Source organism: Gossypium raimondii, chromosome 5, assembly GCF_025698545.1.
Source record: "Gossypium raimondii isolate GPD5lz chromosome 5, ASM2569854v1, whole genome shotgun sequence".
Taxonomy (NCBI): Eukaryota; Viridiplantae; Streptophyta; class Magnoliopsida; order Malvales; family Malvaceae; genus Gossypium; species Gossypium raimondii.
In genome coordinates, this window is record NC_068569.1 from 50,955,110 (window position 1) to 51,243,467 (window position 288,358).

General features: G+C 31.4%; 14 protein-coding genes, 5 long non-coding RNA genes and 1 pseudogene across 28 annotated transcripts; 7 read left to right on the top strand and 13 right to left on the bottom strand.

Moving 5' to 3' along the window:
* Positions 1-2,229: 2,229 nt before the first annotated feature.
* On the bottom strand, positions 2,230-4,008 carry LOC105766424 (pentatricopeptide repeat-containing protein At1g62930, chloroplastic). The gene has a single exon (XM_012585894.2). The coding sequence runs from the start codon at positions 4,006-4,008 to the stop codon at positions 2,230-2,232; it is 1,779 nt and encodes a 592-aa protein (XP_012441348.2).
* Positions 4,009-4,975: 967 nt separating this feature from the next.
* LOC128040969 (uncharacterized) lies at positions 4,976-5,417 on the top strand. Its single transcript, XR_008195734.1, has 2 exons — positions 4,976-5,065; positions 5,175-5,417. It is a non-coding gene; the product is annotated as an uncharacterized LOC128040969 (long non-coding RNA).
* A 24,830-nt stretch (positions 5,418-30,247) lies between these two features.
* Positions 30,248-40,003, bottom strand: LOC128040967 (pentatricopeptide repeat-containing protein At1g62930, chloroplastic-like; annotated as a pseudogene).
* A 1,809-nt stretch (positions 40,004-41,812) lies between these two features.
* Positions 41,813-130,802, bottom strand: LOC105767169 (putative pentatricopeptide repeat-containing protein At1g12700, mitochondrial). 3 transcript variants are annotated; one of them, XM_052630110.1, is made up of 2 exons: positions 130,283-130,802; positions 41,813-43,551 (listed from the first exon to the last, which is right to left on the bottom strand). In XM_052630110.1, exons 1-2 carry the CDS (start codon positions 130,716-130,718, stop codon positions 42,005-42,007), a joined length of 1,983 nt encoding a protein of 660 aa, XP_052486070.1. In that variant the 5' UTR covers positions 130,719-130,802; the 3' UTR covers positions 41,813-42,004. The 3 variants fall into 3 exon arrangements, with proteins under 3 accessions (XP_052486070.1, XP_052486071.1, XP_052486072.1); XM_052630111.1 differs by lacking the exon at positions 130,283-130,802 and adding an exon at positions 81,408-81,777; XM_052630112.1 differs by lacking the exons at positions 41,813-43,551; positions 130,283-130,802 and adding exons at positions 79,642-80,414; positions 80,619-81,777.
* Positions 46,615-48,877, bottom strand: LOC105767168 (pentatricopeptide repeat-containing protein At5g16640, mitochondrial). The gene is made up of 2 exons (XM_052630117.1): positions 47,625-48,877; positions 46,615-47,420 (listed from the first exon to the last, which is right to left on the bottom strand). The coding sequence occupies exons 1-2, from the start codon at positions 48,157-48,159 to the stop codon at positions 47,371-47,373; spliced, it is 585 nt and encodes a 194-aa protein (XP_052486077.1). The 5' UTR covers positions 48,160-48,877; the 3' UTR covers positions 46,615-47,370.
* On the top strand, positions 59,076-59,772 carry LOC105766445 (uncharacterized). Its single transcript, XR_001125242.2, has 2 exons — positions 59,076-59,400; positions 59,557-59,772. It is a non-coding gene; the product is annotated as an uncharacterized LOC105766445 (long non-coding RNA).
* On the top strand, positions 86,700-91,147 carry LOC128040968 (uncharacterized). Its single transcript, XR_008195733.1, has 2 exons — positions 86,700-88,102; positions 88,185-91,147. It is a non-coding gene; the product is annotated as an uncharacterized LOC128040968 (long non-coding RNA).
* On the bottom strand, positions 99,678-101,729 carry LOC105766441 (pentatricopeptide repeat-containing protein At5g16640, mitochondrial-like). The gene is made up of 2 exons (XM_052630113.1): positions 101,172-101,729; positions 99,678-100,858 (listed from the first exon to the last, which is right to left on the bottom strand). The coding sequence occupies exons 1-2, from the start codon at positions 101,662-101,664 to the stop codon at positions 100,083-100,085; spliced, it is 1,269 nt and encodes a 422-aa protein (XP_052486073.1). The 5' UTR covers positions 101,665-101,729; the 3' UTR covers positions 99,678-100,082.
* LOC105766442 (uncharacterized) lies at positions 115,871-116,571 on the top strand. The gene is made up of 2 exons (XR_001125237.2): positions 115,871-115,968; positions 116,266-116,571. It is a non-coding gene; the product is annotated as an uncharacterized LOC105766442 (long non-coding RNA).
* Positions 119,836-122,109, bottom strand: LOC105766420 (pentatricopeptide repeat-containing protein At1g63330-like). Its single transcript, XM_012585886.2, has one exon. The coding sequence runs from the start codon at positions 122,017-122,019 to the stop codon at positions 120,142-120,144; it is 1,878 nt and encodes a 625-aa protein (XP_012441340.1). The 5' UTR covers positions 122,020-122,109; the 3' UTR covers positions 119,836-120,141.
* LOC105766419 (pentatricopeptide repeat-containing protein At3g22470, mitochondrial) lies at positions 128,592-129,635 on the bottom strand. Its single transcript, XM_012585882.2, has one exon. It carries the CDS (start codon positions 129,483-129,485, stop codon positions 128,736-128,738), a length of 750 nt encoding a protein of 249 aa, XP_012441336.2. The 5' UTR covers positions 129,486-129,635; the 3' UTR covers positions 128,592-128,735.
* Positions 130,803-154,450: 23,648 nt separating the features above from the next.
* LOC128040966 (pentatricopeptide repeat-containing protein At1g63330-like) lies at positions 154,451-156,633 on the bottom strand. The gene has a single exon (XM_052630109.1). The coding sequence runs from the start codon at positions 156,549-156,551 to the stop codon at positions 154,569-154,571; it is 1,983 nt and encodes a 660-aa protein (XP_052486069.1). The 5' UTR covers positions 156,552-156,633; the 3' UTR covers positions 154,451-154,568.
* A 7,547-nt stretch (positions 156,634-164,180) lies between these two features.
* LOC105766426 (protein RICE SALT SENSITIVE 3-like) lies at positions 164,181-173,951 on the top strand. 3 transcript variants are annotated; one of them, XM_052630115.1, is made up of 7 exons: positions 164,181-164,516; positions 164,636-164,686; positions 171,797-171,928; positions 172,086-172,191; positions 172,392-172,433; positions 172,563-172,619; positions 173,058-173,951. In XM_052630115.1, the coding sequence occupies exons 1-7, from the start codon at positions 164,386-164,388 to the stop codon at positions 173,595-173,597; spliced, it is 1,059 nt and encodes a 352-aa protein (XP_052486075.1). In that variant the 5' UTR covers positions 164,181-164,385; the 3' UTR covers positions 173,598-173,951. The 3 variants fall into 3 exon arrangements, with proteins under 3 accessions (XP_052486075.1, XP_052486074.1, XP_052486076.1); XM_052630114.1 differs by lacking the exon at positions 164,636-164,686 and adding an exon at positions 171,637-171,687; XM_052630116.1 differs by lacking the exons at positions 164,181-164,516; positions 164,636-164,686; positions 172,392-172,433 and adding exons at positions 171,173-171,517; positions 171,637-171,687.
* LOC128040970 (uncharacterized) lies at positions 166,524-167,652 on the top strand. The gene is made up of 2 exons (XR_008195735.1): positions 166,524-166,662; positions 167,197-167,652. It is a non-coding gene; the product is annotated as an uncharacterized LOC128040970 (long non-coding RNA).
* Positions 173,952-180,143: 6,192 nt separating the features above from the next.
* LOC105766413 (uncharacterized) lies at positions 180,144-184,579 on the bottom strand. Its single transcript, XM_012585873.2, has 5 exons — positions 184,438-184,579; positions 183,095-184,186; positions 182,221-182,907; positions 180,838-181,711; positions 180,144-180,380 (listed from the first exon to the last, which is right to left on the bottom strand). The coding sequence occupies exons 2-4, from the start codon at positions 184,169-184,171 to the stop codon at positions 181,136-181,138; spliced, it is 2,340 nt and encodes a 779-aa protein (XP_012441327.1). The 5' UTR covers positions 184,172-184,186; positions 184,438-184,579; the 3' UTR covers positions 180,144-180,380; positions 180,838-181,135.
* A 958-nt stretch (positions 184,580-185,537) lies between these two features.
* LOC105766417 (pentatricopeptide repeat-containing protein At1g63330) lies at positions 185,538-187,822 on the bottom strand. Its single transcript, XM_012585878.2, has one exon. The coding sequence runs from the start codon at positions 187,679-187,681 to the stop codon at positions 185,702-185,704; it is 1,980 nt and encodes a 659-aa protein (XP_012441332.1). The 5' UTR covers positions 187,682-187,822; the 3' UTR covers positions 185,538-185,701.
* Positions 187,823-194,143: 6,321 nt separating this feature from the next.
* On the top strand, positions 194,144-196,278 carry LOC105766430 (probable protein phosphatase 2C 39). Its single transcript, XM_012585898.2, has 5 exons — positions 194,144-194,453; positions 194,927-195,190; positions 195,295-195,571; positions 195,646-195,800; positions 195,884-196,278. The coding sequence occupies exons 1-5, from the start codon at positions 194,421-194,423 to the stop codon at positions 196,016-196,018; spliced, it is 864 nt and encodes a 287-aa protein (XP_012441352.1). The 5' UTR covers positions 194,144-194,420; the 3' UTR covers positions 196,019-196,278.
* Positions 196,279-199,183: 2,905 nt separating this feature from the next.
* Positions 199,184-205,722, bottom strand: LOC128040972 (probable disease resistance protein At1g61300). Of its 6 annotated transcripts, none has more exons than XM_052630129.1 (4): positions 205,603-205,716; positions 205,459-205,540; positions 202,624-202,709; positions 199,184-202,328 (listed from the first exon to the last, which is right to left on the bottom strand). In XM_052630129.1, the coding sequence occupies exon 4, from the start codon at positions 202,316-202,318 to the stop codon at positions 201,161-201,163; it is 1,158 nt and encodes a 385-aa protein (XP_052486089.1). In that variant the 5' UTR covers positions 202,319-202,328; positions 202,624-202,709; positions 205,459-205,540; positions 205,603-205,716; the 3' UTR covers positions 199,184-201,160. The 6 variants fall into 6 exon arrangements, with proteins under 6 accessions (XP_052486089.1, XP_052486087.1, XP_052486090.1 ...); XM_052630127.1 differs by lacking the exon at positions 205,603-205,716 and adding an exon at positions 202,783-202,820 and having other exon boundaries at positions 205,459-205,474; XM_052630130.1 differs by lacking the exon at positions 205,459-205,540 and having other exon boundaries at positions 205,603-205,722.
* On the bottom strand, positions 199,619-200,683 carry LOC105767171 (probable disease resistance protein At4g27220). Its single transcript, XM_012586682.2, has one exon. The coding sequence runs from the start codon at positions 200,681-200,683 to the stop codon at positions 199,619-199,621; it is 1,065 nt and encodes a 354-aa protein (XP_012442136.2).
* Positions 205,723-262,943: 57,221 nt separating the features above from the next.
* LOC128041115 (disease resistance protein At4g27190-like) lies at positions 262,944-264,221 on the bottom strand. Its single transcript, XM_052630456.1, has one exon. It carries the CDS (start codon positions 264,219-264,221, stop codon positions 262,944-262,946), a length of 1,278 nt encoding a protein of 425 aa, XP_052486416.1.
* Between the last annotated feature and the right edge of the window lie 24,137 nt (positions 264,222-288,358).

The window sequence follows — 288,358 nt, forward strand, 5'->3', positions numbered from 1 at the left end:
AAGATTAAAGAAAAGAAGTAATGTGGTTTATTTTATTTTGATAGATAAAATTAGTAAAGGAAACTAAAATTTTCTAATAATCATTTTCACCAAATATTTAATAAAATTTATAATAATTATTTTTACCAAATGACTTCAAAAATATAAATAAAAATTTATCTAAAATGTTGTTTATCTAAAATTTTCTTTTAACATATTGTTTTATTAAAAAATAGCTACTCTGGTTTTAATTTAGTCACTCAACTTTCGAAAAATAACAATAGTCCTTTTAACTATTTTCCATTACAGACGTAACGGAAAAGTGACATGGCATTTAATGGAGGGTTAGCTGTCATTTAAACAACCCTATAGCCCTAGCAGGGCAACAGAAAAGTAGAAAAGAAAAAAAAAAGGAGAAAAGAAGAGAAGAAGAAATGGACATACCTTAGCTACGACCGTTTTGTTCTTCCAAGGTAAAGCCACTACTCAATTTGTTGTTATCTATTGAATCTTTGTTCCACCGTCAGATCACCACCATATTCCGACCACATCTTTTCTTCGACCAACCATGACTCTTAACCACTCGGATCATCGAACTAGCTTGAGTTCTCCAACCCGCAAAACCCAAAATGGGTGAGGGTTTCTTCTCTTTTGATTCTCTTCTTTTTTAGTTTTTTCGTCTTAATTCCCTCTTTTGATGCAAGCCAATTTGGGATTCTTGCTCTTTTTTTGCTGGTTTGATTTTAGATGCTTACTATTTGGTATTTTTGTCTTTGCTGATTTTTGTTGATTTGTCGTCGATTTTGATTGAAAGCTTCATAATATCGCCACAAGCAGGAGCTCCAACTAAACTGATGCCGATGAACGGGTTGTGACAGGATCTCCTTGATGTTAGCCCAATCAGCCGTTTTGATGCCAGACTCAACATTTTCGCTGTCGATTTTTAATTTTCACTACTATGGAAAAAAATCATGGTTCATGATAACTAAGAGCTTTTCTAGGTCCCGTCTGCCAAAATTTTTTCCCCATTTTTTTTTCCCATTTTGGGCCTAATTTTAGGTAAATTCCATGTCAATCTGCCAGATCAGCTAATTGGGTTAATTGAGTTTTCAATGTGGCAAGTTAAATGTCCACATCAGCTAGTTAACTTCCCACATCAGCAATCCCATTAATACAATAATAGAAAATGTTAATAAATGATTGATTTGTCAGTTTTTTATAACGTTAGTGACTATTTTGTTATTTTTCTAAAGTTAAGTGACTGAAATAAAATCTATGTGATTGTTTTGTCAGCTACCCCAAAATTAGTGACTATTTGTGTAATTTACCCAATATAGAATTTATTGCACCTTTATTTCATTTTTAATAATTTACAATATTAAAATGATAAAATATATAATTTTATATTATTATCTATTTATTTTTATAATTAAATTTAAATAAAATTATTTTAAAAACATTTTATTGAAATTCAGGTTAGGCCGGGTTGAAAACAAAAATAAATTCTTTGATATGCACAGGAATGGACCGCGGTTGTGGGGGTATACTAGAAATATGGGATGTTGCTCGCTGGTTGAAGCTGAACTGTGGCTCATTTTGGACGGTTTGAATCTTCTTTGGATCCAAGGCTTTAGACGTGTGGAAATTGTGAGCGACAGTGCTGCTGCTGTCCGCATCATATTGGATGAGTCTGCTGCTAAGCAGAGTATATCGCACAATTCGAGTTCTTTATAATCGGCAAAGGAAGGTCAAGATACATCACATTGTCCGGGAAGCCAATGCGTTTGGCCAAAGCAGGCTGCTGAATCCACCACCTGCTGCACTGAGGAGCATTCTTTGCAAGGACAGTACAGGGACTGTTGGGGATAGGCTGAAATCACTACCCTCCTTTATATAAACATTCAACCCTTTATTACTCAACACACGTAGATCAATGCCATTAAATCACCTTAATATTTATTTCAATTCCTTTTATTCTCAACTCATGTTTAGTTGTTCGTACAAATGCCCCTGCTTTAAAATTCACAAGCAATATTGGTTTTCCCCTAATTTCTTAACATCACCACCAAAAAGATCAAGAAGTTGCTAAGATCAAGATCAACAAGCTACACAAGTCAGAACAAAATCAACAATATTGAAAATAGACACTAAACCTCATTCTAGTTTCCACAATCTTTTATCCCTGTGCAATGGTTATGTACAACTGATTCACATTGCAAGTGATGATCTTTACACAATTTGTGAAACATTTCAGAGCAAGATTGATTTTTTAGAGTATATGATAAGCTCCATAAATAAGGTGGCAGTGAATATATCTGCAGAAAAGCCCTTACCAACCATTTCCGTAAGAAGTTGTGTTGCCTTTGAGGTATAGCTGTTGAGAAGGAACCCCCGAATCATTACATTATAACAGCAGCTATTAGGCAAACAGTCATTATCTCCCATGCTCCCAAATAACCTGTATGCTTCATCTGGCAATCCCTCTTTACACAGTCTACTAATCATTACACAATATGTGTAAACATTGGGTTTTAAACCATTGTTTGAGAGTTGATGAAATAATTCCTTGGCAACTTCGATATGCCCAGCGTTACAAAACCCATCAATTAGGATAGTATACGGGACAATATCAAGTTCCAACCCACTGTTTTGCATTGCTTGAAAAAGTTTCAATGCCTCTTTGATATGACCTGTTTTGCATAAACCATCCAGCAAAATCAAACAGGTCACTATATTTGGAACTTGTCCAGAAGCAAGCATCTTTCTAAAAAGTTCACATGCAGTTGAAACTTTCCCTAACTGAAACATACTCTGCATAAGAGTGCTGTATGTGACAGTATCCGGGATTGGTCCCTTTCGAGATATTTCATGAAAGAGTTCCATTGCTTCGTCTAACCTTTTACATTTGCAATATCCATTGATCATGGTGTTGTAAGTAACTATACAAGGTGCACAACCCTTTTCAATCATCAAGTTGAAAACTCTTCTAGCTTTATCCGTTTCTTTCTGCAAGCAATGACCATTAACTAATGCACCATAGGTAACAACATTAGGCTCAATGCCTCGCTTTATCATTGTGTCAACAGTCTCTACAGCTTTAGAAATAGTTCCTTCCTTGCAAAGAGCATCAACCAATGTATTATACGTGACAATATCAAGTGAAATATTGTTATCAACCATTTCACTCAAAAGCCTTGTTGCCTCCTCCTGCTGGCCCAAATTACACATACCATGAATTAAGCAATTGTAAGTAGAGATATCTGGTCTAATGCCTTTAACCTTCACTTCGGAGAAGAAATCGAGAGCCTCCTTCAACAACCCGTTCTTACAAAGACAGTCAAGGATGGTATTATATGCTACAATATCGGGTTCATAACCTCTGCTTTCCATCAGCCTTAGAAACCTAACAGCTCTACCAGTATTACCGGTTTTACACAACACCTTAAGCATTGTACTGTAAACAATCAAATTAGGTTGATACCCTTTTTCAGTCATTTCATCGAACATACAAACGGCCTCAGAAATCATACTTTGATTACAAAGCCCATTAATCAAAGTTGAAAAAGTTACAACATCAGGCTCAACACCTAAGTTCAGCATTTTCCCCAAAACAGAAAACCCAAAATCAATTCGACCTAATTGACAAAAGCAATTAGTCAAGATGTTCATAGAATAAACACCATGGGAAACTCCCAATAATTCTATCTGTCTATACTTAGAAACAACAATGGCATAATGTTTCATCTTAACAATGGCTCCTAATAATTTATTGAATTCCACAATTGAAGGCTTAGGGTACTTTTCAATCATCTTATTGAACAAACTCAAAGAATGATCAACATTATCGAAGCGGTGGTCTGTTTTTCCCTTTCCTCTAACAGGCATGGACATGGGTTTCTTAGTTAGGCATTCGATGTGAGTAGCAATGGAGTTAGAAGAAGAAGAAGAAGAAAAAGAGTGGAAATGAGAAAGATGGCTTCCAACATTAACAACCGAACGAAGAATAAAAGAAGAAGGAAGCTTACCCATATCTTGAAAGCAGAAATGGCAGCGGCAGTAGCAGAAGAAGTGGTGTTTAAATTTTGGGTTGAAAGCAGAAATGGCAGCGGCAGTAGCAGAAATGCAATCTTCAAAAATGGAAGATGCATGATTAAAAAGATAAATGAACATGACATGAAAGTGCCAAAAAATAATAATAAGAGAAATAATAAAATAATAAGAACACACTAAAAAATAAAAATGACAATAATAAATAAAAATGCACCAATAAAAAGCATGTATACAATCTAATTCTTAAGTATGTATAAAAATATAGAAGTAATAAATAATAATAATAATAATAATAATAATAATAATAATGGCACAAAAGAAGAAAAAAGAAATATATACTCAAAGAAAATTAAAATAAATTAAATGTTAAAAATGAAGGAATAATAAATAAATAATCGAATGAAAGAATTAAAATAAAAAGTAAATAAGTGAATAATATATAAATATATAAGTAAATGAGTAAATAAATTAATAAAATAAAAGGAATAATGAATAAGTAAATAAGTAAATAGATGAAAAAAAGAATTAAAATGAAAAAGGGACTTAATTGTAACTTAAATGAAATTAAAAAGATAAATCAGGATAAAATAAATAACAAATGGTCTGAAATGTGATGTACGAAAAGAAGCAGGGACCAGCTAGGAAATTATTTCCAGGCCCCCGAACGCACCGTTCCATGGGGGTCCAAAATGAAGTAAAACCAAAATTATGGGGTACAAATTAAAAAAGAAATAGGATTAAATTGAAGCAGGCCATAAAAGCGAAAGGACTAAAGTCGAAATAGACCCCCGCATAAAAAAGCGGATCCTAAGGCGGGTCGGGTTGATAATCGGGTCGCGACACAAAACGATGTCGTTTCGGGGTCTTGGCAATAAGCCCAAAACAAAGTCGTTTTAATGGGCTATAAAAGTTAAAAAAAAAGTTTCAAAAATCATTTTTTACATCTGTTTGAAAAAAAACTTAGAGGGCCATTTTTTTTTCTCTCAACAGCCCTCTCAGGCCGGCCATCGGGCCACGTGGCGGCCGCCAGTTACCGGTCCAAATTGCTTTTATAGCCATTTTATACAATTTTTATAGCCATTTTATACAATTTTTATATAGATTTTTTCTTTGTATCTGATTCTGTCTTTTCTTTGTAGGAGCAGTTGGTGGTAGAGGAGTTGGTGGCTGACGTGGGAGGAGTGGTGGTGCCAGAGTAGAGATTTAGGGTGCGGTGGCTAGGGTTAGATTAGCTATTAGGGTTTCTTTTGTTTTGCTAAAACTGGTTAAGTGTTTTGGGCCATTGGGCCTCTTTTTTCATTTGGGCTTTAATATTTTTATTTTAGTTTGTAATTTATTTTTCATTTATTTGTAGAATTGGGCCCGGGCGAAATTGGGCCATTACAATATATATCACAATTATAACATTACATAATATAAATATTATAAACAATTACAAAATAAATATATAAGGAGATAAGTAATTAAAATAAAATTGTCAGCCAATGTTTCCATGGTTATATTTCTAGAAAAATAAATGAAAAAAATACATAATTTTTCGCCATAAGGCATTCTTTGGATCTTCAACCGCTATCGTTCTACCTTCTCCTCGTCATGGACTCATTCTTAGAAAAAAATACAATTAAATCCTATGCTTGTTCCTAGTTCATAAGAACTCTATGAATTAAAAAATATCCTATGTGAAAATTATAGTTCAAAGTCTATTTTCTACTAACCATAACCTTGGCAAAAAATAATAATTGTATAACAAATATATAATATCACATCCAGTACTCCTATATATAAATCAAACCATGCTTAAGATTTAAAAATGTCACTTTTATATAATTAAATCATTCAAGAATAAGAGAAATTTATTTTTTGATTATCTCATTATACATATGGATAGAGCACAACTTGACTCTAATATCAATTATTAAAAAATCGAGTTTGAAAAATATAGCGGAAAATGAAATTAGGGGAAAACTAAAGTTTTAAAATTTTCCAAAACTAGAACATGGTTGTGATATCTAAAATATCAAACACTTAATCAAAATTGTATATTTTCGATTCGTTTAGGATGAACGCTTCGACGAGTAGTCTTCTCCATTATCCTTAAGCTCACATATGCCGAGTGTGGGCTCACTTCGAATAAAAAAAATTCCACAAAATTTACACATAGGACAAGATCATCTTATTATCAAAAACGTATGCAACAAACATATAATCATATGTTAAATACAATGTCAAATTACTATTTTCATATATTACTCATAAAAGATTATCTTATTTTATTTAAAGGATTTAACGATTACCATGAGACTAAATTTGTAAAGTATAAGGACTAATAATAATCAAATTGTACACATAGTACAAGATTAATAATAAAATTTTATCTCATCAAATTCAACTCATACCGTTTATGTTAAAACTAAAATTTTAAAAACTAAAAAATATATAATTAAAATTAAGCAAATTTAAATACATGAACTAAATTCAAACTAAATACAAAGACTATCAATAATGTGAATGACGAAGATAATGTTATTTATAAATAATATATATTTATATATTATAAAATAATGTTTTGTTTTTAATTATATTTAATGTGGGACTTATTTTTATAATTAAGTTTTAAATAATAATTAAGTTTTAAACATGATTAAATAAGTCTCGATTTTAATATATATACACAAAATATAAAAAATAACGAAAATACATAAAAATTTAATTATATTTAAAGTAAATCTCATTTTTAATTAATTTTAATAATAAATTATATTAATTAATAATTACAATAAAATAAATATTTATTTTAATTTAATTAACTCAATCAATCAAATTTATGAATTTATGAAATAAAGATAACATTACATTTCTTTATTTAAATTATCTTTTTATTTTTTTCATGTTGCAATAATACTTTTGATTTTATTTATGAACATACTAATTTGTATTTTAATTTTAAAATCATTTTAATATTATATATCCAAACTAATAAAAAATATTTATGTTTTGTATTTTTTATAAAATTTTAAGTAAACCACCTCAATTTAAAAAACATTTTTAAGATATTTTAAATAATTCACCAAATCAATTTTATTGTGTAAGTTCAAGTTTCAACATTTGACATTGCACTGCCACGTGGATTTCAATTATATAAATTTCTACTAAAAAAAACCTAAAATCCATATTTTTTTAACCCCTAACTCCTTAAATCACTACCCTAGTTGGTAGCCTCTTGCGGATAACTTGAAGCTTAATGTTAATAGGTAAGGTAAGTATTCGATTGAGTCGAGTCAAATCAAGTTAAAAAATTTTGAGTTAGTTAAGTTGACGAATTCTATTTTAGTAACCAAACTCAATTTGATTTTTTTTCGAATCGAATCGAGTTAAGTCGAGTTGAGTTAACAAATCCTATTATTTGTCCTCAATGTTGCGTTTACATGGACCGATTATTTAACAAGTAGATGAAGTACAAGATTAATTAACTACATAAACAATATAATGGTTTTGCCTTTTAACTTAATGAGTAAACATTTATCAAAACGACGTAGTTTTGCCTTTTTTTATTTGAATTTTCAAGTAATTCGAATTGTGTAATTCATATACGAGTTAAATCGAAAAACTTGATTTTTTATTCGATTTGACCAGAATAACTCGATTAACTCAAATAACTCGAACTATTTAATTCAAAATTTAGATTTTTTATCGAGTTTTTTGAATCGAATCAGATTTTGCTCACCCATATTAATAGGGCATGGAGGTTAGATATGCATGTTGCATTGTAATAAAAAATTTTAAAGAATTTTTTACTATTCGATAAAAAAGTAATTTTATTATTTATTTATAGAATTTTAAAGTATTAATTAAAAACTTTTTAAAAGTACAACTTCAGATTGTTCTATTATCTATTTAGAAAACGATCTTCAATTAGTTAATGGATACTTTATGGTCACAATCTTGGCAAATTCAGTTTAAGTGAATGCTCTAGCTGCGTAGTGTGGTAGAGGTTGGAACTTAAATGTTGCTATGGTTTTTATTCCATTCCATTAGTTGGGATACAAACTCAAACAAATCAGGTGATGAAAGAGTGTCGTATTAGTTGAATTGGATTTTGAAGTTTTGTATATTGTTTAGCCTATTATGTGTTTGAAAGTCATGCAATTTGCAATATATAAAATGTGCAATTTGATCAATTTCTATTTCATTGAATATTCATGTTTCAGTGAAGCTTGTCTTGGCAATCTAGCTTATTGCAGCATGTCATATATGATTAGTCATTTCTACTGACAATGGACATCCTGAATAAAATTAATTGGCAATGGTGATTTAATCCTACAAAATGAGCAAACGACATGCTATACTTATTGCAGCATGCCTTATATGATTAGTCATTCAGTCTCCCTTTCTCCCTTATTCCTCCCCAACTTATCTTCCTTTCCAACTTTAAGCCAACTTAAATGAATCGGCCCTCCTTAGCACCACCACCTTCTTTTCCTTGTTGAACACTTATATCAACAATTGGTACAGTGAGTATGGACTAAGTCATGACTTCCTCTCACACTAATTCTTCTCTCAACCGGACAAACTTATCCACCTTCACTAACTCAGCAAACTCAATAGCTCCAATGACCACCATTAACCCCATTGCCCTTGAGCTTCCTTCATGCCAAACTCTAACCCAGTTGTTTGCTTCTACCTATTGTACCTCTCTTCCAACCCTCAGTGTTGTTCGCTCGACCTCTTGCACCATTTTCTTAACCTTTTCTTTCCCCTGGTCTGTTGCATCACTTTCTTAGCATCTTCCACCACTCTTCTAGTTGTTTGCATCGCTGCCTCAACTGTCAACCTATAGGCCTAGCCTATTTGTGCCACCTCAACTTCAATAAACCCCTGGCGTCTCTTCCTCTAACACTAAGGAAGTCCTCTTGCAATAATATCGCATGCTCTCTCCTCATGTCTCTTCACTCCACCTTTCAAGGTGGCTACTACCATCATCCTAGTGGATGAAGCCTCTCACCAACAACCCTCTTACTCTCAACACCAAGTCATTAGGATGCAAGAGAAAATGTGTCACAAATAATAAAAATAAAAATAAAAATAAAAATTATACTTATTCGATTTTAAAAAATATATATTTATTTCTTTAAATGTGTACAATCGAATAAAAATAAAAGTTCTATGTATAAATTTGAACCAAATCAAACTTCATGTATCAAATTACATATTGACACAAAGTCCATATATAATTTTGATATTTATCTCTAACTACATATAATATGATTTGAACATAACCATAAACATTAAAGCTTTACTTTGACAATTTCTATCATAATCACATTTGATTTTTGAAAATATTTTTTATAAATATATTTTATACATAAAAAATTCACCTAAAAGTGTGTAATAATTTAGCATAATATATATTTATGTATATATACATTGATATCTTTAAGCAACTTTGTAGAGACTTGAAGTGACAACGTAAACATACACATTAGAAGGCCGCAAAATTATTATATTATATTATATTGTTTATTTTACTTTTTGGTCCTTCAACTATGTATGGATCAGATCAAAATTCCATAGCATATTCTATAAAATTTGAGGTTGAATATGTAACGCCCCAAAATCTCTTATATATTTTTTCGTATGTTTATGACACAAATATTTGTTAGCTTTGGTAGTGTTGTGTTCTGGAGTGTTTGGGAGGTCCCAAGTTCAAGCATTAACTTTGGTAATTTTTTTGTTTTTAAGTGAATAAACCCTTATCTCTAGCCAGTATGCTTAAAAATAAATATTGGAAAAATATGTTAGAATGGACCTACTAGTTTGGTGGTTAAGTGGTGTGTTGGAGTGCTAGGGGTTTTGAGTTTGAATCTTTGTACGTGCAAGGGGGAATTTTTTTATACGTATGCCGTGTAGGAGTTTGAAATGTGTAAAATTCTGAGTATTTGAAGAGTGTGGGGATATTATGGCCAACTTTTAGGAGGATGTTGAGAAAATTTCAATTGTTAAGGGATTTGGGGATTGAATGGAGTGTTTTTTGGAGATTTGGATGGAGGAGTTTGGATAGAACCAAAACTAGTGGTCTTTTCAGCTACCCTTTTTCATTCCCTAATTTTTTGATAGTTCTGTCGTTTCTGCTTTTGGTTTTTCTCTTTGTTTTCATTTTTTTTCTTTTTCTTTTTCTTCCCAAGCCGAATGATAATTGTTTCTTTTCCCAAATCTCGGTTGCTCCTAATCTTTTGACATTTTGAATTTATTCTTTTTGCTGTCGAATTGCTGCCAAAATTTCTATCGAAAGTTCTTTCCCCTCTCACCTATTTTCTTTTCCTATTTGCTTCTTTGTGTTCATTTGTTCCATGAGTAAGCATACATTTTCATGGTACGGTAAGTTATGTTTCTACTTCTTAATTAATTTTTGTTTGGTTAAGTGGTTTAAGGGGATTTTCTGTCGGTTGATTAGGAGTTAAACAAAGGGCTGGAGGTCTCTGATGAACGTTTTAAGTGGGCGAAACCTCCCTCTTTATTCAATCGAAGGTAATGTTGTTGTGAGTTTAATGCTTGGTCAACATGTGTGTATTCGATTGAGTGAATGTTTAAGTGTAGGTTTTAAAGACTTGGGGGAGTTTTCTTAGCAAATAAAAACCAGGTGTGTAAACACAACTCCGAAATTAGAATTCAACAAGAGCAAGAATGGGTGAAGGTCGATGCCATACGGGCGTATGGTCGTCCGTGTAGTGAGCCGTGTGATCGAACACTGGCGTGTGATCAACGAGGCTGACCATGTGCGATTTATGGGCCAAGCCGAATTGGGTCGTGTGGGCCACACAAGTGTGTGAGCCCCACACAGGCGTGTGAAAATATTAGGTCGGGCTTGTAACATCCCGATTTTTGGCCTAGTCGGAACAGTGGTTTCGGGACCACAAATCCGATGAGGAAAAATTTATTTTTCTTATATTTTTATGGTTTATGATTTCATGGAATGATTTGGTGAAAATTTTGTTTGAAAATTTCGACGTTTGGGCACTCAATTTAGTCAAAAGGACTAAATTATAAAAAGTGCAAAAGTTGAGTTCTACATGTTAGAGGTGTCCAATTGTTATGAAAATTTAAATTTGAGGTCCTTATATGGTAATTAGACCATTTCTTAAGTTGGTAGACAAAAATGGGCATGAGATAAGTGAAATAGGAAATTTTTAAGTTAGGGGCGATTTGGTAATCTAGTAATTAAAATGAATTAAAAGGGAAAAAGATGGCAAATTGTGTTCATCTTCTTCATTTGGACGAAATCAGCAAGGGGGGAAGCCATAGTTAGGGTTTTCAAGCTTCCAAGCTCCATAGTAAGTGATCCCAAGCCCCGTTTTTAATGTTCTTTACGTTTTTGAGATCTCGATAGCTTAATTTAGCTTATTCTAGCAATAATTTAACCTAGGGTTTATATTTGAAAAAATACCCATAGGTGAAAAGTGTTTATTTTGATGTTTTATGATAGAATATGAAGCTAGAAATTATGTTAAACAACTTTTGCTAGCCGATTTTAAACGAAAACGAGTAAGTTGACATAATCGGAAAAAATACCTAATGTTCATAAGTACATGTTAGAGTGAGAATTTGATGTTTCCATAGAAAGGAAAAATGTTCAGAATGTCATAAAACATGAGAATATGAGATGAAGTTTAAATTCCGAGCCTTGGGACAAAAATGTAATTATGTAAAAGTTTAGGGGCAAAATCGTAATTTTGCCAAAGTTAGAGTCAGGGGCTGTTTGATAAATGTGAGTATTAAATGAGTTAAATTTTCTATTTTAGATCAAGAAGAATGAAACTCGAGGTTAGACAAAGGAAAGAATAAAGTTGAAGACTAAGTTGGTGAATTGGGCTATATTTGGTATCGAGGTAAGTTTATAGTAAATAAATGCAATATTTCAATAATTATTATTAATGCTGCTATCTTCCAGCAACTATGAATTTATTTCATGAATTTATTTGATGATGATCCAAGCATGAAATAATAGAAAATTAAAATTAAAAAGTCTCGTTGATACATAAGGATGGTACTGGATACGAATGTCATGACATTTGGGTAAAGAGGTCCCATGTAAGACCATGTCTGGGACATGGCGTTGGCACCAAGATGAGAGGTCCCATGTAAGACCATGTCTGGAACATGGCATTGGCACCGAGATGAGATGTCCCCTGTAAGACCATGTCTGGGATATGGCTTTGGCATGTTATTATTAGAAGAGACCCGAGTATCCTTATTATTCCAATGTAGCTCAACGGGCTAGTAAACGAATCATGTTCATGAAAGTTCAGTTAAGAGCATAAATGGCAAGCTCAGGTAAGTTATAAAAGTTAAGAACTTATTATATTATCAAATGATACTCAATGTTTCAGCAAGAGAAGAATAAGTTACGATCATGAGTTAACTAAGTAAACAAGCAAGAGAACGAGAATGAGATTAAATATAGAGTAAACTAGAGATCTTGACATTTGAGTTTGATTATTTGGGTTAAATGTTGTTATTTATTTGCTAGTAAACTTACTAAGCTATATGCTTACTTCTTTTATTTTTCTTTCTCTTATAGTATTGTAAAGCTACTTTCGGGAACTTAAAGACGTCGAAGATCGTCTACACTATCAAGAACAACTACTCGGTATTTTATGATGAAAAACGTTTGAGTTATGGCATGTATAGGGATTTAGTTATTTTGCATGTTTGTAATTAAGATTTTGCTAAAGAATGTTGTGTAAGTATTTGATGATGAATGGTTATTAAAACGGTTAAGTATGAAGGTGTTGGTTGTTATAAAAGTTTAAGTGATAAATTATGCATGAAAATCATGAAAGGGTAAAATTTTGCAAAGAAAGAGAATTCAGGCAGCACAGTGACGTGACTTTGAAAAATCACGTAGGATGGTATAAAATGAATTAGAAGCTTTATGATATATAGAATGAAATCTTGTTGAGTCTATTTTCATGGAAAAATAACGGTTTAGCAAAAGGAATTTTATATTTTGAGATATGATAATTTTGGTGAGATAGGGTCAGAACTATTTTTGGAGTCCCCTATTCCGAGTTTAGAAAATCACTAAAAATTGTAAAAAAATATTTATGAGTTGTAATTTATATGTCTAGATTAATTATTGAGTCTATGTTCTTTAGAAACAAGTGATAACACTATATGAAAATCCTACGATGAGAAAACTTATTTTTAGTAGCAAGAGGTCAGGACAGTCGAGTGAAGAAACAGGGGAGACTTTAACTAATAAACTGTACTAATTGGCCAAACCAAAAATTCTAAAAATTTTATGGTAGGAAGATATATTTGAGTCTAGTTTCAAGGAAAATTTAGGAATTAAATTTCGATTCCCGTAGCTCGAGCTATAATCAATTTAGTAACTGTTGCGCGATTGAACAGATTTGCTGTAAATAGTGAAATAAATTTTCAAAACAAGTTTTTATGCTTTGAATTAGTAAGTCAAGCTAAGTAATGCCTCGTGCTCGACTCCGGCAACGGTCTCGGGTAAGGGGTGTTACAGGGCCATGTGATCTACATGGCCAAGGCCATTTTGGGCCGTGTGGGCCACAGGAGCGTGTGGGCCCACCTGGGCATGCAACATAAGCATATGGCCCATTTTTACTATTTGTTTGCTAAGGTTGCACGGGTCGCTCGAGTTGGCTGTGGACCTATTGTAGGGTTGGTAAGCTTACCTAGACCCCTAATTGATTGAATGACTGTTATATCCATGTACGATATATATATTGTAATACCCTAATTTTGTCCGGCCCAAATCAGAAATAAATAAACAAAAAAATATAAAAATAAAAATAAAAACAAAAATTATTAAAAGTCCATCAGTCCATAGTTACAAACCCAAGTTACAGAGGCCCAATCACCTAACCCAAAAGACCCAACTAAAACCCAAACCCACTAAGCCTAATGCCCATCAGCCAACCCTAGCCCGACGGCCTAACACCAAAGAGGTTGCAGAAACCCTAGTAGCAAATAGTTTCCAGCGCCGCAGCCTTTGGCTCTCTCCTCGCATGTGCTGGTCTCTCCACGTCACCACACCTCCGTACGGACACGCACCTGTAACAAACAAAAATGGACAACGCAGCAGCAAAGCAACAACAATAGGCCAACAAATGCAGAAAAGAAATAACAGAAAAAGAAATAACAGATCGATTTTTTTATTATTATTTGTTTTTGTAATTTTGGCTATAAAGGGCCAATGCAAACACTGTAAACGGATCTTTTTTTTCACAGAGATTGAATACAAGAAATATAAAAATATTCAAAAAAAAGGAATCAAAAGGTGAATATGAATTTTGCTTTGCTTTTCGGAGTTTTCTTTTTTCTTTCCCTTCTCTGATCCTATTTTTTTTACTCTTTGGTTCATCATTCGGGGACGATACAAAAAAATATAAGGATAGGAGAGTGTGCAGAGATTACCTGGTGGCCGGTTCTTCGTTCTTTCCGTCGCAATCGGAGTAGGACAAGGATACAGTGGCCTTTGAATGGCCTGTGTTGCAAACGGCGGCAGGAACTAGGGCTAAACCCTAGTAGAGAACAAAAACGTTTTTTAAAAAATAGGCAGTGACTGTTTTTTTTTTGTATTGACTTGTTGTTTTAATAATAGTATTAAACGGCGCCGTTTAAAGGCCCGTGGCCCGCGTGGTGACCCGACCCAAGGGAAGGATCCACGCGTTTTGGGTCTGATGGGATTTTTGCGCACTTAGTCCCTCACTTTTTATGATGCATTCAAATTAATCTTTATATTTTATTTAAATTTGGCCACGCCTTTTATATTTTATTCCTATTGGGTCCATACAGAGATGTGTCATTTTGAAGGAAAGGGAAATTTCCCATTTAATCCTCATATTATCCGCATGTCATGTGTCGGCCCCTTTTAGCTTATTTTATATTTCTTTTTTTTTTCTGATTAATTTTGTTCTAAATTCATTCTAATCCTTTTTTGAATTCAGCAATACTTGATTATTTAATTTATTTAATTATTTATTATTTTGGATCTATTTGTTTTTAAAATCTAATATTAGTTAATGATTAAGCTTAATATTTTATTATCATTTTATGTTTTGTATGTATTATTGTTTCAAGTTTTTCTCAAATGTTATATATTATTACTTTTTAAAATTATAATGTATTTTTATTATAAGTTTATTACGTATTATTATTTTAAATTTATTATGTATCACTACTTAAATTTATCATATTTTATATTCTTATGTAAATTTGACATGGTTTGTATATATTTCTTGATGTCTTTATTTTATAATATTGACTTTAAAATTCATTTACATATTACTTACTTTTATTGATATTTTATATTTCAAACCTTTGTTTATTTTATTTTAATTCTTTTATTCATACAATTTTCTATTCTCTTCTTTGTTATGCTTTTGTATTAGTTTGTGGGATGTTTCATTCGAGATTAACTTTCCAATGCGTTTAGATTTTAATTGTTAATATTGGTATGGTTAGATTATATGGGACTATTGCTTGTGTATGTATGTATTGTGTTGCTCATTTTTATTCAAAGGTTATATAAGTTCATTAGTGTGCACTTTGGCCTACGAATTATCGCTTCGCATTGTACATTCCATCGCGCTTTATTCGCTTAGAAAGTTATGTTTAATATCATTTAAAATATCAAAACCAATTTATTCAAAAACTTTCGAAATAACGCAAAGTTCGGTATTTGGAGTCTTCGAAAGAATTTTTCTCGTTGAATCTAAATAATCGAGGATATGCTTTAATCAAAACACATAAATAAAAAAGCTCATTCTCGAGAATTCGATATGTTGTGTCCTAATGCATTGGATATGACATGTTGTTTTCTCGAAACGAGGATTTTTCTAAAAATAAAGGCAATATGCGATATTTAAGAATTTTGGGTAATTGAACCCTAACTTACTGGGTTTTGATTTTTCATTTGACTCAAATAATCAGATATCCTTCTCAAATGCATGAGTTAAAAAAAATCAAAAGACAAACTTAATTTTGAAGATTAAAAAATGTCGCGCCCTAACTCACTAGCTGTGAATGTTTTATTATTTTAATTCATTTAGGTTAAAAAGATCATATTTTAAAATCTTTTCAAAATTTTGACACTATGACATTAAACAATCAATTCGGTGCCAATTTTGGGTGTCACGAGGGTGCTAACCCTTCCTCGTGCGTAACTGACTCCCGAACCAGTTTTCTCAAAATTCGTAGACCTAAAATTATTTTCAAGGTGATCCTATCACACCTCAATAAAAGATCGGTGGCAACTCCAATTTTTTATTTTTACGTCGACAACTAAAATTTTTGTTTTTTTCAAAAAGGTAGTTTCGACATATATTTATGACTGTATATTGAGCATGCTGTTAAAATTGTACTGAATGCATGTATGATACCATGATTTGACATGATATGATTGTATGATGCATTACATGAGGATGGGTTTATATTGATTAGAAGAAGTGTACTGAAAGGCTTCGAGCCTAACTTACTGGCAGCTCAACTGCATATTACTGTATAGGGTCACATTTGATGCTACTTGGAGTGTAGGGATGGGTGGGTTGATTATATCCCCACATAAAATGTAGGGTTGGACGGAGATGGAGTGTAGAGGCTGGCTGGGTAGAATTTTGTGATTGCATAACTAATAATGTACTGATTACTGATACTGGAATAGGCCAAGGCCCTAATGCATAACTGTACCTGTACTGAAATGGGCTAAAGCCCTAACTAAAACTGGATCTGATACTGAAAAAGGCCTTAGACCCAGATTGTGATTGCTTTCTATCTGCTTATATATATGGGACTACTCGCTGAGTTTTTGTAAACTCGCCCTTCTGATTTATCTGTACAGGTAATCCCCAGTCATAGAAGGATCGGTGCGGCGGAGGATTTAGCGGTGGCCACACGACTTACCTCATTCCATTTAAGTGTTTAATTTTTATTTTGATTTTATATGGGGGTTTTCACTGTAACATGACCTTTTTGGATTTATATTTTTAATTTGGGATTTTTATTGTTTTGATTTAATACTGCTAGTAGTAGGAACAATCGAGTTTTCAAAAAGAACCAAACGTTTCAAGAAAATTCACTCAAATACACAACTGTTTTAAAAAGCTTCCACAATAGGTGACATTTTGAAAATTAATTACGTTTTGAAAATGAACAACACGTCCTGGAATTAACATAAGATATTGTCAAAAGGTTATATAGGTAAGTGGTTTTTTGACGACAACTCACTTTTTCAAAAAACACTACCGTGTGACATCGCCAGATTCGACCATAACGTCTAGGGCGAGTTTAGGGTGTTACATTTAGTGGTATCAGAGCCAAGTTACAAAACTCAGCTATAGATTTAGGTTTTTAAGATTCGATTATCTAAGAACTAATTTTTAAATGATGTGAAATGTTTTTGCTAAATGTGTGGCACATCGAGTCTCCGACGCTGATCCTGTAAGTCCTATAAACTGTTATCTGTTTAAAAACCTAAAAATGCTATAGACAATATGAACCAAGATTACTTTAAATATAATGTACTGGAAACACTCAAGTTACTGTATATTGATACTGTAGTAAAACCGATAGACACTGATAGATACTACGTTGTACAAAAACAAACGTTACACTTATGATACTATTTTCATAAAATATCTGTTAATAAACACTGGAATTGTAAACTGATGCATAAAATTATAAATACAAATTAACGCGAATAGATAATGAGCACAAGAGGTACTCGCGGACGGGGTACAAGAGGCCGTGGTAGAGGTCGTAGAGGTGCTCAAGCTGGGTCCTCATCTTCTAGAAACTTGCCTAATTTAGATATAAGTGAGACACCAACTTCACCCGTGATCGAAACTGGGTCTCATGATCGTGCGGCTAGGGATGACGCACTGTCCCAAGCCATGTTAAGAATTCTGGAAAGGGTCGTTGAACCCAATACTGGAGCTAGAGGCCGCGGGTCGATTACGGAATGACTACGGTCTAACAGAGCTGAGCTTTTCAGGGGTATTGCTAGAGTTGCCCCTAATATGGCAGAATACTGGATTAAGGCCACAAAGAGGATTATGGACGACCTGGACTGTACCCCTGAGCAGAAGTTGAAGGGTGTTATATCGCTGCTGCTTGATGAGGCTTATCAGTGGTGGCTCACTATTAAGGTGGGTTCTCAGCTCGATCGACTAACCTGAGAGTTCTTTAAGACCTTTTTTCAGGGGAAATATGTGGGGACCAACTATGTGGATACTCGTAGGCGAGAGTTTTTGAATCTGACTCAGAGGGATAGATCCATGGCTTAGTATGAGGTTGAGTTTTTACGACTAGGTCGTTATGCGCATGGTATGGTGGTTCTGATAGCTCCACAAAGGGAGCAAGATTTTATTGCACTGGTTGATAAGGTGAAGACCACCGAGGAAGTAAAGTGCACTGAGCGCTAGAATTGTGATAGAGAGAGAGGTAAAAATAAAAGAGATTCAGAGCCTTTGAGTTCCATTCAAAGGCTTAAGAAAAAACCGATTTGATGGGCGATCGAGTTGAGGTTCTATTATCTTTGCTCTGAGACGGCATTGTGTACCTTTGGTCGTAGTAGACGCTATCGATGAGTGTTGGAAAAGAACTAAGGCATGTTTGAGGTGCAGTTCTCTAGAGCACCGTATTAGAGAGTGTCCATAGAGGTCCGATCAGATACAAGCTCCAAGCACTGGTACTGCACCACCACCGAGAGCAGCTTAGCAGCCATCAAGAAGTCGTAGTCAAGCCAGAAGTGGTAATGGGTTGGGCTATGGTTAGAGAGCACCGGGCAGAGTTACTGGTTATACTGAGGTGAGGTAGCCGACTCTAGTTTGTGCTACACGTTGTCGAGAGGATAGAGATGCTCTGAATGTTATCACGGGTACGTCCTTTATTTATAATGTACTTTATTCTGCACTGATAGATATAGAATCCACTCACTCCTATTTAGCCTATACTATGTCTGAGAACTTGGGTATCTTGGCTGAAGCACTACGAGTGAGGTGACTGTACTGAGTCCGCTAGGACAATTAGTAAGGGTAAATAAATTGTTTAGAGACGTTCTTTTATAGGTTCAATGGACTATTTTTTTGGCTGATCTAATGGAACTACCTTTTGGAGAGTTTGATCTAATACTGGGAATGGATTGGTTGGTTAAACACTGAGTGAGCTTAGATTGTGCTATAAAAAGAGTTGTACTGAGAACTGAGGAGGACAGCGAGTTGATCGTAATTAGAAAACTTCGAAACTACTTATCGAACGTGATTTCTGCATTAAGGGCTAAGAAGTTAGTTCGTAAGGGATGTGAGGCGTATCTGGCCTACTTCAGTGCTTCAGATTCTAGGGATTCTTCGGTTAAGGATATCAGGACAGTTAAAGACTTTCTGAATGTTTTTCTTGAAGAGTTACCTGGGTTGCCTCCGAATCGAGAAGTAGAATTTGGGATTGAGCTCTTTTTTGGTACAACTCTAATGTCTATCGCTCCCTATAGAATGGCACTGAAAGAACTTGTAGGGCTTAAGGCTCAGATCCAAGAGTTACTGTATCGTGGGCTCATCCGTCCTGGTGTGTCTTCGTGGAGAGCACCAATTCCATTTGTGAAAAAGAAGAATGGATCTATGCGCATGTGTATTGATTACCGGCAACTGAATAAGTTGACCATAAAGAATAAGTACCCTCTACCGAGGATAGATGATCTGCTTGATCAGTTCTGAGGTACTTTAGTTTTTTCCAAGATTGACCTTTGATCGGGATATCATCAATTGAAGGTTAAGGAGACTGATGTACACAAGACAACATTTAAGACTCGGTACGGTCATTACGAGTTTCTAGTGATGCCATTTGGACTGATGAATGCACCAATAAATTTTATGAATCTGATAAATCGAGTGTTTTAGCCCTATCTAGATCGATTCGTGGTGGTATTTATTGATGACGTACTGGTGTATTCGAGAATTGAGGATAAGCACGATGAACACATCAGAGTGGTTTTACAGATTCTACGAGAAAAACAATTGTACACCAAGTTTAGTAAATGTGAGTTCTAGTTACGAGAAGTAACATTTTTGGGGCATGTAGTTTCTGCTGAGGGGATTAAAGTCGATCCTCGAAAGATTGAGGCTATCTTAAATTGGAAGTAGCTTAAGACTGTATCTGAGATTAACAATTTTTTGAGACTGGTAGGGTATTGTCGGTATTTTATGGAGGGGTTTTCTCTGATTGCCACACCCTTGACTAAGTTGCTACGTAAGGGTGTACCGTTTAACTGGACTGATTCGCAGTAAGAGAGCTTTAAGAAGTTTAATAATGTACTAACTGAGGCCCCTGTTTTGATACAGTTAGAGGCTGAAAAAGAGTTTACTCTCTACAACGATGCATCACATGTCGGTTTGGGATATGTGTTGATGCAATAGGGTAAGGTAGTAGCCTATGCGTCTCATCAGTTTAAGACTCATGAGGTAAATTATTAGATGCATGACTTGGAATTGGTCGCAGTGGTATTCGCACTGAAAATTTAGAGGCATTACTTGTATGGTGAGAAGTGTATCATTTACACTGATCACAAGAGCCTCAAGTACCTCCTCACTTAGAAGGAGCTGAATCTTAGGTAGCGTAGATGGATTGGCTACTTAAGGACTACGACTGTACTATTGAATTCCACCCTGGTAAGGCTAATGTGGTGGCCGACGTACTGAGCTGTAAAGCTATAATTGACTTGAGGACGATGTTTGCCCGCCTCAGTTTATTTGATGATAGTAGTCTATTGTCCAAACTTTAAGTTAAGCTGACATGGATAGATCAGATTAAGGGTAAACAATAGAGGATGATTCGTTGGGCCTTCATTTTCGACAAGTTGAGAGTGAGAATACCGAGGATTTTGGACTGAATAGCGAATGGGTACTCTGTTTTCGTGGGAGAATTTGTGTACCGAGAGATACTAAATTGAGTCAGTCTATTCTAAAAAAGGCACATAGTTGCCCTTATACTATACATCCGGGCAGAAAAAAGACATACAGAGACCTTTGTGAGTTATATTGGTGGCTAGGTCTTAAGCGAGATATTATAGATTTTGTGGGTAAATGTTTGACATGCCAGTAGGTTAAGGCTGAGCATCAGTTACCTTCGAGGTTGTTGCAGCCAGTTAAGATTCTACTTTGGAAGTGGGAACAGATTACTATGGATTTCGTTAGTGGGTTACCCTCACACCCACTAACAAGGATTCGGTGTTAGTTATCATTGATTGATTGACCAAATTCGCCCACTTCATACAGGTTCATACTGACTACTCTCTGCAGAAGCTGGCTAAATTATATGTGTTTGTGATAGTGAGACTGCATGGAGTACCGATTTTAATAATATCTGAAAGAATCCTCGCTTTACGTCTTGGTCCTAAAAGAAGCTACATGAAGCTCCGAGTACAAGATTAGACTTCAGTACTACATCCATCCTCAGACTGACGGTTAGTCAGAGAAGGTGATTCAGATACTGGATGATATGTTGAGAAGTTGTGTGATTAACTTCCGAGGTAGTTGAGAGGATTACCTGCCACTATCAGAATTTGCTTATAATAACATCTATCAGTCTAGTATTCAGATGGCACCCTACGAGGCACTATATAGTCGTAGGTGTCACACACTTTCATGTTGGACTGAGTTGGGTGAGCGGTGTGTTCTGGGCCTTAAATAGTTTCTAATACCAAGGACAAAGTTAAGTTGATTCCAGACCAACTGAAAGCAGCATCAGACAGACAGAAGTCCTATGTGGATCTGAAGTGTCGAAAGATTGAATATTCGGTGGGGGACTTCATTTTTCTGAAGGTCTCGCCGTGTAAGAAGGTACTGAGATTTGGTCGCAAGGGTAAGTTGAGCCCTAGATTTATTAAACCTTATCGTGTGCTTAAGTGAGTGGGACCAGTTGCTTACCAGTTAGAGTTACCTCCGAAATTGGATTAGATTCATGACATGTTCCACGTCTCTATATTAAGGCGCTATTGCTCTGATCCCACGTATATTATTCCAGTAGAGGAGATTAAGGTTATATCAGATCTAACTTTCGAGGAGTAATGGGTTCAGATACTGAATCGTGATGTAAAAGTTCTAAGGAGGAAGTCTATTCCACTGGTTAAAGTTTTCTTACGTAATCATAGCACCGAGAAGGCCACGTGGAAGCCTGAGGATGTGATGCATCAGTAATATCCCCATCTGTTCTGATCAGGTAAAATTTCGAAGCCTAAATTTTCTTTTAGGGGGTAGAGTTGTAATACCCCAAAATCTCCTATATATTTTTCTATATGTTTGTGACACAAATATTTGTCAACTTTAGTGATATTGTAATCTGAGAGTGTTTGGAAGGTCCCAAGTTCAAGCATTAGCTTGGGCAATTTTTTTGTTTTTAATTGAATAAACCCTTATCTCTAGCCAGTAGGCTTAAAAATAAAAATTGGAAAAATATGTCAAAATGGGCCTTCTAGTCTGGTGGTTAAGTGGTGTGTCGGAGCGTTAGAGGTCTTGAGTTCGAATCTCTGTACGTGCAAGGGGGATTTTTTTTGTACATATGTCGTGAAGGAGATTGAAATGTGGTAAAATTCTGAGTATTTGAGGAGTATGGGAATTTGTAACTGATTTTTAGGAGGACGTTGAGAGAATTTTGGTGTTAAGGGATTTGGGGATTGAGGGGAGAGTTTTTTGGAGATTTGGATGCAGGAGTTTGGATAGAACCAAAACTAGTAGTGGCAATTTCGACTACCCTCTCTCATTCTCTAATTTTCTGATAGTTCTGTCATTTTTGCTTTTAGTTTTTCTCTCCGTTTTCATCTTTTATTCTTTTTCTTTTTCTTCCCAAGCCGAATGATAACTGTTTCTTTTCCTATATCTTGGTTGCTCCTAATCTTTTGATGTTTTGAATTTATTCTCTTTGCTGCTGAATTGCTGTCAAAATTTCTATCAAAAGTTCTTTCCCTTATCACCTATTTTCTTTTTCTATTAGCTTCTTGTGTTCATTCATTCCGTAAGTAAGCGTACGTTTTCATGGTACGGTAAGTTCGGTTTCTACTTCTTGATTAACTTTTGTTTGGTTAAGTGGTTTAAGAGGATTTTCTGTTGGTTGATTAGGAGTTGACCAAAGGGCTGGAGGTATCTGATTAACGTCGTAAGTGGGCGAAACCTCCCTCTTTATTCAATTGAAGGTAATGTTGTTGTGATTTTAACGCTTGTCAACATGTGTGTATTCGATTGAGTAAATGTTTAAGTGTAGGTTTCAAATACTTGAGGCGGTTCTTAGCAAATAGAAACAAGGTGTGTAAACACAACTCCATAATTGGAATTCAACAAGAGTTGGAATAGGTGAAGGTCGACGCCACATGGGCGTGTGGTCGCTCGTGTGGTGAGCTGTGTGACTGAACACGGGCGTGTGATCAACGAGGCTGACCATGTACGATTTATAGGCCAAGCTGAATTGGGCCATGTGGGCCACACAGGCATGTGGGCTACACACGGGCATGTGAAAATATTGGGTTAGGTCGTGTGATCTACATGGCCTAGGCCATTTTGGGCCATGTGGGCCACAAAAGCGTGTGGGCCCACCTAGGCATACAACATGGGCCTATGGGCCCATTTTCACTATTTATCTACTAATGTTGCACGAGTCACCCGAGTCGTCTGTGGACCTACTATAGGGTTGGTAAGCTTACCTAGACCCCTAATTGACTGAATGACTATTATATCCATGTACGATATATATATTTATGACTATATATTGAGCATGCTGTTAAAACTGTACTGAATGCATGTATGATACCATGATTTGACATGACATGATTGTTTGATGCATTGCATGGGGATGGGTTTATAATGATCGAATAAAGTGTACTAAAAGGCTTCAAGCCTAACTTACTGGCAGTTCAGCTGCATATTACTGTATAGTGTAGCATTCAGTTCTACTTAGAGTGTAGGGATGGGTGGGTTGATTATATCCCTACATGGAGTGTAGGGCTGGACGGAGATGGAGTGTAGGCTGTTAGGATTTTGTGATCACATAACTAATACTGTACTGATTACTGATACTATAATGGACCAAGTCCCTAATGCATGACTGCAACTGTATTGAAATAGGCTAAAGCCCTAACTGAAACTGGATCTGATACTGAAAAAGAGCTTAGGCCCAGATTGTGATTGCTTTCTATCTGCTTATATATATGGGATTACTCATTGAGTTTTCGAAACTCACCCTTCTAATTTATTTGTACAGGTAATCCCCAATCATAGGAGGATCGGTGCGATAGAGGACTCAGCGGTGGCCACACAACCTACCTCATTCCATTTAAGTGCTTAATTTTTATTTTTATTTTATATTGTGGTTTTTACTGTAACATGACCTCTTTGGATTTATATTTTTTATTTGGGTTTTATTGTTTTGATTTATAACTGCTAGTTGTAGGAACAATCAAGTTTTCAAAAAGAACCAAACGTTTCGATAAAATTCACTCAAATACACAACTGTTTTGAAAAGCTTCCCTAGTAGGTAATGTTTTGAAAATGAGTGACACGTCCTGTAATTAACATAAGATACTGTCAAAAGGTTATATAGGTAAGAGGTTTTTTGACGACAACTCACTTTTTCAAAAAACAGTACCGTGTGACATCATCAGATTCGGCCATAACGTCTAGGTCGGGTTTGGGGTGTTACAGAATAATATTTTAAAATTAGTAGAACTAAATGAGAATTAAATTGTTTTTATTTCTATTCCCAATACATTAGTTTAAAAAATTCATCCATTATTGTTTTTATTATATATTTTTTGAACATTGAAAGAGCTTTATAAGATTCCCAATTGTGTTATCTTAATGCATCCAACTCATGTGATGATATGATTTTGTTTAATTTGACAAAATGAAAAAAGAGTGAGATTGGTTTTATCAATAAAATGTTTATTTTAACTTTAATATGATTCGGGTTATGATTGGATTGACCAAGAAGATAATTTTATTTTTAAAATAAAACTTTATCCAATCTAATATTTATATATCAACTCGGTTATGAAACTACAGATCATATCTATTTTTAAAATTATAATTGATATTACTATGACGATACTTTTATCCTTTCATAATTTTGTATCATCTTCAAATAGAAATAACTAAAAATTGCAAATCTAAGAATTAAACACGCCTGAATAGTATTAAAATGTAAATTTATTATCACTTCGCCTATATTCATCATTGAATAAACAATAATTCGAGTTGATTAGGAATGGGTCAAAAATAAACATTTTTAGGTTCGGTGATTGGTTCGGATAGCGGCCCAAACCTAGCTCTTGGTTAAATTAACATTTTTTTATAATTAGACATCACATAGTTGATTGATACATTATGAAAATAAAGGGGTCTTAGTGATAATTTTTTTTATATTTGAATTCCAATCATCACTTTTTTTGTGGGTTTTGATTAATTAGTCCAAAACACATTCTCAGGATAATTAGCTTATTTGTGTCAAGTGAAAATAGCGATATATATATATATATAATAATTGGGCACCAAGTAGGGGCAAAGCTAGAAAATTTTTTGGGGCCAAAATGAAATTTTAATTTTAATAGTCTATATCTTATTATTTTTAAGGATTAATTTAAATTTTCATAATTTTAGAGGGGCCAAAGTGCAATTTTATAATTACTATTTTAAAATTTTAAAATTTTCTAAAGGGTCAAAACAACAAATTAATAAATATTGCTTGAAGCCTTGAACCATCAATACCTAATTTAAACCATGATTGTAATTTACACAAATTAATAAATATTGTATAAAAATAAAAAATAATTATTAATATTATTAAATATAATATTTTTGTTAGAAAAAATATTTTCTTTAACATATTGTTTTCTTAAATCTCTTTTAGTTTATCTTGTTTGATGAACTCAATTAGTTAAATTACTTTAAATAAAAACTTAATATTTATATAATTAAAAATCATAATTAATATGAATTTATTTTATAATATGGGATATAATTATATTTAGTACATATTGTATTACAAATATATATATATATATATACATACATGTTTAACGCATATAATATATCAATTGTTATATATACGTAAAATATGAATGTATAGTAATTATTATACAATTATGATATTATAATATATACTTTCTTTTATTAACAATATGCAACCTAAACCTTAAACGTTAACTAATTTATAGTAATTATAATATATACAATTAACATATATAGTTAAGATAGATTATTAATGATACGTATTCATATATACAACTATGTTATTATAATGTACATTCTTTATATTAATGATATATGTAAGCTTACACCTAAACGAGTAACTAATTTTATGATAGATTATAATATATACAACTATTTTCTTATCTCGTGCAATGCCCAAATTTAGTTGTATGTATCAATTAAATATATTACATGTATTTATGTAACGTTTTAAAATTTTATGATCGAGAAACTAACAAGATACTCACTTGGCTACATAATTTTAATCTAAACTAGATTTTATTGATTATTTTATAAAATAATCAATATTATTCTGAGTTATTTTGTCATTTTAAATTAGTAAAATCTAGAAAATTCATTTGATGGTATTCAAACCCAAAACACCATGATATTTGACATTTTAATTTTATGATTTCATCGGAAGTCTAATTTATTTCATATTATTTTTAAAAATATATTTGTTAAATAATTTCTTTCAACCACATCCTAAGTATTCCATAATCTAAGATCATATTTATTGACTATATTATGTTTGTATTGTATTTTTATACTTGTGTTCTAAATTATAATATTCAAATTAAAAGTAATAAATAGCAAAATCTAGCATAAACTAATAGTGGTGCGTTTGATTTGTCGAATCTTCGATTATGTTTCGCAATAAGATTACGAAAACATAAGATTACGGATGGAATGCAAAATACCTTATTTTGTTTCATTTGCTTGGAATGAAAGATTCCTGTATTCGATTGATGAAATTTAGGATTACCTAAAAGCAAATTTTACTGTATTTTCATTGTTAATATTTTTTTTTTACAAGGTCACTTCCTTTATCTTTTTTTAGTCTCAATTTTTTCAAAAAGTTATAATAAATTCACCATTTTATCATATGAATTCAAATGAACTGCCATTAGACCTAATTATGATAACTTATTTATGTGATTTACGAATTGAACCAGCAAAAATGTTGGGTTTTGAAATCAACATCTTTCACTTTCTCATGTTAAAAACATGATGCAAAGGAACAATTAATGACATTGACTTCAATTAGGGTTAAGTCGAATTTCTCACAAATTAGAAGAAAGAAAGACAAAAACTGGCATAGGATTGAAAATACCTTGCAGAGGTCATTAAGGTGGTGAAGCAAAAGGTTGGAATTAAAATAGTTAATTCAACTATATAGTAGGTATTTAGGTCGAAATATAATTTTACCATTGTAATGATTTTTGAAAATATGATACAATACTATACTATAATTTTATTTTATTTTTAAAAATGTCACATTGCTTTAGAGAACCACATTCAAAGAGTTAACACATGAGGTTAAAGAGTCTAAATTCATATAAATCTCATTAAAAAATCCAATGATGGATTTTAAAATTAAATTTTAGGGGTTTAATTATAATTTTTTAAAAAAATAGGAGTGTAACGATAATATTTTAAAAGAATTGAGGGTTTGATTACAATTTTAAAAATTTGTGGGATTTATGAATTTTTTTTAAAAAAGAGAGTTTAATTACAACTTTCAAAAAAAAATTTAAGGGAATATTGAATATTTCCAAAAGTTTTGGGCCTTTGGCACATTGGGCACCATTACTGTCCTCCCCTAAAAAAACCAAGATATTCTTTTTTGTGGGATTAAAGCTTTTGATAGATAAAATTAGTAAAGGAAACTAAAAATTTCTAATAATTATTTTTACTAAATGACTTAAAAAATATAAATAAAAATTTATCTAAAATGTTGTTATATCAAAAGCTTAGGACATCAAAGCTAACAACTTTCATCAGATCAGAACAATTATAAAATTTATCTCAATCACTCAACCTCAATTTATCTCCTTGGAATGTAATGTGCATTACCATTGACATTTTCTAAAACAAGCAAATATATTATTTTACCTCATTTTCGTTAAAAATAAAATAATGGTGTAATCTTTGGGAAAAATAGAAGGGTAAAGTATACCAACAGTCACTCAACTTTGATATAGCCACGCTGGTTTCAATTCAGTCACTTAACTTTTGAAAAATAACAAAATAGTCCTTTTAACTATTTTTCGTTACAGACGTAATAGAAAAGTGACATGGCATTTAATGGAGGGTTAGCTATCATTTAAACAGCCCCATAGCCCTAGCAGGGCAACAGAAAAGAAGAAACGAAAAAAAAAAAGGAGAAAAGAAGAAGAAGAAGAAATGGACATACCTTAGTTACGACCATTTTGTTCCTCCAAGGTAGAGTCACCACTCAGTTTGCTGTTATATGTTGAATCTTTGTCCCTTTTTTTCTTCTCTCTTTTTCTTTTCTTTTTTTTAACTCTAGTCACTGTCGTTCATGGCCTTCTCTGGCCAACCGTCATTACCAAATAGCTCTTCTTTTCCTCTTCTCAAATCTCACTTCAGATTTCCCAATAAGCCTTCAAAATCTCAATATTAAAAACTTAAAGCTTCGAACAAGGCTTCAACAGATCTTCGCCACAGCTTTTCTTCGACCAACCATGACTCTTAACCACTCGGATCATCCAACTGGCTTGAGTTCTCCAACCCGCAAAACCCAAAATGGGTGTGGGTTTCTTCTCTTTTGATTCTCTTCTCTCTTTTTTTAGTTTTTTTTTACTTCCCTCTTTTGATGCAAGCCAATTTGGGATTCTTGCCATTTTTTGTTGGTTTGATTTTGGATGCTTACTATTAGTTATTTTTGTTTTTGCTGATTTTTGTTGTTTTGTCGTCGATTTTGATTTGAAGCTTCATAACATCGCCACAAGCAGGAGCTCCAACTAAACCAATGCCGATGAACGGGTTGTGATGGGATCTCCTTGACGTTAGCCCAATCAGCCGTTTTGATGCTAGACTCAACATTTTCACCGTCGATTTTTAATTTTCAGTACTATGGAAAAAATTCATGCTTCACAATAGCTAAGAGCTTTTCTAGGTTCCGTCTACCAAAATTTATTCCCCAATTTTTTTTCCCATTCTGGGCCTAATTTTAGGTAAATTCCATGTGAATCTGCCACATCAGCTAATTGGATTAATTATGTTTCCAATGTGGCAAGTTAATTGTCCACATCAGCAATCCCGTTAAGACAATAATAGAAAATGTTAATAAATTACTGATTTATCAGTTTTTTATAACGTTAGCGACTGTTTTGTTATTTTTCTAAAGTTGAGTGACTGAAATAAAATCTATGTGATTGTTTTGTCAACTACCTCGAAGTTAGTGACTATTGGTGTAATTTACCCAAAATAGAATTTATTGCATCTTTATTTCATTTTTAATAATTTACAATATTAAAATGATAAAATATATAATTTTATATTATTAACTATTTATTTTTATAATTAAATTTAAATAAAATTATTTTAAAAAATATTTAATTGAAATTCAGGTTAGGCCGGGTTGAAAACAAAAATAAATTCATTGATACACACAGGAATGGATCGTGGTTGTGGGAGTATACTTGAAATATGGGATGTTGCTCGCTGCTTGAAGCTGAATTGTGGCTCATTTTGGACGGTTTGAATCTTCTTTGGATCCAAGGCTTTAGACGTGTGGAGATTGTGAGCGATAGTGCTGCTGCTGTCCACATCATATTGGATGAGTCTGCTGCTAAGCAGAGTACACCGCACAATTTGAGTTCTTTAGAATCGGCAAAGGAAGGTCAAGATACATCACATTGTCCAGGAAGCCAATGCGTTTGGCCTAAGCAGGTTGCTGAATCCACCACCTGCTGCACTGAGGAGCATTCTTTGCAAGGACAGTACAGGGACTGTTGGGGATAGGCTGAAATCACTACCCTCCTTTATATAAACATTCAACCCTTTATTACTCAACACACGTAGATCAATGCCATTAAATCACCTTAATATTTATTTCAATTCCTTTTATTCTCAACTCATGTTTAGTTGTTCATACAAATGCCCATGCTTTAAAAATTCACAAGCAATATTGGTTTTCCCCAAATTTCTTAACATCACCCCCAAAAAGATCAAGAAGGTGCTAAGATCAAGATCAACAAGCTACACAAGTCAGAACAAAATCAACAATATTGAAAATAGACACTAAACCTCATTATAGTTTCCGCAATCTTTTATCACTGTGCAATGGTTATGTACAACTGATTCACATTGCAAGTGATGATCTTTACACAATTTGTGAAACATTTCAGAGCAAGATTGATTTATTAGAGTATATGATAAGATCCATAAACAAGGTGTCAGTGATTATATCTGCAGAAAAGCCCTTACCAACCATTTCCATAAGAAGTTGCGTTGCCTTTGAAGTATAGCTGTTGCGAAGGAACCCCCGAATCATTACATTATAACAGCAGTTATCAGGCAAACAGTCATTATCTCCCATGCTCCCAAACAACCTGTATGCTTCATCTGGCAATCCCTCTTTACACAGTATATTAATCATTACACAATATGTGTAAACATTCGGTTTTAAACCATTGTTTGAGAGTGATGAAATAATTCCTTGGCAACTTCGATATGCCCAGCTTTACAAAACCCATCAATTAGGATAGTATACGGGACAATATCAAGTTCCAACCCACTGTTTCGCATTGCTTGAAAAAGTTTCAATGCCTCTTCGATATGACCTGTTTTGCATAAACCATCCAGCAAAATCAAACAGGTCACTATATCTGGAACTTGTCCAGAAGCAAGCATCTTTCTAAAAAGTTCACATGCAGTTGAAACTTTTTCCTAACTGAAACATACTCTGCATAAGAGTGTTGTATGTGACAGTATCTGGGATTGGTCCCTTCAGAGATATTTCATGAAAGAGTTCCATTGCTTCGTCTAACCTTTTACCTTTGCAATATCCATTGATCATGGTGCTGTAAGTAACTATATCAGGTGCACAACCCTTCTCAATCATCAAGTTGAAAACTCTTCTAGCTTTATCCATTTTATTCTGCAAGCAATGACCATTAACTAATGCTGTAATAAATGCATTAGCCCCATCCGCCCAATGGCGCACCTTTTACATTAGAACAACTCGCAAGGAATTTTACTTGTACTCAGGGTCAGCTCACTGGCATATGATTTGCATAAATAGTTTGTAACACCCTCTACTTGACCCAAATCACCAAGTCTGAATATTGGATGTTACAACACATAAACACTTAACAAAAATTTAAAACAATTGGCGTATAACCCTTTTTCAACATACTTCTTATTATTTTATTAAGTGTCTTCAGAACAAAAGAATTAGAGAAAATATCTAGAATACATCATACTTTTAAAAGCAATATAAGACATTTCAACTTAAAAGTTTGATAAAGACAAACTCTACATGGCGTAGAGTACTAAACACCATTGCCCTATAGTGCCCTCTATATGCATAAAATCGTAACTCAAACAGATAGCTTGGCACAATCCTAGCTTGGTCCCTCCCACTCAAATCAGAACCTACAACAAGACAAACACTTTATAGGCGGATACTTATACGCCAACTTCAGACTTGATCATCTTACACACAATACACTTTATAGGCGAATTACAAAATTCACTACTTACTACGAGCTTTATGTCCTTTACAGTAAGCAAATGCATTTCTCATAAAAATACCCATACAAAACTTACCTTCTGCAAATTTTCACTCCAATGGTCGTTAAATACTTAATCTAGAATGGTGTACTGACATATATATCTCTTGGCAGATACTCATGCTAGCAGATCTTTAAGATGAACTTCATATGAATTCTACCTTAGGCGGATTCTCATAGTAAAGTGATAACTATCAGATTATTTGCACAGATCAGGACTTAAATTAACCTAGGCAACCTTATTACATACCATGAGAACACTCTATCTTGACAAACAACTTATACTTTAGTTAACCTTTTCTATATAGCATGAAACACTCAAATTCACATTAAATATAATAAGACATATTACACTTTTAAGGGAAAAATCAAGATTCAAACTCTGAAAGTGATATTGTTAGAAGAGACAAATATAAATCTCGAACATGAACTTTAAAATAAACATGAAAAATATCAAAAAAAAAAGTTATCTTATTTTCTAAACCTAACGGTCCAAACATTGACTACGAAATGAGTGACCCTTTTATCTCAATATGCCCACCAGTCGATTCAAATAAAATTTAATAAAACAAGTTTTCTTTTTTTTTTTTTAAAGTAAACACCAAATTTTTGGGCAAAAGAAGTTTCTAGAGACTGAATTTACAAAGAGTTTTTTTATTATTATTGAAATTAGAGTGTTAACTGTCGGTAATAATGGTTGTTGACACCATTTTTTTGACAAAATGGGGTCGACTTGAGTTTTGAAAAATGAAAACGTGGGAGTCGTCACCGATCCCTTTTGATGAGGTGTGATCGGATCACCTCGAAAAATAGTTATTTTTAATAAACAATTTAATTTTATTAAAACCACAATTTTGGTCCACGAAATTCAGAAAAAACGGGTTCGGGAGTCAGTTACGTACAAGGAAGGATTAGCACCCTCGTAACGCCCAAAAAATTGGTACCAAATTGATTAATTAGTGTCTTAGTGTCGAAGATTGAAAATTTGAAAAAGATTCAAAATATGATGCTTTGTTGAAATGCTAAAAAAACTTTCGAAAAAAGGACATATTTCACGTTAATCGAGAAAAAAGAATTACATCCTGTAAGTTAGGACACAATGTCTTAAATTCTCGACACGGGAATAAATGCCAAAAAATTATTTATTTAAAAGATAATCGATTATCTCGGTTTTGAAAAGAAATCATGTCTCGTAAGTTAGAACACAATTTTTATTAATTCCTGAGATCATTTAAAAGCTTAGGTTTGGAAAGTCTTGTATTTGGATTTATTGAGAAAGTCGAAACCCTGTAAGTTAGGATATGACTTTTTCGAATCCCAAAATACAAAATGTTACTCATTTTAATAATCGTAATTTATGAATCAGATAAAGTTAATCTAACGTGATATGGTATAAACAACCACAATATTATTATGCGAATGTAAACGATAATGACTAAGATAATGTAAGCATAAATAATACGGTGACAACAAAAGATACATAAAAACAAATCAATTATATACGAAATAGTAAGTAAATAAAAGGAATTAAAAGCATTTCATGAAAATAATGATGAACACATAAATAAATATCAAATAAGACAATAATATCAATAATGAAAATAAATTATAAAACTAAAATAAAAATAAAAATAAAGATCTATGTATATATGTGTAACAAAGTTGGAAATAATAATAATAATAATATCAATATATAACAAGACAAGTATGTATATATATATATATATAAACATGCATGCATATATATATAAATTATAAATCATAAAATATGTAGGAATGTATATACATATAAAAATTCAAATACGTATAACTATGCAGACATGTATATAAATTATAAAGTAAAAAACAGAAGTAGGTATATATATGAGTAGAAGTATGTATGTAGGGATATATACATATGAATTATAAAATATAAAAACATAAGTATTTACATATATATATGTATGTATATAAATTAAATAAAATATAAAAGAAACATATGTATGTATATATGTATGAGTTATAAAATATACGTGCATGTATATACATGTATTGTAAAACATATGTGTGTATGTGTACTTATATGTATATATATAAGGCATAAAGTATAAATAATATATAGAAGTATATATATATATATATATATATATATATATATATATATGTATGTAAATTAAAAATTATGTACGCATGTATGCATATATATAACCAAATGAATGTATGTATATATAACATAAATTTGAAATTAAGATAACATAAATAAGTAAATAATAACAATAACGATAATAATAATGTAATGTAGTAGCAATAATAATATTAAAATAATTAATTAAATAATAAAATAACTAAAAACATGGACTAAATTGAAATAAAAACAAAAAAACAGTGCAGTTTCGAAATAAATAAAAGAGGAGGGACAGGTTTGAACGCGCGAATGAAATGGAGGGACCAAAATAGCAAATATCCCGCCCTCCAAACCGCATCACTTTGAGTGGGACTAAAATGAAACATAATTAAAACTATGCGGCTAAATTAAAATAAAAGAAAAGAAAGAAAATGGACCAAATCGCAACACATTGCATAAGCAGAAGGACCGCGCACGCAAATAGCCCAAAAGTCAGAAACGCGCAGATCCTCTGGAGCAGGCGGGTCAGATTTCGGGTTAGGCCAAAACGACGTCGTTTTGGTGCCTGAGAGGTATGCCCAAAACGGCGTCGTTTTGAGGGCCTATTTAAGTCATTTTTTTTTTCTAAAAATTCATTTCAATTCTTGTTTTTTTAAATAAAAAAAACCTTTTCTTTCACAGTTTTCTCTCTGGGCAAACCCAGAATCCGGCCAAACGCCGCTGCGTCGGTCGCCGGCGCCACCGTACACGACGGCGGGAAGATGAAAAGTTTCCTTTTTCTTTCGACGCACTCCCTTCGACCCCGCGTACCTTTCCAGCGACGGCGAACAGAGGTAAAAATCCTTCTTTCTTTTTCTTTTTGTTATTTCGAAACAAGAAAAAAATGGAAAAAAAAAAGATAATAAGAGCAAAAAATAAAAGCCTTTTAAAAACTATTTCTGTTTTTATTTCTCAAACGTTTCCCTTTTTTTTGAAAAATCCCCCCTTTACAAATCTGTTCTCTTTGGCTTTTTATAGCCAATATTACATGTTATTTCATATTATTTCTTTGTGTGTTCTTCTTCATTTGCATGTGGAGCAGGTGGTAGAGTTAGTGGTGGCAGAGGGTAGGTGCGGCACTGGTCAGAGGAGGCAGAGGTGGCTGCAGACATAGGCGGCGGCTAGGGTTAGGAGCTAGGGTTTTTTTCATGTTTTTGTTTTTGGGTATTGGGCTAGTTTTTTTTTTTTTCTCTGATTTTGGCTTGTATTTGGGTTGTTTGAGTTTAATGGGTTACTTCTAGGTGGTTTGGTTTTGGGTTTGGTTTATTGGGTGCGGGCTCGGGCAAATTTGGGCTTCTACAATGGCAAATATGGGCTTCTACAATCGTTATAGGTGCTCTCTAAAAAGTTATGTTGCGAGTCTCAAGATTTAATTTCAGATCTATGAATATGATGGGCTTACACTACCTCAAGGCTCAACTAAGTTGTCAATTGTCAAGCTGAAAATATTAGTCAACTTGCGACAAATATTTATATGGGATCCATGCATTTATGGATTAAGATGTCATCATAGCGTTCGAAGATCTATCTCTTAGCTTCGAAATGTAATTTGAATCACTCAATTTCAAGTTCAGGAACTTAAGTTATGACCGTTTTAGTGAAGATTGAGCGAGTAGAATTTTTGTACGAGATTATAGCAGGAATTATGAGTTTTGGGCTTTTTATTCGAGTTTAAATCATTTTGGGTGCGGGTTTTACGCTTAATTTTTATTATATATGTGTCGAATATTATATTTATCATCTCTTATTATTTTATTATTATTTTATTCTAAATTTAAGTTATTTAGGAGTTTTATGTCGATAAGAAAGTTTAGTTTAAAACTACTTCTTGTTTAGGTTAATTAGAGTTCTAATATACTTAATGCGCTTACATTGTACACAAAAATTCAATTTTTTATTCAACTTCTCTTTTGAAATAATAAATTCTTGTTGAGTTTTTATTTTCAAAGATTTTCTCTTTAGTTTTCTTTTTAAAAGTTTTAACAATATTTTCGATTGTTGGGATAACTTTAATTTTTTATCTAACTTGGAATCGTTTACGTTTTAGGTTTGTGTCAAAATTCAAGTTTATTTCAGTTGAAGAAGAAAAATAAAGATTGAAAGCTTTAATGTTTTGTTTATTTTATTATTTATTACCTATTTACAAAATTACCCTTATCTAACCTTAAAATTACATTAATGCCAAGCCATGCACAGCCACTATCACATTTAATGGTCTAATTACAATATAAGGGCTTCCACTTTAAAGTTCTATAACTATTTAATACCTTTAGCTATTAGAACTCAACTTTTGCACTTTACGCAATTTAGTCCTTTTTATCAAATTGAACATGTAAACGGTAAAATTTCTTAACAAAAATTTTATACGGTAATACTATCATGCCGTAGATCATAAAATAATATTAAAATAAATTTTTTAACTTAAGATTTGTGGTCCCAAAACCACTGTTTCGATTTCACTGAAAACAGACTGTTACATTTGATCTTTAATTTGAGAAATATGTTTAAGCACGATGGTATGTTTTGCGTATAGCATGTATGACATATGTGCATCTGTAATTTGTTTAGTGATTGCATGTGCATTGGGGTGGGATTATGATGTGATGGAGGAAGTGTTGGCAATTTAACTGCATATTGATATTAGTAAGCCATCGTTGCCAGGCAACTCGAAATGGCAGGTCATTGTTTTCGGGAAACTCGGGATGACTTAACTGGTGGTATAATCACATATCTGTTTTGGTGGTTTGATCACATTTATTTGATTCTAGCAAATTATCGCACCATATCTGGCAGCATGACTACACAATTCTGAAAAGTGGCATGCACTCACTTATAGGTGTATGGGGTTGGATGGGTATTCGTAACCCTAAATGGTCTATAGGGATGGACAGAGATGGCGTGTAGTAGATAAAGGTAGGATTTGTATCTGCATCTGCATTTGTATCTGTAACTGTATATTTATTGATATCTGTAACTGCATCTGTATCTAAAATGTTCATTTGTATCTATATCTTCTTCTTTTTTGCGTGAGTTGAGTTACATACTGAGCTCGTTAGCTCACCCAATTTTTCTAAGTTCTTAGGTAACAACAAACTTAGGACCGAACGGTGTGGGAGCTCAAATTGATTTTCTTGTTAATAATATAAATCGGTTTATGATTATTTATTTATGATCTTTTGGATTGTAAATTTGTTTTTGGACTTGCTTTATGGTTTCTGCTCATTCTGTTGAATTTTGGTACTTTCATTATAAGACAACGATAACGTATGAATTATCAAATTAGAAATCAGGTTAGGCCGGGTTGAAAACAAAAATAAATTCATTGATACACATAGGAATGGATCGTGGTTGTGGGAGTATACTAGAAATAGGGGATGTTGCTCGCTGCTTGAAGCTGAATTGCGGCTCATTTTGGACGGTTTGAATCTTCTTTGGATCCAAGGCTTTAGACGTGTGGAGATTGTGAGCGACAGTGCTGCTGCTGTCCGCATCATATTGGATGAGTCTGCTGCTAAGCAGAGTATATCGCACAATTCGAGTTCTTTAGAATCGGCAAAGGAAGGTCAAGATACATCACATTGTCCGGGATGCCAATGCGTTTGGCCTAAGCAGGCCGCTGAATCCACCACCTGCTGCACTGAGGAGCATTCTTTGCAAGGACAGTGCAGCGACTGTTGGGGATAGGCTGCAATCACTACCGTCCTTTATATAAACATTCAACCCTTTATTACTCAACACACGTAGATCAATGCCATTAAATCACCTTAATATTTATTTCAAGTCCTTTTATTCTCAATTCATGTTTAGTTATTCGTACAAATGACCCTGCTTTAAAATTCACAAGCAATATTGGTTTTCCCCTAATTTCTTTAACATCACCAGCAAAAAGATCAAGAAGTTGCTAAGATCAAGATCAACAAGCTACACAAGTCAGAACAAAATCAACAATATTGAAAATAGACACTAAACCTCATTCTAGTTTCCACAATCTTTTATCACTGTGCAATGGTTATGTACAACTGATTCACATTGCAAGTGATGATCTTTACACAATTTTTGAAACATTTCAGAGCAAGATTGATTTATTAGAGTATATGATAAGATCCATAAATAAGGTGGCAGTGAATATATCAGCAGAAAAGCCCTTACCAACCATTTCCGTAAGAAGTTGTGTTGCCTTTGAGGTATAGCTGTTGCGAAGGAACCCCCGAATCATTAAATTATAACAGCAGCTAATAGGCAACAGTCATTATCTCCCATGCTCCCAAACAGCCTGTATGCTTCATCTGGCAATCCCTCTTTACACAGTCCATTAATCATTATACGATATGTGACAACATTCAGTTTTAAACCATTGTCTGAGAGTTGATGAAATAATTCCTTGGCAAATCCGATATGCCCAGCTTTGCACAACCCATCAATTAGGATATTATATGGGACAATATCAAGTTCCAACCCACTGTTTCGCATTGCTTGAAAAAGTTTCAATGCCTCCTCGATATGACCTGTTTTGCCTAAACCATTCAGCAAAATCAAACAGGTCGCTATTTCTGGAACTTGTCCAGAAGCAAGCATCTTTCTAAAAAGTTCACATGCAGTTGAAACTCTCCCTAACTGAAACATACTTTGCAAGAGAGTGTTGTATGTGACAATATTCGGGATTGGTCCCTTTTGAGATAGTTCACGAAAGAGTTCCATTGCTTCGTCTAACCTCTTAGCTTTTCAATATCCATTGATCATGGTGTTGTAAGTAACTATATCAGGTGCACAACCCTTCTCAATCATCAAGTTGAAAACTCTTCTAGCTTTATCCATTTTGTTCTGCAAGCAATGACCATTAACTAATGTATTATAGGTAACAACATCAGGCTCGATTTCTCTCTTTATCATTGCGTCAACAATATCCTCAGCTTCAGAGACCAACCCTTCCTTGCAATGCGCATCAACCAATGTATTATATGTGACAACATTAGGCTCAATGCCTTGCTTTCCCATCATGTCAACGGTCTCTACAGCTTTAGAAATCGTTCCTTCCTTGCAAAGAGCATCAATCAATAAATTATATGTGACAATATCAAGTGAAATATTGTTATCAACCATTTCATTCAAAAGCCTTGTTGCCTCCTCCTGCTGGCCCAAAACACATACCATGAATTAAGCAAGTGTAAGTAAAGATATCTGGTCTAATGCCTTTAACCTTCACTTCGGAGAAGAGATTGAGAGCCTCCTGTAACAAACTGTTCTTACAAAGGCAGTCAATGTCAGTGCTATATGCTACATTATTGGGTTCATAACCTCTGCTTTCCATCAGCCTTAGAAACCTAACAGCTCTACCAGTATTACCGGTCTTACACAACCCCTTAAGCATTTTACTGTAAACAATCAAATTAGGTTGATACCCTTTTTCAGTCATTTCATCGAACATACAAACGGCCTCAGAAATGTTACTTTGACTACAAAGCCCATTAATCAAAGTTGAAAAGTTACAGCACTAGGTTCAACACCTAACTTCAGCAATTTCCCCAAAACAGAAAACCCAAAATCAATTCGACCTAATTGACAAAAGCAATTAATGAAGATGCTCATAGAATAACTATCGTGGGAAACTCCCAATAATTCGATCTGTCTATACTTAGAAACAACAATGGCATAATGTTTCATCTTAACAATGGCTCCTAATAATTTAGTGAATTCCACAATTGAAGGCTTTGGGTACTTTTCAATCATCTTATTGACCAAACTCAAAGCATGATCAACATTATCGAAGCGGTGGTCTCTTTTTCCCTTTCCTCTAACAGGCATGGACATGGGTTTCTTACTTAGGCATTCGATGTGGGTAGCAATGGTGTTAGAAGAAGAAGAAAAAGAGTGGAAAATAGAAAGATGGATTCCAGCATTAACAACCGAACGAAGAATAAAAGAAGAAGGGAGCTTACCCATATCTTGAAAGCAGAAATGGCAGCGGCAGTAGCAGAAGTGTAAATTTTGGGTTGCGAAGTGGTGTTTTGGGAGAGGGTTGGGAGCGTAATTTGGGTTTTTTTTTTTTAATGTTAATAATATTTAATAAAAAAATTAAACTTTATTTTGAAATGCAATCTTCAATTATTATTAATATTATAATATACTTTTGTTAAATTTAAATTTAAATTTTTAGACTAACATGAAAAAATATACTAAGATTTCAATACAATTAAAACTAACTTGAATTCCACACTTAGAGTTAAAAGATCTGAGCAGTATCATTAGGCAAATTTTCAAAGAGACTCAACACCATCCCTAAATTTCTTCCAATCCTAGCAATAGAGTTTGCAACTTTGTCATGTAGTTATAATTATTTTGTTCAACCTATAGTTGTAATTTTGAATTTAGTAGAACAAAATAATATAAATTTTACATGGTGTTCAATGATGGTATTGATTGGTTAGCAAAATCAGCTCTAAGGATAGAGCCATTTCGATCTTGGATGAGCATGTTGTTTGTCATCGGTGCAAAGTGGAATCTAAGGATGTTAGTCACATTTTGCTGAAATGTGCCCGAGTTAACAAATTCTGAGATATTTTATCATTTCTTTCGTTATGCTTTAATAAGTTTGGTGTCTAAACTTCTGTTTAATTGGTGGTTGATGTCTATTATGGTTGCCTTGTGGACCATCTAGAGTGCAAGAAATGATTCTATGTTTAGAGGAAAAGATTTTAATTTGGAGTACATTTTTTTTCTGGTTGAATTAAGATCTTTGCATTGGATAAAAGTTTTGCCAGAATGTATGAATTTTGTTGAGTCAATGTGGGGGGAGGGGGTGTCCGCGAGATTGTGAAAGGAGTATCTGTAGCCATCATACCAAGAGTGTGATGCGTTGAGAACCTTCAAATGAAGGCTAGTTAAAGTTTAACGATGATGGTTCAACATTAGGTAAATTTGGCCCGACGGGATGTGGAGTGGATTTTAGAAATTCAAAGGGTCATGTCATTACTATGTTTTAGGTCCCTAAGGCGTCCAAGATTCTAATTTCACTGAAATTATGGCGATTAAGTTAGCTCTTCATTTCTTCTTAGACTCCCAGTGGATTAAAGACTAAAAGCTTATGATTGACTCCGACTCTATAGTCGCGCTTACTTGGTGTATCAATGAGAAATCTAGGCCTTTGAAATATTGGCACATTTTTGCAATCATTGATGAGATTAAGCTGTCCATTCATGAGGTACTGTTTAGAAAAATTGGGACAGATGTTAATGGTATGGCAGATTCGTTGGCAAAATTAGGGTGCTTTCAATCTCAAATGTTTTTTTGTAGATTGGTGATGAGCATCGTTGAGTTTAATTGAGATGATAATTTCATTGTTATTTCATCGAAGAAGATTCACCAAATCATTTGCAACGATTATTAGACTATCAAACAACAGTATTTTGTGCCTATTTGATTAAGGTGTGCTGCCATTTTAAGGTGTGCTGCAGTTGCAATAATCATAACCAATAATTCTACAAAAATAATTAACTAAGTTTGATTAAAGATAAATACTTTATTTTACGATAGTTTTGGTAATTAAATAATGAAAAGAAAATTTTTTCTGTTATGAAAATATTTATCTTGTATCTGTTTCACTTGAAACAATTTTAAAAAAATGAGTTCAAGAAAACTTATCAAATACTGTAAAATGTTTTACATAAAACCATTAGGAAAATATTACATTTTTCCGAAAAGCATACTATTTTCCGGAAATCATTCTCCAGAAAATGTTTTCAATCAAACAAACAAACCCCAAATTTGATTGAATTCCACACTTGGAGTTAAAAGTTCTGAGCAGCCGAAAATTATACTGATGCTATTGTCATTGCTACAGATATTGGTTTTCCTCTAAGTTCTTACCATTACCACCAACAAGATTCTCGCTTACAACACAAAGTCAGAACAATCAACAATATTGAAAATAGACACTAAAACTCATTCTAGTTTCCAGAATCTTTTATCACTGTACAATGGTTATGTACAAACTGATTCACATTTGCATGTTATGATCTTTACACAATTTGTGACACATTTCAGAGCAAGATTGATTTATTAGAGTATATGATAAGATCCATAAATAAGGTGGCAGTGAATATATCTGCAGAAAAGCCCTTACCAACCATTTCCGTAAGAAGTTGTGTTGCCTTTGAGGTATAGCTGTTGCGAAGGAACCCCCGAATCATTACATTATAACAGCAGCTATTAGGCAAACAGTCATTATCTCCCATGCTCCCAAATAACCTGTATGCTTCATCTGGCAATCCCTCTTTACACAGCCTATTAATCATTACACAATATGTGACAACATTCGGTTTTAAACCATTGTTTGAGAGTTGATGAAATAATTCCTTGGCAACTTCGATATGCCCAGCTTTACAAAACCCATCAATTAGGATAGTATACGGGACAATATCAAGTTCCAACCCAGTGTTTTGCATTGCTTGAAAAAGTTTCAATGCCTCTTTGATATGACCTGTTTTGCATAAACCATCCAGCAAAATCAAACAGGTCGCTATATCTGGAACTTGTCCAGAAGCAAGCATCTTTCTAAACAGTTCACATGCAGCTGAAACTCTCCCTAACTGAAACATACTTTGCAAGAGAGTGCTATATGTGACAGTATCCGGGATTGGTCCCTTGAGAGATATTTCATGAAAGAGTTCCATTGCTTTGTCTAACCTTTTACCTTTGCAATATCCATTGATCATGGTGTTATAAGTAACTATATTAGGTGCAAAACCCTTCTCAATCATCAAGTTGAAAACTCTTCTAGCTTTATCCATTTCATTCTGCAAGCAATGGCCGTTGATTAATGCACTATAGGTAACAACATTAGGCTCAATGCCTCGCTTTATCATTGCGTCAGTGATATCCTCAGCTTCAAAAACCATCCCTTCCTTACAATGTGCATCAACCAATGTATTATACGAGACAACATCAGGCTCAATGCCTCGCTTTATCATTGCGTCAACAATATCCTCAGCTTCTGAGACCATCCCTTCCTTGCAATGCGCATCAACCAATGCAGTATACGTGACAACATTAGGCTCAATGCCTTGCTTTCTCATCATGTCAACGGTCTCTACAGCTTTAGAAATCGTTCCTTCCTTGCAAAGTGCATCAATTAATATATTATAAGTGCCAATATTAATTGAAATATTGTTATTAACCATTTCATTCAAAAGCATTGTTGCCTCCTCCTGCTGGCCCAAATTATACATACCATGAATTAAGCAGTTATAAGTAAAGATATGTGGTCTAATGCCTTTAACCTTCACTTCGGAGAAGAGATCGAGAGCCTCCTTCAACAATCCGTTCTTACAAAGACAGTCAAGGATGGTATTATATGCTACAATATTAGGTTCATAACCTCTGCTTTCCATCAGCCTTAGAAACCTAACAGCTCTACCAGTATTACCGGTCTTACACAACCCCTTAAGCATTGTACTGTAAACAATCAAATTAGGTTGATACCCTTTTTCAGTCATTTCATCGAACATACAAACGGCCTCAGAAATCTTACTTTGATTACAAAGCCCATTTATCAAAGTTGAAAAAGTTACAACATCAGGCTCAACACCTAACTTCAGCATTTTCCCCAAAGCAGAAAACCCAAAATCAATTCGACCTAATTGACAAAAGCAATTAGTCAAGATATTCATAGAATAAACATCATGGGAAACTCCCAATAATTCCATCTGGCTATACTTAGAAACAACAATGGCATAATGTTTCATCTTAACAATGGCTCCTAATAATTTATTGAATTCCACAATTGAAGGCTTTGGGTACTTTTCAATCATCTTATTGAACAAACTCAAAGCATGATCAACATTATCGAAGTGGTGGTCTCTGTTTCCCTTTCCTCTAACAGGCATGGACATGGGTTTCTTACTTAGGCATTCGATGTGGGTAGCAATGGTGTTAGAAGAAGAAGAAAAAGAGTGGAAGTTAGAAAGATGGCTTCCAGCATTAACAACAGAACGAAGAATAAAAGAAGAAGGAAGCTTACCCATATCTTGAAAGCAGAAATGGCAGCGGCAGTAGCAGAAGAAGTGTAAATTTAGGGTCGCGAAGTGGTGTTTCCCTTATTTTTTTAATGTTAATAATATTTAATAAAAATTAAACTTTATTATTAAATGCAATTTTCAATTATTATTAATACTTATAAATCTTCCTTTTAAATTTAATAAAATAACTATTTGCTTTTTAAAACTTAAATCTATAAAATACTTTATTTTTATAATTTATATTTTGTCGATGCATCTAAGAGCGAGTAAAACTTGATTTGATTAAAACAAATAAAAACAAAAATTAAATTTCGAATTAATCGAATCGAGTATAATCAAATCATTCAAGAATAAGAGAAATTAATTTTTGATTATCTCCTTAAACATATAGATAGAGCACAACTTGACTCTAATATCAATTATTAAAAAATCGAGTTTGAAACATGTAGCGGAAAATAAAATTAGCGGAATAACTTGAATTGTGTAATTCATATTCGAGTTAAATCGAAAAACTTGATTTTTTATTCGATTTGATCCAAATAACTCGATTAACTCAAATAACTCGAACTATTTCATTTAAAATTTAGAGTTTTTATCGAATTTTTTGAATCGAATCAGATTTTGCTCACCCCTATTAACAGGGCATGGAGGTTAGATATGCATGCTGCATCGTAATAAAAAATTTTAAAGAATTTTTTACTATTCGATAAAAAAAGTAATTTTATTATTGATTTATAGAATTTTATAGTATTAATTAAAACATTTTTAAAAGTGCAACTTCAGACCGTTCTATTATCTATTTAGAAAACGATCTTCAATTAGTTAATGGATACTTTATGGTCACAATCTTGGTAAATTCAGTTTAAGTAGATGCTCTACCTGCGTGGTGTGGTAGAGGTTGGAACTTAATGTTGCTATGGTTTTCATTCCATTCCATTAGTTGGGATACAAATCCAAACAAATTAGGTGATAAAAGAGTGTTATATTAGTTGAATTGGATTTTGAAGTTTTGTATATTGTTTAGCCTATTATGTGTTTGAAAGTCATGCAATTTGCAATATATGAAATGTGCAATTTGATCAATTTCTAGTTCATTGAATATTCATGTTTTAGTGAAGCTTGTCCTGGCAATCTAGCTTATTGCAGTATGTCGTATATGATTAGTTACTTCTACCGACAGTGGATATCCTAAATAAAATTAATTGGCAATGGTGATTTAACCTAGTTGTCTGCTTCTACCTATAGTACCTTTCTTCCAACCCTCAGTGTTGTTCCCTCGACCTCTTGCACCATTTTCTTAACCTTTTCTATCTCTCCCCCACTCTGTTGCATCACTCTCTTTGCATCTTCCACCATTCTTCTAGTTGCTTGCATCACTCCCTCAACTGTTAACCTATAGTCCTAGCCTATTTGTGCCGCCTCTTCGACCAACCCCTGGTGTCTCTTACTCTAACACTAAGGAACTCCTCTTGCAATACATATGGCATGCTCTCTCTCCTCCTGTCTCTTCACTCGACCTTCCAAGGTGGCTACTACCATCATCCCACTGGATCAAGCCTTTCACTAACAACCCTCTTACTCTCAACACCAAGTCATTAGGATGCTAGAGAAAATGTGACAGATAATTATACTTATTCGATTTTAAAAATATATATATTCATTTCTTTAAATGTGTACAATTGAATCAAAATAAAAGTTTTATGTATGCATTTGAACCAAATCAAACTTCATGTATCAAATTACACCTTGAAACAAAGTATTTTGATATTTATCCCTAACTACATATAATATGATTTGAACATAACCATAAACATTAAAGCTTTACTTTGACAATTTCGATCATAATCACATTTGATTTTTTTAAAATATTTTTATAAATATATTTTCTACAAAAAAAATTTCACCCAAAAGTGTGTAATAATTTAGTATAATATATATTTATGTATATATATATTTATATCTTTAAGCAACTTTGTAGGGACTTGAAGTGACCACGTAAACATACACCTTAGAAGGCCGCAAATATTATTATATTATTTTACTTTTTGGTCCTTCAACTATGTGTGGATCATATCGAAATTCCATGGCATATTCTATAAAATTCGAGGTTGAATAATATTTTAAAATTAGTAGAATTAAATGAGAATTAAATTGTTTTTATTTATATTCCCAATAAATTAGTTTAAAAAATTCATCCATTATTGTTTTTATTATATATTTTTTGAACATTGAAAGAGCTTTATAAGATTCCCAATTGTGTCATCTTAATGCATCCAACTCACGTGATGATATGATTTTGTTTAATTTGACAAAATAAACCAAATTGTGGCTCATTTCGGACGGTTTGAATCTTCTTTGGATCCAAGGCTTTAGACGTGTCGAGATTGCGAGCGACAGTGCTGCTGCTGTCCGCATCATATTGGATGAGTCTGCTGCTAAGCAGAGCATATCGCACAATTCGAGTTCTTTATAATCGGCAAAGGAAGGTCAAGATACATCACATTGTCCGGGAAGCCAATGCGTTTGGCCTAAGCAGGCTGCTGAATCCACCACCTGCTGCACTGAGGAGCATTCTTTGCAAGGACAGTACAGGGACTGTTGGGGATAGGCTGAAATCACTACCCTCCTTTATATAAACATTAAACCCTTCATTTACTCAACACACGAACATCAATGCCATTAAATCGCCTTAATATTTATTTCAATTCCTTTTATTCTCAACTCATGTTTAGTTGTTCGTACAAATGCCCCTGCTTTAAAATTCACAAGCAATATTGGTTTTCCCCTAATTTCTTAATATCACCACCAAGAAGATCAAGAAGTTGCTAAGATCAAGATCAACAAGCTACACAAGTCAGAACAAAATCAACAATATTGAAAATAGACACTAAACCTCATTCTAGTTTCCACAATCTTTTATCACTGTGCAATGGTTATGTACAGCTGATTCACATTGCAAGTGATGATCTTTACACAATTTGTGAAACATTTCAGAGCAAGATTGATTTATTAGAGTATATGATAAGATCCATAAGTAAGGTGGCAGTGAATATATCTGCAGAAAATCCCTTACCAACCATTTCCGTAAGAAGTTGTGTTACCTTTGAGGTATAGCTGTTGCGAAGGAACACCCAAATCATTACATTATAACAGCAGCTATTAGGCAAACAGTCATTATCTCCCATGCTCCCAAACAACCTGTATGCTTCATCTGGCAATCCCTCTTTACACAGTCCATTAATCATTATACAATATGTGTAAACATCCGGTTTTAAACCATTGTCTGAGAGTTGATGAAATAATTCCTTGGCAAATTCGATATGCCCAGCTTTGCACAACCCATCAATTAGGATATTATATGGGACAATATCAAGTTCCAACCCACTGTTTCACGTTGCTTGAAAAAGTTTCAATGCCTCCTCAATATGACCTGTTTTGCCTAAACCATTCAGCAAAATCAAACAGGTCCCTAAATCTGGAACTTGTCCAGAAGCAAGCATCTTTCTAAAAAGTTCACATGCAGTTGAAACTTTCCCTAACTGAAACATACTTTGCAAGAGAGTGTTGTATGCGAAAATATTCGGGATTGGTCCCTTTTGAGATATTTTATGAAAGAGTTCCATTGCTTCGTCTAACCTCTTACCTTTGCAATATCCATTGATCATGGTGCTGTAAGTAACTATATTAGGTGCACAACCCTTCTCAATCATCAAGTTGAAAACTCTTCTAGCTTTATCCATTTCATTCTGCAAGCAATGACCATTAACTAATGCACTATAGGTAACAACATTAGGCTCAATGCCTCTCTTTATCATTGCATCAACAATATCCTCAGCTTCAGAGACCATTCCTTCCTTGCAATGCGCATCAACCAATGCACTATAGGTAACAACATCAGGCTCAATGCCTCGCTTTATCATTACGTCAACAATATCCTCAGCTTCAGAGACCATCCCTTCCTTGCAATGCGCATCAACCAATGTACTATACGTGACAAAATCAGGCTCAATGCCTTGCTTTCTCAACATGTCAACGGTCTCTACAGCTTTAGAAATCGTTCCTTCCTTGCAAAGAGCATCAACCAATGTATTATATGTGACAATATTAAGTGAAATATTGTTATCAACCATTTCATTCAAAAGCCTTGTTGCCTCCTCCTGCTGGCCCAAATTACACATACCATGAATTAAGCAAGTGTAAGTAGAGATATCTGGTCTTATGCCTTCAACCTTCACTTCGGAGAAGAGATCGAGAGCCTCCTGTAACAAACCGTTCTTACAAAGGCATTGTACTGTAAACAATCAAATTAGGTTGATACCCTTTTTCAGTCATTTCATCGAACATACGAACGGCCTCAGAAATCTTACTTTGATTACAAAGCCCATTAATCAAAGTTGAAAAACATTACAACATCAGGTTCAACACCTAACTTCAGCATTTTCCCCAATACAGAAAACCCAAAATCAATTCGACTTAATTGACAAAAGCAATTAATCACGATGCTCATAGAATAAACATCATGGGAAACTCCCAATAATTCGATCTGTCTATACTTAGAAACAACAATGGCATAATATTTCATCTTAACAATGGCTCCTAATAATTTATTGAATTCCACAATTGAAGGTTTGGGTACTTTCCAATCATCTTATTGAACAAAATCAAAGCATGATCAACATTATCGAAGCGGTGGTCTCTTTTTCCCTTTCCTCTAACAGGCATGGACATGAGTTTCTTACTTAGGCATTCGATGTGGGTAGCAATGGTGTTAGTAGAAGAAGAAAAAGAGTGGAAATTAGAAAGATGGCGTCCAGCATTAACAACCCAACGAAGAATAAAAGAAGAAGGAAGCTTACCTATATCTTGAAAGTAAGCAAAAATGAAAGCAGAAATGGCAGCGGCAGTAGCAGTAGAAGTGTAAATTTTGGGTTGCGAAGTGGTGTTTTTTATTTTTTTTAATGTGAATAATATTTAATAAAAAATTAAACTTTATTTTTAAATGCAATCTTCAATTGTTATTAATAAAATTTATAAATCTTCCTTTTAAATTTAATAAATTTACTATTTATTTTAATAAAATTTATTAAATTTAAATTTAAATTTTAGACTAACTTGAAAAATAATAATTATATAAAATGTCACTTTTATATAATCAAATTATTCAAGAATAAGAGAAATTTATTAATATCAATTATTAAAAAATCGAGTTTGAAAAATGTAGCGGAAAATAAAATTAGGAAAAAATCAAAGCTTTAAATTTTTTTTCTAAAACTAAAACTTGGATGTGATATCTAAAAATAACAAACACTTAATTAAATTTGTATATTTTTTATTCGTTTAGGATGAACGCTTCGACAAGTAGTCTTCTCCACCATCTTTAAGCTCACATATGCCGAGTGTGGGCTCGTTTCGAATAAAAAATATTCCACAAAAATTACACATAGGACAAGATCATCTTATTATCAACAACGTATGCAACAAACATATTATCATATGTTAAATACAATGTCAGCTTACTATTTTCATATAATACTCATAAAAGATTATCTCATTTTATTTAAAGGATTTAACGATTATCATGAGACTAAATTTGTAAAGTATAAGGACTAATAATGATCAAATTGTACACATAGTACAAGATTAATAATAAAATTTTGTCTATCAAATTCAATTGTTACTATTTATATTAAAACTAAAATTTTAAAACTAAAAATATATAATTAAAATTAAGCAAATCTAAATACAAAGACTATCAATAATGTGAATGACGAAGATATTGTTATTTATAAATCATATATATTTATATATTATAAAATAATGTTTTGTTTTTAATTATATTTAATGTGAGACTTATTTTTATAATTAAGTTTTAAATATGATTAAATGAGTCTCGCTTTTAATATATATATGCACAAAATATAAAAGAAATAATGAAAATATATAAAAATTTTAATTATATTTAAAGTAAATCTCATTTTAATTAATTTTAATAATAAATTATATTAATTAATAATTACAATAAAATAAATATTTATTTTAATTTAATTAACTCAATCAACCAAATTTATGAATTTATGAAATAAAGATAACATTACATTTGTTTATTTAAATTATCATTTTTTAATTTTTCATGTTGCAGTAATACTTTTGAATTTTTTTATGAACATACTAATTTGTATTTTAATTTTTAAAATCATTTTAATATTATATATCCAAACTAATAAAAAACATTTTATGTTTTGTATTTTTATTATAAAATTGTAAGTAAACCACCTCAATTTAAAAAACACTTTAAAGATATTTTAATTAATTCACCAAATAAATTTTATTGTGTAAGTTCAAGTTTCGACATTTGGCACTGCACTGCCACGTGGATTTCAATTATATAAATTTCTATAAAAAAAAAAACCTAAAATCCATACTTTTTTTTAACGCCTAACTCAAATCACTACCCTGCTTGGTAGCCTCATGCGGATAACTTGAAGCTTAATATTCATAGGTATAAGATAAGTATTCGATCGAGTCGAGTCGAATCGAGTTAAAAAATTTTCAGTTAGTTAAGTTGACGAATTCTATTTTAGTAACTGAACTCAATTTGATTTTTTTCTAATTGAATCGAGTCAAGTCGAGTAGAGTTAACAAATCCTATTATTTGTACTTAATGTTGCGTTTACATGGACCGATTATTTAACAAGTAGATGAAGTACAAGATTAATTAACTACATAAACAATATAATGCTTTAGCCTTTTAACTTAATGAGTAAACATTTATGAAAACGACGTACTTTTGCCTTTTCTTATTCGAATTTTCGAATAACTCGAATTGTGTAATTTATATTCGAGTTAAACAGAAAAAATTGATTTTTTTTTCGATTTGACCAGAATAACTCAATTAGCTCAAATAACTCGAACTATTTAATTCAAAATTTAGATTTTTTAGAGTTATTCGAATCGAATCAGATTTTGCTCTCCCCTATCAACGGGGTATAGAGGTTAGATATGCATTCCGCATCATAATAAAAAATTTTAAAGAATTTTTTACTATTCAATAAAAAAGTAATTTTATTATTGATTTATAGAAGTTTAAAGTATTAATTAAAACATTTTTAAAAGTACAACTTCAAACCATTCTATTATTTGTTTAGAAAACGATCTTCAATTAGTTAATAGATACTTTATGGTCACAAGCTTGGCAAATTTAGTTTAAGTAGATCCTCTAGCTGCATGGTGTGGTAGAGGTTGGAACTTAAATGTTGCTATAGTTTTTATTCCATTCCATTAGTTGGGATACAAATCCGAACAAATTAGGTGATGAAAGAGTCATATTAGTTGAATTGGATTTTGAAGTTTTGTATATTGTTTAGCCTATTATGTGTTTGAAAGTCATGCAATTTGCAATATATAAAATGTGCAATTTGATAAATTTCTAGTTCATTGAATATTCATGTTTCAGTGAAGCTTGTCCTGGCAATCTAGCATATTACAGCAAGTCATATATGATTAGTCACTTCTATCGACAGTAGACATCCTGAATAAAATTAATTGGCAATGGTGATTTAATCCTACAAAAGGAGCAAACGAAATTCTATACTTATTGCAGCATGCCTTATATGATTAGTCATTCAATCTCCCTTTCTCCCCTATTCCTCCCTGACTTATCTTCCTTTCCCTTTAAGCCAACTTAAGTGAATCGACCCTCTTTAGCACCACCACCTTCTCTTCCTTGTTGAACACTTATATCAACAATTGGTACAGTGAGTATGGACTGAGTCATGACTTCCTCTCACACTAATGCTTCTTTCAACCCAACAAACTTATCCACCTTCACTAACTCAGCAAACTCAACAGCTCCAATGACCCCCATTAACCCCATTGCCCTTGAGCTTCTTTCAAGCCAAACTCTAATCCAGTTGTCTGTTTCTACCTATTGTACCTCTCTTCCAACCCTCAGTGTTGTTCTCTTGACCTCTTGCACCATTTTCTTAACCTTTTCTATCTCTCCCCCAGTCCGTTGCATCTCTCTCTTAGCATCCACCACTCTTCTAGTTGCTTGCATCACTCCCTCAACTGTCAACCCATAGTCCTAGCCTATTTGTGCCACCTCAACTTCAACCAACCTCTGGTGTCTCTTCCTCTAACACTAAGGAACTCCTCTTGCAATACACATGGCATGCTCTCTCTTACTGTCTCTTCACTCCACCTTCTAAGGTGGCTACTACCATCATCCCAATGAATCAAGCCTCTCACCAACAACCGTCTTACTCTCAACACCAAGTCATTAGGATGCAAGAGAAATGTGACACAAATAATTATACTTATTCGATTTTAAATATATATATATATATTCATTTATTTCAATAAAATGTGTACAATTGAATCAAAATAAAAGTTCTATGTATGTATTTGAACCAAATCAAACTTCATGTATCAAATTACATATTGAAACAAAGTCCATATATAATTTTTATATTTATCCCGGACCGCCCATGGACACCTCTATTATAAAATAATGTTTTGTTTTTTAATTATATTTAATGTGGGACTTATTTTTATAATTAAGTTTTAAATAATAATTAAGTTTTAAATATGATTAAATGAGTCTCACTTTTAATATATATATATACACAAAATATAAAAGAAATAACGAAAATACATAAAAATTTTAATTATATTTAAAGTAAATCTCATTTTTAATTAATTTTAATAATAAATTATATTAATTAATAATTACAATAAATAACTATTTGTTTTAATTTAAGTAACTCAATCAATCAAATTTATGAATTTATGAAATAAAGATAACATTACCTTTGTTTATTTAAATTATCATTTTTTTTTTTTCATGTTGCAGTAATGCTTTTGAATTTTTTATGAACATACTAATTTGTATTTTAATTTTTAAAATCATTTTAATATTATATATCCAAACTAAAATTTTTTTATGTTTTTGTATTTTTTTATAAAATTTTAAGAAAACCACCTCAAGTTAAAAACACTTTTAAGATATTTTAATTAATTCACCAAATAAATTTTATTGTGTAAGTTCAAGTTTCGACATTTGGCACTGCTCTGCCACGTGGATTTCAATTATATAAATTTCTATAAAGAAACCTAAAATCCATATTTTTTTAACGCCTAACTCAAATCACTACCCTGCTTGGTAGCCTCATGCAGATAACTTGAAGCTTAATATTCATAGGTATAAGGTAAGTATTCGATCGAGTCGAGTCGAATCGAGTTAAAAAATTTTCAATTAGTTAAGTTGACGAATTCTATTTTAGTAACCGAACTCAATTTGATTTTTTTTCGAATTGAATCGAGTCAAGTCGAGTTGAGTTAACAAATCTTATTATTTGTACTCAATGTTGCGTTTATATGGACCGATTATTTAATAAGTAGATGAAGTACAAGATTAATTAACTACATAAACAATATAATGGTTTTGCCTTTTAACTTAATGAGTAAACATTTATCAAAGCGACATAGTTTTGCCTTTTTTATTCGAATTTTCGAATAACTTGAATTGTGTAATTCATATTCGAGTTAAACCGAAAAACTTGATTTTTTATTCGATTTGACTAGAATAACTCGATTAACTCAAATAACTCGAACTATTTAATTCAAAATTTAGATTTTTTATCAAGTTATTCAAATCGAGTCAGATTTTTCTCACCCCTATAAACAGGACATGGAGGTTCGTACTGCATCGTAATAAAAAATTTTAAAGAATTTTTTACTATTCGATAAAAAAGTAATTTTATTATTGATTTATAGAATTTTAAAGTATTAATTAAAACATTTTTAAAAGTACAACTTCAGACCGTTCTATTATTTGTTTAGAAAACGATCTTCAATTAGTTAATGGATACTTTATGGTCACAATCTTGGCAAATTCAGTTTAAGTAGATGCTGTAGCTGCGTGGTGTGGTAGAGGTTGGAACTTAGATGTTGCTATGGTTTTTATTCCATTCCATTAGTTGGGATACAAATCCGAACAAATTAGGTGATGAAAGAATGTCATATTAGTTGAATTGGAATTTGAAGTTTTGTATATTGTTTAGCCTATTATGTGTTTGAAAGTCATGCAATTTGCAATATATAAAATGTGCAATTTGATCAATTTCTAGTTCATTGAATATTCATGTTTCAGTGAAGCTTGTGCTGGCAATCTAGCTTATTACAACACGTTGTATATGATTAGTCACTTCTATCGACAGTGGACATCTTGAATAAAATTAATTGGCAATGGTGATCTAATCCTATAAAAGGAGCAAACGAAATGCTATACTTATTGTAACATGCCTTATATGATTAGTCATTCAATCTCCCTTTCTCCCCTATTCCTCCCCAACTTATCTTCATTTCCCTTTAAGCCAACTTAAGTGAATTGGCCCTCCTTAGCACCACCACCTTCTCTTCCTTGTTGAACACTTATATCAACAATTGGTACAGTGAGTATGGACTAAGTCACGACTTCCTCTCACAGTAATGCTTCTTTCAACCCAACAAACTTATCCACCTTCACTAACTTAACAAACTCAACAGCTCCAATGACCCCCATTAACCCCATCGCCCTTGAGCTTCTTTCAAGCCAAACTCTAACCCAGTTGTCTGCTTCTACCTATTGTACCTCTCTTCCAACCCTTAGTGTTGTTCTCTTGACCTCTTGCACCATTTTCTTAACCTTTTCTATCTCTCCCCCAGTCTGTTGCATCACTCTCTTAGCATCTTCCACCACTCTTCTAGTTGCTTGCATCACTCCCTCAACTGTCAACCCATAGTCCTAGCCTATTTGTTCCACCTTAGCTTCAACCAGCCTCTAGTGTCTCTTCCTCTAACACTAAGGAACTCCTCTTGCAATACCTATGGCATGCTCTCTCCTACTGTCTCTTCACTCCACCTTCTAAGGTAGCTACTCCCATCATCCTAGTGGATCAAGCCTCTCACCAACAATCGTCTTACTCTCAACACCAAGTAATTAGGATGTAAGAGAAAATGTGACACAAATAATTATACTTATTCGATTTTAAATATATATATATATATATATATTCATTTCTTTAAATGTGTACAATTGAATCAAAATAAAAGTTCTATATATGCATTTGAACCAAATCAAACTTCATGTATCAAATTACACATTGAAACAAAGTCCATATATAATTTTATATTTATCTCTAACTGCATATAATATGATTTGAACATAACCATAAACATTAAAGCTTTACTTTGACAATTTCGATCATAATCACATTTGATTTTTTAAATATTATTTTATAAATATATTTTATACATAAAAAATTCACCCAAAAGAGTGTAATAATTTAGTATAATATATATTTATGTATATATACATTGATATCTTTAAGCAACTTTGTAGGGACTTGAAGTGACCACGTAAACATACACCTTAGAAGGCCGCAAAATTATTATATTATTTTACTTTGTTATTTTTTTACTTTTGGTCCTTCAACAATGTATGAATCGATCGAAATTCCATAGCATATTCTATAAAATTGAGGTTGAATAATATTTTAAATTTAGTAGAATTAAATGAGAATTAAATTGTTTTTATTTATATTCCCAATAAATTAGTTTAAAAATTTATTCATTATTGTTTTAATATATTTTAATATGTTATTTTAATATATTTTAATATATTTTGTACATTTTATTTTAATATGCACAATTTATTATTTTCTTCAATTGTAATATCATATATATTTCATATGTTATTATGACTAATTAGATTCAAATATTATGTTTCATTGTTTTCAAATCTTTTTTAAACATATATGTGTTATCTAAATTGTGGTTTTCACACGCATATGCATGTGTTAGCGTTTCTCGTATTAATTATTCATGTGTTTGTATTAGAGTTGTGAAGAGAACATGAAGAGCTTAGTCAAAAAACATTTTTTTATATACAACATGAAAATAATACGAATACAAAATATGTTAAAATATAAGTAAAACAAATTGTTAGCATATAAAAATTATTTAAAGATTAATAGACAACCGTTCAATTTTCGGTTCAATTGGTTTTAATCGACTTTATTGTTGGTTCAATTGATTTATAGATCAACTGGTCCATCCTTTATAAGATTGATTAATTTTCTATCCAATCGTTTGATCAAATTTTGAAAACTGATAAATACCTTTGAATGGGATGAATATTATTTATTGAAAATTGTTGATATAAGGTGCTCAGATTACATATTGTGAAATATATTTATGTTTAAAGAGTTGGTTATTAGATATAGTAAGACATATTACACTTTTAAAGGAAAAATCAAGATTCGAACTCTGAAAGTTATATTGTTAGAAGAGATAAATATAAATCTCGAACATGAACTTTAAAATAAACATGAAAAATACCAAAAAAAAAGTTATCTTATTTTCTAAACGTAACGGTCCAAACATTGACTATGAAATGAGTGACCCTTTTATCTCAATGTGCCCACCAGTCCATTCAAATAAAATTTAATAAAACAAGTTTTTTTTTAAGTAAACACCAAATTTTTGGGCAAAAGAAGTTACTAGAGACTGAATTTACAAAGTTTTTTTTTATCCAAATTAAAGTGTTAACTGTCGGTAATAATAGTTAATTCTTTCGTTATAGGTGTTCTCTAAAAAGTTATGTTGTGAGTCTCAAGATTTAATGTTAGATCTATGAATATGATGGGCTTACACTACCTCAAGGCTCAACTAAGCTAGCTATCAATTGTCAAGCTGAAAATATTAGTTAACTTGCGACAAATATTTGTTTGGGATCCATGCATTTAATGTAACACCCCAAACCCGACCTAGACGTTATGGCCGAATCTAGTGATGTTACATGATTGGGTGTTTGAAAACCCTGTCGTCACGTTAAAACCATTTCCATTGAATTTTTTTATCTTAATATTTTATTAGTTCCAAAATTGCGTTGCTCATTTAATCGATAGTTTCAAAACGTGATTCGTTTGCAAAAGTTTTTAAAATAGATTAAAAAATCGTGCATTTAGGAAAAAACATTTGTTTCATTTGAAAAAAAAAACTGAGGTTTCCTACTACGTACTAGCAGTTGTAATCCATAAGGTAAAGATAATTAAAACCCAAAACCAAAGTCCGAAAGTCCAATTACAACCCAAAAACTTAGCCAGTAAAAACAAAATAGAAATAAAACCAATTATTGTAAATATGGGTTAAAAACCATGACAGTCCAAAACTGTGGTCAATGCCGGGTCCTCCGCCACACCGATCCGTCTAGATCTGGGGATTACCTGTGCATATTTAAACAAAAGGGGCGAGTTTACGAAAAACTCAGTGTGTAATCCCTCATAAAATAAACAATAGCAAATTACAGTGCACAGTTTAATTAGTCTTGAGCCAAACCCTTTTTCAGTATCAGTAACAGTTTCGACCTTAGCCTTTCTCAGTACAATATCAAATATGCAGTAGAGCCATAGCCCATCACAGTATCAGTAGCAATCATGCAGTATTCAATAACAAAGTCTTACCCAACCAGCCTCTACACACCATCTCTGTCCAACCCTACACTTCATGTGGGGATCAAATCTGTAGCGACCTAAAAATTTTAGCACGGGCGCTAGTCGAAATGATTATTGAAAATTTGAAAATTGAATCTCGACTTTATTTGAAAAAGGAGTCGCCACCGATCCTTTTCCCTAGGTGCGATCGGACACCTAATAAATTCCTTTTTAAGAGAAAAGTTTATTTTTAATTTTTTTTAAAAAAGAGGTAATTTTAGGTCTACGTAAAAATCCAGAGAAAATTAGAGTCCGGAGTCTATTCTGCCATGAGGAAGGTATTAGCACCCTCGCGACGCCCAAAATTGGTATCTCGTTAAACGCATGTTGTCTTAATTTTCAAAATACAAGTTCAATTTAATATTTAATCGTGATTCGATTGAAACATGACAATAATTTTTTTTAAAAACACGGGAATTTTGAAGCATGAATTTTTTAAAAAAAACGAAAGTTTTTTTTTGAAACACGAGAATTTTTAAAAACACGAAAATTTTTTGAAACATGAAAATTTAAAAACACGAAAATTTTTAAAAAAACACGACAATTTTTTTTAAAACATAAAAAATTTTGAAACACGGAAATTTGTGAAACACGAGAATTGTTGAAAACACGAAAATTTTGAAAACACGAAAAATTTTTTGAAAACCCGAAATTTTGGATCACCGGAATCTTTGAAAACATAAAAATTTTTGAAATACTGGAATTTTTGAAAACACGAGGATTTTTGAAACGCGAATTTTTTAAAAATACGAAAATTTTTGAAAACACAGAAATTTTTAAAACACGGGAATTTTTGAAATACGAATTTTATTTAAAAAACGCGGAAATTTCTTGTGAAACACGAAAACTCTTAAAAATGCAAAAAGTCAAAAATTTTGAAATTCGAGTAATATTCGAAAATATTAAAATTTGCAACACAAATTTTTTTTATTTTTTTATTTTTTTAAAAATCGTATCGTATTTAACACGAATCGATGATGTTCACCCCAACATGGCGATGAAATCGATGAATTAGTGTCAAACCAATTCAACTTAATATTTAATCGGAATTCCATTAAAACATGAGGATTTTTTTTAAATACGAGGATTTTTGAACATTTTTTTATTTTAAAAGGACGTCCCGAATTTAACACGAGCTATCGATATCCACCCAACATAGCGATGAAATCAATAGCTTGATGCTAAATCGGTTCGTTGCCTTATGCATTAAAATAATTTTTATTTTAAACATGAAAATAAAATGACATAATAATATTTATAAAACTATTCTAAAAGATGTAAATTTAAATTAAATGAAATACCATTTAAATATATGAGTTAAATTAAAATGGCTTTTTAAAAAGCCCAAAAATTGTGGGCTTGAAGAATAGGCCCTCTTCTCTTTGCTTTTTTTTTTGTTGGGCTGCTACTTGCGGGCTGCTAGGAAATGAGCTGAATCTGTTGGACTATTGCTCTGGGCCTGCTGATGGACTGAAGCTGCACGGGTGGGCCACTGCTGGTGGGCTGCTGCTGGTCCACCAAAACTAGCCTGCTGTTTTTTATTTTTTTCTTTCTTTTTCTCTTTTTCTTCTATTTTTTTCTTTCTATTTTTTCTTCTTTTTTTTTTCCTTTTTCCTTTTTCTTCTTTTTTTGGGCCGAACCTTAGCCTTCTTGCGCCGGTAAAGCTTCCTCCGTTACACGGCGCGGTGGTCGGCGCGCCTCTCTTCTCCTCCTCTATCTTTTTCTTTCTTCTCTTCTTTCTTTTTGGTTGCTATTTTTTGGTTGCTGTTTTTGTTTCTTTTTTTTTTTGTGTTTTTGCTTGTTGCTCTTCTTGCTTGTGTAGGGGCGACGGTGGTGGTGCTGTCACGGTGACGGTGCGACGGCGGTGGTTGCGAGAGCGCGACGGTGGTGAGGGCCCTTTCGTTGCTCTTTTTTGTTGGATTTTTTTGCTGCTGTTGTCTTAGTTTTCTTTCTTTCTTTTTGCCAAAAAAATGAACCCCCCTCTCTTCCTCTCATCTTCTTCTTTTAAATCCTTCCATTTTGTCTTCTTTCCTTTGTTTTCAGGTGGTAGGGGAGCATCATTGGCCTAGGGAGGCTGCTGGAGTAGCTGGAGGTGGGTGGAGCACGCTTGGCTGCCGACTGGCAGATTTGACATGTCCAGGAGGACCAAATTGTAAAGGGTGTAAAGTTTTCAGGGTAAAAATGTAATTTTTAAAAAATGGGGCTAAAATGTAATTTTTAGAAATTTTAAGGGTCCGAATGTAATTTACATTTTTTGTATTTTTTTCTGATTTATTATTATTTTATTAATATTTTTAAAACATAAAAAAACAAAACAAAACAATGGGCCAAAGCCCAAACAAGTCCAAAATTAAATTATTCAAAACCCAAATCCAACCGTACATGCCCAACCATTGGGCCCAATCATTAGGCCCACATTAGGCAAACCCAAAAAAATCATAATTTTTTTTAATATATATAAGATAAAATAAATAAAATAAAATAAAAACACGAAGAACGTACCGGACAAAATTTAGTGATTACAAAATCAACCCATCCATCCCTACACTCCAGGTAGTACCGAAAGCGGCACAAAATAGTAATTTGTAGCTGAGCTGCAAGTATATTAGACTTAAGAGCCTTTCAGTACACTTCCTCCAAATATAATCAACCCAACCCCATGCAATGCAACATACAAGTCATGACATGCTATCTAAGGATATCAGAACATATAACCAGTACAGTATACAAGCATACTATCATCATACTCAACACATATATAAATCAAATAGTTAGTTCGTACAATTAGGGGTTTAAGTGATGCTTAACAACCCTACAGTAGGTTTACATTCGACTTGGGTGACCCGTGCAACCTTAGCAATCAATTCAGTGAAAATGGGCTCACACGCCTATGTGGTCTGCCCGTGTGGCCCACTTGGCCCAAATTGGCCTTGGCCGCGTAGTCCATTTTTTTAATGTAACCCATGCTAGCTAAATATTCATATATATTTTCACTATTTACTTATATGTTCCTTCAAAGTTGTCTACTTGAGTCACTGTTACTAAATAATTTATATCTTGAGCTACAAAATTCCAAATTAAGATCCACTTGTTGTCTTTGAAACTAGACTCAAATAAATTTCTACCATAAAATTTTTAGAATTTTGGTTTAGCCAATAAGTACAGTAAAATCTTCAAACTTACCCCTGTTTTGCTATCTGACAACTTTGATCTTTCTTTACAAAAAAATAATTATCTCTTAGTACAAAATTTGGATGATGTTTCAATTTTTTTCTACTGAAAATAGATTCTTTAGTAATTTAAAAATGTAAATTTTAACCCCTAATTATTTTATACTATTTTTTATGATTTTCCAAAGTCAGAACAGGGGAACCCAAATTCATTCTGACCTTGTCTCACAAAATTTATTATATCTCACGATTTACAATTCTATAACTTACACCGCTTTTTCTATGAGAAACTAGACTCAATAATATTTAATTCCATATTTTGTTCATCCTCTAATTTGATTTCCACAATTTATGGTGATTTTTCAAATTTAGCCTACTGCTGCTGTCCAAACAGCAAGCAACTTTGACTTTTCATCGAATCTCATTTTCTGCGTTTCATGTACACACCTAGTTTTGTTTAATGCTAAAATAGTCCCCCCAGCACTCCAAAGCCTATAATTGAACAAATAACACTAATTTATTCTCACATAACGTGATCCTAAATCGAACTCGTATCGAGGTTTTAACCCATAAGCGACTAAACCTTACCTTCAACCGATAAACAGTAATTCCCACACAAACTAAGACTGCGATTGGTGATTACGAGCCATTGAATCCTCCCCTAATTGGCATAAACAAAACACTTCAAAAGAAAGTTAACAAACAGAGACAATTCACTTATCCAAAAGTTTTTGCCCATTGGGCACCATTACTGTCCTCCCCTAAAAAAACCAAGATATTTTGTTTTTGTGGGATCAAAGCAAATATCAAATCCTAACCCTATGTAATAACTATGATTAAAGAAAGAGAAGAAAAGGGAAAAAAATTAGAAGATTAAAGAAAAGAAGTAATGTGGTTTATTTTATTTTGATAGATTAAATTAGTAAAGGAAACTAAAAATTTCTAATATTCATTTTCACCAAATATTTAATAAAATTTCTAATAATTATTTTTATTAAATGACTTAAAAAATATAAATAAAAAATTATCTAAAATGTTTTTATATCAAAAGCTTAGGACATCAAAGCTAACAACTTTCATTAGATCAGAACAATTATAAAATTTATCTCAATCACTCAACCTCAATTTATCTCCTTGGAATGTAATATGCATTACCATTGACATTTTCTAAAACAAGCAAATATATTATTTTACCTCATTTTCGTTAAGAAGAAAATAATGGCTCCTCAATTTGACATACCTTAGCTATGATCATTTTGTTCCTCCAAGGTAGAGCCACCACTCAATTTGTTGTTATCGGTTGAATCTTTGTCCCTTTCTTTCTTCTCTCTTGTTCCCTGATAACACTCTAGAATAACATATTTTTATATATTAATTATGTATTTATTCTGAGTATGATCCTGCTAATTTGAGCTATTTATGATCTTTTATCTCATAGGGACTAAATTTGAAGCAAAAGCAAAATTAAGGGCCAAAAGCGTGAATTTAGAGATAAAATGGGCCAATGTGCGACACAAGGAAAAGTTGGTGCCAAAAGTGCAAGCATGGAGGACACAAGGGTTGAAATGCAAAAAGAAGAGATTTTATTTTATTAAACTCTATTTTAATTATATTAGGATAATTAATATTGAGATAATTATTAAGGATTACTTTTAGGATTTTATTTTATCTTTATTTATCTTCAATTAAATGTATTTATCTTTTAGGAATTTAAGTAGAATTAGAATATCTCCCCTAGCACTATAAATAGGGGGTGAAGTGACTCAAAAGGGGAGAGCCCATCTTTTCTTTTTCTGTAAACACTGTCTCCCCAAAAGTCTAGGCTTTTGTTCTTTTCATATTTTCTTTCAATAAAATCTTTATTTTTATTTTATTTATTTTCTTTTCTACCACAACCATGAGCCACTAAATCCATCTAGTCAAGGTTGTCAAAATCCCAAAAAGGTTCTTGAGGCTTAGAATCAGTACTTAGCCTTCTCATTGAGTATTCATCGTTTCTCACTACTGGTGGCGCTTCATCCAAGTCCCTTAAGAAGTAAGTTTTCAACATATGCAAAGGCGGCCGCTTTGTATGTTTTGGGAAGGTTGCACAGTCGGTTCGTTAGCTTACTGCGTCAGAGGTTGGCGAGCCCAAGAGACAAAATGGCATGGGATTCGCCATTGAGAAGCGTTGATCTAGCATAAGACGATCCCACAGAAGCTATTGTTAGCTAGAGTCAGGTTCCACCAAATCGTAGTCTAAATCATTGGAGCTGGTGGTCGTAGGCGTCCTCTTCCACTATAACTAGCTTATTTGGTTTGGGAAGGATCATCTAAAAGCCGAGGATTTAACCCAAGGCGGAACGAGACAACTGGAGGCTGGAATCTCCCATAAGAATTTTCTTTCTCTCAACTCTATTTTTTATTTTTTTTTCTAATTTTCAATTCAATATTCTTAATTCTGTTTTTATTTTATTTTTCGTTTCTAGATCCAACAATTTAATTCTTCTATTGTTTTTATTTTTTTAGGAACGCAGGTTGTCTTGGGCAAGACTCTGCCTGGGATATCACGAAACAAGATATTTTGCAAGTCCAGTCCCTGAGGATTTGACCCTACTTCCCTTTTACTATTCTTTTCATTATTTATTAGGGATAGGATATTTTGGTGCTTTCAACGATCGCATCAAATTTTGGCGCCGTTCTTGGACCGGCAACGTACTAATCTTGTTTTTTGTTTCTTATGACCGATCTCGCCCGGTACTCTTGCGTTCGATTCGAAATTGAGAAGACTGCTAGAGCCAATCGCAAGGAGACAAAGTTACGAAAAAAGCAGTCAGCGGTGGTTGGAACTCAAAGTAACCCACCGCCACAAATAGAAGTCGACGACGAAGCTGAGTCTAGGGTTAACGAAAACCCTACTCAAACATTTGAAAGTGAAAAAGTAGAAGTCGACTCACCAGAAGAAGTGCTTAACGCTAGGGTTAACGAAAACCCAAATTTAGCACACGATCCAATGGCTCAAACGATTCGAAGAATCGGTCAAGCTCCAACAGTAACAACCGCCATTATGCATCGCGTATCCTACTATGAATACTGATTTTGAATTGAAGTCAGGTTTAATCCAGCTATTGCCAACTTTTCGTGGGTTACAAAATGAAAATCCCCACAAGCATCTGAAAGAATTTCATATGGTTTGTCTTAGCATGAAACCTCAGGGGGTAACTGAGGATCAGATTAAATTGCGTGCTTTCCCTTTCTCCCTAGCAGATTCCGCTAAGGAATGGTTATTTTATTTACCCCCTGGATCTATTACAACTTGGGTTGATCTATCTCGTTTGTTTCGAATGTGTTTTTCCAAGATCTCGGCGGTGAGCTAAGAAGAGAGATCGTTGGAATAAGACAAAAGAAGTCGAGTCCCTTTACGATTATTGGGAGCGATTTAAAAGTTGTGTGCAAGTCGTCCACAACATGGTATATGAGCAATCTCTCCTCCAATACTTTTACGAAGGTTTGAAGCCCATGGAGATGAATATGGTAGACGCCGCTAGTGGAGGAGCATTGGTCAACATGACTCCCCAACAAGCGAGAGACTTGATCTCCACGATGGTCGCAAATTCTCGCGAGCCAGAGCCAATCTCGAACCCCTAGAAGGGTTCATCAGCTAAGTAATTCAACCTTAGAGGATAAAGTTGATAGACTTACTAATATGATGAACTCTCTTATTGCAGAAAAAACAAAGACACTCGGTTATGTGGAATATGTGCTACACGAGATCATGCAACTGATGCATGTCCCAGTTTGTATGATGATACCACGACCCATCCGGTGTGTGGAAATTTCCTTGGGCCACCACAAAGGCAGTACGACCCCTACGCTAATACCTACAACCCAGGGTGGAGGGACCATCCTAACTTAAGCTATGGGACCAATCCACGAAATAACCAGCCATACCAAAATCGATTTCAAAGAATGACCACAAGGTTCAGGTAATTTTCTAGAAACCATGGTCAATAAGTTAGCAGCTAATGTTCTTGATTTCCAACAGCAAACTCTTAATTTCCAAAAAGAGACGAAAGATTTCCAACAGAAAACCGAGGCGTCCATAAGAGAGTTGACCACATCGATTGAGAAATTGACTTCTCAAGGAAGCTACCATCACAAATGTAACCAAACCCAAGACAAAATGCAAATGCAAGGTGGCGCTATGGCGGAAAGGTATCGAACCAATTCTGACAGAATCTTGCCCAAGAAATTACCGGAAAAACTCGAAAAGACGAACAGTCCGATCGAAGCCTCCATTGCCTAAAATTCAACCTCCATTTCCAGAACGATTCAACCAGTGTCGAAGAGGTAAAGAGGATAAAGAAATTCTTGAAACATTTAGGAATGTCGAGATCAATATTCCGCTGTTGGATGCCATCAAGCAAATACCGCGGTATGCTAAATTTCTTAAAAAGCTTTGCACCAACAAACGAAAATTAACAGGTAATGAAAGGGTGAATGTTGGTGAGAATATATCCATGATGTTACAAATGAAAAATGCCGCAAAATGTGAGGATAGGGCATGTTTGCAATACCATGCAAAATAGGCCATTTGGGAATTAAAAAAGGCTATGTGTGATCTAGGGGCTTCTATAAATGTAATGCCGTATTCTATTTATGAATCACTTAACGCGGGTTTTTTGACAAAAACAGGTGTTATCATTCAATTGGCGGACAAGTCTGTTGTGCATCCAGAAGGAGTACTCGAGGATGTTCTGGTAAAAGTTAACGATCTTATTTTCCCTGCAGATTTTTATGTGATCAAAATGGAGGAGGATAGCACTCCTGGATCTTCAGATCTCCTGCTAGGTCGACCGCCCTTAGTACAAATAGTACTAAAATTAATGTTCAAGTGGAACTCTCACGATGGAGTTTGATGGGAGATCGTAAGTTTAATGTCTACGACGCCATTAGCCATCCAAGTGAAATATTGAGCGTAAATCGTATCGACATAATTGATTCTTTGGTGGAAGAGAATTTCGAGTCAATTTATGGAGATAATTCTGAACTTGATGAAATTGAATTTGTTAATGAGTTATTATCTCCAAATACTAAACTATTACCTTCATTATACAAAGCGAGTTGGAGTTGAAACCACTTCTGAGCATCCGAAATATGCATTTTGGGAAGGGTAATACCTACCACCATAATCTCCAATAGACTCTCCACACATGAAGAGGAAAGTTTGGTTCATATACTAAAAAGTCATAAGGAGGCGATTATTGGACCATTGCGACTTAAAAGGATAAGCCCTTTGACGTGCACACACAGGATCTACTTGGAGGAAGACACGAAGCCGAGGCGAGAGGCGCAAAGACGGCTAAATCCGAATATGATGGAGGTAGTAAAAAATGAAATAATCAAGCTTTTAGATGCTGACGTAATTTACCCTATTTCTGACAGTAGGTGGGTAAGTCCGGTTCAGGTCGTGCCCAAGAAAACGGGTGTGACAGTAAAGAAAAATACTGAAGGTGACTTGGTACCTACCCGAGTACAAAATGGGTGGCGCGTCTGCATTGATTACAGGAAGTTGAATTCATACACTAGAAAAGATCATTTCCCTCTTCCTTTTATAGATCAAATGCTTGAAAGATTAGTCGGAAAAACTCATTTTTGTTGTCTTGATGGATACTCAGGTTTCTTTCAAATTCTAGTCGCACCGGAGGACCAAGAAAAGACCACTTTTACATGCCCATTCGGTACATTTGCATATAGAAGGATGCCATTCGGTCTTTGCAATGCGCCGGCCACCTTCCAAAGATGTATGATGAGTATATTTTCTGAATATGTGGAAAAAATTATCGAAGTTTTTATGGATAATTTTACTGTATATGGGAATTGTTTTGATGAATGCCTTAAAAATCTAACGATAATTTTAAGTAGGTGCATAGAATTTAATCTTGTCTTGAATTATGAAAAGTGTCATTTTATGGTAGACAAGGGTTTAATTCTAGGTCATGTTGTTTCATCTAAAGGAATTGAGGTCGATAAGGCCAAAATTGATATTATAAATTCTTTGCCTTATCCCTCCACTGTGAGGGAAATTCGTTCTTTTCTTGGCCATGCAGGGTTTTACAGGCGCTTCATAAAAAACTTCTCGAAGGTAGCTGAACCACTGTGTGAGTTGTTGCAGAAGGATAAGAAATTTGAGTTTGGCCCAAAATGTAAGGAGGCATTTGATACATTCAAGAAAAAGTTAGTCTCCGCTCCTATAGTACAACCACCAGATTGGAAATACCCATTTGAAATTATGTGCGACGCTAGCGAGCGCAGTGTAGGAGCCGTGTTGGGGCAAAGGATAGACAAAGAACCACATGTCATATGTTATGCCTCGAAAACCCTAGATGCTGCGCAGAGCAACTACACCACTACGGAAAAAGAACTCTTAGCCGTTGTATTTGCTTTAGATAAATTTCGACCTTATTTATTGGGAACTAAAGTGATTATTTTTTCTAATCATGCAGCTCTCAGGTATTTGATCGCGAAGAAAGAAGCAAAACCGAGGCTCATTAGGTGGATTTTGCTGCTCCAAGAATTTGACATTGAGATTCGAGACAAAAGAGGATGCGAGAATTTAGTGGCTGACCACTTAAGCAGAATAAAAGTACCTTTTGACGACATCCCTATTAAAGAAGAATTCTCGATGAGAGCCTATTCTCGATCGAGGTACGTCTCCCATGGTATGCGATTTAGTAAACTTTCTAGCCACGTGATTATTACCCACTAAGGTAGCACGCCCGTGAGGGACAAGCTTAGACGCAACGCCGATATTACATTTGGGATGACCCATACTTATGGAAACACTGTTCGCACGGATAATACGAAGATGTGTTCGAAACCGAGGTAACTTCTATCCTTAATTTTTGTCATGCTGAAGCTTGTGGAGGTCACTTTGGCCCTAAGCGGACCGCTCATAAGGTGTTAGAATGTGGGCTATATTGGCCCACAATTTTTCGAGATGCATATAACTTCTGTAAGTCTTGCAATAGGTGCCAACATACAGGTAACATCACTAAACGAAATCAAATGCCCCTTTCCCCAATTCATGTATGCGAAATCTTTGATGTATGGGGTATCAATTTCATGGGCCCATTTATTTCTTCATTTAGCAATGTATACATAATTCTTGCAGTAGACTATGTTTCTAAGTGGATAGAAGCAAAGCCTACTCATAATGATAATGCCAAAACTGCTATGGAGTTTTTAAAACAAACTATCTTTTCCAGGTTTGGCACACCTCGAGCCCTAATCAGTGATCGTGGCACCCACTTTTGTAATAAGGTCATGGAGGCACTATTGGAAAAATATGGAGTCCACCACCGTATAGCTACGGCTTACCATCCCCAAACGAACGGTCAAGCCGAGGTCTCAAACAGGGAAATCAAGACTATTTTGGAGAAAACAGTTCGTCCTAACCGAAAGGATTGGAGCCTTCGGCTAAATGATGCACTTTGGGCCTATAGGACTGCGTATAAGGGACTGATTGGTATGACCCCGTATTGACTTGTTTTTGGTAAAGCCTGCCACCTTCCAGTTGAATTGGAACATAAAGCCTATTGGGCCATTCGACAGTGTAACTTGGAGTTAGAACCTGCAGGAAAGGCAAGGAAATTAGACATCCAAGAGTTAGAAGAAATTCGTAATGATGCCTACGAAAATGCTCACATTTATAAAGACAAGACAAAGTTGTTTCACGATAAGAGAATAGCTCAGAAGCATTTTTCAGTAGGACAAAAAGTTTTACTTTATAACTCTGTGTTAAAGTTATTCCCAGGTAAGCTTCGATCACGATGGCAAGGACCTTTCGTTGTTACTAAAGTGTTCACACATGGAGCGGTTGAAATAGAGAGTGAAGAATCTGGAAAGCAGTTCGTAGTCAATGGCCAGCGGTTGAAGCCATTTTATGAGAATTTTCAAGCCCACACGGTTAAGGAAATCCATTTGGAACCACCATAGAACCAATAACGGCGTCGAGCTAACGGCGTTAAACAAACGCTTGTTAGGAGGCAACCCAAATTTTATTTTTATTTATTATTTTTCTTTACTTTATTTATTACTTTATTTTATTATTTATTACTTATTTGGATATTAATCAATTTTCTTCTTTGCTTAGAAAAAAAATGAAGCAAACCGTTAAGCAACACTTAAAGCGCATTGAGGCTCGACTTGAAACCTTTGGCCAAGAATCCACCAAGCTCATTGCCATCATTTGTGATCACATGGGAGTTTTTCTAAACTTTTCTACCTATTTATTTCTTTTCGTCCACATTGAGGACAATGTGCTTTCGATGGGGAGGTACTCTTCGTTATTATTTTCATGCCCAAGATTTTTACCAAGAATTGCCTCTTGTTTGTCCTACAAGCATGATTCTTGTTTTCGAGAAAATTACAATTTTTCATAATTGATGTCATCTCCACTGTTTTATTTTTATTAGAGTAAAAATAATTGTGACTCATAAAGTTAACTCTATCTTGCTTTTCGTAAAATTGATCAAGTTTAAATACAAAGTGGACACTTAATATGATTGTATGCTAAAATATGTTGATGACTATTAAGGTAATTATGAAACTTATTTTTGACACTTGATTATTATTATTATTTCTCTAAAGTCCTCATAAAAAGTTATTATTAATATCATTTAATGTTCCGTGGTTATGAGTGCGACTTAAAACGTGATCGATCGAAAGTAACCGGGTAGGGTGCTTGGGTTGTCATCCTATTTCGCGTCAAAAGGTTGTGTGACGTGTTAGATAAAACTCCGCTAACCGAATTAATTTTAAGAACATGTTAATGAGTAACCGGGGTGGGTGCTTGGTCATCATCTCTTCGCGTCAAAAGGTTTGATGTGTTCTTAAGAAAAATTATAATAAATTAGGAGTTTGTCAATGAGTAACCGGTGGGGTGCTTGGTCATCTCTCTTCAGCGTCAAAAGGTTCAAGATATTCCTAAAGCATAAAAAAGAGAAAAAAAACAAAAGAAAAAGAAAAATTTTGGGACTAAAGGAGGAAACAAATAGAGTGTCTTGGTAGGTTTGGTAATTTATCTAATTTTCATTAAATAATTCAAGTTGATTTTAATTTTTGTGTGTATTAATTAGAAAACTTTTTCTATTTTACTTAAAGCAAGCCTAGGGTTCTATTTATTTTTCATATGCATTTTTGACTGATTTTTATAAAACTTTGGAGTTGTATTTCTTTTATGGCAGAATCTAACTTTCACAGTAGATAGGAACCATACTTGAGGGCAAGCATGGGCTAAGTAGGGGGGATTTGATAACACTCTAGAATAACGTATTTTTATATATTAATTATGTATTTATTCTGAGTATGATCCTGCTAATTTGAGCTATTTATGATCTTTTATCTCATAGGGACTAAATTTGAAGCAAAAGCAAAATTAAGGGCCAAAAGCGTGAATTTAGAGATAAAATGGGCCAATGTGCGACACAAGGAAAAGTTGGTGCCAAAAGTGCAAGCATGGAGGACACAAGGGTTGAAATGCAAAAAGAAGAGATTTTATTTTATTAAACTCTATTTTAATTATATTAGGATAATTAATATTGAGATAATTATTAAGGATTATTTTTAGGATTTTATTTTATCTTTATTTATCTTCAATTAAATGTATTTATCTTTTAGGAATTTAAGTACAATTAGAATATCTCCCCTAGCACTATAAATAGGGGGTGAAGTGACTCAAAAGGGGAGAGCCCATCTTTTCTTTTTCTGTAAACACTGTCTCCCCAAAAGTCTAGGCTTTTGTTCTTTTCATATTTTCTTTCAATAAAATCTTTATTTTTATTTTATTTATTTTCTTTTCTACCACAACCATGAGCCACTAAATCCATCTAGCCGAAGGTTGTCAAAAATCCCTAAAAAGGTTCTTGAGGCTTAGAATCCGTACTTAGCCTTCTCGCTGAGTATTCATCGTTTCTCCGCACTACGGGGCTGACGCTTCCGTCCAAGTCCCTTAAGAAGTAAGTTTTTCAACATATGCAAAGGCGGCCGCTTTGTATGTTTTGGGAAGGTTGCACAGTCGGTTCGTTAGCTTACTGCGTCAGAGGTTGGCGAGCCCAAGAGACAAAATGGTGTGGGATTCGCCATTGAGAAGCGTTGATCTAGCATAAGACGATCCCACAGAAGCGATTGTTAGCTAGAGTCAGGTTCCACCAAATCGTAGTCTAAATCATTGGAGCTGGTGGTCGTAGGCGTCCTCTTCCACTATAACTGGCTTATTTGGTTTGGGAAGGATCATCTAAAAGCCGAGGATTTAACCCAAGGCGGAACGAGACAACTGGAGGCTGGAATCTCCCATAAGAATTTTCTTTCTCTCAACTCTATTTTTATTTTTTTTCTAATTTTCAATTCAATATTCTTAATTCTGTTTTTATTTTATTTTTCGTTTCTAGATCCAACAATTTAATTCTTCTATTGTTTTTATTTTTTTTAGGAACGCAGGTTGTCTTGGGCAAGACTCTGCCTGGGATATCACGAAACAAGATATTTTGCAAGTCCAGTCCCTGAGGATTTGACCCTACTTCCCTTTTACTATTCTTTTCATTATTTATTAGGGATAGGATATTTTTGGTGCTTTCAACGACCGCATCATTCCCCTTAACTCTAGTAACTGTCGTTCATGGCCTTCTCTGGCCAATTGTCATTACCAAATGGCTCCTCTTTTCCTCTTTTCAAATCTCACTTCAGATTTCCCAATAAGCCTTCAAAATCTCAATATTAAAAACTTAAAGCTTCGAACAAGGCTTCAACAAATCTTTGTTGTCCACCGTCTGATCACCACCATATTCCGGCCATAGCGTTTCTTCAACCAACCATGACTCTTAACCACTCGGATCATCGAACTAACTTGAGTTCTCCAACCCGCAAAACCCAAAATGGGTGTGGGTTTCTTCTATTTTGATTCTCTTCTTTTTTAGTTTTTTTTTTACTTCCCTCTATTGATGCAAGCCAATTTGGGATTCTTGCTCTTTTTTTGCTGGTTTAATTTTGGATGCTTGCTATTTGGTATTTTTGTTTTTCTTGATTTTTGTTGTTTTGTCGTTGATTTTGATTTGAAGCTTCATAATATCGCCACAAGCAGGAGCTCCAACTAAACTGATGCCGATGAACTGATTGTGACAGGATCTCCTTGATGTTAGCCCAATTAGCCGTTTTGATGCCAGACTCAACATTTTCGCCGTCGATTTTTAATTTTCACTACTATGGAAAAAAATCATGCTTCATGATAGCTAAGAGCTTTTCTAAGTTTTGTCTGCCAAAATTTTTTCCCCAATTTTTTTTCCTATTCTGGGCCTAATTTTAGGTAAATTTCATGTCAATCTGCCACATCAGCTAATTGGGTTAATTGGGTTTCCAATGTGGCAAGTTAATTATCCACATCAGCTATCACATTAAGACAATAATAGAAAATGTTAATAAATAACTGATTTGTCAGTTTTTCATGACATTAGTGACTGTTTTATTATTTTTCTAAAGTTGAGTGACTGAAATAAAATCTATGTGATTGTTTTGTCAGCACCCCAAAATTAGTGACTATTGGTGTAATTTACCCAAAATAGAATTTATTGCATCTTTATTGCATTTTTAATAATTTACAATATTAAAATGATAAAAGATATAATTTTATATTATTATCTATTTATTTTTATAATTAAATTTAAATAAAATTATTTTAAAAAATATTTAATTGAAATTCAAGTTAGGCCGGGTTGAAAACAAAAATAAAGTTGATACACACAGAAATGGATCGTGGTTGTAGGAGTATACTAGAAATATGGAATGTTGCTCGCTGCTTGAAGTTGAATTGTGGCTCATTTTGGACGGTTTGAATCTTCTTTGGATCCAAGGCTCTAGATGTGTGGAGATTAAGAGCGACAGTGCTGCTGCTGTCCGCATCATATTGGATGAGTCTGCTGCTAAGCAGAGTACATCGCACAATTTGAGTTCTTTAGAATCGGCAAAGGAAGGTCAAGATACATCACATTGTCCGGGAAGCCAATGCGTTTGGCCTAAGCAGGCTGCTGAATCCACCACCTGCTGTACTGAGGAGCATTCTTTGCAAGGACAGTAAAGGGACTGTTGGGGATAGGCTGAAATCACTACCCTCCTTTATATAAACATTCAATTCCTTTTATTCCAACATATGTAGATCAATGCCATTAAATCACCTTAATATTTATTTCAATTCCTTTTATTCTCAACTCATGTTTAGTTGTTCGTACAAATGCCGCGGCTTTAACATTCACAAGCAATATTGGTTTTCCCCTAATTTCTTAACATCACCACCAAAAAGATCAAGATCTGTACCAAATAAACGTTATTCAGGAATCATAGCCCATGAAATTAGATAACTAGCAAGTGCACAACACAATATATGCAGACAAAGATTAGTACCAAAGATGTATGAGAAGATTGGTGGTTGTACTGTACCCCGGGAAAATAATAAAATCAGAGATTGTATGCATAGAACAGAATGAAACAAAAAGACTGCCAAGATCTGCAAAGAAAATGCCTTGAAATTGGAGCTAAAAGCACAAAAGAGAATTTTCAGCTACTAAAAGGAAAGATGGTGGTGATGCCTTCAAAGTTATCACCCACTTCAGTTGACATTTAGCACTTAAAGGTAGTTCTAAAGAATTTTTTATCATGTTATCGATAATGTTGACTGTCGACAGCCTTAATAGGCTGATTTTTATTTATTGTATAGATTATTATTCTTAGTTGAAATACAAGTGAATCATTTACGAAAACCCTCAAAAGTATCTTTTTCGTCACTATCTCCACTATCTCCAAATAATTTTAAATAAAAAGAGCACTCTTTTAACCACGCTCTTGTCCCTTGCAACAACACCCCCAAGAAAAGAACAGGAAGAGTAAAATCAAAAGCAGAGCAAAACAATGGCAGTTCATGTTCAAGAAACTTTGATCCATATGGCAAATATAGATAGAAAAAAGAAAAGAAAACAGCAAGCAATAACAAATCAACCCATTATTATTTATTGCATGATCTTGATCAATGACACTTGGTAATTTATTTCTTAATGGTATATTTGCAATGATCTTTGTTATGGCCGCTTTCATCTTTACCAAAATCTAATATTAATATTATTATTTACTTATAAATCATCCTTTTAAATTTAAAAAGAAAATCTAAAGAATATATAAAGAAAATTTAAAATTTTCTAACATAAAAATTATGGGACCTAAATAAGTTAATTATTAATTCAAGTTTATCATACTAAAGTATTTTTTTTATTTTGCTTTGATAAAGTTTTCAAATATATATATTTTTTCTCATGCGCCTTCTTATTATCATACTTCTTACAATAATCGAATAACCTAAAGAAATTAATAGAACAATGCAACACATGTATTTTCTTATTACCACACTTCTTATTTTTAATCGATCAACTGTGGATCATCTTATATATATATCATAATTATAACATTACATAATATAAATATAAGTAATTAAAATAAATTTTTCAGCCAATGTTTCCATGGTTATATTTCTAGAAAAATAAATGAAAAAAATAAAATTATATAGTTTTTCGCTATAAGGCATTCGTTGGATCTTCAACCGCTATCGCTCTATCTTCTCCTCGTCATGGATTCCTTCTTGGAAAAAATTACATTTAAATCCTAACTTTGTTCCTGGTTCATAAGAATTCTATGAATTAAAAATATCCTATGTGGAAATTATAGTTCAAGGTCTATTTTCTAAGAACCATAACCTTGAAAAAATAATAATTATATAACAAATATATAATATCACATCCACTCCTATATATAACTCAAAACATGCATAAGATTTAAAAAATATCACTTTTTATATAATCAAATCATTCAAGAATAAGAGAAATTTATTTTTTAATTATATTTAATGTGGGACTTATTTTTATAATTAAGTTTTAAATAATAATTAAGTTTGAAATATGATTAAATGAGTCTGGCTTTTAATATATATATATTTTAACCCCTAACTCCTTAAATCACTACCTTGCTTGGTAGCCTCCTACGGATAACTTGAAGCTTAATATTCATAGGTAAGGTAAGTATTCGTTCGAGTCGAGTCGAATCGAGTTAAAAAATTTGAGTTAGTTAAGTTGACAAATTTTATTTTAGTAACCGAACTCAATTTGATTTTTTCGAATCGAACCGAATCGAGTCAAGTCGAGTTGAGTTAACAAATCCTATTATTTATACTCAAATGTTGCGTTTACATGGACCACTTATTGAACAAGTAGATGAAGTACAAGATTAATTAACTACATAAACAATATAATGGTTTTGCTTTTTAACTTAATGAGTAAACATTTATCAAAACGACGTAGTTTTGCCTTGTTCTAATTTTCGAATAACTCGAATTGTGTAATTCATATTCAAGTTAAACCGAAAAACTTGATTTTTTATTCGATTTGATCCAAATAACTAGATTAAATCAAATAAATCGAACTATTTAATTCAAAATTTATATTTTTTATCGAATTTTTCAAATCGAATCAAATTTTGCTCACCCCTATTAATAGGGCATAGAGGTTAGATATGCATGCTGCATCATAATAAAAAATTTTAAAGAATTTTTTACTATTCGATAAAAAAAGTAATTTTATTATTGATTTATAGAATTTTATAGTATTAATTAAAACATTTTTAAAAGTACAACTTCAGACCGTTCTATTATTTGTTTAGAAAATGATCTTCAATTAGTTAATGGATACTTTATGGTCACAATCTTGGAAAATTCAGTTTAAGTAGATGCTGGTAGAGGTTGGAACTTAAATGTTGCTATGGTTTTTATTCCATTCCATTAGTTGGGATACAAATCCGAACAAATTAGGTGATGAAAGAGTGTCATATTAGTTGAATTGGATTTTTTGAAGTTTTGTATATTGTTTAGCCTATTATGTGTTTGAAAGTCATGCAATTTGCAATATATAAAATGTGCAATTTGATCAATTTCTAGTTCATTGAATATTAATGTTTCAGTGAAGTTTGTCCTGGCAATCTAGCTTATTGTAGCATGTCGTATATGATTAGTCACTTCAACTGACAGTGGACATCCTGAATAAAATTAATTAGTAGTGGTGATTTAATTCTTCAAAAGGAGCAAACAACATGTTATACTTATTGCAGCATGCCTTATATGATTAGTCATTCAGTCTCCCTTTCTCCCCTATTCCTCCTCGATTTATCTTCCTTTCCAGCTTTAAGCCAACTTAAGTGAATTGACCCTCCTTAGCATCATCACCTTCTCTTCCTTGTTGAACACTTATATCAATAATTTGTACAGTGAGTATGGGCTGAGCCATGACTTCCTCTCACACTAATGCTTCTCTCAACACAACAAACATATCCACCTTCACTAACTCAGCAAACTCAACAGCTCCAATGACCCCCATTAACCCCATCGCCCTTGAGCTTCCTTCAAGCCAAACTCTAACCCAGTTGTTTGCTTCTACCTATTGTACCTTTCTTCCAACCCTCAGTGTTGTTCTCTCGACCTTATGCACTATTTTCTTAACCTTTTCCATCTCTCCCCTGGTCCGTTGCATCACTCTCTTAGCATATTCCACCACTTTTCTAGTTGCTTCCATCACTCCCTCAATTGTCAACCTATTTGTGCCACCTCAGCTTCAACCAACCCCTGGTGTCTCTTCCTCTAACACTAAGGAACTCCTCTTGCAATACCTATGGCATGCTCTCTCCTCTTGTCTCTTCACTCCATCTTCTAAGGTGGCAACTACCATCATCCCAGTGGATCAAGCCTCTTACCAACAACCCTCTTACTGTCAACACCAAGTCATTAGGATCCAAGAGAAAATGTGACACAAATAATTATACTTATTCGATTTTATATATATATATATATTTTTTCATTTCTTTAAATGTGTACAATGGAATCAAAATAAAAGTTCTATGTATGCATTTGAACCAAATCAAACTTCATGTATCAAATTACACATTGAAACAAAGTCCATATATAATTTTGATATTTATCCCTAACTACATATAATAATAATATGATTTGAACAGAACCATAAACATTAAAGCTTTACTTTGACAATTTCGATCATAATCACATTTGATTTTTTTAAATAGTTTTATAAATTTATTTTATACATAAAAAATTCACCCAAAAGTGTGTAATAATTTAGTATAATATATATTTATGTATATATACATTGATAGCTTTAAGCAACTTTGTAGGGACTTGAAGTGACCACGTAAACATACACCTTAGAAGGCCGCAAATATTATTATATTATTTTACTTTTTGGTCCTTCAACTATGTGTGGATCATATCGAAATTCCATGGCATATTCTATAAAATTCGAGGTTGAATAATATTTTAAAATTAGTAGAATTAAATGAGAATTAAATTGTTTTTATTTATATTCCCAATAAATTAGTTTAAAAATTCATCCATTATTGTTTTTATTATATATTTTTGAACATTGAAAGAGCTTTATAAGATTCCCAATTGTGTCATCTTAATGCATCCAACTCACGTGATGATATGATTTTGTTTAATTTGACAAAATCGAAAAGAGGAGGTTGGTTTTATCAATAAAATGTTTATTTTAACTTTAATCCGATTCGGTTTTGTTCAGATTGACCAATAAGATCATTTTATTTTTGAAATAAAACTTTATCCAATTCAATATTTATATACCAACTCAATTATGAAACTACAGATCATGTCTATTTTTTAAAATTATAATTGATATTACTATGGCGATACTTTTATCCTTTCATAATTTTATGTCATCTTCAAACAAAAATAATTATAAATTACAAATCTAAGAATTAAACACGCATCGAATAGTATTAAAATGTAAATTTATTATCACTTCGCCTATATTCATCATTGAATAAACAATAATTCCAGTTGATTAGGCATGGGTCAAAAATAAACATTTTTAGGTTCGGTGATTGGTTCGGATAGTGGCCCAAACCTAGCTTTTGGTTAAATTAACATTTTTTATACTCAATTAGACATCACATAGTTGATTGATACATTATGAAAATAAAGGGGTCTTAGTGATAATTTTTTATATTTGAATTCCAATCATCACTTTTTTGGTGGGTTTTGATTAATTAGTCCAAAACACATTCTCAGAATAACAAGCTTATTTGTGTGCAGTGAAAATAGTGATATATCTATAATAATAATTGGGCACCAACTAGGGGCGAAGCTAGAAAATCTTTTTGGAGGGACCGAAATGAAATTTTAATTTTTAATATTCTATATCTTATCATTTTTCAAGGATTAATTTAAATTTTCATAATTTTAGAGGGGCCAAAGTGTAATTTTACCTTTACTAATTTAAAATTTTAAAATTTTCTAAAGTGTCAAAACAAAAAATTTCCATTTTAGAGGGGCCGGGGCCCCTGCCAGCCCCTCTTGGATTCGCCTCTAGCACCAACACAGTTAAGGAACTTATAGAAATATTTTTTTTATAATTAAAATAAGTTATATTATTCGAAATTATTTTAGTCTTTTTATTTTAATAAAAATCAATAAAAATATACATATGGTGGGATTTGAATCCACATCAATTAAATTGGTAAAATCTTATATTTACTACTCAACCAAAGATTCATTTTAATATATTTTGTAAATTTTATTTTAATATGCACAATTTATTATTTTCTTCAATTGTAATATCGTATATATTTCATATATTATTATGACTAATGAGATTCAAATCTTATGTTTCATTGTTTTGTAACTTATTTTTAAACGTATACATGTTATCTAAATTCATGGTTTTCACACGCATATGCATGTGTTAGTGTTTCTTGTATTAGTTATTCATGTGTTTGTATTAGAGTTGTGAAGAGAACATGAAAAATTAGTCAAGAAAACATTTTTTATATATAACATGAAAATAATACTGAATACAAAAATATATTCAAATATAAGTAAAACAAATTGTTAGCATATACAAATTATTTAAAGAATAGATTAATAGGAAGTTTTGTCGTAATTGGTTGATTAAATTTATCTTAATTGATTATTTTTTGAACAATCTCATTATAAGTTATGATTATATCTCATTATCTTAATTGATTAATTTTATCTAGAATTACTCATAGCCCATCTTCAACCCATAAATAAAAAGATAATGCAGTTCAACACACTCGAACTCACATCCTCTTGTATTGACAATAATGAGCATGCTAATAGAACTAAGGGTAGGTTTGGATGAGCAGTGCATTTACCTGTGTTTAGTGTAAAAATAACGGTAGCGATGAGATTAGATGTTGTATCACGATTAAATATTAGATTGAACTCATATTTTTAAAGATTAAGACAACACACGTTTAACGAGATATCAATTTTGGGCATCGCGAGGGTGCTAATACCTTTCTCATGCATAACCGACTCCCAGACTCTAATTTTCTCTAGATTTCGACGCAAACTTAAAATCAAATTTTTTTTAAAGAAAATAAAAATAAAAATAAGTTTTCTTTTAAAAAGAGAATTTATTAGGTATTCGATCACATCTAAAAATAATAATCGGTGGCAAATTTTTTTTTTTAAATGAGACTCCGTTTTTAAATTTTCAATAATCGCCTCGACTAGCGCTCGTGCAAACTTTAGGTCACTACAAAAACCAATATGTTTTTTTTTTTGTGGGATCAAGGCAAATATCAAATCCTAACGCTATGTAATAACTATGAAGAAAGAAAGAGAAGAAAAGGAAAAAAATTAGAAGATTAAAGAAAAGAAGTGATGTGGTTTTTTTTTTTTAATAGATAAAATTAGTAAAGGAAACTAAAAATTTCTAATAATCATTTTCACCAAATATTTAATAAAATTTATAATAATTATTTTTACTAAATGACTTAAAAAATATAAATAAAAATTTATATAAACATTCAACCCTTTATTACTCAACACACGTAGATCAATGCCATTAAATCACCTTAATATTTATTTCAATTCCTTTTATTCTCAACACATGTTTAGTTGTTCCTACAAATGCCCCTGCTTTAAAATTCACAAGTAATATTAGTTTTCCCCTAATTTCTTAACATCACCACCAAAAAGATCAAGAAGTTGCTAAGATCAAGACCAACAAGCTACACAAGTCAGAACAAAATCAACAATATTGAAAATAGACACTAAACCTCATTCTAGTTTCCACAATCTTTTATCACTCTGCAATGGTTATGTACAACGATTCACATTGCAAGTGATGATCTTTAAACAATTTGTGGAACATTTCAGAGAAAGATTGATTTATTAGAGTATATGATAAGATCCATAAATAAGGTGGCAGTGAATATATCTGCAGAAAAGCCGTTACCAACCATTTCCGTAAGAAGTTGTGTTGCCTTTGAGGTATAGCTGTTGCGAAGGAACCCCCGAATCATTACATTATAAGTTATAACAGCAGCTATTAGGCAAAAAGTCATTATCTCCCATGCTCCCAAACAACCTGTATGCTTCATCTGGCAATCCCTCTTTACACAGTCCATTAATCATTGTACAATATGTGACAACATCGGGTTTTAAACCATTGTCTGAGAGTTGATGAAATAATTCCTTGGCAAATTCGATATGCCCAGCTTTGCACAACTCATCAATTAGGATATTATATGGGACAATATCAAGTTCCAACCCACTGTTTCGCATTGCTTGAAAAAGTTTCAATGCCTCCTCAATATGACCTGTTTTGCCTAAACCATTCAGCAAAATCAAACAAGTCACTAAATCTGGAACTTGTCCAGAAGCAAGCATCTTTCTAAAAAGTTCACATGCAGTTGAAACTTTCCCTAACTGAAACATACTTTGCAAGAGAGTGTTGTATGTATAAATATTCGGGATTGGTCCCTTTTGAGATATTTCATGAAAGAGTTCCATTGCTTCGTCTAACCTCTTACCTTTGCAATATCCATTGATCATGGTGCTGTAAGTAACTATATTAGGTGCACAACCCTTCTCAATCATCAAGTTGAAAACTCTTCTAGCTTTATCCATTTCATTCTGCAAGCAATGCGCATTAATTAATGCACTATAGGTAACAACATCAGGCTCAATGCCTCGCTTTATCATTTCATCAACTATATCCTCAGCTTCAGAGACCATCCCTTCCTTGCAATGCGCATCAACCAATGTATTATACGTGACAACATCAGGCTCAATGCCTTGCTTTCTCATTGTGTCAACGATCTCTACAGCTTTAGAAATCGTTCCTTCCTTGCAAAGAGCATCAACCAATGTATTATACGTGACAATATTAAGTGAAATATTGTTATCCAACATTTCATTCAAGAGCCTTGTTGCCTCCTCCTGCTGGCCTGAATTACACATACCATGAATTAAGCAAGTGTAAGTAATGATATTTGGTCTAATGCCCTTAACCTTCATTTCAGATAAGAGATTGAGAGCCTCCTGTAACAAACCGTTCTTACAAAGGCAGTCAATGACAGTGCTATATGCTACAATATTAGGTTCAAAACCTCTGCTTTCCATCAACCTTAGAAACCTAACAGCTCTATCAGTATTGCCGGTCTTACACAACCCCTTAAGTACTGTATTGTAAACAATCAAATTAGGTTGATACTCTTTTTCAGTCATTTCATCGAACATACAAACGGCCTCAGAAATCTTACTTGGATTACAAAGCCCATTTATCAAAGTTGAAAAAGTTACAGCAGTAGGCTCAACACCTAACTTCAGCATTTTCCCCAAAACAGAAAACCCAAAATCAATTCGACCTAATTGACAAAAGCAATTAATCAAGATGTTCATAGAATAAACATTATGGGAAACTCCCAATAATTCGATCTGTCTATACTTAGAAACAACAATGGCATAATGTTTCATCTTAACAATGGCTCCTAATAATTTATTGAATTCCACAATTGAAGGCTTTGGGTACTTTTCAATCAAATTATTGAACAAAATCAAAGCATGAGTTTCTTACTTAGGCCTTCGATGTGGGTAGCAATGGTGTTAGAAGAAGAAGAAGAAAAAGAGTGGAAATTAGAAAGAAGGCTTCCAGCATTAACAATGGAACGAAGAATAAAAGAAGAAGGAAGCTTACCCATATCTTGAAAGCAGAAATGGCAGCGGCAGTAGCAGAAGAAGTGTAAATTTTGGGTTGCGAAGGGGTGTTTAGGAGCGTAATTTGGGTTTTTTTTATTTTTTTTTAAAGTGAATAATATTTAATAAAATATTAATAAAATTATTAATATTATTATATACTTATAAATCTTCCTTTTAAATTTAATAAAATTACTATTTAATAAAATTTATTAAATTTAAATTTAATAAAATTACTATTTACTTTTAAATGGTATTAACTTCAAAAGATTTTAGACTAACTTTAATAAAATTTATTAAATTTAAATTTAAATTTTTAGACTAACTTGAAAAAATATACTAAGATTACAATAGTTCTATAAAATACCCTATTTTTACAATTTATATTTTGTTGATGTATCTAGAGGTGAGCAAAACTCGATTCGACTCGAAAAAATCGAAAAAAATTTTGAATTTCGAGTTAAACGAATCGAGTTATTCGAATCAACTCGAATTTTTTTTTCAAATTTTGAGTTCGAATGGAGTTGAGTTTTCGAATTCGAATAACTTGAATAATTCGAATAATTCGAATATCAAACTATAATATTTTTCATTTTTACCCCAAACTCCCAAACCTTTTTACTTTTCCCTCAAAACATTTACTCCTTCCCACTTTCCCTCCAAAACTTTTACTCCCCTCCCCTCCCAATCTACCCAAAATCCATTTCCCACCAAAAATTTACTCTTCCATTTACTTTTTCTCAAAATTTTACTCCCAAAAACTCTCAAAACCTTTTATTTTCTCCCAAAATTTTTACTCCTCCCACTTTTCCCTAAAACTTTTATTCCTTCCCATCCCACCTCCCATCTACCCAAACCCCCCCTCTAATTTTTTTTAATATTTTCCTCCAAAATTTTACTCCCTATTTACTTTCCTCAAACTTTTATTCTCCAAAACTTTTATTTTCCCCTAAACTTTTACTTCTCACCCTTTACTCTCAAATAAAAATCAAAATCATCCAAAAAATCACTAAACATAAATAGTAATAATTTTATTTATATCTACTATTTATATTATTAAATTAAATTTCACATTTTATATTATTTATATTATTGAATTGTTTAGTCATATTGAATATTTATATTAAAATTGAATTATTAATTATGCCATAAAATATTCGTGTTAAAATTTTATATTGGTATTAATTTCACATTTTATTTTAAAATAACTTTTATTAAAAATCATATTTTACATTTAATATATTTTTAATTCCAAAATACATAGGGACAAGAATCAAGATAATTGAAACAACTAAGCAAGCAAAGAAGCTAACCAATATATAAAAATTAATAAATAAATTATGAGGTGATGAAAGTTAATAAAAAATTTGATTAAGGTGGACAAACTTTATTACGATGGGTGACAGTGGTTACAAGGACCCAAAATTATTTTTTAAAATTTAACTCGAACAAATATATTCGATTCGATTCGATTCGAATTCCATCTCACTCGACTTGATTCGAGAAAACTTCAAATAAAGTTAGGATGATAAAATGAGATTCGAAAACTCGATTAACTCAAAAATTTTCGATTCGATTCGATCGAATGCTCACCCCTAGATGCATCTAAGAGCGAGCAAGACTTGATTTGATTAAAACAAATAAAAACAAAAAATTAAACTTCGAGTTAATCGACTCGAGTTATTCAATTTTTTCGAGTCAACTAGAATAAGTAATTCGAGTTTAAGTCAATTCAAATTTTGCAATTCAAATAAGTTAAATAATTCAAATAGCATACTGGTGTAAATAACCTTTTGGTCCCTATCAATTTTAAAAATAAGCAAATTAGTCTCTCTATCAAAAAATTACAAATAAAATAAAAATAAAAATAATTTTTAATATTTAAATATTTATAAGTTTTCAAATTTTATATTTTTAAAAATTATAAAATTTTAAAAAATCTAAAGAATATATAAAGAAAATTTAAATATTCATCCATCATTACATCCCTCCATACTTCCATACTTAGCATATAATTTATTTTAATCAAAATATCAAATATCAAGCATTCAAGAATATATCACTACTCAATAGTGATTTTCCCAGAAACTATTCATCAATACAACAAACTTATGCTTACATCTAGGCACACTTTTGTACACCAACTTAACATGCATCAACATTACAACAGAAATCTCACCCAAAACATTAGATATATAGAGTAACTGGTGGACAAATTAGAAATCTTCATACACATAACATTGTACCCATCAAACAAATCATTAATTCCATGAATTCAGCTCATAACCAACATGCACCTTATCTTGTAACACACATCTGCGGCTATGGCAACTTTTCCAACACAAGGAAACACTTCCTTATAAACATAATACACAGCCTAAACATCATAGTATAAAGACATGTAAGACAAACACTGAAGATTTGAGTTTAAGAGCTCATCAACAAAACACCTCAAGGATGTATCACCTATTAGCTTGACCTTCCCCTTGTTGTTAGGTCCCTCTCCGTCTCCGCCGACTAAAAAGTAACAATCATATAAAATCGATCGTGAGACATTTATGAGTAAGACAACGGATTCTAAAAACATGTAGAGTATACTCTCTACTTAACATGCTTATTTTTCTTACAATCCACAACCAACATTTAGTTGGATGTCCGTAGTTCATTACTTTCTTTCAAAATCAAAAGACACAGAAAAGAATAAAAACATTAGCAGTTCTCAAATTTTGCCTTTGGTTAAGCTACTTTGCTACATATATTTTTTTTTCCAACATGCAGCTTGACTCCCTCACTTCTCCTGCAAAGGCCGATTGTTGAAGGTCATAAATGGTTTCTCCATTTTTCTCTTTTGTGCTTCGGTTGAAGAAAGAAAGATGATGACCCATTTTTCTTTCTTTCCCCCCTTATATAGTCATTCTCTTATTGACCGTTCCAACCTTTCCATACAAGCACTAACCCAAATTAAAACAACATATTGGAAACAAGCCATTATTTCTCAACAGACCCCTCAGAAAAATTTGAAATCATTATTAATGCCCAATTTATCCCCAAAATTATTTTCAACTCGATACACACAAGACGCCGTAGGATCTAACTAAATCATATAAAATAATTTAGGGTTCGCCATTCCATATGGCAAAGTTTTTGCTCAAAAATTCGGGTGTGACAATATACCCACCTTAAAGAGAAATTTCGTCCCTGAAATTTCCTTACTAATTAAACAAATGAGGGATTTGATCCATCAAAGAACTTTCACTACCATTAGTAACTTATTCCACCCCGTGACATGTACATTTTGAAGATCGTGAAATAATATATTTGTCATAGTGGAAGATCTAGAATTAATCCACACTATCTTATTTGTAATCTAGACGAATGTGAGTGCTAGGCACCGTTCTCATATAGGCAATCTTGCATAATCATGTAGCACACAAGGATACAACGTACATATTGCCTTGAAACGCACTTTGCTGTAATACGTGCATTAGCCCCATCCGCCCAATGGCGTACCTCTTACATTAGAACAACTCGCAAGGAATTTTACTTGTACTCAGGTTCAGCTCACTGGCATATGATTTGCATAAATAGTTTGTAACACCCTTTACTCGACCAAATCACCAAGTCCGGATATTGGATGTGTGACAGCCCGATTTCGACTCTAATCGGACATAGTGATTTCGGGACCACAAATCCAAGTCGAAAAAATATTTTAATATTATTTTGTGTGTTTATAATGTGTGAATTTGATTGTGTGAAATTTTTGTGTTTAAATTTTATCGTTTTATTGACTGATTAAAGAAAATGGCTTAATCGCGTAAAATGAAAATTTGATAGTTAAATGTGTGAATGCCTAATTGAACTTGTCTTTATAATATGATGCACTTATGTTGAAATTATGCCATAGTTAATATTAGTTGATGGCTAAGGACAATATTAGCCTTATAATATATATGTTATATTTATTTATATAAGGTTGAATTAGTAAATTAAAATATATTATAATATATGATAGATTAAAACATAAAAAAACAAATAAGGTTATTATCATCTTCCTTAGCCGAATTCATGCAAAAGAAAAAGAAAAGAAGCCAAGCAATATTCAGCCATTTTGAAGTTTAATTGAGGTTAGTTCTTTGTTCAGTTTTTGATAATTTTTACGTTTTTGATATCATTGCTTCGAATACTATCCGATCCATGTTTGAATTTTTTATTTTGATGAATATTTTGAATTTTGCCATTGATGAACATTTGTGTTATGTGATGTTTGATGATGAATAATGAAAGATATAAATTAGATTAATATGTTTTGTATTGGAATTTTTGGTGAAATTGAGTAATTAGGGCTAAATTGTGAAATTAAATTTTTGAGGGACTAAAATGTGAAATAAATGAAATGTGTGGACTTGTATGAGCATTAGGTACCCTTGTACGGTGTGAACAAATTTTGTGTATTTTGTGTTTTATGCAATAGGGACTAAATTGTAAAAAGTGTAAATGTCAGGGGAAAAATGATAATTTGCCTATTTATGTGTTTCTGGATTAAATTGAATGGAATAATGTTTAAACTAGCTCATTTTGAATATGTTTAGATCAAGAATTAAAGAAATCGGAGATAGATCGGGGAAAAGCCAAAGTCGTCGAATAATTGTCTGATTTCAATTTTTCACTGTCCGAGGTAAGTCTATTAGCAATTAAAAGTTACTAAGTTAATATTTATGCATGTATACTAATGGTATTTGGTGTTAAGATATAATTAAAAGTATGTTTATTGAATAAATTTTAAAGTATGTATACTAATGGTATTTGGTGTTAAGATATAATTAAAAGTATGTTTATTGAATAAATTTTAAAGTATGGATGATATTTTTTTTTGTAATAAAGCTGGCATTCATTAAAACCAAACGAAAAGACAAGACTACAGCTAGAAAAATAGAAAAACAGCACACCAAAACCAAAAGCAAAAGACAGACCGTCAAAAGCAAAACAAACAGCTAAAAAACCAAAACCGAAGCAAGAACCCAAAAGAATACCAGCAAAACTTCCGATGAAATCAACAACTAAAAACTCCAGAGATCGAAAAAGAAGGAACTTTGAAAACAAACAAGGAGATTCTAAGAACCTTCTCCAAACTTCAAAGCCCACAACCAGATCAGCACCGATGAAACCAGTCCTGACGATCCAACTCCGCTACCTCAACAACCGATGAGGGTGCCTCTTAAACCCAGTAGCAAGGTAACTTCTGATTCCGGCCCACCATCGCCAGCTCATACGCCGCTTTATTTGCCTCCCTGGGGACAAAATTGTAAGTAACCTCTTCAAGAGCTCCAGCCAAAACCCGAATATGCTAAGAAATAGGACTGAGAATAGATCTATCAGTAATATTTGAATTTAATTTCTTGATAAAAGTTAGCGAATCACCCTCCAGGACAACCTTCCTAAAACCCATATCCAAAGCAAAATAGAGAGCCCTCTCACAAGCTCTTGCCTCAGCCACAAAAGCATCTACAACATCCACCAACGGGTACGTACTCGCTCCCATAATCAGGCCCTCAGAATCCCTAGCTAACACAGCTGAAATAGAGAAATTAGTATTTTTCGCAAAAGAGGCGTCAAAATTTAGCTTAATAATCCCAGGATTAGGAGGTCTCCACAGAACATTCCTTCTCATACCAGCAGTCAAATCTTTATTTTGAACAAAACTTAAGTCTTGACCATAGCTCTGAATAAAACCTACTATTTCATGGAGCTCAAAATGTAAGCCTTTATTAACTAGCTTATTTCTCTTATACCAGAGAGCCCACAAAGAGATAGCACTGAGTTTCTTAGAATTCATATCCATTGCTAGAAAAGCACTGACAAAATTTGTTTTTCCATCCGAGGTAAAAACACCAAAGTCCAGAGAGAGTTGCAAAAGAAACCAAAGCTGCCGCAAGACGCTACAGTACCATAAAATGTGGTGGGAGTCCTCCGGCTCTGACTTGCACAGAGGACACACCAAATCAGCCCACAATCTCCTTTGCACCAAGTTCGTAAAGTGGGGCACATAGTTCTTAAGAAGGCGCCAAAGATGAATCTTTATTTTAGCAGGGATCTGGAGATCCCAAATTGATGTAAAAATTTTCCTGTAATTCTCAGATATAACTATTTGCTGAATCATACTTGTAATCAAAGGCCTATACCCACTCTTCACTGAGTATTCCCTAGAAGCGTCATGCCACCAAACTAGCAAATCAGAAGACCCACGCCCAGTAATGGGGATATTGAGGATACACCGAGCCTGCTCAATATCAAAAAGTCGATAAATAACCTCCTTTTTCAGGTACTCGACTCTTCATTTATGAGTTGATCCACTGTGGTCTAGTGAATATCCATGGAATGAACTAACAGTCGACCATTTCCAGGGCCCGGTATCCATGGATCATTCTAAATATTCACCTTCGCACCACTACCTATCCGCCACAGTAGACCATCAGCAAACACATCCCTGGCACTACAAATGCTCCTCCAGGTAAAAGAAGGGTAAGACCCCACTTTAGCTGAAAAATATCAGATAATGGAAAGTAACGGGCTTTAAAAACTTTTGAAAGAAGACAATCGGGTTGAGTAAAAATTTGCCAAACTTGCTTAGCTAAAAGGGCTTTGTTAAACAAATAAAGATCACGGAAGCCCATCCCACCATAAGTCTTTGGTAAACAAAGTGCACTCCACGTACTCCAATGGATACCTTTAGATGTCTTGTTATTGGCCAACCAAAACTTATTCAATATTCCTTCAAGTTGATGACAGAAGGTTTTAGGTAACTCAAAATATTGCATAATGTAGACTGGAAGAGCTTGAAGAACTGCCTTAATAAAAACTTCTTTCGTACCTAAAACTCCATCCAGCAATACGCTTTCGAAATCGATCCGCAAATTTGAAAAAGCCCATATCTTCTTCCTCCCCACCATCATTGGAAGACCCAAATACTTATCAGATTCGATGCCTATCTAACACCCAAAATGTCAATAATCTTAGAACAGACTACCTCTCCCACATTCGCACCAAAATATATTAATGACTTTCCCAAATTAATTTTTTGCCCCGAGAGATATTGCGAACAGAGCAAGCACCCTCAACCGAAGCGTCACCAAAAATGATGCAATCATCAGCAAACAACAAGTGAGTTATCGTAAATTTCCTTCTACCAATCGGAGCTCCCTTTAGCTCATTTTTAACCTTAGCCTCCCTCAACAAACAAGAAAGCCCTTAAGCACAAAGGAGAAAAAGGTAGGGACTAAGAGGATCAACTTGTCGTAATCCTCTAGATGGGCTAAAACTCTCACTAACATCGCCATTAATGCCTATCGTATAAGTGACCGAACAGACACAACGCATGATAAGGACCAACTAATCCTGATGGAAACCCAATCTAGACAACATTCCAGCCAAGAAATCCCATTCCACCCGATCATAGGCTTTGCTAAGGTCAATCTTAAGAGCAAAATTCCCCTATTTACCCTTTTTCTTCATTTTTAGAGAGTGAATAACCTCATAGGCAATAAGGGTATTATCTGAGATTTGCCTTCTAGGGATAAAAGCACCTTGGGCTTCATCAACACAAGAGCCTAGAAAAGGACTCATACGAACAACGATAGCTGTAGCAATGATCTTATAGAGAACATTACATAAGCTAATAGGACGAAATTGAGAAAGATCCTTAGGCTTATCAACCTTAGGGATAAGAACAATATGAGTCTTGTTAATCTCGCCCATCTCCCTTCTACCATTCAAAACCTCCAGACAGAAATTAGCGACCTCGTCCCCAACAATATGCCAAAACTGCTGGAAAAATAGAGTCGGAAAACCATCAGATCCTGGGGCCTTCAATGGCGCCATAGACTTAACTGCTAGCCAAATGTCATCCTTTGTGAATGGTTGAAGAAGTTTTCCATTCATAGTCCTAGTAATTCATTTTTCAACAAGACCAAGTACTCGATCATCACCTCCCAAGGCAGAAGCTGTAAAAAAGTTCTCAAAATACTTCACGGCAATTATCAACATATCCTCTGCACCCGTAACCCTTGGCCAGAATCATCCTCCAACCCCAGAATTCGATTGCGATTGTGATGGGCCACAGCCACCTTATGAAAAAAGGATGAATTCCTATCGCCATACTGAAACCAGTTAAGACGAGCACGCTGAGCCCAAAAAACCTCCTCTTTATCTACTTCAAAATTCAACCCAAGTATGGATGATATTTATATAGTATGTTTGAATATACAATTATAATCTAGTATAAATTAATGGAATGAAATAAAAGTATAAAATGTATATAAGTATAGTTGATATTCGAGTAAGCATGTATATATCTATATATGTATAAATGTTTTATTGTATTGAATTTAGGCAAGAAAGTTATGTATATGCATATGTTAGATTCGAATATATTTATACAAAAGCATGAACAAGTTTTGAATCTAGACAAGGGTATATGTATATGTATATGTATATGTATATGTATATGTATATGTATATGTCTATGTCTATGTCTATGTATATGTATATGTATATGTATATGTATATGTATATAAAATTGAATATATATATAAATTCTTGAATTTAGTTAAGGTATGAATGTTGAATATATATATAAATTCATGGTTTAAATCAAAGGTGTTTATAACTTGTACATATATATGGTTCGAATATATATATATATATATATATATATATATACACACATGTGTAGATTTTGAATTTGATTTAAGATATGTAATTCATGAGTTTATACGTAGTATCGAATAGGTATGTATAAATGTGGGATTGAAATTTATATGTATATACTATATTCGATTGAGCATGTTTACATATATGTATAAGTGCTTATTTGAATTTAGGTATGATATTTGTGTAAGTTTATATGAGGTTCGATTAAGTAGGTATATGTGTATGTGTGCTTATAATGAATTTAAGTATGGAATTATACATATGATTTTGAGTAAGTTTCGATTATGTGCGTTTATTCATGTAAAAATTCTTGAATGAAAGTGAAGATATGAGATTATTAGTTTGGATGACTATTAAAGTGAGCGAATACAATACAGACTTTACGTCTAACAGGCTTGATGCCGGTGATATAATTCAGACTATACGTCTAGCAGGCTTCATGCCAGTGAAACTAATCGGACTATAAGTCTAGCAGGCTAAAAGCCGGTGTACTGAATCAAGTTTTAAAACCTAGCAGGCTAAATGCCGGTAAATTTTTTTATATTATTTGTTTAAATATATTGAATGCGTACGTGATATATATATATCATACATGTCCGAGGAACATGTATATACATTTGGTTAATGAATTTGATGAGCATATAAATATTCGTTATTATGTATTTGAAGAGTATATATATTTTTATATATTCGGTTTATTGCACTTGTTATATATATATATTTATTTGGTGACATGCATATTGGTAAGTGTAATTATTTCTGAATATATGTATTTGATGTATATGTATACTCATTCGGTTATGATAATTTGTTAAGTACATATAGATATATATATGCGTTCGGTTTTAAACTTTGATGTTTATGTATGCATGTGACTATATGCAATTAAAATGTAAATGTATTTGGTTGTGTATATATTTTTATTTATATATATATATTTATATATATTTATATATATGTATACAGTGATTCGCATTCTGAGTATTCATATATTGTCTATAAATAAGATGAGTACGAATAGCAGCTAATCAAATGATAATATATGCATGTGGTGTTTGCAAAATCAATAGGTGTACCAAGAACTTTTATAATTGTTTTTATATATATTTTGTTAAGCTATCGATTTACTAAGCTATAATAGCTTACCTTGTTTGTGTATGTTTCTTTGTTTTATAAATTTAAAGATCAAAATTTAAGCTCAGGGATCGTCAGCAAGATCATCACTCTATCTACTGTCTCGGTATTAAAATGTTCAAATTTTAACTTATGGCATGTATAGGCTAGATAATGTTTTTAAGGTTGTATTTTGTAATAGTGTAAGTGAACATATAATAGTTTACTTTATTATGGATTTGCTATTATGTAACTGTTAAAATTATTGAACCTTAGTGAATGTCTGTTCTGATATGTATTATGCTTTGTAATGCCTTTTAACCCTAATTTGGCGACGAATATGGGTTAAGGGTGTTACAGGATGTTACAGCACATAAACACTTAACAAAAATTTAAAACAATTAGCGTATAACCCTTTTTCAACATACTTCTTATTATTTTATTAAGTGTCTTCAGAAAAAAAGAAATAAAGAAAATATCTAAGAATACATCATACTTTTAAAAGTAATATAAGACATTACAACTTAATAGTTTGATAAAGTTAAACTCTACATGGCATAGAGTACTAAACACAATGGCCCTATAGTGCCCTCTATATGCATAAAATCGTAACTTAAATAGATAACTTGGCACAATCCTAGTTTGGTCCCTCCTACTCAAATCAGAACCTACAACAAGACAAACACTTGTAAGTTCAAATGAACTTAGTGAGTTTTGATTAGATTACCTTAAAGCATTTGTTGTTGATTTCCTTATTCTGAATATTTTGGATTTCCTTTCTATCTTCGGCGGATACCTTTCCAATGTCAGCGCATACTTATACGCCAACTTCAGACTTGATCATCTTACACACAATACACTTTATAGGCAGATTACAGAATTCACTACTTATTACGGGTTTTATATCCTTTATAGTAAGCAAATGCATTTCAGATAAAAATACCCATACAAAACTTACCTTCTGCAAATTTCACTCCAACGGCCGTTAAATATTTAATCCAGAATAGTGTTGTAATGACCCAAAATTCACGGGCATCAGAAAAAGTGCAATATTAGGCCTCCGTCTTAGTGAAATGGGTTCGTAATTAATTATTAAAAATATTTATGAGACTAGTGGTGTGTCTAATTAGGTTCTAATTAGGTGAATTTAGCCTAATTAAGAGTAATTAGGGAAAATGACTAAAGTGAATAAAGGGTAAAAGCTGAATTGTAGATTAAAAGAAAATAAAAAGGACCAAAATGGCAAATAAGCCATTTAGCATAAGTTGAGGGGGCAAAGAAAATCTAAGATTTTTGTTTGTTTAATTAATTTGGCACCAAATGTAATATTCCTATATTAGGTTCCTTGAGTCGAATATGGTATAGGGTATTACATTTAGTGGTATCAGAGCCTAGATTTTCTGATTACTAGGAAAAGAACGAGTCTAGAAGTACATGCCATATAGGATTATATCGATGTGATGAGATGCGATGTCAATACTAGAAGCATTGATAAGTTTGAAAATATGAATTATTACTAATAAGGAAATGATTTTTGAATTAGTTAGAAATGACTTAAGAGGGAAATAGATAAATACTGAAATTTGATAAAAACTTATTTTCTGTCATAGATATTGGAAGAAATGGCAATAAATTTGATATTGCCTGATGAGATAACAACTTCAGCATAGAGAGAGAAAGTTGATAAGATGATGAGAGAAGTGCGGGATTATAGAATGAAACCAGAAGAAGACTTAGTTCAGCACTTTATTACTGTAAATCGAAAGATGCAAGAAGTGTTATGGAAGGGTCACAAACTGATTAGAAAGAATAAAGTGCAATATTTGACCATTAGAGGAACATTAATAGAATGAGAGCACCAAATGATTTTAGACCAACTTTGGAAGACATTGGTGCCACAAACTTATTGGAATATAGTTATATACTTTATGAAGTTTATAATCTTTGAAGGAGAAAGGAAGATAGCGAGACAAAGTGTAGGTTCACGAAAGTTGACTAGGAAGCAAGATGTCTTTAACATGCCATGGATGGAAAAATTAGCTGTTAGGAAATTACCAAGAGAAATTATAGATTCGATACCCATTATAAAGATGGAAGAGGAAGAAGATCCTGAAGAATTTCCAAATTGGATCGTAGAAGATGAATTTGAAGAGAATTTAGAACTTAATATAGAGAATTTTTCGGGGGAAGATACAGAATTTGAGATGGAAGAAGACGCAAAAATGGATTTAAGTGGTTAGAAGTAAAAGTTAGGTACTAGTAAAAATGAAGAAAAATGAATATATATGTATATATATAGTTGTACGTGTATAAAATAAGAACTTAGAAAGTCAGAGCTTTTTAATGAAAAGTTTGGTACATTAATATAAGTTTAGTCTTTTGGAAATAGAAGAGATAATAGAAATATGACAAGTAGAATAGAATAGTAATATTTTCAATTATGAAGATCGAAAATGAATTTTTTTTAGAAAGAAGTATTGAAAGAAATAAAAGCCTTAGTTAAAAAAAAAGAGAAGAAGAAGAAGAAGAAATAGTAAAGTTGTAAATTGTGTAATAAAAGAGGTAAACTTTGGAAAGAACAGTTACCCCGATTAGACTATTGGCAGCGGCCGGGCCAATAGATTTCTAAGAGGTTTGGATTAAGAGTAATAACTCTGATCCATAACTGGAATAATCATTGTTTGCCTCGAAAAGAGAAAGGAAATGAAAATGAGAAAATAAAAGTATAACAAAGTAAAGTCTAAATAATATATATATATATGATTATAAGAATAACTCCAAAGATAATCTACTAAAGGTTTTTGATTCTTATGGAAAGAATATTATCATTTATAGTGATGATTCTTGAACGGTTTTAGTCGTGTTTTGATGTAAGACTAGAAGTGATTGCTTATGCATCTCGTCAGCTAAAAATGTATGAACGTAATTATCTAACACACGATTTAGAAACTAGCTGTTGTGGTTTTTGTTCTAAAGATTTTGATACTCTATTTGTATAATGAAAAGTGTTATATTTATACCAATCATAAAAGTCTCAAAAATCTTCTATCTCAAAAGGGATTTGAATTTAAGACGGCGTCGTTAGATAGAACTTTTGAAAAAAAATTTTGATTGCGTCATTGATTATTACTCTGATAAAGCTAATGTTATAGCTGATGTATTAAATAGGAAAGCAGCAAGTGAATTGCGAACAATGTTTCCTCAGCTTAGTATCAATGACAATGAAAGCTTATTGGTTGGATTAAAAATCAAATCGGTGATGTTGATTAGATTAAGTCAGTGCAGTTAGAAAATGACAAATTAGTGACAAAAAGAGAAATGGTTCAGAATGGTATGTTAGAAAATTTCAGCCTTGATAATTGTGGTTGCTTGAGATTTCACAATCGAATTTGCGTTCTAGATATTTCTAAATTGAAAAGGTTGATACTTTACAAAGCTCATAATAGTTCTTTTGTTTTGCATTCTAGAGGAACAAAAATATATTACGATTTACAAAATTTTTATTGGTGGTCAAGAGTGAAAAAAGATGTGGTCGAGTATGTGGATAAATGTTTGACTTATCAATGAGTTAAGGTAGAGCATTAGGTTCCTACTAGATAATTTAGTTTATTAACATTCTTGAATGGAAATGGGAATTGTGTCGCTATATTTGTAACAGGACTACGCATATCAACAAGTAAAAAGAATGCTATTTAGGTGAGTGTTGATAGACTTACGAAATCAACTCATTCTGTAGTAATCAGAACTGATTGGTCACTTCAAAAACTTGTTGAAGTCTAAATTTGGGAAATTATGAGGGTGTGTGGTATTCCTATATATTGAATGAAAGAAAAATGATAGAGCTAGAATTTATCCAAGAAATGGAGGAAATTGTTAAGAAGATTCGAGATAGACTAAAGGCAGCTTCAATAGATAGAAATCGTATACAGATTTAAAACGTTAGGATATTGAGTATTCTATTGGCGACAAAATAATTTTAAAGTATCGTTTTGGAAGAAAATATTAAGATTAGGTCGAAAAGAAAAATTGAGTCCTCGTTTTATTAAGCCGTAAGAAGTTATAGGAAGAGTTGGGCCAGTTGCCTATTGCTTAGTATTGCCTCTGAAATTACAGAAGATTCATGATGTTTTTCATGTTTTTATGCTACGGAGATATCGATTAGACCGTTCTCATATTATTTCGACGGAATAAACAGGTTTCGTTAGTCGAAGTGTTGTGGAGAAGTCATAGTGTAGAAGAAACAATTTGGGAATCGGAAGAAACTATGAGATTTCAGTACCCCCATTTCTTTTTAGGTAAATTTCGAGGACGAAATTTATTAAGGCGGGGAGAAATGTAATGACCCAAAATTCACGGGCATCGAAAAAGTGCAATATCGAGCCTCTGTCTTAGTGAAATGGGTTTGTAATTAATTATTAGAAATATTTATGAGACTAGTGGTGTGCCTAATTAGATTCTAATTAGGTGAATTTAGCTTAATTAAGAGTAATTAGGAAAAAGAACTAAAGTGAATAAAGGGTAAAAGTTAAATTGTAGATTAAAAGAAAATAAAAAAGACCAAAATGACAAATAAGCCATTTAGCATAAGTCGGGCGGCAAACAAAGATTTTTGTTTGTTTAATTAATATAAATAAATTACTTATAAATTTAATTAAGTTAAATTATAATAACTATATTATAATTAATAAAATAAGGACAAGTGTATGATGATGATAAAACACATGTGTAATAAATATATGTAAACATTTGTAGTATAATTATTTATTTACTTATATTTTAAAACTAAAGATATTTATTATTAAATTAATTTATTATAAATATCATATTATGAATTGAATTAGAATAAAACCAAGTGTGTGGTGATAAAATATACAAATGTAATAATAGTATTTATTATTCAATTACTTTTTAAGTAAATAGATATTTATTATATTATATTGTTATTGTTATTGTTAACTAATATATATATATATATTAGTTATATTTTAATTAAAATGCACGGTAAGTAAAATTAAGTAAGCAATTGAAATGATAATATTGGTTTGAATGAAATTGATTCAAAAATGTTTATGGCTATTGAAGTTGAATGTGAACAAATTGGAAATTAAAAGTGATTTGAATTGAATCAAATTGAATTGAATGAAGAAAATACGTGAGTATTTGAAATGTATATTGATTGAAAAATAATTACTGATTTGAATTTGATTGGAAATGAATTAAAAATATGAATTGAATAAAAGTGAATTAAATTATGGTTATGTGTGAATATCTGAAATATGTATTGGTATTGAATTGTATATTGATTAGAAAGTGGAAAGTGAATTTCAATTGAATTGTGATTGAATCGAAAGTAAATTTGAAATAGAAAAAATGATTTGAACACCCTATTAACTAGTCGGGCTGAGTCGGATATAGTTGGCATGCCATAGGATTTAGAAGAGTACGGGATTTATCGGCTTTGCCGATCAGGCACTATATGTGTCGTATATCAGGCACTTTATGTGTTGTATTTCAGGCACTTCGTGTGTCGTTTCAGGCACTTTATGTGTCGTGTTAGGCACTTATGTGTCGTATACTGATCAGGTATTATGTATCGTTTTAGGCACAATGTGTCGTACTGGTGTGTTTGGTTGGATCCCTGTATCCGCCAAAGTTCGAGTCTTGTTAATAGGGGTAAATAAATGAATCAAAAAAAATTGAAAGAAATTGAATGATTTGTTTAATAAGTAAAAATGAGAAAATTTGAATAAATGTGATTGATTGAGCTATTGAAAGAAATGAGAAAGTGAAAATGTGAATTTGATATGTGAATTGGAAATTGAGATATGAGATTTGAAGGTATGAACCCAAGGTTCATAATTTGATTAAGATTAAATTTTTGACATATGATATTAGTAGATACAAATTGCAAAGGAATAGATATTGAATAAGTGATAAATTGTATGAATTGTATATGAATTGAAACAAGCTATTGAAATGAGATTGAAAAATTGCAATGAAATTGAAATAGTGAAGTATGGTATGAATTCAATTTGATACAAGATTTGAAATATTGCTTATCGTTACTATTGAACAAGTCGATTTAAAGTATGAGAAAATTTATGAATAATTGTAGGCATAATTTGAATGTATATTATTTATCCATAAAATGGATAATGATATAATGAATTGAAATGCATGAACCAAAGGTTTATGAAAAGAGAATTGTTATTGGTAAATGATATGTGAATTCCCAAAAAAAAATAGTGAAAATAAAGTGATTTGAAATAGTGAAATAATATTTGAATTTTAATTGAATACAAGTTATTGAAATTTATTTATGGATTTAATGTATGAATCGAGTATTAAAGACTATAATTGTAAATTGATTATAAAAGAACGAATTGACAATGGAAGTAATAATAGATGAATTATTAAAATGGAATGGGAAATTGAAATGAATTTGAAATAGTTATTGAAAGACTAATGACGTAAGGTCTCGGATATGAAATAGAATAAGTTATTGAGTTGAGATATAGAAATGAAATATATGAAATAATGATTTTATGAAATGGTTATTGATGAAATGCATGAAATGGATATTGATATAGTAAGAAGATATATAAGTTAAAATAAAGAGAAGCTATTTAAAATACATATCATTAAATTGAAATTAAAGTTTAAATGCATGAATGATTTATTAAAGGTAAAATAGTGGTAAGATTTAATGTGTGTGTATATATATATATATATTGTTTTTACTTTAAGTATTTGAATTATAGTAATACCACTGGGTGTATACTCAGCGTACGGTTTGTTTCCGTGCGCAAATTAGGTATAGAAATTTTTGAAGAGTTGAATTTGAGTTTGCAAGCTTTCATCTCATCACATCTTCAAATAATAACAGGGTATGTTTTAAAATTTTGAATAGAATGGCATGTACTTTGGAAAAATATTAAGCATGTTCCAAGTGTCCGTTTTTATATTCAAATATATTAGTAATTAGCCAAGAATTAATTTGGCACCAAATGTAATATTCCTATATCAGGTTCCTTGAGTCGAACATGGCATAGGGGTGTTACAAGTGTACTTACATATATATCTCTTGGCAGATACTCATACTAGCAGATCTTTAAGATGAACTTCATATGAATTCTACCTTTGGCGGATTCTCCTAGTGAAGTGACAACTATCAGATTATTTGGACAGATCATGACTTAAATTAACCTAGGCAACCTTATTACATACCATGAGAGCACTCTATCTTGACAAACAACTTATACTTTAGTTAACCTTTTCTATATAGTGTGAAACACTCAAATTTCACGGATACTATAGAATTTAAACATCTTTCATACATAGCATTGATAACTCGGTCTGATGAATACTTACTACTCATAATTACGAATACGCTAGATTTCCTATACTGACTGACTAATATGGCAGATTCACCCTTTAGATAACACTAATGGAAACTCTTTTTAGGAAAGAAGGGCCATTTTCATTTTCATTTTCTTGGAAAATGGTGAAGAAAACATGTTGGGATAAAAACATTGAAAATATTTTTTGAAAAATGAAAATAAAAATGTGAAAATTAGAGAATAAAAAAACACATTTTATTATTTTTGATAAAAATGGTTTAGAAAAATGGATTAGCACGACTCAAACTCAAACGACTCAAATGGATTTTACGATAGTTTTGGTAATTAAATAATGAAAAGAAATATCTTTTTCTGTTATGAAAATATTTATCTTGTGTCTGTTTCACTTGAAACAATTTCCAAAAAATGAGTTCAAGAAAACTTATTAAATACTGTAAAATGTTTTACATAAAATCATTAGGAAAATATTACAGTTTTCCGAAAAGCATACTATTTTCTGGAAATCATTTTCCAGAAAATGTTTTCAATCAAACAAACAAACCCCAAATTTGATTGAATTCCACACTTGGAGTTAAAAGTTCTGAGCAGCCGAAAATTATACTGATGCTATTGTCATTGCTACAGATATTGGTTTTCCCCCAAGTTCTTACCATTACCACCAACAAGATTCTCACTTACAACACAAAGTCAGAACAAAATCAACAATATTGAAAATAGACACTAAAACTCATTCTAGTTTCCCGAATCTTTTATCACTGTACAATGGTTATGTACAAACTGATTCACATTTGCAAGTTATGATCTTTACACAATTTGTGAAACATTTCAGAGCAAGATTGATTTATTACAGTATATGATAAGCTCCATAAATAAGGTGGCAGTGAATATATCTGCAGAAAAGCCCTTACCAACCATTTCCGTAAGAAGTTGTGTTGCCTTTGAGGTATAGCTGTTGCAAAGGAACCCCCGAATCATTACATTATAACAGCAGCTATTAGGCAAACAGTCATTATCTCCCATGCTCCCAAATAACCTGTATGCTTCATCTGGCAATCCCTCTTTACACAGTCTATTAATCATTACACAATATGTGTAAACATTCGGTTTTAAACCATTGTTTTAGAGTTGATGAAATAATTCCTTGACAACTTCGATATGCCCAGCTTTACAAAACCCATCAATTAGTATAGTATACGGGACAATATCAAGTTCCAACCCACTGGTTTGCATTGCTTGAAAAAGTTTCAATGCCTCTTCGATATGACCTGTTTTGCATAAACCATCCAGCAAAATCAAACAGGTTGCTATGACTGGAACTTGTCCAGAAGCAAGCATCTTTCTAAAAAGTTCACATGCAGTTGAAACTTTCCCTAACTGAAACATACTTTGCAAGAGAGTGTTGTATGTGAATATATTCGGGATTGGTCCCTTTTGAGATATTTCATGAAAGAGTTCCACTGCTTCATCTAACCTCTTACCTTTGCAATATCCATTGATCATGGTGCTGTAAGTAACTATATTAGGTGCACAACCCTTCTCAATCATCAAGTTGAAAACTCTTCTAGCTTTATCCATTTCATTCTGCAAGCAATGACCATTAACTAATGCACTATAGGTAACAACATTAGGCTCAATGCCTCGCTTTATCATTGCATCAACAATATCCTCAGCTTCAGAGACCATCCCTTCCTTGCAATGCGCATCAACCAATGTATTATACGTGACAACATCAGGCTCAAAGCCTTGCTTTCTCATTGTGTCAACGATCTCTACAGCTTTAGAAACCGTTCCTTCCTTGCAAAGAGCATCAACCAATGTATTATACGTGACAATATTAAGTGAAATATTGTTATCCAACATTTCATTCAAGAGCCTTGTTGCCTCCTCCTGCTGGCCTGAATTACACATACCATGAATTAAGCAAGTGTAAGTAATGATATTTGGTCTAATGCCCTTAACCTTCATTTCAGATAAGAGATTGAGAGCCTCCTGTAACAAACCGTTCTTACAAAGGCAGTCAATGACAGTGTTATATGCTACAATATTAGGTTCAAAACCTCTGCTTTCCATCAACCTTAGAAACCTAACAGCTCTATCAGTATTGCCGGTCTTAGACAACCCCTAGCATTGTACTGTAAAGAATCAAATCAGGTTGATACCCTTTTTCAGTCATTTCATCGAACATACAAACGGCCTCAGAAATCTTACCTTGATTACAAAGCCCATTAATCAAAGTTGAAAAAATTACAACATCAGGCTCAACACCTAACTCCAGCATTTTCCCCAAAACAGAAAACCCAAAATCAATTCGACCTAATTGACAAAAGCAATTAATCAAGATGTTCATAGAATAAACATCATGGGAAACGCCTAATAATTCCATCTGGCTACACATAGGAACAACAATGGCATAATGTTTCATTCTAACAATGGCTGCAAATAATTTAGTGAATTCCACAATTGAAGGCACTGGGTCCTTTTTAATCATCTTATTGAACAAACTCAAAGCATGATCAACATTATCGAAGTGGTGGTCTCTTTTTCCCTTTCCTCTAACAGGCATGGACATGGGTTTCTTACTTAGGCATTCGATGTAGGTAGCAATGGTGTTAGAAGAAGAAGAAAAAGAGTGGAAATTAGAAAGATGGCTTCCAGCATTAACAACGGAACGAAGAATAAAAGAAGAAGGAAGCTTACCCATATCTTGAAAGCAGAAATGGCAGCGGCAGTAGCAGAAGAAGTGTAAATTTTGGGTTGCGAAGTGGTGTTTGGGGAAAGGGTTGGGTTTTTTAAATTTTTTAACGTGAAATATTTAATAAAAAATTAAAGTTCAATTATTAATAATATTATCTTCCTTTTAAATTTAATAAAATTACTATTTACTTTTAAATGGAATTAACTTCAAAAGATTTTTAGACTAACTTTAATAAAATTTATTAAATTTAAATTTAAATTTTAGATTAACTTAAAAAATACTCTATTTTATAATTTATATTTTATCGATTTATCTAAGAGCGAGCAAAATTTGATTTGATTAAAACAATTATAAAATAAATATATAAGGAGATAAGTAATTAAAATTAAAACTAAAATTTTAAAAACTAAAAATATATAATTAAAATTAAGCAAATTTAAATACATGAACTAGATTCACAATCTAAATACAAAGACTATCAATAATGTGAATAGCGAAGATAATGTTTTGTTTTCTTAATTATATTTAATGTGGGACTTATTTTTATAATTAAGTTTTAAAAATGATTAAATGAGTCTCGCTTTTAATATATATACACAAAATATAAAAGAAAAACAAAGTATATAAAATTTTAATTATATTTAAAGTAAATATCATTTTAATTAATTTTAATAATAAATTATATTAATTAATAATTACAATAAAATAAATATTTATTTTAATTAAATTAACTCAATCAATCAAATTTATGAATTTATAAAATAAAGATAACATTACATTTGTTTATTTAAATTATCATTTTTTTATTTTTCATGTTGCAATAATACTTTTGAATTTTTTATGAACATACTAATTTGTATTTAATTTTTAAAATCATTTTAATATTATATATCCAAACTAATAAAAATATTTTATGTTTTTGAATTTTTTATAAAATTTGAAGTAAACCACCTCAATTTAAAAAACACTTTTAAGATATTTTAATTAATTCACCAAATAAATTTTATTGTGTAAGTTCAAGTTTCGACATTTGGCCTTTGCCTTTGCCCACGTGGATTTCAATTATATAAATTTCTATAAAAAAAACCTAAAATTCATATTTTTTTAACTCCTAACTCCTTAAATCACTACCCTGCTTGGTAGCCTCCTGCGGATAACTTGAAGCTTAATATTCATAGGTAAGGTAAGTATTGATCGAGTCGAGTCAAATCGAGTTAAAAAATTTTGAGTTAGTTAAGTTGATGAATTCTATTTTAGTAACCGTACTCAATTTGATTTTTTTCGAATCGAATCGAGTCAAATCGAGTTGAGTTAACAAATCCCATTATTTATACTTAATGTTCGTTTACATGGAGCAAGTAGATGAAGTACAAGATTAATTAACTACATAAACAGTATAATGGTTTTGCCTTTTAACTTAATTTAAATTTTCATAATTTTAGAGGGGGTAAAGTGTAATTTTACCTTTAATAATTTAAAATTTTAAAATTTTCTAAATGGCCAAAACAACAAATTTCCATTTTAGGGAGGCAGGGGCCCCTGCCAACCCCTCTAGATTCGCCTCTGGCACCAACACAGTTAGGGAAATTAAAGAAATCAATAAAATCAATAAAAATATGCATATGATGGGATTTGAATCCACATCAATTAAATTAGTAAAATCTATATTTACTACTCAACCAAAGATTCGTTTTAATATATTTTGTACATTTTATTTTAATATACACAATTTATTATTTTCTTCAATTGTAATATCGTACATATTTCATATGTTATTATGACTAATTAGATTCAAATATTACGTTTCATTGTTTTTGTATCTTATTTTAAACATATATGTGTTATCCAAATTCATGATTTTCACACGCATATGCATGTGTTAGTGTTCATTTGTATTAGAGTTGTGAAGAGAACACGAAAAACTTAGTCGATAAAGACATTTTTTTATATACAACATAAAAATAATACAAATACAAAAATATGTAAAAGTTTAAGTAAAACAAATTGCTAGCATATAAAATTTATTTAAAGAATAGACAACTATTCAATTTTCGGTTAAGTCGGTTTTAATCGACTTTATTGTTGGTTCAATTGATTTATAGATCAACTGGTCCAATCATTTATAAGATTGATACATTGATTAATTTTCTATCTAATCACTTGATCAAATTTTGAAAACTGTAAAATACCTTTAGATGGGATGAATATTATTTATTGAAAATTGTTTATATAAGGTGCTCGGATTACATATTATGAAATATATTTATGTCTAAAGAGTTGGTTATTAGATATAGTAAGACATATTACACTTTTAAGGGAAAAATCAAGATTCGAACTCTGAAAGTGATATTGTTAGAAGAGACAAATATAAATCTCGAACATGAACTTTAAAATAAACATGAAAAATATCAAAATAAAGTTATCTTATTTTCTACACCTAACGGTCCAAACATTGACTACGAAATAAGTGACCCTTTTATCTCAATGTGCCCACCAGTCCATTCAAATAAAATTTAATAAAACAAGTTTTTTTTTTAAGTAAACACCAAATTTTTGGGCAAAAGAAGTTACTAGAGACTGAATTTACAAAGAGTTTTTTATTTATCGAAATTAGGGTGTTAACTGTCGGTAATAATGGTTAATTCTTTCGTTATAGGTGTTCTCTAAAAAGTTATATTGCGAGTCTCAAGATTTAATTTTAGATCAATGAATACGATGGGCTTACACTATCTCAAGGCTCAACTAAGCTGTCAATTATCAAGTTGAAAATATTACTCAACTTGCGACAAATATTTGTATGGGATCCATGCATATGAAATTAAATAATACTAAAAAACCCTTTGCTCCAAATGATTAATACATATGAAAAATTCGTACATTTATTTGTATTTATATATTTCCAAAGAAAGAAGGTTTTCAAGTGCATGCACCTAAATCCTCATAATATAACAACTACAACAATAATCAACTTCTTTTTTTATAGTTGGGAATTAGGTTGGAAAAATTTTAAAAATTCTCAACTATTAACTCAAACTCAAAAATAGATATGTTTTAAATACTGAATCAATTTAGATAAATATAGCATGTGTTAATATCATGTTCAAGTCGACCCATGAACACCTCTAATGATCATCATTTACTTTTATTATTAAAAATTAAATTATGACATGCTCATGACCAGGCTAAGTTAGAACAATTTTTTAGGGCAAATGAAATTTTAATTCTTTATAGTCTATATCTTTATAATTTTAAAGAATTAAATTGAATTTTATAATTTTAGGGGACCAAAGTGCAGTTTTATATTTACTAATTTAAAATTTTAAAAAAAAATTAAGACCGTAGATAACAATTTTACATTTTAGGGGGCCAAAGCCGTGCTAGCCCCCCTAAATTCTCCCTGCTCATGACCTAGATAAAAAATAATGTTATATATATATATATATATATATATATATATATTTATAATAAAAAATTAGTTGAAATGATAAAGTTGAGGTTTTGATATTTTGATATCTTTAAATCATATCGAAATATGTGTGAGTTTTATTATATATTTAAATTTTTTATATTATTTATATAAAAATATAAAACGACAAAAACAACTTAATAATGCTTTTTACTTTTAAATAAATGTATTTTTTAGTCTTTTCTTAACTGAGTCAATATTCAATTAATTAGCAATATCTAACTCAACCAAAAATTTAATAATAGTATATATATCAATCACTTTCCTTGTCAGACTTTAAAGATGTTGGCCAAATAAGATTGGATCACATCTAGATTTCTTTTCTAAGTGAAGGAAGCAAATTAAAATTTTAGTTTATTATTTAAGATAATATTAAAAATAAAATTATTTTATAATTAAATTTATATAAAATGTTTCTATTTATTAAATATGAATTCCAATGACTAGTTTAAATATTGTTGAATTTTTTAAATATATTTTATTTTTATAGAAAATATATATTGAATTTTAGATTTTCATCCATGAGATTAATAGGAAGTTTTGTCTTAATTGGTTGGTTAAATTTATCTTAATTGATTATTTTTGAACAATTTCATTATAAGTTATGGTTATATCTGTTTTTTTATAGAATGTCTAGAATTAATTACCCATAGTCCCTCTTTAACCCATAAATAAGAGGATAATGCACTTAAGCGCACTCGAACTCACATCCTCCTGTATTAACAATAATGATCATGCCAATAGAACTAAGGATAGGTTTGAATGAGCGGTGCATTTAACTGTGATTAGTGTAAAAACAGCGGTAGAGATGAGATTAGATATTGTAGCAATATTATAGCGTAAGACAAAAAGCAAGCTAAACGCACTGCACCGCACCCAATTGCCCATCCAAACTCACCCTAAGACACAATCCTCATCTCAGTTGGATCTTTGAATATATTATATTATCATGACCAAATATAGAAGAGATTTTAGGTGAACTATATATTGCAAATTAAAGGGTTTTCAATTTACTAAAATAAATTGACAATTAATTTATAAAAAAAACACTATTTTAAAGGTTTTTTCTCACCTATATTTAGGGTTTTCTTTGGACTTTTTGGCTTGTGGTTACATCATTTAGTTTGGTCAACTTGACTTTTTATTTTATTTTTCTCATAAATTTTTTAATGTATACATTCTTTTTCTTCTTGCTTTTATCATTTTCCTTTTAAAAATTAGTTTTGATAGAAATATATATGATATTAAAGTCAAGTGGTTGAAAAAGGGTGCAAATAAATAACTATACATTTTTTTTTCAAATGAAAAAAAGTATAATTCATGTTGTGTACCGTGATAAAAGACTTCCATTGAAATAAAATATCGATAGACACTAATCTTGTAGAAGCCCAAATTTTCCCAGGCCTATACCAAACAAACAGCCCATATAAACAAAAAATTAATAAACAGTCCATGACCCAAAACCCAAATTACACCCGGGGCCCATTACAAGCGAACCCAAATAAAACCCAAACCCGAATGGCTCAATACCCTTCAGCCCAAACCAATACCCAATCCCGAAAACCAAAGTCAACTTAGGGTTTTAGTGTCTGAAACCCTAAGCGCCGCCTGCTTCAGACCTTTGGTCTTCTGCCGCCACCACCGCGCGTCTGTCACCGCCACTGTCGTCCATCAATCATCTACAGGAAATATACACGCAAGCAGCAAATAACACGGCAAAAATAGCATAAAAATAGAAGGAAATCGACTATAAAAGGCCGGATTTCCCCCTGTATTTCTTCTTCTCTTTTTTCAGGAGATCAATACAAAAAAGCAGATTAAAGAAATAGAAAGGTTGATCCCAAAGTTTTTCTTTCTTGTTCTGTTCTTGCGCATTTCCTTTCACTGTTATTAGTATTTTTTTTACTTATTTTCTTTATCATTTTAAACTAAAAGAAAGTGAAAAGAAAAAGAGGGAGAGGGTACCCACCGGTTTCGAAAGCCTGTCGCCGGAACTCCTTTCCAGTGTTGGAATCGGACCGAGAGGGGTACGAGGACCCCTCTTTTTTCATCTTTCCGGAACTAAAGGGAACAGATTTCTAGCGGGGTTTGAAGGTGGAGTTAAAAACCCAGTTTTTGAAGGCGCCAACCACCGCCTGCGGTGGGGTCACGGCGGCCTTTGGCCTGGAAGCCCGACGGTTGGACTTAAAGAGGGAGAGAACTGAGAGAGTTCTCTGTTTTAAAAATATATATATAGAATAAGAATGTTTTTTTGTTTTGTTTTTTTGCTATTTATGCAGGCCACCATACGGCGCCGTTTTGAGCCTGAGTATTGTGGCCAAAACGACGCCGTTTCACCTAATACCCGTGACCCGACTCGTTGGTCCTTAGGATCCGCGTGTTTCTGCGGTGAAGGGGTTATTTGCAAAAAAGGCCCTTCCTCTTTTGAGCTGTGGTGCAATCAGGCCTTCATGGTTTTTGTAATTTTGGCCATATAATTTTCCGATTCTTTTCTTTTAGTCCAGATTATTAGAACACTGTGTTTGGGGGCTGGGAATATTTCCCAGTTGGTCCCTCATCCCCTAAGCGCATTTCATTTTAGTCCTGAGCCATCTTCTTCGTTTATTTGTGACTCTGACCCCTAAATTTCGGTCCGTTTTTAATTCGGTCCTTAATCTATTTATTCATTTATTTTTTTATTTTATTAAAAGAGACAACAAAACAATTTTATTTAACATTTCATTTAATGTTATTTACATACTTTCGTTATTATTTTTTAAATTTTTTTCCTTTTTTTGGTCAATATTACTTAGGTTTTATTTTATTCATCTTTTATTTGATCCTTTTATTAATTTTAACCGATTATCACTGCAACCTTATTCTATTATTTATTCGTTGTTTTCATGCATTCTAAACATTTAGGTTTATTAGTGTTGTTATTTCATTACTGCTATTGTTACATTATTCCTTGCATTATTATTATTCATATATTAGCATTAATATTTGTTGGTTTTAATGTTGTATGTATATTTTATGATGATGTATGTTATGTCATTATTACTATTGTATTTCATGACTCATTATTTATTCTTTAATTATTCTATAAGTATAGTTATCTTATGTTATTATCGTACTTTACATTATATGAAATAATTGTTTGCCTTCACATGATATTTGTATAAATTAAATTTATGTCTCGTTAAATATTTACTCAAAATTCAAAAAGAAAATTTTCAAAAATAAAATAACATTTTGCATCTAGAAACTCAAGAAAATCGTACCCTAACTTACGGGGTTCCGATTTTCTCGAAAATTTAAATACATGAATCACTTCAAACCAAGTTTTAAATCTCATCGGGGATTAATAAAATTTTGTGTCCTAACTCACGGGACATAATCCTTTTTTTATTAAAACCCGAGATAATCAAACTCTTCTAAAATAAAATTTTTCGGCATTATTTCTCTTATCGGGAAGTTTAGATACCGCGTCCTAACTTACGGGATGTGATTCTTTTCCTCGTATAACGTGAAAACATGCCCCTTTTCCCAAAATTTTTCAACATTTAATATAAGGATCGTATTTTTAAAATTCTTCCAAGTTTTTAATTTTCGACATTAAGACATTAACTAATCAATTAGGTACCAATTTTGGGCGTTACGAGGGTGTTAATCCTTCCTCGTACGTAACCGACTCCCGAACCCGATTTCTGAATTTCGTGGACCAAAATCGTTGTTTTAATAAAATCAAACCGTTTATTAAAAATAACCACTTTTCGAGGTGATCCAATCACACCTCATTAAAAAGGATTGGTGGCGACTCCCGTTTTTTTTTGTTTTCGTCAAAACCTAAGTTGACCCCGTTTTCAACCAAAAAAATGGTGTCAACAAATCTCAAATTCAATCCTCAAACAAGTCTTTCTATTATCATAATAAGTGGTATAAAATATTTATATTTTTGGAGAAGGATTCACTTATATCGGTGTAAAAGTAAAGTTGTTTTATGTTCTTTCATATATTTTTGTATGATTAAAATTTTAACGATCTAACTGTTGAATTTATCAATATAATTGTACTTGTTACGCATGTAAATTTTCTATCCAAATCGGTATCTTTATCATATTGATTTAAAACACTATATCTATTAATATTTATTGAGCGTATGTATTTTTTACATAAAATAAATAGTTAGAAATTTTAGTTTATATCAACTTTTACATGCAAGATCTCTATAAATGAAATATGAAATATGACGGTTAGATCATTAAAATATTAATCGTACAAAAGATACAAAAAATGTCAAACAACTTTAGTTTTACATTTAATTTTATATCTTATACCGGTGTAAGTAGATCCTCCCTATCATTTTATTATTAATATGTTATTTTAATTTTAAATAAAAAACATTTTAACTTAATGACCAAATTAAAGTATTGAAAATTTAAATTTAAAATTGAGTCTCAACATTGTTATTAAGCTATACATATGAGATTTAGGGTTGATTTAGTTTGAAGAAGCAAAACATCATTGCCATATTGAACTTGCAAAAGATTTTCTCTTCCTGTTGATGTTGCCAAGTTTGGAATAGGTTCTCTTCTTATATTGTTGAAGATGCAAATGTTCTTCCTACCATGTTGATGTTGAAAATTGGGGATGGATCCCCCCTAAATGTTGAAATCTTTCACAATATTGAGGTTGTAAAAGTCTTCTCACTGTGTTGATGTTGCAAAACTTAGAGTTGTTCCCCCTCTCACTATGTTGAAATTGTAAAAGGTCTTCTTGGCATTCGAAACAGATCCACCTTGGTCATCACGAATGCCACTCACCTTGCTATATACTTCGAGGTTGGAAAAAAAAATTAAAATGTCGATCTTGAAAAAAAATTGAATTGATCTTCGTCTTGCCATGTAAATATTGAAAAAAATTAAGATTGATCTCCACTAAGCCATGTTGAGGTTGAAAAAAAAAACCCGAAACAAATCTCTTCTTTGTCACGTCATATGTCAAGTTGAAATTATCATGTGATAAAACTAAAAATATCATGGTAAAATGATGACATCATATAAGTGTCATTATTTTTAATTAATTTAAAATAATTAAGAGACAAATATTAAATTTTATATTGTTAGTAATTAAAAATAAAATAACAAAGTGATAATATCAAATGATTAGTTTATCTCTAATGAATTAAATTAACAAGAGATAAATAATAAATAAAAAGATTTTAAATTCTTGCAACAATCAAATGTGTAAGAAATCCATATTAATCATGTAATTGACACTACAAAAAGGGTCACTCTAAGCCATTTTGGATCCACAAATTCAAAGAACTTAAATAATCTTTGTAGAATTCTCTAAAGAAGTTGAGAAACTTGAAGAAATTTTGAAGAACTTCGCATCATGTTGAAAAAAAGTTGCCTTCCAATCCAATTTAACCGTGGAGAAGAAGCCAAAAACCATTTCCTTTCGATCCAAATCAACTAAATAAAAGAGGTCCAAACTCGTGCCAAGAACAAGTTGCCATGACACTTGAAGCAATCCAAATCCATCCAAGATCAAGTCAAAACGATCCTTGAATTGAAATCAATCCACGAAAATGAATCAAAGGATATTTTTCTTTGTATTCTAGAAATTTTCAGAAATTATAACATTTTTTTAATATATTTTTAAATTTTATTTAGGTTAATATCATCAAATTAAATGACATCAAACTTAATTTGACTATAAAACTAAATAATAGTGACATCAAGAATGACAACTAGTTGATTACTTGAATCAATTGAATTTGAATTAACAAATTTGTCTAAAATTTTGAATTCATTTATTATCAACAAATTATCCGTCATTAGATATTCGAATACCAAAAAAATCAATTTTCAAATATTTAATGCCACAAAAACCCAAATTTATATACACTAAAGAATAATAAAGTTTTAACAATAATACGATTAAAGTGACTCAATGTCGCAAATACTCTAACCATTAAACTAACATACGGGGTTGGATTTAAGTAGGTTCCTACTATGGAAAAGTTTCAATGTTAGGGGTATGGGTTAGGGTTGGTGAGTTAAATTAAGGTAAAAAATGTAAAAAATGTTTGAGGAGATATTAAGTGGGACCAATTAAAAGATACAGTCGTGGGGTAAGAGCGAGAGGTGGGGCGGTCAATGCGGAACCCTTTCCATTATTTATTTCAATAATAACTCTCATGAAACATCTTTGTAAGATTCAAACTCTTTGTATCTCGTACCACTTCGGAATCTTCAATCTTTATCAAACCCATCATAATTTTATGATTTAATAATTAAGATAAAATAGATATATTTCGATATCTTCCAATAAGTTCATGATCAAAGTTGGTGGAGATCTAAATAAACGTATCAAAGAACTACCTATATCAGTGTATTTAGTCATGTGATCAACAACACCATTAAGAGTTCTCGGAACATGTTGGATACGAATCTCCTATTTCCGACGCAAAACTTGATGTAACAATCGCAGTTCCACTATATTACTACTAGCTCCTCCATCAAACAAAAGTAATTCAACCAACAAAGCATTATCACACTCAACTTCAACGTTCAAACATCGCTCTTGTTTCAACTTTAAGGACTGACTCGTTACAGAAACTCATCGCATAGCCCCATAACCAATTTTTTTTCTTTAAAAACTAATAAAAATATACATAAAATAAAAAAAAATTTATCAATCAATTAAAATTTTATTTTAATATTTTTATACATATTTTATTACTTCTATCAATTGTATATATTAATTTAGTAATCAATTATATATATAGAATTTATCGTAATGAGTAAATGTTGTACATATTTTATTGTTTTATTAAAAAATAGATAAATTAATTTAAAAGTTAAATTAATAGATAAATCAAAAACTTCCATTGAAATAAAATATCGATAGACACTAATCTCAAATTCAATCCTCAAACAAGTCTTTCTATTACTTATATCGGTATAAATTAGAAATCGGTTTCCAAAATTAAAACTCTAAAATTTCCACTATAATGTGATTTGGTGGTTTTTCTGTAAAATAAGTGTTTTTTCGAACATGAGATTTTCCAAAAATATGTAAGAGTTTTGCCAAACTTATATTTTTGACATACACACTGAGTTAGATAAAATCAGAAATTTTCTTAAGAGTTAATGTAATTCCTCAAGATCTAGTCATAATGTCTACGTCAAGTGTGGGGTGTTACAAAACGCATTCCTTGAAGCTTCCTCCCCAAGACCTCCTCTTACATATTGCTTGAACCATCAATACCTAATTTAAACCATGATTATAATTTACACAAATTAATAAATATTGTATAAAAAATAAAAAATATTTTTAATTAAATATAATAATTATTAATATTATTAAATATAATATTTTTTGTTAGAAAAAAATATTTTCTTTAACATATTGTTTTCTTAAATCTCGTTTAGTTTATCTTGTTTGATGAACTCAATTAATTAAATTACTTTAAGTAAAAAAACTTAATATTTATATAATTAAAATATCATAATTAATATGAATTTATTTTATAAGATGGGATATAATTATATTTAGTACAAATTATATTATAAAAACATATATACATACATGTTTAACTACATATAATACATCAACTGTTATACATACATAAAATATGAATATATAGTAATTATTATACAATTATGATATTATAATGTACTTTCTTTTATTAACAATATGCAACCTAAACCGTAAATGTATTATAATATATACAATTAACATGATGCAAAAGAACAATTCATGACATTGACTTCAATTAGGGTTAAATCGAATTTCTCACAAATTAGGAGAAAGAAAGACAAAAACTGGCATAGGATTGAAAATACTTTGCAGAGGTCATTAAGGTGGTGAAGCAAAAGGTTGGGATTAAAATAGTTAATTCAATCATATAATTTTATCATTGTAATGATTTTCGAAATATAAATTTAAGGGAATATTGAATATTTTCAAAAGTTTTGGCCCATTAGGCACCATTATTGTCCTCCCCTAAAAAAATCAAGATTTTTTTAACAATATGAATATATAGTAAATATTATACAATTATGATATTATAATGTACTTTCTTTTATTAACAATATGCAACCTAAACCTTAAACGTTAACTAATTTATGGTGATTATAATATATACAATTAACATTATATAGTTAAGGTAGATTATTAATGATATGTATTCATATATACAACTATGTTCTTATAATGTACATTCTTTATATTAATGATATATGTAAGCTTACACCCTAAGCGAGTATCTAATTTTATGGTAGATTATAATATATACAACTATGTTCTTATAATGTACATTCTTTATATTAATGATATATGTAAGCTTACACCCTAAACGAGTATCTAATTTTATGGTAGATTATAATATATACAACTATTTTTCTTATCTCGATGCGATGCTCGAGTTTAGTTGTACGTATCAATTAAATATATTACATGTATTTGTGTAACGTTTTAAAATTTTATGATCGAGAAAGTAAAAGATACTCACTTGGCTACATAATTTTAATCTAAACTAGATTTTATTGATTATTTTATAAAATAATTAATATTATTATGAGGATATTTTTTCACTTTAAATTAGTAAGATCTAGAAAAACTCATTTGATGGTATTCAAACCCAAAACACCATGATATTTAACATTTTAATTTTATGATTTCATGGAAGTCTGATTTGTTTTATATTATTTTTAAAAATATATATTTGTTAAATAATTTCTTTCAACCACATCCTAATTATGCCATAATCTAAGATCATATTTATTAACTATATTATGTTTGTATTGTATTTTTATACTTGTGTTCTAAATTATAATATTCAAATTAAAAGTAATAAATAGCAAAATCTAACATAAACCACTAGCGGTGCGTTTAATTTGTCGAATCTTTGATTATGTTTCGCAATAAAATTACGAAAATCTAAGTGTCGAAACCATTTTTGAAAACAAAAATTAGTTATCGACTTTAAAATGAGAATTGGAGTCGTCACCGATCCTTTATTGAGGTGTGATCGACTCACCTTAAAAAAATGATTTTGGTCTACGAAATTTGAGAAAACGGGTTTGGGAGTTAGTTATGCACGAGGAAGGGTTAGCACCCTCGTAACGCCCCAAAATCGGTACCAAATTGATTATTTAATGTCTTAGTGTCAAGGGTTTAAAAAAATTAAAAAAAAAAAACTCAAATGATGAAATCTGAAAAGGAAGATCAATTGTTTAAGTCAGACGAAAAAATCGAGACCCAATACGTTATAGTACAATTTCTCAAAATCCCCAAACTTAAATATCGCTTTTTTTTATAAGAAAATCTTCATCTCGAGAAAGCAATATGTCATGCCCAATACATTAGAACACAACAGGTTAAATTCCCGAAAATAATTTTTATATTTATGCGTTTTGAAAAAGATATTCTCGATTATTTAGGTTTAACAAGGAAAATTGGAACCCAATACGTTAGGGCTCAATCTTCTCGAAAATCCCAAATACCGAATATCACATTATCTTGAAAGCCTTTGAACAAAAATTATTTTAATGCTTTAATGAAATTAAACATATTTTCTTTAAAAGCATGATAAAATGTTAATATACAACATGAAACACATACTTTAATTTAAATTATATATGTATATGTATTTACAAAATATATATATATATATATAAATATGATATATAAGTAAATTTTGAAAATATGTATATGCATATATTAAAACATCTATATATAAGTATACATATATATAAAAATATGAAATACACAAACAACAAAAACACAAAAAAATAATTATTCCAAAAAGGGTACGTATATACATATAATTGAAAATGCATGTATATGTGCACGGATTATGAAATATAAAAGATGTATATGTATTATAAAATGTCAATGCATATAAAAGTCATGAAAATAAAATATATATAAAATATGTACATGTATTTACAAAAATAAAAATGTATGAGTATAATATATTAGTAAATTATGAAAATATGGATATATATGTATATATATATATATATAATGCGGAAAATATATTTATAATAGTTTTAAATAGTGTATGAATATATATATATATATATATATATATATTATAAAATGTATATATAATTATGAATTATAAAATATAGAAAATGTATAAACATTATAAAATGTATACGTACATACATATTTGTGAAGGAAAAATAAAATAAAATAAAAGCATGTTTAGATATATATAGGTACGTATATAAAATGTAATATATATATATATATAAAATGTAAGTATATGTATGTATGTATATACAAATTATAAAAATAATATACGTATATTTTAAAAAAAGTTTCATAAATACATGGTTATAATAATTATTATTATAATAATAATTTAAAATACTAATAATAATAATAGTGTAAAAATGACAGAAGGATCAATTTGTAATCCAAACAGAAATTTAAAGGCAAATTCGAAATAAACATAAATGCACGAACTCCATTGAACACGCATACAACAGATGGGGATCAAAAGGGAAATTAATCCATTCTCCCGAAACGCTGCGTTTCAATAAGGACCGAAGTGAAACAAATATAAAACATGTGGCTAAATTTAAAAAAATTGATTTAAACACCCCTCAAAGAACAGAGGACCAATTGCGCAAATGGCCCATTTTAAAGAAATGCGCGGATCCTCCCCGGGTCGGATCGGGTTGGCACACGGGCATGGGTTATACGACGCCGTTTTGCAAATCAAATAAAACCCTTTTTCAAACCCTAAATGAATCCCTATTTCAATTGCAGCCACAGGGTCCGTCCCCTCCCTGCTCCTCACGCCGAAAACCAGCAAGAATGCCGACAGTGCGCCTATGCTGGTAAGAAACTTCTCTCCTTCCCTCGTTTATTCGTTTTTAAAAAACAGGAGGACAATAAAATAAAAACAAAAAAATAGTAAAAAGGAAAAGGAAAAAAAAAAAGGGAACCGATTGGTCACCTTCCAAAAAATTGTTTCTTTTGATTCTTTATTTCTGCGTTTTTGGATCTCCGATCTTTTTCCTCCTTTTACAAAAATCCATTGGCTTTTTATAGCCAAATCTTTACATAGAAAATAAAATATTTTACAATTTGTTGTTGTATATTCGGTCACTTCCACTGTTCGTGGTTTGTTGCAGGTGAAGGAGAAGTGGAAACGGGCGTTGTGCAGGGCTGCTGAACGTGTGAGCAACGACGTGGGCAGTGGGAACAGTTGCTGCGGCGTGGGGTGGCTGCTGCTAACTGCTGCTTAGGGTTAGGCTAGGGTTAGATTTGGATTTGGGTTAATGACTAGGGCCTTATTGGGCCAAATGTATTTGGGCTGTGTAAACGGTTTTGGGCCCGGGCAACAATTGGGTATTACAATAAGATTACGGCTGCAGTGTAAAATACCTTATTTGGTTCATTTGCTTGGAATGAAAGATTCGTGTATTCGATTGATGAAATTTAGGATTACCTAAAAGCAAATTTTACTATATTTTCATTGTTAATATTTTTTTTTACAAGTTCACTTCTTTAACTTTTTTTAGTCTCAGTTTTTACAAAAAGTTATAGTAACTTAATAATTCACCATTTTATCGTATGAATTCAAATGAACTGCCATTAGACCTAATTATGATAACTTATTTATATGATTTATGAATTCAACCAGCAAAAATGTTGGGTTTTGAAATCAACATCTTTCACTTTTTCATGTTAAAAACATGATGCAAAGGAACAATTCATGACATCGACTTCAATCAGGATACAATCAAATTTCTCACAAATTAAGGGAAAGAAAGACAAAAACTGGCATAGGATTGAAAATACTTTGCAACCTATATCTGATGAGGTCATTAAGGTGGTGAAGCAAAAGGTTGGAATTAAAATAGTTAATTCAATCATATAGGTCGAAATATAATTTTACCATTGTAATAATATTTGAAAATACAATACGATAGGATACAATACTATACTATAATTTTATTTTATTTTTAAAATGTCACCTTGCTTTAAAGAGTTAACACATGAGGTTAAAGAGTCTAAATCCATATAAATCTCATTAAAAAATTCAATGATGTATTTTGAGACTAAATTTTAAGGGTTTAATTATAATTTTTTTAAAAAATAGGAGTGTAATGATAATATTTTAAAAGAACTGAGGGTTTGATTACAATTTTTAAAAATTTGCGGATTAATGAATTTTAAAAAAAGGAGAGTTTAATTAAAACTTTCAAAAAAATTTAAGGGAACATTGAATATTTTCAAAAGTTTTGACCCATTGGGCACCATTAGTGTCCTCCCCTAAAAAAACCAAGATTTTTTTTTTTGTGGGATCAAAGCAAATATCAAATCCTAACCCTATGTAATAACTATGGATGAAGAAAAGAAAGAGAAGAAAAGGGAAAAAATTAGAAGAATAAAGAAAAGAAGTAATGTGGTTTTATTTTATACTGATAGATAAAATTAGTAAAGGAAACTAAAATTTCTAATAATCATTTTCATCAAATATTTAATAAAATTTCTAATAACTATTTTTACTAAATGACTTAAAAATATAAATAAAAATTTATCTAAAATGTTCTTATATCAAAAGCTTAGGACATCAAAGCTAACAACTTTCATCATATTAGAACAATTATAAAATTTATCTCAATCACTCAACCTCAATTTATCTCCTTGAAATGTAATGTGCATTACCGTTGAAATTTTCTAAAACAAGCAAATATATTATTTTACCTCATTTTCGTTAAGAAGAAAATAATGGTGTAATCTTTGGGAAAAATAGAAGAGTAAATTATACCAACAGTCACTCAACTTTGATGTAGCTGAAAAAAATAGTCACTCTGGTTTCAATTCAGTTACTCAACTTTCGAAAAATAACAAAATAGTACTTTCAACTATTTCCCGTTACAGACGTAAACGGAAAAGTGACATGGCATTTAATGGAGGGTTAGCTATCATTTAAATAGCCCCGTAGCCCTAGCAGGGCAGCAGAAAAGAAGAAAAGAAAAAAAAAAAGGAGAAAAGAAGAAGAAGTAATGGACATACCTTAGCTACGACCGTTTTGTTCCTCCAAGGTAGAGCCACCACTCAGTTTGCTATTATCTGTTGAATCTTTGTCCCTTTTTTTCTTCTCTCTTTTTCTTTTTTTTTTCTTAACTCTAGTCACTGTCGTTCGTGGCCTTCTCTGGCCAACCGTCATTACCAAATGGCTCCTCTTTTTCTCTTCTCAAATCTCATTTCAGATTTCCCAATAAGCCTTCAAAATCTCAATATTAAAAACTTAAATCTTCGAACAAGGCTTCAACAGATCTACGTCGTCCACCGTCTGATCACCACCATATTCCGGCCACAGCTTTTTTTCGATCAACCATGACTCTTAACCACTCGGATCATTGAACTGGCTTGAGTTCTCCAACCCGCAAAACCCAAAATGGGTGTGGGTTTCTTCTCTTTTGATTCTCTTCTTTTTTTAGTTTTTTTTTTTACTTCCCTCTCTTGATGCGAGCCAATTTGGGATTCTTGCCCATTTTTTGCTGCTTTGATTTTGGATGCTTGCTATTTGGTATTTTTGTTTTTGCTGATTTTTGTTGTTTTGTCATCGATTTTGATTTGAAGCTTCATAACATCGCCACAAGCAGGAGCACCAACTAAACCGATGTCGATGAACGGGTTGTGACGGGATCCCCTTGACGTTAGCCCAATCAGCCATTTTGATGCCAAACTCAACATTTTCGCCGTCGATTTTTAATTTTCACTACTAAGGAAAAAAATCATGCTTCACGATAGTTAAGAACTTTTCTAGGTTCCGTCTGCCAAAATTTTTTCCCCAATTTTTTTCCCATTTTGGGCTTAATTTTAGATAAATTCCATGTCAATCTGCCACATCAACTAATTGGGTTAATTGGGTTTCCAATGTGGCAAGTTAATTGTCCACATCAGCGATCCCATTAAGACAATAATAGAATATATTAATAAATGATTGATTTGTCAGTTTTTTATAACGTTAGTGACTGTTTTGTTATTTTTCTAAAGTTGAGTGACTGAAATAAAATCTATGTGATTGTTTTGTCAACTACTCCAAAGTTAGTGATTATTGGTGTAATTTACCCAAAATAGAATTTATTGCATCTTTATTTCATTTTTAATAATTTACAATATTAAAATGATAAAATATATAAATTTATATTATTGTCTATTTATTTTTATAATTAAATTTAAATAAAATTATTTTAAAATATATTTAATTGAAATTCAGGTTAGGCCGGGTTGAAAACAAAAATGAATTCATTGATACACACAGCAATGGATCGTGGTTGTGGGGGTATACTTGAATTAAGCGATGTTGCTGGCTGCTTGAAGCTGAATTGTGGCTCATTTTGGACGGTTTGAATCTTCTTTGGATCCAAGGCTTTAGGCGTGTGGAGATTGTGAGCGAAAGTGCTGCTGCTGTCCGCATCATATTGGATGAGTCTGCTGCTGAGCAGAGTATATCGCACAATTCGAGTTCTTTAGAATCGGCAAAGGAAGGTCAAGATACATCACATTGTCCGGGTAGCCAATGCGTTTGGCCTAAGCAGGCTGCTGAATCCACCACCTGCTGCACTGAGGAGCATTCTTTGCAAGGACGGTACAGGGACTGTTGGGGATAGGCTGAAATCACTACCCTCCTTTATATAAACATTCAACCCTTTATTACTCAACACACGTAGATCAATGCCATTAAATCACCTTAAAATTTATTTCAATTCCTTTTATTCTCAACTCATGTTTACTTGTTCGTACAAATGCCCCTGCTTTAAAATTCACAAGCAATATTGGTTTTCCCCTAATTTCTTAACATCACCACCAAAAAGATCAAGAAGTTGCTAAGATCAAGATCAACAAGCTACACAAGTCAGAACAAAATCAACAATATTGAAAATAGACACTAAGCCTCATTCTAGTTTCCACAATCTTTTATCACTGTGCAATGGTTATGTACAACAGATTCACATTGCAAGTGATGATCTTTACACAATTTGTGAAACATTTCAGAGCAAGATTGATTTATTAGAGTATATGATAAGATCCATAAATAAGGTGGCAGTGAATATATCTGCAGAAAGGCCCTTACCAACCAATTCTGTAAGAAGTTGTGTTGCCTTTGAGGTATAGCTGTTGCGAAGGAACCCCCGAATCATTACATTATAACAGCAGCTATCAGGCAAACAGTCATTATCTCCCATGCTCCCAAAGAACCTGTATGCTTCATCTGGTAATCCCTCTTTACACAGTCCATTAATCATTATACGATATGTGACAACATTCGGTTTTAAACCATTGTCTGAGAGTTGCTGAAATAATTCCTTGGCAACTTTGATATGCCCAGCTTTGCACAACCCATCAATTAGGATATTATATGGGACAATATCAAGTTCCAACCCACCGCTCCTCAATGCTTGAAAAAGTTTCAATGCCTCCTCAATATGACCTGTTTTGCCTAAACCATTCAGCAAAATCGAACAAGTCACTATATTTGGAACTTGTCCAGAAGCAAGCATCTTTCTAAAAAGTTCACATGCAGTTGAAACTTTCCCTAACTGAAACATACTCTGCATAAGAGTGTTGTATGTGACAGTATCCGGGATTGGTCCCTTTCGAGATATTTCATGAAAGAGTTCCATTGCTTCGTCTAACCTTTTATCTTTGCAATATCCATTGATCATGGTGTTGTAAGTAACTATATTAGGCTCACAACCCTTCTCAATCATCAAGTTGAAAACTCTTCTAGCTTTATCCATTTCATTCTGCAAGCAATGACCATTAACTAATGCACTATAGGTAACAACATTAGGCTCAATGCCTCGCTTTATCATTGCATCAACAAAATCCTCAGCTTCAGAGACCATCCCTTCCTTGCAATGTGAATCAACCAATGTATTATACGTGACAACATTAGGCTCAATGCCTTGCTTTCTCATCATGTCAACAGTCTCTACAGCTTTAGAAATCGTTCCTTCCTTGCAAAGAGCATCAATCAATATAGTATATGTGACAATATTAAGTGAAATATTGTTATCAACCATTTCATTCAAAAGCCTTGTTGCCTCCTCCTGCTGGCCCAAATTACACATACCATGAATTAAGCAAGTGTAAGTAAAGATATTTGGTCTAATGCCCTTAACCTTCATTTCAGATAAGAGATTGAGAGCCTCCTGTAACAAGCCGTTCTTACAAAGGCAGTCAATGACAGTGCTATATGCTACAATATTGGGTTCATAACCTCTGCTTTCCATCAGCCTTAGAAACCTAACAGCTCTATCAGTATTGCCGGTCTTACACAACCCCTTAAGTACTGTACTGTAAACAATCAAATCAGGTTGATACCCTTTCTCAGTCATTTCATCGAACATACAAACGGCCTCAGAAATCTTACTTTGATTACAAAGCCCATTTATCAAAGTTGAAAAAGTTACAGCACTAGGCTCAACACCTAACTTCAGCATTTTCCCCAAAACAGAAAACCCAAAATCAATTCGACCTAATTGACAAAAGCAATTAATCAAGATGTTCATAGAATAAACATTATGGGAAACTCCCAATAATTCGATCTTTCTATACTTAGAAACAACAATGGCATAATGTTTCATCATAACAATGGCTCCTAATAATTTATTGAATTCCACAATTGAAGGCTTTGGGTACTTTTCAATCATCTTATTGAACAAAATCAAAGCATGATCAACATTATAGAAGCAGTGGTCTCTTTTTCCCTTTCCTCTAACAGGCATGGACATGGGTTTCTTACTTAGGCCTTCGATGTGGGTAGCAATGGTGTTAGAAGAAGAAGAAAAAGAGTGGAAATTAGAAAGATGGCTTCCAGCATTAACAACCGAACGAAGAATAAAAGAAGAAGGAAGCTTACCCATATCTTGAAAGCAGAAATGGCAGCGGCAGTAGCAGAAGAAGTGTAAATGCAGGGTTGCGAAGTGGTGTTTAGGGAAAGGGTTGGGAGCGTAATTTGGGTTTTTTATTTTTTTAATGGGAATAATATTTAATAAAAAAATTTAAACTTTATTTTTAAATGCAATCATCAATTATTATTAACTTATAAATCTTCCTTTTAAATTGATTAAAATTAACTTCAAAAGATTTAAAATTTATAAAATTTAAATTTAAATTTAACGATGAGATTATATATTATAGCGATATTATAGCGTGAGATAAAAAGCAAGCTAAACGCACTGCACCGCATCCAATTGTCCATCCAAACTCACCCTAAGACTCGATCTGCATCTCAGTTGGATCTTTGAATACTCGATCTGCATATTTTATTGTTTTATTAAAAAATAGATAAAATAATTCATAAGTTAGAATTTAAGACAACCGTTTTTTTTATTAATAATTTTACTATTTAATCTAACATACATAAAATTATTTATTTATTTTTAATAAATAAAACAAAAGTATAATCTAATCTTAATATAACAACTGGTGTTATACATACATGTTTAACTACATATAATATATCTATTGTTATATATACATAAAATATGAATATATAGTAATTATTATACAATTATGATATTATAATGTACTTTTATTAACAATATGCAACCTAAACCTTAAACATATTATAATATATACAATTAACATGATGCAAAGGAACAATTCATGACATTGACTTCAATTAGGGTTAAATCGAATTTTTCACAAAGTAGGGGAAAGAACGACAAAACCTGGTATAGGATTGAAAATACTTTGCAACCTATATTTGATGAGGTCATTAAGGTGGTGAAGTAAAAGGTTGGAATTAAAATAGTTAATTCAATCTTATAGTAGGTATTTAGGTCGAAATATAATTTTACCATTGTAATGATTTCGAAATATAATTTTAAGGGAATATTGAATATTTTCAAAAGTTTTGGCCCATTCGACACCATTATTGTCCTCCCCTAAAAAAAATCAAGATATTTTTTTATTGTGGGATCAAAGCAAATATCAAATCCTAACCCAATGTAATAACTATGAAGAAAGAAAGAGAAGAAAAGGAAAAATTAGAAGAATAAAGAAAAGAAGTAATGTGGTTTATTTTATTTTGATAGATAAAATTAGTAAAGGAAACTAAAAATTTCTAATAATCATTTTCACCAAATATTTAATAAAATTTCTAATAATTATTTTTACTAAATGACTTAAAAAATATAAATAAAAATTTATCTAAAATGTTCTTATATCAAAAGCTTAGGACATCAATGTAACACCCCTTACCCGTATCCAACACCGGAATAGGGTACGGGGTATTAACATGCTTTTATAACTCTTCACAATATATCCTCAAAATATTATAATCTTAATAAATAGGGCCTACGAGACCCGATACATACTCATGCAATTCAATGCTTCATTTCCATTTCATTCAATTTGCAATTTTTCATGCTCACAATTTAAATCATATCACTGGCAATTTCCATTTAATTCACATACCATTCAATGTCATTAAGTTTAACACTAATACGTATTTACCATTTAACTCAACGTTTATCGATTATACCATTCATTAATACATTTAAGAAATTCTCAATTTTGCAATGAAAATATCACTTTAGCTTAAATAACAACATCATCCTGGTATAAATACACTACCACTTATCCATTTACTTTAATTCTTTTGGGCCCATTTGTCACTTACCATCCTTAATCAAATTAGGGAACGGTTATGGAAAATTGAGTACTTCACTCCCACTTTGCCATAATATAACTATGGTCTTACGTATGATCACTTATCACTTGTCCCTAATCAGATAAGTGTAGCTAAAACTACCACTTATCACTTGTCACTTGTCACTGATCAGATAAGTGTAGCTGAAGCTACCACTTATCACTTGCCACTTGTCACTGATCAGAAGTACTCAAATTCAGCGTTCCGCTCAATTTGATCATTTATTCAGTTTTCGTATTTTTATTTTATTCTCATTTATATTTCATCATACATTATATAATTCATGAAATTAACATTTAATCATTAAATTTTAGCCATATGAACTTACTATTTCATTACCTTTCCACCCTTTTCATGATCACAGCATATTTTCAATTAGGCGCTTACTATTTCAATGCATAACTTATAAATTTAACGTGGCATAATCTAGCTACTACTTGGCTAAAGCCTAAGCATGTACACCAAATATGTTAGCCAAATACACATATAGCATAAGCATTATAAGCATGGATGAGCACAACATTTATTCATGTATCATGCTTACCAACATGTGTTAATTCATAAACCATTCATGACATTATTTCAAGCCAAATCATATTCCGAATATACCATACACACATACAATGAAACTTTATTTTCACACATGAGCTTAAACCATGACCAATAATGCACAAATATAAGCATCATTTCTATTTCATCGTTTATCAATTATAATCAAGCTTATGACCAATTATACATAAATCATTCATATATTTCCCAATTTTCCTCCTCCTCCTATCCATTCCACATCCTTAATGTGTATAACACACTTAAACAACATCAACTATAATTTCACTATTCACTCACATGTATATTCAAAGCTATTTATCCGAGTCAGAGTCACTAAATTATTTTTATCTGGAGCTACAGAGCTTTAAATTAAGATCCGTTAATTTTCCCTAAAACTAGACTCATATACCTTATTACCATAAAATTTTCAGAATTTTTTGGTTCAGCCAAATAGTACAGTTTATACTTTAAAGTTTCTCCTATTTTACTGTCTGACAGTTCCGACCACTCTTCACTAAAAATGAATTATCTAATTGTACAGAATTTGGATGATGTTTCGGTTTGTTTCCTCTGAAAAAGACTCATTAAGGATTCTAAAAATATAAATTATAACTCATAATTATTTTTATTCAATTTTTTATGATTTTCCAAATTCAGAACAGGGGAACCCAAAATCATTCTGACATTTTCTCACAAAATTTATTATATCTCATAATTTACAATTCCATTGCTTACACGTTTCTTCTATGAGAAACTAGACTCAATAAGCTTTAATTTCATATTTTATTCACCCTTTAATTCAATTCCCACAATTTTTGGTGGTTTTTCAAAGTTAAACCACTGCTGCTGTCCAAAACTGTTTTAGTGCAAAATGTTCATTTCCATTTTGCCCCAAATTTCACAGTTTATACAATTCAGTCCTTGCTAAATTAACCCATCAATTAAGCTAATTTTTCTCAATTAGTACTTTACCTAGACATTATAAGTTATTTCACAACTATTGAAATTCAAAATTTCCACATATAACCCTAACTTCAAACTCTTTTACTATTAGGTCCCAAACATTCACTTTCTATTCAATTCTTTCAATAAAATCAGCATATGAACAATTTAAAACTCTAATTCCATGCTAAATCATCATATAATTCCAGCATGTATTCATAGCAACTTTCAACTTCTTTCATAGAATCAAAAACTAATGAATTCAACAAGTGGGCCTAGTTGTAAAAGTCACAAAAACACAAAAATTTCAAGAAATAATCAAGAATTGAACTTACTTGCAGTAAAAATATGAAGAAGCTGCTTAAGGAGACCCTTCTATGGTGTTTTAGCTGATGAGAATGCAGAAAAATAAAGAGAAATTTAGATAATTCCACTTTGATCCTAACTTTATTAAGTAAATTTTGCAATATTCCAATTTTACCCTTAATTCTCCTTACTTTGTCACTGATTTCATGCATTTGCCGTCCAGCCAAATAGACATTGGGTCTATTTGTCTTTTAAGCCCTCTTCCTTTTATCATTTAAGCTATTTAATCATTTCCCATAATTTTGTATTTGTTACAATTTAGTCCTTTTTGTTCAATTAATTATCGGAACTTTAAAATTTCTTAACAAAACTTTAATACTAACTTTTTAACACTCCATAAATATTTATAAAAATATTTATGGCTCGGTTTAAAATCTTCGAGGTCTCGATACCTCATTTTCGATTCTAATTATTTTAATATTTATTTCTAGTGCACTATTCACTATTTCAAAAATTTTCCTAACTTCAGATTTAACTTATACTCACTAAATTAATAATATTTTCTATCCATTTGTCGAATTTAGTGATCTCGAATCACCATTCCGACACTTCTGAAAATTCAGGCCATTACATTTTTTCCTCGTCAAATTTGTGGTCTCAAAACCACTGTTCCGACTAGACCCAAAATTGGGCTATTACAATCAAAGCTAACAACATTCATCAGATCAGAACAATTATAAAATTTATCTCAATCACTCAACCTCAATTTATCTCCTTGGAATGTAATGTGCATTACCATTGACATTTTCTAAAGCAAGCAAATATATTATTTTACCTCATTTTCATTAAAAAGAAAATAATGGTGTAATGTTTGGAAAAAATAGAAGGGTAAATTATACCAACAGTCACTCAACTTTGATGTAGCTGAAAAAATAGCTACTCTGGTTTCAATTCAGTCACTCAACTCTCGAAAAATAACAAAATAGTACTTTTAACTATTTTTCGTTGCAGACGTAAATGGAAAAGTGACATGGCATTTAATGGATGGTTAGCTATCATTTAAACAGCCACATAGCCCTAGCAAGGCAGCAGAAAAGAAGAAAAGAAAAAAAATGAGAAAAGAAAAAGAAGAAGAAATGGACATACCTTAGCTACGACCGTTTTGATCCTCCAAGGTAGAGCCACCACTCAGTTTGCTATTATCTGTTGAATCTTTGTCCCTTTTTTTCTTCTCTCTTTTTCTTTTTTTTTTCTTAACTCTAGTCACTGTCGTTCGTGGCCTTCTCTGGCCAACCGTCATTACCAAATGGCTCCTCTTTTTCTCTTCTCAAATCTCACTTCAGATTTTCCAATAAGCCTTCAAAATCTTAATATTAAAAACTTAAAGCTTCGAACAAGGCTTCAACAGATCTTCGCCGTCCACCGTCTGATCACCACCATATTTCGGCCACAGCTTTTCTTCGACAAACCATGACTCTTAACCACTCGGATCATCGAACTGGCTTGAGTTCTCTAACCCGCAAAACCAAAAATGGGTGTGGGTTTCTTCTCTTTTGATTCTCTTCTTTTTTTTAGTTTTTTTTTACTTCCCTCTCTTAATGCAAGCCAATTTGGGATTCTTGCCCATTTTTTACAGGTTTGATTTTGGATGCTTGCTATTTGGTATTTTTGTTTTTGCTGATTTTTGTTGTTTTGTCATCGATTTTGATTTGAAGCTTCATAACATCGCCACAACCAGGAGCACCAACTAAACCGATGCCGATGAACAGGTTGTGACAGGATCCCCTTGACGTTAGCCCAATCAGCCGTTTTGATGCCAGACTCAACATTTTCGCCGTCGATTTTTAATTTTCAGCACTATGGAAAAAAATCATGCTTCACGATAGTTAAGAGCTTTTTTAGGTTCCGTCTGCCAAAATTTTTTCCCCAATTTTTTTTCCTATTCTAGGCCTAATTTTAGGTAAATTCCATGTCAATCTGCCACATCAACTAATTGGGTTAATTGGGTTTCCAAAGTGGCAACTTAATTGTCCACATCAGCGATCCCATTAAGACAATAATAGAAAATGTTAATAAACAACTGATTTGTCAATTTTTTATAACGTTAGTAACTGTTTTGTTATTTTTCTAAAGTTGAGTGACTGAAATAAAATCTGTAATTATTTTGTCAACTATCCCAAAGTTAGAGACTATTGGTGTAATTTACCCAAAATAGAGTTTATTGCATCTTTATTTCATTTTTAATAATTTACAATATTAAAATGATAAACTATATAATTTTATATTATTATCTATTTATTTTATAATTAAATTTAAATAAAATTATTTTAAAAATATTTAATTGAAATTCAGGTTAGGCCGGGTTGAAAACAAAAATAAATTCATTGATACACACAGGAATGGATCGTGGTTGTGGGAGTATACTAGAAATATGGGATGTTGCTCGCTGCTTGAAGCTGAATTGTGGCTCATTTTGGACGGTTTGAATCTTCTTTGGATCCAAGGCTTTAGGCGTGTGGAGATTGTGAGCGACAGTGCTGCTGCTATCCGCATCAGATTGGATGAGTCTGCTGCTAAGCAGAGTATATCGCACAATTCGAGTTCTTTAGAATCGGCAAAGGAAGGTCAAGATACATCACATTGTCCGGGAAGCCAATGCGTTTGGCCTAAGCAGGCTGCTGAACCACCACCTGCTGCACTGAGGAGCATTCTTTGCAAGGACGGTACAGGGACTGTTGGGGATAGGCTGAAATCACTACCCTCCTTTATATAAACATTCAACCCTTTATTACTCAACACACGTAGGTCAATGCCATTAAATCACCTTAATATTTATTTCAATCCCTTTTATTCTCAACTCATGTTTAGTTGTTCCTACAAATGCCCCTGCTTTAAAATTCACAAGCAATATTGGTTTTCCCCTAATTTCTTAACATCACCACCAAAAATATCAAGGAGTTGGTAAGATCAAGATCAACAAGCTACACAAGTCAGAACAAAATCAACAATATTGAAAATAGACACTAAACCTCATTCTAGTTTCCACAATCTTTTATCACTGTGCAATGGTTATGTACAACTGATTCACAATGCAAGTGATGATCTTTACACAATTTGTGAAACATTTCAGAGCAAGATTGATTTATTAGAGTATATGATAAGATCCATAAATAAGGTGGCAGTGAATATATCTGCAGAAAAGCCCTTACCAACCATTTCCGTAAGAAGTTGTGTTGCCTTTGAGGTATAGCTGTTGCGAAGGAACCCCCGAATCATTACATTATAACAGCAGCTATCAGGCAAACAGTCATTATCTCCCATGCTCCCAAACAACCTGTATGCTTCATCTGGCAATCCCTCTTTACACAGTCCATTAATCATTATACGATATGTGACAACATTCGGTTTTAAACCATTGTCTGAGAGTTGATGAAATAATTCCTTGGCAAATTCGATATGCCCAGCTCTGCACAACCCATCAATTAGGATACTATATGGGACAATATCAAGTTCCAACCCACTGTTTCGCATTGCTTGAAAAAGTTTCAATGCCTCCTCAATATGACCTGTTTTGCGTAAACCATTCAGCAAAATCGAACAAGTCACTAGATCTGGAACTTGTCCAGAAGCAAGCATCTTTCTAAAAAGTTCACATGCAGTTGAAACTTTCCCTAACAGAAACATACTCTGCATAAGAGTGCTGTATGTGACAGTATCCGGGATTTGTCCCTTTCGATATATTTCATGAAAGAGTTCCATTGCTTTGTCTAACCTCTTAGCTTTGCAATATCCATTGATCATGGTGCTGAAAGTAACTATATCAGGTGCACAACCCTTCTCAATCATCAAGTTGAAAACTCTTCTAGCTTTATGCATTTCATTCTGCAAGCAATGGCCGTTGATTAATGCACTATAGGTAACAACATTAGGCTCAATGCCTCACTTTATCATCGCGTCAATGATATCCTCAGCTTTAAAAACCATCCCTTGCTTGCAATGTGCATCAACCAATGTATTATACGTGACAACATCAGGCTCAATGCCTCGTTTTATCATTGCATCAACAATATCCTCAGCTTCAGAGACCATCCCTTCCTTGCAATGCCCATCAACCAATGTACTATACATGACAACATCAGGCTCAATGCCTTGCTTTCTCATTGTGTCAACGATCTCTACAGCTTTAGAAATTGTTCCTTCCTTGCAAAGAGCATCAACCAAAGTATTATACGTGACAATATTAAGTGAAATATTGTTATCAACCATTTCATTCAAAAGCCTTGTTGCCTCCTCCTGCTGGCCCAAATTACACATACCATGAATTAAGCAAGTGTAAGTAGAGATATCTGGTCTAATGCCTTTAACCTTCACTTCGGAGAAGAGATCGAGAGCCTCCTGTAACAAACCGTTCTTACAAAGGCAGTCAATGACAGTGCTATATGCTACAATATCGGGTTCATAAGCTCTGCTTTCCATCAGCCTTAGAAACCTAACAGCTCTATCAGTATTGCCGGTCTTACACAACCCCTTAAGTACTGTATTGTAAACAATCAAATTAGGTTGATACCCTTTTTCAGTCATTTCATCGAACATAAAAACGGCCTCAGAAATCTTACTTTGATTACAAAGTCCATTAATCAAAGTTGAAAAAACTACAACATCAGGCTCAACACCTAACTTCAGCATTTTCCCCAAAACAGAAAACCCAAAATCAATTCGACCTAATTGACAAAAGCAATTAATTAAGATGCTCATAGAATAAACATCATGGGAAACTCCAAATAATTCGATCTGTCTATACTTAGAAACAACAATGGCATAATGTTTCATCTTAACAATGGCTCCTAATAATTTATTGAATTCCACAATTGAAGGCTTTGGGTACTTTTCAATCATCTTATTGAACAAACTCAAAGCATGATCAACATTATCGAAGTGGTGGTCTCTTTTTCCCTTTCCTCTAACAGGCATGGACATGGGTTTCTTACTTAGGCATTCGATGTGGGTAGCAATGGTGTTAGAAGAAGAAGAAAAAGAGTGGAAATTAGAAAGATGGCTTCCAGCATTAACAACGGAACGAAGAATAAAAGAAGAAGGAAGCTTACGCATATCTTGAAAGCAGAAATGGCAGCGGCAGTAGCAGAAGAAGTGCAAATTTTGGGTTGCGAAGTGGTGTTTAGGGAAAGGGTTGGGAGCGTAATTTGGGTTTTTTATTTTTTTAATGAGAATAATAATATATAATAAAAAAATTAAACTTTATTTTGAAATGCAATCTTCAATTATTATTAACTTATAAATCTTCCTTTTAAATTTAATAAAATTACTATTTACTTTTAAATGGAATATTAACTTCAAAAGATTTTTAGACTAACTTTAATAAAATTTATTAAATTTATCCATAACTGCATATAATTTGATTTCAACAAAACCATAAACATTTGATTTTTTTTAAAAATATATTTTATATATAAAAAATTCACTCAAAAGTGTGTAATAATTTAGTATAATATATATTTTTATAATTTATATTTTTATAATCTATAAATTATAAGCTATAATTTATAACTTCAAAAGATTTTTAGACTAACTTTAATAAAATTTATTAAATTTATCGCTAACTGCATATAATTTGATTTCAACATAACCATAACCATCTCAGTGCAATATCAAATATGCAGTAGGGCCTTAGCCCATCACAATATCAGTAGAAGTCATGCAGGATTCAGTAACAAAGTCTTACCCAACCAGCCTCTACACACCATCTCCGTCCAACCCTACACTTCATGTGGGGATCAAATCAACCCACCCATCCCTACACTCCAGGTAGTACCAGAAGCGACAAAAAATAGTAATTTGCAGCTGAGTTGCCAGTATGTTAGGCTTAAGAGCCTTTGAGTACACTTCCTCCAAATATAATCAACCCAACCCCATGCAATGCAACATACAAGTCATGACATGCTATCTCAGGACATCAATACATATAACCAGTCAGTATACAAGCACACTATCATCATGCTCAACACATATATAAATCAAACAGTCAGTTCGTACAATTAGGGGTCTAAGTGATGCTTATCGACCCTACAGTAGGTTCACAGTTGACTTGGGTGACCTGTGCAACCTTAGCAATCAATTCAGTAAAAATGGGCACACACGCCCATGTGGTATGCCAGTGTGGGCCCACATGCCCGTGTGGCACACTCAGCTCAAATTGGCCTTGGTTGCGTGGCCCATTTTTAATGTAACTCGTGCTAGCTAAATATTCATATATGTTTTCACTATTTACTTATATGCTCCTTCAAAGCTGTCTACTTGAGTCACTGTTACTAAATTCTTTATATCTTAAGCTACAGAATTCCAAATTAAGATCCGCTTGATGTATTTGAAACTAGACTCAAATACCTTTCTACCATAAAATTTTCAGAATTTTTGGTTTAACCAATAAGTACAGTAAAATCTTCAAACCTACCCCTATTTTGCTGTCTGACAGCTTCCACCTTTCTTTGCTAAAATATAATTACCTCTTAGTACAAAATTTAGATGATGTTTCCATTTGTTTCTACTGAAAATAGACTCATTAATAACTTAAACAAGTAAATTTTAAGCCCTAATTATTTTTCTCCAATTTTTGATGATTTTCCAAAATCAGAACGGGGGAACCCGAATTCATTCTGACATTGTCTCACAAAGTTTATTATATCTCATAATTTACATTTCCATTACTTACACCGTTTCTTCTAAGAGAAACTAGACTGAATAAATTTTAATTCCATATTTTTTCATCCTATACTTCGATTTCCATAATTTATGGTGATTTTTCAAATTTAGCCTATTGCTGTTGTTCAAACAGCAAGCAATTTTGGCTTTTCGCCGAATCCCTTCTTCTTTTTTTTTTTAACAGATAAATTCAGTAGGTTCAACAGATAAATTTTTAACAAATGCTAATTTCGTGCATCTATATGAATGTGTAGAGCCAGGATCAATTAATGCAATAACATTAGTGTCATAAAGAGAAAATGTACCCGTAATTATATCAGGAGAGGACGCCTCTTCACGAGCTCGAATAGCATATGTTCTTGCGGGTGCTCTAACATCTGATCTAATTGCTGAATCTCTGGATACACCTCTGTTGCTCGCTTCTACTGCTGGGTTTCTCTGCGGTCTACCTCTGATAGGAGCATTTCCTGATCTCGCACTCATTATCTCTTCTCTTTTACTTGTTTCAGGACAATCTCGAATAAAGTGATCTGACGCTCCACATCTAAAACAAACATTTTCACCTGCTCTACACTCATCGGGGTGGCGTCTCCCACATTGAGGACATTCTGGCCTAGGAGGTCGAGTACTGCCCATGCTTACAACTGTAGTGGTTTGAGCTCTAGAACCCTCGAATCTTCTACCCCTGCTTCGGCTAGAATATCTAGCTGGAAAATGTGATCTGCTAGAGAGCTCCCTAGACCTCTTAGACGTAGACTAAAATGATTTACTCATTTGCCTCTTCTTTGTATCCTGCGTTCTGGCTTCAGCTTTGCTCTTCTCTTTTTCTTTTAACAATTCTTCTACTTTACAGGCTCTTTCTACCAGAACAACAAACTCTCTGATTTCCAATACACCCACTGATAGTCGGATGTCATCATTAAGCCCATCTTCAAATCTCTTGCACATGTTAGCTTCAGTGGATACAAATTCCCGTGCATACTTACTAAGTCTGACAAATTCGCGTTCATATTCAGTCACAGACATCTTACCTTATTTTAGCTCAAGAAACTCCTTCCTTTTCTGATCTATAAATCTCTGACTGATGTACTTCTTTCGGAACTCCTCCTGAAAGAAATCCCAGGTAACCCTCTCACTCGGTACTACTGACACGAGGGTCTTCCACCAATGGTAGGCTGAATCTCGAAGAAGTGAAACAACACACTTCATACATTCTTCCGGAGTACAAGATAATTCTTCAAAAACCCTAATGGTATTCTCAAGCCAGAATACTGCTTTTTCTGCATCATCATCTTTGGTAGCCCGAAATTCTTCAGCCCCTTGCTTCCTAATCTTATCAACAGGTGGACTCTCCCTGATAAATATACCTGCAGTTGGGGAAGCTACATGGGGAACCTGTGAATCTTGAGGGGGTGGAGGTCTTATAGCCGGATTCGTACGTACGAACTCGGCAAACCAATCATTCATGGCTTGGAAGAAGGCTTCTCTAGCTCCTCCTCCCTGTCTAACTATGCCGGTCTTTCACTAACATTAACATCTAGTGGCGCCGTCCCTTCTACGGAAGCAGGCGCATTACTCTCTACTTCATCTGTACTAGCTCGTTTAGGATCCATAACTATAAAAGAAAACATTTTAAAATCGTCAAGAGTCGTCACACTATCAAATATATAAGTATGGCATGTATAGGTAGACTTTTATTCATACTGCATATTTCCGAGAACCGACTAAACCTGCTCTGATACCAATAAAATGTAACACCCCTTACCCGAGACCATTGCAGGAGTCGAGCACGAGGCATTACGTAACTTATCTTACTAATTCGGAGCATAAAAATTTACTTTGCAAATTAATTTCACTATTTACAGCAAAGCTGTCCAATCGCGCAGCAGTTACTCAATTAATTATAACTCGATCTACGGAACTCGAAATTTAACTCCATCAATTTTACCTAAAACTAGACTCATATATATACTTGCCATAAAATTTTTAGAATTTTTAGTTCAGCCAATTAGTACAGTTTATTAGTTAAAGTCTCACTTGTTTCACCATTCGACTGTTCTGACCTCTTGTTACTAAAAATAAGTTTTCTCATTATATCATTTTCATATGCTGTTCCCACTTTTTCCTACAGAAGATAGACTCATTAAGGAATCTAATCATGTAAATTTCAACTCATAACCATTTTTTTAAAATTTTTAATTATTTTCTAAACTCATAACAGGGGACTCCAAAAATAGTTCTGACCCTATCTTACTAAAATTCACATATCTTAAAATATAAATTTCCTTTTGCTACATCGTTATTTTTACATGAAAATAGACTCAACAAGCTTTAATTCCATATATAATTTAGCCTCTAATTCATTTTATACCATCCTAGGTGATTTTTCAAAGTCACATTACAGTGTTGCCTGAATTCTGTTTCTTTGCAAAATTTTATCCTTTCATGATTTCCATGTATAATTTATCACTTAGACTTTCATAACAACAAACACCTTCATACTTAACCATTTTAATGATCATACATCATCAAATGCTCACATCATTCATTAGCAAAATCATAATCACAAACTTACAAAATAACTAAATCCCTATACATGCCATAAACGTGTTTCGACATAAAATACCGAGCAGTTGTGGTTGATAGTGTGGACGATCTCCGACTTCTTTAGGATCCTTGAAGTAGCTTTGCAATACTATAAGAGAAAGAGAAATAAAAGAAGTAAGCATAAAGCTTAGTAAGTTTACTAGCAAATAAATAACAATATTTAACTTAAATAATTAAACTCAATGTCTATATCTCTAGTTTACTCTTTAGTTAATCTCATACTAGTTCTCTTACTTGTTTACTTAGAATACTTGTGTGCATAACTTACTCAACTCTTGCTGCATCGTTGAACATCAATTGATAGTATAATAAGTTCTTAACTCTTATAACTTACCTGAGCTTGCCATTTATGCTTTAAACTGAACTTTCAAGAACATGATTCGTTTACAAGCCCGTTGAGCTACATTGGAATAATAAGGATACTCGGGTCTCTTTTGATAATAACATGCCAAAGCCATGTCCCAGACATGGTCTTACATGGGATGTTCTCATGTTGGTGCCCATGCCATGTCTCAGACATGGTCTTATAGGGGACCTCTCATCTCGGTGCCAACGCCATGTCCCAGACATGGTCTTATATGGGACCTCTCGTCTTGGTGCCAACGCCATGTCCCAGACATGGTCTTACATGGGACCTCTCGTCTCGGTGCCCATGCCACGTCCCAGACATGGTCTTACAGGGGACCTCTCATGATCTTAAGGATGCCAATGCCATGTCCCAGACATGGTCTTACATGGGATCTCTTTACCCAAATGTCATGACATTTGTATCCAGTACCATCCTTATGTATCAACGGGGCTTTTTAATTTTTATTCTCTATCATCTCATGCTTGGATCATCATCAAATAAATTCATAAAATAAATTCATAATTGCTGGAAAATAACAGCATTAATAATAAATATTGAAATATTGCATTTATTTACCGTAAACTTACCTCGGTATCAAATATAGTCCAATTCAACAACTTAGTCTTCAACTTTATTCTTCCCTTTGTCTAACCTCGAGTTTCGTTCTTCTTGATCTAAAATAGCAAATTTAACTTATTTAATACTCACATTCATCAAAAAAAGCCCTCGACTCTAACTTTTCAAAATTACGATTTTGCCCCTAAACTTTTACATAATTACATTTTTGCCCCAAGGCTCGGAAATTAAACTTCATCTCTTATTCTTATGTTTTATGACATGATGAACATTTTTCCCTTCTATGGCAACATCAAATTCCCACTCTAACATGTACTTATGAACATTAGGTATTTTTACCGATTATGTCGTTTTACTCGTTTTCGCTTAAAATCGCTTAGCAAAAATTGTTTAACATAATTTCTAGCTTCATATTCTATCATAAAACATCAAAATAAACACTTTTAACCTATGGGTATTTTTCCAAATAAAAACCCTAGGTTAAATATTGCTAAAATAAGCTAAATTAAGCTACTGGGATCTCAAAAACGTAAAGAACATTAAAAACGGGGCTTGGGATCACTTACTATGGAGCTTGGAAGCTTGAAAACCATAACTATGGCTTCCCCCTTTGCTGATTTCGTCCTAATGAAGAAGATGATGATTTTTGCCATCTTTTTCCCTTTTAATTATTTTTATTACTAGATTACCAAATTGCCCCTAACTTACAAATTTTCTATTTCACTTATCTTATGTCCATTTTTGTCTACCAAGTTACCAATGGTCTAATTACAATATAAGGACCTCAAATTTAAAGTTTCATAACAATTGGGCACCTCTAACATGTAGAACTCAACTTTTGCACTTTTTACAATTTAGTCCTTTTGACTAAATTGAGTGCCCAAACGTTAAAATTTTCGAACAAAATTTTCACGAAATCATTTTGTGAAATTGTAGACCATAAAAATATAAGAAAAATAAAATTTTCCTCATCGGATTTGTGGTCCCAAAACTACTGTTCCGATAATCTTAAATTTGAGTCATTACAGAAAGAGAGCAGAAATTCAGTAGCAGTGAAGAAAGAAACGACAAGAGGGTGGAGGGATTTTGGGAAAAGTAAAAGAAAAGAAAGAAAAAGATAAACAAAATATTTGATAACCACCCCAATCCCTTATTTCTCTCCATCAAACTCACCATTAAATCCACTACTCAGATTTTTAGTCCATCTCAAACTCTCCTGGACGCACGAGCAACACCAAGATTTGAACACAGAACCTCCTTCACACCAACTCTCAATTTATCCACCAAACCAACAGCCCATTCTATTAATTATTTTCCAACTTTTACTTAAAAGCCTACTGATCAAAGATTATTCATAAAAATACCAAAATTTGCCCAAGTCCTGGCTTGAACTTGAGACCTCCCAAACACACCTAGAATACATAACCACTAAAGTAAACAAATAATTCGTGTCACACATTCACAATACCCAAAATTAAAATTTTGGGGCGTTACACTACAGATCATATCTATTTTTTAAAATTATAATTGATATTACTATGACGATACTTTTATGCTTTCATAATTTTATATCATCTTCAAATAGAAATAATTATAAATTACAAATCAAAGAATTAAACACGCACTGAATAGTATTAAAATGTAAATTTAATATCACTTCGCCTATATTCATCATTGAATAAACAATAATTCAAGTTGATTAGGCACGGGTCAAAAATAAACATTTTTAGGTTCGGTGATTGGTTCGGATAGCGGCCCAAACCTAGCTCTTGGTTAAATTAACATTTTTTATACTCAATTAGACATCACATAGTTGATTGATACATTATAAAAATATAGGGGTCTTAGTGATACTCAATTAGGCCCTTATAAGGGATGGTATGCATGTGAATAAATAGTTTTAAATTAAATGAAATTTTATGGTCCGTTTTTGTATGGTTGCCTGTGTTAAGATTGGTAATGCCTCGTATCTTGTCCCGGCGTCGAACACAGGTAAGGAGTGTTACATCTAGTATACTTAAGGCCCTTACATTGTACATAAAAATTCAATTTTTTTTATTCAACTTCTTTTTTGAGTTAATAAATTACTTTTGAGTTTTTATTTTCAAAGATTTTCTCTTTAGTTTTCTTTTAGAAAATTTTTAACAATATTTTCAGATTGCGGGGATAACTTTCATTTTTTTTATCTAACTTGGATTCGTTTACGTTCTAGGTTTGTGTCAAAATCCAAGTTTATTTTTAAACCTCTGGAGCCTTAAGTCAATTCTACAACTTGAACAAACTGACGATCCTCTTCCACATTCATCCACACTCATTATCAAGTTAAATGGCTAATTATTAAATGTACTCCATTCCTATGGACCAAGATCGAACTCCAACTTTATAATTAAGAGAGAAAGTAAACAATCAGCACACCACATTCCATGATTACAAGAATTTATCTATTTTATTCATAGTTTCATATGATAGTCATCATAAACATTTATTTTAATCAATGTTTATTGAGTTAAATAAGCAACTTATACCTCTTAAGTAAAAGTAAAATATCAAATTCATTTTTTAAATAAAATTAAATAATACTAAAAACCCTTTGCTCCATATGAAAAATCCGTACATTTATTTGTATTTATATCTTTCCAAAGAAAGAAGGTTTTCAAGTGCATGCACCTAAATCCTCATAATACAACAACTACAACGATAATCAACTTTTTCTTTTTTAATAGCTGGGAATAGGTTGGAAAAATTTTAAAATTCTCAACTTTAACTCAAACTCAAAAATATATATGTTTTAAATACGAATCAATTTAGATAAATATAACTTGTGTTAATATCATGTTTAAGTCTAACCCATGAACACCTCTAATGATCATCATTTACTTTTATTTTTAAAATTAAATTATGACACATTCATGACCATGGTAAAGTCGAACAATTTTAAGGGCAAATGAAATTTTAATTTTTATAGCCTATATCTTTATAAGTCGAACAACTTAATAATACTTTTTACTTTTAAGTAAAAGTATTTTTTAATCTTTTCTTAACTGAGCCGATACTTAATTAATTAGCAATATCAACTAAACCAAAATTTAAACTTTAAAGATGTTGGCCAAATAAGATTGGATCACAGCTAGATTTTTTTTAAGTGAAGAAATTAACTTAAAATTTTAATTTATTATTTAAAATAATATTATAAATAAAATTATTTTATTTTATAATTAAATTTATATAAAATGTTTCTACTTATTAAATATGAATTCCAATGAATAGTTTATATATTGCTGAATTTTTTAAAATATATTTTATTTTTATAGGAAAAATATATTGAATTTTAAATTTTCATCCATGAGATTAATAGGAAGTTTTGTCTTAATTGGTTGATTAAATTTATCTTAATTGATTATTTTTTGAAAAATCTCATTATAAGTTATGATTATATCTTTTTTTTATATAATGTCTAGAATTACCCATTAGAGGTGTTCATGGGCCAGGCCAGGCCCAGAAAAAAATTTTGGCCCGCGTCTTACGCTAGGGCCCGGCCTGAAATTTTGTCCAGGCCTGGCCTGGGAAAAAATTCCTAAGCCCGAGCCCGGCCTGGCCCGGCCAATTTTTTTAATAAACACCAAAAATTTATTTTAAAAATAAAAAATAAAAAGAATTTTAAAAATATTTTAAAATTAAAAATTAAAAAATATATTTATTATATTCGGGCCAGGCCGGGCCTGGGCCAAAAAAGTAGTGCCCAAGGCCTAGCCCGTTTTCTAAACGGGCCTCGTTTTTTTTGCCCAAACCTATATTTCAGGCCTATATTTTTACCCTAACCCTCCCATATTATTTATGAACACCTCTATTACCCATAGCCCCTCTTCAACCCAGAAATAAGAGGATAATGCACTTCAGTACACTCGAACTCACGTCCTCCTGTATTGACAATAATGACCATGCCAATAGAACTAAGGGTAGGTTTGGATGAGCAGTGTGTTTACCTATGATTAGTGTAAAAATTGTGGTAATGATGAGATTATATATTATAGCAATATTATAGCATGAGGCAAAAAGCAAGTTAAACGCACTGTAGCGCATCCAATTGTCCATCCAAACTCACCCTAAGACTCAATCCGCATCTCAGTTGGATCTTTGAATACATTATATTATTGTGACCAAATATAGAAGAGATTTGAGGTGAAATGTATATTGCAAATCAAAGGGTTTTCAATTTACTAAAATAAGTTGACAATTAACTTATAAAAAACACTATTTTAAAGGTTTTTTCTCACCTATATTCAGGGTTTTCTTTGGACTTTTTGGCTTTTGGTTACATCATTTAGTTTGGTCCTTGACTTTTTATTTTATTTTGCTCATAATTTTTTAATGTATACATTCTTTTTCTTTATGCTTTTATCATTTTCATTAAAAAACTATTTTGATAGAAATATATATGATATTAAAATTAAGTGGTTGAAAATCTGAAATCTAAAAGGGTGCAAATAAATAATTATATATATTTTTCAAATGAAAAAGGTATAATTCGAGTTGTGTATCGCGATACAAAATTTCCATTGAAATAAAATATCAATAGACACTAATCTCAAATTCAATCATCAAACAAGTCTTTCTATTTTCATAATATGTGGTATAAAATATTTATTTTTTGGAGAATGATTAACTTATATTGGTGTAAAAGTAAAGTTGTTTAAAGTTGTTTTACGTTCTTTCATATCTTTTTGTATGATTAAAATTTTAATGATCTAACTGTTAAATTTATCAATATAATTGTACTTGTTACGCATGTAAATTTTCTAACTAAACCCGTATTTTTATCATATTGATCTAAAATACTATATCTATTAATATTTATTGAGCGTATGTATTTTTTACATAAAATAAATAGTTAGAAAATTTTAGTTTATATCGACTTTTACATGCATGATCTCTATAAAGGGAATATGAAATATAACGGTTAGATCATTAAAATATTAATGGTACAAAAGATACAAAAAATATAAAATAACTTTAGTTTTACATTTAATTTTACATCTTATTACCGGTGTAAGTAGATATTAATATGTTATTTTAATTTAAAATAAAAACGTTTTAACTTAATGACAAAATTAAAGTATTGAAATTTTAAATTTTAAATTCGAGTCTCAACATTGTTATTAAGCTATACATATGAAATATAGGGTTGATTTAGTTTGAAGAAGCAAAACATCATTGCCATATTGAACTTGCAAAAGTTTTTCTCTTCCTGTTGATGTTGCCAAGTTTGGAATAGGTTCTCCTCTTATATTGTTGAAGATGCAAATGTTCTTCCTACCATGTTGATGTTGCATCCCCCCTCGCGATGTTGAAGTCTTTCACCATGTTGAGGTTGTAAAAGTCTTCTCATTGTGTTGATGTTGCAAATCTTAGAATTGTTCCCCCTCTCACTATGTTGAAATTGAAAAAAGGTTTTCCCGACATTCGAAACAGATTCACCTTGGTCATCACGAATGTCACCCACCTTGCTATATACTTCGATGTAACAATCGCAGTTCCACTATATTACTACTAGCTCCTCCATCAAACAAAAGTAATTCAACTAACAAAGCATTATGACACTCAACTTCGACGTTCCTACATCGTTCTTGCTTCAACTTTAAAGACTGGCTCGTTACCGAAACTCATCACATAGCCCCATAATCAATTTTTTTTCTTTAAAAACTAATGAAAATATACATATAATAAAAAAATTATAAAGTAATTAAAATTTTATTTTAATATTTTTATATATGTTTTATTACTTCTATCAATTGTACATATTAATTTAGTAATAATTTATTGTAATGAGTAAAAGTTGTACATATTTTATTGTTTTATTAAAAAAATAGATAAAATAATTCATAAGTTAGATTATAAGACAACCGTTCTTTTTTATTAATAATTTTATTATTTAATCTAACATACATAAAATAATTTATTTATTTTTTAATAAATAAAAAAATGTATAATCTAATCTTAATATATCAACTGGTGTTATTTATAAATTTATATACAAATTAAGTAGTTTTGAATCAAAAGTTACACTGTTTGTGTCCTTGAGAGAGGGAAAAAAAAAAAGGAAAGAAAGAGGTTTGCTTTGTGGTTTGTGATAATCTTCAAAGGCAGCAGCTTTTTTTCTAAACAAGCTTAAAAACCAAGAGAAAGTAGCAAAAGGGGGCAGCCAGCAACAGCAACAGAAGTAGCAGATAGCACTAGCAGCCATTGATGTTTTCAAAGAGAAAAAAAGAAAAAGATGGTGGGCTCAGGTTCAGCTGATAGGAGCAAAGAAGCTGTGGGGATGATGGCCCTTCATGAAGCACTTAGAACTGTTTGTCTCAACTCAGATTGGACTTACTCTGTTTTCTGGACCATCCGTCCTCGCCCGTATATCTTCCCTTTTTCCCTTTTTAAAAAATCTTTGTATTTATATCTTCATCACTTACTAAAAGTTTCAATCTTTTGTTTTGACTTAATGGGTTTTCTTCTTCGTTTTTGGTGTGTAGGAGAGTGAGAGGTGGTAATGGTTGCAAGGTTGGAGATGATAACGGCAGCTTGTAAGTTTTCTTCTTTTCTTGCTGTTTGTTTCCTGGGAAGAGTTACACAGGAAAATGAGGATAGTTTTTGATTCCATGATACGGGGTTTTCTTAATTTGTGATTTAAAGGATGTTGATGTGGGAAGATGGATTTTGCAAAGGAAGGGTTACAACAGAATGTTTGGAAGAGATTGAAGGAGAAGATCCAGTGAGGAAAGCTTTCAGCAAAATGTTCAGTTATATAATTATGGAGAAGGGTGGGTACTGGGTAGGTGTTTTCATTATAATAAACATGTATACATATATTCAATTCAATCACTCATTGATCTCTCTCTAAATAAATGGAAATCTATATATATATATATATATATACACATGTGTATGCAATGGTTGCAAGGTTGGAGATCTAGTCATAATCTCTACGTCGAGTGTGTGGTGTTACAAAACCCATTCCTTGAAGCTTCCTCTCCAAGACCTCTTCTTACATATTGCTTGAACCATTAATACTTAATTTAAACCATGATTATAATTTACACAAATTAATAAATATTTTATAAAAAATAAAAAAATTTAATTAAATATAATAATTATTAATATTATTAAATGTAATATTTTTGTTAGAAAAAATATTTTCTTTAACATATTGTTTTCTTAAATCTCGTTTAGTCTTGTTTGATGAACTCAATTAATTAAATTACTTTAAATAAAAATTTAATATTTATATAATTAAAAATATCATAATTAATATGAATTTATTTTATAATGTGGGATATAATTATATTTAGTACATATTGTATTACAAAAACATATATACATACATGTTTAACTACATATAATATATCAATTGTTATATATATGTAAAATATGAATATATAGTAATTATTATTCAATTATGATATTATAATGTATTTTCTTTTATTAACAATATGCAACCTATGTAACACCCCTTACCCGTATCCAACACCAGAATAGGGTACGAGGCATTACCAGAACACATACACTTGTAAATGTATTTAACCGAGTTATAAAATTTCATCTAAATTAAAACTTTCAAAATTATTAACATGCTTTTATAACTCTTCATAATATATCCTCAAAATATTATAATCATAATAAATAGGGCCTACGAGACCCGATACATACTCATGCAATTCAATACTTCATTTCCATTTCATTCAATTCGCAATTTCTCATGCTTACAATTTAAATCATATCACTAGCAATTTCCATTTAATTCACGTACAATTCAATGTCATTAAGTTCAATACTAATACATATTTACCATTTAACTCAACGTAAATTGATTATATCATTCATTAACACATTTATAAAATTCTCAATTTTGCAATAAAAATATCACTCTAGCTTAAATGTCATTTTACCCTTCAAGTATGAATTTACTATTTCATTACCTTTCCACACTCGTTCCTATGCATATTACACAAAACATAAACATATCAATGCAATGCATAACTTATAAGTTTAACATGGCATAATTGAGCCACAACTTGACCAAAGCCTAAGCATGTACACCACATTTCATATTCACTTTAACTCATTATTAATCCAGTTGAACATTCGGAATATACACGAATACGTAGAGAATTAGTACATAAGTGCCACACTGATATGTAGCCGTAGCTACCACTGAAATGTAGCTACCACTGATCAATAACACTGGAAATGTCCACAGGCCTGCTCACACAAGCTGTCAAGTGTCTGCAACACTTGCTAGATCACCCAGCACCCGGGACTCATTGTAACACTGTAACATTGGTCTCTAGTGACATGTCACTTGTATCCACTTCTATTTCTAAGTTCAACCGGGAATTTACACTTAACACTTTATTTTAAACTCTTTTTCAATTGAATAATTCATGAACAATTTTCCTTCCACATTCAATATTAATTCACATATTAAATATAATTCATAATTTATAAAAATATAACTATTATTTACACGTAACTTACCGACATGTGTTAATTCATAAACCATTCATGACATTACTTCATGCCAAATCATATACCCAAGATACCATACACACATACTATGAAACTTTATTTTCCCAAATGAACTTAAACCATGACCAATAATGCACAAATATAAGCATCATTTTATTTCATCATTTATCAATTATAATCGAACATATGACCAATTATACATGAATCATTCATATATTTTTTTTTCTGTTTTCCTCCTCCTCCTCTCCATTCCACATCCTTAATGTGTATAACACATTTAAACAACATTATCCATTCTTTCACTATTTTCCTATATGTCAATTCAAGTTGTCTATCTGAGTCAAAGTCACTAATTTATTTATATCTCGAGCTACAGAGTTCCAAATTAAGATCCGTTAATTTTACCCGAAACTAGACTCACATATCTTCTTACTATAAAATTTTCAAGATTCTTGGCTTATCCAATAAATACAGTTTATTCTTTAAAGGTTTCCCTGTTTCACTACTCGACAGTTTCGATCCCTCTTCACTAAAAATTAATTATCTCATTGTATAGAATTCGGATAATGTTCTCGTTTTTTTTTGTTGAAAATAGACTCATTCAGGATTCTAAACATATAAATTTTAGCCCATAATTATTTTTGTACAATTTTTAATGATTTTCCAAAGTCAGAATAGGGGAACCCAAAATCATTCTGACCTTGTCTCACAAAATTTATTATATCTTATAATTTACAATTCCATGTTTCTTCTATGAAAAACTAGACTCAATAAGCTTTAATTTCATATTTTAGTCATTCTCTAATTTGATTCCCACAATTTTTGGTGATTTTTCAAAGTTAAACTACTGCTGCTGTCCAAAACTATTTTAGTACAAAATGTTGATTTCCATTTTTCTACAAATTTCACAGTTGATACAATTCAGTCCTTGCTCAATTAACCCCTCAATTAAGCTAATTTTTATCAATTAGTACTTTAACTAGACATTATAAGTTATTCATAACTATTGAAATTCAGAATTTTCTCATAAAACCCTAACTTCAAACTCTTTTACTATTAGGTCCCAAACATTCACTTTCTATTCAATTCTTTCAATAAAATCAGCATATAAACAATTTAAAGCTCTAATTCCATGCTAAATCATCATATACTTCCAGCACATATTCATAGCAACTTTCAACTTCTTTCATAGAATCAAAAACTAATGAATTCAACAAGTGGGCCTAGTTGTAAAAGTCACAAAAAACACAAAAATTTCAAGAAATAATCAAGAATTGAACTTACTTGCAGTAAAAATATGAAAAACCAGCTTAAGGAAACCCTTCTATGGTGTTTTTGCTGATGAGAGTGCAAAAAAATAAAGAGAAATCTAGATAATTCCACTTTGATCCTAGCTTTATTAAGTAATTTTGCAATATTCTAATTTTGCCCTTAATTCTCCTTACTTTCTTGCTGATTTCATGCTTTTGTCGTCCAGCCCAAATAGACATTGGGTCTATTTGCCTTTTAAGCCCTCTTCCTTTTATCATTTAAGCTATTTAATCATTTCCCATAATTTTGCATTTGTTACTGTTGACACCATTTTTTTTTGACAAAAAACTGGGGTCGACTCAGATTTTAAAAACGAAAATGGGAGTCGCCACCAATCCTTTTTGATAAGGTGTGATCGAATCACCTTGAAAAGTGGTTGTTTTTAATAAACGATTTGATTTTATTAAAACAACGATTTTGGTCCACGAAATTCAGAAAAACGAGTTCGGGAGTCGGTTACGTACGAGGAAGGATTAGCACCCTCGTAACGCCCAAAAATTGGTACCTAGTTGATTAGCTAATGTCTTGATGTTGAAAATTGAAAAACTTGAAGAGATTTAAAATACGATCCTTTATTTATTTTTTTTAAAAGAAAACTTATAAAAATCAAGCTACTCGTTAAGACCCTCTCATTTTAAGAAGAGAAAACGTCACACCCAATACGTTAGGGCACGATATTTTACCTCTTCAGAAATGAGCTTGTCTAAAAACTTGCATAATAAAATTTAAAAGGGTATTCAATTGTCTAAATCATGTGAAAAATTGCAACCCAATACGTTAGGACACAATTTCTCAAAATATTAAACATTGAATATTGCATTTATTATTTAAAAAAATCCTCGTCTCGAGAAAACAACGTGTCATATCCAATGCGTTGGGACACAACGTACTGATTTCGCGATAATGAGCTTTTTATTATATATATATATTTTTAAAAGAGTAATCTCGATTATTTAGATTCAACGAAGAAAATCGGAACCCAATATATTAGGGCTCGATTCTCTCGAAAATCCCAAATACCGAATATTAGTTATATTTTTAAAATTTCTTTTGTTTTGAATCTGGGTAAAAATTGACGTAATGGAATGACAATTATGATGATGTAAGCAAAATAATACAAGCAAGGGCTACAAAATAAAATAAATACAAAGACAAACTAATATAATACACAATCGCAAGCATATAAGCAATAAAATTAAAACATTCTTTTAAAACAAATAATGAAAATGTAAATAAAGAAATAAACAAAGAAAATGTATAAAACTATAAAAAAATAAAAGATATATATATGTGTATATACATAAATTATGGAAATATGAAAAATATATGTATGTACATATTTTAAAATTATTATAGAATATATATATATATATATATAAGTAAGCATATATATATGTATGTAATTATCATAAAGTATAAATATATATATATATATATAGGTATATATATGAATCATAAAATATAAAGAACATATATATAATACATATTTTAAAAATATGAAGAATATGTAAGTATATATATATTTATGAAAATAAAATACATATATAGACATGTATATAGATAAGTATAAAATTATAGAAATATATATGAAAATATAAGTATGTACATATATAAATCAAGATAGGTATGTAGAACAAAAGTATTTTATTATAATTTATATATACATAAAATAGGATGGTATAAAAATATTATTAATTTTAAAGCATAAAAGTATATAAAATTTTAATGTATTACAAAATAAAATAAATTTATTTAAAATATATAGACAATATTGAATTAGTATGAAAACATAAACTAATACATTAGGAAATTAGATATAATATATGATAAAAAGAATAAAATAACAGTACATAATAAAATAAAATAATATATATGAAAAAAAAGGTAAATAGATATCTAAACTAATACAGTAATAATACCTATAATAATAACAATAATAATAATAATAGTACAAACTTAATTGGTTTAATAATAAAATAAAAAATAGAAAAGGACTAAAATAAAAAAAAGGGGCAACATTTGGGGAGAAATCGAAAACAAATAAAGAAGAAAGGATTAGCTTGAACGCATGGAAAACTAGAAGGGGGCAAATGGGAAATAATCCCATTCTTGCAAAACGCAGAGTTCCAGTAGGGACTAAACTGAAAAGGCAAAACAATCCGGGGTAAAATTAAAAGCAAAAAGTTACTTGATTATGAAACCATTAAAAAGCGGAAGGGCTAAAGGCGTAATTAGCCCTTTCGTCGAAAACACGCAGATCCTTCAGGCGGGTTGGGTTGAAATCCGGGTTAAGAGTCAAAACGATGCCGTTTTGCCACTGGTGACCTTGGCTCAAAACGACGTCGTTTAATGTTGCTATAAAGCCCAAATTTTTTTCAAAATTTCTCATTTTTCCTTCTTTCTCAAAAAAAAAAAAAACTCTCAAAAACCCTCTCCTCTCCCCAAAATCTGACCAAGGGTCCGGTTGAGAGCCACCGCACCGGCCGCCATGCACGGCGGCAGAGGGACCAAAAGTTTCCCCTTTTTTCGCCAAATCGTCCCTCAACCACCCCGAGCACTCCGACGTCGTCAAGCAAGTAAAAAAAATCTTTTTTTTTTATTTTATGCTTCAAAAAAAAAATATAAAGAAAAAGAAAAAAACACCTTTAGGAAAAACTGATTTCTCCTTTTATTTTATTTCTCTTTGTTTTTTTTTTGTGTTTTTTTCAAAAAGAAAACCCCTAAATACCGTAATGAAGTTCGACCCCCTTTACAATTTGTTTATAATCGGTTTTGTATACTGAAAATCAAAAAACCAAAAGCCCCCCTTTTACAATGTTTGATATGGCTTTATAGCCATTTTACATATTTTTAATATTTGTTGTCACTTCTTTCTCTGATTTTGCAGGTGCAAGTGGCGCAAGTGGCATGGGAGCGGTGGACGTGCAGCGCGGCGGTGGCGGCACTGGCAGAAGAGTCAGAAGGCCCTAGGTGCGGCACACCTAGGATTAGGGTTTTCTTTTCTTTCTTTTCTTTTCTTTTCTTTTTTGAAAATAGGCATTGGGCTTGTAATTTTGGGCTGGTTTTTTTTAATTTTGTTTGTTTTTTGTGTTTAGGGACCGGGTAAAATTGGGCCTGTACAGTTACAATTTAGTCCTTTTTGTTCAATTAATTATCGGAACTTTAAAATTTCTTAACGAAACTTTAATACTAACTTTTTAACACTCCATAAATATTTATAAATATTTATGGCTCGATTTAAAATCTCTGAGGTCTCGATACCTCATTTTTTATTCTAATTATTTTAATATTTATTTCTAGTGCATTATTCACTATTTCAAAAATTTTCTTAACTTCACATTTAACTTATACTCACTAAATTAATAATATTTTTTACTCATTTGTCAGATTTAGTGATCTCGAATCACCGTTCCGACACCCCTAAAAATTCAGGCCATTACATTTTTCCTCGTCAGATTTGTGGTCCCGAAACCACTATTCCGACTAGACCCAAAATTGGGCAGTTAAAACCTAAACCTTAAATGTATTATAATATATACAATAACATGATGCAAAGGAACAATTTATGACATTGACTTCAATTAGGGTTAAATCGAATTTCTCACAAATTAGGAGAAAGAAAGACAAACTGGCACAGGATTGAAAATACTTTGCAACCTATATTTGATGAGGTCATTAAGGTGGTGAAGCAGAAGGTTGGAATTAAAATAGTTAATTCAATCATATAGTAGGTATTTAAGTCGAAATATAATTTTACCATTGTAATGATTTTTGAAAGCACGATACGATACGATACGATACGATATGATACTATACTATAATTTTATTTTACCACATTCAAAGAGTTAACACATGAGGTTAAAGAGTCTAAATTCCTATAAATCTCATTAAAAAATCCAATGATGGATTTTGAGACTAAATTTTAGGGTTTTAATTATAATTTTTAAAAAATAGGAGTGTAACGATAATATTTTAAAAGAACTGAGGATTTGATTACAATTTTAAAAATTTGTGGGATTAATGAAAATTTTTAAAAAAATAGGAGAGTTTAATTAAAGCTTTCAAAAAAAAAAGGGAATATTGAATATTTCCAAAAGTTTTAGCCCATTGGGTACCATTACTGTCCTCCCCTAAAAAACCCAAGATATTTTTTTATTGTGGGATCAAAGCAAATATCAAACCCTAACCCTATGTAATAACTATGAAGAAAGAATGAGAAGAAAAGGGAAAAATTAGAAGATCAAATAAAAGAAGTAATGTGGTTTATTTTATTTTGATAGATAAAATTAGTAAAGAAAACTAAAAATTTCTGATAATCATTTTCACCAAATATTTAATAAAATTTCTAATATTTAATACAGACGTAACGAAAAAGTGACATGGCATTTTGGAGGGTTAGCTATCATTTAAACAGCCACATAGCCCTAGTAGGGCAACAGAAAAGAAGAGAAGAAGAAGAAGAAGAAGAAGTGTAACAGCCCGATTTTGGGTCTAGATGAAATAGTGGTTTTGGGACCACAAATCCGACAAGGAAAAATTTATTTTAAAATTATGACATGGGTTGCATTATGATAGGAAGGTTGCATGAAAATACTGATATGGTAAAATAATGAAATAAAGTGATAAAAAGGGTAATTGAGTTATGTCAACATTGGAAAGTATATTATGACATATTAATCCAAGAAAGGATTAAATTGCAAAAGTGAGAAAAGTTTTGTTATCCAAGAGTAAATATTCAAAAATTAAGGGGTTAAAGTGTAAATATGAAAAAGTTGAAGGACCAATAGTGTAAATATTTTAAGGGTGGAATAATCTAGAAACTAAGGAAGATGGATGAATTGGGACAAAATTGAATAGATGAAGGAATTATGAGGGACCAAATTGTAACTTTACCAAATTAAGTGATGACTCAATGATGGAATTTTAAAAGAACAGAAAGGGCAAAATGGTCAATTAGAAGAGAGAGAAATCTAGAAGGCAATGATGATGTTGGTGATATTTTAGATTAATTAATTAAATAAATATTAGTTTATTAATATTTTAATTTGATTTTTAAATGATATATTATTATTTTATTATTAATTTATTTAGTATATATATGTGGAAAGAAAGATGAAAAGCAAACATTCCACCATCTTTCCATGCATTTCACGTTAGAAGGCAAGGGAAGAAAGAAAATTTTGCTTCCTTTACAATTTGGTCCTTTTACCAAAAATTTATCATTTTCACCTAGAAATCAAAAGAATTTTCATATCCATCAAGAGAGAAAGATAACAAGGAGACTATGGGGAGCTAGAATATCAAGTTAGATTCAAGAAATAGAAGCTGGAGGAGAGAGAAAATGAAGTTAAAGATTGAAATCAATAGCACAAGGTAAGAACATCAAGATTTTTATATACTTTTGAGTTTGATATAATTGAAAAAGTAGGAAATTAATGTTAAGGTAGAGTTTCATTATATAAGGTTCTATATTCTTGTTATGTTATTAAAGGAAATAAGAGAAAGTGATGGAAAATATTGAAGAGAAAGGAAAGGAAAGTGTTATAAATTTAGTTATCAACATTTTACACTAAAACAGTTTTGAGACAGCAGCAGTAGTCTAAACTTGAAAATCTACCAAAAATCGCATAAATTGAATTAGAGGTGAAAAAATATGAAATTAAATATTATTGAGTCTAGTTTCTCATAGAAGAAACATTGTAAGCAATGAAATTGTAAATTATAAGATATAATAGATTTTGTGAGACAAGGTCAGAATGATTTTGGGTTCCCCTGTTTTGACTTTGGAAAATCATCAAAATTGAATAAAAATAATTAAAGGCTTAAATTTATATTTTTAAATCCTTAATGATTATATTTTCAATAAAAACAAACGGTAACATCATTTGAATTCTGTATGAAGAGATAATTAAGTTTTAGTGAAGAACGGTCGGAACTGTCAGACAGTAGAACAGGGATGACTTTAGAGAATAAACTGTACTTATTGGCTAAACCAAAAATTCTGAAATTTTTTTGGTAAGAAGATATGTGAGTCTAGTTTCAGAGAAAATTAATGGATCTCAATTTGGAGTTCTGTATCTCAAGATATAAATAATTTAGTGACTATGACTCAAGTGGACAGCTTTGAATGAATATAAATAAATGTGAAATTATAGATAATGTTACATATAAGCATGTTATATATATTAAGGATGTGGAATGGAGAGGAGGAGGAGGAAAATATATGATTACTCAACTATCATGAGTTTTCATTAAAAATGGCCAATTTGCATGTTTTAGGTTCAGGGACAAAATTGAACAAATATGAAACTTTAAGGGTAAATTTGTAAAAATGTCAAAAAGTGACCAAATTGCATGAAATGAATTGTTTTATTATTTAAATTACTAAATTGAATGAAGTATTAGTTTAGATTAAGATTGGGTGGAAATTCGAGAAAAATAGAAATTTTTCAAAATGTCCCAGAATTTTGGTATTTCTGCAATTTAGCCTGGTAATTTCGTATGAACTATATTTTGTATAATTTTAATTGAATTGAATGCTATTTGGTAATGAATATTATATATATGTGTGTTTGGAATTGAATTATTATTGGTAATATGTATAATTATTAGATGTTTTGAAATGATTGTCGGAAGCTCGATTGGGTTGGAAGCTTGTTGAAGATATATCACATTATCTATTGGTTCTATCGGTAATTTTGGATGATTTGATTCTGGTTATAATGACTTGTATAAGTTAAGTTGGTTAATGTTAGCTCATAAATGTTTTGATTTTGATTGGTTATAAATATGAATGCTTGATGAAATGAAATGTCTGAAAATTAATTTGTAAACTCCGATAATGCTCTATAACCTTATCCTGGGTAAGGATACGGGTTAGGGGTGTTACAAGAAGAAATGGACATACCTTAGCTGCGTTTTGTTCCTCCAAGGTAGAGCCACCACTTAGTTTGATGTTATCTGTTGAATCTTTGTCCCTTTTTTTCTTCTCTTTTTTTTTTCTTTCTTAACTCTAGTCACTGTCGTTCATGGCCTTCTCTGGCCAATTGTCATTACCAAATGGCTAATCTTTTCCTCTTCTCAAATCTCACTTCAGATTTCTCAATAAGCCTTCAAAATCTCAATATTAAAAACTTTAAGCTTCGAACAAGGCTTCAATAGATCTTCACCGTCCACCGTCTGATCACCACCATATTCCGGCCATAGCTTTTCTTTTACTAACCATGACTCTTATCCACTCGAATCATCAAATTGGCTTGAGTTCTCCAACCCGCAAAACCCAAAATGGGTGTGGGTTTCTTCTCTTTCAATTCTCTTCTTTTTTAGTTTTTTTTTTCCTACTTCCCTCTTTTGATGCAAACCAATTAGGGATTCTTTCTCTTTTTTTACTGGTTTGATTTTGGATGCTTGCTATTTGGTATTTTTGTTTTTGCTGATTTTTGTTATTTTGTTGTCGATTTTGATTTGAAGCTTCATAACATTGCCACAAGCAGGAGCTCCAACTAAACCGATGCCGATGAATGGGTTGTGACGGGATCTCCTTCACGTTAGCCCAATCAGCCATTTTGATGCCAGACTCAGCATTTTCGCAGTCTATTTTCAATTTTCACTATTATAGAAAAAAATTATGCTTCAGATAGCTAAGAGCTTTTCTAGGTTCCATCTGCCAAAATTTTTTCCCCAATTTTTTTTTCCATTCTGGGCCTAATTTTAGGTAAATCCCATGTCAATATGCCTCATCAGCTAATTGGGTTAATTGGGTTTTCAATGTGGTAAGTTAATTGTCCACATCAGCGATCCCATTAAGACAATAATAGAAAATGTTAATAAATGACTGATTTGTCAATTCTTTATAATGTTAATGACTGTTTTGTTATTTTTCTAAAGTTGAGCGACTAAAATAAAATCTATGTGATTGTTTTGTCAACTACCCCAAAGTTAGTGACTATTGGTGTAATTTGCCCAAAATAGAATTTATTGCATCTTTATTTCATTTTTAATAATTTACAATATTAAAATGATAAAATATATAATTTGGTATTATTATCTATTTATTTTTATAATTAAATATAAATAAAATTATTTTAAAAATATTTAATTGAAATTCAGGTTAGGCCGAGTTGAAAACAAAAATAATTTCATCGATACACACAGGAATGGATCGTTGTTGTGGGAGTATACTAGAAATATGGGATGTTGCTCGCTGCTTGAAGGTGAATTGTGGCTCATTTTGGATGGTTTGAATCTTTGTTGGATCCAAGGCTTTAGGCGTGTGGAGATTGTGAGCGACAGTGCTGCTGCTGTCCGCATCATATTGGATGAGTCTGCTGCTAAGCAGAGTATATCGCACAATTCGAGTTCTTTAGAATCGGCAAAGGAAGGTCAAGATACATCACATTGTCCGGGAAGCCAATGCGTTTGGCCTAAGCAGGCTGCTGAATCCACCACCTGCTGCACTGAGGAGCTTCTTTGCAAGGACGGTACAGGGACTGTTGGGGATAGGCTGAAATCACTACCCTCCTTTATATAAACATTCAACCCTTTATTACTCAACACACGTAGATCAATGCCATTAAATCACCTTAATATTTATTTCAATTCCTTTTATTCTCAACTCATGTTTAGTTGTTCCTACAAATGCCCCTGCTTTAAAATTCACAAGCAATATTGGTTTTTCCCTAATTTCTTAACATCACCACCAAAAAGATCAAGAAGTTGCTAAGATCAAGATCAACAAGCTACACAAGTCAGAACAAAATCAACAATATTGAAAATAGACACTTCAACTCATTCTAGTTTCCAAAATCTTTTATCACTGTACAATGGTTATGTAGAAACTGATTCACATTTGCAAGTTATGATCTTTACAAAATTTGTGAAACATTTCAGAGCAAGATTGATTTATTAGAGTATACGATAAGATCCATAAATAAGGTGGCAGTGATTATATCTGCAGAAAAGCCCTTGCCAACCATTTCCGTAAGAAGTTGCATTGCCTTTGAAGTATAGCTGTTGCGAAGGAACCCCCGAATCATTACATTATAACAGCAGCTATCAGGCAAACAGTCATTATCTCCCATGCTCCCAAACAACCTGTATGCTTCATCTGGCAATCCCTCTTTACACAGTCTATTAATCATTACACAATATGTGACAACATCCGGTTTTAAACCATTGTCTGAGAGTTGATGAAATAATTCCTTGGCAACTTCGATATGCCCAGCTTTACAAAACCCATCAATTAGGATAGTATACGGGACAATATCAAGTTCCAACCCACTGTTTTGCATTGCTTGAAAAAGTTTCAATGCCTCTTCGATATGACCTGTTTTGCATAAACCATCCAGCAAAATCAAACAGGTAGCTATATCTGGAACTTGTCCAGAAGCAAGCATCTTTCTAAAAAGTTCACATGCAGTTGAAACTCTCCCTAACTGAAACATACTTTGCAAGAGACTGTTGTATGTGACAATATTCGGGATTGGTCCCTTTTGAGATATTTCATGAAAGAGTTCCATTGCTTCATCTAACCTCTTACCTTTGCAATATCCATTGATCATGGTGCTGTAAGTAACTATATTAGGTGCACAACCCTTCTCAATCATCAAGTTGAAAACTCTTCTAGCTTTATCCATTTTATTCTGCAAGCAATGACCATTTACTAATGCACTATATGTAACAACATTAGGCTTGATTTCTCGCTTTATCATTGCGTCAACAATATCCTCAGCTTCAGAGACCATCCCTTCCTTGCAATACGCATCAACCAATGTGTTATATGTGACAACATTAGGCCCAATGCCTCGCTTTATCATTGCGTCAACAATATCCTCAGCTTCAGAGACCATCCCTTCCTTGAAATGAGCATCAACCAATGTACTATACGTGACAACATCAGGCTCAATGCCTTGCTTTCTCATTGTGTCAACGATCTCTACAGCTTTAGAAATCGTTCCTTCCTTGCAAAGAGCATCAACCAATGTATTATACGTGACAATATTAAGTGAAATATTGCTATCAACCATTTCATTCAAAAACCTTGTTGCCTCCTCCTGCTGGCCCAAATTACACATACCAAGAATTAAGCAAGTGTAAGTAGAGATATCAGGTCTAATGCCTTTAACCTTCACTTCGGAGAAGAGATCGAGAGCCTCCTTCAACAACCCGTTCTTACAAAGACAGTCAAGGATGGTATTATATGCTACAATATCGGGTTCATAACCTCTGCTTTCCATCAGCCTTAGAAACCTAACAGCTCTACCAGTATTACCGGTCTTACACAAGCCCTTAAGCATTGTACTGTAAACAATCAAATTAGGTTGATACCCTTTTTCAGTCATTTCATCGAACATACAAACGGCCTCAGAAATCTTACTTTGATTACAAAGCCCATTAATCAAAGTTGAAAAAGTTACAACACTAGGTTCAACACCTAACTTCAGCATTTTCCCCAAAACAGAAAACCCAAAATCAATTCGACCTAATTGACAAAAGCAATTAATCAAGATGCTCATAGAATAACCATCGTGGGAAACACCCAATAATTCGATCTGTCTATACTTAGAAACAACAATGGCATAATGTTTCATCTTAACAATGGCTCCTAATAATTTATTGAATTCCACAATTGAGGGCTTCGGGTACTTTTCAATCATCTTATTGAACAAACTCAAAGCATGATCAACATTATCGAAGTGGTGGTCTCTTTCTCCCTTTCCTCTAACAGGCATGGACATGGGTTTCTTACTTAGGCATTCGATGTGGGTAGCAATGGTGTTAGAAGAAGAAGAAAAAGAGTGGAAATTAGAAAGATGGCTTCCAGCATTAACAACCGAACGAAGAATAAAAGAAGAAGGAAGCTTACCCATATCTTGAAAGCAGAAATGGCAGCGGCAGTAGCAGAAGAAGTGTAAATTTTGGGTTGCCAAGTGGTGTTTAGCGTAATTTCGGTTAATTGGCCATTAAGTTTTTTCATTTTTGTAATGTGAATAATATTTAATAAAAAAATTAAACTTTATTTTTAAATGTGGCCTTGGTTTTTGGTGATTAAGGTATGTGTTTTGATCCATTTTTTATAATTTCTATATTTTTGTAATTGTTGTTTAATATTTTATTAAGCCCATGCCTCAATTTTTGATTCTGATGATGATTGTGAGTTAAGCCATTGATGAATTTATAAGTTTAATGATGTTAATTGATGAATTATTAAAGATAGGTGTTGGATTTAATATGTTTTGTATTGAGATTTTTGGGTTAAATTATGAAACTAAAAATTGAGGGCTAAAATATGAAATAAATGAAATATGTAGGCTTATATGGGCTAAAGGAATATTCGCCAAGCTAGGATATTATTAAATTATGTGTATTTTGTGTTTTGTGAAATAGGGATTAAATTGTGAAAAATGTGAATTTTAGGGGCTAAAGTGCAAATTGCCCAAATTATGTATTTATGGATGGAATTGAATGAATATGTTCATAAACAAGTCAAATTTTTATTAATTTAGATCAAGAAAAGAGGAAAATGGAATTAAATCGGGGGAAATCTAAAGTTGTTGAATAGTTGTTCTGGTTCGTTCGCCTTCGTCCGAGGTAAGTTTGTAAGTAAATTATTGAAGTTAAATTTACTGTATTCATATTATGTATAGCCGAATCTAAATGTGTATATGTACCCTATTATGTCAAATTGCATTTGACAAATGATGATTAATTATGAGTTTTAATTGGTTGATTTACGACATCCGAAAGTCATACGAACTACAGAAATGTTGAAATGTGACATCGTGTAAGACCACGCCTGGGACGTTGGCCTCGATTTGAGATTTACGTGTAAGATCATGTCTAGGACATTGACTTCGTATATGATTACGTGTAAGACCCTATTTAGGACAGTGGCATCGTTGTTTGATTACATGTAAGACCACGTCTGGGACGTTGGCATTGTACGAGCTTTTTGAGCAAATTGAGTATCATTTCTCTGAATCTGAAAGATGTAACGGGAAATCATATGGTAAAAACCGAATGTGAGTTTGAGTTAAATAATTCAGGTATGTTAAGTTATACAAAATTGAAAGTAAAGGTAGGTAGTTTTTATATAACATGAAAAGATGAATTAATCATATAAAAATGATTATATATGAATGTATACACGAATAGTAAAATTCGGCCTACTGGTGAAATTTTATTGAGTTCTTTGAAAATTATGTGCTTACAACTTACTAAGTTATTTAAGCTTATTGTGTGCTTGTTCATTTATTGTTTTATAGATTTTGGAATCTTGTTACGAGTTCGGGAGACGTCAAGGAAGTCCGTCACACTATCGATCTCTATCTCGGTATATTGAAAACTTGAAATTTTGAACATATGGCATGTATAGGCTAGTATTTGTCTTGTTTAGTCATAAAGTGTGTATATATAATTAGCCAAGCGAAAATGGCTTAATCTTAATATTAATACTTATGTGCTCGGTTGTGGTATTAGTATATTATGAAAATATATGTGTGGTATTTGATTATATAGATTTATTATAATGTTTAAGCTTGTGCATTATGGCCAAAATTTGAACTTATTATGAAAGTAGGTTATTGGTATGTATATATATATGTATGAGATGTGAAAATGATTTTGAATGGTGGATAATTGTATAATTTAGCTTAGGAATATAGTAATGATAGATATGTAATGGATGAGCTTAAAGTATTATATATATATATATATTGAAATGGTTCAAACTAGTATGGTCTCTTAGCATAAAATTGTAATGAGAAAATGTATGATTTGGTGTTATAATTTGAGGTATAATTATCTTGGAAATAGTTTGTGAGTTAGTTTATAATGTGTATGCAAATTTAGATATTCAGTAATGAAAATAAATGTATAAATTAGTAATGTAACCACTTAAGGTTGGTTTGCTATGAATAGGTTCGTGAGGGTATGATATGTTTCAATATGAGTGATTGAAGTTTGCTCAAAATATTGTGGATATATGCACACAGTTTCATGATGAGTAAAATGGCATATTTGGCCTTACTGTAATGATTATATATATATGGTATGGCTTGATTATGGAATTTGTAAATGAAGTATACTATGATTTGTAGTACGTGTTATAAATTGGTTTATATTAATTAGGTAAATTGAGTGTAAGACTATGATGATTAAAATTTCATACTTGACCAATTGTTGAGATTGTTTAGGCCGAATATGTTGAGTCTATATGTTGTGTGATATTGCATAGTAGTATAATTTGTATTGTACAAGTTTTACAATATTATAAGCTTAGATAATTTTTTTTTTAAAAAGCTAATGAGATGAATTTAGGAGTTTTAAGCTCCAAATTTTGAATGGGATGAATGTATTGATGTGGTTAATTTACGAAGTATGAATTGTAATGAACGCCTGTTATGAGCTGTGTTATGTTCTGTAATGCCTCACAACCTTAATCCGGTGACGGATACGGGTTAGGGGTGTTACAGCTACTACCATCATCCCAGTGGAACAAGCCTCTCACCAACAACCCTCTTACTCTCAACACCAAATCATTAGGATGCAAGAGAAAATGTGACACAAATAATTATACTTATTCGATTTTAAAAATATATATATATATATATTCATTTCCTTAAATGTGTACAATTGAATCAAAATAAAAATTCTATGTATACATTTGAACCAAATCAAACTTCATGTATCAAATTACACATTGAAACAAAGTTCAAATATAATTTTGATATTTATCCCTATCTACATATAATATGATTTGAACATAACCATAAACATTGAAGCTTTACTTTGACAATTTCGATCATAATCACATATGATTTTTAAAAATATTTTTTTATAAATATATTTTATACATAAAAAATTCACCCAAAAGTGTGTAATAATTTAGTATATAATATATATTTATGTATATATACATTGATATCTTTAAGCAACTTTGTAGGGACTTGAAGTGACCACATAAACATACACCTTAGAAGGCCACAAATATTATTATATTATTTTACTTTGTTTATTTTACTTTTGGTCCTTCAACTATGTATGGATCGGATCGAAATTCCATAGCATATCCTATAAAATTCGAGGTTGAATAATATTTTAAGATTAGTAGAATTAAATGAGAATTAAATTGTTTTATTTATATTCCCAATAAATTAGTTTAAAAATCCATCCATTATTGTTTTTATTATATATTTTTGAACATTGAAAGAGCTTTATAAGATTCCCAATTGTGTCATCTTAATGCATCCAACTCACGTGATGATATAATTTTGTTTAATTTGACAAAATCGAGAAGAGTGAGGTTGGTTTTATCAATAAAATGTTTATTTTAACTTTAATCCGGTTCGGTTTTGTTCAAATTGACCAAGAAGATCATTTTATTTTTTCAATCTAATATTTATATATCAACTCGGTTATGAAACTACAGATCATATCTATTTTTTAAAATTATAATTGATATTATTATGCCGATACTTTTATCTTTTCATAATTTTATTTCATCTTCAAATAGAAATAATTGTAAATTACAAATCTAAGAATTAAACATGCACTGAATAGTATTAAAATGTAAATTTATTATCACTTCGCCTATATTCATCATTGAATAAATTACAATAATTCGAGTTGATTGGGCACGGGTCAAAAATAAACATTTTTAGGTTCGGTGATTGGTTCGGATAGCGGCCCAAACCTAGCTCTTGGTTAAATTAACATTTTTTATACTCAATTAGACATCACATAGTTGATTGATACATTATGAAAATAAAGGGGTCTTAGTGATAATTTTTTTTTATATTTGAATTCCAATCATCACTTTTTTAGTGGGTTTTAATTAATTAGTCCAAAACACATTCTCAGAATAATAAGCTTATTTGTGTCCAATTAAAATAGTGATATATCTATAATACTAATTGGGCACCAACTAGGAGCAAAGCTAGAAAAAAAATTTTAGGGGTCGAAATGAAATTTTAATTTTTAATAGTTTATATATTATCATTTTAAAAGGATTAATTTAAATTTTCGGGCCAAATCAACTAAATAAAAGAGGCCCTTTGCTCACAATGATTAATTTCTCAAAAGAAAACCAACTCCAAATGATTAATACATATGAAAAATCCGTACATTTATTTGTATTTATATATTTCCAAAGAAAGAAGGTTTTCAAATGCATGCACCTAAATCCTCATAATACAACAACTACAACAATAATCAACTTTTTTTATATAGTTGGGAATTAGGTTGGAAAAATTTTAAAATTCTCAACTTTTAACTCAAACTCAAAAATAGATATGTTTTAAATACTAATCAATTTAGATAAATATAGCGTGCATTAATTTCAAGTTCAAGTCTAACCCATGAACATCTCTAATTATCATCATTTATTTTATTGTTAAAAATTAAATTATGACACACTCATGACCAGGGGCGAAGACAGAACTATTTTTTAGGGTGGCCGAATGAAATTTTAATTTTTTATAGTTTATATCTTTATAATTTTTAAATGATTAAATCAAATTTTTATAATTTTAAGGGGACTAAAGTGCAATTTTACATTTACTAATTTAAAAAATTTTAAAAATCTAAGGACGTAAATAACAATTTTACATTTTAAGGGGCGAAAGCCGTGCCAGCCGCCCTCAATTTGCCCTAATAATGACCTAGATAAAAAATTAATGTTATATATATATATATATATATATATATATATATATATCATAATAAAAAAAGTTTTAGTTGAAATGATAAAGTTGAGGTTTTGAGATTTTGATATCTTTAATTGAATCGGACTATCCGTGAGTTTTTTTATAAATTTATTATAAATTTAAATTTAAATATTTATTATAATATTTAATTAATTAGCAATATGAAATCAACCAAATATTTAATAATAGTATATATATCAATCACTTTCCTTTTCAGACTTCAAAGATGTTGGCCAAATAAGATTGGATCACATCTAGATTTTTTATTTTTAAGTGAAGAAATCAAATTAAAATTCTAATTTATTATTTAAAATAATATTAAAAATAAAATAATTTTATTTTATAATTAAATTTATATAAAATGTTTCTATTTATTAAATATGAATTCCAATGACTACTTTAAATATTGTTGACTTTTTTAAAATATTTTTATAGAAAAATTTTATTAAAATTTAAATTTTCATCCATGAGATTAATAGGAAGTTTTGTCTTAATTGGTTGATTAAATATATCTTAATTGATTATTTTTGAACAATCTCATTATAAGTTATGATTATATCATTAATGTCTAGAATTACACATAGCTCCTGTTCAACCCATAAATAAGATGATAATGTAATTCAGCGCACTCGAACTCATGTCCTCTTGTATTGACAATAATGACCATGCCCATAGAACTAAGGGTAGGCTTAGATGAGTGGTGTGTTTACCTATGATTAGTATAAAAAATGTGGTAACGATGAGATTATATATTATAGCGATATTATAGCGTGAGACAAAAAGTAAGCTAAACGCACTGTACCGCATCCAATTGTCCATCCAAACTCACCCTAAGACTCAATCCGCATCTCAATTGGATCTTTGAAAACATTATATTATTGTGACCAAATATAGAAGAGATTTTAGGTGAATTGTATATTGCAAATTAAAGGGTTTTCAATTTACTAAAATAAGTTGACAATTAACTTATAGAAACACTATTTTAAAGGCTTTTTCTCACCTATATTCAGGGTTTTCTTTGGACTTTTTGGCTTGTGGTTACATCATTTAGTTTTGACTTTTATTTTATTTTGCTCATAATTTTTAATGTATACATTCTTTTCTTCATGCTTTTATCATTTTCCTTAAAAAATTATTTTTGATAGAAATATATATGATATTAAAGTCAAGTGGTTGAAAATTGAAGTCTAAAAGGGTGCAAATAAATAATTATACATTTTTTCAAATGAAAAAGGTATAATTTGAATTGTGTACTGCGATAAAAATTTTCATTGAAATAAAATATCAATAGACACTAATCTCAAATTCAATCATCAAACAAGTCTTTCTATTTTCATAATATGTGGTATAAAATATTTATTTTTTGGAGAATGATTAACTTATATTGGTGTAAAAGTAAAGTTGTTTAAAGTTGTTTCGTTCTTTCATATCTTTTGTATGATTAAAATTTTAATGATCTAACTGTTAAATTTATCAATATAATTGTACTTATTACGCATGTAAATTTTCTAACTAAACCCGTATTTTTATCATATTGATCTAAAATACTATATCTATTAATATTTATTGAGCGTATGTATTTTTTACATAAAATAAATAGTTAGAAAATTTTAGTTTATATAGACTTTTACATGCATGATCTCTATAAATGGAATATGAAATATAACGGTTAGATCATTAAAATATTAATCGTACAAAAGATACGAAAAATATAAAACAACTTTAGTTTTACATTTAATTTTACATCTTATCTTTGGTGTAAGTAGATCCTCCTTATAATTTTTATTATTAATATGTTATTTTAATTTAAAATAAAAACGTTTTAACATAATGACAAAATCAAAGTATTGAAATTTTAAATTTTAAATTTAAAATTCGAGTCTCAACATTGTTATTAAGCTATACATATGAAATTTAGGGTTGATTTAGTTTGAAGAAGCAAAACATCATTGCCATATTGAACTTGCAAAAGTTTTTCTCTTCCTGTTGATGTTGCCAAGTTTGGAATAGGTTCTCCTCTTATATTGTTGAAGATGCAAATGTTCTTCCTACCATGTTGATGTTGCATCCCCCCTCGCGATGTTGAAGTCTTTCACCATGTTGAGGTTGTAAAAGTCTTCTCATTGTGTTGATGTTGCAAATCTTAGAATTGTTCCCCCTCTCACTATGTTGAAATTGAAAAAAGGTTTTCCCGACATTCGAAACAGATTCACCTTGGTCATCACGAATGTCACCCACCTTGCTATATACTTCGATGTAACAATCGCAGTTCCACTATATTACTACTAGCTCCTCCATCAAACAAAAGTAATTCAACTAACAAAGCATTATGACACTCAACTTGACGTTCCTACATCGTTCTTGCTTCAACTTTAAAGACTGCTCAATTCAAACTCATCACATAGCCCCATAATCAATTTTTTCTTTAAAAACTAATGAAAATATACATATAATAAAAAATTATAAAGTAATTAAAATTTTATTTTAATATTTTTATATATGTTTTATTACTTCTATCAATTGTACATATTAATTTAGTAATAATTTATTGCAATGAGTAAAAGTTGTACATATTTTATTGTTTTATTAAAAAATAGATAAAATAATTCATAAGTTAGATTATAAGACAACCGTTCTTTTTATTAATAATTTTATTATTTAATCTAACATACATAAAATAATTTATTTATTTTTAATAAATAAAAAATGTATAATCTAATCTTAATATATCAACTGGTGTTATTTATAAATTTATATACAAATTAAGTAGTTTTGAATCAAAAGTTACACTGTTTGTGTCCTTGAGAGAGGGAAAAAAAAAAAGGAAAGAAAGAGGTTTGCTTTGTGGTTTGTGATAATCTTCAAAGGCAGCAGCTTTTTTTCTAAACAAGCTTAAAAACCAAGAGAAAGTAGCAAAAGGGGGCAGCCAGCAACAGCAACAGAAGTAGCAGATAGCACTAGCAGCCATTGATGTTTTCAAAGAGAAAAAAAGAAAAAGATGGTGGGCTCAGGTTCAGCTGATAGGAGCAAAGAAGCTGTGGGGATGATGGCCCTTCATGAAGCACTTAGAACCGTTTGTCTCAACTCAGATTGGACTTACTCTGTTTTCTGGACCATCCGTCCTCGCCCGTATATCTTCCCTTTTTCCCTTTTTAAAAAATCTTTGTATTTATATCTTCATCACTTACTAAAAGTTTCAATCTTTTGTTTTGACTTAATGGGTTTTCTTCTTCGTTTTTGGTGTGTAGGAGAGTGAGAGGTGGTAACGGTTGCAAGGTTGGAGATGATAACGGCAGCTTGTAAGTTTTCTTCTTTTCTTGCTGTTTGTTTCCTGGGAAAAGTTACAGAGGAAAATGAGGATAGTTTTTGATTCCATGATACGGGGTTTTCTTAATTTGTGATTTAAAGGATGTTGATGTGGGAAGATGGATTTTGCAAAGGAAGGGTTACAACAGAATGTTTGGAAGAGATTGAAGGAGAAGATCCAGTGAGGAAAGCTTTCAGCAAAATGTTCAGTTATATAATTATGGAGAAGGGTGGGTACTGGGTAGGTGTTTTCATTATAATAAACATGTATACATATATTCAATTCAATCACTCATTGATCTCTCTCTAAATAAATGGAAATCTATATATATATATATATATACACATGTGTATGCAATGGTTGCAAGGTTGGAGATCTAGTCATAATCTCTACGTCCAGTGTGAGGTGTTACAAAACCCATTCCTTGAAGCTTCCTCGCCAAGACCTCCTCTAACATATTGCTTGAACTATTAATACCTAATTTAAATCATGATTATAATTTACACAAATTAACAAATATTTTATAAAAAATAAAAAAAATTAATTAAATATAATATTTAGTAATATTTTTTGTTAGAAAAAATATTTTCTTTAACATATTGTTTTCTTAAATCTCCTTTAGTTTATCTTGTTTGATGAACTCAATTAATTAAATTACTTTAAATAAAAAAACTTAATATTTATATAATTAAAAATATCATAATTAATATGAATTTATTTTATAATGTGGGATATAATTATATTTAGTAAATATTGTATTACAAAAACATATATACATACATGTTTAACTACATATAATATATTAATTGTTATATATACGTAAAATATGAATATATAGTAATTATTATACAATTATGATATTATAATGTACTTTTATTAACAATATGCAACCTAAACCTTAAACGTATTATAATATATACAATTAACATGATGCAAAGAAACAATTCATGACGTTGACTTCAATTAAGGTTAAATCGAATTTCTCACAAATTAGGAGAAAGAAAGACAAAAACTGGCATAGGATTGAAAATACCTTGCAGAGGTCATTAAGGTGGTGAAGCAAAAGGTTGGAATTAAAATAGTTAATTCAATCATATAGTAGGTATTTAGGTCGAAATATAATTTTACCATGGTAATGATTTGTGAAAACGCGATACTATACGATATTATACTATAATTTTATTTTATTTTTTAAAATGTCACCTTGCTTTAAATAACCACATTCAAAGAGTTAACACATGAGGTTAAAGAGTCTAAATTCATATAAATCTCAATAAAAAATCCAATGATGGATTTTGATACAAAATTTTAAGGGTTTTAATTATAATTTTTAAAAAGATAGGAGTGTAACGATAATATTTTAAAAGAACTGAGGATTTGATTACAATTTTAAAAATTTGTGGGATTAATGAATTTTAAAAAAATAAGAGAGTTTAATTAAAACATTCAAAAAAAATTAAGGGAATATTGAATATTTCCAAAAGTTTTAGCCGTTGGGTACCATTACTGTCCTCCCTAAAAAACCAAAATATATTTTTTTGTGGGATCAAAGCAAATATCAAATCTTAACCCTATGTAATAACTATGAAGAAAGAATGTGAAGAAAAGGGAAAAATTAGAAGATCAAAGAGAAGAAGTAATGTGGTTTATTTTATTTTGATAGATAAAATTAGTAAAGAAAACTAAAATTTTCTAATAATCATTTTCACCAAATATTTAATAAAATTTCTAATATTTAATACAGACGTAACGGAAAAGTGACATGACATTTTGGAGGGTTAGCTATTATTTAAACAGCCACATAGCCCTACTAGGGCAGCAGAAAAGAAGAAAAGAAAAAAAAAAGAAGAATAGAAGAAGAAGAAGAAGAAATGGACATACTTTAGCTGCGACCGTTTTGTTCCTCCAAGGTAGAGCCACCACTTGGAAATGGACATACCTTAGATGCGACCGTTTTGTTCCTACAAGGTAGAGTCACCACTTAGTTTGCTGTTATCTGTTGAATCTTTGTCCCTTTTTTTCTTCTCTTTTTATTTTTTTCTTAATTCTAGTCACTGTCGTTCATGGCCTTCTTTGGCCAATCGTCATTACCAAATGGCTCATCTTTTCCTCTTCTCAAATCTCACTTCAGATTTCCCAATAGGCCTTCAAAATCTCAATATTAAAAACTTTAAGCTTCGAGCAAGCCTTCAACAGATCTTCGCCGTCCACCGTCTGATCACCACTATATTCTGGCCATAGCTTTTCTTTGACCAACCATGACTCTTAACCACTCGAATCATCGAACTGGCTTGAGTTCTCCAACCCGCAAAACCCAAAATGGGTGTGGGTTTCTTCTCTTTCAATTCTTTTCTTTTTTAGTTTTTTTTTTACTTCCCTTTTTTGATGCAAACCAATTAGGGATTCTTGCTCTTTTTTTACTAGTTTGATTTTGGATGCTTGCTATTTGGTATTTTTGTTTTTGCTGATTTTTGTTATTTTGTTGTCGATTTTGATTTGAAGCTTCATAACATCGCCACAAGCAGGAGCTCCAACTAAACCGATGCCGATGAACGGGATGTGATGGGATCTCCTTGACGTTAGCCCAATCAACCGTTTTGATGCCAGACTCAGCATTTTCGCTGTCGATTTTCAATTTTCACTACTATGGAAAAAATTCATGCCTCATGATAGCTAAGAACTTTTCTAGGTTCGTCTGCCAACATTTTGTCCCCAATTTTTTTTCCATTCTGGGCCTAATTTTAGGTAAATTCCATGTCAATCTGCCTCATCAGCTAATTGGGTTAATTGGGTTTCCAATGTGATAAGTTAATTGTCCACATCGGCGATCCCATTAAGACAATAATAGAAAATGTTAGTAAATGACTGATTTGTCAGTTTTTTATAGCGTTAGTGACTGTTTTGTTATTTTTCTAAAGTTGAGTGACTGAAATAAAATCTATGTGATTGTTTTGTCAACTACCCCAAAGTTAGTGACTATTGGTGTAATTTGCCCAAAATAGAATTTATTGCATCTTTATTTCATTTTAATAATTTACAATATTAAAATGAATTTCTCAAAAAGAAAAACAACTCCAAATGATTAATACATATGAAAAGTCCGTACATTTATTTGTATTTATATATTTCCAGAGAAAGAAGGTTTTCAAGTGCATGCACCTAAATCCTCATAATACAACAACTACAACAATAATCAACTTTTTTTTTTAGTTGGGAATTAGGTTGGAAAAATTTTAAAATTCTCAACTTTTAACTCAAACTCAAAAAATAGATATGTTTTAAATACTAATCAATTTAGATAAATATAGCATGTATTAATTTCATGTTCAAGTCTAACCCATGAACATATCTAATTATCATCATTTATTTTTATTATTAAAAATTAAATTATGACACACTCATGACCAGGGGCGAAGTCAGAACTGTTTTTTAGGGGGGCCGAATGAAATTTTAATTTTTTTATAGTTTATATCTTTATAATTTTTAAATAATTAAATCGAATTTTTATAATTTTAGGGGGACTAAAGTACAATTTTATATTTACTAATTTAAAATTTTAAAAAAATTTAAGGACGTAAATAACAATTTTACATTTTAGGGCGCGAAAGCCCTACCAAACCCCCTCGATTTGCCCTGCTAATGACCTAGATAAAAAAAATTAATGTTATATATATATATTTATAATAAAAAAAGTTTTTAATTGAAATGATAAAGTTGAGGTTTTGAGATTTTGATATCTTTAATTCGAATCGGACTATGCGTAAGTTTTTTTATAAATTTATTATAAATTTAAATTTAAATATTTATTATAATATTTAATTAATTAGCAATATGAAATCAACCAAAATTTAATAATAGTATATATATATCAATCACTTTCCTTTTAGACTTTAAAGATGTTGGCCAAATAAGATTGGATCACATCTAGATATTTTTATTTTAAGTGAAGGAATCAAATTAAAATTTAATTTATTATTTAAAATAATATTAAAAATAAAATTATTTTATTTTATAATTAAATTTATATAAAATGTTTCTATTTATTAAATATGAATTCCAATGACTAGTTTAAATATTGTTGAATTTTTTAAAAATATTTTATTTTTTATAGAAAAATATATTAAAATCTAAATTTTCATCCATGAGATTAATAGGAAGTTTTGTCTTAATTGGTTGATTAAATTTATCTTAATTGATTGAACAATCTCATTATAAGTTATGATTATATCTGTTTTTTTATATAATGTCTAGAATTACCCATAGCCCCTGTTCAACCCATAAATAAGATGATAATGCGCTTCAGCGTACTCAAACTTACGTCCTCCTGTATTGACAATAATGACTATGCCAATAAAACTAAGGATAGGTTTGGAAGAGCGGTGCGTTTACCTGTGATTAGTGTAAAAACTGTGGTAACAATGAGATTATATATTATAGCGTGAGACAAAAAGCAAGCTAAACGCACTGCACCGCATTCAATTGTCCATTCAAACTCACCCTAAGACTCAATCCGCATCTCAGTTGGATCTTTGAATACATTATATTATTGTGACCAAATATAGAAGAGATTTTAGGTGAATTGTATACCGCAAATTAAAGGGTTTTCAATTTACTAAAATAAGTTGACAATTAACTTATAAAAAACACTATTTTAAAGGTTTTTTCTCACCTATATTCAGGGTTTTCTTTGGACTTTTTGGCTTGTGGTTACATCATTTAGTTTGGTCAACTTGACTTTTTATTTTATTTTGCTCATAATTTTTTAAGTATGCATTCTTTTCTTCATGCTTTTATCATTTTACTTAAAAAATTATTTTGATAGAAATATATATGATATTAAAGTCAAGTGGTTGAAAATATGAAGTCTAAAAGGGTGCAAATAAATAATTATATATATATATTTTTCAAATGAAAAGGTATAATTCGAGTTGTGTACATGATAAAAATTTCCATTGAACTAAAATATCAATAGACACTAATCTCAAATTCAATCATCAAACAAGTCTTTCTATTTTCATAATATGTGGTATAAAATATTTATTTTTTGGAGAAGGATTCACTTATATTGGTGTAAAAGTAAAGTTGTTTTATGTTCTTTCATATCTTTTGTATGATTAAAATTTTAATGATCTGAATTTATCAATATAATTGTACTTGTTACGCGTGTAAATTTTCTAACCAAACCGGTATCTTTATCATATTGATCTAAAATACTATATCTATTAATATTTATTGAGCGTATGTATTTTTTACATAAAATAAATAGTTAGAAAATTTTAGTTTATATCGACTTTTACATGCATGATCTCTATAAATGGAATATGAAATATAACGGTTAGATCATTAAAATATTAATAGTACAAAAGATACGAAAAAAATATAAAACAACTTTAGTTTTACATTTAATTTTAAATTCGAGTCTCAACATTGTTATTAAGCTATACATATGAAATTTAGGGTTGATTTAGTTTGAAGAAGCAAAACATCATTGTCATATTGAACTTGCAAAAGTTTTTCTCTTCCTGTTGATGTTGCCAAGTTTGGAATAGGTTCTCCTCTTATATTGTTGAAGATGCCCGAAATATGGGCATAAAATTTTGCCCAGGCCTGGCCCGGGAAAAAAATCATAAGCCCGGCTCTGCCCGTTTTTTAAATAAATACCAAAAATTTATTTTAAAAAATAAAAAATTTAAAAAAATTATTTTAAAAATATTTTAAAATTAAAAAAATTAAAAAAGTATTTTAAAATTTAAAAAAATAAAAAATAAAAATATTTATTATATTCGGGCCGGCCTGGGCCCAGGCCAAAAAAGTGGTGCCTGAGGCCCGGCTCTTTTTTTAATCGGGCCTCATTTTTTTACCCAAGCCTATATTTCGGGCCTATATTTTTATCCAAACTCTCCCATATTTAGGGCGGACCATCGGGCCGGACCGGGCCGCCCGGCCCATGAGCACCTCTACTACTAGCTCCTTCATCTAACAAAAGTAATTCAACCAACAAAGCATTATCACACTCAACTTTAACGTTCCAACATCGCTCTTGTTTCAACTTTAAAGATTGGCTCCTTACCGAAACTCATCGTATAGCCCCATAATCAATTTTTTTCTTTAAAAACTAATAGAAATATACATATAATAAAAAAATTATAAATCAATTAAAATTTTATTTTAATATTTTTATACATATTTTATTACTTCTATCAATTGTATATATTAATTTAGTAGTCAATTATATGTATAGAATTTATTGTAATGAGTAAAAGTTGTACATATTTTATTGTTTTATTAAAAAATAGATAAAATAATTCATAAGTTAGATTATAAGACAACCATTCTTTTTATAAATAATTTTACTATTTAATTTAATATATATAAAATAATTTATTTATTTTTAATAAATAAAAAAAAGTATAATCTAATCTTAATATATCAACTGGTGTTATTTATAAATTTGGATACAAATTAAGTATTTTTGAATCAAAAGTTACACGGTTTGTGTCTTTGAGAGGAAAAAAAAAGGAAAGAAAGAGGTTTGCTTTGTGGTTTGTGATAATCTTCAAAGGCAGCAGCTTTTTTTTAAACAAGCTTAAAAACCAAGAGAAAGTAGCAAAAGGGGGCAGCCAGCAACAGCAACAGAAGTAGCAGATAGCACTAGCAGACATTGTTGTTTTCAAAGAGAAAAAAAGAAAAAGATGGTGGGCTCAGGTTCAGCTGATAGGAGCAAAGAAGCTGTGGGGATGATGGCCCTTCATGAAGCACTTAGAACCGTTTGTCTCAACTCAGATTGGACTTACTCTGTTTTCTGGACCATCCGTCCTCGCCCGTATATCTTCCCTTTTTCCCTTTTTGAAAAATCTTTGTATTTATATCTTCATCACTTACTAAAAGTTTCAATCTTTTGTTTTGACTTAATGGGTTTTCTTCTTCGTTTTTGGTGTGTAGGAGAGTGAGAGGTGGTAACGGTTGCAAGGTTGGAGATGATAACGGCAGCTTGTAAGTTTTCTTCTTTTCTTGCTGTTTGTTTCCTGGGAAAAGTTACAGAGGAAAATGAGGATAGTTTTTGATTCCATGATACGGGTTTTTCTTAATTTGTGATTTAAAGGATGTTGATGTGGGAAGATGGATTTTGCAAAGGAAGGGTTACAACAGAATGTTTGGAAGAGATTGAAGGAGAAGATCCTGTGAGGAAAGCTTTCAGCAAAATGTCTATTCAGTTATATAATTATGGAGAAGGGTGGGTACTGGGTAGGTGTTTTCATTATAATAAACATATATACATATATTCAATTCAATCGCTCATTGATCTCTCTCTAAATAAATGGAAATCTATGTATATATATATATGTGTATGTATATGTTTTGTGGTGTTTGATTTTGATATGTTGAAACAGGTTAATGGGGAAAGTTGCATCAGATAAGTGTCATAAATGGGTATTCAAAGAACCAACTGAATGTGAACCCAATATCTCCAATTATTGGCAAAGTTCTTTTGATGCTGTAATTCTTTTATGCCTTTCTCTTTAATTTCAATTATTTTCCACCATTAAACTATGTTACTCGACTCGGGATGCATATACTCCTATCTAACACTCAAAACCGCAAAACCTAGCCCATAAGTTCGAGTAACATCCTCGAAATACCCGAGTCCAGCAAACTATGATTTAATCTGCCCTTTTTGTTGTTTGTTTTAATTGCAGCTTCCTCCTGAATGGACTGATCAATTTGATTCAGGCATTCAGGTCAGCAAAAATGAAGCTTTCCAATTTCAATTTTATATTTTTTGGTTTTTTTCCCACTTTTGTTTGTCTAATGAGTTGGATTTTAATGATTTCTTGTTTTTTTCTTTTTTCAAATTTTTTGTTGAGCAGACTATTGCTGTTATTCAAGCTGGCCATGGTCTTCTCCAGTTGGGTTCTTGCAAGATTGTGAGTCTGATGAAAATTTTTTTATTTATCAATTCTTTAGTTGATTATAGCGTTCTTCGCTTTTCGATGTTGATTTTCGAGATTAGAAGTCCAGTCTTTTGATCTCATTGTGCGAATCCTCTAGATACCTTTTGATCTCATGATTACTCGTTGTTTGGTTGATTGTAGAGTAGCTTTTCGAAATGTAATTTCTGGGTTTTTTTCGACTTTTCGTGGTTCGATATTGAAGTTCGGTGGTCTTTTGATCTTCTGTGAATCCTCAGATTCATGAAGACTTGCTTTTGAATCTCTTTAACATCAGTCTGGTTTTTAATGTGAAATTTTATGATTACTAGTTGTTTAGTTGATCATAAAGTAGCTCTTCGATGTAATTTCCGTGTTTTTTCACGGTCGATTTTTGGGATTGAAATTCGGGTTTTATTTTGTGTGAATCCTCAGATTCCTGAAGACCTTCATTTTGTGCTAAGAATGAGGCATACCTTTGAATCTCTTGGGTATCAATCTGGTTTCTATCTGTCCCAGTTGTTTTCATCCAACAGAAACGGTCCGTCTTTATCAACGATTCCTTCAAAGCAGACTTCCGTTCCAACCCGACCACCTCCACTTTTCAACTGGAACCAGAGACCACTTCCGCCGGCAACTAATCCGATGCTTGCTTCGCCTAATTTTCAGAACCCGGCTAGACTTGGATTTCCACAACCCAAAGACGAAACCCACATGTTTCTACTACCTCGTTCATCAGAAACCCGAATGGAAGACATGATGGTTGAGCATGAAAACGACATCAAATGGCCTAATGGCTTGAGCTTCTTCAGTGCTCTCACCGGACGAACCGAAGATGCCAAGCTTTTATTCAACTCCAAGAATTTAGGAAACAAACCAGAAACAAACCACCACTCTCTTATACTCGAAGGAAAAGACTCGAACCATAACGCAGATATCGGCGCAAACCCGAACGAGTTCTTGAGCTTAGATTGAGCTTGGATAGTCATCCAGATAATACAAGGATGAAAAACAAGTTTTAGAAATGCTTTCAATTGCCGGCTAGAACGATGATGTTTTTGTAATCAACTTTGGCCGACCATCACCAGCACGACCCGGCGAGTACCGGAACTCCAAGGCCAGGATGTACAATGATGTCATGGAAACTTTCTTGGAATGAAATGTATTAGGATTGTGGAAGAGGACATAGATGTTTCTTTTTTATGTTCTTTTATGAATGTCTCTTAAAGCCACTAAACTCAACTTTCTAATCATTTGTTGTAGTTTATCCTTAATGTAAGTCCTTTTTAAATAGACCTTCAATTTTGTGATAGAATATCACTTTATATATATACGTCTAAATGGTTTTGATCATGTCTGTTCTTTTTTTTTTTTTTTACCTCTCTCCTACTTATAAACAAAACAAAAATAGGTGTCAATACACTCAATTTACGTTTTTCTTATTGGCAACAATATCAATTAATATTATTTGTCAGATTATTATATTTTGATTATTCATATCTTACTAGAATCTCTATTATTATTATTATTATTCAAATACTAATATGATTCTCAGAAAATTTCTCCTCTGGGTGCCGAAATTTGCCAAAATTTATTTGAATTATTTTTCTTGAACTCAAATAAAATTTTTTTTTGAGTCCCATATCCTAGATTTGCCAGATTATAATTACAATAACAATTTCAAATTATAATCTCATTTTTAATTTTAATTTAGTTCTTTAGATTAAAATCCACTCTCAACAAGAATAACAAAAAATAAAAATAAAAATTATTTGAAATTCAATTTAACCAACTTTGTAAGGACTTAAAGTGACCACCTAAACATACGACTATAATAATGATAATTGCATTAAAAAAAATCATTGAATTAAATAATTATAGAGTGATATGTAAAAAAAAAAAAGTGTGAAATTGTTAGGATTTAGAACTGCTAGCTTAAGTGATCGATAGGATCTAGATCTTCGACTGGAAGAAGAATGTTCGCCTACAGGCACAGTCAGCTGAGGACCTCGCGAGAATGTTAGATGTTCGCAAAGATAGCTCGCGTGAGAAGCCCACAAGGGAAACTCCCGTAAGCCTCGCAGGAATGAGGTCACGAGAAGAGAGCTCGTGTAAGCCTCGTAGGGACGAGGTTGTGAGCTATGTCTATGGAAGTGGTCGCAAGCCCTGCAAAGGATCCCTGCTCGTGACTGGCAGGTGCGAGGTTCACTAGGGGAGTTAGTCCTAGGATTAGAAAGGGCCGCGTGCTCCGTAGGCAAGCGTCCAAAAAACCAAGGGAGACTCAAAGAATGTCAGTACCATCGACCCAAAGACCAAGAAAAAACAACGGGCTCTATTGTAAGCTGTAATAGTAGCAGTAGGAACATGTATAAATACCCCATGTGTTTCTCTTAATACGATATGAGAAAACATTACTCAACAGAAATAATTTATATCTCTAAATGGTATAGAAAATAATTTCATAAAATAGTATTCAAATCCCAACCTTTTAGTGAATTAAATTGTGTGATATTGTTGCCTATGCATAAGGACATGAGTTCAACTACGTCGAATCGTAATTATTCTTCTTTTAATTTATTACACGATAAATTTACTTATATAATATTTAAAAGATAGTAAAATTAGAACATTATAATATATTAGATACTAAAATATTAAATTGATATTTCCGAGTAGAGCTTAAAAAAATCATCGATATTTGTTTTATATTTATATAATTTTGAGGTTGAAAGAGCTTTACAAGATTCCCCAACTGTGTTATGTTAATCAACTCACGTGATCCTCTCATTTATTTAATACCGCCTCTATTATTAGTTGTTTGAAGATCTGTATTAGATCTAACACAGATTCCAAAGTCCTTTAAATATAAGAATTGTTTGACCATCTCGGATGTAACATTGACTATTTACGAGGTGGGATGTAATGGTTGTTCGTCTTATCTTTTAATTATATAGTTGAGAGTTCGATATTTCCTTATAAGATTAGATCATATTTTATAATCAAGTATTTATCCTTTTAAAAAGTATATCGAACGAGAAAATAATAATAATTACTATTGAAGATAAATATTTGCGGTATCAAAAATATTTTTTTATTTAAGAAAGAAGGGCTACAAGTTCCAACCAACTTTAGAGGTGTTGGTCATAGCTCGACTTTTATCATTAAATTAAGATTTAATTAAACCGATAAAATGTGTTTGGAAATTGGAATAATGTTTAGAGTTTTTGTCGGACATCTAAATGATCCTATCTCCCAATATCATAAATTTGTAATAAAATCCAATCAAACTCGAATAAGATTGAAAAATTATTTTATTATTTAAAATAATATTAAAATTTTAAAAAATTTATTATTAGATATGAATTTTAAAATATATATTTAATATGTTGTTGAATTTAAAATTTTCGTCAATGAGTCGATTGAGTTTTAGCTCGATTGACATTGATATTGTTGTCAGTGCAGAAAGACGTGGGTTCGAGTGTATTAAAGTGCATTATTCTCTTATTTTAAAGGTTGAAAAAAGCGGATATAATAAAATTTTATAACGAAATTAATGTTAAAAAGAATTTTGTGAATCAAATAAATAATCATATAAAAAAATCATACATTATTAATTGGACATTTTAGAATAAAAGTTGTTTTTTTTAAATAAATAATTAAACATATTAATTGGGGGGTGAGTGATTGCAAGCAAAGGGGGAATCTTTTCCAGCCAGTTAAAATGAGATTAATAGGAAGTTTTGTCTTAATTGCTTGACTAAATTGGATCTTTGAATACATGAGAAGAGATTTTAGGTGAAATGTAAATTGCAAATTTACTAAAATAAGTTGACAATTAACTTATAATATATTATTTTAAAAAGAAATTTGTTTGAAGTTTTTCCATAATCGGTTGATTAAATTTATCTTAATTGATTTTTTTTAAACAACCTCGATTATATAATATTTACAATTATTCATAGTCCCTCCTCAACTCATAAATAGAAGGATAATGTGCTTCAGCATACTCAAATCCCTCCCTTCTCCTATATTGACTGCAATGACCATGTCAATTAAACTAAGACTCAATCGACGTCTCAATTGAATCTTTGATCTTTGAATACGAAATATAGAAGAGATTGTAGGTGAATTGTATATTGCAAATTAAAGGGTTTCAATTTACTAAAATAAGTTGACAATTAACTTATAAAAGAAAAACACTATTTTAAAGGTTTTTTTCTCACCTATATTTAGGGTTTTATTTGGACTTTTTGCTTGTGGTTACATTATTATTTAGTTTGGTCAACTTGACTTTTTATTTTATTTTCTCATAATTTTCTTTAATGTATACATTTTTTCATGCTTTTATCAGTTTTTCAAGAAAAAAATATTAATATTAATCTCTCTATTAAGTTTAGGGTTACAAATCAATCGAAAATCAACTTAATTGAGTAATGACAAAATTTTATTACTTTACAAAGTAAATTATATTATTTTGAATATATTTTTATTATTTTATATCTTTTCTATAGAAAATAAATAAATACGTAATAAAATTTGAACCCTAAGCTTTATAGTTTTCAGTATTTATATTTTATCATTCAATCAAAGCATATTTTATTATTTATATTAATTTTTATAAATATATTTATTACATGATTCTATTTTAACCTTTATCGTAAGCGTAACAAAATTTAATATTTAATATGGAATTAAAGTGAAAATTCCTCAAATCTTCTTGTTCAAAAACTTATGAAGTGGGTCAAATAAATCACTAGTGTTATGATAAAACTTTTTACACTAAGTCCAAACTTAAAATAATAAAAATGTTGATTAAAATATAATAAATAAAGAATTATATAATTTTCAAATGAAAAGAGTATATAATAAAAAAACATTTTTATATTTGTTTATTAGAGTAATTATTTCATGCACTTCTTACAAATCTCAAATTAAGGCCAATTGGTTGGGTGGGTGTTCACTTATCCTAGAATTAGGTTAGGTTCACATTTTTGTTGTAAAAAAAAAATGATACATGTTCATTTTTATGTACCTATTTTTTTACTATATCCAATAACATATAATATCTAGACTTGTTTATAGAGTAGACTATTCATCCAGGCTCAAAGGCCCACTATGAGTAAAAATGTTAGGCTTGAAAAATAAGTTTAGGCAAAAAAAATTATGCTCGTTTAAAATATGGATTGAACTTAGGCTTGAACGTTCTGGACCCGAGCTTGACTTGACCCATTTTTAAGTTCATAATATTTTATATTATGTAATTATATATTATGTACTTTATAGCGCAGTAAAAATTAAATCTATAGTAATATATAATACTCCTATAATGTAAACATTAAAAAAAGTTATGATGTCAATATATAAAATTTTAATAAATAAAAATATATAGAATTATTAAATATTCAATTAAAAATAACTTTTAAAATTTTAATAAATATTGACAGGCTTGAAATGAACCTAGGTTAATTATTTGCAAATATGAGAAGTTTGGGCAAAATTTTAGGCCTATACTCTGGGTCAAGCCTGGTTTAGACAACTATAAAAATGTGTTGATATCATGCTTAAACCTATACTCAACTCGACCCATAAACACTTCTAATAACACCTTTTCCATCTTGCTTGTAACCTCTAAAGACTCCAAAGCAATGCACAGAATTGTAGAGTTTTTAAACTTCATTTGTTTTTAAATTGAGGGAGGAATGGGTTGGGTTAAGAGGTTGTTAGCGACTCTATAAGTAAAGTTAAAAACATAACATGTGTTCATTTTTTATTATTAATATTTTATGTAAGGTTTTGATAATTTTAATCAATTAAATTGATTACACTTAACTTAAAATATTAAAGCCAATTAGGCCTTAGTTTAATGATGAGGCCTTAATATTGTCGTTTCTAAATTCGAGTCTCACCATTTATAAATCATATGTGAATTTTTAGATCAGATTTTATTTTGAATCTAGTCTCATCATGTTTGAATTTTGTCTAGAATTATTTTAATTTAAATTTGTTTATATTTCAATTATTAGTTCAATTGTACTTAAAACTAACTCTTTTAAAAGAAATCCATGGTTTTTTTAATTGAAGAGTAGGAGAAAAGATTGTCCATGTTTGTAGGGGTGAGCATTCTTCTCGTCGTCCTAAATTTGAATTGAATTAAGTGATATAAAATTTGACTCGAGTCAAATCGAATGAACTTGTTCAAGTTAAATTTAAAAAGCTAAATTAAAATATTGTTAAAATATAACTAGTTTCACGTTAAATAACATAAATTTGAAATCATATATATTTGAAAACTCTAAGAATACAAATTTGTTACAATATAATTGCTTTGGAGCCCCTTTGGAAACTTTAAGAATACAAATTAGTACAGTGATAAATTTTCATTTTGGCCCTTGAATATTTAGGATATACTTTTGACTCCTCTAAAAAAATTGTGGTTTCACCCTTGTTATAAACTCCTTAAAAAAATATAGCTGATGAGACATTGGTTTAGTGACAAAGTTAAGGCCCTAAGAACAAAGTTTCCTATGATCAAGTCTCACATTGTGTGAATACTATGAGTGGGTTTCCTCCCAGACTTATTCTAGGTTTAAATCTCACCATGGTGAGCCATTGCTAAATTTATTCTGGTCAAGGTTCAAATATATTTAAATTTTCAATTTGATTGTATGGAATAGAAAACAACTCAGGATAAACCCATCCATGGGTCAGACCACCTAGCTGAATTTGGGAAAGAATATAAACCTGAAAAATGAATTTGAACAAAAAAAAATGCTCGTTTAGAAAACGGGTCAAGTATCAAGTAAGATTTTTTTGGACCAGGCCCAACCCTAGACACAAGACAAGTCAATAAAACTCATTTGGAACAAGAGAGAGATTCATTAAATTTCAGTTTTGAACTGAATCCAATGGTCAAATTTGACCATCAAAAATCAACTTGAACTTAAAAATGACTTGTATCTAAAATGAACTAATCGAAATAACTTGAATCTAAAATAACCCAACCACCAAGTTAAAAAGCATGATTGACAACCTGATGAAAACTAACCCGTACATCCAATTAACAGGTGTAATGCAACCTACTTGAATGAAATGTCAGTTTCAAGCCTATTACCTAGACTGGGGTCTTGAATATAAGATATGAGAACAAAGGGAAGTTCAATCCGGTTTACCAAAATTAAAATGATCAAAATCTGAAATGACTTGTATAAATAACTCGAAAAATATAATCAAGAACCTGAAATGACCCAAAACATGAAACAAACCCGAACTTGAAAAGAGCTGAAAATTTTAAGCAATCCATTTTGAAAGAAATGCGAATTTCAACTCTTATAAATTGTTAGATTCGGGTTTTGAATATCAGATACGAGTACATGCATTTTTAATTTTTATAAGTTTTTTTTTTTTACGTATTTGGAGAATTTATGAAAAAAATTTAGGTGCCAGATATGAATACTTCAACAAAAACATTCATTGAACATGAGTATCGGATATGGATACTTCAAAAACAGAGTCGGAAAAACATTTGTTTTAAGCAATGTTGGAAATCATCCAGAATTTTGAAATTTGCAATGAATTTCTCAAGAACAAATTCAACGACAACAAAATGTCATAAGAGAAACCAGCACTGTACTCAGCATTTTGCCTGATCAAGATTTATATATATATTAACATGAAAATTAGATTCAGAATACAAACTTGTTATCACCTTTAGCTTTGTTGATGAAACTGGCACATAGATCTTCCATTCCCATATCCACCCTGCAAAATAGAAATTCTATAATTAGATTTCCTAATTTAGGATGGAATTTTATTTACAGTGGATTAACGTACATAATGAATACTAGACCCTTTAACCTGCCAGAATGGAAGCATAGCAAAAGGCTCTTGATCGAGTTTCATAATATTAGATCAGAATTATGAGGGGAAAAGATAAGAATTTGCATGATACTTCCACGGGCATATTCCATTTTTTTTTCCAAGTTTTTATTATTTGGAGGATATTTATAAGGTCATATCCCAAACCCATTTTCAGATATGTGCCGGACATACATCCTTCAAGAAAAACGAAAACAAGACGCCTAGGATGTTCATGCAGTATGCAAATTTTAGCCTGTAAGTTCAGATACTTGCAGAAAACCGATTCCAATGAAGTACAAGAACAGAATTATAAAATGATCATATAAAACTAGCCTGCCAAATTCAGAACTTAATTTACCATTTTAGAAGCATGATTTCAGAAGCAATGCCTGGTTCTCAAATCCTTGTATTCGCTTTCAACACTACACTTCCCAAAGATCCATCATTTTGGTTGCATGCATTGAATGACCCAAAGCAGGCATGGAAAGTTAAAAGCAAAACATGATCCAGGGTGGTGCCCCAAATGGTGTTGTTTTCGAAGAAGCATTAAGAAATTATGCGGAGCTGCAGAAGAGAAAAATGGCAAACCCAGACTTCGCACTGAAGAAGGCAAGTTGGTTTTTGAATCCATAAGCATAAAAAAGCTACCCTAATCATCAGGCACCGGACATTGCAGCCAAATCTGCTAATTTCGTACGGCCAAGGCGTGTTACAAGTTCCAGGGAGATGAAGTGTTTCGGTAAATCTTCAAATTCTTCTTCTTTCAGATTATATTTTGGTTGAAGCTCTTTTGCTTCAGAATTAGCTGCATCAGCCTCTGCAAGTAGAAGGTTGGCCTCTTCCTCATCACCCAACTCTAGAGCTGCTGATCGTTCTGCTTTAGCAGCACCAGCAATTAGAAGTAACCTCTGGAACCTAGCCATTGCCAGTTCTTTTTCTTTCGATAAAATCAGTCCTTCAATTTCCTGCAATTTATCCATAGTACGCTTTATCTCTTCCTCCAGTTTCCCAAGATCCAACACGGCTTTGTCCATTTCGATCTGTACACGTTCCTTTTCAGTGCTTAAAGATTTTGCTTCAGCAGCTAATCGTGCAGCTTCCTTGAAATTTCTCGAAGCAGCAGCAACCTTCTTTTCTGCTTCGAGCTCCGGAACCATTTTGTCTATGAAATAGATCCTCTGCTTTAAAGATGCTATATTTTGCTGAATGCTCGATTTTGTTGAAGATAATTCCTAAAATCCATAGAGGGGAAATTTAATCAACTACTAGCACCATAAAAGGGAGGGGAAAAAGAGAAACAAATACTGAAATCTTGTGTACTACGATTATTAGCAGGTACTAAAATCAAATGAAACAGACTACTATACAACATCATGGTATTTAACAATCCCCTGATCGATTTTCATGATACTGAAATTGTTCTATAGGAAGAATTGGTTATTGATGGATTCAGTAATGATATTAAGGATAAGTATATGATGCTTTCCTAGATGTATGATTACAGTATGTTGATAAAGAACTAATCCAAGGCAAGACGAGGAATTCAATCTAAATTGTGCGTGTTCAAATTCACAAAGTAGGACCATTAGATAGTGCTTTAGAACAGCTTGAGGGTTTGAATCTCATACTGGATGAAGGAAATAAGAATGTACCTCATGTTGGGAGTCAAACGATGAAGTAATGGAACATATACAATATAGCAAAATCTGTATCTTTTATGTATTGGTGAACAAAAACGAACCTGCAAGGAGGCTCTCGCTGTAGAAGCCTCAAGTTGAAGTATTTGGACATCCTTAGAAAGCTTCTCTTCGGTCTTTGCGAGCCTCACTTTATCTTCCATTGACTTCAAAACAGAGGATAGCAAACTTTTTCTTAGTCCAACAACTTCCTGGTACATTTTTGCTTCTCCTAAAGAAATCTCGGCAAGTTCCTTGAGTTTAATACCCCTATATTTTTCTTCAGCAAGGAGTTTGTCGATTTCTTCCTTTTTCTTTGATAGAGTTTCACTGTCTGTTTCCATCTGGGAAAGATGAGATTGTAAGCTTTCATCCTTGGAGTCAATGCTTGATTGCATCTCTTGAAACCCAGATATTGTATCAGCAATCCTTTGGTCTACTTGTTTCATTTTAGAATCATTTTCGGCAATTTCCTTTTCCTTTTCTGTCACTAAGGCAATTAGTTTTTGCAGTTCATCGGTCAAGATATCCTTTTGATTACAGAGAAATTCTTTTTCTCTCTTATCATCTTCAATCAAGCTGTCAAGGGAAGTGTTGAATGCCGCACGAGCATTGTCTACTAAATGTGCCTCAATTTGTAATTCTATCTTGTTCAACTCCAAGGCTTCAGTCGAAGAAAGCCATTTCTCCCTTTCTTCTGAGGATTGAGCTTCTGATTTCTTGAAAACCGAATCAGCATTACTCATAGCATCCTATGGAAAGAGAAACAAGGGTCAGATCTGAAAAGCACAACCATGTAATAGTGGAATCCCCCTCATAACACATAAGCTAGCAATTACTTGTAAAAAAACTCACTACATATATAAGCAATTTAGATCCATGAAAGATTAATACGATAAGCCATTGGGCAATTTTGCCATTGATGGTTGGATGACTGACCTCAGAGAAACCATGGAGCAAAGTGGCACACTCCTCCTCAACTGCAATCTGGCAGTTGAGAACCTCAAGCATTTTGGAATCAATAGCATTGCATTGAGCCTCAGCATCTCGAAGAGCAGTAAGAAGAGATTGTTTATCCTTGTCAGCAGCAGCAAGGCTCTCATTGATCCTATCAGCAGCCTCGAAATCTTCAGCTTCACAAGCATCCTCCAATTGCTTTTCAAGCTCCCCATGTCCAATAGTCGCTAAATGAAGATCATCAGCAGCCTTTCTTCTCCTCCTGATGGAGTCCTTCCGAGCTGCAGATACGGAGACAGCCAATTCACGAGCATGGTTGAGCTTATCAAAAATCCGGGCCTTGATTAGCTCAAATCGGGATTCAGCATCATCAACAGATTGTTGTTGTTGTTGTTGTTGCTGTTGCTGCTGAGCCTGGACTTGATGAAGTTCTGAATCAGACTCTGAAACCAATGATACTGTAGTACTTGTAGTCGCACTGGTATGAAGAGAAGGAGATGGTTGCACATGATCGTTAACATTGTGACTATTCAAATTATCATCAATCCGATCATCTGTACCATATCCAATCCCAGATCCGGTACCAGTACCATGACCATCAGCATCAATATTATTAATCTGGTGATCTCTACCATATCCAATCCTGAATCCAGTAGCTTTCTTTTTCTTTCGAAAAGTTGAAGATGTCTGCCGAACGAAGGCAGTTGCAGAAGGTGGCCCTGGTTCAGGTTCATGTTTGGCTTCGGGTTGGAGTTCAGGCTGATCGAGTGGGGTTTGAAGAACAAGGTCAGAGAACAGATTCTCATCAAGGGGCTCCTGAATCCCTTGATGCTGCTGCTTTGAATTTAGTGAATCGGGTTTGGGTTCGGGTTCGGGTTCAGGTTCAGGTTTGAGTTCAAGTTTGGGATGATCAAGATCTTGCTTTTGTTCTAATTCACGGTCTTCTACCAACTGGGATGGTGTAAAAAGCACCATCCCTTCAAACAAAGAATCCATATCATCAACATCCATCTCCATATCCCTATTTTCTGTGATTCCACCTCCACCTGCCGTCTCCATTTCAGCCTTCTTTCCCTAAATATTTTCCCACAAACCCAGAAAATCACATATCAAACAGAACATTCAAAAGCAATAATTCAACACCCAGACTGATAAAAAAGAAAAATAAAGAAACCGATCAAGATCTTATTGCGATGATTGCAAAATTTGACCCTGAGCCTGATTCAAATTCAACTAAAACTCCACACTAACAACACTCGAAAACACCATTATTACAGAGATTTAGGCTTATCTACAAAAAATTAAAAAAAATTCTCTTTTCATACCTGTTTTCAATTGGAATGTTGATAATTTACTTCGATCCAAGTTCTCCCAAGAATTGTCCTCACTCTGTGAAATTCTCTTTTGCCTTTTTGTCATTCACATTTATGGGCTTGGGCTATTTTATCCAGATTTCATTTCTAGGCCTCTTTCCTTTTTACTTCTGGTCTTTAAAGTAAAAAAAAAAAAAAAGTAAACTAAATACAATGAGACTCAATTACAAAACATCAACTCTTACGTAACACGACAGATTTTAAAATTGGTATATAAATAAATTTAATTTCTAACATTAATATTTGTATATTAATTTAATTTTAAATTTATAAAATTTAACTTTTAATGTTTATTCGTTGTAGTTTCATATATCTTTATGATTGTTTTACTTAAAAACTAAAGAATAAAATTTATCAGTTAAATTTAATAAAAAATATAATTTTGGCTTTTTCTTCACCGATTTCATACAAAATTGCACTTGAATTGTTCAACCTCGATTCAGGTGAGTTGCTTTTGTTATCGTTTCCTTCTTCTTCTTTTTTCTTTTACAATTATTTGCTCGTAAAGGAAATCTATTATATATATATATATATATTATAACAAAGCTATGATTAGGGATGACAATTCCGCTGTTAAAATTAACTATTTGTTAATAGATACGGATAGATCCCTTGGATATCCATTGTCTAAATTCGTATTCCTACATAAATACTTAGGAAATAATTAACTTAACTGAGTTTGACTAAAAATGAATATTTTATCTTACAATAGTTTTCGTAATTAAATAATGAAAAGATATATATTTTCGTCATGAAAATATTTATGTATTTCTGAAAAATGAATTCAGGAAAATAATGTAAAATGTTTTACCTATAACCATTTAAACATAATAAAATATTACATTTTTCAGAAAATCATAGTATTTTTCTAATTATTTTCCGAAATTTGTTTTCACTTAATCAAATAAACCCTAAATTTGATTAAATTTTACACTTTTAAGGAGTTAAAAGTTCTGAGCAGCCTAAAGTTAAACTGATGCTATTGTCATTGCAACTGATGTCGGTTTTCCCCTAATTTCTTAACATCACCACCAAAAAGATCAAGAAGTTGCTAAGATCAAGATCAACAAGCTACACAAGTCAGAACAAAATCAACAACATTGAAAATAGACACTACACCTCATCCTAGTTTCCACAATCTTTTATCACTGTGCAATGGTTATGTACAACTGATTCACATTGCAAGTGATGATCTTTACACAATTTGTGAAATATTTCATAGCAAGATTGATTTATTAGAGTGTATGATAAGATCCATAAACAAGGTGGCAGTGATTATATCTGCAGAAAAGCCCTTACCAAACATTTCCATAAGAAGTTGAGTTGCCTTTGAAGTATAGCTGTTATGAAGGAACCCCCGAATCATTACATTATAACAGCAGCTATTAGGCAAACAGTCATTATCTCCCATGCTCCCAAACAACCTGTATGCTTCATCTGGCAATCCCTCTTTACACAGTCCATTAATCATTATACAATATGTGTAAACATCCGGTTTTAAACCATTGTCTGAGAGTAGACAAAATAATTCCTTGGCAAATTCGATACGCCCAGCTTTGCACAACCCATCAATTAGGATAGTATATGGGACAGTATCAAGTTCCAACCCACTGTTTCGCATTGCTTGAAAAAGTTTCAATGCCTCTTCGATATGACCAGTTTTGCATAAACCATCCAGCAAAATCAAACAGGTCACTCTATCTGGAACTTGTCCAGAAGCAAGCATCTTTCTAAAAAGTTCACATGCAGTTGAAACTTTCCCTAACTGAAACATACTTTGCATAAGAGTGCTACATGTGACAGTATCCGGGATTGGTCCCTTTAGAGATATTTCATGAAAGAGTTCCATTGCTTTGTCTAACCTTTTACCTTTGCAATATCCATTGATCATGGTGCTGTAAGTAACTATATCAGGTGCACAACCCTTCTCAATCATCAAGTTGAAAACTCTTCTAGCTTTATGCATTTCATTCTGCAAGCAATGGCCGTTGATTAATGCACTATAGGTAACAACATTAGGTTCAATGCCTCGCTTCATCATTGCGTCAACAATATCCTCAGCTTCAGAGACCATCCCTTCCTTGCAATGCGCATCAACCAATGTATTATACGTGACAATATCAGGCTCAATGCCTCTCTTTATCATTGCGTCAATGATATCCTCAGCTTCAGAGACCATCCCTTCCTTGCAATGAGCATCAACCAATGTATTATACGTGACAACATCAGGCTCAATGCCTTGCATTATCATCATGTCAACGGTCTCTACAGCTTTAGAAATTGTTCCTTCCTTGCAAAGTGCAGCAATCAATATATTATAAGTGTCAATATTAATTGAAATATTGTTATCAACCATTTCATTCAAAAGCCTTGTTGCCTCCTCCTGCTGGCCCAAATTACACATACCATGAATTAAGCAAGTGTAAGTAATGATATTTGGTCTAATGCCTTTAACCTTCACTTCGGAGAAGAGATCGAGAGCCTCCTTCAACAACCTGTTCTTACAAAGACAGTCAAGGATGGTATTATATGCTACAATATTAGGTTCAAAACCTCTGCTTTCCATCAACCTTAGAAACCTAACAGCTCTATCAGTATTGCCGGTCTTACACAACCCCTTAAGTACTGTATTGTAAACAATCAAATTAGGTTGATACCCTTTTTCAGTCATTTCATCGAACATAAAAACGGCCTCAGAAATCTTACTTTGATTACAAAGCCCATTAATCAAAGTTGAAAAAATTACAACATCAGGCTCAACACCTAACTTCAGCATTTTCCCCAAAACAGAAAACCCAAAATCAATTCGACCTAATTGACAAAAGCAATTAATCAAGATGCTCATAGAATAAACATCATGGGAGACGCCTAATAATTCCATCTGGCTACACATAGAAACAACAATGGCATAATGTTTCATTCTAAGAATGGCTCCTAATAATTTAGTGAATTCCACAATTGAAGGCTTTCGATACTTGACAATCATCTTATTGAACAAAATCAAAGCATGATCAACACTATCGAAGCGATAATCTTTTTTTCCCTTCCCTCTACCAGGCATGGACATGGGTTTGTTACTTAAGGCTTCGATGTGGGTAGCAATGGTGTTAGAAGAAGAAGAAAAAGAGTGGAAATTAGAAAGATGGCTTCCACCATTAACAAGTGAACGAAGAATAAAAGAAGGAAGCATACTCATATCTTGAAAGTAAGCAAAGAGAGGTGAGGTTGAAAATGAAAGCAGAAATGGCGGCGGAGGCAGCAGCAGAAGAAGTCTAAATTTTGGGTTGCGAAGGGGTGTTTAGGGAAGCGTAATTGGTCATGTTTAAGCTTTCCAGCAAAAAGGTTTGCGCTTTTTATTTTAAGAATATAAAGAATGTTTATGTTTTTATTTTGATTAATAAATTAAAGCAACCTTTCTTTGATTCATAGGTACAATTATTGAAAGGAAACATTATGCTTTAATTTTGGCACTTGAGTAGATTGCCTACATATATTGAATAAATTTAAATTAAATAATTTTAACTAAATCTTATGATACTGAATGATATGGTACCTCTGAGGAACAGAATCGTAACTTGTTTAAGTTACAGGTTTAACCTAGATCTCTAGACGAACGTAAATTGAAATGAGAAACAACGAAAATAAATTAGTTGTCACAAAGGGGACTCAAACGAAATCAAAACAAAAGAAAGATGAACTGATTGGTAAAGAGTCCAATAGAGAACAAATTAGGGTTTCTTGAATGGAAAAAAAACTGTGCTTGAACCTCAAGAAAATACCCCAAGCAGATCTGGAAAAACAAAACACAAACAGATTTGTTAAAAGTGATCTTAAAAACAAAAACAAACTATTTTGTGCAAGAATGTTTGAAACAACATAAAAAGACTAAAACTCCTAATTTTGATGTTTCTTGATGGAACAAGATAGGAGAACGTCTTTTTTGAAGCAACTTTAACCTAGAACGAAAATCAATAAAATCAACAAGCCAAAACAATAAGAATTAACTTAAATAAGCAAGAAATAGATAAATTAATGATAGAAAAAATAAGATGACGTCCTAAGAAGCCTTGGAAACATTAAGAGTCCACAACTCCTTTTAATGACTCTAATTCTCCCTCTAAGAAAGAGATTTTGGCAATAAAAAGTTTGAAAATGATTCCCGCAACCTAAAAGATTGTTAGAATAGCTTCTAAAAGAAACTCAAGAACAATTCTTGAAGAAAAAACTCAAACAAAATTATTATTAACTCAAAAAAACAAAAATAAATTGTGTGTATAAAGGTGGACAGCTATGTTACTTATAGATCCCAAAATAAATTTTCTTAACCCTAATGGACTAACTAACATGACAACTATCAAATAAAAAAACTAATAATTCTAAGTGTGGACTTCTAATGGGAATTCATCCAAAAAAATTAAATGGGCTCATTGGGTTGAATTCTTACATGATGATCCACCTATTAAAATAAAATTGGACCTAAAGTTTAAATATTTTACAATTTGGGCCACTTTAATCATTCGGCTCGATATTTAATTAAATTACTTTTCAAACTTCAAGATGGGCTTGTAGACATCTTAATGGGCCATTTTTACAAGAACTTAGTCCTGTGATCCGTATTATCTCGAAATTGGCTCGTTCAAGCTCGTACATGAAATCTAGTGCGCGTTGGCTATAAGATCTGGTTTCTTGGACCAAGATTTCCAAGATTTGAAATCTTGATTCTTGAAATTTTTCGAAACATCAAAATTGGACCAAGATTTGGTTTCTTGATTTTCTTGAAAACAAGAAAGCGAATATTGGTTTTCTTTTTTCGATCGTGTGCGCATCTAGGGCCTTCGTAATGAAGTTTTGGATGGTCACGTTCAATCTTGCTCGGATTTGCTTGGCCTTCGATCTCATTATTGGGTCTTAAAAAAATTTGAGTCCATCACGTTAATAAGCTTGATTTTGTGCCTATCATCTTACATATAAATAGATATTTTAACAAAAATTGTGAGTTTGTTTTGTCACGTGGTAGAGGTCGAAACTTGGATGTTGCCACGGTGGTTATTCAATTCCATTAGGTTGGATACGAGTCCAGGTGATGATAAAACGATATGCTCCACTCCAAACAAATTAGGTGATGAAACAATGTGGTAAAAGTTGAATTGGATTTTGAAGTCTTGTATATTGTTTAGCCCATTATGTGTTTGAAAGTCATCCAATTTGCACCATATATATATAGAATGTGCAATTTGATCAACTTCTGCTTCATTCATTATTCATGTTCCAATGAAGCTTGGTTTGAAAATCTAGTTTATCGTAGTATGTCCTATCTAATTGGTTATTGTTATCGACGATAGTCACTTAGGTTTTGATCAAAAAAAGATGAGCTTAATAAAATAATAATTTACCGGTTGTAAGGTACCTAAAAATCATGAAAAATGATCTTAATACAATAATAATTCTTATTTACTAACATTGTATCAACTTTTTAATGTTCCTTTGCTACAATGAATCTAGATTTTTCACTTAAAAACGATAAAAATAAACTTATATCAACTAAATTTGATAAAAAAATATACTAAAAATGAAAATACTCAAAAGCTAATACGTCAACCATACTTTTTTTTGTTTTCGCCCCTACGAAGAAAGGAAGGTCCGAATCATAGTTTCAGTTGCAGAAAGTTTCAAACTCTACAGGTTTGGAACTAGGAAGTTATCACCTTCTGGAATGAAAAAGTGTTTAATAATTATAGAGACGTACTTAAGTTTTAGTCAAAAGTAAAAAAAAAAAAATATTATGTGTCGTTATTTAATTGGTTAACGTGTTATTAATGTAAACAATTATTTTATTTGGAGTGATTAAATTAAGAAAAAAATTAGAGTGACGAAAATACGACAAGCCTTATTTTAGAGTGGCATTGGGTGGGTGTAATGTACCATTTTTATAATATTAATATCATTCAACTTTTTAATTAAAATAGTATATGGTTATATTTAATTTGAATGTTCTAAGAGTCTTAAACCCTTGAACACTGACACGTGTCTTTTTTATTTCTTTTAGGTTTGAGTTATTTTTCTAATGTTATAAGATGATGGTCAAATTTCAATTTTGGCCCCTAAACTATAGCCGATATAAATGACACAACACCATTGTAATCAATGGCGGCTTTATAATTGAAGAAGCTGTGGCATATCGGGATATCCTTTAGAAATTTTAAAAATTTAAATTAGTAAAGGTAAAATTATACTTTGACCCCTTAAAATGATAAAAATTTAATCCTCTAAAAATTATAAAGATATAGGCTATTAAAAATTACAATTTTATTTCGAACTCTAAAAATATTTTTTGACTTCCCCCTGCCAAGAAGGGAAGGTTCAAATCATAGTTTCAATTGCAGAAAATTTCATCTCTTGGGGGTTTGGAACAAGGAAGTTATCACGTTTTAGAATGAAAAAATATTTTGGAATAATTATAGTGAGGTCCCTAAACTTTAATCAAAAGTAAAAAAAAAAAATCACGTGTCACCATTCATTTGGCTAATGTGTTATTAGTTTAAGCAATTTATAGTGACTAAATTGAGAAAAAAATTAGAGTGACCAAAATAGGACAAACTCTATCTTAGAGTGACATCGGGTGTAATTTACCCTTTTTATAATGCTATTAATATGGTTCAACTTTTCAAGTAACATATTACATGGTTATATTTAATTTGAATGCTCTAAAAGTCTTAAACTCTTCATACTGACGCGTGTCTTATTATTTATTTTAAGTTTGGGTTTTTTTAAGATGATAGTCAAATTTTAATTTTGGCCCTAAACTATTTTGAAACTTAAGATTTAATCTATATACTTTAATTCTTGGCATAGTTTGGTCCATTTACTTTTATAATGCCATTAATAACTCTAAATAGTTAATAATATTAACTGTTTTAATCAAAATGTTGGTGTCAATTTTCTTAAGAACACAATTCTAACAAGAAAATTATTTTATCACAATGGGTTTGATAAAAAGCTTAAAGGTGGTAACAACTAAACATGAATTTTTAAAATTGTGAAATAAAAGGATAAATCCTTAAAAATAAAAATAAGAGATTAAATTTTAAATGTGCAAAATATATAAGGACTTAGAATATAATTTAATCTTTAATTTTTTATTCTATAAATGAAGACAAATAATTTGGTTGTCATGAACATGGGAAGAAATGATGATAAAAAATGGTTGGTTGAATGTCACCGTTTTGTGGATATTTTCTTTTTCTTTTTTATTGCGATTTCGACTCTTCCTTTTTTCTGATTTGACAACCATTGGTGGTAGAAATAACTCACCACTCAACTCATTCATTATTATCTTCAACAGAGAGGATGAAATCGATAAAATTTATAAACGTGAAGGGTTTATTTTGCTAAATTATTTAGAATTTGGATTAAATTAATAAAATATAAAAGTGTTAGAGAATTAAATGTGGTACTATATCAATTAAAAAAAAGACTACAACATTATTTTTGTTATCGATTTAAGGGAAGGTTTTCAAAACAGAATCGATCGAAAACGTTACTGATGAAATTGGATTTTTTTTTGTAATTTGGCGACCAAAATAGAAATACGTTAATAGTTGTGTGATTAATTGTGTAATTTACCCAATAAGTATTGTTTCCAAAAATAAAAGAAATTATTTCAATTTTAAAAATAAAAATCCAAACTATTAATAAAACATTTGATTGAATTGATGTCACGAATTAACCAAATACTAACTCGTTTATACTATTAATAAAACTCTTGACGAGTTGGTGTCACGGGTTAACCATATATTAATTCAGCTAGGAAATGACCAATATACTTTTTATTAAATGACTACTATTATTATTTTGATGGCCTTTCTTTGTCTTTTTATACTTTTATATAGTTTTAAAATAAAAGAACTAAAATTTATATGACAAGAGATTAAACCTATGTTTAATAGATTTATAAATAAATTCTTTACGACGCACTAAACTTTTTGTTAATATTAACTTTTAACATAAAATGTTTTCTCTATTAGAGAAAGGATTGTATGAAACTGTGATTCTACGTCATCCCTATCCCTTTCCAATAAGAGAATGACAAATTAGATTTTTCCTCATTGACTTTTAGTATTTTTAGATGAATTTGAAATTTTTTAGGAGAAAAAAAATAAAGAATCAGGAGGAAAATTTTGATTTGTCATTCTCCTGCTAGAAAGGGATAAAGGTGACGTGGAATCGCAGTTTCATACAATCACTTCTCCTTACTATTAATAAAACCACTAACGGAATTGGTGTCACGAGTTAACCAGGTATTTATAAATAACTTTTAATATTATATTTTTTCTCACCAAATTTGTGTATCTATATCTATATTTACTATTATTTAAGTGTTTTATTGAGTTGATTGAGGGCGTAATCAACTCAATTGTTAAATTACGAAATGTACTTCCATAATTCAACTAAATTATATTATTTGAGGCGGCTTTAGTCTTTTCATTTAAAAAAGAAAAAAATACATATGGTGAGATTCGAACCAAAACTAATTACATAAGTAAAACTTTTAATTTACCACTCAAATAAATCTTTATTTTAATATGTTTTACATTTTAATTATAATTATAATTATAATTATTCACACTTTATTACTTCCATCAATATATATTAACTAATATTAATAATGTATTTGATTGAGTTTGTGTTAACTCGACATCAACACAAGATTGATAACAATACAATGATAAACAATTAAATCTATTGTTTTAATTTTAATATCGTATATATTTCATTTGTAATTTATTATTAATTAGTTTCAAGTCATACGTTTCGTTATTTATTGTATATTATTTTTCTATATACATTTGTGTTTTATATTTGTAGTTTTCACACACGTGTGTAATAAGATTTTAGTATAATTAATGGCACTCACAAGTTAGCTCAAGTTTAATTTTTAAAAATGGATAGATTTTAATATTAAATAAACAACCCATGCTAAATAATTATAGTACATTTAATACTACTAATATGATTTATATACATATTTCAATTTTATTTTACTCACAAGCTAAATTATTAGTTCTAAACATTATGCTTTATTATTTATTATATGTTATTTTTAAATACATATTTGAATTCTAAATCCATGATTTCCACATATACTGTAGAGGTCGAAGGTAGAAATTTCTTTTAGGGTTGAAATTAAATTTTAATTTTTACTATTTGAATAACCTATATCTTTATAATTTTTAATGGATTAAATTAAATTTTTATCATTTTTAAGAAGGCCAAAATATAATTTTACCTTTATTAATTTAAATTTTAAAAATTTTAAAAGACCTAAATGAAAATTTTTTTATTTTAGAGACCTAAGACCTGGGACCTTTGTTAGCCTCTAACTATGCCTCTGCATATGCGTGAAATAGAATCTCTAGTTAAACATTAAAAAAAAAAAACTATAGGTGTGACGTTTTGATTAGCTATGAGCACCACATGATCTAAAAAGAAACGGTGTTACGAACATGGGGAGTTGGGTTAGAGAGAAGGAAAGTTGAAGTATCAATGTGGGTAAAAATAAATATTAATGTGAGAGAAAATGACAAGTTTAGGGGCTAAAAGTAGAAATAAACCATTTTATATTTTTATAAAGTAAAAAGAAAGAAAAAGGAAAGCAAAAAAGAAGAAAAAAAAGATGGGTCATAGGGAAATGTGAAGAACGCGTCATGTAGTTAAAGCAAAGAACGCGGCGTATGATCGGATGACCCTTCTTCAATCTTACACTTACTTTCTTTGTCTCCCCCTCTTGTTTCTCACTTACAATCTCACTTTCTTTCTTTTTTTTTCCTTCCTATTTTTGGCCTTCTCTTGGCCACTGTGTCTTCTTTCAACAACAAACAACATATATAACCATATTATATACATACATACACAAGGTCTTTCCTTCTAAGGAAGCCATGACTGGCAAAGAAATCCTCCACAAGATGAAGGTATCCCCTCTCTTTTCTGGGCTTTCTTTAAATACCTTTTTGTTTATAGTTCGACGTTCCATGATCTGTTGTGTGAATATGAATATATGTATGTATTGAAGAAATGGGTTATGATTTTTCTTTGAAAGAACCCATTTGCGGCATCTTGAAGTGATTGATTTTGGATTTATTATATATGGGGTTTGATTATGATTGTTTTTTCTTGGAAATTTGGAAATTGGAGTAAATTGTTTCCAAGAATTAGTTTGTGGGAAGAATTGGATGTTTTTGGATGATTTGACCTCAATAATTTCCCAAGAAAATGAAATTGTTAAAAAGTTTTGAATCAATTAGCTGCATTTTGGAAAAGAATTGACCCATTTCCACCATAATGCTTTACGGGTGATGGCCTGTTTTTCTTCATCAATGGCGATTTCTAGGAAACGTTGTGTAAATTTACTGCTTATTGAGCTGTTTATATTGATTCACTGCAGGAGAAAGTTCAAGAAAAAGTAGGCTTAAACCCTTCTAATAATGCTGAATCTGGAAAAGGGAAGAGTAAGATGTCGAAGAATATAACACATGGTTATCATTTAGTGAAGGGGAAAGCGAATCATCCAATGGAAGACTACGTTTTCGCGGAGTTTAAGCAAGTCAATGGCAGTGAGCTCGGTTTATTTGCCATATTCGATGGCCATTTGAGCCATGTTATTCCCGATTATTTGAAGGCGAACTTGTTTAACAATATCTTGAATGAGGTAATCTATAATAAGCTGGATCTTACGGTATCTTTTTCCTATGCATTGACTGTGTTTTGCTTGTAGTTTTAACTAAGCGCCTCTGTTTCTTTTTATGCGAGCAGCCCGACTTTTGGACGGAACCAGAGAATGCGATTAGGAAAGCGTATCGTTTAACGGATACAAATATATTGGAACAAGCCATTGATTTGGGCAAAGGGGGTTCAACGGCTGTGACAGCAATATTGATCAACTGCCAGAAGCTGGTAATAGCAAATGTTGGCGATTCCCGGGCTGTGATTTCTAAGAACGGCGTGGCTAAGCAGCTTTCAGTTGATCATGAGCCCGCTTCTGAAAGGGAGAGCATTGAAAATAGAGGCGGTTTTGTTTCGAACTTTCCAGGTAATGGGTGCCTGATCTTTTGGGGATGACGCTCAAGGTTACACCAGCTTTTCCTGATATTGTTTTTGTTTCAGGGGATGTCGCGCGTGTTGACGGCCAGCTTGCGGTGGCGAGAGCATTTGGTGACAAGAGTTTAAAGAAACATCTTACTTCGGAGCCAGATGTGAGCATTGAAACAATCGATGATGATACCGACCTCATAATATTGGCTAGTGATGGTTTATGGAAGGTAAGCCCTATCTAATCACATTTTTCTTTTATTGAACTTGCGTGTTGAACCTGAGATTTAATGGTCTGTTCCTTAAATTCCAGGTAATGTCAAACCAAGAAGCTGTCGACGCTATCAAAGGCATTAAGGATGCTCGATCTGCTGCAAAGCACCTAACTGAGGAAGCTGTTAAGAGAAACAGCAAGGATGACATTTCCATCATTGTTGTAAAATTTTAGTGATCTGTAAGTGTGGCAACTTCACCTGTTTCCGTATGATAACGAACTCTTTTTTGTACCTTTCTTATGTTGGATAGAATGTTATGCATATTTTGTGTGGTGTCCTAAGCTTTCTATACATAGGCAAACTGTAATGAAAGAAACTAAAGTTGAATTTGTAGAATTGGAACATAATATTCTACCAAGCTTTCAATCGCTTTAGCGGTTCAGCTGATTGGATACCTAATCTGCCATGAAATTTCAAATTTGTTCTTGAACAATCTGAATTTCCTTCAGATGTTATCCCTTAGATTCCCTTGGATAATTGAATTTTAATTCCGATACCTGACATCGTTATAAAATCCTTCATCATAGTATAGTAAGTTGATGTTTTGGTTCTTAAGATTGGTAGCATAAGCTGATTATGACTGCAATGACTCCCTTTCGATTGCGGGCAAATGCATCCTGATAAACTGAGCTTGGATTTTTCGACTTGGGAAGAAGGCTGTGACAAGCCATCACTGAACCCTATCTTCCCATAGCAACCCCTTCTTCTTCTTGGTCATCTTCTCTGTATTGTCAAGTTCTTGAGCTATGAAATCCTTATTTATGGCAGCTCTGAAACCTGCAGCTTCCATTGCAGGAGAAGGAGATATAAATAATGAAGAGTGGTAATGAAATGTTGAAATCAGAGTAAGATGGAAGTGGAAAAAGTTGAAGGACCACAAGCTAACATTAATTTGTCTCATGTTTGCTTTATGCAGTTCAGGATTACTTAATTTTTTTTTTATTGGTATATTGATGGGTAGTGCTTTCGTCTGGCTTATATGAACTTCACTTTGTAGTTTGATGGATGGCAGTCATTGACTTGAGAATATACAATGACTTATGAGATTATTGAAATTCATGCTTTTTATCTTTTTTAACAATGTGTTGTCGATAGTGTTTTTATTCGTGGTTGACTTGTATAAATTTCACTTTGTGATTTAGCGAGTAGTGTGTCTATTGGCCCAACAATCGAGGAATATATAATGCATATTATCACGAGTTGTATAGTTGTTGATTGAAGGATCTAGAGTTATATTTTTGGAGATATATACGTCTCACTTTTGCAGAGAGCTACTAAATGGTTCACGAAGGGGCCCTGACTAAACGGTTTATGGGGGGCTTGATTATCGATTTTTGGTGTTATGCCTCACCTCTATGGAGAGCCGCTGGACAGTTCATGAAGGGCTCTTCACTGTTAATTTTTGGAGATATGTCTCATTAGAGGTGAGCAAAACTTGATTCGACTCGAAAAAATCGAAAAAAATTTTGAATTTCGAGTTAAACGAATCTAGTTATTTGAGTTAATTGAGTTAACTCGAATTTTTTTTTTCAAATTTCGAATTTGAATCGAGTTGAGTTTTCGAATTCGAATAATTCGAATAACTCGAATATCAAACTATAATATTTTACATTTTTACCCTAAACTCCCAAGCCTTTTTACTTTTCCCTCAAAATTTTTACTCCTTCCCACTTTCCCCCCAAAACTTTTACTTCCCTCCCTTCCCAACCCCCAATCTACCTAAAATTTATTTCCCACCAAAATTTTATTCTCCCATTTATTTTTTCTTAAAATTTTACTCTAAAAAACCCTCAAAATTTTTTATTTTTCCCCAAAATTTTTACTTCCTCCCACTTTTCCCCTAAAACTTTTATTCCCTTCCCATCTACCCCAAACCCTTCCCCTCTAATTTTTTTTAATATTTTTCCTCCAAAATTTTACTCTCCTTATTTATTTTCCTTCAAACTTTTATTCCCCAAAAATTTTTATTTTCCCCAAACTTTTACTTCTCACCTTTACTCTCAAATAAAAAATCAAAATTATCCAAAAAATCACTAAACATAAATAGTAATAATTTTATTTATATCTACTATTTATAGTATTAAATTAAATTTCACATTTTATATTATTTATATTATTGAATTGTTTAGTCATATTGAATATTTATATTAAAATTGAATTATTAATTATGCCATAAAATATTCGTGTTAAAATTTTATATTGGTATCAATTTCACATTTTATTTTTAAAATAACTTTTATTAAAAATTATATTTTTACATTTAGTATATTTTTAATTCCAAAATACATAATGACAAGAATTTGAAGATAATTGAAATAACTAAACAAGCAAAGAAGCTAACCAGTATATAAAAAATTAATAAATAAATTTGATTAAGGTGGACAAATTTTATTATGATGGGTGACGATGGTTATAAGGACTCAAAATTATTTTTTAAAATTTAACTCGAACAAATATATTCGATTTGATTCGATTCGAATTCAATCTCACTCGACTCGATTCGAGAAAACTTCAAATAAAGTTAGGATGATAAAATGAGATTCGAAAACTCGATTAACTCGAAAATTTTTGATTCGATTCGATCGAATGCTCGCCCCTATGTCTCACCTTTGTGGAAAGTCGTAGACTGTTAATTTTTAGAGATATGTCTCACCTTCGTGGAAAGTCGTAGAATGGTTAACAGAGAGACCCAACTATCAATTTGTGGAGATATGTTTCACCTCCATGAAGAGCCATTGAATGGTTCACGGAGGGGCTCAAAGGTGCCACCGTTAGTCTTACAACTAGGGATATTCAGTAGGTTAATCGACTCGAAATAACATTAACCGAATTAACCGACCTTTCAAAATTTTTAACCTCTAATAAAACTGAATTTTTTTCAAAAAAATTAATCGAACCGAAATTTTTTAAATTTCAAATTTTGATAACTAAAATATAACTTCTTGAAAAATTAATGGTTAAAATTATAGTTTATCTTTTTTTTTAAATTTAAAATAATAAAAGTGCATTTACAATGCTATGTAATGTATAAGATGACATGACAATTTCACAAGTTATTGACAAGTGTTTAACATTGCCATGTCATCTTAGTCACTAACTATTGGATGGCTAATCATTAGTATTGATGTCTAAATATATAAATTTAATATTTGGGTCATCAAATTCAAATATATAAAATAGACAATTTTATATAAATATGATATAATAGTAATGACTAATAGCATAAAAATAATTTATTGATTGCATACCTTACTTTATAAACTAAAATATAATTATACTATAAAGTTCTATATTTAAATAAAATTTGAGTTGATCGACTCAAGATATGGTGAGGTCTATAGTTAATTTCTATTCCATATTATTTACTTTAAAATTGGAAGCATAAATATATTTTTATATAAACTTTGAAATTTACGACCATAATAATATCAAAATAAGTTTATAACTTAAATGTTTTAATTGTAAATATGAATATATAAAATTAAAAAAAAAAACCATAGATTGTCCATACCTCTTGTCCTCGGCGGGGGGTTGAAGCGAAGAACATTTTTAAAGTTTGGATGGTCATCCCACTCCAACGATTCCCACCATTCTTTCCTTGACCTGATGGTAAGAGAAGGTGGAGCATATGCAAATGGCTGCCCACTGCCAACAAGGGGAACAAATAGAGGAATTCTCTTCAGTTTATCACAGTCTTCTGCAACTTTGATAAATTCGAGAGAATCGCAAACCATCACTCCACTTTTGCTGCATATGCTCTTCAAATTTGGTAATTACCGGAATGACAACTTTCTCAATTTGGGAAGATGGAATTGGATTAATGCATCACTCCCTTTTTCTTCAACTTCTGATGTTGCTGCTCCCAATATTTCTACTATCTCATCACATTTTTCCACCCAAATATCTTCCAGGTTTTGGAGGTTTGGAAGCAACCAATGTGGAAGCAACGTCTTCATACTTGAGCATCCCTGTACAAAAATTTTCTTAAGATGGGAAAAGGTGGCAGACGGAACCAATGTTGATGTTGTTGCTGAACCAATTCCTTCATCATTCATAATAAGGGCACTCAACTTTGGCAGCCATTGAAGATTCAACACCTCGAGGCTCTGAAATGGATGAGCGGAAGAAGAGGCAAAAGAGGACAAGGGAACAACACACTCTATCCCTTTACACCCCCAAATACTACAAATCCTCAAGTCAATCGCATTTTTGAAGGAAGAATTATCATCGACTAAGTTTCTCAAATAGTCGCACCTTAAAATAATCAACTCTTGAATTTCAATTGGGTGCATAATTAACTCACCTTCCCAATTCTGGACTCCTCCAATTGTTACTACTTTATCTGTTGTACTACCCATAAGAGATGAGCCCACCTGTAAATAATACTTTATGAGATTTTTCTTACTTTGTTGCATTGAGGAGATGAACTTATTCAATTCACCGATGTCTTCGAAACGTCCGGTAAAGCACTCCAACTTCTTCAATGGTTCCATCTCCTCTGCTTTTAGACTTGTTTTTTCATTGCTCTCATGAAAACCCAAGTGCTGAAGGTGAACGAGTTTTGGTAAAAGTCCAGCGGGTATCTCTTTCAGAGTGCGCACACTAAGATCAAGATATCTTAGCTTTATCAGCATATCCATTCCTTCAGGGACTTCCTCAATTTGAGTCCTAGAGAGATCCAACTTCTTCAATTCTTGAAGCATCGAAAGACATGGCAGATCTCTTATTTCTTCACAGCCACGAAGCAACAATGTTGTGAGGTTCTTTAGTTCAGAGATGGAATTTGGTAAACTCTCGATCTTTGTAAAAGCCAAATTGAGAACACTAAGACAAGGCATGTTTGTGAAGAAAGAAATTGAGATCTTCTTTATAGGGTTGTTCTGCAATAACAAGGTTGTGAGCAGTTGGCATTTTGTAGGCAGCACATCTATGGAAATTTCTGATATGGAGTTATACATAAGTGACACTTTCTCAATATCCGGACTCCATTGCCTTTTCTGGTAACTCTTCTAATTGCAAACCTGCTTTTATCATATATCGAGGATTCATTCTTGTGATCGACAATGCCATCTCTCTCACTGCATCATGCATCTTTATGCAAGATTGATTACGTATATTGGTAATATTTTCCAACAAGCAATTCTCTTCTAACTTCTTCAAAATAACATGGCCCTTTTCTTTCATTTCTTGTCTTGTACCCATATCATCTATGAATCCCTCCTCAATCCAGCACTCAATTAGCTCATCCTTCCAAATTTGAAAATCTTCAGGATAAAATGCGCAATATAAGAAACAATGCTGCATTTTCTCATCCTTTAGTGATCGAAGCTAAATTTCAAACGCTCTATCACTTTAGCTTCCACTCCTTCCACTTTTTCTATTCTCTCTTTCAATTCCTTGAGTGCGTTTTTCCAAATAAGAGGGTCCTCTTCTCCTTTCAATGTACTAGCTACGACGACAATTGTAAGAGGCAGACCCGCACATTCTTCGACAACGAGCCTCAAAATTGGCATTACAATTTTATTTTGCACTATGTTAGGCCCAACTTTACTCAAGAATAGTGTCAATGCCTGTTGTGCTGAAAGGGGCTTCACTTTTATCACCGTGCAACCCATATACTTACAGACATGCTCCGAACGGGTTGTCAACACCAACTTGAAGCCATTGCTGTCACTCGGCTCAAGGATCCCAACTTCTTCTAGAGAGACTTCATCCCACACATCATCTAGGATTAGAACGTGCTTTCCTACTTTCTTCAGCATTTCTGACAAGATTGCAGCTCGTCTGAGCTTGTCTCCTTCTATGGCCAAATCTTCCTTCAACTTCAAAGCACTTGCAATATCATCTTGTACCTTCATTACATTGAACTCCTTTGATATGGTAACCCAGATTACTCTTTCGAATCTTTGTTCTTTCAAAAGATCATTGTGGATGTGCTTCATGATTGTGGCTTTACCCACACCGCCCATCCCCCAAAGCCCAATCTTTTTTACCTCCTCTTGCATCAAACATGCCCAAATCTCTTTTCTGGCAGCTTCCTCCCCAACTAGTTCTGATGTTGGCAGTGGCAACCCAGCACTTGGACCATCCATGGCAAGAGCTTCAGAGGCATTAGGAGCTTTATCACGAAATTCCTTCATTTCTCGAGTCTTTTCATCAACCAGCTTTCCGTTCCAAGCACGACAGAGATATCTCCCGTTTCTGACTTTAATTTCTACATCCTGTGCTTCCGCAATCATCTCTTTCGCACCTTTCAACCAATTTTCAACTCCTTGCTTTGGTATCTTCCCTCCAGGAGAAAGAAGCTCTGCTTTCAATTGCAGCTCTATGTCTGCCATTTTACAATTCAATTCATCTCTGATCCTCCCGAAGTTTCTCACATAATCATTCAGCTTTCTGTGATATTTCAAGTATTTACAAAGAGGAGGTCCAAGACAATTTGCAATGCCAACACCGGGCTCTACGTATTCCATTGCTCTGCCCCTGCAACGCAATCATATATGTTAGTGTATAGGATTTTTGAATAATTTTTTATATGTAAGTGTAAGCATGAAAATGGAGCTATGGATAGGTGGCAGACAGAAACATGATGAAAATCTGGTCACCAGAGTTAACCTCTCAATGTATATAAAATGCTAGATTCAAGTGTGCAACAGTTCATTACGGAATATTAAGAGCTAAAATGTTCAACAGTTTGAGATTTCTATCTATGATCCTGTCTTAAAATCTAAAACTGTTGATAATCAGTAGAGGAAATCATAGCTTCAGATCTTATTACCCGACTCAGTGGCTGAAAAGTGTTGAGAGATTAGAAGTGAAAAGGAAGCAGTGAAGTTGAGTTCCTTGACAATCTTACAAAGCTAGCTGCTATAACAGTAGCAGATAATCAAAAGCAAAGAAAAGCATGTGATGAATTAAGCAAATGAAAGAAAATTACCTTGACTGGATGCTTCAAAATTTGTGATAGACCTTGGACTTTGAAACAAATTAAAAGCAGTGAAGAAGAAATAAGAAGAAAGTGAAGATAAAACGAGGGAAATTATGAAGTCAGGCAGAATTATTAGTAAGATATCCTATTTTTATTACTTTTTCTGTTAGCTTTTTTTCTTGCTGTCTGCCATTACAGATGGCATTATAATTATTCTCATTATCAATTTAATTTACGATAGCGTATAAAATTATAATTATAAAAATTTTAGAAAAAAAATTATTATATATATATATATATATGAGTAAAAAAAATTATTATCATTATGCCAGATATAATTTAAACTGGACTAACGGGTAAAAGAACTTTTTAATTTTGGTGTTGAAGGGGAATAAAAACAAAATAATAAACAATGAGGGTTTACAAAGAAATTAACCCTATTTAAGATTTTGTGCCGCCATGTAGCCACACAACATTCTTAGAGTTTATTTTCAACAACCAATCAAAATGAGAAATTTGCATATCAAGTCTTTGACTATTTTTAGTTATCACATTTTAGTCTGGTATTACCAATATGCTAGGCGACACCAGCCGAATACTGTAGCAAATGTCTTATTTTTATAATTAATTTATTTTCATATCATTTTCGTAATTAATTATTTTTGTATGATTTGGATAAAAATTCCTATGTTGAATAATATACATATTCTATTTATAAATAATTTTGAGTTTTTTAATACAAAATTAAGACAAATTTTTATTTTACCAAAAAAGCTACACTATTAATTATTAGTTACTAAACTATGAGTATTTTGGTTTTTTTTCCTTAAATTGCTAAGGAGTAAAATATTTTATTTTATTGACATTTGTGTTTGAAATTATTTTTAATTTTTAGTATTTGTTTTAAAATATTTTAAATCTATTGCTAAACAACTAACAACATTTTAACACTAATTTTAATTTTTATAATTATTTTTGGAAGAAATTTAATTGTTTCTATAATGAAGAATAAAATTATAGTTTGTTAATCCTGATCAGACCAAAAAAATTAAATATTTTAGTTATAAATTATAAATTTATTTAACAACATTTTTACATAATTATTTTTTAAAAATACATTATTAAAATCTGTTAAATATTTTTAAATTTGTTTTAAATTTGGCATGTTGTTCGTCGAAAACAATTCGAGAAGAAGAGTTGAAGTTTCAAGACGATAGATTCTGTTCGTGGACCTAAACTCTCAATCTATGATGATAAGCCCCGTGAAAAATGCTAACAAACTTAGGCATTTCACTTCAAGAACTCCAATTGATCTCACAAGCTTAGCCAACAAGGATGAATTAGTGGTTCCACCAACTCTTTTTCACCATAAATTTTTTAAAAAAATCTTTCACTGCTTTTCTAACAAATTTTCTTATTTTTAACACTCTTTGTACAGTTGTTTATATTGGTGGAGCAAAAATGAATTGGAAGATGCGGGTTTGACATTTTGGTCAATTAATATTAAAAAGCTACAAAATATTATTAATGAATTGTTTGAAAATTTTCTTTTAAGTCGTCGGATTGTTAAAATCATTGTTATATGGCCTTCATTATTTGCCTGCTTACACCAATAAAAAACTCTTCTACCTCTACTTTTCTATAGTTTAGGGATTTTTTTTATTATATATAAAATAACTTTAAATGTCATGTATATACGAATCAAAATCCAAACAGTTTTCTTCTCCATTCTTCGACATCAACTATTAGATTGACTTGATCTAATATACATTCTTTACTCATCGATGAGTATTGATCTATCGTACCGTTCATCGAATTGCCACTTTAACCTCGCTAGTCAGACTTTAGAAAAAAAAAAGATAATAGTTCAATAACTTAAATAAAAACTTTTGAATAGATCAGTAGCTTAAATGAAAGCCTTCAAATAATTTAATTATCATTTTATATTTTTTTAAGTTAAATGATCAAAACGTAAATTTATTAATAATTTAACAACCTTGAGTGTAATTTACCCAAGTAATTATCCTTTTCCATCACAAATTAAAAGAAAAGGAAATGTCTTTTATATACGGGAAACTTGGAGGGTTATTTGCAACATAATCCCTTTAATGTTTTTAATTTATTTTAAAAGGGCTTTCACCTTTTAACTTTCTCATTTAGTCCTCATATTTTAAAATATTATTTAATTTTAGAAATATGTTACGTTTACATATGAATGAATCCAATTATATTTTTTATAAATATTATGTTTTAAAAAAAGCATTTTTATTTTTTAAATCTTAATGTTTCTAGAAATTTTACATGGAAATTAAAAAATATTATGTCGTTTTACGATACTTTCCTAAATCTTATTGGAAAAAAACTATGATCTTAGTTTTGTCTCACCTTAAATCATTTTGATTAATATAAATATTTTAATAATAAATATTTAGAAGGTCATATTGGGAAGCATATATATATATTAGAGAAGAATAAGAGGGTAGAAGGAATGATAAGAGAGGAAAAGTGTTTAAAAAGACCAGAGTTAACCTCTCAATGTATATAAAATGCTAGATTCAAGTGTGCAACAGTTCATGACGGAATATTAAGAGCTAAAATGTTCAACAATTTGAGATTTCTATCTATGATCCTGTCTTAAAATCTAAAACTATTGATAGTCAGTAGAGGAAATCATTGCCTTATTACCTGACTTAGTGGCTGAAATGTGTTGAGAGATTAGAACTGAAAATGAAGCAGTGAAGTTGACTTCCTTGACTCTCTTACAAAGCTAGCAGATAATAAAAAACAATCATTGCATAGTCATGAATGAAGCAAATGAAAGAAAATTACCTTTGACGGGATGCTTGAAATTTGGTGATAGACCTTGGAGATCAAAACAAATTAAAACCAGTGAAGAAGAAAGAATGTTGTGGCAGAAAGGAAAAGCATGTCATGAATGAAGCAAATGAAAGAAAAGTAGGTTGGAATTTTGTGAAAGAAGAAAGAATGTTGTGGGTACAAAGGCAGAGGTATTAAGTAAGGAATCCCATCTTTTTTCACTTTTCCTTTGCTTCTGCCATTATAGTTGGCATTTTGGGTATTTGATTCTCAGCAGTTGTATCTATCAGCTGATTTACAATTTGATTCTTCTTTAAATCTGTAATAATTCACTAATCTATTCATTCTGGACATTACTAACAAGTTTTGCAGTCATCTTGGTGCTCAATTGTAACAACAACAGCAGCAGCAGCAGCATAATAATGGGCAAGTATGGCATAAGAATGCCTAATTATACACGTTACAACTTGAAATTAAATATACTAGTCGGCATCCTATAAAAAAATATAGTTGTTCTTACATATGATGTTTGTAAGACGTGAATAATGTGAATCAATCTATTCAAGTACATATAAATTCCTTCATAAGTTACATTTTTAAATCCAAATTGAGGTTTATTGATTGGGTGTTCACCGTTTTTAGAAACAGCCGAAATTCAAATTATCACTGTACCCAAATTTGAAATTGTTTTAAAATTTTAGAATATTATAAAATTAAAAATTAAATAACAGTAAATAAATAATTATTTTAAACCCTCTAAGATTTCTCTTTATTATCTATATCGAAATATCTAATATCCCTTCTTCAAAAGAAATATAGAAAAAAAATTAAGCAAAATCATTTGTTTTCTGCATTTTACCTCTTATGTTCCTTAACATAACTTTTACATTATAAGAAAATATAACATTCTAAATATAATTTATTTTTACAATTTGAGTTTTGAAAAATAATTTAAATGTAATGAAATTTTGAATTGAGTTTGAAAAATAAAATTTTGTGGTATATTTTGCATCTTTGTACTAAAAAACGGCATCAAGTTCAATTTCATAATAAGCTTCATCATACCAGTTCTAGATGTGCTTCAAAGATATGAAACTCAACTTGATAATATTACTAATTTGGTTTTGTTTTGTTTTTAAATTGTTAGTGGATTCTATTGAATGGTAATTTCCTTTATTTCTCATACAATTTAGTCATTCAACAATATATTCAAGATTTTATTTGCAAAGTAAGATATATGATTATGAGGGTGTTTTCGTCTTTTCATATATTTATAAATCAATAAAATTTATCCATAACAAGATTTGAACCAACGACACCTTGCATATAAATATTTTTCATTTACTTTTGAACTAATCAATTTTTACTTTTTACTTTTCACTTTTCACTTTAAACTTTAATAAGTATATCCAGATTCTAAATTTTTATTTATTTGTGTACACAAAAACTATTATTGATTTAGTGTCACAAATAAACACGACATCAACTCAGATTGAAGTCAAAACAATGATAAACAATTGTATTTATTTAGTATTTTTAATCGATGTGTTTTTTTGTTTAAATTTCATGTGTTATTATTAATTAGTTCTAAATCTGATTGCAAGTTAATTTTATATATTTAATGTACCTAATTTTGGTAAAATTTTTAATAAGATGCTACTAAACTTGTGATTTCTTACTTAAATTTTATTAGGGACACAATTGGAGTGCTAAAGTTTAGAAACAAACAAATCGGACTAAATTAGAACAAAGAGCAAGTGTGGAGGCTAAATTGAAAGTTGCAGAATTATTTTTATGCTGATAAAAATATTAGATTTTTTTTGCTTTGACAAATTCTATTTTTGGAAAAATCTAATTTAGTGGTTGCTTGTTAAGCACGATTCTAGGAGTAAAATTATGTGAAGTTGATTCTTTGAGATGTGTATATAAAGATTTGTAATTGTGACATGAATACACACTTTGACGGGATGCTTGAAATTTGGTGATAGACCTTGGAGATCAAAACAAATTAAAACCAGTGAAGAAGAAAGAATGTTGTGGCAGAAAGGAAAAGCATGTCATGAATGAAGCAAATGAAGGAAAAGTAGGTTGGAATTTTGTGAAAGAAGAAAGAATGTTGTGGGTACAAAGGCAGAGGTATTAAGTAAGGAATCCCATCTTTTTTCACTTTTCCTTTGCTTCTGCCATTATAGTTGGCATTTTGGGTATTTGATTCTCAGCAGTTGTATCTATCAGCTGATTTACAATTTGATTCTTCTTTAAATCTGTAATAATTCACTAATCTATTCATTCTGGACATTACTAACAAGTTTTGCAGTCATCTTGGTGTGCCCAATTGTAACAACAACATCAGCAGCAGCAGTAATAATGGGAAAGTATGGTATAAGAATGCCTAATTATACGTTACAACTTGAAGTTAAATATACTAGTCGGCATCCTATAAAAAATTATAGTTGTTCTTACATATGATGTTTGTAAGACGTGAATAATGTGAATCAATCTATTCAAGCTAAAATAAATATTTAGTTACATATAAATTCCTTCATAAGTTACACTTTTAAATTCAAATTGTGGTTTATTGATTAAGTGTTCACCGTTAAATAGCGAAATTCAAATTATCATATTTGGACCCAAATCATTTGTTTGGTTTATTGATTGGGTGTTCACCATTCTTCCAAAGAAATATAGAAAAGAAAATATTAAGCAAAATCATTTGTTTTCTGTTTTTACCTCATATGTTTCTTAACATAACTTTTACATTATAAGAAAAGATAAAATTCTAAATATAATTTATTTTTACAATTTGAGTTTTGAAAAATAATTTAAATGTAATGAAATTTTGAATTGAGTTTAAAAAGAAAATTTTGTGATATATTTTGTATTCTTTGTACTAAAAATGGCATCAAGTTCAGTTTCATAAGCTTCTATCATATCAGTTCTAGATGTGCTTCAAAGACATGAAACTCAACTTGATAATATTAGTAATTTGGTTTTAAATTGTTTTTAAATTGTTTAAGTTCAAAAACAAACAAATCGAGCTAAATTGGAACAAAAAAACAAGTTGGGGGGCTGAATTGAAAGTTGCAGAATTATTTTTGGGCTGATAAAAAATATTAAACTTTTTACTTTGAAAAATTCTATATTTAGAAAAATTTGATTTAGTGGTTGCTTATTAAGCATGATTCTAGGAGTAAAATCATGTGAAATTGGTTCTTTAAGATCAGTATATAAAGGTTTTTAATTGTGGCATGAATACACACTTTGAATTTAAAATGACAATTTAGCACATTCTTGTGTCTACTGCATTTGAAGCAATCTGCCATTGTTTTTCTCCTTTTATATTTTGGTGCAATTTCCCTTTTAGTTCTCTCCTTTCTTCACCTATTATCTTTCATTAAAATTCACTCTAATAATCCAATCAAGTATAATTAATTTCATGTTCAACTAATCTCTGTTTAGCTTTAGACCGGCTATCATTTCGATCAAGAAACATGAGAAATGAACCCACGCTAAAACCTTACAATACGGTATTCATTATCTCTCCAGAATATGAGATAGTTACAATTATCTCTTAAAGTTAATTCAATTTCAACTCAAAAAGTGTGGATTTGAATTGTTTGGTGTACAGTTGAGAAAATTAGCTGGTTACATTAGTCCCCAATTTTTATACTCTCTGTCAATTTGATCTTGATAATATATAAATTGGTAAAAAATTAAAATTATTTTTAAAATTTTATAAAATTATAAAATTAAAATTAAATAAAAATTCAAAAATAAATAAAGTAAGAGAAAATTAGGGTAATTATTTTAAACCCTCCAAAATTTCTCTATATTATTTGTATCAAAATATTCAATACCCATTCTTTAAAAAAATAGAAAAGAAAAACATTAAGCAAAATTATTTGATCTCTGGTTTTACCTCTTACATTACTTGACGTAACTTTTACATTGTAAGAAAAGATAAAATTCCAATTATAATTTATTTTTACAATTTGGGTTTTGAAAATAATTTATAGGTAATGAAATTTTGAATTGAGTTTGAAAAAAATTTTGTGGTATATTTTGTATTCTTCTAAATAAAAAAATGGCATTGGGGTCAATTTTATAAGCCTCTATAATACCAAATCTAGATGTCGTTTAAGACCTTGAAACTCAACTTGATAATAGTAATGATTCGGTTTAGAAATATTGAGGAATCATGTAATGATCTAATTCTTTTTTTTCTTTTTTTTTTGGTTTTGTTCTCTTTTTAATTTGTTATCGAATTCTATTCTCCATCTTCTAATATTTTGAGATTGTTTTATGAAAAATTACTGTAGAAATTCTCTATAGAAATTGGTATTCTTGCTATGCTCCATTCAATGCTCAGTGAATTGTTTTTATTAGTGCAAAACGTTGACAATCATTAAGTTTCATTGTATCCTCAAGGTAAATTTGTGAGTAACTCTTTTGCACAGCAATAGATTAGTGGGGGCGAATAGAACTTTAAAATAGTAACATCGATACACGTATTGAAACCTTTTTTAATTTCTCATAAATTCATTTTTATCACCACACATTAACAATAGCAGTTATGGGAACAATAATCAAAGAAAGCAAACAATATTCTGAGTCAATTTTTATGGTGTTCGGGGCAACTTTCATTTTTAAGTTGCACAAAGGTAAAGTAAATTCCATCTTTTCTTATCATTAGTTTTTTCCTTTGCTGTCTTCCATTATTGTTCTCTACTATGATTCTAAAATATAATATTTATAAATCATATGTATCTAAATTAGAGCAAATAGCAGTCTTATGATTTACATTATTAATGCAACATTTCATGTTGCCTCAGATATCAATTCTTTTAGTCTCCTCCATGTTCCACCTTCAAGAAAATTCAAGAAAAAACAAGAGAGAATGAACTTAAATTTGGATACCTAATCCTTCCTCTATGAAATCAGAGTTACCTTTAGATTTTAATTCCAATACCAACATTGTAAAGCCCTGATTATTCAACTTTGTTTCTATGAATTTTATTACAAATATGTATCTGCTTTAGTGACTAAGGGTTTGTTTGATAGGGGGAAAATATTTTCTGGAATTGATTTTCCCCCTTTTCCAGTGTTTGATTGGAGGAAAATATTTTCCTTTTGGAAAATCAACTACAAAACACAGGAAAATGCCTTACAATTTTTGGGAAATTGTCTTACCGATTCAATCTCCGTAAGACATTTTCCTAAAGTCGCCAGCATTCTTCTCCCTTCATCCAAGAAGCTCCTTCATCCATTCTTCTCCTTCCTTCATTCCTTCAAATTTCCGTTATTGAAAGCTTCATTTTGGTTCGAATCTGAAACCGCTGCTGATGCGTTGCAATTCCATTTCCATTTTTCGACGGTTACTTGTTTATTTTTCATTTCTTTTTGGTGCCATCGCTGCTGCCATTTCGCTTTCAAATGATGGGTAAGCTTCCTTCTTCTTTTATTCTTCGTTCGGTTGTTAATGCTGGAAGCCATTTTCTAATTTCCACTCTTTCTTCTTCTTCTAACACCATTGCTACCCACATCGACCGCCTAAGTAAGAAACCCATGTCTAGAAACCCACTCTTTATGGTTGTATTATCTCTAGTAATCTTTTGTAAATATAATGTTTTCATCTTTGTTGTTGATTTATATTTTGCCCTCTTTATACATAATGTTTTGTGTAGAGAATGAGTATATATGTTGTATCCTGTTGAATGGGAATATATAATTGAACCTATTTTACTTTTCTTTTCCCAGTTGGTTGTGGAAAGAATGTTTTTGTGGTTTTTCTTTGTGAGCGGAATAATAAATTGAGTGGAGATGCAAGTTAATTATATCTGTTTTTTTCAACAACTTGACGTGTAAAGCTCTTGGTAGAGAAGTTACATGTTATGATTTTCTCCATTTGGCTTGTTGGTCGCCCGGGTATGTATCTATCTCGCAACTAATATAACTGCTCATTAACAATTTTTGTATAGTCCACCTTCATTCTTTGAGCATTAATTCGAAAAGAACTTCCTCTTTGTACAAATATCTCCGTGAAGCTCCTGCTGAAAAGGTAGTTGAATCTTATAAGTTAAATGCTTGAACAGATCAACCGATATTCCTTTGCATTCGATATGATAATTGTTTTTATTTGTTGTCGTTTTGTATGAATATGTTTATCTCGCATATTAACTCCTTATTCTTTTATGAACGCAGTTTGTTGGAAAGATGTTGTAGAAGCCCAAATTTACCCGGCCCGCACCAATACCCACCTAAAATAACCTAATTACAACCCAAACCCAATCACCCAATTATCAAAACCCTAGCACCCACTAAGCCCAAAACATGAAACCCTAGTCTCGCCTCTAGCGCCGCCTCTAACCTCGACCACCTACCTCTGCTCCACCGCTCTCTGTCACCACTACTGCAAAGACGCTCCAACCTCGCAAACAATAAAAGCGAAATGCAGACAACACAAGAAAAAAAGATATTTTTCTTTTCATTTTCTATTATAAAGTCAAATAGATTGTAAAGTAAGGGGAGTTTTTTATCACTATAATCGAGGCGATTTTTGTAACAAAAAACAGATAAATATTCAAGAAATAAAAAAGGGAAAGAGTTTTGAAAGTGATTCGGATTTTCTTTTAATTTCAGCGATTGCGTTGTTTTATTATTATTATTTATTTTGTTTCTAAATACAAAAAAAGAAAAAGGAGGAGGGGAAACTCACCGGAGTCATCCCGTGACTGCGTCGTCGGAGGGTGACTCTCCGTATTCAGAGCCAGATCTGAAGGGAACGAAGGTTTCCTTATCCTTTTCTCAAGTTTAGAGTGTTTTTTGGTATTTTGGGGCTCAGATCGGGGTTCGGGAGATCATTTTAGGCCGGAAGGGCCTATTTTTTAGAACTCCGACCACCGTACACGGTGGTCGACGGAAGGTGGCCCGATGATCGGAAGCGGCCGAATTTTGGCCGGCCTTGGGGCTTGAGAGAGAGAAAGCTCTCTGTTTTTTTAGAAAAGTGATGAAAATGATATTTTTGGGCATTTTTTTTATATTTATACAAGTCATAAAACGGCGCCGTTTTGAGGCCCTCTTGACCCGCGCGGTGACCCGACCCGGGGGGAGGATCCACGTGTTTTCTTTAAATGGTATAATTACACGCGCAGTCCCTCAGACTTTGCAACGCGTTGCAATTTGACCCTTGTTTCGTTCTTTTCTGTTTTTTTAATTTAACCACAAGCTTTTATTTCTGTTTCAATTTAGTCCATTGCAGTGCTGCGTTTTCGGGGTTTTGGTTTATTTTCCATTTTGGTCCCTCCTGTTTTGGCGCGTGTTGCAATTTAGTCCTTTTAGTTTTTTTTATTTTCAAAATCGCCCAAGATTTTATTTTTATTTTTATTTTGATTTAGTCTGCTTTAGCATTTTATTATTTAATTAATTATTTTTAGTATCATTATTGCTTTTATTATTATTATCTTTACTATTATTACATCATTAATATTATTGTCATTGTTTACTCACTTGTGTCTTGTTAATTTTAAATTTTGTTATATATATATACATATTTTATAATATATACATATATGGGCACACTTTTATTTTTATATGCATGTATATATACTTACATATATTTCATAATTCTTATATATTTCGTATACATATACATATTTAAATTTACATGCACATAATATATATAATTACATACGTTCTTATATTTTTATAAATATACATATATACTTGTCTTTATATTTTATGTATTCCATAACTTTATATATACATATTTATACATATATACTTACATATTTTCTAATTTAGATACATATCTATATATCTATATATATATATATATATATATATATATCTATATACATTTTTCCTATGAATATATATACATACTTATATGTTTTTTATATAATTTATATATATATATACATATATATATACTTATGTATACCCTTATATTTAATAAACTTAAATATATTGATATACATACATGAATACTTTGTTTCTTATTATTCGTATTGTTATTGTCGTTTCTATTTGATATTTATTTGTTTATGTGTTCCTCATTATTTTCATGAAATGCTTTAGTTCTTTTTATTTACTTATTATTTCATGTATAATTGATTTTTTATTGTGTGTCCTCTTTGTTGTTGCTCGTATTATTTTTGCTCACATTATCATATTCATATTTGTTTAGTTACGCATATTAACATCGTATCTTATTTCTACCATTTCGTGTTAAATTATTTCATTCAATGCATAAATTATGATTTTTGAATAAGCAAAATCTTGTGTTTAGATTTGGGAAGGCCGTACCCTAACTTATTGGGTTTTGATTTTCACAATAAATCTAAAGACACGAATCTTTTCAAACTTAAGTTTTTAAACGATCTCGGGAATTAAGAAAAGATCGTGTCCTAACTTACTAGGCAGGATCCCTTTCCTAAACCCGAGATAATAAAATAACTTTTGAATAAGTAAAATTTTGGCATCCATTCACGTATCGGGAGTTCGAGACATTGTGTCCTAACTTACTGGATATAATGTCTTTTCTCGATTAACGTGATATATGCCCTTTTTCCTAAAAATTTTCAACGTTTTAATACAAGGATCGTATTTTTAAAATTCTTCAAAGTTCTCAATTTTCGACACTAAGACATTAAGTAATCAACTAGGTACCAATTTTGGGCGTATAGAGGGTGCTAATCCTTCCTCGTACGTAACCGACTCCCGAACCCATTTTTTTTGAATTTCGTGGACCAAACTTGTTTTAATAAAATCAAGCCGTTTATTAAAAACAACCACTTTTCGAGGTGATCCAATCACACCTCATTAAAAAAGATTGGTGGCGACTCCCGTTTTCGTTTTCATTTTTCAAAACCCAAGTCGACCCCGTTTTCATCAAAAAAATGGTGTCAACAGCTTGGCGACTCCACTGGGGACAAACACGAGAGTCAAGCCATGAGTTGATTAATTTTTGTCTTTTTGTCAAAAATTGAAAATTTAGTTTAAAAGTACGATCCTTTCGTTGTATTTTGTCTGTCATTTTTGTGGCCTTCAATATGTTTACTTTTTTTGGTTCAAGCCTTTTGATATTTTTGCACATTGCATTGCATGACCGTGGGTCACACCCTTTTAAGTGGGAGTGAGAAACTACGCCTTCGTGAGGTTTTCACCTCCGCATGGGATAGTGAATCGCTTCCGGGATACATCCGTACCTATGTCTTCGTGAGATTTTCATCTCTGCATGGCCATAGGAAATGTATTCCCTCGAATCAACTCACCCATATGAGCCTATAATGGGTGAGGATCGAGGAATCACTGGTTCGGGTAACCTTACTTTAGAGCCAAACCACATATGGAAGACCTTAGGAGCCCACCCTAGGTAGAGCCACTCCAAACCCCTAGTATATACCTGATTAGGTACTTTTTGTTTTCTGTGCTTGCTTATGTTTTGTACTAACCCCTCTTATTGTGTTTTGATTATGATTGCATTGCATTGCATTTTCATCTTAGGAAAGAGATATGGATTCAAGTTCGATTACTAAATTAGAAAGCTTGTCATGGAATACGAATTCCTTGATAAAGTGGAAAATAATACGACTTCCCGAATATATTCTGAGAAACGCAAGAAGGGTGATGGAAGAGTTCGTGACCCTGCTTCGTGGCCTGAGGATTCAAGGCGATTGTCTAAGAGCCTTCGACATTCCAAGAAGCTGACGAGCCTTATGAAGATGGGCAGATGATGGATCGCGACCAAGATCAAAAGAAGGAGCTAGCAATGGCATCTATTGGCGAGATTACCTCAAACATGCGGATGAAGAAAAAGACCGACGTTGTTTCTTGGAATATGAGGGTATGGCCGTACATGTATCCGTTTTATGTAAGGGAATTTGCTTTCTAGAAAAGTTTCCTAAATGTAATTGAATCAGAATCAATGTCTCTTTAGGCATTCATTTCATGTATTTGCATTACATTGCATTACATGCATTAAAATCCATTGAAAGAGTCTAAACGAGTAAATTTATTTCAGCTAACCTGGAAAACCAACCAACCAAACACCCTTACGATATCCAAGCAAAGACTAGAGAAATGGAACGAAGGTTGGAAAAATTAGAGCGAATGCAGATTCAGATGCATGAGCAATTGACTGAATTTCAACAGGAGATGAGAGATCAGATGCTAGAATTATGAAGAATTATGATAAACCAGTTCAACCGATTGCTAGCTGGAAAGTCAAAAGAAGTGAAAAACCCGGTGATTTACTTTGGGGTTGATAATGAGGATCTTATCTATTCCTTCGATTGTACTCCAACAAGTGTCCAGGTCCAGCCAGATGAGCGCCCACAAGGAGCACTCTTTACTATCGGATCCCAATATTATCAGACTGGTACATCGACACCAGTGAATTGCCTGACAGGCTTAGGATCCAATTTGAGGAATGATTTAGCTAATCCTGTTGCTAATCTAGTCGAAATAAAGAAGATGAGGGTAGAGTACCCAGATACTATAAAGGCCCCAAGGAAGAAGGGGAATAAAAGGGATAATGTAGGTGGATATAACAAGGGTCACTCAAAACCAATCACTGTGGGCAGGCCAAAGACGGAGACCACCGGCCATCAGAGCCCTTTAAAGCAAGAATCTGGAGTAAAACCAGGTACTGAGAAGTCTCAATTTGCACCAATCCCAATGTCGTACCAGGAGTTGTATCATAGTTTATTTGACGCACATGTTGTCTCCCCTTTCTACTTGAAGCCTTTACAACCTCCGTATCCCAAATGGTACGACACAAATGCGCAATGTGACTATCATGCGGGAATTATGGGGCATTCTATAGAAAATTGCACTGCCTTTAAAAAGCTGGTCAAAAGGTTTATCAATATGGGCATTGTTAAATTTGAGGATTCAATCAGTACAGAAAACCCGCTGCTCAATCATATGGATAATGAAGGGAATGCGATGAATAAAGAAATGTTGAGAAATGTTCACATCAGTGCCGAATATGAAGAAACAACTGGAGAAGAGATCTTATTAGATGTTCGCCCTTTTAAACTTGAGAGTGTTTTGAATAATTAGACTGCAGAAGAGACCCCTGTAGTATTTAGAGCTTACTTAGAGTAATATTCAAAACACACTTGTTGCTTTTAGCCTAGAGGCAACAAGAAGTCTTTTGTGAAATAGGCTCATGTCTGAACGTCATTATTTCAATGGAATGCATCTTTGCGATCTTTTGAACCAATATTCTTTCATTTCTTGAATGATTATTCTTTTATTCTTTCACCCAAATCATTCTTTCATTCATAATCATACTGTGCAGATAATTATTCTTAAATTCATACATTGTTTGTATATTCTCTTGTACCTACAATAGGTCCCTGAATATCAATGACATGAATGACACTGCTACAGACTCAGAATCTCATTTTGAGCGAGACATGTGTTTAGAGGGATCTCACGACTTTGAAGTTGACACAGATTGTAGCCTATCTCCGGACTTGTTGAGGATGGTAGAACAGGACCTTATTGAGTTACCTCTAGAGTTCAAAGATGTCTTTGTATGATCATACCGGGGTATGCCTCGATTCTTATAATAAAATCTACACAACAGCACGATATCAGAAATTTACAGTGCGAACGATGCAATTCTTTACCGGGGCAATGCCTCTCTCGTTGAGTCAGCATAGCTTTGCCCATTTAAAGTCGAGTTTCCATCCCTTCAAGATGTTGTTGGATTTTATCCTGATTAAAGAGGAAGATCCAAATTTTTCTGTCGCAGTTGCGTACCAAAAGGGCTCTATGAAAGAAATCTGGTTTCTCACATACAAGATGAAAGTGGGAGATCATATGTGGAAGACTTTAGAATAACATCGAATCTGGTCGAAAAGCATGACCAGGACTTGCCTAATCTCATGAGTTTAGACTAAAAAAAATAAAAAAATCAAAAATAAAAAAATAAAAAAATCAAAGTCAAAATAGAAAAAAAGAAAAAGAAAAAAAAGAGAAGAAAAAGAAAAAGAAAAAGGAGGGGTCAAGGCGAAAACCCACAAAGGGCGCTTTGACCAAAGGTGGATCTGAGTTGAAAACCCAAAAGAGGGCGACTCAAATTTTGAGCAAAATGGGGCATGGACATCACCATTATCGAAGACTTCTAATGGGCATTGCTTCACTATTGAGATCATTAATAGGGGCTACTGAATGCGTCATTGTCATCATATGCCGATATAGAATTCCAGAGAGGATGGTATTGGAAGTTGCATTGAACCTGAATGACAGCTTGATAGCTGAGGGCTGTAATCAATTCAAAATCAGACATCACGGTTTGTCACTATATTGCAAGACAATGAAGTTCAAAAAAGAAAAAGATGAAGAATGAAAATGGAAAATGAAAAATGAAAAATGAAAGAGTAAAAATGGAAAGTCTAAGGGGAAAACCCGCAAAGCGCGCCTTAGGCCAAAGGGGATTCGAGTTAAAAACCCAAAAAGGGCGTATCAAATATTTGTTCAGAATGAGGAATGAGGCGATCAGAGCGATTCGAATTTTGATCATATTAGGGCATGTGGTGATCTTGCTATACCTGAATCAACAGGAAGGGATAAGCGACATCTTGGGGCATCGACAAAGCACTGTAGATCTCCTAAACACATGTCAAACTCAAAATGGTCTTCAGAAAGTTTGTACAAAGAAGTTCAAGCTGCGATATCTGAGGCACCCAATTCTCATATTATTTGTTGTTCTTGGAATACCTTTTTTCTTTTCCAAGATATACATTCCCAATCAATTTCTTTGTCATCCTTCTTTACTATTTTTGGATAACTTGTTCTTCCGAGCTATGCTCAGAACCAACTTTATTCTTATCCATTGTTATGACCCTTTTTGCAAGCATGTTGCATTGGAATAATGATTAATGGACTAATAAAACTTTCACAAAGGAAGTTTTGCATATTACTCTGAAAAGTTTCTAAATAATATAGGAGCCTGAAACAGGACTATTGTTTAGAACACATCAATTTTAAAGGTTGGAAATCTGAGAAGAAAGTGTTTGAATTTAGACTTTCTCTTTGGATTTATGTTGTCAAGTGCATTGATTGAACAAAATGACAAGATGTCGTGTCAATGACAAAGCTTAAATGAACAAGCAAGCAATGATCATCAGGCAATAGGAAGAGGTTACCTCGGAGAAGAGAGCCTTCATTTGCGCATAAGACTTTGGTACGACACTCTGAGAATGGTGTAGGAAACCAGAACAGTTCAGATCCTATATCCCCGGATTGTTATAAACGAGGACGGATGAAAAGCCACATATTTATACCCTTGTATTATAGCGGGAGAATGATGGTACAAATTTTGGCATCCCAGTGGATATAACTTTGAGGTTTACAGTGGGGGCAGCCTGGCTAAATGTTTCTTCAAAAAATGCCAGTCGAGAAGGAAGGTGTTATAGCACTTCGATGACAAAGCCTTAATAAACTTCGAGTAATGACAACCTAGGCGGGATCGTTCTCAAAAAAAAATGCTGCATTCATGCGAACACCATTCACACATGTCTAGTTAGGAGCATTTGGTTCATTTTGATCATGCCGTCCTAATCATTAGGCATAATTAGGTTCATTATACAGGTCATGTTCCCCAGAGAACAGATTAGTGAAGATAGCAGATCTTGCCTTTCTGCATTAACAGTGAAGCAGATTGAAAACAAAACCTTACCTCTCTCGGTGGTGATGGAGCTGGTTGAAAACAAAAGATCTTGCCTTCCTGCATTGACAGCGAAGCAGGTCGAAGACACAAACCTTGCCTCTCTCGGTTGTGATGGTGCTGGTTGAAGACAAAAGATCTTACCTTCCTGCATTGACAGCGAAGCAGATCGAAAACCAAACCTTGCCTCTCTCGGTTGTGATGGAGCTGGTTAAAGACAATAGATCTTGCCTTCCTGCGTTGACAGCGAAGCAGGTCAAAGACACAAACCTTGCCTCTCTCGGTTGTAGTGGAGATGGTCGAAGACACAAACCTTGCCTCTCTCGGTGGTGATGGAGCTGGTTGAAAACAAAAGATCTTGCCTTCCTGTATTGACAGCGAAGCAGGTCGAAGACACAAACCTTGCCTCTGTCGGTTGTGATGGAGCTGGTTGAAGACAATAGATCTTGCCTTCCTGGGTTGACAGCGAAGCAGGTCAAAGACACAAACCTTGCATCTGTCGGTTGTGATGGAGCTGGTTGAAAACAAAAGATCTTGCATTCCTGCATTGACAGCGAAGCAGGTTGAAGACACAAACCTTGCCTCTCTCGGTTGTAGTAGAGATGGTCGAAGACACAAACCTTGCCTCTCTCGGTGGTGATGGAGCTGGTTGAAAACAAAAGATCTTGCCTTCCTGCATTGACAGCGAAGCAGGTCGAAAACACAAACCTTGCCTCTCTCGGTTGTGATGGAGCTGGTTGAAGACAAAAGATCTTGCCTTCCTGCATTGACGGCGAAGCAAGTCGAAGACACAAACTTTGCCTCTCTCGGTTGTAGTGGAGATGGTTGAAGACAGCAGATCTTGCCTTCTTGCCTTGACAGCGAAGCAGATCGAAGACACCAGCCTTGCCTTCCTGTACTGACAGCGGAGTAGAATGAAGATAGCAGATCTTGCCTTCTTGTACTAACAACGAAGCAGATCGAAGAAACCATAGTTTTCAATTCAAAAGATTGAAGCTACAACAGCGGATCTTACATTCCAAGCGGTGCAGCGGAACAGATTGAAGCTACAACGACAGATCTCACTTCCCTGACATTGCAATCCAAAGATTGAGGCCACAATGGCGAATCTTATTTCCAGGCGGTGCAGTGGAACAGATTGAAGCTACAACAGCGGATCTTACTTCCCTGACATTGCAATTAAGAAGATTGAAGCTACAACAGCGGATCTTACTTTCCTAGAGTTGCAGTGGAACATATTGAAGCTACAACAACGGATCTTACTTCCCTGACATTGCAATTAAGAAGATTGAAGCTACATCAGCAAATCTTACCTCTCAGGCGGTGCAGTGGAATAGATTAAAGCCACAACGGTGAATCTTGCCTTTCTGACATTGCGGTTAAAAGGATTAAAGCCACATCGGTGAATCTTGATTAAAGCTACAACAGCGAATCTTACGCCCCAAGCGATGCAGTGGAACAGATTAAAACCACATCGGTGAATCTTGCTTCCCCTACATTGCAGTTAAAAAGATTAAAGCCACATCGATGAATCTTGATTAAAGCTACAATAACGAATCTTACGCCCCAAGCGATGCAGTGGAATAGATTAAAGCCAAATTGGCGAATCTTGTTTCTCCGATATTGCAGTTAAAAAGATTAAAGCTACAATGACGAATCTTACTTTCCAAAAGTTACGAGTTACAAATCCTATCTCCCTGATATTACAGTGGAGTGGATCGAAGAACCAAAGTCTTATCCCCCTGAAGATACAGTGGGGCAAATTGAAGGTGCAAATCTTATCTCCCTGAGGTTGCAGTGGAGCAGATTGAAGCCGATAATCCTATCTCCCTGAAGTTGCAGAGGAGCGGATTAAAGTAGTAGATCTTATCTCCCTGAAGTTGTAGTGGAGCGGGTTAAAATGATTGATCTTATCTCTCTGAAGTTACAGTAGAGCAGATCGCATCAGACCTTATTCCCTTAAAGTTGTAGTTGAAGCTACAAGTCTTATCTCCCTGACGTTGCAGTGGAGCAGACTAAAACCATGAATCTCGTCCCCTTAAAGTTGCAGCAGAGTGGATTGAAACTACAGGTCATATCTCTCTGAAGTGCAGTGGAGTAGATCGAAGCAATAAGACGCAGTGGACTGGAATGACTACCTGAAGAAGAAAAACATCAAAAGAAGTTAAGACTCGGTGAGACCGGTCAAATTTGGTCTTTCTTAGTCTTTGCTCTGTTCTCGTTACACGACAACGAGCAAAGAGGGGCAGCTGTAGAAGCCCAAATTTACCCGGGCCCGCACCAATACCCACCTAAACTAACCCAATTACAACCCAAACCCAATCAGCCCAATTATCAAAACCCTAGCAGCCCACTAAGCCCAAAACATGAAACCCTAGTCTCGCCTCTAGCGCGCCCCCTAACCTCGACCACCTACCCTCTGCTCCACCGCTCTCTGTCACCACTACTGCAAGACGTCTCCAACTCGCAAACAATAAAAGGTAAATGCAGACAACACAAGAAAAAAAAGATATTTTTCTTTTCATTTTTCTGGTTATAAAGCGAAATAGATTGTAAAGTAAGGGGAGAGTTTTTTTATCACTATAATCAGGGGCAATTTTTGTAACAAAAAAATAGATAAATATTCAAGAAATAAAAAGGAAAGAGTTTTGAAAGTGATTGATTTTCTTTTAATTTCAAATGATTATGTTGTTTTATTATTATTATTTATTTTGTTTCTAAATACAAAAAAGAAAAGGAGGAGGGAAACTCACCGAGTCATCCGTGACTGCGTCGTCGGAGGTGACTCTCCGTATTCGAGCCAGATCTGAAGGGAACGAAGGTTTCCTTATCCTTTTTCTTAAGTTTAGAGTGTTTTTTGGTATTTTGGGGCTCAGATCGGGGTTCGGGAGATCATTTTAGGCCGGAAGGGCCCATTTTTTGGAACTCCGACCACCGTGCACGGTGGCCGACGGAAGGTGGCCCGGTGATCAAAAGCGACCGGATTTTGGCCGGCCTTGGGGGCTTGAGAGAGAGAAAGCTCTCTGTTTTTTTAGAAAAGTGATGAAAATGATATTTTTGGGCATTTTTTTTATATTTATACAAGTCATAAAACGGCACCGTTTTGAGGCCCTCTTGACCCGCGCGGTGACCCGACCCGGGGGGAGGATCCGCGTGTTTTCTTTAAATGGTATAATTGCACGCGCAGTCCCTCAGACTTTGCAACGCGTTGCAATTTGACCCTTGTTTCGTTCTTTTCTGTTTTTTTTAATTTAACCACAAGCTTTTATTTCTGTTTCAATTTAGTCCATTGCAGTGCTGCGTTTTCGGGGTTTTGGTTTATTTTCCATTTTGGTCCCTCCTGTTTCGGCGCGTGTTGCAATTTAGTCCTTTTAGTTTTTTTTATTTTCAAAATCGCCAAAGATTTTATTTTTATTTTTATTTTGATTTAGTCTGTTTTTAGCATTTTTATTATTTAATTAATTATTTTTTAGTATCATTATTGCTTTTATTATTATTATCTTTACTATTATTACATCATTAATATTATTGTCATTGTTTACTCACTTGTGTCTTGTTAATTTTAAATTTTGTTATATATATATACATATTTTATAATATATACATATATGGGCACACTTTTATTTTTATATGCATGTATATATACTTACATATATTTCATAATTCTTATATATTTCTGTATACATATACATATTTAAATTTACATGCACATAATATATATAATTACATACGTTCTTATATTTTTATAAATATACATATATACTTGTCTTTATATTTTATGTATTCCATAACTTTATATATACATATTTATACATATATACTTACATATTTTCTAATTTAGATACATATCTATATATATATATATATATATATATATCTATATACATTTTTCCTATGAATATATATACATACTTATATGTTTTTTATATAATTTATATATATATACATATATATATATACTTATGTATACCCTTATATTTAATAAACTTAAATATATTGATATACATACATGAATACTTTGTTTCTTATTATTCGTATTGTTATTGTCGTTTCTATTTGATATTTATTTGTTTATGTGTTCCTCATTATTTTCATGAAATGCTTTAGTTCTTTTTATTTACTTATTATTTCATGTATAATTGATTTTTTATTGTGTGTCCTTTTTGTTGTTGCTCGTATTATTTTTGCTCACATTATCATATTCATATTTGTTTAGTTACGCATATTAACATCGTATCTTATTTCTACCATTTCGTGTTAAATTATTTCATTCAATGCATAAATTATGATTTTTGAATAAGCAAAATCTTGTGTTTAGATTTGGGAAGGCCGTACCCTAACTTATTGGGTTTCGATTTTCACAATAAATCTAAAGACACGAATCTTTTCAAACTTAAGTTTTTAAACGATCTCGGGAATTAAGAAAAGATCGTGTCCTAACTTACTAGGCAGGATCCCTTTCCTAAACCCGAGATAATAAAATAACTTTTGAATAAGTAAAATTTTGGCATCCATTCACGTATCGGGAGTTCGAGACATTGTGTCCTAACTTACTGGATATGATGTCTTTTCTCGATTAACGTGATATATGCCCCTTTTCCTAAAAATTTTCAACGTTTTAATACAAGGATCGTATTTTTAAAATTCTTCAAAGTTCTCAATTTTCGACACTAAGACATTAAGTAATCAACTAGGTACCAATTTTGGGCGTATCGAGGGTGCTAATCCTTCCTCGTACGTAACCGACTCCCGAACCCATTTTTTTCTGAATTTCGTGGACCAAACTTGTTTTAATAAAATCAAGCCGTTTATTAAAAACAACCACTTTTCGAGGTGATCCAATCACACCTCATTAAAAAAGATTGGTGGCGACTCCCGTTTTCGTTTTCATTTTTCAAAACCCAAGTCGACCCCGTTTTCATCAAAAAATGGTGTCAACAGATGTAATTCATTGGATGTGGCCACTTTTTAGTGATAATTGGGAATCTTGGAGAAGTGAGGATTTGAATCTGAGTCCTTATCCTTTTACAGTTAGTACTTCTCTTTTGGAGCTCAATCACGTATTCATGAGTCATGAATGCTTCAAGCCATTTTCATGGTTAATTTTGCACGAAACCCATATTTTATCTTTGTAATTTGACTATAAAGTCGACAATATTTGGAGTTTGGGTTTGAATTTTAACATAGCAACCACCTACCTTTACAAAGATATGTAAAGTTTATCACGCCAAAAGAATTGTTTGCAGAGGAGACCAAAGTCCGAAACTCTTTTTCTTTTGTGCTTCCATTAACCGATTTCTCCATTACCTCAACTTTCACTTCAAAGCTTGAGCTCTTGTCTCTTCTGTCATTGATTGTCTGCAGGAAAGAAAAAGTCAAGGTAACGAATACTTGAATTTTTGTTTTGTTTTTATTATGTAAATGGTGTATCTTGAGTCTGCTGCGTTTGTTTAATTGGATGTTAAATTTTGAACTTTTAAAGAAGCTATGACTTCTTTTTTTGCTTTGATTTACTTGTAAAAGTTAAAATTTGATGTAAATTAGCTTTTAGGCCTTTGTAAAAGTTGAACTGTATTCTTCTTTTATATATGTGCTGCTATAATTTTACCGGTTGTTATACATTATCTTAACTCACACGACTTGTACTTGATGCAAATGTCTATATATACATGACAAACACATTCTAAACATGAAAATATGAGTTGCATTTTACTAATATCTCTTGCATTGGTGCACGATGTGATGTCCATATATCCAAACATGAAAATGTTGGTTCCAATTTACATATCATGAAGATGGTAGTTATATAATTTTACATTCATGTGTTTTGGGGTGATTGCGATCAAGGATGGTTTTTTGAGGGAAAGACACTGGTTGTGTCTCATTATGTCTACAATGGGGAAGAGTAGATCTGTGCTCTCAAAGACATTGGTCCTAAGTAGTTTCAAATTCATTTATTGCAAATCTTAGATGGAACCATAAAAGACTTTGGCAGTACTAAATGCGGTTTTGATGTTTTGTTTTGGGTTTGGATAGAAAAAAGAGAACAACAATATAACTAGTTTCTTGTTGTGATATGGATTACTTGCTTTTGCTTTTCTTTTCAATAATTTTATTATCTCGTCTTTATTTTTTGTGTTGGTAACATTTAAATTCTAGCTTTTAATTGCATATTACACTTGCATTAGTTACCCAATATATATTCATGTAGCAATTTAAGTTTGACATATCATTTAGTACGAGTTAATACAATATACTAGTTTTTTTAAAATGAAATTTTCTATAATTACAGATTTTTTATTTTAATTTAAATCCCATGTTAAATATATGTATCACAAGAATCAGATTGGATAAAAGTAGAATCAAATTAATATAAAATTTAAATACAAATAAATGTTTTAATAATGAAGAAGTAAAATCAAATCGGTATAATCTACAAATAGATGAACATTTGGAATTTAATTAGATAAAACTTTTATTAATAAAAATTTATTTATAAATAAATCATTGCAATATGTGTAAAAATAATTTAAAATATAAAAATTTATTAATATGTATATAAATTTATTAATATATGTAAAAACAACTTTTCCGGAAAATATTTTCAAGAAATCATCAAACAATGAGAAAATATTTTACACAGATTAATCAAACACCAGAAAATATTTTCCAAGAATCATTTTACAGAAAAGTAAAACATTTTCCAGAAATCATTTTACGGAAAACATTTTACTGCCAATCAAACAGACCCTAAGTGTTTTGATTGTGTGTTTGATGTCTTGGGTTCAAATCTTATTTTTGGAATTTTTTGCTATTTGTGATCCTAGCCTATTCCTTGGCGGGTTGGTTTATATTCTATTGCTACTAATATCATATTAGAATGAGCTTGCTGATTTGAGTGGAAAGGTGTTAGCTTGCCCTGAGGCCTCGTGTTCAAATTTCTGTATGATTGTGAATGATAATTTTTGTTGCAGTTGTTTGATAGGGGTTCGATAGAGTTGAAATTCTGAGGTAGTTGGATGTGGACTGAAGTGTCGAATTTGGTGGGATTAGGTTGATCAGTGGGTTAGTAGGGAGTTGGGGGAGAAATTAGTGATATTTTATTAAAATTTTAATTTTAATTTTTTTAATTTTAATTTTAATTTCTTTTCCCAAAAAAAATTCCTTTCTTTCTATTTTATTTTATTTTATTTTTTTCAAAATATCTAGTAAAACCATTTTAAGAAATTGAAGTTACCATATTAAAATTCAATAGACAAAACCAAGTCATGTAAATTTTCAAAGCATTTCGTGTTGTTTAAGGCTTCTAATTTTATTGTGTAAAAATCGGAACTTATTTGCAAAAGTTTCAAAATATGCCCAAAACTCTCTGATCACCGTGTCGCGACCTCATGATTCCCATGTTGCAACATCGACCCAATATTGGTATCGCGATATAGACTTGAAAATTTGCAGGAAAATTTCAGTACTTGTGTTGGACACTTTGACGCCCTCATACACATACCAAATGGAGATTTCATGCTATTCTCCCTATTTTAACATGTCATATAACTTGCATTAACATATTTTGACATCTCAAGTAAATTACTATGCTATCATGCAACCCTAAAGTCACAACTCAATTACTCAAAATGTAAATTTTGTATTTTAAGCATTTCTAAGTACATAATTGATACATAACATACTAAATGGTCATTTTGGACTTACCTCAACACTCAACAAGCCAATCCACCTGCAATTTACATGTTAGCCAATAAACAAGTACACAACACCTTACTAATTCAACCAATAACAAGCATTCTCAAATCTTCCATTGAAAGCATTCATTCGAAACAATTTTAAAAGTTCTAAAACCATTTAAACAATCCATATTGTCCATTAATAAACCATTAACAGATCTCTAGATTAGTCCCACATTGCCTTCCTTATTGATTTAAAAACACAGCAAACATACTCAAGTTAAGTTGTCTTGCTTTGGATCACTTGGCAGCTCACTTCTCCTCGTTTCAGCTATATCTCTGCATTGTTAAACATAAAAAGTGTGAGCCTTTTCAAGCTCAGTGAGTGCTTAGAGATTGCCACAAGTAATCACAATATCCAAAGTTAGAAGAAAGCATACAATCACAATTAATCATGGTGAGCAATAAAGCATAATTCATAGCATTCACATTAATATGTTGCCACAATGTGATTATGAAGCATATGTACAAAATTTATTGCATTGGGTAACCAGATTTCCAAATATGACCAATATAATGTGTAGCGTAAAGCTATCAACCTCTTATTGTTTTATGCACACTTTCACATATCACACACCTCATGTTCATATCACATATTCAAGTCTCATATCATGCACTTACAAGGGCTCACATTATGCTCAAAAAGTCACAACATATAGATCTCATATAGTGTATATAAAATCAGCAAGACTCATATCATATTCAGTCATAAACACATAACATTTTTATTGTCATCTCAATATATAACACATAACATATCACATTTAAGCATCATTTGCAAATCATCATTAGTTTAGGTAGAAACACCTACTCTTGAAAATTGGACGGTGTGGATGTGTTTAGATAGCTAGAAAATCATCAAGGATGAGTTAATTTTGAGAGAAAATATTAGAGTTGAATTTGGGGAAATCGTATATACATCATTTTAATTAAAAAAAAATTTATAATATTGTAAATAAAACCATGATGATAGTTTTGTCTCACCTTAAATCATTTTGATTAAAATATATTTATATTTTATTAATATATTAATAAAATAGAATATATTTTAATTAATACATGATCTTATTTATTATTTATTATATGTTATTTTTAAACATTAAATACGTGACTTCCACACGCATATGCGTGCGATAAGATCTCTAGTGTTATTTGAACCTTTCAGACAATAAAATTTTTAATTATTAGACTCTTGATATACTCTTAAAAACAATCTACATTTTTTTCTAAATCTAGACCCATTTTTGGCCTAGCTCGGGCAATCCAAACAATAACTCATTTTACTGTTCAAAAATAATAAAATAATTTTATATTAATATTTTTATATTTAAATTTAAATTTAAAAATATTTTTATTATTTAAATTGAATTCGAGTTGTACCGTCTCAAGACATGGAGGGGTCTATAGCCAACTTCTATACCATATTTTTTTTTACTTTAAAATTTGAAGTGAATATATATTATTACATAAAATTTAAAATTTATTAAAATTTACGAGATAATAGATGAGTGTTAAATGTGATAAAAGATCATAAATTATAAATATGAAAATTTAGAAGATTATTTTGGGAAGTACATATATATATATATATTAGAGAAGAATAAGGGAATATAAGGAATGGTAATTGGTAAGAGAGGGAAAATGTTTAAAAAGTGAAGGCAGTTTGATTATTTACCTTTGCCTCTCAGTCTCCATGCTCTTAACCTCTTCCTTCCATCATTCCTTTTCTCCTCTCTTTTGCACTATCTTCCCCCCTACTTTCTCACCAACCTTGTTGTCTTTCCCTTCAACATCATCACAAATATACATCAAATTTTATTAATATGGAGAAATTAGATTTATCAAAATAAAAAAAAAAAAACTAAATTACTATAAATGGTTCATACCAGTTATCCTCCCAAAGGGGTTGAAGAACATTTTTAAAGTTTGGATGGTCATCCCACTCCAACCATTCCCACCATTCTGTGGTTGATCTGATGGAAAGAGAAGGTGGAGCATATGCAAATGGCTGCCCGTTGCCAACAAGAGTAACAAATGGAGGAATTCTCTTCAGTTTATAACAGTTATGCATAACATCGATAAGTTGGAGAGAATCACAAACCATTACTCCACTTTTGCTGCAGATTCTCTTCAATTCTGGTAATTCCCACAAGTTCAACTCCCTCAATTTGGGAAGATGGAATTTCATTAATGCATCACTCCCTTTTTCTCCAACTTTTGATGTTTGTGCTCCCAATATTTCTACTAGCTTGTCACAATGAGACACTGTTATTTTTTCCATGTTTTGGAGGTTTGGAAGCAACCAATGTGGAAGCAACGTCTTCATACTTGAGCATGCGGTTAAAATGATTTCTTTAAGATTGGAAAATGCAGCAGACGGAGCCAATGTTGATGTTGTTGAACCAAATCCTTCATCTTTAATAATAAGGGCACTCAGCTTTGGCAGATCTCCAAGAAACAACACCTCAAGGCTTTGAAATGGATGAGTGGAAGAAGAGGTAAAAGAGGTTAAGGAAACAACACACTCTATCCTTTCGCAAAACTGAATTGTACATGTTGTCAAGTCAACCGCATTTGTTAACCAAGAAATACTATCGCCTAGGCATCTCAGATAGTGGAAATCACTAATATGCAACTCCTGAATATCAACTGGGAGCATAATTAACTCACCTTCCCAATTGTGGACTTCTCCAATTGTTAATCTTTTATCTCTTCCAACATAAAGATCAGCTGTGCCCAACTGTAAATGGTACTTGATGAGATTTTTCTTACTTTGTTGCATTGACGAGATGAACTTATTGAGTTCATTAATGTCTTTGAAAATTCCGTTAAAGTATTCCAACTTCTCCAATGGCACTACCTCCCCTGCTTTTAGACTAATGTCAGCGTATCCAAAATTCAAGTGCTGAAGGTGAACGAGTTTTGGTAAAAGTCCAGCGGGTATCTCTTTCAGAGTGGGCACTTGAAGATCAATGTATCTTAGCTTTATCAGCATATCCATGCCTTCAGGGACTTCCTCAATTTTTGTCCAACAAAGATCTAACTTCTTCAATTCTTGAAGCATCGAAAGACATGGCAGATCTCTTAATCCAAGACAGCCACGAAGCAACAATGTTGTGAGGTTCTTTAGTTCAGAGATGGAATTTGGTAAACTCTTGATCATTGTAAAAGACAAATTGAGAACACTAAGACAAGGCATGTTTGTGAAGAAAGAAATTGAGATCTCCGTTTAGCTTTAGACCAGTTATCATTTCAATCAAGAGAACCCACGCTAAAACCTTACAATACGGTATTCATTATCTCTCCAGAATATGACATAGTTACAATTATCCCTTAAAGTTAATTCAATTTCAACTCAAAAAGTGTGGATTTGAGTTGTTTGGTGTATAGTTGAGAAAATGAGTTGGTTACATTAGTCCCCAATTTTTATACTCTCTGTAAATTTGATCTTGATAATATATAAATTGGTAAAAAACTAAAATTATTTTTAAAATTTTATAAATTTATAAAATTCAAAATTAAATAAAAATAGATAAAATTCAAAAATAAATAAAGTGAGAGAAAATTAGGGTGATTATTTTGAACCCTCCAAAATTTCTCTATATTATCTATATCAAAATATTCAATACCCATTATTTTAAAAAAAACATAGAAAAGAATAACATTAAACAAAATTATTTGACCTCTGTTTTTACCTCTTCTGTTACTTGACAAAACTTTTACATTGTAAGAAAAGATAAAATTTCAAAATAAAAATATAATTTATTTTTACAATTTGGGTTTTGAAAAATAATTTATAGGTAATGAAATTTTGAACTGAGTTTGAAAAAAATTGTGGTATATTTTGTATTCTTCTAAATAAAAAAATGGCATTAGGGTCAATTTTATAAGCTTCTATAATACCAATTCTAGATGTCGTTTAAGACCATGAAACTCAACTTGATAATAGTAATGATTCGGTTTCGAGAAATATTGAGGAATCATGTAATGATCTAACCTTTTTTTTTTTTTTTTTGGTTTTGTTCTCTTTTTAATTTATTATCGAATTCTATTTTTTATCCTTTAATATTCCTAGATTGTTTTACGAAAAATTACTGTAGAAGTTCTTTATAGAAATTGGTATTCTTGCTATGCTCCATTCAATGTTCAATGAATTATTTTTGTCAGTGCAAAACGTTGATAATCATTAGGTTTCATTGTATCCTCAAGGTCAATTTGTGAGCAACTCTTTTGCAGAGCAATAAATTAATGGGGGCGAATAGAACTTTAAAATAATAGCATTGATACGCATATTGAAACCTTTTTTTTAATTTCTCATAAATTCATTTTTATCACCACACACTAACAGTAGCAGTTATGGGAACAATAATCAAAGAAAACAAACAATATTATGAGTCAATTTTTATGGTGTTCGGGGCAAATTTCGTTTTTAAGTTCCACAAAAATGTAAAGTAAATTCCATCTATTCTAATTATTAGTTTTTTCCTTTGCTGTCTTCCATTGTTGTTGGCACTATTGTTCTCTACTATGATTCTAGAATATAATATTTATAAATCATATGTATCTAAATTAGAGCAAATAGCAGTCTTATGATTTACATTAATGCAACATTACATGTTGCCTTAGATTCCAATATTTCTTTTAGTCTCCTCCATGTTCTTCCACCTTCAAGAAAAAACAAGAGAGAATGAACCTAAATTTGGATACCTAATCCTTCCTCTATGAAATCAGAGTTACCTTTAGATTTTAATTCCAATACTGACATTGTAACGCCCTGATTATTTAAGTTTGTTTCTATGAATTTTATTACAAATACGTATCTGCTTCAGCGACTAAGTGTTTTGATTGTGTGTTTGATGTCTTGGGTTCAAGTCTTATTTTTGGAAATTTTTGCTATTTGTGGTCCTAGCCTATTCCTTGGCGGGTTGGCTTATATTCTATTGCTAGTAATATCATATTAAAATGAGCTTACTGATTTGAGTGGTAAGGTGTTAGCTTGCCTTGAAGTCTCGTGTTCAAATCTCTGTATGAGTGTGAATGATAATTTTTGTTGCGGTTGTCTGATAGGGATTCGGTAGAGTTGAAATTCTGAGGTAGTTGGATGTGGATTGAAGTGTCGGATTTAGTGGGATTAAGTTGATTAGTGGGTTAGTGGGGAGTTGGGGGACAAATTAGTGATATTTTATTAAAATTCTATTTTTAATTTTCTTTTCCCAAAAAAATTTCCTCTCTTTCTATTTTATTTTTCATTTTATTTTATTCAAAATATCTAGTAGAACTATTTTAAGAAATTGAAGTTACCATATTAAAATTCAATATACAAAACCAAGTCATGTAAATTTTCAAAGTATTTCGTGTTGTTTAAGGCTTCTAATTTTATTGTGTAAGAATCAGAAGTTATTTGCAAAAGTTTCAAAATATGCCCAAAACTCTCTGATCACCGTGTCGTGACCTCATGATTCCCATGTTGCAACATCGACCCAATATTGGTATCGCGATATATACTTGAAAATTTGCAGGAAAGTTTCAGTACTTGTGTTGGACTCTTTGACACCCTCATACACATACCAAATTGAGATTTCATGCTATTCTCCCTATTTTAACATGTATTAACATGTTTTGATAATTGCAAAGTACACAATATCCAAAGAAAAAAAAACATCAAACAATTTTTCATTAACAAATTAACATTAATTCATATTAGTAACACCCTAAATTGAGTGTGTTTTAGAACTAAATCACAAGTAGTTATTTAAAATATTAAGTTAATTGGAAAGTACATATTTATAAAAAAATTATATATGTAATAAACATAGAAGTTTCTCACTAATCATTTGATAAAATAATTTTATTTATTAATATATAAAAATAAATATATTTAATATCATTCTATTATATTATTTAGTATTTTAAACATAATCTGATTCACGTATGTGATAAATCTCAGGTATTAACTTGAAAAAATTTTAATTATTGATCTGATATACTCTTAAAAAATTAATTTTTTAAATAACCATTTGCTAGTGATCCAACAATCATTTTGTTAAATAATAAATATTTTATTAATATTTTAATTAATTAATTAAAAATTTTTATTATTTAATTAATATACTTAAACTGAGGTAAGCAATATACAATTTTTTATTTAAATTTGAAATAAATTTAATAAATTAAATTTATAAATTTAAAATAATTTTAAATTGAAAATCTAATAATAAAATTAAATTTTTGGAAAATATAAATAATTTAAAAATAGATATAGAATGTAATTGTAAGAAAATTTTAAAAAGATTGATTTTACTTGCTGTCTCATGCCTAACTCTTCCTCATTTCTTTTCTCTTTTGTATTTCCCTATTTACACTTTGTTTCCTAAATATAAAAATCATAAATTTATAATATGAAAATTAGATTATAAAAAAAAAAAATAAATTAAAAATGTATACAGTATCTCCAAGGGTGAAGAATTTAAAGTTGAGCATCCATCACCTTCCCCATCTGTGTCTTGAAAGTGCATTCAATGCTCCCTTGCACATACAATGAGAATTTTCTTTAACATATCAAATCATATGAATAAAACATTACATTTTAATCTAATTCTGTAATTCCAGTTACTCCCAATTGGGAAGAGATTTATATGTTCCTTTCTCCAACTTTATTCCCAATTCTTGTTGTCAAGAGAATGTATTTTCATGTTTGGTTGAAGAACAATGGAGAACTCTTCATTTACAGTAAAATTTTAAGTTGGAAACACAAGACCATTATTTGTGACAATCCTTCATCTTAATAATAAGGCCTCATTTGGAGATTCAAAACACACCCAGTTTAATGATGTGGAAAAGTAAAAGTAGAAAAACACTATCTTTCCAAATGATTGATTTGAAGCAACCATTGTAACAAGAATCATCTAGCATCTAAATGAATCTAAATGAACAATACAACGGAGCAATATCTTCCATTGACTTTCAATGTATCTTTCTCTCCAAAAAAACACTCCAACTTAAATGGTATGAGAGATTTTTATTGTTGATACAAAACTTATTTCATAATGTTTAAATTCGTAAGTATCCATTCCAAGATACTCCTGCTTTAGATAGGATCCAAATCAATCTGAAGTAACGGTTTGTAAATCACGGTTCCTTTGATGGCATTGAATCATTATCTCTTATAGATACTGCCTCAGGACTCTAATTTTGCAAAGATTACTTCTATTCTTGAAGATGAAATGAGTTCTTAATCAGAACCAAAGACATTTAGGTCTTATCTGATTTGTAACTTGTCATGTAAAACAATGGAATAGAAGAGTTTTGAGAAAATAGATCTCTTTAGCTTAGACATTATCATTTATCAGAACCACTAAACTACGATTTTTCCCAATTACTTTCAATTCTAAAGTAATCAATTCAACCAAAAGGGATTAGTTGTTGGTTTAGTTAGAAATGATTGGTAATGTCCCATTTTAACAAATTGATGAAATAAAAATGTAAAAAAAATATTTTAAATTTTTAATTTAAAATTAAATTAATAAAAGAAAATCAAAAAATAAATAGGAAATTAGGTGATATTTAACCTCCAAATTTTCAATTTCAATCAAAATTATCCATTTTTAAAAAATAGAAAAGATATTAACAAATTATTCCTTTTTACTCTTTTTACTTGAAAATTTAATTGAGAAAAATAAAATTAAATAAAATTATTATTTTAAATTGGTTTAAAAAAATTAAGAATAATTTAATAGTTGAAAAAAATTGGTTATTTGATCTCAAATAAAAAAATGATTAGGTCAATTTATACTTATATACATCTAGAGTTAACATAAACAATTATGTATATTCGTTGAAATGAATTGTAAGAAACTTTTTTTTTTTGTTTTTTTTTAATTTTTATTATTTTATCTTAATATTCTAATGTTGAAAATATGTGAAGTTCTTTAAAATGGATTTAGTCTAATTTATAATTTTTTCATCAAACGTTTAACATAGTTCATTGATCAGTAATTTGTAGAATTTTGAGAATAATTAATGACAATATTAAATATATATACATTAACTTTTTTAATTCTTAATTATTTTACAAACTAACATTAGGAAAAATCAAAAAAAATATTCATTTTTAGTTGGGCAATTCTTTAAGTCAAAAATTAAGAATCATTATATATATATTTCTTTTCTTTTTGAATTTTCTATATTTTAAAATAAATTATAAATAATAATAGACAAAAATTATATTAATTATGATAATGTTTTAGTTAAATTTTTTTTCATTTCTTCACTTAGAAACTGAGATGTCCTAATTTGATACTTCTTCTTATGAAATAATTACTTTAATTTTAATTCATGACATGACTTTATTAATTTGTTCTTAATTTTATTCAATATCTACCTAATTTTATTTTGACTGGGTAATTATTTGAAATTTTGTATTGCCTATCCTTGCGGTTGCTAATATCAAATTCTTTAAATTTATTGAAGTACTTGCTAACGTTTAATTGTTTGATGAAATTTTATTGTTCTAGGATGGTATTGAATTGTTTGATGTGTTAGTTGTTTATGGTTATTTTTGGGTTTGTTGGGAATAGTATTTTTATAATTCTTTTAATTTCTTTTCCAAAATTTCCTTCTTATTTTTTCATTTTTTATTAATGAAATTTTTAGAATTGATACATTTAAATTAATTAAACAGTTGTAATTTAAGTATTTTTAAGTTATTTTTTAGATGGTATTTAAATTTAAATTCCAAAATTTACTCTCTTTCCATTACTCTCAATTTGTTCTATTTTAAAATTCAGAAATTTTATGTTGGTCTTTAACTAAAACATTGAATTTAGTTTCTTTTTAGTTTAATTTTGTTAAGAATATATAATCAACCCAAATCAATCAATTCTAAATAAATTTTTTTTAGATTTCAATAATTGATCAAATATAAATATTTGATCTAAATAACCATCCCTCAATTTACATTACCAATAAAATTCAACTTTTATTTACATAAATATTTTAATTTCCTTAAGATATTCAACAATTTTAAAATCTAAATAACATTTAAAACCATATTTCATTATAAACTTAACAATTAATTAATCATCTTATTTTAAAACCAAATACTCAAGTTAAATCTTTGGATCCTGTCTCCTGTTTCAAATTATTTACATAAAAAGTGATTTTCAATCGTAGCTTAAATTCAAAAGTAAAAATTCAAATAACAATCAATCAATTAACATGGATAATGCAACTCTAGATTAAACATTCATATGTTATTCATCCCTTTCTCTTTAAATATTTGACATTTCAATCAATCTTATACACATATTCAACATATCAGATTAAAGGCACATTACTAAAAATCACAATATGATCATATGATAAAATCACAAGATCATATCATATTCAGTCATAAACACATAACATTTTTATTGTCATCTCAATTATAACATAACAACCATTTAAGCTATTTCAAATCTCATTGTTTAGGAACACCTTCTAAAATTGACGTTGGATTTAAAGCAGAAAATCATCAAGGATATAATTTTAGAGAAAATATTAAGTTAATTTGGAAATCATATATATTTTAATTAAAAAAATTTATATATTGTAAATAAACAATAATTTTTCTTAAATCATTTATAAAAATATTTAATTTTATAATTATTAATAAAATAAATTATTTTAATTAAACATATTTATTATTATTTGATGTTTTTACATAAATCTAGATTATTGAAGATTTTATTTGAACTTTGAAATAAATTTTTAATTAAATTTATTTTAAAAACAACTACATTTTTTCTAATTAACCCATTTTGCATGAAAAATAATATTTTATTTAAAAATAAAAATTTTAATTAATATTTTATTTAAATTTAAATTTAAAATATTTTTATTTAAATTAATTAGTTTACTCTAAGACTAGGGTCTGCAACTTCTAACATATTTTTTTATTAAATTTGAATAAAAATATTACATAAATTTAAAATTTATAAAATTTGGTAATGAATTAAATAAAATATAATTAAAATATAAAATTTTAATTATTTTGGAATATAATTTAATTTAAAAATTTATTATTAAATAAGATGGTAATTGTAAAGGAAAAGTTTAAAGAAGCTTTATTATTTCTTTCCTTATTCATGTTTACTTTCTTCAATTCTTTTCTAAATTTAATTTCTATTTACAACTTGTTGTTTCTAAATCATCAAAATAATAAATTTTATTAATTGGAAAATTAATTTATAAAAAAAAAAATAAATATATAAATGGTTAAGTACTCCAAAGGGTAAGAATTTTATTTGGATGGTCATCACCAACCATTCCCCCTTCTTGTGTCTAAGGTGGAATTCAATGCTCCCTTCCTATAAAATGAAATCTATTTATAACATTATCTAACATCGAAATTGAAAATACAAACATTACATTTTGCTAGATTTTCAATTGTAATTCCCAAAGTTCAATCTAATTTGAAGTGATCCCATATGCACATCCCTTTTTTGTTGGTTTGTGCCCCAAATTTCACTAGCTTTAAATGGATGAAATTAGTTTTGGGTTGACAACAATAACAATCTATCTTAGTGGGTTAAAAATTTTAATTGAAAGCGCAGACGCAATGTATTTTAATCCAAACTTCTCTTTATAATAGGATTCATATTGCAACTCCAAACAACTTAAGGTTTATGATATGATAGTTAAAGTTAGAACAATATTCTATCTTTGCAAAATGAATACTGTTTCAAGTAGATTTGAACCAAGAAAATGCTGCATCTAGATGTGGAAAACTAAGACTCTGAATATCAACGAGCAAATTACTACTTCCATTGGACTTTCCAATTTTAATTTACCTTCCAACTTAAAGATGTGGCCCAAGAAAGGTAGTTTGAATTTTCTACTTTGTTGTTGAAATGAATTATAGTTCATTAATGCTTTGAAAATCCGAAGTAATTCACTCTCCAATGGATACCTCTTTACTAATTCAGCATCAAAATTAATAAGTGACAATTGGTAAACCAGGGATTTTTCATTGGCATTAGATATTGCTAATATTCACTTAGGTTCCTATTTTGTCAAAATAACTTTTATTCTTAAGCTGAAATGGAATTTTATCAAACGAAACATGTTTAGTTTTCAGGTGAATTTGTACTTGATATGTATACAAAAGCACAGACAGGAGTTTGGAAAAAAAATTGAGTCTCCTTTATTAGCCATTATTTTCAAAGACCTCTAACCAAATCGATTCTTATCTCAGATAAAATCAATTTCTTAATAATTCATACATCAAAAATGTGGATTTTAGTTTGGTAAGTTGAGAAAATGTTGGTTCTTACCAAATTTTAACTTAAATTTGTTTGAAAAAAAATTGGAAAACTAAATTTTTTTAAATTATAATTTATAAATCAAAATTAAAAAAATAATAAAATTCAAAAATAATAAATAGAAAAATTAGGTATATTTTACCTCCAAAATTTATTAAATTATATCAAAAATTAATCCATTTTTTAAAAAAATGAAATTACATTAAACAAAATTATTTGACCTCTGTTTTTCCTTTTTTACTTGAAAACTTTTATTTAAAAAATAAAATTAAAAAATATATTTAATTTTTAAATTTGGTTTTAAAAATAATTATAGGTAAAAATTTTAATATTTGAAAAAATTTATTTATTCTTAATAAAAAAATCATAGTCAATTTAAACTTCAAAACAATTAATTTAAACCATGAATAACTATATATTAATTGTTTAATTATTAGGAAATTAAATAACTTTTTTTTTTTTTGTTTGTTTTTTAAATTTAATTTATTTTTATTTTAATATTCTAGATGTTTTAAATTATTAAATTTTTAAGAATTGGTATTCTTTACTCATTAATTCAATATTTTTGTCATAAACTAAATATAGGTTTATTCTCAAGAATTTGAGAATCTTTGAGAAAATTATTTGAATATTTAAATAATATTTTTTTTTTTTTTAATTTCTATAAATTTTTTATCAAACTAAGTTTTATGAAAATATAAAAAAAATATTATGATAATTTTTTGTTTCGGGGCAAATTTTTTTAGTTCCAAAATTAAATAATTCTTATTCAATTTTAGTTTTTTTTTCTCCATGTTTAATTTTTATAGATTTAAAAATATTTATAAATCATATTTCATTTTAACAAAACACTTAGATTTATAACACATACAGTGCCTTAATCAATATTTCTTTTATCTCTCTGTCACTCTTAAAAACAAAAGAATAACTAAATTTGACTAACTTCCTCTATAATTAAGTTTCCTTTGTTTTATCCATTTTTTGACTTGTTACTGATTTAATTATTTTATAATTTTATTACAAATAATTCTTAGATAAGTTTTTTTTGTTTTATGTTTGGTCATTTTTTTGAAATTTTTTTTGTCCACCATCCTTGGGGTTGTATATCATTGTATAATTCTTTAAAATCTTCTTTTGTAAGTTACTTGCATGATTTTCAAATTGTTGATTAATATAATTTTGTTCGGTTTGATAGGGTTGTGGTTAATTGGTGTTTGATGTGGATTAAGTGTTTGTGGGATTATTGTTATGGTTAGTGGGGGTTGGGGAATTAGTGTATTTTTTAAAATTTAATTTTTTTTCCAAAGATTTCCTTTTATTTTAGTTTTATTTTTTTTTTAAAATTCTGTAAATTTTTAGAATTGATTCCATTTAAATTCAAATTCAAAACAGTTTGAAATTTTAAGTTGTTTGTTTAAGGTTGATTTTATGGTAAGAATGAGTTATTTGAAAATTTATAAAATCAAAATCTTTACTTTCCATTTCCCATTTATCCCTTTATTTTATATATTATTAATTTAGAAATTTCATATTATTGATTTTAACCTATTAAATCAAAATTTCTGTATTTATTTATTTTAAGATATTTTGAAAATTCAAAATTGCCAACTTCAACGCATACCTCAATCCATTGCAGATCAATGACGAAATATTAAATTTGAATTTGATTTTGACTTTGACCCCTTACATACCAATAATAATCCTTATTATACTTTTAATTTATTATCAGAACCATAATCAATAATAAATTATTATATATTAGATCTAATATACTACTATCTTACTACACCACACAATATGTCATATGTACCCTCATTCACAAACTCATTTAACAAAATTGATTTAACCTAATCTTAATAATTTTAACAAATAATTAAAAAACCATATCAATTAATACTAACATCTAATTATTAACCCCTATTTTAACTACTCCAGTATTGTCTTTCCTTAGCTATTCTTTAGCATATATGTAATAATTGTTATTGGATTAAAATACAAATCAAATTCAAAAAAACATATCATTAAATAAACATAACATATATATATTTATCCTTATTTATGAACCCTTCTAAATTTCATTATTATATACAGCTACATAGTAATCTAAAAATATTAGATTAATGAATATATAATTATAAAATTAATTTATAAACCAAATTTTTACTAAATTTAAATATTTATTTTAATATTAAAAATATTTAATTATGATTTTATATTAAAATTTGAATTAAATGGAATTATTGAAGAATATTAATTTGGAATAAATAAATTTTAATTAAACTTATATATTTATAAAACTAATTTTTTAAATATATTTTGTATTAATAAAATATTTTTATTAAAAATATATATTTTTATAATATTTTTTTTAAATTATATATTTAATATATTATTATTAGTATAAACTGGTATCAATTTATATAATTTTATTTATTTAATATTATTTTTAAATTAACTTTTTCAATGATCAAAATTTTCTGTGAAAAAAAATTTTATTTAAAATTAAATATTATATTAATATTTTATTATTTAAATTAAATAAAATTAATAGATTAATGAATTATAAGATTGGTTATTTAATTTCTATTTTTTTTAAAATTTATATTATTTCTAAATTAAATTTTAAATTTACAATTATTTAATTAAAATAAAATTTAATAAATTTATATTGGAAGAATAATATAAAAGAAAGAAATGAAAAATGGTTAAGAATAAAGTTGAAGAATTTTATTTGTCTCCCTCCCCTCCCCTTCCTTTTCTTTCCATTTACACTTGCTCCTTCCAACACTCAAATCTAATTTAAAAAATAATTTAAATGAAAAAAAATATAATTCAATCTTAATTCAAAGTTACTCAAAGTGACATTAAAGTTATATCTCACCTTCCACATTGGTTGCAATTTGAAGAGTAATAAAATGGTCCTTCCATTAAAAGAGAATCTATTAAGTAGATACAATTTAAATAACTTCTCAATTTGGAATCCATACGTAATTCAAATTCATCCTAATTGGGACATTTCATTAAGATCACCCATTTTCAATTGTTTGGCAAATTATTATACATTTATTTCAAGATTGAGTTTAACAACCATGTGAAAGATTCTTTATGGTAATTTTAGATGGAAATATAGACCAATCTATTATGAACAACTCACTTAATAGGACCACTTGTTCAAAACAAACAAGTTAAAGGAAGGAAAAAGTAAAGTTAGAAACTTTACTTTGCAAAACTGATTTTAATAAAACCTTTACCAAAATCATCCAACCTTGAAACAATGAGCACAAATCAACTGGGATTACATTCCAATTGATTTCCATTTAATTCTTCAATAAAGTACTGTCCATTCATGTTTGGTTTTCTATTTTTAAATAATTTTATTCTTAATTAAATTCCTAATCCAACTCCCAGAACCACTTTATTAGTGAGGTCAAATATGTAGTAGATTTAAGCGGATTTTAAGATTAGATTCCTTTTAGACTTCATTCTTCAAGGAACTCAATTTCAAAGATTAATCTTCAATTTTAAAAGACATCCCTAACAAGTAGCTTCAAATGTGGGTTTTTTTAATTGAATGAAATTATATAAGATGAAAGAATGATTTATAAATTAATTTTTAATAATTAACATAAAACTAAAAATATCAAAAATTAATATCTTAAGTTAATTATTTAACTCAAAATTGTTAATTTTTATAAAATTGAATTTGTTAATCAAAATATAATCTTAAATTATTTATTTTAAATTTAAATTAAAAATTTAATTGTAAAATTAAAAATTAAAATAAAAAATATAAAATTAAATAATAAAAAAAAATTAGAGATAATATTTTATTTTTCATTTTATTTTATTCAAAATATCTAGTAGAACTATTTTAAGAAATTGAAGTTACCATATTAAAATTCAATATACAAAACCAAGTCATGTAAATTTTCAAAGTATTTCGTGTTGTTTAAGGCTTCTAATTTTATTGTGTAAGAATCAGAAGTTATTTGCAAAAGTTTCAAAATATGCCCAAAACTCTCTGATCACCGTGTCGTGACCTCATGATTCCCATGTTGCAACATCGACCCAATATTGGTATCGCGATATATACTTGAAAATTTGCAGGAAAGTTTCAGTACTTGTGTTGGACTCTTTGACACCCTCATACACATACCAAATTGAGATTTCATGCTATTCTCCCTATTTTAACATGTATTAACATGTTTTGACATCTCAAGTGAATTACTAAGCTAGCATGCAACCCTAAAGTCACAACCCTACTGAGTTAGTTTTTTTTTAAAATAATTACATTTGTTTTCTTTAAATTAAGATTTTTTTCAATTTAATTATTATTTATTTTAATATTCTCTACATGTAATTATCTTATTGGGTTATCTAACTAATAAATTATATCTCATTAAAAATATTCGACATATGATATTCCACATTATTGCGGTTAACTTTTTAAGGTACTTTCATTAAATCTATGAAAAAAGAAGATTGAAACAAAAAAAGGTTGATAGCAAAAAAAAAAACCTCAAAAACACAATTAGAGCCATTTTAATAAAATAATCAAACGTTAAAAGCTAAATTTATCATTAAATCTAATAAATAATCGAAAAGTATGGGACAACAGGTATAAGAATGCATAATCATATGTTACAACTTGAAATTAAATATACAAGTGAATGAGTAGTATTAGGGTGTGAAATTAAATATGAAACTTACTATCTGGTTTTATATTATGTGTAAATTGTACTTGATTTCATCTATATGTTTAGCTATAACTAGAATTTAGTGAATTCATCACTTAAATGGGCTGAATTGAAAATTTATGTGAATATTAGCTATTATGAACAAGTATAAGGTGCAAAATGTAACTTTGTTTTGTTTTTCATTTGTTATTACGTTCTATTAAATGATAATTTTCTTTATTTCTCAATAAAATCCAGTTATTCAACAACATATTCAAGATTTTATTTTTAGAGTTTTTATATGCATTTTCCTATTTTATAAATATTTTTAGTTTTTTTATAATTTTATACAAAATCAAGGTCAAATTGATGTAAAATATAAAACCGATGACTAGAATTATTATTATTATACCAACTAAAACAAGTGCCACTTAACAATGGGTGACAAAAAGAAAATAATTTCGAAAATATTAGTGATCAAATTGTAGCAGTTTTTAGTTAAGTAATCAAAATGAAAACTTATCCATAGTTGAATTTTACCCTAAATTCTTTTAAAAATTTTAGTTTAGAATTGTTTTATCTATACTATGTATTAAGCATTTTACTGGGTTGGTGTCACTCATCAATTGGGTCCCAACTCAAACAATTATAATGGTATTTGAACTAGGGGACACCATGCGTATAAAGCTTTTTCATTTACATTATAACTAAAACAATTTAAGGTTTTCATTTGAAACTTTAATAAGTATATTTGTGTTCTAAATTTTTATATATTTGTATATGTAAATAATGCCATTAATTTAGCGTCATAAATGAACATGACACCAACTCAAGATTGAAGACAAAACAATGATAAACATTTGTATTCATTTAATATTCATGTGTTTTTGTGTTTAAATTTTGTTTCACTCTCAATTTAATCTAATTTTTATTTTAATATCATACATATTTCATGTATTATTATTAATTAGTTCGAATCATACTATTCATCATTTATTGTATGTTCTTTTTAAACACAAATATGTGTTCTAAATATGTAATTTTACACGCATATGCGTATGATAAGATTTCTAGTGTTATTAAAACCTTTTAAAAATTATAATTATTAGACTCCTTGATATAGTCTTAAAAACAATCTAAAATTTTTTCAAGCCTAACCCATTTTTAGCCCAGCTCAGTCAATCTAGAAAGTCCATTTGAGAGTTCAAAAAATAATAAAATATTAAAAATATTTTTATATTCTTAATTAAATTTAAAATTTAAAAATATTTTTTATTATTTAAATTGAATTCGAGTTGGAACAGCTCGTGACATAAAAACCTTGTCCAAGCCAAACTCAACCATGGAAGAAGAAACACATTTTGTTTTTACAATTTGGGTTTTGAAAAATAATTTAAATGTAATTAAAATTTGAACTGAGTTTGAAAAAAAAATTGTGGTATATTTTGTAATCTTTTGACAAAAAAAATGACATCTGGGTCGATTTTACAAGTCTCTGTTATATCAGTCCTAGATGTTCTTCAAGAGCATGAAAGTGAACTTTTCTATTTCGTTTTGTTTCTAATTATTTGTTATTGGATTCTATTGAATGATACTTTTCTTTATTTGTGATACATTTTAGTTCTTCAACAACATATTCAAGATTTTATTTTTCTAGAATTTTATATACTTTTTCTATTTTATAAATGATGTTAATTTTTATATAAAATCAAGGTCAATTGATAAATATATATATATATAATATATATATATATACACGTAAATTGAGGACAAAAATTGTAACGCCACAAACTTGGTATATACGTTATGGTTGAATCTGGAGGAATTACATTAACTTGTTTAAAAACCCAGAAAATAAATTTGAAATTGTGTGTTTTGACAATATTAATTCTGGCGAATCGCTTTTCAATTTTTAAGAAAACAATCATTAAAACTATTTATTTTGTTATAGAAAAACACTTAAGTGATTACTTTATTTTGCAGTGGAAATTTTAGAGTACTAAAATTTGAAAACCACGACTTAATTTGTAAAACACAAAATCTTGTAGTTTTTAGTAATAATTACTAAATCCAACTATGCAAAGCAAAATCTGGAAAAAGTTTTTCAACCCCCCCCCCAAAAAAAATCAGAATGTCCAGAATAATTTAAAAACATGAACCATCATACTTAAATAATTGAGAACTCAATTTGATCTCCTGCACGTCGTCTAGTCCTAAATATGTTGATTAATTGAGAAGTTAGAAACATTGGGTAAGCTCATAGGCTTTGTAACATCCCAAACCCGGCCTAGACGTTATGGCCAAATCTGGAGATGTTACTACAATTTATTTGAAAATCCAGAATCTGTTTGACTTATAAAACAATGCTAGCTCTTATTGAGTAAAATCCGAGTTTATTTGGGGAAAATATCCTTCTTAACCATTTTGATAAATTTGTCGATTATTTACTCGTAAAACACTTATGTTTGCAGCGAAAATTCTTAGTTGAGTCCAATTTTGAAAACACAGTTTGTTGCTATATAATTTAAAAATTTGTAGATCGAATTTAAACCAACCAAAAATGTTTAAATTAATAAAAAAACGAAAATAAACCTAAACTTAAAAACAGTCCAAAAATAGTTCAAAACCAAAACAGAATAAACTAGATTAAAGTAACAAATATAACAAGAAGATAATTAAGCGAGCTCCAGTCGCACCGACCCACCTAAGTCGAAGGATTACCTAAGAATAAGAGAAATTCAGAGTGAGCTTACAAGCTTAATGTGTAACTTATAAGAGTAAAAATATCAGATATAATTTTCAAACATGCTTTCAGAAGTCAATCAGACATATATCATATACAGAAACAGAATCAGAGCATATCAGATGTAGATTACAATCCCACTCCGATCCGTTACACACCATCTCCGACCATCCCTACACACCATATAGGGTATTAAATACCCATCAAACCCTACACACCGCTTAGTGTTGGTATGAAACTTTTCAAAATATTCACAGCCTAACTGCCAGATCAATATAGGTGATTCATCGCCAAATGCTGAAATATGTGTGGCTGAGCCACCAAATATGGCAAATGAATTAAACTCCCACACTTCCTCTGTAAACACAAATCTCATCCTAATGCACATGTAGAATTAACAAATGTCAGAAATGTACATGTCTTACATGCTTTTATAACAGATAAACATTTGTGTTCTAAATTTTTATATATTTGTGTATGTAGATAATGTTATTGATTTAGCATCACCAACTCGGGATTGAAGATAAAACAATGATAAACATTTGTATTCATTTAGTATTCTTAATATGGTCTGCTTTTTGTGTTTAGATTTTGTTTTACTCTTAATTTAATCTATTTTTTACTTTAATATCATACATATTTCACTTGTTATTATTAATTAGTTCCAAATCATACTTTTCAATTCATTGTATGTTATTTTTAAACACAAGTCTGTGTTATAAATACGTGATTTCCACATGCATAATTGTGTGATAAGGTTTCTAGTGTTATTAAGACCTTTCAAAAAAATTGTAATTATTAGACTCCTTGATATACTCTTATAAATAATCTAAAATTTTTTCAAGCCTAAACCATTTTAGCCTAGCTTGGTCAATCCAAAAGTCCATTTGAATGTTCGAAAATAATAAAATATTAAAAAACATTTTTATATTTTTAATTGAATTTAAATTTTAAAAATATCTTTTATTATTTAAATTGAATTCAAGTTGTAACGGCTCAAGACATAAAAACCTTGTCCAAGCCCAACTGGACCATGGAAGAAGAAACATAAATTTTTTTTACAATTTGGGTTATGAAAAATAATTTAAATATAATTAAATTTTGAATTGAGTTTGAAAAAAAATTGTGGTATATTTTGTAATCTTTTGGCTAAAAAAATGACATCAGGGTCAATTTCATAAGCCTCTGTAATACCGGTTCTACATGTTCTTCAAGAGCATGAAACTCAACTAGATAATATTACTAATTTGGTTTCGAGAAACGTTGAGGAAGTATATAATGATCTAGCTTTTCTATTTTGTTATGTGCCTAATTTGTTATTAGATTCTATTGAATGGTACTTTTCTTTATTTCTCATACGATTTAGTTCTTCAACAACATATTGAAGATTTTATTTTTCTAGAATTTTATATACAATTTTCTATTTTATAAATGATTTTGAGTTTTTTTTATAATTTTTATATAAAATCAGGGTCAATTTGATAAAAATATAAAAATTAATGACTAAAATTGTAACATCCCAGACCCGGCCTAGACGTTATGGCCAAATTTGGAGGCATTACATTAGCTTATTTAAAAACCTAGAAATTGAATTTGAAATCCTGTGTTTTGGCAATATTAATTCTGGCAAATAACTTTCCAGTTTTTAAGAAAACACTCATTAAAACTATTTATTTTATTATAGAAAAACACTTAAATGATTACTTTATTCTGTAGTGGAAATTTCAGAGTACTAAATTTCGAAAATCGTGACTTAATTTGCAAAACACAAAACTTTGTAGTTTTGAGTAATAATTACTAAATTCAACTAAGCAAACCAAAACGTAAAGCAAAATACAGAAACAAATTTACAACCCCCTCAAAAAATCTAGAAAGTCCAGAATAATTTAAAAACATGAACCATCATACTTAAATAACTGAGAACCCAATCTGAGCTTCTGCACATCGTTTGGTCCGAAGTATGCTGATTACTTGAGAAGTCAAAGAACTTGGGTGAGCTTATAGGCTTAGTGTGTAAATCAACCCAAACAGGCAGAATAGACTCAAATACAGTAACAGTTACAGAAATAGATACAATTCAATTACATATATAATTTCAATTTCTGAAACAGATGCAATCTCATATATAAAATCAGATGCAGATACAAATATAAATGCAAATACAGACACAGAAATGATCCTACACCCATCCACTACACACCATCTCCGTCCCACCATTACACACCAAATATGACTATAAGAGCCCATCCATCAGTCACACCAATAAGTGAGCGTATATCACTTTTTAGAATAGCGCAGTCAAGCTGCCAGAAATAATGCAGTATTCAGCCAAAATCAATAAGTGTGGTCAATCCACCATATTAGATATGTGGTTAGACCACAAATTAAGTTATCCCGAGTTACCCGACAACGATGGCTTATAAATATCAGTATGCAGTTAAACTGCCAAAACACTTCCTCATTACATCATCATCCCACCCTAATGCACATGTCAAAATATTTTACATACTCAGATGCACATAAATGAATCATGCTTAAATAGATTCTCAAATTACAAATCATAAGCATAAATTATACCACAAACATGCTTTCGAATGTTACACGTACAATGTCAATATTGAATAATATGCTTTCAAAAATCACATTAACAGAAACAAAATATCAAATTTCGTATCCAGAATGCATATATAACACATTTTGGAACCTACGAAGTGACTAATTTCAAATCGCACTTCAAATACGACCCTAACAGAATTTTACCAAAAATGGGCCCACACGGCCTAACTGACCCAACCCGTGTGGCCTGCATGACCTGGCACATAGCCTAACACACACCTGTGTAGACCACACGGCCCAAATAACCCAGCCTGTATGACCTACATAACCTGTCACATGGCTGTGTGACATCGATAGTGGGTTTTTTGACATCGTGCCGTTCGCGATTTTTCGATATTTTCGTTACAAACCTGATTGATTTTCGATGCTAACACCACTACGAGAATTTCATTACCTAAACTGACATTTTAGAACATAAGAATTATTAGTAATATGCTAAATCCAACTCACTAATTCGATTGTAAATGCTAAACACTTAGCCCAAGCAACCAAATTAACCTCCAATTGAAAACTTTAATCACTTACGCTAGCAAAAACAACAACCCTTTCCCGCACTTAAACTGCTGGAGACAATTCACGAGTCTATCGATCTTCTTCTAACAACACATTGCAAAGATCAAACTTGAAACCGTCAATCATGTAAAAGATTAACCCAACACCACATTTATATAAAACAAATAACCAACACTTACCCGAAGGAATAACAAAGGTTCAACAGCGTACCAATAGAATAACACAAAAGAAAATAGAGAGCAAAGATGAGAAAGGAAGGCAGCAAAACTACTAAAGCAAAAAGTAAATAGAAATCAGTAGATGGAAAAAGAAAAGGGAAAAGATCGATAAATTTGTTGATTATTTACTTGTAAAACACTTACGTTTGCAGCGAAAATTCTTAGTTGAGTCCGATTTTGAAAACATGGTCTGTTGCTATATAATTTAACTTTTTGTAGATCGAATTTAAACCAAGCAAAAACGTTTAAATAAATAAATAAAACAAAAATAAACCTAAACTTAAAAACAGTCCAAAAATAGTTCAAAACCAAAACAGAATAAACCAAATTAAAATAACAAATATAACAAGAAGATAATTAATCGAGCTCTAGTCGCACCGACTCACCTAAGTCTAAGGATTACCTAAGAATAAGAGAAACTGAGAGTGAGCTTACAAGCTCAATGTGTAACTTATAAGAGTAAAAATATCATATATAATTTTCAAACATGCTTTCGGAAGTCAATCAGACATATATCATATACAGAAACATAATCATAACATATCAGATGTAGATTACAATCCTACTCCGATCTGTTACACACCATCTCCAACCATCCCTACACACCATGTAGGGTATTAAATACCTATCAAACCCTACACACTGCTTAGTTTCGGTATGAAACTTTTCAAAATATTCGCAGACTAACTGCCAGATCATTAGGTGATTCATTGCCAAATGCAGAAATATGTGTGGCTGCGCCACCAAATATGGAAAATGAATTAAATTCCCACACTCCTTCCGTAAACACAAATCTTATCCTAATGCACATGCAAAATTAACAAATGTCAGAAATGTACATGTCATACATGCTTTTATAATAGATAAACATTTCAAAATAAAAAATTAAATAAAATTAGAAAAAAATTTCAAAAATAAATAAAGTGAGAGAAAATATGAGAAAATTGTTTTTAACCAGATCAATTAGATTTAGGAAAATTTGCTTGTATTTTTTTTTTTACAAAAATTGTTGTAATTCACAAATATTTAGAATCTTGCTGGCATTATAGGCATTGCAATCATTTATGAGTATTTAAAATTATGTTAACCTTCAAGGTAAAGCAATCGTTTGAAATTAAGTTCACCTTAAAGGTGATAGAAACTATTCAAGATTATGCTAATGTAATAAGGCGAGCCACCGTTCGATCAATGAACCTTTAGTGGAATGAAAATGAACCCTTGCTGAAAGCAAGGGCGAACCTGGGTGGTGGCAGGGGCCCCGACCCCCTTAAAATAGAAAATTTTTCATTTAGCCCCCTTAAAATTTTTAACATTTTAAATGAGTAAAGGTAAAATTACACTTTGCCCCCTTAAAACTATAAAAATTTGATTCAATCTTTTAAAAATTATAAAGATATAGGCTACTAAAATGGTAAAATTGTATTTTTTTATTTTTTAAAAATTACAATTCAATTTTGCCCCCTAAAAAGGTTTCTTAGTTTCACCCTTGGGTGGAAGGGTGCCTTTATTGTGGATGGATACCTTTAGGTGTCATACTGTGGATGGTATCATTGAACTAAATCTAAGTCTTGACTTAACTTTTTTTACTTGGTATATTGATGAATCGTGCTTTTTTTTTTTTGTCTTATATGAACTTCACCTTTGTAGTTTGATGGATGGTAAATGACTTATTTTTAAATTTCAAAATAAAAGTAGATAAAAATTTCAAAAATAAATAAAGTGAGAGAAAATGAGAGAATTGTTTTAAGCCGTACAAAATTTCTTTATATTATCTATATCGAAATATCGATACCCATTCTTTAGTAAAAAGGTAGAAAAACATTAAGCAAAATTATTTGTTCTCTGTTTCTTGACATAGCTTTTACGTTATAAATTTTTTTCTAAATATAATTTATTTTTATAATTTGAGTTTTGAAAAATAATTTAAATGTAATGAAAAATTGAATTAAGTTTGAAAAAGGAAATTTTGTTGTATATTTTGTATTCTTTTGACTAAAAAATGGCATTAGGGTCATTCATAAGCCTTGATAATATGAGTTCTAGATGTTCTTCAAGGGCATGAAACTCAACTTGATAATATTACTAATTTGGTTTCGAGAAACATTAAGGAAGCTTTTTTGGTTTTGTTCTGTTTTTAATTTGTTATGGAATTTTATTGAATGGTGATTTGCTTTATTTCTCATACAATTTAGTTATTCAACAACATATTCAAGATTTTAATTTTCTAGAATTTTTATAAACATTTTTCTATTTTTAAAATTTTGAGTTTTTTATAATTTTATACAAAATTAGAGTCAAATTAATAGAAAATATAAAAAGAGGACTAAAATTATTATTATACCAATTAAAATAAGAGCCACTTAACAGGTGACAAAAAAATTTAAAAATATTAGTGACTAAATTGTAACCTTTTCTAGTTAAATGATCAAAACAAAAATTTACTCATAGTTGAATGACTAATTGTGTAATTTACCTTAATTTTGGGTATTTGATACTGACTTTTCTACTTGATAATAAAACCTTTAACCTGCTCTCAAAATTTGACTTTTCTACTTGAAATTACTAAAAAATTTCCTTAACCGGATGCTTGATAAAAACAGTGTAGAAGAAAGAATGTTGTGGGTACAAAAGCCAAAAAAGGAAGAAAGTGAAGAACAAAACAGGCAAAATTATGAAGCAATCACTTTTGTGGTGGGTTCCACAAAGGCAGAATTATTAGTGAAATCCCATCTTTTCTTTGAGCTTTTAGCTTCGCTGTCTGCCGTTATTAGTTGGCATTTTGTGTATTTGATACCGACTTTTCTACTTGATAATAAAACGTTTTAATCTGCTCTCAAAATTTGAAAGATAGATATGAGGTCTAATATCCATGGAAATGTCCTTTCCATTCATTCTGGACAATACTAACAAGTATTACAGTGATCTTGATGCTCAATTGTAACATCATCATCATCATCATCATCATCATCACAATAATAATGGGAAAGTATGGGAAACTAGGGTATAAGAATGTCTAATATGCTGGGAAATGACTTTAATTAGGTATAACAAAAATATATATAGTTATTGTGAATCACGTCTTAGCTTCATTAGCATAGACATTGTTGTTAATATAGAATGATATGGTTTCAAGTGTACTAAAACACATTATCTTCTTATTTATGAGTTGTTGAAGTTGTTGATATTAAAATTTGATTTTAATCCGGAGAATTGCTTACCTATGGATGTTTGTAATATGTGAATAAATATGATTGGATGTTCACCCTTTTAGGGATAGCCAAAATTCAAATTATCATTGTACCAAAAAAGTTACACTATTAGTCACTAAACTATTGCTAATTTTTGTTTCAGTTACTCAATTAAAAAAGTTACAATTTCACCACTAATGTTTTTGAAATTATTTTTTTGTCACTCAACTGTTAAGTTGAACTTTTAATTAATTTAATAACAATTTTAGTCCTTAATTTTTATACTTTAAGTGAATTTGATTTTGATAATATATAAAATTATAAAGTTGAAATTATTTTTAAAATTTTAGAACATTATAAAATTAAAAAATAAATAAAATAAATAAAATTTTAAAAATAAATGAAGTGAGAAAATTAGGGATAATTATTTTAAACCTTACAAAATTTCTTTATATTATCTATATTGAAATATTCAATACTCATTCTCTAAAAACAAACATAGAAAAACTATTAAGCAAATTTATTTGTTCTATGCTTTTTACCTCATCAACTACTTGACATAGCTTTTACATTATAAGAAAAGATAAAATTCTGAATATATTTTCATTTTACAATTTGGGTTTTGAAAAAAAAAAAACTAAAATGTAATGAAATTTTGAATTGAGTTTGAAAAAGAAAAATCATGGTATATTTTGTACTCTTTTAACTAAAAATATGGCATCAAGGTCAATTTCGTAAGTATTTGTAATATCAGTTCTAGATGTTCTTCAAGGGCATGAAACTCAACTTGATAATACTACTAATTTGGTTTTAGAAATATTCAGGAAACATATAATAATAATCTAACTTTTTGTTTTGTTTTTATTTTAATTTGTTATCGGATGTTATTGAATGATGATTTTCTTTATATCTCATACAATTTAGTTATGAAACAACATATTCAAGATTTTATTTTTCTAGAATTTTTACATCCATTTTTCTATTTTATAAATAATTGCGAGTTTTATTATAATTTTAAAAAATCGAGTCAAATTGATGAAAATATAAAACTGAGCACTAAAATTATTATTCTACCAACTAAATCAAGTATGACTTAACAATTGGGTGACAAAAAAGAAAAACAATTTCGAAAGCATTAGTGATCAAATTGTAATTTTTTTAGTTAAGTGATTAAAACGAAAACTTACATATAGTTGAATGACTGGTGTAGTTTACCCTAAATTCTTTTAAAAATTTTAGTTTAAAACTTTTTTTTATCTATACTGTGTTAAAGCCTTTTACTGAGTTGGCGTCAACCATCAATTGAGTCCCAGCTCGGTAAGAAAATTACCAAAAAAATTATTTTAGGTGCAAAGTGAAATTAGACTTTTCATCAATCAAAAAGCTATTAAAGTGATTAAACAAAATGTCCTTTTAAATTAAAGTATTTTATTTTTATATATATAAAATTTCTCTATAAAAAATATTTATTTCTTATTTAAAAAGATCTTGTTTTAGTGACTTAAATGAAAATATTCGAATACTTCAGTAACCAAATTGTAACTTTTTTTTAGTTAAGTGAACAAAACAAAAGCAACCTATAATTTAGTAACTAATAGGGTAATTTAACCAAAAACAAAACCTAAGTTTAAATAGAACTCCAGCTAAAAAGCGAAACCCAACTGAAATTGAAGTCCAACTGTAGCTTCGTAGTTTGACTTAGCTAGATGACACGACTCCCACGTAGAATACGTCCTTACGACGCCGTACTGGTACTATTGCTAAACTATTTAGTCCTTCGTTATTTTCAGAGCAGCAGCCGCTAAGCGGAGAAACTTGCATCGGTGAGCTGAATAAGATGGCTTGGACGGCCAAATTTCAGCTTCCCTTTAGACAATCATTATCTCAATCCCGACATTTATGTAAGTTTCATTAAACTATATTTTCATTTTTCTTTTCTTTCATTTTTTTTAAATATTTGTTTTTTCTTTTCATTTTCGACAGTTCATGGAAAAATTAGACCTTTGAAAACATAGGTTCATATTTTTGAACCTAAACTACAAAGCAGAGCCTCAAAGTTTGAATATATGCTAAATATATAGAGAAAATGTTTTAATGGTGAATTTTATGCTCCTAATACTTTAAATTCAAGTCTCTATACTTAGGAGAGCATTTGGGAGAAAAAGGAGCGAAATAGGAATGAAAATCGAAAAATCAGAGCAAATTTCAAGAGCCACACGGTTTGGGCCATTGCATACGATCTAGACACACGGCTGAGTGAGCCACACGGGCTGTCACACGACCATGTGCCAGACAGTGTGGAAATCGCAAATTGCACTCTAAACACGCAGAAAATCGTAATTTTTAGGTTTTTCGAGCATTATAAGATATATATGACAAAGATAAGAGGAGGGGAGTGAGTTGTCATATAATATTGAAGAAAATAACTCAAAAAAATACTATTAAAGTCGACTTTGAAGTAGATTCCCATCAAGATTGAAGTTCTCCTTTTGATTTCTTTGAAGTTTATTATGAGTTTCTTTATTTCTTGTGGTTATACTGTTTTTGGGATGTTTTTATTTACTATATGTACTAATTTTCCAAATACCTAGGGAGATAAACTTTAGGATGGATTCTATTGTTTGATTTCTATTTTTATGCAATAAATACTTAGATCTTGTTCTCAATTATATGTGCTTAATTCATAGTTTAATATTTTTAGACTATTGATTCACGTTTTATGTGCTTAAATCAGAGGAGAAATAGACCCTGTTTAAGAGTAGATCTAGCGTAATTGAGTGGAATTGTATGCAATCCTAAAAATAGGACGACAGAAATCTACTGGATTAGAGTCAAATCTAATAGAATGATCCATAAATCGAGTTAATGCGATAATAGGGGTTTTAATTAGAAAGAAATTTCAATTAATCAATCTAGAGTCAGTTGCTCTTAGTTTTGAAGAGAGATATTAGCATAATTGAGGGATTTCTACGGATCAAAATAGTAAGTGAAGAAATTGCATGATTTAGATTGATAATGACAGATGAAGTCTAGGTGGATTCTTTCCTGGGTATTGTCTCGCTTTGTGGTTGTTAATAGTTTATTTTTCTGATTGTTATTTGTTGTGTTATTTAGTTAGTTAATTTAGTTAATTTTAGTTTTAATCAATCACTCCAATTTGTCTGTTAAATAACAGAAAGATAATAATTACTAGTACTTTTAGCCCTCGTGGGAACAATATCTTTGCTCATCGTAACTATACAATTAATTGGTAAGTACATTTACCTTAATCAGATTTTTTGTTTGGTTTATGATTGCAATCGATACACATAACTTTAAAAGATTAGTTGATGAAGTTGAAAGACTAAAACTATTACTGTAAGTGCTCTAAAACTATTGCTTCGGGTGCAAATCTAATGTATACAATCATGTAAATATTGAGCAAAGAAATATTAGAATATGACAACTCAAGTTTAGGATATATATTACAGTTTTTACTAATAATGTAGAAATAAAATGATCAATCATCTCACAATTACCTCTTTCACAAAATGAGCAAAGAAACATTTTGTAGAATCGACCCAGAAGAGAGTTTTGCCAAAGTGAAGAAATATGGGCTTCCCCAAGATGAAGGTGTAAAATCCTTCATTTCCAACCCCACAGCCGAGCTTTTTGGTAAAATGTTTTTGGATATTTTCTTATAATAAAAGTGTAGGGCATTCTGGAAATGTATTGGAAAAAGAAAGGGTTGTGTTGGTTATGATGAGTAAGGCTACCAATGAGGTGTTGGAGAGGAGAGGTGGAATTTTAGCATTGAAACAAATTGTGAGGGTAATAGTTCATCCTCTTCTGCTTTAATGTTTTACTTGACATCAGTTAATTTGAAATGTAGGCGATTTTGCAGTGTGTCACGGGTACAGAGTGACAAAGAAATTATGAGAGAAATACAGGCAATCATGACACAAATTGCTTCAACTATCACTTACTTGCCATGCCTTGATGAACCATGTAGAGCACTATCTGTGTTCAATTTTTTAAAACATTTCCCATGCCCCAATATATGTTAATGATGTATGATTTGTTAGATGATGCATTAGTTTTTAAATAATTTTTAAGGTTTTAAAAATATATATAACTTATTTTTAAAATTAAAATTATTAAAATATATATTATTATTTTTAAAACTTTAAAATATTAATTAAATGCTTATATGTCATGACAACAATCATATATAATCCGAATCATAAAATAATATAATTGCATGTAACAATCATATATGACATCTTTGTTTCCTTATAAAACATCTTTTAAGTATAAAGATTTTTATATATTTAAATAGGATCATCGACTTTGGAAGCTTAACTGTTAAAGTTGAAGATAACCCATCAAACCTTACAATGACATTAACTTGTAAAAGAAAAAGTAATTATTTTTTAAAACTCTAATTATAACACTTCAAACTTGGACTAGATGTTACAGTTAGATTGTAGAGATTACATTGCGCGTGAAAACAATATTACTTCATTTTGGCAAAAACTATTTAACTCAAAAGAAAACAAGTTTGATTAACCTATTGAGGATGTACCATTTTTGAAAACCCGCGAGTACATATTGAAGAAAGCCATATTTGTTAATTTTACTAAAATGTATTTAATTTACTTACTTTGTTTGTGAGATAAAACATCTTAGTAAATTTCAATAAAACTTGCAGCGGACAGCATTATAGCAAATTGAGCTTAAAACTTGTAGCTTATAATTATGGTTTATTTTTAGTTGTCTTGATTTAAGTATCTGTAAAAGTTAAAACTTTTGAAAAATAAGTGCAAACTAATTTTTTGCATTCCAAATAAATTTAAAATATCAAAAATTCCAAAAAGTCCATATAAACAAAAGAGAGTCCAATACATGCTTAAACCAAAAGAGCTAAATACGAGCTTTAGAGTCATTGTCCAATCCTAGGTCTGAAGATCACCTGAAACAAAATAAACAAACGTGTGAGCTTAACATCCAGTGTGTGATTTGACCCACACATTGTAGTATATATATAAAAATCAGAATGTATCATAGCATATCGGAGCATATCTTATATCATATCGGTTTTCATATCATGTTATAGCATGTTTCATATCTTATCTTATTATATCATGTCCTGTAACAGCCCGATTCTGGGCCTAGTCGAAAAAGTGGTTTTGGGACCACAAATCCGACAAGGGAAAATATGATTATTATTATATTTTTATGATCTACAATTTTTTTGGGCCTAGTCGGAACAGTGGTTTCGGGACCACAAATCCGACTAGGGAAATATGATTATTATTATATTTTTATGATCTCCAATTTCACGGAAAAATTTCGTAAAAATTTCGTTCGAAAATTTCGACGTTTGGGCACTCAATTTAGTCAAAAGGACTGAATTGTAAAAAGTGCAAAAGTTGAGTTCTACATGTTAGAAGTGTCTAATTGTTATGAAATTATAAATTGGTGGTCATTATATGGCAATTAGACCATTAGTTAATTGATGAATAAAAATAGACATAAGAAATGGGTGAAATAGATTTTTTAAATGGGGGCATTTTAGTCATTTAGTAATAAAAAGAATTAAAAAGGGAAAAAGATGGCAAAATGTGCTCATCTTCTCCATGGTGAACGAAATCAGCAAGGGGGAAGCCATATTTAGGGTTTTTAAGCTTCCAAGCTCAATAGTAAGTGATTCCAAGCCCCGTTTTTAATGTTCTTTACGTTTTTAGAGTTCAGGTAGCTTAATTTAGCTTATTCTAGCAATAATTTAACCTAGAGTTTATATTTGGAAAAATACCCATAGGTGAAAAGTGTTTATTTTGCTGTTTTATGGTGGAATATGAAGCTAGAAATTATGTTAAACAACTTTTGCTAAGCGATTTTAAACGAAAACGGGTAAATTGACATAATCGGTAAAAATAGTTAATGTTAAAAAGCATGTGTTAGGGTGAGAATTTGATGTTACCATAGAAGGGAAAAGTGTTCAGCATGTTGTAAAACATAATAATAAGAGATGAAATTTAATTTCCGAGCTTAGGGACAAAAGTGTAAATATCCAAAAGTTTGGGGGCAAAATTGTAATTTTTCAAAAAGTTGGGTGGAGGACTATTTTATTAAATTTGAACATTAAATGAGTTAAATTTGCTATTATAGATCAAGAAAGACGAGAAGACTACCTCAAACGGGGAATAGAGAAGATAATGGAGTAAATTGCAAAATTACGATGTTTTGCACCGAGGTAAGTAAACATGTGAAATAATGCATTATTTTGATATTATTTGATATATACTGAGATTTATTTGAATACAGAATAAATATTCGGCAAAGATTCTAAAAATGTGATTAAGTTGGAAAGGTGGTAAAGTGTTGAAAAACACGGTTTCCGGTTGAACACTCGGAATAAGCCGGAGTACATTGAATAAAAAAGGGGTTGCTAAGTGCTGATTCCCCCGAGGGGTTGCTAAGTGCTGATTCCCCGAACCATTGGTGGTTGCTAAGTGCTGATTCAACCGTATCTTAAATGTGAAGGGGGTTGCTAAGTGCTGATTCCCCCAAGGGATTGCTAAGTGCTGATTGCCCGACTCATTGGTGGTTGCTAAGTGCTAATTCCACCGTATCTTAAATGTGAAGGGGGTTGCCAAGTGCTGATTCCCCGAATCATTGGTGGTTGCTAAGTGTTGATCCCACCGTATCTTAAATGTGAAAGGGGTTGCTAAGTGTTGATTCCCCAAATCACTGGTGGTTGCTAAGTGCTGAATCCACCGATAACGGATAATATTCCAAGTGTTCAACGGGGTAATTGGAAAGGTAAATATTTATATATGGTGGACAAGTTTATGGGAGGAATATTGGGTTTGATACTTAATCAACCCATATGTAAGATGGGAGGAAATATAAAAAATACAAAAGAACAATTTAAATACAAAACTGTTTTGAATAATAATAGTTGGGCAACTTTGAAAAATCACCATAAATGGTGGAAAATGAATTAGAGGTTGAATAATATATGAAACTGAATCTGGATGAGTCTATTTTCATTTGAAAGAAATAGAGCAAGCAAAAGAGTTGAATATTTGGGGATATTTAAATTTTATTGAGACAAGTTTGGATTGATTTCAAAATCCCCTGTTCCAAGTTTGGAAAATCACCATAAACTGTAAAAAAATAAATATGGCCTGAAATTTATATGTTTGGATTTCTTAATGAGTATATTTTTAAGAGAAACAAACGAGAACATTTTTTGAATTTTTTACAGAGAGTTAATTAAATTTTAGTAAGGAGAGGTCAGAGCTACTGGGTAGTGAAACAGGGGAAAGTTTAAAGAATAAACTGTATTGATTGGAAAAACTAAAAATTATAAAAATTTTATGGTGGAAAGGTATATGAGTATAGTTTTGGGGAAAATTTATAGAATTCAATTTGGAGTCCTGTAACTCCAGATAAAAATAAATTAGTGACAGTGATGCAGAAAAACAGCTTGCTGGAAATTGAGTATACAATGAAATTTATGTGTGATTAAAATTATGTTACTAAGTAATCATGTGAGGAATTTATTTATTTGTCATATGTTTACTTACTAAGCTATATGCTCACTCGTTTTTATTTTCCCTTAATTATAGTGACATAAATCAGCTCGGAACTTGGACGACGCCAGATAATCATCCAGACTATCATCAACTTTTTGGGTATTTTGCAATTAATACTTTGGAAATATGGCATGTATAGATGACTTTATGTAATGTGGTATAAATATGTATATATTCAGTATTGTTCGGTTTAATATGTTGGTGTTTATTAATGGATAAATTATGTCTGAACATATAACTGTAATTGGTTGGAAATATTGAAGTTGTTTGAAATTGTCTTTGAAAATTTGCAGGGGTTTTATGTAAAAATAAGCAGAAATGCTGCCGAAATTTTTATAAAAAAAATTTAAAATTTTTATAAGTGTTTGAGTTCTAGTAATACCTCATACTCTGTTCCTGCAAGGAACACGGGTAAGGGGTGTTACATGTCCCATGTCATATCATATCATATCCCTCAATTGCTACATACTATCTTCGTCTAAGCAATATCACCAATTAGGACTACAAGAGTCCATCCATCTAATCACACCAATATGTGACGGTATGTCACTCATAAATATGCAACTGAGCTGTCAGATAGAAATTTTATAGTCTAGCTGCCATAGTTGCGGTAAAAACTATCATATAACATTTCCTCCATCATATCATAACCCATCCCAAAACATAGGCATAATTATAATTATATCATAAATACTTATATCATAAGTCGTATGACATGCATACACATATTTTTATAAGGAACATAACATAACATATGATTTATATATCACCTACTTAACATACCTCCTAAGCTTAGCCATGTATATATACGTACTAAAACTTACATTTTTTTGGGCTTATATGATGCCCATGGACCCAATATTTGAATCCTTTAATTGGCCCTTAATTGGGGATTAAAATTGACCAAGATGCCCACATAGTCATGTGGCCCACACCGCTCAAAACGCTAGCTCATGTGGTTCACATAGCCTACTAACATAGTCTGTGTAATTTCACAGGAATGTGTGCTCCACACGTCCTACCACACGGCTGTGTGGCGTTGGACAGTTTCAAAAACAACCCTTGTTTCACAATTTTCTCGAGTTTCAATTGAGTTTTCGGGTTAATTTCACATGCCTATTGCTAATTTGATCAACCGCTCAATTGGAACTCACGAATCCTATAAATGTTCATCAAACCACACAGATTAACTAACAATACTTATCCAAAATAACATCGTTGAATCAAAATTTCAGCCCTTAAAATAGAATTTGAATACCTAGTTCTCCAAAACAACGTCAAAAATTGTGTCTACTTTGCTAGAGGGTAAGGATTCTCACACCTTTTTCCTAATCGAGAACCGCAAAAATACCAATCATGATAATGAACAGAAAATACCAACACAAACTCAGCTTGTTCAAGAAACGAAATAAAACTAAACTATTAATGGAAAGACAACAAAAGTAACCCAAAAAAAACTAACACTGCAAACAGAATATGATCAAAGTGACAGAACTCACAAAATAAACAGTAGTATTTAGGAATAATCAAAGAGGAGAAAGAAGGAAAAATAAAAAGAACCAAGAGAAAAGAAGATAAACGGCAAAATAGGGAAACAAAAGAAAGTAGCATACAAAGTGGGGTGAGAGTTTGGACGGTTGAAACAATGAGTGAAAATAGAGATTTAGTAAAATTATATTAAAATAAATAAATAAAAATATTTAAGTTAATTCAAATCCCACTTACCAGATTTTATAGAATTTAAATTGGTGATAAGCTAAAGGTCTTACCACTGAATCAGTAGACTCATCATTGAAAATAAGAGATAAGCCCTAAGGCTCAAGTTAAACATAATAACAAAAAAAAAAAAAAGGAAAAATTTTAAAAAAACATTGAACCCAAGACCTAAAGCAAACATTCAAGGCACTTAATCAACCCACCAAATCAAATTACTTGACATGCTTACAACTAGAATTTATAAAATTTGGGGCATTACACCAATGTAAAATAAAAAAGTTTAAGTTTTTTTTATCTAGAACCTCTGTATCTTTGCCTCTCTCGACAACAAAAACATCCTGTTTTGACTTTTTCTTTTTTAAAATGTAAACTTTTTGGCGTTACAAACTACATAATTATTGAGAACCTATGATATTTTTGGTATTTAAGACTAAAAAAATTTAAACCTTCAGCTTCGAAATAAAAGTTGGACAACAAAATAAAGCAAGAAAAAAAGAAGGAAACTAAATTTTTTTATTTTATTTTCCAACTTATCCATACAAATTAAAAGAAAAAGGAAAATGTCTTTTATATATGGCAAACATGGAGGGTTATTTGCAACATAATACCCTTAATGTTTTTAATTTATTTTAAAAGGATTTCACCTTTTAATTTTCTCATTTAGTCCACATAATTTAAAATATTATTTAATTTTAGAAATATGTTAATATTATTAACTATTTTAATCCCTACAATTTTATATTAGTTAAGAAAAGGAATTTATCTTATTTAATTTCCATTTTAATTTCTAATATCATACTTTTATGAAAGTACATTATTGTTTTAATCTTTATGATTTCGTTTACATATGAATGAATCCAATTATATTTTTAATAAATATTATGTTTTTAAAAACAAGCATTTATTATTTTTAAATCTTAATGTTTCCAGAAATTTTACATGGAAATTAAAAATATTATGTCTTTTTACAATACTTTCTAACTTTTATTTGAAATAAAACTATGATCGTAGTTTTGTCTCACCTTAAATTATTTTGATTAATATAAATATTTTAATAATAAATATTTAGAAGGTTATTTTGGGAAGTACATATATATATATATATATTAGAGAAGAATAAGAGAATAGAAGGAATGGTAAGAGAGGGAAAATGTTTAAAAAGAGGAGGCAGTTTGATTTTTTATTTACGCTCCTAACCTCTTCCTTCCATCATTCCTTTTCTCCTTTCTTTTTCACTATCCTCCCCCCTACTTCTCTCCCACCAACCCTTTTATCTTTCTCTTCAACATCTCTACAAATATACTTCCAATTTTATTAATATGGAGAAATTAGATTTATCAAAATAAAACAATAAACAAAACCACAAATGGTTCATACCTCTTATACTCCAAGGGGGTTGAAGCGAAGAACATTTTTAAAGTTTGGATGGTCATCCCACTCCAACGATTCCCACCATTCTGTGCATGAGAAGATGGTAAGAGAAGGTGGAGCATAAGCAAATGGCTGCCCATTGCCAACAAGGGGAACAAATGGAGGAATTCTCTTCATTTTATCACACTTATAAACATCGATAAACTCAAGAGAATCACAAACCATCACTCTGCTTTTGCTGCATATGCTCTTCAAATTTGGTAATTCCCAGAATGACAACTCTCTCAATTTGGGAATATGGAATTTGATTAATGCATCACTCCCTTTTTCTTCAACTTCTGATGTTTCTGCTCCCAATATTTCTACTAACTCATCACAATGATCCACTGATATTTCATCCAGGTTTTGGAGGTTTGGAAGCAACCAATGTGGAAGCAACGTCTTCATACTTGAGCATCTCCGTGCAAAAATTTTCATAAGATGCGAAAAGGTGGTCGACAGAGCCAATGTTGATGTTATTGCTAAACCAATTCCTGCATCATTCATAATAAGGGCACTCAACTTTGGCAGATGTAGAAGATCCAACATCTCGAGTCTCTGAAATGGATGAGCGGAAGAAGAGGCAAAAGAGGACAAGGAAACAACACACTCTATCCCTTTACAATCATAAATCCTCAAGTTAGTCGCATTTTTGAAGGAAGAATTATCATCGACTAAGTTTGTCAAATAGTCGCACTTTACAATATTCAACTCCTGAATTTCAATTGGGTGCATAATTAACTCACCTTCCCAATTCTGTACTCCTCCAATTGTTACTCTTTTATCTCTTCTATGAGGGAAAATAGCTAAGCCCACCTGTAAAGAGTACTTGATGAGATTTTTCTTACTTTTTTGCATTGAGGAGATGAACTTATTGAATTCACTGATGTCTTTGAAATGTCCGGTTAAGCACTCCAACTTCTTCAATGGTTCTATCTCCTCTGCTTTTAGACTTGTTTTTTCATTATTCCCAGAAACACTCAAGTGCTGAAGGTGAACGAGTTTTGGTAAAAGTCCAGCGGGTATCTCTATCAGAGTAAACACTTGAATATCAAGATATCTTAGCTTTATCAGCATATCCATGCCTTCAGGTACTTCCTTAATTTTAGTCCCAGAAAGATCCAACTTCTTCGATTCTTGAAGAATCAAAAGACATGGCAGATCTCTTAATTTAGAGTAGCCAGAAAGCAACAATGTTGTGAGGTTCTTTAGTTTAGAGATGAAATTTGGTAAACTCACAATCTTCATATAGGAAAAATTGAGGACACAAATACGAGGCATGTTTGTGAAGAAAGAAATTGAGGTCTTCTTTATAGGGTTGTTCTACAATAACAAGGTTGTGAGCAGTTGGCATTTTGTAGGCAGCACATCTATGGAAATTTCTGATATGAAGTTATACATAGGTGACACTTTCTCAATATCCGGACTCCATTGCTCCTTTTCTGGTAACTCTTCTAATTGCAAACTTGCTTGTATCATATATCGAGGATTCATTCTTGTGATCGACAATGCCATGTCTCTCACTGTATCAATCATCTTCACGTTTTTACTCGAGACATTTTCCAACAAGCAATAATCTTCCAACTTCTTCAAAATATCATGGCCATTGCTTTTCGTTTCTTGTCTTGTACCCATATCATCTATGAATCCTCTTCAATCCAGTACTCAATTAACACATCCTTCCAAATTTCAAAATCTTTAAGAAATAATGCGCAATGTACGAAACAATATTTCACTTTCTCATCCTTTAATTGATCGAAGCTAAATTTCAAATGCTCTATCACTTTAGCATCCACTCCTGCCACTTTTTCTATTCTCTCTTTCAATTCCCTGAGTACGTTTTTTCCAAATAACAAGGTCCTCTTCTCCTTTCAATGTACTAGCTACGACGACAATTGTAAGAGGAAGACCCGCACATTCTTCGATAACGAGCCTCAAATTTGGCATTAAAGTTTGATTTTGCACTATGTTAGGCCCAACTTACTCAAGAATAGTGTCAATGCCTGTTGTGCTAAAAAGGGCTTCACTTTTATCACCGTTAACCCGTATACTTACAAACATGCTCCGAACGGGTTGTTAACACCAACTTATAGCTATTGCTGTCACTCGGCTCAAGGATCTCAACTTCTTCTAGAGAGACTTCATCCTACACATCATCTAGGATTAGAACATGCTTTCCTACTTTCTTCAGCATTTCTGTCAAGCATTGGCCTGAAATGCAACAAGTGACCAGCAGTAGTAGCTCAGCTAGCTTGCCAGCACCGAGACTAAATCAGAAGAATTTAGTCATTTTGTTTATTTTGGTTTTTATGTAACTTGATCAAGTTAGCTTGTAACTTGATATCTAAAGTTAGTAAGTTTTTGATTTGAATTTGATGGACATAATAGCTGAGATTATCAGCTTTGCTTTTGTGTATTACTTAAGTTAAAATTTAGTCAATTATAGTAGGAGCAGTTAAGTGTTTAGGTAACTGCCATTTATCTTTGTAACCTCTATATGTTTCAAATTTTGAATGAAATGAGTATTCCTTCAGTTACAATATTAGTCATTGTTTTTCATTTTCTGTTTTTGCCATTTTTGGTTTTTTTGCTGCTGTCATTGATCCAACAAATTGTATCAAGAGCCTAAGTCTTTTGAGGGCCTCTGTTTTTGGTTGAGTTTTTCCTTTTTTTCTCTATCAAAGCAAGCTAGAAGAAGAAAGAAATCGAGGCTGTCAAGTTTATTTCAGTAGTATGAGTTTAACACCTCCTCTACCACCTGTGTTCACTGGAGATAACTACCACATTTGGGTAGTTAAGATGAAAACTTATCTCCAAGCTCATGATTTGTGGAGTTTAATTGAGAATGATGTTGAACCATCTCCATTTAGGGAAAATCCAACCATTGCACAGATTAGGCAGCATAGTGAGGAACGAGGCATGAAGCACAAAGCCATGACCTGTCTACAAAATGGAGTGATTGATGTAATCTTCACTTGAATTATGGCTTGTGACTCACCTAAACAAGCTTGGGAAAGGCTGAAGGAGGAGTTCATGGGATCGGATAAGACAAGGCAGCAACAAGTGATCAACCTTAGAAGAGAATTTGAGAATTTGAAAATGAAAGAGTCAAAGACTATTAAACAATGCTCTGGTAGGATCATGGCCACTGTTAAGAATATTAGACTCTTAGGAGAAGACTTCAGTGAAAACAAGGTTGTTGAGAAAGTTATCACCACACTCTTTGAAAGATTTGAGTCAAAAATCTCTTCATTGAAGGAGTCGAGGGATCTCACAACCATTTCTTTGTCTAAGTTGGTGAACTCACTTTATGCACTTGAGCAAAGAAGGGCCAATAGGCAGGAAGAACACCCTGAGGGAGCCTTTCAAGCAAAATCCAGAGAAGGCTCATGCTCAGGCTCAAGTTAGAAAACAAAGAAGCCTTGGGTCGATAGAGGGAGAAATTAAGAAAAGATGGAGGGAGAAGAAGGTTTCCACCATGCATTCTCTACAAGAAGACTAATCATTTAAAGAAGTACTGCTGGAACATGCCAGATGTTCAGTCCAAAAGTTGTAAACAGTATGGTCATCATGAAAAGGTATGCAAGAACAAAGAGAAGGCACAAACTCAGCAGCAAATTCGAGCTAATGCTGCTGAGGACCTTTAAGCTCAGGAGGAGCATGTCTTTTCTGCCTCATGCTTTGCAACCACAAGCAAAGTAAAATATAGTTGGCTTGTGGATAGTGGCTGCTCACATCACATGGTAGCTGATGAAAGCTTGTTCAAGAACCTTGATAGGACCTGTATCTGAAAGATCAGGATTGGTAATGGGAACCTGATCGAAGCCAAAGGCAGAGGTGATGTTGTGATCAACACTGGTTTAGGTAACAAAGTTATTTTAAATGTTCTTTATGTGCCTGATATAGATCAGAACTCACTTAGTGTAGGTCAGTTGGTTGAAAAATGCTATTCACTTATTTTTAAAGATGGTTATTGTGTTATTAAAGATTTTTATAGCCAGGAGATTATCTTAGTACCTATGGCAGATAAATGTTTTATGCTTGATTTAAGTCAGCTTGAGAAGAAGGCTTATACAAGTCTAGCTGACAGTACTGGCCTATGGCATAGAAGACCAGGCCATGTCAATTTCAAATCACTCGAATTGTTGTACAAGCTGAATTTGGCAGAGGACATTACAAAAGTTGAGGTAAGGGACACTGTTTGTGAGGCATGCCAGCTTGGTAAGCAAGCCAGATTGCCTTTTCAGTCAACAAGGCATGGAGGGCCTGAGAAAGGCTTGAATTGGTACATTTTGATGTTTGTGGACTAATGAAGACCCCTTCACTGAATGGCTGGAAGAAGGCTATTGAAGCTGAACTTGACATGATCCACAAGAATGACACTTAGGATCAGGTGGATAGACCAGATCAGAAGAAAGTCATAGGTGTCAAGTGGGTTTTTAGAGCCAAATTTAATGCTGATGGCTCATTGAACAAGTACAAGGCAAGGCTTGTGGTGAAAGGGTATAGCCAGCAGCATGGCATTGATTTTATGGGGACATTTGCTCCAGTAGCAAGACTAGACACCATCAACCTTCTGTTTGCCTTGGCTGCACAGAAGCAATGGAAAATCCATCAACTTGATGTTAAGTCAGCCTTTTTAAATGGCTTCCTTAAAGAAGAGATATATATCGAGTAGTCAGATGGTTTCAAAGTCCAAGGAAAAGAGGACAAAGTTTATAGGCTGAAGAAAGCACTTTATGGCCTTAAGCAGGCGCCTCGAGCTTGGTATGACAGAGTTGATGCTTATCTGTCTAGGCTCAGATTTGAAAAAAGCCTGAGTGAACCAACACTCTATATGAAAAAGTCCAAAGATAAGACCTTGCTGATTGTTTCAATCTATATGGATGATCTGTTGGTGACTAGAAGCAAGGAAGATTTGATCCAATAATTCAAAGAAAAAATACAAGAAATGTTTGACATGACTGACTTGGGAATCATGACATACTTTCTTGGTATGGAAGTAAACCAGTCTGATCAAGGCATTTTTATTAGTCAGCATGCTTTTACTTTAAAAATTCTCAATAAATTTAGCATGGAAAATTACAAACTAGTGAGCACACCATTGGCTCAAGGGAAGAAGCTGACAAGTTTTGGAAATTAGGAAAGAGTTGATGAAAAGGAGTATAGAAGCTTAGTTGGTTGTTTGCTTCACCTAACAGCAACCAAACCTGATCTCATGCATGCTGTTTGTTTATTGTCGAGGTTTATGTATTGTTGTAACACAACTCATCTCAAGGCAGCTAAGAGGATACTAACATATGTCAAAGGAACTTTGAAGTTTGGGGTCATGTTCAGGAAAGGAAGTGAGCTAAAACTAGTTGGTTACTCAGACAGTGACTGGGCTGGCTCTATCTATGATATGAAGAGTACCTCAAGCTATTTCTTTACACTAGGCTCGAGAGTTTTCTGATGGAGTTTTAAGAAGTAGAAAACAATTGCTCAGTCAACAGCTGAATCTGAATACATAGCAGCTGCAGTAGAAGTCAATCAAGCCATTTGGCTTAGAAAGTTGCTAAATGATCTAAATGAAGAGCAACTTGAACCTACTGAAATCAAGGTTGACAACCAATCAGCAGTGGCAATAGCGAAAAATCCAGTTTTTCATGGCAAGACAAAACGTTTTAAGATTAAGTTTCATTTTGTTCGAGAAGCTGAACAATCCAAAGAGGTAAGTCTTGTTCATTGTAGCTCACAAGATTAGTTCGCTGATATTTTGACAAAGCCTCTTGGTACAACGAGATTAGAAGACTTAAGAGATTCAATTGGTGTTTGTTGCATACAGTCCAAGGAGGAGTGTTAAGCATTGGCCTGCAATGCAACAAGTGACCAACAATAGCAGCTCAGCTAGCTTGCCAGCACCGAGATTGAACCAGAAGAATTTAGTCATTTTGCTTATTTTGGTTATTATGTAACTTGATCAAGTTAGCTTGTGACTTGATATCTAAAGTTAGTAAGTTTCTGATTTGAATTTGATGGATGTAATAGCTGACATTATCAGCTTTGCTTTTGAGTATTACTTAAGTTAAAATTTAGTCAATTATAGTAGGAGCAGTTAAGTGTTTAGGTAACTTCCATTTATCTTTGTAACCACTATATGTTTCAAATTTTGAATGAAATGAGTATTCCTTCAGTTACAATACTGGTCATTGTTTTTCATTTTTTGTTTTTGCCATTTTTGGTTTTGTTTACTGCTGTCATTGATCCAACAATTTCTGACAAGACTGCTGCTCATCTAAGCTTGTCATCTTCTTAGTCTAAATAATCCTTCGCCTCCAACGCACTTGCAATACTATCTTGTACCTTTATTACATTGAACTCCTTTGATATGGTAACCCAGATTACTCTTTCAAATCTTTGTTCTTTCAAAAGATCATTGTGGATGTGCTTCATGATCGTGGTTTTACCCATACTGCCCATCCCCCATCCCCTAAACCCCAATCTGTTTTACCTCATCTTCCATCAAACATGCCCAAATCTCTTTTCTGGCAGCTTCCTCCCCAACTAGTTCTGATGTTGGCAGTGGCAACCCAACACTTGGACCATCCATGGTAAGAGCTTCAGAGGCATTAGGAGCTTTATTAAGAAATTCCTTTATTTCTCGAGTCTTTTCATCAACCAGCTTTCTGTTCCAAGCATGACAAAGATATCTCCCATTTCTGACTTGATTTTTCACATCCCGTGCTTCTGCAATCATCTCTTTTGCATCTTTCAACCAATTTTCAACTCCCTGCTTTGGTATCTTCCCCCTGGAGAAAGAAGCTCTGCTTTCAATTACATCTCTATGTCTTCTATTTTACAATTCAATTCATCTCTGTTCCTCCCGAAGTTTCTCACATAATCATTCAGCTTTCTGTGATATTTCAAGTATTTACAAACAGGAGGTCCAAGACAATTCGCAATGTCAACAGCAGGCTCTACATATTCCATTGCTCTGCCCCTGCAACGCAATCATATGTGTTAGTCTATTGGATTTTTGAATAATTTTTTATATTTTAGTGTAAGCATGAAAAGGAAGCATAATGTAATGGCCTTTATTAGATGGAGCTATGGATAGGTGGCAGACAGAAAAATGAAGAAAATCTGGTCACCAGAGTTAACCTCTCAATGTACATAAAATGCTAGATTCAAGTGTGCAACAGTTCATGACGGAATATTAAGAGCTAAAATGTTCAACAGTTTGAGATTTCTATCTATGATAGATTATGTTTGCTGGTCATCCTATCCTGTCTTAAAATCTAAAACTGTTGATAATCAGTAGAGGAAATCATTGCCTTATTACCTGACTTAGTGGCAGGAATGTGTTGAAAGATTAGAATTGAAAATGAAGCAGTGAAGTTCACTTCCTTGACTATCTTACAAAGCTAGTAGATACTAAAAAACAATCATTGCATAGTCATGAATGAAGCAAGGAAAAGCATGTAATGAAGGAAGCAAATGAAAGAAAAGTAGGTAGAGTGGATGGTTGAAATTTTGTGAAAGAAGAAAGAATGTTGTGGGTACAAAGGCAAAGTATTAATAAGGAATCCCATCTTTTTTTACTTTTCCTTTACTTCTGCCATTATAGTTGGCATTTTGGGTATTTGATTCTCAGCAGTTGTATCTATCAGCTGATTTACAATTTGATTCTTCTTTAAATCTGTAACAATTCACTAATCTGCCATGTCCTTTCCATTCATTCTGGACATTACTTACAAGTTTTGCCGTCATCTTGGTGCTCAATTGTAACAACAACATCAGTAGCAGCAGCAACATAATAATGGGAAAGTATGGTATAAGAATGCCTAATTATATGTTACAACTTGAAATTAAATATACTAGTCGGCATCCTATAAAAAAATATAGTTGTTCTTACATATGATGTTTGTAAGACGTGAATAAATCTATTCAAGTACATATAAATTCCTTCATAAGTTACACTTGTAAATCTAAATTGTGGTTTATTGATTGGGTGTTCACCGTTTTTAGAAATAGCGAAATTCAAATTATCATTGTACCCAAATTTGAAATTGTTTTAAAATTTTAGAATATTATAAAATTAAAAATTAAATAATAGTAGATAAACATTTCAACAAGAAATAATTATTTTAAACCTCTAAAATTTCTCTTTATTATCTATATCGAAAAATCTAATATCCATTCTTCAAAAGAAATATAGAAAACAAAAACATTAAGCAAAATCATTTATTTTCTGCTTTTTTACCTCTTCATTCCTTAACATAACTTTTACATTATAAAAAAGAAAAAATTCTAAATATAATTTATTTTTACAATTTGAGTTTTGAAAAATAATTTAAATGTAATGAAATTTTGAATTGAGTTTGAAAAAGAAATTTTGGTGGTATATTTTGTATTCTTGATACTAAAAATGGCATCAAGTTCAATTTCATAAGCTTTTGTCATATAAGTTCTAGATGTGCTTCAAAGACATGAAACTCAACTTGATAGTATTTCTAATTTGGTTTTGTTTTGTTTTTAAATTGTTAGTGGATTCTATTGAATTATAATTTCCTTTATTTAGTTATTCAACAATATATTTGCAAAGTAAGATATTTGATTATAAGGGTGTATTCGTCTTTTATATATTTATAAATCAATAAAATTTATTCATAACAAGATTTGAATCAAGGACACCATGCATATAAATATTTTTCATTTACTTTTGAACTAAAGCAATTTTTACTTTTTACTTTTCACTTTAAACTTTAATAAGTATATATGTATTCAAAATTTTGTGTATATAAAAATATTATTGATTTAGTGTCACAAATAAACACGACACAAACTCAGGATTGAAGATAAAACAATGATAAACAATTGTATTTTTTAGTATTTTTTGTTTAAATTTCATGTGTTATTATTAATTAGTTCTAAATCTGATTCCAAGTTAATTTTATATATTTAATGTACCTAATTTCGGTAAAATTTTTAATAAGATGCGACTAAACTTGTGATTTCTTACTTAAATTTTATTAGGGACACAATTGGAGTGCTAAAGTTTAGAAACAAACAAATCAGACTAAATTGGAACAAAGAGCAAGCGGGAGGCTAAATTGAAAGTTGCAGAATTATTTTTAGGCTGACAAAAAAAATTAGATTTTTTACTTTGACAAATTCTATTTTTGGAAAAATCTAATTTAGTGGTTGCTTGTTGAGCACGATTCTAGGAGTAAAATTATGTGAAATTTATTTGACAAATTCTATTTTTGGAAAAATCTAATTTAGTGGTTGCTTGTTAAGCACGATTCTAGGAGTAAAATTATGTGAAATTGATTCTTTGAGATGTGTATATAAAGATTTGTAATTGCGACATGAATACACACTTTCAATTTAAAAAGGCAATTTAGCACCTTCTTGTGTCTATTGCATTTGAAGCAATCTGTCATTGTTTTTCTCTTTTTATATTTTGGTGCAATTGCCTTTTTAGACTTTTAGTTCCCTCTCTTCTTCACTTATTATCTTTTTCCATTAAATTTCACTCTCATAATCCAATCAAGTATGATTTATTTCATGTTCAACTAATCTCTGTTTAGCTTTTGACTGGTTATCATTTCGATCAAGAAACATGAGAAATGAAGCCACGCTAAAACCTTACAATACGTATTCAGTATCTCTCCAGAATATGAGATAGTTACAATTATCCCTTAAAGTTAATTCAATTTCAACTCAAAAAGTGTGGATTTGAGTTGTTTGGTGTACAGTTGAGAAAATGAGTTGGTTACATTAGTCCCCAATTTTTATACTCTCTGTCAATTTGATCTTGATAATATATAAATTAGTAAAAATTAAAATTATTTTAAAAATTTTATCAAATTATAAAATTAAAAATTAAATAAAAATAGATAAAATTCAAAAATAAATAAAGTGAGAGAAAATTAGGGTAATTTTTTAAACCCTCCAAAATTTCTCTATATTATCGTATCAAAATATTTAATACCCATTCTTTAAAAAAGCAGAGAAAAGAAAAATATTAAGCAAAATTATTTGATCTCTATTTTTACCTCTTCATTTCTTGACATAACTTTTACATTGTAAGAAATGATAAAATTCGAATATAATTTATTTTTACAATTTGGGTTTTGAAAAATAATTTATAGGTAATGAAATTTTGAATTGAGTTTGAAAAAATTTGTGGTATATTTTGTTTTCTTCTAAATAAAAATGGCATTAGGGTCAATTTTATAAGCCTCTATAATACCAATTCTAGATGTTGTTTAAGACCATGAAACTCAACTTGATAATAGTAAAGATTCGGTTTCGAGAAATATTGAGGAATCATGTAATGATCTAACTCTTTTTTTTGGTTTTGTTCTGTTTTTAATTTGTTATCGAATTCTATTCTCTATCTTCTAATATTCCTATATTGTTTTATGAAAAATTACTATAGAAGTTCTTTATAGAAATTGGTATTCTTGCTATGCTCCATTCAAAGCTCAGTGAATTGTTTTTGTCAGTGCAAAACGTTGACAATCATTAGTGTTGACACCATTTTTTGATGAAAACGGGGTCGACTTGGATTTGAAAATGAAAACGAAAAAACGAGAGTCGCCACCAATCCTTTTTGATGAGGTGCCATCGGATCACCTCGAAAAGTGGTTGTTTTTAATAAACGATTTGATTTTATTAAAACAACGATTATGGTCCACGAAATTTAGAAAACAGGTTCGAGAGTCGGTTACGTACGAGGAAGGATTAGCACCCTCGTAATGCCCAAAATTGGTACCTAATTGATTAGCTAATGTCTTGATGTCGAGGATTGAAAACTTTGAAGAATTTTAAAAATACGATCCTTGTGTTAAAATGTTGAAAATTTTGGGAAAATAAGCATATTTCACATTAATCGAGAAAGAGAATCATATCTAGTAAGTTAGGACACAATGTCTCAAATTCTCGAAACGCGAATGAATGCTAAAAATTTACTTATTTAAAAGATATTTAGCTATCTCGGATTTAAAAAAGGGATCATGACTAGTAAGTTAGGACACGATCTTTTTCAAATCCGAGATAAATAAATATCTTTAAATAAATTTAAATGATTTCATAATTATTTCAAATTTCTTCAACATTGCGTCTAAATTTCAAAATTTTTTAAAAAATCAAATCAAAAAATGGTGTCAACAACTTGGTGACTTCATTGGGGATGCAAAATAAGAGAGTCAAGCCACGTGTTGATTAATTTTTATCTTTTGTCGAAAATTGAAAATTTGGTTTAAATGTACGATCCTTTCGTTGCATTTTGTCCGTCATTTTTGTGGTCTTTAATATATTTACTTTTTTGGTTCAAGCCTTTTGATATTTTTGCACATTGCATTGCATGACCGCGAGTCATACCGTCTTAAGTGGGAGTGAGAAGCTACTCCTTCGTGAGGTTTTCACCTCCGTGCAGGATAGTGGATCGCTTTCGGGATACATCTGTACTTATGTCTTCGTGAGATTTTCATCTCCGTGCAGCCAGAGGGAAATGTATTCCCCTAAACTGAACTCAGTTCGTATGAGCCTATAATGGGTGAGGATCGAGGGATCTGCTGGTTTGGGTACCTTTGCTTTAGAACCAGACCACATGTAGAAGACCTTAGGAGCCCACCCTAAGTAGAACCACACCAAACCCTAGTGGTCACCCGAATGGTGCTCTTTTTGTTCCTTTCTTGCTTACTTTTGCTTTGTACTAACCCGTTTTGTTTTGTTTTGTTGCTTTGCATTTTCATCATAGAAAAGAGGTGTTGATTCAAATTTGATTGCTAAATAGAAAAGCTTGTCATGGAAAATGAATTTTTTGATAAAGTGGAATATAATGCGACTGCCCTAATATAGACTGATTAAACACAACGAGAGAAGGCTGGAAGTTCATGGAGGAATATACGACTATACTTAGCTGCTAGAGGATTCAAACCGACAAAGATTATTTGAGAGCTATTACGAAACTAAAGAGCATCGCAGGGAAGCAATGGGTCGTGGCTCAGATCAAATAAAAAGGAGATAGTAGAGATAGATTTTGTAAAATTCACAAGATTTGATCCTAACATCTATATATGAAGAAAAAGATCGATGTCTTTGCCTGGAATATGAGGGCAAAGCCGCATATGTAATCCGCTTTATGTAAAGAAATTTGTCTTCTAGAATAGTTGTTCTAATGGAGTTGAATTCAGAATCAATGCCTCTCTTTCTTTTTGGATTCATTCCATGCATTTGCATTACATTGCATCATATGCATTAGATTTTCACAAAGTGACCCTAATTAGGTAAAATTATTTTAGTTACCCTGGAAACCAACAAAAATCTACCAACTAGATATCACTAAGGTACCCGTCGCAAAACAAAAGCAATGGATCAGAGATTAGAAAGATTAGAACAATTGCAAAAGGAGATGCAAGATCAGATGCAAGAAAAATGAGCTAAAATGCAGCAGGACATGGAAGAATCCCAAAGAGATTTATTGAGTCATTTAAAGCAGTTAATGGCTGGGAGGCATGATAAGGGGAAGAGCCTTGTGGTAAATTCTGGGGATGATCACGAAGACCCTGCCTATCCTCCAGGTTTCACCCCAACTAATATCCAGGTGCAACCAGAGGTGCATCCACAGAGGGTACCTGTCACCATTAGATCCCAATACAAAGTCAGTGTCCCAGTGTCGATGAACTTTCTAATAGGCTCGGGTTCTAATCCCGAGGATAATCCTACCAATCTCGTGGTTCCTGATCTCGACGACGTAGCAAAAATAGAGAAGGCAAGAGCGGGCCTTCCAAAACAACTAGAAGACCGGTGTAGGTGGCTAGAGGAGAAGTTTAAACCATGGAAAATGCCAATTACCATCAAGGAATGGACGCTAAAGATTTGAGCTTGGTACCTGATTTGGTGCTCCCTCCCAAATTTAAAATGTCGGAGTTTGAGAAGTATAACGGGACTAGTTCTGTCGAAGGATGACGGGATACATCAACAATGATCAATTGTTAATTCTTTGCTTCCATGATAGTTTGATCGGGTTAGCTGCCAAATGGTACAACCAGTTGAGCCGTGCCGACATCCATTCATAGAAGGACTTGGCACAGGCTTTTATGAAGCAATACAACCATGAAACATATATGACACCTAACAGAATTACACTGCAGAATATGGAAAAGAAGCCAGGTGAGAGCTTCAGACAATATGCCCAAATATGGAAGGAGGTAGCGAAACAAGTTCAGCTACCTCTTTTGGAGAAAAAAACCACGATGCTTTTCATCAACACTCTGAAAGCACCGTTCATTAACCATATGTTAGGAAGTGCTACCATGAGCTTCTCAGATGTAGTGATGTCTGGTGAGATGATTGAAAACGCTATAAGAAGTGGGAAGATAGATGTGGGGGAAAGTGTCAAAAGATCAACCCCAAAGCACAAAGAAAATGAAGTGAGCAACCTGAGCTTGTATAATAAAGGGTATTCAAAATCAGTCACTATAGGCTAGCCAAGGACGGTAGCAGCTAGCTATCAAGGCCCCTCAAAGCAAGAATCTAACTCGAGGCCAAACACAGAAAGACTCCAGTTTACACCCATCCCGGTGATATATAAGGAGTTATATCAGAATCTATTTGATGCGCATGTAGTAGCCCCTTTCTACTCAAAACCCCCACAACCTCCGTACCCCAAATGGTACGACGTGAATGCACAATGTGATTATCATGCGGGAATTACGGGGCATTCCATAGAAAATTGCATTGCCTTTAAAAAAGTGGTTGAAAGGCTTATCAGTATGGGCATTGTCAAATTGGATGATTTATCTAGTGCAGAAAATTCGCTACCCAATCATGATTGATAATGGAGTGAATACAATGCATGAAGAAGTTGGGAAATGTTCACATCAATGTTATTGAAGAAGAGACCTTATTAGATATTCGCCCTTATAAACCTGGGTGTTCTAAATAATTGGACTGCAGAAGAAATCCCTGTAGTATTAATATTCAGAACAAACTTGTTGCTTTTAGCCTAGAGGCAATAAGAACTCTTTTGTGAAATAGGCTCATGTCTGAACGTCGTTATCTCAATGAAATGCATCTTTACGATCATTTTTGAGCCAATATTCTTTCATTCTTTACGAATAATTATTGTTGATTCTTTCGCTCTTTTAGATTTCCTTCCAAATCATTATTTCATTCATTCATAATCATATTGTACATAATTTCATATATTCTTTTGTACCTACAATAGGTTCCTGAATATCAACCACATGAGTGACACTGCTACAGACTCGGAATCTCCTTTTGAGCGAGACATGTGTTTAGAGGGATCTTATGACTTTGAAGATGACATAGATTGTAGCCTATCTCCGGACTTATTGAGGAGGATAGAACAAGATGGAAATCAGATCCTACCTTACAAAGAATCAATAGAATCCATGACTACTCCCTATGTGGGGCATGGATGTCATTGAGTCGATCTTGCCAAAAGTTTCTGGCAGTTAACAATTCATCTTTGTAGCCGTCGATTACTTCACTAAATGGGTGTAAGCTGCTTAATATGCCAATGTCACGAAGTCGACAGTCAACAAATCCTTGAAAAAACATATTTCAGCATGGAATGCCAAAAAGGATCATATCTGACAATGCACTAAATTTGAATAAGAGCACGGTATTAGAAGTTGGCAGTCTATCCAGGAATAATACCATGTCACTCGAAAGTGAACAGTGCATCAAAAAAGAAGAAGAAGAAGAAGAAGAAAAAGAAGAAGAAGAAAAAGAAGAAAAATGAAAAAATAAAAGGGAGAGGCCAAGGTCAAAACCCACAAAGGGCTCCTTGAAACCAAAGGAGATTTGAGTTGAAAACCCGAAAAGGGCGACTCAAATTTTGATTAGAATGAAACATGAGGTGATCGGAGTAGCTCAAATTTTGATTAAATTGGGGCATGTGATGATCTTACTATACCTGAATCAACAGGAAAGGGTAAGCAACATCTTGGGGCATCGACAAAGTAATGTAGATCTCCTAAACACATGTCAAACTCAGAAAGGTCTTCAGAAAGTTTGTACAGAGAAGTTCAAGCTACGATATCTGGGGCACCTAACCTTCATACTATTTATACATTGAATTTGTTGTTCTTGGAATACTTCATTCTTTTTCAAGATATGTGTTCCAATCAATTCCTCTTTTATTCTTGATAATTTACTCATTTCGAGCTATACTCCCGAATCAATTATATTTTATCTATCATTATGATCTTTTGCAAGCATGTTGCATTGGAATAATGATTAATAGACTAATAATACTCTCACAATGGAAGTTTTGCATATTACTCTAGAAGTTTCTAGATAATATAGGAACCTGAAACAAGACAATTGTTTAGAACACACCAAGATTAAAGATTGAAATATCTAAGAAGGAAGAGTCTAAGTTAAGACTATCCTTTCAGATTTTGTTGTCCAAACATTGATTGAACAAAATGACAGGATATCATGTTGGCGTCAAAGCTTCAATGAACAAACAAGCGATGTTCACCAAGCAATAAGAAGATGTCATCTGGGAAAAATTTTTCATTGATGCATAGGCATTCGGTATGACACCATGAGAATGGTATAAAGGACCAAATAGTTTCAGATCCTGTATCCCTGAATTGCAGTAGGAGAGATTTGAGAAAGAGCTAGATCTTATACTCCTAAATTACAGTAGGAGGAAGATAGTTTAAATTTTATGTCCCAAAATTACAGTGGACTTAACCTTGAAGATTACAACAGATTGAAGTTTGAAGATTACAGTGGGGGCAATCCGGTTAAGTAAGAAATTAGTGTTACCTGCTGAGCAAGATAGCATCGTGACGTATTGGTAATGAAGCCTTGATGAAGAACGAGCAATAACAACTCAAACATTGAGGGATCATTTTCATGACATTCTGCATTCATCCAAATGTCATTCATACGCGTCTAGTTAGGAGCATTTGATTCATTCTGATCATGTCATCCTAATCACTAGGCACGATTAGGTTCATAAAATAAAATATACATGTCATGCTCCCCAGAGAACAGATCGGTGAAGATAGCAGATCTTGCCTTCCTGTATTGGTAGTAAAGCAGATCGGAAGCACCAACCTTATCTCCCTGAGCAGCAGTGGAGTAGGTTGAAGATTGCAATCTTATCTCCCTAAGTAGTAGTGGAGTAGATCGAAGATGGCGAATCTTATCTTCCTAAGGTAGTGGGGAAGCAGATTTAAGCCATTAGCATTATCTCCCTGAGCAGCAGTGGAGTAGGTCAAAGATTCGATTTACCTCCTGTCTTGGCAAGGTGGAGCGGTGAAGATAGCGAGATATTGTCTTTCAGATCTGGCAATGGAGCGGATCAAGATAGCAGATCTTATCTTCCTGTATTGGCAGCGAAGTAGATCGAAGATAACAGATCTTGTCTTCCTGTATTGGCAGCGAAGTAGATCGGAGATAGCAGATCTTGTCTTCCTGTATTGGCAGCGAAGTAGATCGAAGATAGCAGATCTTGTCTTCCTGTATTGGCAGCGAAGTAGATCGAAGATAGCAGATCTTGTCTTCCTGTATTGGTAGTGAAGTAGATCGAAGATAGCATATTTTGTCTTCCTGTATTGGCAGCGAAGTAGATCGAAGATAGCAGATCTTGCCTTCCTGTACTGGCAGCGAAGCAGATCGAAGACACCAGCCTTACCTTCCTGTACTGACAGCGGAGCAGACTTAAGATAACAGATCTTGCCTTCCTGTACTGACAGCAAAGCATATCGAAGATACCATAGTTTGCAGTAAAGCAAACTGAAGATAACAGATCTTGCCTTCCTGTACTAGCAGCGAAGCAGATCGAAAAACAACGAATCTTATCTCCCTAGCGTTAAGACTGAAAGCATCAGGTCTTGTCTTCCTGTATTGGCAACGAAGTAGATCGAAGATGGCAAATCTTATCTCCTTGAAGTTGTAGTGGAGTAGATTAAAGCCAACAAATCTTATCTCCCTTAAGTTGCAGTGGAGTAGATTGAAGTTACCAATCCTATCTCCCTGAAGTTGCAGTGGAGGGGATTAAAAAGATGGATCTTATCTCTCTGAAGTTGTAGTAGAGTAGATCGCATCAAACTTTATTTTCTTAAAGATACAGTAAACCAAGTTGAAGCTACAAGTCTTATCTCACTGAGGTTGCAGTGTAGCAGACTGAAGATAGCAAAGGATTCAAGCAAATCAGCAAAAAAAAAAAGTAGATCAAAAATAAGAAAAATACGAAAGGTCCTTCTTTTTATTTTTATTTTTTCTTTGCTTTTGGTTTTTTTGGACAATTTTTATTCGATTTTTTATTTTTCTTTTATTTTTAAACTATACATATATATATATATAACATATAGAAGTAAAAAAATACCTTTCTGAATTTTTCGGCCACCGTGTATGGTGGCTGGCGCGACGGCATCGACGGCGGTCACATTGCCAGATTCTGGGCAGTGCCCGGAGAGGGGGAGAGGAATTGAGAGCATTTTCAGAAATTTTTTGGAGAAAAGAAGGGAAAATGATAAAACGACTCGAGAAGCCCCAAAATGGCGTTGTTTCGAGGCCGACTCGAGAACCGACCTGCTCCAGGTCAAGATCAGCTTGTTTTTATTCAGAAGGGCTAATTGCACCTTTAGCCCTTCCGCTTTATAATGGTTTTATAATCAAGTATTTTTATTGCTTTTAATTTTACCCCGGATTGTTTTTGCGTTTTCAATTTATTCCCTACTGGAACTCTGCGTTTTGCAAGAATGAGATTATTTCCCATTTGCCCCCTCCTAGTTTTCCACGCGTTCAAGCTGATCCTTTCTTCTTTATTTGTTTTTGATTTCGCCCCCAAATGTTGCTTTGTTTTTTTATTTTAGTCCTTTTCTATTTTTATTTTATTATTAAACCAATTACGTTAGTACTATTATTATTATTATTTTTAATATTATTGTTATTATCATCATATTTCCATTTATACTTATTTATGTAAATTTTAAATATATTTATCTTTATAGTATTATTATTATTTTAATTACTTATATATATATATACACATACATGTGATTTTATAATATATATATTTATAATCTATCTATATAAACATATACGTACCTATATATATTTCATAATTTTATACATATCTATATACATATTTTCTAAATTTTTATAAGTATATATATATATATATATATTTATACGTACATATTTCTTTTTTTATAAATATATAAAGTATACATATATATACATACTTTTATATATACATGTTTTACATATTTCATAATTTTATATATACACATATATGTATAATTTAATTCATATTTACGTGCATACATACTTACATATATTTTCACGTAAAATAGCTTTAAAATATGTGTACATACATATGTTCTTCATATTTTCATAATTTTGTACATATATATATATCTTTTATATTTTCATAATTTTTGGATCATTTCGTTCATTTATTTATTTGTTTACATAACAGCTATTATTATTTATGTTTTAGTTTTATCTATTTATTATTTGTCATTGTGCCTGCATGATTGAATTTTTTTATATATTGGTCTTATTTATTTATTTATTTGTTTGTTTTTACTGTATTATTTACATCATCATCATTATCATTATTTTGCTTCCATTTTTACTCGGATTTATCAAAAAACGAAAAATTTCAAAATAAAAGCAATACTCGATATTTGGGATCTTCGAGAGGATTGAGCCCTAACGTATTGGGTTCCGATTTTCTTCGTTGAATCTAAATAATTGAGAATGCTCTTTAATCAAAAAATAATAATAATAAGCTCATTATCAGGAATTCAATACGTTGTGTCCTAACACATTGGATATGACATGTTGTTTTCCCGAGACGAGGATTTTTTTTTCTAAAATAATAAAGGGAGTATTTAGTATTTAGATTCGAGAAGGTCGTACCCTAACTTATTGGGTTTCAATTTTCACAATAAATCTAAATGCGTGAATCTTTTCAAACTCAAGTTTTAAACAATCTCTTGACACCATTTTTTGATGAAAACGGGGTCGACTTGATTTGAAAATGAAAACAAAAAAAGGGAGTCGCCACCAATCCTTTTTGATGAGGTGTGATTGGATCACCTCGAAAAGTGGTTGTTTTTAATAAATAATTTGATTTTATTAAAACAACAATTATGGTCCACGAAATTTAGAAAACAGGTTAGGGAGCCGGTTACGTACGAGGAAGGATTAGCACCCTCGTAAAGCCCAAAATTGGTACCTAATTGATTAGCTAATGTCTTGATGTCGAGAATTGAAAACTTTGAAGAATTTTAAAAATACGATCCTTGTGTTAAAATGTTGAAAATTGTGGGAAAAGAAGCATATTTCACGTTAATCGAGAAAGAGAATCATATCCAGTAAGTTAGGACACAATGTCTCGAATTCCCGAAACGCGAATGAATGCTAAAAATTTACTTATTTAAAAGATATTTAGCTATCTCGAATTTAAAAAAAGGATCACGACCAGTAAGTTAGGACATGTTCTTTTTTCAAATCCCGAGATCGTTTAGAATTTGAGAAAAAAAAGGATCATACTCGGTAAGTTAGGACATGATCTCTTTTTAATTCCCGAGATTGTTTAAAACTTAAGTTTGAAAAGATTCACGCATTTAGATTTATTGTGAAAATCGAAACCCAGTAAGTTAGGGTACGGCCTTCTCGAATCTAAATACGAAATAATGTCTTTATTATTTTAGAAAAAAAATCCTCGTCTCGGGAAAACAACATGTCATATCCAATGCGTTAGGACACAACGTATTGAATTCCTGATAATGAGCTTATTATTATTATTTTTTGCTTAAAGAGCATTCTCGATTATTTAGATTCAACGAAGAAAATCAGAACCCAATACGTTAGGGCTCAATCCTCTCAAAGATCCCAAATATCGAGTATTGCTTTTATTTTGAAATTTTTCATTTTTTGATAAATCCGAGTAAAAATAGAAGCAAAATAATGATAATGATGATAATGTAAATAATACGAGCAAAAACAAACAAACAAATAAATAAATAAATAAGACCAATATATAAAAAATTCAATCATGCAGGCACAATGACAAATAATAAACAGATAAAAACTAAAACATAAATAATCATAGCAGTCATGTAAACAAATAAATAAAAGAACGAAATGATCCAAAAATTATGAAAATATAAAAGACATATATATGTACAAAATTATGAAAATATGAAGAACATATGTATGTACACATATTTTAAAGTATTTTACGTGAAAATATATGTAAGTATGTATGTACGTAAATTGAATTAAATTATACATATATATGTATATATAAAATTATGAAATATATAAAACATGTATATATAAAAGTATGTATATATATGTATACTTTATATATTTATAAAAAAGAAAAGAAATATGTACGTATAAATATATATATACTTATAAAATTTAGAAAATATGTATATAGATATGTATAAAATTATAAAATATATATAGGTACGTATATGTATATATAGATAGATTATAAAATATGCATATATATATATATATATATATAAAATCACATGTATGTGTATATATATATATATATATATATATATATAAAGTAATTAAAATAATAACAATAATACTATAATAAGATAAATATATTTAAAATTTACATAAATAAGTATAAATGGAAATATGATGATAGTAACAATAATAATAATAATAATAATAATAATAATAGTACTAACTTAATTGGTTTAATAATAAAATAAAAATAGAAAAGGACTAAAATAAAAAAAGCAACATTTGGGGGAGAAATAAAAAACAAATAAAGAAGAAAGGATCAGCTTGAACGCGTGGAAAACTAGGAGGGGGCAAATGGGAAATAATCCCATTCTTGCAAAACGCAGAGTTCCAATAGGGACTAAATTGAAAACGCAAAAACAATCCGGGGTAAAATTAAAAGCAATAAAAATACTTGATTATAAAACCATTAAAAAGCGGAAGGGCTAAATGTGCAATTAGCCCTTCTGAATAAAAACACGTGGATCTTGACCTGGAGCTGGTCAGTTCTCGAGTCGGCCACGAAACGACGCCGTTTTGGGGCTTCTGAGCACCAGCCAAAACAAGGTCGTTTTATCACCCTTATATAAGTTAAAATTTTTCTAAAAAAATCATTTTTCCTTCTTTTCTCCAAAAAATTTCTGAAAATGCTCTCAATTCCTCTCCCTCTCAAGCCTTGCCTGAAATCAGCAATGGGATCGCCGCCGTCGCCGTCGCCGTAAAAGGTATTTTTTACTTCTATATGTTATATATATATGTATAGTTTAAAAATAAAAGAAAAATAAAAAAATTCGAATACAAACAGTCCAAAAAAAACCAAAAGCAAAGAAAAAAAAGGACCTTTTGTATTTTTCTTGTTTTTGATCTACTTTTTTTTGCTGATTTGCTTGAATCCTTTTTTATTTTCAAAAAAAAATCCCCCTGTTACAATGTTTACAATCGGTTTTTATACCGAAATACAAAATCCTCCTCTTGTCCTGTGGTTTGTTTCTTTTTATCGTTTGCAGGTAACTGATGCGGCAAGTGGGCAAGTGGGGGTGTCAGCTGAAGCAGGTGGCGATGGGACGTGCCGACGGTGGCGGCAGAAGGGTCAGAGAACCCTAGGTGCGCTGCACCTAGGGTTAGATTTAGTTGTTTCTGATTTGATTTTTTTGGGCTAGGTTTAGACAGTTGGGCCTATAATTTTGGGCTGGTTTTGTTTGGGTTATTTTGTGTGGGTTTTGGGTATTGGGTTTGTAATTGGGCCCCGGGTCAAAAATTAGGCCCTACAATTAGGTTTCATTTTATCCTCAAGGTCAATTTGTGAGTAACTCTTTTGCACAACAATAGATAGGTGGGGGAGAATAGAAGTTTAAAATACTGGCATCGATACACGTATTGAAACCTTTTTTAATTTCTCATAAATTCATTTTTATCACCAGTAGCAGTTATGGGAACAATAATCAAAGAAAACAAACAATATTATGAGTCAATTTTTATGGTGTTCGGGGCAAATTTCGTTTTTAAGTTCCACAAAGGTAAAGTAAATTCCATCTTTTCTTGTTATTAGTTTTTTCCTTTGCTGTTTTCTATTATTGTTGGCACTATTGTTCTCTACTATGATTCTAAAATATAATATTTATAAATCACATGTATCTAAATTAGAGCAAATAGCAGTCTTATGATTTACATTAATGCAACATTTCATGTTGCCTCAAATTCCAATTCTTTTAGTCTCCTCCATGTTCCACCTTCAAGAAAAAAAAGAAGAGAGAATGAACCTAAATTTGGATATCTAATCCTTCCTCTATGAAATCAGAGTTACCTTCAAATTTTAATTCCAATACCGACATTGTAACGCCCTAATTATTTAACTTTGTTTCTGTGAATTTTATCACAAATATGTATTTGCTTTAGGGGCCAAGTGTTTTGATTGTGTGTTTGATGTCTTAGGTTCAAGTCCCATTTTTTGAAATTTTTTCTATTTGTGATCCTAGCCTATTCCTTGGCGGTTTGGCTTATATTCTATTGCTAGTCAGATCATATTAGAATGAGCTTGCTGGTTTGAGTGGTAAGGTATTAGCTTGCCCTGAGGTCTCGTGTTCAAATCTCTGTATGAATGTGAATGATAATTTTTGTTGCGGTTGTCTGATAGGGGTTCGGGAGAGTTGAAATTCTGAGGTAGTTGGATGTGAATTGAAGTGTCGGATTTGGTGGGATTAGGTTGATTAGTGGGTTAGTAGGGAGTTGGGGGAGAAATTAGTGATATTTTATTAAAATTTTATTTTTAATTTTTTAATTTTAATTTTCATTTTTTCCCAAAAAAATTTCCTCTCTTTCTATTTTATTTTATTTTATTCAAAATAAAATTCAATATGCAAAACCAAGTCATTTAAATTTTCAAAGCATTTCGTATTATTTAAGGCTTCTAATTTTTTTGTGTAAAAATCAAAACTTATTTGCAAAAGTTTAAAAATATGCCCCAAACTCTCTGATCACCGTGTCGTGACCTCATGATTCCAATGTTGCAACATCGACCAATATCGGTATCGCGATATGGACTTGAAAATTTGCAAGAAAATTTCAGTACTTGTGTTGGACACTTTGACACCCTCATACACATACCAAATCGAGATTTCATGCTATTCTCCCTATTTTAACATGTCATATAACTTACATTAACATGTTTTGACATCTCAAGTAAATTACTATGCTAGCATTTAACCCTAAAGTCACAATTCAATTACTCAAAATGTAAATTTTGCATTTTAAGTATTTCTAAGTGCATAATTGATACATAACATACTATATGGTCATTTTGGACTTACCTCAATACGCAACAAGCCAATCCAGCTGCAATTTACATGTTAGCCAATAAACAAGTACACAACACCTTACTAATTCAACCAATAACATGCATTCTCAAATCTTCCATTGAAAGCATTCATTCGAACCAATTTTAAAAGTTCTAAAAACCATTTTAAACAACCCATATTGTCCATTAATAAAACATTAACAGTTCAAAGTCTAAAACCCTTTAGATTAGTCCCACATTGCCTTCCTTATTGATTTAAAAACACACCAAACGTAGTCAAGTTAAATTGTCTTGCTTTGGATCACTTGCTAGCTCACTTCTCCTCCTCGTTTCGGCTATATCTCTGCACTGTTAAATATAAAAGAGTGTGAGCTTTTTCAAGCTCAGTGAGTGCTTAGAAATTACCACAAGTAATCACAATATCCAAAGTTAAAAGAAAGCATACAATCACAATTAATCACGGTGAGCAATAAAGCATAATTCATAGCATTCACATTAATATGTTGCCAGAATGTGATTATGAAGCATATGTACAAAATATATTGCATTGGGTAACCAGATTTTCAAATACGACCAATATAACGTGTAGCGTAAAGCTATCACCCTCCAAAAACATCCACTTAAACATGTATACTTATTGTTTTATGCACACTTTCACATATCACACAACTCATGTTCATATCACATATTCAAGTCTCATATCATGCACTTACAAGTGCTCACATTATGCTCAAATAGTCACAACATATAGATCTCATATAGTGTATATAAAATCAGCAAGACTCATATCATATTCAGTCATGAACACATAACATTTTTATTGTCATCTCAATATACAACACATAACATATCACATTTAAGCATCATTTGCAAATCATCATTAGTTTAGGTAGAAACACTTTTGAAAATTGGAAGGTGTGGATGTGTTTGGATAGCTAGAAAAATCATTAAGGATGAGTTAATTTTGAGAGAAAATATTAGAGTTGAATTTGGGGAAATTTTGAATGTGAAATTCAATGGAGGGAAGGGATGTCGGGTTCTTAAAGAAATGGGGAAGATGAGTAGTTTTTTTAAAATAAGGAAAAATTGCATTTTAAAACTTCCAGTTTTCCTTTATTTTTCCATTCAGACCTTAGCTCAATTAAAACACATTTTTTTAAATTATTTTCAAACCTGATATTTTAAAAAAAAAATCCATTTTAACCAAATTAACTCCCGAACACCCAATTTTAATATCTTAAAATTATTAATTATATTAATTTTAATATTTTATTTAATTAATTCCTAATTATTGTAATGATCTAACTTAATTACGATTTTGATTCACTAACCCCGATCTACTATCCCGATTTTTGGGATGTGACATGACAACATTATGTAAATATGATATAATAATAATCACTGATAGCATACAAATAAATTATTGATTACATACCCTATTGTATAAACTAAAATATAATTATACTACAAGTTCTATAATATGATATCTAATGGGTTAATTTTAAAATTGCATATTTTAAAATTAAAAAATTATAGAAATGTTAATTTATAATTATTTCTAACTTATGTGCTTTTCAATGTTAAAACTTTTACTAGAATTATTAGTAAAAATGCATGAATGATTGATAGCATAATCATTTTAAAGACATAATTATAAATTAATTATATAAAAGGGTAAACACTTCGTAACATAGTAATAAATAATTTATAATACATGAATAAATTATGGATAAAATAATAAGAAATAATATAGTATAAAATTATATAATTAATAATATAATATAGTAATAAAATTTATAAATATCATTATTTTAATGCCTAATTATAAATACATCATTTTAATTAATAAAAATTTAAATATTGTAAATAAAACCATGATGATAGTTTTGTCTCACCTTAAATCATTTTGATTAAAATATGTTTATATTTTATTAATATATTAATAAAAATGGAATATATTTTAATTTATACATGATCTTATTTATTATTTATTATATGTTATTTTAGATATTAAATACGTGGTAAGATTTCTAGCATTATTTGAACCTTTCAAACAATAAAATTTTTA

What these genes read in the sequence shown, in the direction of transcription:
- LOC105766424 (XM_012585894.2), bottom strand. Translation starts at nt 4,008, where the DNA reads ATGGGTAAGCTTCCTTCTTCTTTTATTCTTCGTTCGGTTGTTAATGTT.
- LOC105767168 (XM_052630117.1), bottom strand. Translation starts at nt 48,159, where the DNA reads ATGTGTAATTTGGGCCAGCAGGAGGAGGCAACAAGGCTTTTGAATGAA. An exon ending in GATCAATGGATATTGCAAAG is followed by an intron (nt 47,421 to 47,624) that starts GTAAGAGGTTAG and finishes TGAATGGTTTAG; the next exon opens with GCAAAACAGGTCATATTGAG.
- LOC105766441 (XM_052630113.1), bottom strand. Translation starts at nt 101,664, where the DNA reads ATGGGTAAGCTTCCTTCTTCTTTTATTCTTCGTTCCGTTGTTAATGCT. An exon ending in TAATGGGCTTTGTAATCAAG is followed by an intron (nt 100,859 to 101,171) that starts GTAAGATTTCTG and finishes TGTGTAATTCAG; the next exon opens with GCCAGCAGGAGGAGGCAACA.
- LOC105766420 (XM_012585886.2), bottom strand. Translation starts at nt 122,019, where the DNA reads ATGGGTAAGCTTCCTTCTTCTTTTATTCTTCGTTCGGTTGTTAATGCT.
- LOC105766419 (XM_012585882.2), bottom strand. Translation starts at nt 129,485, where the DNA reads ATGCATAAAGCTAGAAGAGTTTTCAACTTGATGATTGAGAAGGGTTGT.
- LOC105767169 (XM_052630110.1), bottom strand. Translation starts at nt 130,718, where the DNA reads ATGCGTAAGCTTCCTTCTTCTTTTATTCTTCGTTCCGTTGTTAATGCT. An exon ending in GGGGAAAATGCTGAAGTTAG is followed by an intron (nt 43,552 to 130,282) that starts GTGTTGAGCCTG and finishes TGCTGAAGTTAG; the next exon opens with GTGTTGAGCCTGATGTTGTA.
- LOC128040966 (XM_052630109.1), bottom strand. Translation starts at nt 156,551, where the DNA reads ATGGGTAAGCTTCCTTCTTCTTTTATTCTTCGTTCGGTTGTTAATGCT.
- LOC105766426 (XM_052630115.1), top strand. Translation starts at nt 164,386, where the DNA reads ATGGTGGGCTCAGGTTCAGCTGATAGGAGCAAAGAAGCTGTGGGGATG. An exon ending in TGGACCATCCGTCCTCGCCC is followed by an intron (nt 164,517 to 164,635) that starts GTATATCTTCCC and finishes TTTGGTGTGTAG; the next exon opens with GAGAGTGAGAGGTGGTAACG. An exon ending in TTATATAATTATGGAGAAGG is followed by an intron (nt 171,929 to 172,085) that starts GTGGGTACTGGG and finishes ATGTTGAAACAG; the next exon opens with GTTAATGGGGAAAGTTGCAT.
- LOC105766413 (XM_012585873.2), bottom strand. Translation starts at nt 184,171, where the DNA reads ATGGAGACGGCAGGTGGAGGTGGAATCACAGAAAATAGGGATATGGAG. An exon ending in TGCTCCATGGTTTCTCTGAG is followed by an intron (nt 182,908 to 183,094) that starts GTCAGTCATCCA and finishes CTCTTTCCATAG; the next exon opens with GATGCTATGAGTAATGCTGA. An exon ending in CAGCGAGAGCCTCCTTGCAG is followed by an intron (nt 181,712 to 182,220) that starts GTTCGTTTTTGT and finishes TATGGATTTTAG; the next exon opens with GAATTATCTTCAACAAAATC.
- LOC105766417 (XM_012585878.2), bottom strand. Translation starts at nt 187,681, where the DNA reads ATGAGTATGCTTCCTTCTTTTATTCTTCGTTCACTTGTTAATGGTGGA.
- LOC105766430 (XM_012585898.2), top strand. Translation starts at nt 194,421, where the DNA reads ATGACTGGCAAAGAAATCCTCCACAAGATGAAG. An exon ending in TTTTGTTTCGAACTTTCCAG is followed by an intron (nt 195,572 to 195,645) that starts GTAATGGGTGCC and finishes TTTTTGTTTCAG; the next exon opens with GGGATGTCGCGCGTGTTGAC. An exon ending in CTAGTGATGGTTTATGGAAG is followed by an intron (nt 195,801 to 195,883) that starts GTAAGCCCTATC and finishes CTTAAATTCCAG; the next exon opens with GTAATGTCAAACCAAGAAGC.
- LOC105767171 (XM_012586682.2), bottom strand. Translation starts at nt 200,683, where the DNA reads ATGCCTTGTCTTAGTGTTCTCAATTTGGCTTTTACAAAGATCGAGAGT.
- LOC128040972 (XM_052630130.1), bottom strand. Translation starts at nt 202,318, where the DNA reads ATGGAATACGTAGAGCCCGGTGTTGGCATTGCAAATTGTCTTGGACCT.
- LOC128041115 (XM_052630456.1), bottom strand. Translation starts at nt 264,221, where the DNA reads ATGAAGATTGTGAGTTTACCAAATTTCATCTCTAAACTAAAGAACCTC.